The sequence below is a fragment of the Lepidochelys kempii genome, chromosome 16, assembly GCF_965140285.1.
Source record: "Lepidochelys kempii isolate rLepKem1 chromosome 16, rLepKem1.hap1, whole genome shotgun sequence".
Lineage (NCBI taxonomy): Eukaryota > Metazoa > Chordata > Testudines > Cheloniidae > Lepidochelys > Lepidochelys kempii.
In genome coordinates, this window is record NC_136395.1 from 8,575,347 (window position 1) to 8,788,676 (window position 213,330).

General features: G+C 54.3%; 2 protein-coding genes across 5 annotated transcripts; one reads left to right on the forward strand and one right to left on the reverse strand.

Annotated features, from left to right (window-relative positions):
- Nucleotides 1-18,340: 18,340 nt before the first annotated feature.
- FUT7 (fucosyltransferase 7) lies at nucleotides 18,341-29,464 on the reverse strand. Of its 2 annotated transcripts, XM_073314146.2 has the most exons (3): nucleotides 29,219-29,464; nucleotides 21,449-21,520; nucleotides 18,341-19,923 (listed from the first exon to the last, which is right to left on the reverse strand). In XM_073314146.2, exon 3 carries the CDS (start codon nucleotides 19,900-19,902, stop codon nucleotides 18,802-18,804), a length of 1,101 nt encoding a protein of 366 aa, XP_073170247.1. In that variant the 5' UTR covers nucleotides 19,903-19,923; nucleotides 21,449-21,520; nucleotides 29,219-29,464; the 3' UTR covers nucleotides 18,341-18,801. The 2 variants fall into 2 exon arrangements, with proteins under 2 accessions (XP_073170247.1, XP_073170246.1); XM_073314145.2 differs by lacking the exon at nucleotides 21,449-21,520.
- A 40,297-nt stretch (nucleotides 29,465-69,761) lies between these two features.
- On the forward strand, nucleotides 69,762-209,723 carry ABCA2 (ATP binding cassette subfamily A member 2). Of its 3 annotated transcripts, none has more exons than XM_073313792.2 (49): nucleotides 69,762-70,093; nucleotides 127,660-127,753; nucleotides 133,542-133,653; nucleotides 135,033-135,199; nucleotides 136,939-137,066; nucleotides 138,231-138,335; nucleotides 140,388-140,573; nucleotides 140,959-141,177; nucleotides 143,682-144,004; nucleotides 145,878-146,037; nucleotides 147,443-147,571; nucleotides 148,231-148,398; nucleotides 149,047-149,143; nucleotides 150,254-150,427; nucleotides 150,543-150,645; nucleotides 151,047-151,161; nucleotides 157,680-157,870; nucleotides 159,542-159,692; nucleotides 160,627-160,831; nucleotides 161,167-161,331; nucleotides 162,637-162,817; nucleotides 163,484-163,696; nucleotides 164,270-164,466; nucleotides 166,303-166,485; nucleotides 168,891-169,075; nucleotides 170,161-170,281; nucleotides 171,450-171,740; nucleotides 175,726-175,944; nucleotides 176,334-176,436; nucleotides 177,153-177,481; nucleotides 178,868-179,081; nucleotides 180,442-180,547; nucleotides 181,148-181,259; nucleotides 181,877-181,937; nucleotides 182,479-182,653; nucleotides 185,135-185,250; nucleotides 186,488-186,635; nucleotides 186,985-187,108; nucleotides 190,171-190,303; nucleotides 191,044-191,161; nucleotides 191,711-191,889; nucleotides 192,377-192,518; nucleotides 193,739-193,873; nucleotides 197,377-197,480; nucleotides 197,951-198,043; nucleotides 199,067-199,169; nucleotides 200,183-200,320; nucleotides 200,799-201,005; nucleotides 201,735-209,723. In XM_073313792.2, exons 1-49 carry the CDS (start codon nucleotides 70,028-70,030, stop codon nucleotides 201,768-201,770), a joined length of 7,524 nt encoding a protein of 2,507 aa, XP_073169893.1. In that variant the 5' UTR covers nucleotides 69,762-70,027; the 3' UTR covers nucleotides 201,771-209,723. The 3 variants fall into 3 exon arrangements, with proteins under 3 accessions (XP_073169893.1, XP_073169894.1, XP_073169895.1); XM_073313793.2 differs by having other exon boundaries at nucleotides 171,450-171,659; XM_073313794.2 differs by lacking the exon at nucleotides 140,388-140,573.
- The last annotated feature ends 3,607 nt before the right edge of the window (nucleotides 209,724-213,330 follow it).

Consider the following 213,330-nt stretch of genomic DNA (forward strand, 5'->3'; position numbering starts at 1 on the left):
TTTTGAACTCCATGATAGTTTTGGCCTTCACAACATCCCCTGGCACTGAGTTCCGCAGGTTGACTGGGCGTTATGTGAAGAAATACTTCCTTTTGTTTGTTTTAAACATGGAGACCCCTGGTACTTGTGTTATGTGACTTCCTTATTCACTTTTTCCACATCATGATTTTAGTGGCCTCTATCCTATCCCCCTTTAGTCATCTCTTTTCCAAGCTGAATAGTCCCAGTCTTATTAATCTCTTTTCATGTGGAAGCTGCTCCATACGGTGCATAATCATTTTTGTTGCCCTTCTCTGTACCTTTTCCATTTCTAATATATCTTTTTTGAGATGGGGCAACCAGAACGCTACACAGTATTCAAGGTGTGGACGTACCAAGGATTTATATAGAGGCGATATGACATTTGCGGTCTTATTATCTAGCCCTTTCCTAATAATTCCCAACATTCTGTTAGCTTTTTGCCTGCCGCTGTATATTCAGTGGATGTTTTCAGAGAACTATCCACAATGACTCCGAGATCTTTCTTGAGTTGTAACTGGTAATTTAGACCCCATCATTTTGTATGTACAGGTGGGATTATGTTTTCTAATGTGCATTACTTTGCATATATTAACAGTGAATTTCATCTGCCATTTTGTTGCCTAGTCACCCAGTTTTATGAGATCCTTTTGTAATTCTTTGCAGTCTGTTTGGACTTAACTATCCTGAGTAATTTTGTATCATCTGCAAACTATGACACCTCACTGTTTACTCCTTTTTCCAGACCATTTATGAATATGTTGAACAGCACTGGTACCATGCAGATCCTTGGGGGACCCCACTCTTTGCTTATTTCCACTGTGAAAACTGAGGATTTATTCCTACTCTTTGTTTCCTGTCTTTTAACCAGTTACTGACCCATGGAAGGCCCTGTAATTGCCGGGATCACCTCTGGAACCTTTTTTAAAAATTGGCATCATATTAGGTCGCCTCCAGCCATCTGGTGTACTGATTTGAGTGATAGGTTACATACCACAGTTAGTAGTTCTGCGATTTCATATTTTAGGTCCTTAGCTATCCTCCAGCCATCTGGTGTAGAGGCTGATTTGAGTGATAGGTTACATACCACAGTTAGCAGTTCTGCAATTTCATATTTGAGTTCCTTCAGAACTCTTGGATGACTCTCACTTGGTCCGCGTGAGTGGTGACTTATTACTGTTTTATTTATCAACTTGTGTTCCAAAACCACCTCTATGGAGACCTCAATGTGGGACTTACCCACCCCATGCTTGTCAGCTGAGGGTGCAGCAGGACTCAGATCTCAACAGTCTCAACATTTCAAAGTAGCGTCCATCTCCCCATCCCCTCACCGGGCTGCTCTGTAGCGTGTCGCCTCTGGAAAGAGGGGAGGGATCCTGCCGCTCACCCCCAGGAAGAACATTGGGGACGGTGCCTGTTTGATCCCCTCACTCACTTTAACCTCTCCCTCTTCTCACCTTGTATTAAAATGCTGGATAGGTATGTCCCTGGGAGACCTGGGTTCTGTTCCCATCCCTGCTCCCTGTAGCATGAGATTATTTCAAGCCACTCTGTAGGACCTACACAAAATCACTGTTGTCCTTGTGCAGCCCCTGCAGCAAACTCGCGTGATTTTATTTGGGGCAGACACTGTCTCTAACTCTGTCTGTACCGCACCTAGCACAATGAGGCTGTGGACTGGCTGAGACCTCTAGGCACTACTGCCATAGGTATGTGAAATATGCATTCCTTCCTGTAGAAGGAAGCCAGAGAGTCATAAAACTCCCTGCTCTGTGAGGAAGGCAGAGGGGGCTGGTAGGGAAGGGGGTTAGAGGAGGGGGGTTGCACCCATGCTGGTGTGAATGACAGTTGCTCCCCCATGATGGAAGTGAATGATGTCTCAGTCCCTTGGGTCAGGGGGATGATCCTCTCAGCCCTTAGTGGGCATGATGAGTCACATGGACAGACCAGTCGCTTGCCCCTCACTGCCTGGCCTTGCTTGGGGGATACCAGAAGATTTCAGTCTCCAGGGCTGTCAGCCAGTAGCAAGCAACATGGGCCTTCAGTGCAGCACAGGACCATGCAATGAGCAAATGTCCTCTTGGCTTTAGCTTGGGGGATAAGTGGGCTGGAAACACTCCTGTTTCTCCAAGGCAAACTCCTGTGTGAAGCAGGAGAGTCTCCTGCCAGACGAGAGTAACCCACTCATGAAATGTTCTGTTAATGCATGTGCACTGTGGTAGCACTCAGCAGCCCTAGTCCTGGACGCAGACCCCACTGTGCTGGGACATGTACAGACACAGAACCCAAAAGTCCGTGCCCCAAAGAGCAATGATCAGCAAACATCAAGTTGCTATCCCAGCAATTGAACGATGCAAAGCTAGGTTTCAAAGCAGTTTTCCCCTAGAAAATCAGCGGTGACATTTGTGCAGGACACGGTGTATTCAAGGATCTCTATTTCTAAATGACTATCATGTTTAACAACAAAGTTAGCCCCAAAAAAATGGATGTGAGAAAACTTCTAATAAAAACTGGAGGAGCCAGTTCGATGCACAATCAGGATGTGTTATGGAAACGTGGTCTGGTTTGTAGAAGACGGGTGGTGGGTGGGTGTAAACCCCACACTGGTAGACCGGTTAATTGGAGGCACCATTAGCGTATCTTGTTGCACTTAGAGGGCTATCAGCCTCAATTGCTGAGCAGACCCAGCTGGCGTGGAGGGGACTGGAGGCCCTGCAGAGGAGATTCAGGAGGCAGAGGGCTTAGAGAAAAGGGGTCTGGACGTTGTCAGGGCTGAGCCCTGACATGGGCAAGGCTCCAGGGAGGTAGCCCTGTGGGGTGGGGCTCCGGAAGCGGGTCAGGGAGCTGGGGAGAACCTGGGATGGGCAGAAGCAGCTGAAGTTCTGTTTGGTTTTGGTTGGGGTCTTTTTGGGTCCTGCCAGGAGGAAGCCTGGGACTGCAAGGGAAGAGTGCAGCAGAGTCCAGGAGGTGGAGGATGTGGTGTTGATGCCCAGCATTGTGTTGGTCATTGTTTCTCTGCAACGCTGATCCCCAGAAGGGGTGAGGCTGCATGTGAGCTGGCCACAGGGCCAAGTCAGCAGCAGAACCGGACCCTGTAGTAGAGGCTGAGTGGCTGTCGGAAGGAGGTGGCTGAGGGGGACAGTGCGGCATGTGAACTGGTGAGTCACAGCAAGAACACCATGTTTTGGGAAAAACAGAATGTCTGTGTTGTAAGGCAGCCCTAGAGCATTTTAAAAGGCATTCGTCTGTCTGAGCGTTTTATCTTGCCACCCATCGTGGGAGTATCTGGGCCCTTTCTGCATGAAGATTCGTCTCACACAAGGAATCCCCTTCTTTAAAGACTGATTGATGGGTTAAGCGCATCTTAAAGGGCACAGAACCAGCTGAAATGCCTTGAAATTGGGTGTCTCTACTGCTTCCGCTATGACAGCCTGGCACGGCATCGCAGCCCCAGACTTGCTGGTTCTGTGGCATGGTGAGCTCTGTTCACCGAGGTTCGGCTGAGCGCTCCAAAGAGCCACGAGAATGATTGATTGGAAAGCATACCTTGCAGTGAAACGCGCACGGAGCTCAATCTCTTGATCTTAACAAAGAGAAGGTCAAGGGGTGACTTGGTCTGTCTCAAGTAGCTATGCAGGGAACAGAGATTTGTTAATAGAGGCCTCTTAAACCTAGCAGACAAAGGTCCAACAAGATTCAATGGCTGGAAATTGAAGCCAGACAAACTCAGCCTAGAAATGAGGTGCGTATTTTTAACAGCAAGGGTAATGAACTATTGAAACAACCTACAAGGGCTGTGGTGGATTCCCCATCATGGGACACTTTAAAATCAAGATTGGATGCCTTTCGAAACGCTAGCCTCTAGCTCAAGCAGCAACTTCTGGGACGTCCCGTGGCCTGTATCTTCCAGGATGCCAGATTAGACGATCACAGTGCTCCCTTCTGGCCTCATACTTTATATATATAGTAATAATGGCAATGGAGTCCCTGGCACGTCTCCCTTTTGGGGGGTTAAAAATCTGAGCAAGGTGGGGGGGGGATTAGTTTTAGATTTTCTTGTTTTCCTGGTGTTGGGTGTGTCATTCTCGCAATGGAAAGGCTTTTGACCACATTTAAACTAGATGTCATTTTGTTCTTTGTCAGACTTGCACTTTGGACACTCCCTGATTTCCTTTCAGCCCTACTTGTCATCAGCAAACCGGGCTCCTGCTGAGAGTTGTCCGTGAACTGTGCAACACAACAGCCCGTTCCCTGGAGGCTAAATTGTGAACCCCGACTCATGAGCAGAGCCATGGAAATCAGCCGAGTGCAGTGCTCTTAGGCTGGAGATAGGGTACGAGGATCCGGCCCTGAATGGAGTTTGGGAAATCACGGCAGCTTTTTCTGAAATGGGCTTTGAAAACTCCTTTTGAACTAGACTCACTAGTAAATGTTTGTTTCGCTTTGCGGGGGCTGGACTTTGGCAGCACTATTCCTGTTGAGGAGTCCTGCAACTAGACCCCTGCAAACCAACGGGGCGGGGAGCGTGGTGTTTAATAGCAGGAGTAAGCACTGCTCTGCATGTGACTGAGTGTTGCAGAAGTAGCACCTAAAGTATCGTAACACCTTGTTGCAGTTTCCTTTGTCTGTAATGGCTCCTTAAGAGAAGGAGCCCACAAGTGCCTGTGGTTGGTGGCTTCCTCTCCACTTTCCAGAGTAGCCCCATTGTGTCATTGGGGTTTCCAGACATCAGGGAAGTTACTTCTGAAACAGTTTATGTTCCGATCATTGATGCTTTGGCATCTTGAAGTGCTCAGGCTCCCAACCTCCTGTCTTCTGGGTCATGATCGCATCATTGTGAACAAGTTACATCCAATGAAGTGAGCTGTAGCTCACGAAAGCTTATGCTCAAATAAATTGGTTAGTCTCTAAGGTGCCACAAGTCCTCCTTTTCTTTTTGCGAATACAGACTAACACGGCTGCTACTCTGAAACCTGTTCTTGTGGCTTGTTTCAGAGTAGCAGGCGTGTTAGTCTGTATTCACAAAAAGAAAAGGAGTACTTGTGGCACCTTAGAGACTAACCAATTTATTTGAGCATAAGCTTTCATGAGCTACAGCTCATGAGCTATAGCTCACGAAAGCTTAAGCCACAAGAAATAATTCTTCTGTTCTATTCATCACTGATCAGGCATCAACTAGAGTACTGTGTCCAGTTCTGGACCCCATGCTTTGGGAGAGGCGGGAACAAACTGGAGAAAGTCCAGAGGAGCGCAACAAAAATGATTAAAGGTTTAGAAAACATGACCTACAAGGAAAGATTTTTAAAAACTGTGTTTGTTTCTTCTGGAGAAGAGAAGACTGAAGGGGACATAACAGTCTTCAAGTACAGAAAAGGTTGTTTTGAAGGGGAGAGTGATAAATTGTTCTTATCCTCTGAGGACAGGACAAGGAGTAATGGGATTAAAGTGCAGTATGGGAGATTTAGGTTAGACATTAGGAAAAATTTCCTAACTATAAAAGCAGTTAACCTGGAAGAAATCACCGAGGGAGCTTGTGGAATCTCCGTCCTTGGAGGTGTCTAAGAAGAGGTTAGACAAACACTTGTCAGGGATGGTTTAGATAATCCTTAGTCCTGCCTCAGCGCAGGGGACTGGACTAGGTGACCGCTTGAGGTCCCTTCCAGTCCTACATTTCTGTGGTTCAATGAGACTTCATGGCACTTAGTATTATATAATTGTATCCAGAGCGTAGCTGGGGGGGGGAGCGGGGCAACGGCTGCTCCCCCACCGAGCAGACGTGGCGCCTTTTAAATTCTTTGGCGCCTTTTACATTTTTACTCACCCGGCGGCGCTCCAGGTCTTGGGCAGCAGGTCAGGCGGCGCTCCAGGTCTTCAGCATCAGGTCCTTCACTCGCTCTGGCTTTTGGCGGCATTGCGGTCGGGGCGGGTCCTTCAATGCCGCCTGACCTGCCGCCGAAGACCCGGCGCGCCGCCGGGTGAGTACTCGCAGGTGGCGCCGGTTTTTATCTCCGCTCCCCCTGTTTTCTCCACCTGGCTACGCCACTGATTGTGTCATGGTAGAACCGAGAGGCCCCAACTGAGATTAGGGCGCCATTGTGTCAGGCACTGCACAGACACAGCCCTAAAGAGCTATTGCCAAAATAGCCACAGCAGATAAAGGGTGAGAGGTGGCACAGGGGTATGAAGCAACTTGCCCAAGGTCCCCCAGAAGGTCAGTGGCAGAAGAAAGATTAAAACCCAGATTGGCAGTGCTCTACCCACTAGACGGCTCTGCCTCCCCCACACTTGGGTGGAGTTCTTCCTCCTTCCGAATCCCTGAGAGGAGCAGCTCAGCTAGCATGGGCTCAGGACCGGTGCACAGCCCACAGCGTGCCAGCAGCCACATTCACATAGAGTGACACTCAGGGATGAACTGCCAAAATCTTAATGGGTTCCCTCCTCACCCCACGAGGGGATCGTTGCCCACCCCCGTCCCCCGGGACTCCTGCCCCATCCAAACGCCCCACGTTCCTTGATGCCCCCCCAGGACCCCTGCCCCATCCACCGCCCTCTCCTGTCCCCTGACTGCCCCCAGAACCGGGCAGGAGGGTCTCGTGGGCCACCACAGTGGGTGCCCACCCCACCGCTAAGAGTCAGAGGCACCTGCCGGGGGGCGAGGTGGGGAGTCCCGGCGGTGCTTACCTGGGGCAGCTCCCAGGAAGCATCCGGCAGGTCCCTCTGGCTCCTAGGGGCAGGGGAGCATAGCTAGGGGGGAGCAGGGGGAGCGGCCACCCCCCCACCGATCACATCAAAAGTGGCGCCTTAGGCGCCGACTCCCTGGGTGCTCCGGGGCTGGAGCTCCTACAGGGAAAAACTGGTGGGTGCAGAGCACCCACCGGCAGCTCCCCACCCTGCACCCGGCCCCAGCTCACCTCCACTCCGCCTCCTCCCCTGAACCCACCACCCCGCTCTGCTTCTTCGTGCCCCCCCGCCCTTGCCGGCTTCCTGCAAATCAGCTGTTCGGCGGGAAGCCGGGGAGGGCTGAGAAGCAGGCCGCGGCTTCCCGCTTAGGCCGAGGGTGGCGGAGGTGAGCTGGGGCGGGGAGCGGTTCCCCTGCGGCCGCCCCCAGGGTTACCTGCTGCGGCGTGGGCGGCCCTCCTCGTGCCCCCCTGGCCCGAGCTCACCTCCGCTCTGCCTCCCTGGGCCTGAGCGGGGAAGCCACCGCCTGCTTCTCAGCCTGCCCCGGCTTCCCGTGCCAACAGCTGATTCGCGGGAAGCCGAGGGGGGGGGGGGCGGAGGCAGAGTGGAGGTGAGCTTGGGGCGGGGAGCTGCCAGTGGGTGCTCTGCACCCACCAAATTTTCCCCTTGGGTGCTCCAGGGCTGGAGCACCCATGGAGTCGGCACCTAAGGCGCCACTTTTGGCTGGTTAAATTTAGAAGCCCTTTTAGAACCGGTTCTCCCTCGCGGAACAACTGCTTCTAAAAGGGCTTCTAAATTTAACAACCGGTTCAAGCGAACCGGCTCCAGCTCACCAGTGGTGACACTCATCTCCATGGGCTTTACAGCAGCGTGTAACATTTACATGTAGGCTTCATCTCTGGGGTGCAGCCCGGCAGGTGTTTCAACAGCACACAGCAACACTGCCCAATTGCCTAGGAGAAAAGGAAAAGAAAAAAAATCCATGTCCAAGTGGAATTGGACAGAGGTCTTAGCATAGCGGAATGTAGGCCTGAAATGCCTCCTGGACACTGGCTTTTGATACAGTGCAGCCCCCCAGTCCTACTGCTTGGTGTAATTAATCTTTGCCCCACCGCCTAGCTACATGTTGTGTGTTTGGGATGATGTGTGCCGGGCGTGGGGGCAGCGACTATTTGTTTTGTTGCTGATATTCAGCTAATTATTTTTGACTGTCTGAAAATGGCTTTTCTATGAAGCCAGTGTGTAAGGATGCTAATTCCATGGGCTTTGCCTCTCTCTGGGCTAGTCTACACTGGTGCAGCTGTGCCGCTGTAGTGGGTCCAGTGAAGATGGTCGGTGCCGATGGGAGCGAGCTCTCCCGTTGGCATAACAAATTCGCCTCCACGAGCAGGGGTAGCTGTGTCGGCGAGAGACACTCCCCCCATGACAGCGCTGTCCGCACCGACGCTTGGGTTGGTGTAACGTACGTTGCTCAGGGGGGTGTCTTATTCACACCCTTGAGCAATGTAAGTTGTATCGAAGTAAGTGGTCGTGCAGACCTGGCTTCTGTCTTTCAGCTGTACTTTGATTTTTTGTTCAACTGGGACAGCTGAGCTGCTAAGGAGCAACCTGTCTTCTTTACGCAAACATGCCATTGGGTGTCACTGTTCTGTACTAAAGCACCTGAGAGTGATCTGGGTTGCAGGGCACTGGGGTCTGGCTATTTTAGCTTCCCTGCTTGATAATGGGAAGGGAGCACAGACCCCTTTTGATCACAGGATTTTTCACATACTCTAGACTGGTGCAGACTATTTACAAGCAACTGACTCATTCCTGCTGGTCCATTTGTCCTGGAGGCTGGGATGCACAGGGAGTGTAATCCTGGACACGGCACCCCCGGCATTGCTGAGTGGGAACAAGCCTGGTGTATGCTAATAATAATAATTCGTAGATGCAAAGGCCGGAAGGGACCATTGTGTTCATCTAGTCCGCCCCCCTGTGTAGCAGGCCAGAGACCTTTCCTGAATTCATTCCTAGAGCAGAGCTTTTTGAAGACCATCCAGTCTACATCTAAAAATTGCCTGTGATGGAGAACCCACCACGCCCCTTGGTGAGTTGGTCCAGTGGTTAATTACCCTTATTAATAACAATAATAAGGGGGATGGTTGGAATGTTTTTTATCTGTAGGCATTTCTAAAGGGCTTATGACCTTAATGCAAGTGCCTCACAGTCAGTCTCTTGACCCACTCCCCCTTGGGGGAATATTCTCCCCACTTCAGAGATGGGGAAACTGAGGCACAGAGAAGGGACATGATTAGTCTAAGCCAGGGTGGGCAAACTATGGCCTGCAGCCTGCTTCCAGCCCGTCAGGCATTTTTATCCAGCCCTCGAGCTCCCACCGGGGAGCGGGGTTGGGGGTTTGCCCCAGTCTGCCTGGTGCTCCCCAGCCCCCAATTCCCTTGATGAGCATCTTCTGGCACGCAAAGCCACCCTGCACAGGTGCGACTTCACTGCACTGTTTCCGGGATTGGAACCCCGCCCCTAAGCAGCAGCACCCCTGCCATGCGGCAGCATGTCCAATCCCCTCCCAGTCTCCTATGGCCCCACCCTCGAGAGCCTCGAAACCGCCCAGGGGCCGCACCTGACCCGGCTAGGTACCTCTGTCCGTGGTGGTGCCTGGTACGGCCGCCTTGGTGTGACTGCCGACAGGGCCCCTAGGAGTCCCTGGTACCGGCTACTCTGGTGCAGTCTCCCAGCCCCGCCTGGCGTGGCTCCCCAGGGGCTAGCGATAGCCTGGGATCACCTGACCCTGGTGCTCAGTGCAGACCTAGGCACAAGGGCAGCCCCGCCAGCCGTGACAATGCCGGCGCAGTGACGGGCTTGGCCAGGGCAAACCCCCTCTGGCTGGCTGCCGATCCCCTTACCCAGCTACTGCGACAGGAGGGTTTCTCTCTCCCTCCCCAGTCTCGCAGGACGGGAGAGGGGGACAAAGGAGCAGAGAGCCCAGCAGCCCCCTAGCCAATCCAGCTGGGAGTGCTGGTGACAGGGAGTGTGAATTGGGGCTTGTCTACACTACAAATGCTCCTCTGGTATCACTGTGCTGGCAGAGCCCCCTAGTGGGGAGGCCCCTTACTCCTGTAAGGAGACTGTTGCCCCCTTACTAACATTCAGTGGGGGTGTTTTGGTTGGCTAGCTCCCAGTACTAAAAGGGGGGAAGGGTCGATGGGGAATCAGGACCCTGAGACTGACAGTCCCCAGGAACAATGAGGAGAGGTCAATGTTCCAGGTCAGCCTGAATGACAGGGCAGGCTAATCAGGGAGTCAGGAGGCCAGGGAGGTCCCGTCCCCGTGTGAGCTGGATTTGCCTGGGTCAGACAGAGTGGGGCTGAGCTAAGGAGAAAGCAGGGGCCTGAGCTGAGCTGGGGAGCAGAGCTGGGCCAGATCCCGAGAGAGCGGACCCTGTCCTGGGAGCAGAGCTGCAGCCCCAAAGCCAGAGGCACAGCCCAGAGAGAGCAGACCTGCCCTGGGAGCAGAGCTGCAGCAACCAGAGCCAGAGGGGCCAGAAAAGCAGCCCAGGAAGCAGGTCAGTGCTGGGAGGAGAGTCACAGAAGCAGCCTGCAGAGCAGACCTGTCCTGGGAGCAGAGCTGCAGCGACCAGAGCCAGAGGGGCCAGAAAAGCAGCCCAGGAAGCAGGTCAGTGCTGGGAGCAGAGTCACAGAAGCAGCCTGCAGAGCAGACCTGCCCTGGGAGCAGAGCTGCAGCGACCAGAGCCAGGGGGCCAGAGAAGCGGCCCAGGGAGCTGGAGGCAGAGCAGCAGAGACAGAGCGGTGGAGCTGGGGCTGGAGCAGTCCGGAGCTGGGTGCGGTGAGCAGCTGGGGAGAGCGAGGGGGACCCTGGGCAGCGGGCCCAGCACAGGGAGACGCCTCAGCCAAGAGGCTCTGCAGGCCAGGCTTGGATCGTAACCCCGACAGGGCGGGGGCGACACTGGGCAGAAGGGTCCTACCACTTAGCGCCTGAGAGCGTGTAGCCACCACCAGAGCAAGCGTCCAACGCCCAGCATCCCTGCAGCACGGCCAGGGCCGGAGACAGGGCCTGGGACTTACAAGGAACAGACTGTGAACTGCCCTGACGTTCCAGAGACACTGTTTGTGATGTTCCCTGCCACAGAGCGGGGTGTTGTGTTTCCTTTAACCTTTCCCATGTTTCCTTTAACCTTTCCCATTTTTCCTTATTCTTTTTAAAATTAATTGTTGATTAAATAACTTGCATTTGCTTTAACTTGTGTGTAATGGTCAGTGGGTCAGAGAAGTGCCCAGGGCAGAGAGAGTACCCTGGAGTGGGGACACCCTAGCCCCTGTCCTAGGTGACCACAGCAGGGTTGGGGGTCGAGCCCCTCAGCAATCCTGGGCCCAGCCTTGTTGGGGTTACGAGGACTCTGCCAGAGAGGAGAGTGGAAGGGGAGTCCTCAAGGGCAGGGAGGCCACTGGGTAAAGGAAGTGGGAGGAAGGACTCAGATCCTTTCGCTAGCCCACTTCACCGGGGTAGTGCAGAAGCCAGGAAAGTTCCCCACAATAGCGGGACTATTCCCCCGCTTACACACCAACAAACGGAGTTATGCCCAAATAGCTACACCCTTTTCCTGGACGGCATAAAGTAAAACAGCAAAAGGCCCCTTGTTGATGTAACTGCAGCCCCACAAGGGCTTTTACTGGCATAGCTCTGATGGCTGGGAGGAGGGGGATTTTGTAGGCTAAGCCCCCTCATACACACACGCGCTGGGGATGAGTGGGGAAGTTCAGAACTCAAAAGACCGCCCCCCAAAAGGCAATGTAACCCTTTTTAGAAACCCTCATGGCGATTGCAGGACGGAGTCATGGTTTCTGATCGCCTGGGGTTGGCAATAGGGTGCCAAGGTGGCTTAGACCCCTGCTCCCCATCGGCTGTACTTGTGTGTGAATCCCACCCGGTGCCTGGAGCCCCCAGGGTCTTGCAGCCTGTAGGTGTTTGCAGCTGGCAGGGGCAGTGAGGGCAGCCTTGCCTTCTGAACCACGTGTACACATTTGGGGTGGGAGTCAGCCCCCTTAGCCAGCACGCAGCAGCATCACCCCAGCCCGACCCCGTCTCCGGGGAGAAGAAGAGGCTGTAGGTGCTGATGGCCTTGCCTGTGGAAGGCTGCTGTGGCCGGGCGGCTGGCATCTCCCAGGAGCTGGCAGCCCCAACAGAGAGGCACTTAGCAGGACCTGGCTGGCAGAGGCTGCTTTGTGCCAGCTCACATTGCACAAACAGGAAGGACAAAGCTGGGCCGCTCTGAGGTTAGTAGAGGAAGGCTGATTCGTCCCCACTGCAGTCTGGCAGCAGCTCAGATTGGGAGGGGGAAAGCTGCCCCGCCCTGAGGTGAAGAAGAGACGCTGGTGTTGCTAGGGAAAAGCCACTGTGAGCTGGTAAAATACAGGGGGGCCTGATTCTGCCACACAAGGGCTGGGCTTGCCGTGCACTGACCATCATCCAATGTCCCTTAGGGCACCAGATCTCGCCTTAAGTTTGATCCTGGCTTTGCGTGCCAGAAGCTGCAGGTTCTGTGCCTGCCAAGGCATTGCATAGCCCATGCCTTGGATGTGACGTCCAATTCCCTTTCAGAGGCCCTGAGCCCTGGCGGCTGATGGGAACGCTCAGCGTCCTTTGAACTTGTTTAAAAATCGACCCCTTCGTGCCTCATTGACAAAGTCCTTTCCAGAGAAGACTGATTGTGAAGGGCACGTTGGCTTGCTGGCGCGTGCATAGCTCACTGGGGAGCGTGACAGCTCTCCGGTGCTTCGTGCACCGAGGACCGAGGCTGGCCCAGCTCTACCTAGGGAGCATTTGCTCAAGCTGTAGTAGCGTGTACTTTTAGCTCTGGAGGGCCCCAGACTGGTTCAATCCCTGATGTATCAGCCCACTGGGGGTATGGTTCTGTTCCTGGCTTGGGTTCCCTTCCTAGCAAGCGCTTGTATGGACTGTTACTGATGGTAGCATGGATGCTCTGAGATAAAGCCGGGTGGTGCGATGTCTGAATACCTTTCAGATTCCCCGTCCCCCTGTATGCCATGGTTGGGCTAGGTCTACCTGGTTTGGGTGTGAGTGGTGTTGGTTTCAGTTCCTGATGAGTGTTGGGGTTGATTGTGAATGCAGCAGTGGCTTACACGCCCCGAGAATGCCTTCTGTGTGAGTCACTATTTCCTTTCAAGGCAAAAACAGCCTGCCTGCTGACCCAAAGGTCTGATTCTGACTGGGTGTGAGAGACAACCCCAGTAGCGGTGGTGACAACGGCAGCCCAAAGGCCACTGGATGGGGCCACGAGGGGAGCGCTCAGGCTAACGGTACTAACCTTCCGTGGGGTGGAGGGTGTGATTCCTGTCCCAGACTGGGTGTGTATCGGTTGTGATAAGAAAGGCGGCTGATTTAGTCTCACCTGACGCCTTGTGTGTGACCTGAAAGTGGAGAAGCCCGGCAGACGATGATAAAGAATAAAACTCCTCTCCTGTGATAAGCACAGCAGCCTCCCTCGAGACATATGTCACCTCCCGGAGCACTGAGAGTATATTTACCTGTGATGTTACGTGTCCCCTCAGGCTCACGGGCTCATAGGCTGTTATAGCCCCCACACTGCAACTGGGCGTGGTGATTCCCAGCACGAGTGGCCAGACACGCGCTAGCTTGAGCTAGTGAGCAGTGTGGCTGCACCGGCAGCTACTCAAGCCAGCTGCCCAGATCCAAGTCCCCCAGGGTCCGTACTTAGGGAGCTAGCCCAAGCTGCCAGCCACCCTGCTATCTTGAGCCCGCCAGCTGGAGCTCCAGCACCAGTCTGCCCACCCGGGCTGGGAATCGCGCCTCCCAGCTGCAGTGTAGATGGACTCGAAGGGGCTAGAGCAGCCCACGAGCTGGTCAGAGTGAGGGGACATGGAACATCGCAGTGAAATATGCTTCTTGCTGGTCTATGGGGAAGCTTCAGACAATACCTAAAACCCCGCCCCCTGCCGCATTTTCTTAGGTATAATTTAGAAGGGCAAACTGCTGTGGTCTACACCTAAAAATTAGCTCGATCTCACTCCATTGCGTGGAGCGGTGAAAAACGTCACGCCCTGTGCGACAGTGTTAGGGTGACCTACCCTCCACTCTAGCCCCAGTTACCAATTCTTCCACTGACCCAGCTATGGCTGGATTAACTCCATTGACAGAACAAACCCTGACAATGTAGGAAGCATCCACCCTACAGCATCACTGTCACAGTAATATAGGCCTAGCCAGTTTATATAACTTTCATCTGAGCATTTTGGAGCATTTACAAGCATTAATGAGTCCAGCCTCCCAGCACTTGGGGATATAGGGCTGGTGCTGTCACTGTTTTACACAAAGGGAAATTGAGGCACAGAGCCCATAAGTGGATCACATTTCCTGCCTGTGCCAGAAGTCAAGCGAACATTTTTTGATGCCAAGCCTCTTGCTGTAACACTAGATCCCACTCCCTCCCAGACAACAGTAAATCCAAGGAGTGTGTCTCCATGTTTGATCATAGTGTCCCTGTACTGAACTGTATTTGTTTGAGGGATCCCACACAATTTTGCAATATTATAAGAGGAGCTAGTAGCACTGCCTATTGTCTCTGGGGTGCCTAACACTTTCCATTCTAAGGCCCTGTTTTCGTTGCTTATAACTATGCCCAGCGCTAACCATTTGAGCTGATATTTACCAGGTGTCTGTTTCAGCATGAATATTTTTGGAAACTGTCAGCTTAAAAAGGGTTTCAGCCCTGTCTGAGAATGAGATTAGGGACAAAAATACATGGCTTTGCCTATATTCAAAAAATAAATAAATCAGGCACTCAAAAGTTAGAAAATGCCGGAGTGAAGATTACTTGTGCAACCTTCCTTCGTTTCCCTTGTACACAGGCATTCTGAGACCGTCCTGAATGACTTCCTCACACATTATTTTTCCACAGGACCTCTGCCTCATTCAGTGCACAAGATGGGTGCTCCTCTGCGGATGAAGGAGACTGTTGGACCTAGGAGCCCTTTCTCATTTGTTGCAGAAATTGGACAGCATGTAGAGAATCAGACAGGGCATTGCAGGGAGAGAAAGGACGGTCTCATGCATAAGGCAGCTGATCGCCGGCCTGGAACACTGGATTCCATCCCTTTCTCTGCCACAAAGGCTCTGTGTGACGTTGAGCAAGTCAGTGCCACAAAACTTTTCACAGGTGGTGACTAATTGTTTGTTGCTCATTTTCCGGATGCCTGCCTCGAGACCCTGGGGTGCGACTGCAGAAGTGCTGACCCCGCTCAGTGGCAGCTGAAGTCACCAGGAGCTGTGCTTTGCCCATCTGAAGTGCTATAGAAGTGCTAAATATGCCGAAAAGCCAGGCCCCAGGTGTCTCAGCTTGGGCACCCAAATTAGTAGAAACTTCTGACCATCACCTCTCATTGTGCCTCAGTTCAGGCAACAGCTCCCTCCCCTAACAGGAGCCTTGGGAAGGGAAATGCACTAATGTCTGTGAAGCACTGTGCTTTTGCCATGGGAGCCTTAGAAAAGCCCCTAAGGAAATGTAATAATTCTGTCTTCAGAGCAGGGTTTGAAGAGTGTGCAGGAAATAAGGCCTGTGGCCTGTTGCGAAGCCCTCCATCCTGCTCTAAGCCGCCCAAGCCAGCAAAAGTCCAACTCAGCCTGTTACACAAAATTGCATATAAAAGGCAGCAGAAGATAAGACAAAAAGTGGTTTAGTCCAAATGAAAGCTCCCCTGATCCCACTTGCGGACTGTGTTAAAGCCATGCCTGGAATGGAACCAGAAATTAATGGGCAAAAGCTGGAGCTTAATTGGTGGACAAAATAATGAGGGAAAGGGCCATGCTGCCCATCACCCCCTTTTGGGGTGCTTTAAAAAAACAAACAACTCTGGGGAAAGGATCAAATGGCTGAGAGATGGGTGGACTGAAAGGAGCAAGCTTCACCATCATAGCTGCTACCTGCATGGTCTCCTGGAACCCCAGGATCCACCGTGACACCACTGGGCCTTTGCTAGCCTGACCAGACCCGGCCAGAGAGAAGGACCTGATGACATCACCACCTCCTCTGGCTCTGGCTAAATCCTGGACACTGTGATGAGTCATTCCTGAGCCAGAGCTGGTGAATCATCTGTTACCTGCAAGTCCTATGATAGACCCATGCCAGTCAACCAGGTCCCAGCCAATCCACAAGCGAGGGCCTAACCAGGTGATCAAGAGGCAGGTATATAGGCTCCTAATCCGTATTGCTACCTTCCTAGCTGCCAGCCAGTTCTGCCAGCCTGCCCCGGCCTGTGTCCGCCTCAGCCAGCCCCAAGGCTGTCCTGACAAATGCCACCTGAAAGTTAAGACTTGGGTTCCCATTAGCAGCCCCTCCCTTGTGTCCCTTTCCTTCCTCACCTTATTACCTCTCTGTCCTAGCACTCTCCTTGTTGCCTGCTGTTTAATAAGTCCAACTTGGTGGGGCTGAGGCTGTCTCTTTTGCAAACTGCTGTGAGCCCGTGACCTGAGAGGCAGCTGAAAGCAATGCCCTAACCAGCCTGCCGCTGGTACCAGCGTGCTGGGGCTTGGAGTGGCAGAAAGATAGTACTGGGCCTGTGTTTCTCCAGCCATGAGTTTGCAAGTGAGAGTTGGCACCGGAGAAGCTGCGTTTTCTGTCTTTGCTGTTCTTTTCTGCCCTGTCCCTTTGCTGTGTGTGTTTGTTTTGTTTTTCCTTAAAGGAGGCGGAATCAAACTTCACCACCAGCAGCGCCTGCCTATCTCCACTAACTTCTTTTTTCCCCCCAAAGAGGAGCGTAAATTACCATCTTAAATCCCGTCTCCAAAACTGTCAGCCCGGGGGAGGAGGGAGTTGCCTGGTGAAAATGCTCCACAAACAGAGTTTCTCAAAGTGGGGGTCCTGACCCAACAGGGGGTTGCAAGACTGTTGTTGCGGGGTTGTGAGAGTGGCTGCGGCTGGCCGCACGCCCAGCTCTGACCGCAGCTTTGCTGTCACAGCAGTGCAGAAATAAGGGCGGCATGGGATGGTGGAGGGCTCATCACTTTTTGGGGTGGAGGGTTGTCACAGCCTGAAATATTTTCAAAGGGGGTCACAGCACGAAAAGTTTGAGAACCTTCTGGCTAGTCCTGCAATGAAAGCCTTACTGAGTACTTCACATTTCCAAGGCTTTAACTGGTTTTCCTTTTGCTCTATCTTAACTAGAAGGTGCTTTTAGTGGTGTCTGTTGCCATGCATCTGTGTACTCAAACCCAAACTGTGTTTACCGGTCTAGTGTTGTGCAGGGACAGAGTCTGGTTGACACCTTTGCCTCTCTGGGCCCTTTTATTCCATTGAAAGTATCACACCAGACCTCATGCTGAATGAGGGTAAAATGCAACGCTGAGTAGCTGCTCGTTTGCTGAGCGCCATCTGTCCTGTGTGCCGACTGAGGCAGGGGCGTGTGGAAACATAATGGGAACGGAGTATTCAAATCAGGCGGCTTTGAAAATCTCAGCCATATTTTTCCTGTTGTCTAGGGTGACCATCTGTCCCGTTATTAAAGGGGCAGTCCCATTTTTTGGGACTTTTTCTTATATGGGCGCCTATTACCCCTACCCCGTCCTGTTTTTTCACAGTTGCTATCTGGTAACCCTACTATTGTACTAAACTAACCAAAGCTGACCCCTGGGCGGGAGATTGGGGCGAGTAGGGGCTATATTCGTTGCCTGGGGGCATCTGCTGCTTGCGGCTCCTTTGCATGACACCTCCCATAAAGTGACTCCTTCCCTGGGTGCATACAGGGCTTGGGCAGGCAGTACCTGCTGCAGGGAGCCTCACATCAGAGCGAAACCAGACTCAACGGCTTCCTGCCAGAGATACGAAGAATACGAGAAAGGAGTGAGAAACCACAGCCATCCCCCTATGACTCGTCCCCAGCACTGAACGGGCTGTGATTGCTCTTGAGAAAGCATTGTGCCTTGTCAGCACCCACCACCCCAGCTCAGTGGGTGCCCCCCAAGCAGTGCACCGGGGACTGACTAAGCAGAAGCAAGACAGGAAACCTCTTTCGGACTGGCGCCTTTGCTCTTGCCACTGCCTGAATGGCAGGGGCTCCAGCACGGGGAGGAAATGGACCACACAGCAGGGACAGACAAATTGGAGCCCCTTCCTCTTCTATCGATCCAGTTTCTTACATGGGTGCCTGTTACTTGGGGGGGGGGCATCTGAGCACCTCCCAGAGAGGAGAGTGCAAGGAAGAGACTGGGGGGAGGGATAGCTCAGTGGTTTGAGCATTGGCCTGCTAAACCCAAGCTTGTGAGTTCAATCCTTGAGGGGGCCATTTAGGGATCTGGGGCAAAAATTGGGGATTGGTCCTGTTTTGAGCAGAGGGTTGGACTAGATGATCTCCTGAGGTCCCTTCCCAACCCTGATATTCTATGAGACTGGCCTTCCTTCTGCCGCTCAAGGTCTGGCTGGCATCTGAAGGGTATTTGAACCCCATAGAGAGTTCATTGATCTTGCTGGTGCCCCTCCCCATCTGCCCCACCCTAGCACTGCAATACAGTAATGCAGAGCAGGGGGTCACATTTACCCCTCCCCCCCGACCTCGCTCCTCTGCCCCATTTATTCCTGAGAGGGCAAAGGGGAGCAACTAGCCATTTCTTTGGCATTCCCTAAACAAGGGCTGGCAAATCCTAATTTCCCAGCCCAGCAACGCTCACTGGCCTGCCCTTGCCAGTGCAGAACCCGCCCACCTGCTGAACTGCAGGCTCAACGATCCTCACTTAGCACCGTCTATTTCCAAGGCACCGGTTAGTCCTCACAACACCCCTGTGAGGTAGATAAGTGTACGAGCCTTTATAGATGGGGAAGCTGAGTACCAGCGACATGCACCAGGTCTCGCCACGTCTGTGTCAGAGCTGGGACTGGTACTCAGAGCTCCTGGCTCCCAGACCCAGGTCCTGCTCAGTGCCCTCAGTCACCCCACCAGCCACTTGACTCAAAACGAGCCAGCCCTCACGGACATCCTTTTCCGCTGACGCAGATGGCCTGGCTTCTCTGTACAAGTCACACATCTCTGAAAAGCCTCAGCTTGGTCCAGCCCCATCTTCTCAAGCACTGAACCAGCTCACCAGGTCAGGGTAGATTTGCCCCTGGGCCAGGTGGGGGTACCTGGTGCAGATGGTGCAGAACCGTTCTTGCCAGTCTGTGTAGAGCTTCACCCTATACCTCTTCCTCCACTCGAAGAATGCCCTGTAACGGCTGGAATTCATGGTCTTCAAGAAGCTGGCCAGCTCCTTCATGGAGCTGAAGTCCTCGGTGTGGATGAATGAGTCTGCGGGGATGAACTTCTCGTAGTTGGCTCGGGGGGGCCCCAGCACCACCGGCACTGTGCTGGCCAGCAGCGCATTCCTCCACAGCTTCTCAGTGATGTAGTCCTTGTGGATGGAGTTCTCAAAGGCCAGGTAGAACTTGTACCTGGAGGTGGTCGGCAAGAGGCAGTCTGGGCACAGTAGCTTCTTGTTTGCTTTCCCATATACATTCACTTGGAGATGTCTGGACAGCTCTCTGTAGACCTGCACTCTCTTCTGAGTCCGGTGGTAGTTACTAATGACCCAGGACACCAAGCCAGTTTTGGTTGGAATGTCCACACTGGCTGATGGATGGTGCACAAGCTCCCCATATGGCATGAAGATGTCCGAGTCTTGTCTGTATGTCATGACCCAGTTGAAGGTTTGGTTCCAGCCAGTCAGTGCCTTAGTGTTGGTGGGGGACTCCAGGGTAACCCACACCCAGTTTTGTCCAGGAGGCCTCCTTTCTGTTGGGAGTCTTACCTTGCCCTGTTGCAGCTCCCGATGATGGAACACCACAACATCTGCCTGGTTAAAGAATCTGTGGTCCCCCGTCAGCTGGCAGCCCTTGATCTTGTAGTGGTCTGCGCAAACGTCAGTGCTGAGGTTCAGTGTGTGGTGGAAGGGCCAGTGCCAGATCAGGACTGTCAGGGGTTCGCTGTGCCCCAGGGTTGGGCCAGGAACCTCAGATTGGTAGCCAAGGAAATTCAGGTTCCAGAGAATGACTGCAAATATTATTGCACTAGCCAAGGCCTTCAACATAGGTAAGGAGCAAGTTCGCATCTTCAGCAGCAGCTTACATTGCACCTGCACTGCTGAGCCGCTGGGTGGGTTGGGTTCTTGGCAGAATTCCTGCTTCATGAACAATGTTGAGTCCAGCCCCTGGAATGGAGAAGAGGGACAGTAAAAATCAGCCTGCTCCAGCATATAACAATGCACCTTCTGCAGCCTCCTCTTTTCAGGGGGCATGTGTCTGAGCATCTTGGTAGGTTGGGAGGAAATTCAAGGGGACGCAGGGAACTAGCAGATGGAAGGAAAGGAGAAGAGCTGATATCACTAGCATGGCTAAGGTCCATGATCTTTACAGAACGTGGTCACTGATCTGTGTGACGGGGTTTACAGGACTCTTGCTGCCCCTTGGATTCAACCCTCCTGCCATAAGCTGTCCCACCCCAGTGCTGCCCAGAGGGAATACCTTGTATTAGGTTTTGGGGATTAAATTTCAGCAGAGGGCTGCAGAGTTGGATGAGGGACGCACTTCCTAGCTGGAGCGGAATCTGGTGCAACTGAGACTAGCCAGTCTCGGACCCTTAGGAAGAAACTGGTCAATGCCTGGGTGAGGGGTTGCTATTTAGCAGCCGGGACAAGAAGCTTGAGCCCTAGGAGAGCTGCAGTGTGTATATAGATGGCTCTATTTTCATTCTGCTAAAGGGTTTAAACAGCATGAAGGGGATGTGGTCACATGCTGGAAGGTTTGTACTTATTTATGGTGGTTATAACCGTGATACCCCTGAGAGGTGTGTTTTTGCAGAAGCGGGGCCTCTGCAGTTTATTTCCAGCTGCAAAGCTCAGAGCCCTGCCTCAACAGCCCTGGCTTGAGAGCCCCTAGCAGCTGGATGCTCACAAACACACCAGCTGGTCCGATTCCATAGGTCTCCAGAGATCGACCTGCCTAGGGTGACCATGTTTCCCTATGCTGAATACAGGACACCTGGTAAAATTACTCTTATTCAGGCGAGTTCGATAGCAATCAATCAGAGCTATGCAGCACCATCGTTCAAATTAACATTAAGTTGACTGAGCCCCTGTTAAAAAGAAACCCTGCGTAGCTGGATTCTTTTTATTTATCTTCTTATCTTTAAGGCTGCCAGGGCTCCTTCCCCACTCTGAACTCTAGGGTACAGATGTGGCATGCAAGACCCCTGAAGCTTACTTTCCCAAGGCACAAATTCCACCTTGTCCTTGAACAGTACGCTGCCACCACCAAGTGATTTAGACAAAGAATCAAGGAAAGGACCAGTTGGAGTTCCTGTTCCCCCAAAATATCCCCCCAAGCCCTTCCACTCCCTTTCCTGGGGAGGCTTGAGAATAATCTCCGAACCAATTGGTTACAAAGTGATCACAGACCCAAACCCCTGGGTCTTTGGACACTGAAAAAAAAAATCAATCAGTTCTTAAAAGAAGAATTTTATTTAAAAAAAAAGAAAAGGTAAAAATCCCCTCTGTAAAATCAGGTTGGAAGATAACTGTACATGGTAACAAAAGATGAACAAAACACAGGGGAACCCCCTCTAGTCTTAGTTTCAAAGTTACAACAAAACAGGGATAAACCTCCCTCCATCAAACGGAAAAGTCACAAGTTGAGAAAACAAAGATAAACTAATACACCTTGCCTGGCTGTACTTACAATTTGTGTAATATGAGAGACTGGCTTAGAAGGGTTTGGAGGACCTGGATTGATGTCCGGTCCCTCTTAGTCCTAAGAGAGAATGAACACAGAAACAAAAAACCCAATATAAAGCCTCTCCCCCCACCAGATTTGAAAGTATCTTTTGTCCCCATTGGTTCCTTTGGTCAGGTGCCAACCAGGCTATTTGAGCTTCTTAACCCCTGACAGGTAAGGAGGAATTTTAGGCTACCCTTATGGTTATGACAAAGGCTTTAGGGTTCACAGGGAGAAGTGACACACATACACTCCGGTATACCTCTCTCACATGGGGGGCAGGGGGAGGGGTGACTGACCGACCCAACCCTCTCGTCCATGCCTGGTGCTCTCCACCGTCCATGCCTGGCTGGGCCCCCGGGATGGACCCGCCTCTCCTGGTACCTGGCGCCACATCTTCCCAAGGCAACATGCATGTGTGCGGGTTGGGGATGGAGATGCAGGGTCACATGCGCTCCCCCACCCCCGATTTCTGCCAGGGTTCACACCAGAATGTGGCCAGCAGCAGCCTCTAGGCACTGTGCGGGAGGGAAGGGACGGGAGCTGCTTCCAGCTGTGGGGGAGGAATGCCCTGGCCTGTGTCTTTGCTCCCCCCACTTTCCCTCCCCCACAGCTGGAAGTGGAAGCAGCTTGTCCCTTCCTGCCCCCACAGTGTTGAAAGGCAGCTAATACCTGCAGGCCGCTGCAAGCCACGGACAACCCAGCCGCCTACAGTGCAGACAGGAAGGGGTTAAGCCCTAAGGATGCATCAGGGCCCAGGGAACCTGACTGCAGGGGCTTCAGCGAACCGGGCCAGAAAGGTGGCTCAGCAGAGGAGGGTGCTTAGGGGATGGAGAAGCCCTGTGCTCCTTGGGGCCAGGACCGGCGGGGGAGGGGGGGGGCTGGAAGGCGGGGGTGAGGGACAGGTAAAGAGGATGCTAAGCCCCTGCCTGGCGGGTGGGGAAGGCTACTGTGGAGCCTTCAGGTTCGGGGTATGAATGGGTTGGAAATCGCTGCCCCCCGCCACTCAAGAGCTTAGCTGAGGGGCGGAGAGGCTTAGAATCATAGAATATCAGGGTTGGAAGGGACCCCAGAAGGTCATCTAGTCCAACCCCCTGCTCAAAGCAGGACCAATTCCCAGTTAAATCATCCCAGCCAGGGCTTTGTCAAGCCTGACCTTAAAAACCTCTAAGGAAGGAGATTCTACCACCTCCCTAGGTAACGCATTCCAGTGTTTCACCACCCTCTTAGTGAAAAAGTTTTTCCTAATATCCAATCTAACCTCCCCCACTGCAACTTGAGACCATTACTCCTCGTTCTGTCATCTGCTACCATTGAGAACAGTCTAGAGCCACCCTCTTTGGAACCCCCTTTCAGGTAGTTGAAAGCAGCTATCAAATCCCCTGTCATTCTTCTCTTCTGCAGGCTAAACAATCCCAGCTCCCTCAGCCTCTCCTCATAAGTCACGTGTTCCAGACCCCTAATCATTTTTGTTGCCCTTCGCTGGACTCTCTCCAATTTATTCACATCCTTCTTGTAGTGTGGGGCCCAAAACTGGACACAGTACTCCAGATGAGGCCTCACCAATGTCGAATAGAGGGGAACAATCACGTCCCTCGATCTGCTCGCTATGCCCCTACTTATACATCCCAAAATGCCATTGGCCTTCTTGGCAACAAGGGCACACTGCTGACTCATATCCAGCTTCTCGTCCACTGTCACCCCTAGGTCCTTTTCCGCAGAACTGCTGCCTAGCCATTCGGCCCCTAGTCTGTAGCTGTGCATTGGATTCTTCCGTCCTAAGTGCAGGACCCTGCACTTATCCCTATTGAACCTCATCAGCTTCCCCCTGCCAGTGCTGTGCGGGGCTTTGGCACATGCCTGGCTCTGCTCCTCATGGCCAGTGCCCAAGGCTGGAGGGTCTTGGGCTCTCCCAGGGGGCCGGCCCAGCCACAGGCAGCAGGGAAAGGAAGGAGCCGCCGGTCAGGCTGCTGGTGAGCTGAGTACTCCGACCAGGGGCTGGTTCTCCGCACAGCACTGGGAGCAGGACGCGCCCTGCCAGGGGGGCTTTGGAGGAGCAGCTGGGGATGGGGAGGAGCAGCTGGTGAAGGGGCAAAACAGGGAGAGGACGGCGAGAGGGGGAGCACGTAAAGCACTGATGGGTGGGCAGCAGAGGTGACACGTAACCGGCCTCTGCCTGGCACTTGCCTGCGCACACCAGCCACCGCCGTCCGGACGGGGGTTGGGGCCCTGGTGGCCGACAGCCGGCACGCAGCGGGGACTGTGCTGATGGACCAACAGGGGGAGTGGCCGCCCCACGCGCTGCATCTTTATCCCACCTCCAGCCTTGCACACCCACCCCCATCATCAGCCACTGAACCCCCCAACTCACTGCTGATGGGCAGGCAGCTGGCGAGCAGGGATCCAGCCAGCAGCAGGCCCCGCCAGACAGAAAATACGGGGCAATTTGCCTGTTTTTAAGAAAAAGTCAGGACACTTGCAGGAGGGCTTAGATATGGGACTGTCCCTTTAAAAACGGGACGTCTGGTCACCCAGCTGCCAGAAAGCACAATGGCCAAGTCTAGGCACAGTCAGATGGGAAATAAGGTGTACATTTTTAACAGTGAGGGTAATTAACCATTGGAACAATTTATTCAGTGTTGTGGGGGATTCTCCATCTCTAGTCATTTGTTTTTTAAGGATCTATGTTAGCTCCAAAGGAGTTGTGCTGGGGGCGATCTCTGGCCTGTGTTGGACAGAAGGTCAGTCTGGATGATCATAGTCAACCCTTCTGCCGGTTGAATCTATGAACCTAACACAAGTGGCCACTGATCTTGGGAGTCCATCTTGAGCTCAGGCTCACCCAGGCTGAGCTCGAGTGCTGCTTTCCAGGGGGGGCTGAGGGCACGCTGCGCCTCTAAATATCAGGCCCTGGTGTGTCAAGATGAGCATCCAAAATCAGAGAGCACTTGTGAAAATGTGAGGGGGGCTCTGAGAGGTCTCTAAAGTCATGGCTGATGTGGGAAAAGGGGCTAGATAAATGTTATTTACGCCTCCACATAATACAGGAGCCAGGGTCACTCAATTAAATGAGCAGGCAGCAGGTTTAAAACCAACAAAAGGAAGTATTTGCACAACAAATAGTCACCCTGTTGCCAGGGGATGTTGTGAAGACCAAAAATATAACAGGTTTTAAAAAAAAAGAACTAGGTAAGTTCATGGAGGATAGGTCCATCAATAGCTATTTGCATCCCTGACCATCTTTGGCTACCTAGAGCTCTGGGTGTCCCTACCCTGACTGCCAGAAGCTGGGAATGGGCGACGGGATGGATCACTCGATAATTGTCCTGTTCTGTTCATTCCCTCTGAAGCATCTGGCACCAGCGACTGTCAGACGACAGGACACTGGGCTAGATGGACCATTGGTCTGACCCAGTATGTCTGTTCTTTATGCGTTTGGAGCTGTGGTTCAGGTTATTTAATGTCATCTCTGGTTCATTCTGCACACACCAGCCCCAGCACTGCCCAGGCTGCACTGGATAGTAATACTGTCTACCCCATTCACATACAGTCCCACAGGAGCATGCAGATCCCACTGTCTATCTCTAAACACTTTACAGATGGTGGAGGGGGGAAGTGTTGTTATCCCAGTATTATAGAGGGGGAAACTGAGGCAGAGGAAGCAACTTGTCCATAGTCATGCAGAGAATCATTAGAAGAGCTGGAAACAGAACCTGCGTCTCCTGCTGCCTTTTAAGGCCATTACCAGAGAATACTCATTCCTGTACTACTTTAAATACAAATAAATACGTTTCAGGCAGCAAGATCAATTAACTTTGAGCAGGGGATTGGACTAGATGACCTCCTGAGGTCCCTTCCAACCCTGATATTCTATGATTCTATGAACTGAGGGCTTGTCTATATGGAGGCTTAATCTGTGACAAGCGTGGGTGTACATCTACCGGGCACCAGCTTGCCACGCATTGTCCGTGTGGACCCTGCTACAGTGCACTAAAAGTTCCATAGTGCGCTTTGACCTATTGTTGAGTGAAACTGCCTGTTCAGCCTTAATTCATCCCCCTTGTGTGTGTGCATTATGAGACAGTCTTTAATTACATACTGTTTCTTCCACAAGGCCCCAGCCTCCTTCAGTGCGCAGGATGAACCTGCGCTGGGGATGAATCTGCATTGTGTCCTAGAGAACATTGTCTGTAGGATCCCTATGCGTCGCTAGTTGCAGAAGTTGGAAGGTGTGTAGTGGATAAGGCAAGGGATTGCAGGCAAAGAAAGGACAGTCTGATGACTAAGGCAGTTTAACGCTGCACTGGAGAGCTGGATTCTATCCAACCGTGTGCCACAGAGCTCCTGTGTGAGGATGGGCAAATCACTTACATGAAACTCTTCACAGGTGGTCACTAACTATGTGTTTGCTCATTTGCTGACTGCCCAATGTGAGACCCTCAGGGCTGATTTGCAGAAGTGCTGAGCACTGATAGTTGCAACTCCAGTCACTGGGAGCTGCACTTTGGACATATAAAATGCTATAGAGCGCTAAGTACTCTGAAGAATAAGGAGCAAGGCATCTCAAATTGGGCACCCAAAATTAGTGAATACTTTTAACCTTTAATCTCTCTGTGTCTTAGCTCCCCATCTATCAAATGGGGCAAATACTGCCCCTCCTCTCACAGTGGTGAAAATAAATTGATTAACGTTTGTAAAGTAGCCAGGTTCTCCAGTGAGGAGAGCCACAGGAAAGCCCAGGAGGAAATTAATAATTGTGTCTTCAGAGCAAGGTTTGAATAGTGTGTAATAACTAAGCTCTGGGGCCACACGTTGAACAACGAGGAGCAAAGAAAATACAGACTAGGTGCTCGTTTATTGAGTGCCATCCATCTTGTGCACTGAAAGAGGCCAGGGGCTTGTGGAAAAAATAGCATTTGATCATATAATTAAAGACTGTATCATAATACATATGCACAAGAGGACAGGGCAAATGAAGGTTGAGCAAGCAACTTAATCTTGGCATTTACTAACTTGAGAGGACTTGACTTTGCAACCTTAGTAACATGCTTTTACTGTAGATTTTGTATGTGTGTATATAGACGAGGGGTAAAACACAGACATGTAGGGCCCAATTGTGTTGCTTCCACACCTTGTGTGGTCGCTTACATCAATACAAAGTGGGTGCCAAATACTGCCAGATCAGAATGGGAGCACTTTGCACGGGTGTAGCTGACAACACAAGCAGCGTTGCAAAGGAGGAGTGACCAAGGCCTGATCTACGCTGAGTTTGTGTCCAGGTATAACTGTCAGTAAGAGCTGTCCCTACTCTGGAGGTACTATACTGGTATAAAGGTGCCTTTATACAATCTGGCATGTTCTCCTTCCTGTAGAGCATTTTCCTGCACGGGTGTAGCTAAAGGGATACAATTTTTGTGTGTAGACAAGCCCTTAGAATTCAGAATCTTTGAAAATTAAGCACAGCTTTGATTTACTGAGCTTTACAGAGCCCCCTCTGGGCTCCCATCCTGCGCTCCAGGGTCCATTCCATAACAAACACATGCTCCAAGTCTCCTGGGATAACAGCAATAAAACAACAAAAGCTGGACTGGAACTAAAGGCCGCAGCCGTAAGTACCTGTGCTGTGATTCCCCGCAGGTTGGCGGTGCCCGAGTGGGTTTCCGTGTTTGTGCCAACATTTAGTTTAACAAAGCCTGGGAGACAGTTCAGTCTCCCCCCAACCCCCCAGCTGGAGCCGCCAGCCTGTTCAATCGTTTGACAGATCGAGTTTTTCCAAAGAGCTCAGAGCTGGATTTCCAAATGCTCAGCACTCAAACTATGGGCCCAATTTTTAAAAAATAGCTCAGCCCCCAGTGTGCACCCAACGTGCAGAGTGTCTTGGAGAATCGGGCTTCGGTGGGTAAAATTTTCAAAAGTCCCTTGGTGACTTAGAAGCCTAATTTCACTGTCAATGAAACTTAGGCTCCTAAACCACTTAGGGGCTTATGACTGTTTTACCTTTGTTGCCTAGCTGATCTGCTTAAATGCTGATTTACAAAATAATCCTTTAGTCAGTTTCATGTTCTTCCCCAGACCTCCGGAGAAAGGCTACTTCTGAGTCACTTTTCATTGACAGGTCCCTCCTTTTCTTCCTCTCCAGTCTCTAGACAATACAGCAGCTGGGATTTAGTTACAGAAAAACTCACATACCCGAAGAGATGGGAAATCTCTGCTTCCTTGAATCCTCTTTGTGGAATATACAGAGAGCTAATGTTAGGTGACAACTAATCCACGCCCCACTCCCTATAGTCCGGTCTCCAGAGCTATATTAAGTTAAATCTTCAATAAAAAGCACCAGCATTCCCTTTGGGAGACCATTCCACGTGGATTGCCCTGCTAGGCTATTTTCACCCCCCTCTTAGCGGACCAATCCCTTACCCAGCATGCTACTTACACAGGTAGAGAGGAATTGCAAGCTGGCCTGAGGTTCCCATTTTGGCACACCGAGATTGGAATTGGAGAGGAAGGAAGGTTAACCCCTGGGTCTGGAGCCGTCTGCTGGGAATGGGGCCGAGATGTCTAGTGCAAACTAACCTCACTAACTCGTCACTGTGGTGGTGTATTTGGTTGTTGTGGTAATAGTGCCTTGTTATTGCTATGGCAACTGAGTTAGATTATTAGGGGATAGCCCAGCCAGTTTTGGCTGGTTTGGTTAGTTCAGTGGTGAAAATAAATGGCTGCTTTCATGGCTCACAGCTCTCTGTGTCCCAAGTGATTTCTTCCTAAAATTGCTGCCCCCAAGGATACAACAACTATGGTTAGAACAGGTTTCAGAGTAGCAGGCGTGTCAGTCTGTATTCGCAAAAAGAACAGGAGGACTTGTGGCACCTTAGAGACTAACCCATTTATTTGAGCATGAGCTTTCGTGAGCTACAGCATCCGATGAATGCATCCGATGAAGTGAGCTGTAGCTCACGAAAGCTCATGCTCAAATAAATGGGTTAGTCTCTAAGGTGCCACAAGTCCTCCTGTTCTTTTTATGGTTAGAACAATTACTTTTCGCAGTACGTCTCTCAAAAGCCGGGTGAATTTCTCCCATTCCTACGTGCCATCCGTCCTCTTATTGCTTTTACAGGATGCACACCGAACTTCAGAACACTCTTGGTTTTAAGTGCAATGAAATCATTTCACCCCCTGTTAAACGGCGAGGTTTGGTTTTCTCTGTTAACATTGCATTTTCAGTGGATCTTGTTTAATGGAGCAGTGGACAGCATTTCCCTGACCCTTTCTAGAGGAGCTGCTGTAGGAGAGCTCTCTAGTCACTGACCTTGCTGTAGGGTGACCTGACAGCAAGTGCGAAAAATCGGAACAGAGGGTGGGGGGTAATAGGAGCCTATATAAGAAAAAGACCCTAAAATCGGGACTGTCCCTATAAAATCGGGACATCTGGTCACCCTGCCTTGCTGCCTATTTTTTAAAAGGCACTCACTCCTCAAGATTGTCTAGTCCTGGTCCAAAATGCACCAGCTTCTACCCATCTGCCAGCCACGTTCCTGGTTAATCATAGACTATCAGGGTTGGAAGGGACCTCAGGAAGTCATCCAGTCCAACCCCCTGCTCAAAGCAGGACCAGTCCCCAGTTTTTGCCCCAGATCCCTAAATGGCCCCCTCAAGGATTGAACTCACAACCCTGGGTTTAGCAGGCCAATGCTCAAACCACTGATTTCAGGCAGTGTGCTGAGTGCAGAGACTTACCGTCCGGTAGCATCAGAAGCACTGTAGTGTGTCCTGGATGGTTTTTCCTTCTCCCCCATGTCTGCTGGTAATGCTGAAGGAATCCATCCAGCTGAGGGCTGCTCACAGGCTGTGGTCACTCTTAACTTCTGCTTTTCTGTGGTTTCACCATCTCCTCTTCCTCCACAACCTTTCCTGTTGCTTGTTCAGCTGTTTCTAGAGAAGGCTGTCTCACTGTACCCAGCCACCCAGCTCTGCTTCCACTCCTAGATGCCACCCCGAGAAGCAGGGCTGGGTGTTCAAGTGAGGCAGAAGAGGACAGCAGATGTCCCTCCATCTCGAGCCCTCCATGGGGTAGCCTGTGAAGGGAAACCCTTGCTTGCTTTCGTTACATGATGACCTGAGCTTGCTTGTGCTCGCTCTCTCTTCCCCCACCCTCCGGCCCCACCCCCGCTCAATAAAAAAAGTTGTGGTTAGTTTTTTTTCTGGGTTTTCCCCATTTATTTTCTCCAGCCTGTCACCTCCTGCCTTCCCTGGCTGGGGGGGCTGGGGGGGATATATGGTAGCGAAGCAGCCTGGCCACTTTCCCAGCCCTTAATCAAGGCAGTCGGGATTCATGTTGCCAAGAAAGAAGTTTTTCTCCCCAGCATTTGAGTTAAATGAAAGTTCGCAAACCCCCCCCCCCCCCAATCCCTTCCTCTCTCCGCTAACCGTGTCCCTCTTCCTTGATCTCAGGATCCTGCTAGTTTTCCAGTCAGCTGGAGTCTGCCAGGCTGGATTGCTCATTAAAATACAAGTGGCGGGCGGGGGTGGTGGTGGGGAAACAGGACAACACTTTGGGGCCCTTTCGTTCTCCTTCATAAAGAAGCAGAAAATGACACACCCCTCCTTTTTTTTTTATTCTTTGGCACGTCCTTGTTCAGAGATTTATTTCTTCCTCTTTCACCTAGTCCATAAACGGGTGAGTGTGTGATGGGTGGGGAGGGGACGTACTAGCGACAAAACGGGCTGCAAAAGAGCCAAGCTTTGGAGGGTTGTGATCTCCGCCAGGTTCATGGAAGCTCTGCACAGTGTGTTACTTTATGCCGCAGTGACAGAGGTAACTGCACCCCCCGTAGGTGGGTTAGCCTGTGAAGGGGAATCCTGTGTGGGGGATCCCCTGGGAATCCTGTGTAGGGAAACCAATGAGAGATGGTGGGGAACAAGCTCTTCCCTTTCAGCTCTGATCCTCCCACCCAACTCCCCCATGCTGTCTGAGCACCTGGGAGATTCATTGCATAGTTTAGCCTGCCCCACCATTAATGCTAGATTAATAGAATGCACACTGCAGACCACTGAGCTCCCAGGGCCTGTCTTTATCTGCAGGGTGCACATATCAGAGAAAGCCCTTTAGCAGGGAGGTGCACATCCCCCAGGGCTGTGTGCTCTGTGGGTTGGGTCGGGTTTCCCCAGGGTATGTGCACCAGGGCTGCATTGTGCCCTTCATGTAATGTCTGTAATGTTGCCCCCTTTCAGCCTTGATCCTGTTAGGTGGGGGTCACTGCATCAGGAGGGTGTGACATTTGTGTCTCCGCCTTGGCCGGCAGTGCCAGGCAGCCGGGTTGTTCCCAGAGATATTTGGGTCTGATCTCCGCTCGCCTGTGCTCTGAGTAGTGGAGGCTCTGTGGTGGGGATAAATACTAAATGCTAGTACATAGAACTTATATAGTACTCTTCATCTGTAGGTCTCCGAGCACTTTACGAATGTGGGTGATCTCTTTACCTCCATTTCACAGAAGGGGAAACTGAGACCCAGAAAAGGGAAGTGACCTGCCAAAGGTCACCCAGCAGAGCTGACAATTGACTCCAGAACTCCTGATTCCCAGTCCAGTGCTCTGTCCTCTAGGCCACAATGCCTCTAAAGCTGATCCATGATCCCTCCCTGCCCTCTTCATGGTCATGGGGATTGCTTAGGCATGGATTCATCAAGTCCAAGGCCAAAAAGGCCCACTGGGAACATCTAGTCTGACCCCCCTGTACAACACAGGCCAGAGACCTGACCCACAATCATCCCTAGAGCAGGGCTTTTAGAAGAACGATCTGATCTTCATTTAGAAATAGTCAGGGATGGAGAAGCCACCACGACCCTCAGTAAATTGTCCCAGTGGTTATGGAGCACAGTGTAACTGCTGGACTCAGCAGGGTTTACCCTTGCTTTGGAGTTCCAGCCTATTTGCCAGCCAGCCCTCCGCTGGGGTAGGTAGTAAGCGGCACCCCAGATACTGGCAGTGGCAGATACTGGTTGCAGCGGCAGAAGGATTTCCCACCTGAATGTACAATTCCATTAAAACCAACGTTTTTTCCCCCATGGAACTGTCAACCCTGATCTCAAGTTTCAAATATGCTGGAGGAGATTTCAAAATGCCGTTTAGAAATGACACCAACAAATTTTGTTTCAACTTTCAACAGCTGTTCGTTTTAAAACAAACTACAACAAAAAAACAAACCCCAGGGCGAAGGAGGTTGTGAATGAACCAGGAAGGGTGGTTTTGTGTAGAAGCGTCGGGTTTAAATATTAGCGGTGGGATACGATAGCTGTGAAGCTTCCCACAGGGCAGCAGGTGTTTTTCATCTGGAGTGAAGATTTTGGGGGGATGAAAATCTTGTGAGCAATGAATCATAAAACATCAGGGTTGGGAGGGACCTCAAGAGGTCATCTAGTCTAACCCCCTGCTCAAAGCAGGACCAATCCCCAATTTTTGCCCCATATCCCTAAATGGCCCCCTCAAGGATTGAACTCACAACTTTGGGTTTAGCAGGCCAAAGCTCAAACCACTGAGCTATCCCTCCCTCTGCAATGCTGCTTTTCTGCTTGATTCATGTGGCTCCTGCAGTGCCTAAGGGGTGAGGGTCACAAGGGTTCACAAACCAAGCCAAAGAAATGTCAAAGCTGAGCTGGGGAGCTCAGGGCCACACTTTAAGTGCTGTCTTATTACCGTGGCTACACCCAGGGCATGGTAGATCCTTCCGCCACTTTAAGCAGCGGTTCCCTGTTAGGGGATTCATAAGAAATCTGGGTCCACCCCTGCATGGCCTTGCCCCAGGGCACCTGCCCAGCCACAGAAATTCTGTGTGGGCGCAGGCCGGTGGGCTCCAGCCAGCTTCCTATGTCCTTGCCCAAAGTCCCCACCCCAGACCCAACAGGCCTGTGCGGGTGCAGGCTGGCGGGCTCCTGACTCAATGTGGTGCTTGGTGCCACCGTCTGTGTCTTGTCACAATCTGACTGCAAACAGGATGCCAGGCTCATTCGAGACCCCAGTGACTCATCCTGAAACTGCCACCCACTCACTGGTACTGGCAGCCTTTTCGCCCTCCCCGAACTCTGCCCCTGCTGCCCTCACTGACATGCCACTGCCACAGAAAAGGAAAGGAGAGCAGGTGTGTGCCACATATAGGGGCTGGTTCTCTGTTGCCCTCCAGAGCAGCCCCCAGCAGACCCCTGACGGGGCTCCATGTCATTATCTGTGTGACAATAGCAGCCGGAGATCAGGGCCCCATTGTGCTAGGTGCTATGCAAACACATAGTAAGAGACAGCCCCTGCCCAGAAGAGTGCACAGTCTCCACAGACAAAGGGTGGAAGGGGAAACTGAGGCACAGAGCAGGGCTGTGACTTCCCCAAGGTCACACAGCAGAGGCAAAAATAGAACCCAAGTCTCCTGCTTCCTGGTTCATTGCTCTGGCCCCTGAACTGGCGGATGCTGGCGGCCACATGGGCACAGACTGCTGGGAATTGCAAGGCCCTGGTCGTCATGGGACCGTGGCATGGGTGGGCTAATCTGAACATTGGACTCCCTCCCCCCAAACCAGTCACCCTCCCTCCCCCCTTGGGGTTGCTTGGGGCAACCGAGGCATGACCTGGACCTGCTGTTTAGGTTGAAATCTCTTCAACAGAGGAAACACTAGAATTCCCCAGGCCCTGCTGGCCTGATTCATCTGCTCCTGTGTGGCACGAGAGGACAGTGCCCTCAATGCCTTTCTCTTCCTCTAGACCCTCGACTCCTTGAGGAGACAAAATGCCAGTCTACCCTGTCGCCGCTATAGGGTGCTCTGCCAGGTCAGGGCAGCACTGCAGCCGCAAATTAGCAACCCTGGGCCCCTTCCCCAGTGCTAAATCCAACACAAGAGGGTTTTCCTCAAGGCTGCAGGCTAATCCCCCCTTGTGCAGGAGATCAGACTAGATGATCATAATGGTCCCTTCTGACCTTAGTGTCTATGAATCTATGATCCCCTCCCCCAGCCCTCTGGGGAGTGGGGTCCCTAAGCAAACCAGCAGGAAGAGCCCTGAGGAGCTCCCCAGGGCTCCAGCAGCTACTTGCCCTCAGCTCGCTGTTTCAGTGTCTCACTGGTACCAGGAGTAGGAAGTGCCATGTGGTTCAGGCAACGCCCCCGGCACCCTCTGAGGCCAGCTACAGCTCTGGGTTGGGTGTTTTTTTCCTAACCAAATGTGTGTCCTATTTCCTGTTATCTGCACACAGCTCCCTCTTCACTGATGTGTAAGCTAGATACCAGGTGGCTTGCAGCCCAAATTCCGCCTCGCTGCGGTTTAATCATCCTACGCCGATCTCCTGAGAACAAACGCTGTAACTCACACCCAAGAGAAAAGGGAGGAGGCCACAGAACTGCCCAAGGGCATGGGCACATCCCTGCTGTGCCTGTCCACATCCACAATAGCCTGCAGCTGCCTTGGGCCCTGTGTCACTGGGCTACATGCAGCGGGCACGCTAAGCTTCAACGCCGCTCCTGCTCCAAACATGCCCCTTGAGCTACAGAAGAATCTCCATTGGCCCATGGTGGCACAGGGTCTATGACACACAGCTGAGGTTTTTTTGATTACACCCGGTAGAGAGCAGTGGAATCTGGGAGGCCAGTTCACCCCAACAGAAAACTTCACCAGGGGCAAAGCCACCTACTTTCCATGGCACTGTTAGGAAGTAAGGACAGATATCCAGCTCCCACTGTGCCATGTCCTCCTGGAGGGGAGTTCCCCCTGAAAGTGGGGGCTGGGATCAGTGCAAACAGCTTCATGGAGCCTGCTGGCCATTGTGCAGCAGGAGCCTGCCTCGGCAGGTCTCCCAGTCTCCCACCCTTGCTCTGTGGGAGCTCATGCTGCGATCAGAGAGTTGGGCTAAGCTCTTTACAACTCAGCCTTCAGCGAGCAAGATCTTGCTGGCCAAGTCAGCCCCGCAGCTAGTCCTATGTGATTTTCATAGCCCTCAGGGGGCTCTGTGAGGATTCATGGGACTGGGACCCAGGTCTGTAGAGTGCCAGGTAAGCAGTACTTCCAGGCAGCCTTGGCAAAGCCATGGTCAATGCACCAAACATCCTGGGAGACCAGTCACTGCAGGATGTGCCATCCACAGCAGAAGTGACTGGTAGCTCCTCCCCTGACCACCGATTGGACCAGACCAACTATTTAAGCATGAAGGGAGGCCCAGGAAGTTGTCTGTGTAACAAGTCAGGACTTTGACTTGCTGCTGAGGCAGACCCTCACCCTGTCTTGCTCCTCATTCCTGGCCTTGCCCTGGGTTCCTGGTTATTGACTCTGGCTTAAGCCTTGTCTCTGGTTCCTGGCTGTTGATTGCAGCTTATCTTCCCCCAGCCTGACTGCCTATGGCTGTAACGTCTGGACATGACTGCCCAGCCCCAGTCCCTGACAGGCTTGCACAGGAGCAACTAATTGGAATTTAGGGCAGTGCTCCAGTTATGGGAAAAAAGCACCAGCTCCTCTCCAGCACCAAATCCACTCAGCTGGGCTGGAAAGGCAGGGGAACAGGGTGGCTGAAACCAGGAGCTGCAGCCCTGCGGAGTCCCTAGAACCCAGGCCTGGCATTGTGCTGCTGCCAACTTCAACCACGGCTCCCCCCTCCTGCTGGCAGAGGGCGCTGCCCACAGCTCCTGGGTGAGACTGATTTAGGAGCCGAAGACCCATTGACATGATCACTTCTGAAAATGGGATGTAAGTTCCTAAGCCACCTGGGTGCTTTTGAAAATGTTACTCTACATCATCTTAGGGTCTGTCCTCCACAACTCAACACAAAGGATGCTGGGCAAAGCCTGCTCTCTTGTTCCTCCTTCCTTGGTGTCCCTTAATGTTCATTCCCATTCTCTCATAGTCCACTGGGTGGACCCAATGGCAATCCTGTTTTACTGGACCTCTTACAATTACAGTTGGACAAAGTGGGGACTGGATAATTAAGGTGATTAGCAACGGGATACAGAGCCTCTGCCTTCTAGCGACTAGGCAGGTCAGTAGTGACCAGATGTCATTATCATCTAAAGTATGCAGTGTTGTTATAGCACTGTTGATCCCAAGATATGAGAGACAAGGTGGGTGAGGTCATATATTTTATTGATCAACTTCTGTTGGTGAGGGAGACAAGCTTTTGCGCTTACGCAGAGCTCTTCCTCAGGTCTGGGAAACGTACTGTGGCTATGTCTGCAACAGACACGTCAAATCAAGTCACGTTGGCTGGCAGCTGCCGCAGTTAGTACATCGCTTGTGCACACGCATGCTTGGCTCCTTGCGTCGGCAGCGCACGTACCCACTAGGACAGCTCATGTCAATGTGCAGTGGAGTGTACCATGGGTAGGCCCCCACCGTGCAACTTGCCACCATCCAACACACTGTCTTTTGAGAAGGTTTGGCAATGCACGATGGGACAAGAACGAGTCATGCAGGGGTGACTGGGAGCATGGGGGTCAACTTCTCAGTTTGCAACTGTCTCCGTCTCATAATGTTATTTGTATCCCATAATGTTTATGCCTTTTTTTTTTCAGAGTCCCACAAACCCATGCCGCCCTCTCACTGTTTGCCATCTCGGTCAGAAGAACGGAAACTGCACTGCTCTGCGCTACTGTCATGAGCGTTGCAAGCACAGGGCATAGTATTTGCAGAGCCACAAGAAGAGACGAAGGAGTGGAGAACATGACGAGTCCAGGGAGGACGGATTGCTGTGGGACATAGCGAGAACCAATTCAAGACAGTTCACCGAGCAGCCGCAGCTGGCAGAGCGCTGCTCCTGGGCAAGAGAAACAAGCTCTGAGTGGTGGGTTCGTATCGTCGCGCAGGTTTGGGGTGACGAGCAGGAGCTGCAGAACTTTTGGCCGTGCGAGGCCACGGTCCTGGATTTGTGTGCTGAGTATGCCGCAGCCGTCCAGGGCAGGGCAACCAGAAAGAGAGCTGCACCGACAGTGGAGAAGCGAGTGGCATTCGCACTGTGGACACTTGCAAGGCCAGATTGCTATCAGTCAGTCAGGATCAGTTTGGAGTTGGGAAATACACCTGGGAGCCTGTTGTCATGAAAGTGTGCACAGCCATTAATCATCTTCTGCAATGCGGGTCTATAACTGGGTTAAAAAAGAACTAGATAAGTTCATGGAGGAGAGGTCCGTCAATGGCTATTAGCCAAGATGGTCAGGGATGCAACCCTGGAGCTGGGAGTGGACGATAGGGGATAGATCACCCAATGATTGCCTGGCCTGTTGATTCCCTCTGAAACACCTGGCATTGGCCACTATCAGAAGACAGGATACTGGGCTAGATGGACCATTGGTCTGATCCAATACACTGTTCTTATGACTCTGGTCAATGTGCAGGACACAGTGGATGGATTTTCAGCAAGGGGGTCCCTGAACTATAGGGGGTGGGAGTGAGAGATGTCACACATATTCCTGTTTTGGCACCAGCCCACCTTGCCACTGAGGACATCAACAGAAAGGGTACTTTTATAGGTTTATGCAGGCGCAGGTGGGTCACTGGGGGCACTTCACTGACATCAGTTTGGGCTGGTCAGGGAAGGTGCATGACAAGCGCATCTTTAAGAACCCAGGTCTGTTCAGAAAGCTACAAACCGGGACTTTCTATCCCAGCTAGCAGATCACCATTGGCAATGTTGAAATGCCAATAGAGATCTTGGGGATGCAGTGTACTGCTTGCTCTCCTGGCGCATGGAGCCAGACACCAGACACCTTGACAGCACCAAGGAACGATTCAGCTACCAGCTGAGCAGGTGCAGAATGAGAGTTGAGTGGGCTTTTGGTTGTTCAAGGGAATGCTGGTGTTGTTTAATCACAAGATTGGACCTCAATGAGAAAAATATCCCAATGGTTATAGCTGCCTATTGTGACCTGCATAATATCTGTGAAGCAAAGGGGGCAAAGTTTCCACCGGGGTGAAGGTGGAGCAGCTGAGTTTGAACAGCCAGATACCAGGGCTATTAAAAGAGCTCAACGTGGAACTATATGGCTCAGGGAGGCTTTGAAAGACCATATCAACAGTGAGCCAGAGTAGTGTGTTGTTGTTGTGTGCTGTGCCTGGCCCTGCTCTTTTGTGGCCTGGTAGGAATCATGTGGGACTATAGCGCTGTCAATGCACGGAGTCATTTTGTTTGTGACCGATCCTATGAGTTGGATGAAACTGTGCAGTAATTGGTTGCTTTCAGAACTGCTAAGCCCTCGACAACATAAGTTGTGAACTAATATAGATTAATTATGTTCTGAATAATAGCATTTTATTCTGTAACAAAATCAGTGCAAAAAAACCCATGCAATTTTAAAACAAATACATTAAAAACTTAATAAATCAATCAAACAGAATTTATGGAGGGGAAAGAATGTTCATGTCCATTTCAGCTACACATCCACAACCCTACAGGTCAGTGTAGGTGAAGCTGTGATTCATAGAATCATAGAATATCAGGGTTGGAAGGGACCTCAGGAGGTCATCTAGTCCAAACCCCTGCTCAAAGCAGGACCAATCCCCAACTTTTGCCCCAGATCCCACATGGCCCCCTCAAGGATTGAACTCACAACCCTGGGTTTAGCAGGCCAATGCGCAAACCACTGAGCTATCCCTCCCCCCCCCCACATTAAAGACATTGTCTTTAATGTCCCCGGAGTGGAGTGGTCGGGGTACTACAGTGACCCCTGATGACATGTACAATGTTGCGGGGGTCGGGGGGCAGCATAGGGAGGTCCCAATACTGTGCTCTCAATGAGCGACAGAGGACTGTGAGTCCAGGATTGTTGAACCTGCAGGTCTACTAGAGTCTGCAGCATTTCTGTTTGCTGCCTGAGAAGCTCCATTATGTCCTGGTGCATCTCCCTCTCCTTTTCCTGCTGAGATCTTGGCCCTTTCTCCTCTCCACTCTTTCCTTCTCCAGGCTAGCTGCAACGTTCATCCTCCAGGCCCTGTGCTCACGGTCTGAAGCAGCGCTGGCTTGCAGGATCTCATTGAATGTGTCATCCCAAATCTTCTTCTTGCTCCTCCTCATCTGGCTCAGGCGTTCCACGGATATGGAGAGAGGGAGACACTGAAGGCCACAATGGCAGCAGCTGCAGATAAAATACACAGAGCTTTGTCATGTATTCATTCGGAAAGTAAAACTTAAGATGCAGAACTCATTCCCCTTGCTTCCCTAAAGTTTTAGGCACTACATTCTCACTTCTGCTTGGGATTGCTTGTACATGGTGTAACCCCAGGGCCGTCCCTAGACATTTTGGTGCCATACACAGCCCTCCTCCGGGGCTCGGGGGCGTCCCCAGGCCTCCGGCTGGGAGCCGGCAGAGCGGTTCGGACTGGGGCCGGGTTGTTCCACTTCCCGATGCCTGGTGAGTGCAGGGCGTGCCCAACCCCTGCTGCAGTCCTCTGGGATGTAGCTCAGGGGAAGGGGTGGAGTGGGGGTGGGGCTGGGGTGGGTCAGGAGTGAGAAGGGGTGGGGCAGGGGCAGGGGCTTTGGGGAAGAGGCGAAGCATGGGTGGGGGCAGCTTTCCTGGCCGGCTCAGCAGGCTGGAGGATTGGGCTGGCCACTGGAGCAGCATGCAGCTACGTAGGTGTCCCAAATTTCCTGGTGCCCTACACAGCTGCGTAGTTTGCATACGGGTAAGGACTGCCCTGTATAACCCAGACACTTTCTGGGTGTGGTGTTCTGTCCCTTCTAGTGGCACCGAGATCACTTAGAGAGAGAGTTCAATGAGTCTGCTCTACAGTCTTAGCTAACAGCCAGTTGGCTTTTAGCTCATGCAGTAGAGGCTCATGCACTAAGCTCCAGAGGTCCCAGGTTTGATCCCACCGCCGTCAAGTGGGGTTTGTCAGTGTTACAATGGCATCAGTGGCAGCACCAGCCATGGTGAGCATGGCCTGCTGAGGGATGGGGAAATGAGGAAGGAATTGTTCTGTTGCATGATTCTAGTTGTAGAGGGCAATGGAACTGAATATTGTCACCATTTCCCACCGGCGGTGGTAATTTTAGCTGATCTCTAACTCCTGCGGGTAACAAAGGCAGAGAGAACACAGCTGCAGCTGGAGTCCAGAAGCTCCCCAGGCCCGGATTCTGCTAGTCTGTGTATTGCGATGTTGTCTGCTGAAGTTATCACTGCGTGGCATGGGAAAGTGTCCTACCACAGAGGAAGAAATAAAGCAGCCTTCCCTAGAAACCTTCAGCAGGGAGTGCAGAATATCTCCGGGAAAGTTTCCGAGATCTCCCTGAAGGATTCAAGGGACACCCGTGTGGACATAAACAAACTCCCCCACAACTCTCCTGGGGAATGGAAAGCAGATAGCAACATTACCTCTTTTGGTTGTGTGTGCCATCCCTGTAATTGAAAATGTATCTGCACACTTACTCAAGGTTCCTTCTTCTGCAATTGTCTCACCCGTGCCTGACTGGCAAGACTGGCTGGACTGTGGTGGAATCAAAAACAGGTCCAGTCTCGCTGTGCAGCTGGATCCCCCTTTCGCCTGTCCCCCATATTCCTCTTCCTCCTCCTCCTCCTCTCTGTTCACAGCAGAGGACTGTGACTGGTGCTCCTTGGCGCTATCCACGGTGATGTGGGTACTGGGGTCTTGGCTGAGTATGGCATGCAGATCTTTGTAAATGCGGCCGGTGGGTTGCTCAGCACCGGATCGATTGTTGGCCTCCCTGGCCTTCTGGTCTGCCTGCCGCAGCTCCTTGGCTTTCACGTGGCCCTGCTGCAGGTCCCTGCCATAGCCCTTCTGCATTCCCTGAGCAGTCCGCTCGCTGACGTCCGTGTTTCTACAGCTTGTTTGGAGCTGCACCTGCACAGACTCTTCTCCCCAAAGGCCCAGGAGATCTGTGATCTCCTGGATACTCCAGGCAGGAGCACGTCTGGAGTGTGTAGCCGGCATGGTCAGCTGGGCAGTTACATTCAACCACCGAGAGTTGCTAGGGGAGCTCGCCAAGCCGGGCAACCAGGAAAATGAATTTCAAAAATTCACGGGGCTTTAAAGGGGAGGGGGAGCTTCCAGTCTACATGACCCTTGAGCAGTGAAAAAAGGAGTACTTGTGGCACCTTAGAGACTAACCAATTTATTTGAGCATGATCTTTCGTGAGCTACAGCTCACTTCATCGGATGCATACTGTGGAAAATACAGAAGATGTTTTTATACACACAAACCATGAAAAAATGGGTGTTTATCACTACAAAAGGTTTTCTCTCCCCCCACCCCACTCTCCTGCTGGTAATAGCTTATGTAAAGTGATCACTCTCCTTACAATGTGTATGATAATCAAGGTGGGCCATTTCCAGCACAAATCCAGGGTTTAACAAGAACGTCTGAGGAAGGAGGGGAGGTAGGAAAAAACAAGGGGAAATAGGTTACCTTGCATAATGACTTATCCACTCCCAGTCTCTATTCAAGCCTAAGTTAATTGTATCCAATTTGCAAATGAATTCCAATTCAGCAATCATGGGTGGAATTCCTCAAGGGCTTCTTTTCCATGGGTCCAGATGATGAAGATGTCATCAATATAGCGCAAGTAGAGTAGGGGCATTAGGGGACGAGAGCTGAGGAAGCATTGTTCTAAGTCAGCCATAAAAATGTTGGTTATGCTTATGCTCAAATAGATTGGTTAGTTTCTAAGGTGCCACAAGTACTCCTTTTCTTTTTGCGAATGCAGACTAACACGACTGTTACTCTGAAACCTTGAGCAGTGGAGATTACAATTGTGACCAGAGCGATCAGCGTAGGGCATTGTGCGATAGTGGCTGGAGGACAGTTACGGTCAACATAAGAAGCACAGTGTCTACACTCGCACTATGTCGATCTATGTACATGGACCCTGCCTCCACACTGCTCAGGGAGGTGGTGTTACTAAGTTGGCGTAACAGGGCACTTACATCGGTGGGAGATGAATTTAAGTGTAGACAAATGCACAACTAGGTCAACATAAGCTGCCTTGTGTTGACCTAACTTTGTAGTGTAGACCAGGCCTCAGGGTGTCACAGCTAAATACAGGGTGGAACAGATTGTTTAGCATAAGTTAACATGTATTTCAAGGGACCATTCAAGGTGAACACCCACCAGTCATAGAGGGGGAAAGGACAGGAGCAGAAAAGAAGGGTAGCTTATGTGGGGAGTGTTAGTGGGTTATAGATTGTTTTAATAAGCCATAAATCCAGTGTCTCTGTTCAATCTGTGAGTTTCCGTGTCTAGCAAAGTTAAGAATTTAAGCTCCTCTATTGAAGGTACTGCACAGATTGCGTTTGAGCATGAGGACTGAGAAGTCAGCTATCGAGTGATCGCTTTGTGGAAAGGGTTCACTCACAGGAGATACGGTGTTTTTGTCTCATCAGTTTCCTGTGTGAGTTCGCTGGAGAATCTAGTGATTGTCTGGCCTCACCCACTAACTGTTACTGAGGAATTTAGTGCACTGGATGAGGTACAACACGTGTTGTGATAGGCATGTGTAGGGCCCAGGGAACTTGTGGGGGGTGTTGGTCATCATAGCAGTGGATATATGTTTACAGGTTTTGCATCTGTTGTTCTGGCAGCGTCTGATGCTGCTTTAAGATGGTGTGTCCTGGTCTGTGAGGAGCTTGCTTCTGATGAACTTGGAGAGGCTGAGGGGTTATAGGCGCCGACTTCCCCTCTTTACCATGGGTGCTCGAGTCCCCCCTGCCCCAGGCCCCACCCCCACTCCACCCCTTCCATGAGGCCCCGCCCCGCCTCTTCCCACCCCTGCCCTGCCCCCATTCCAACCCCTTCCCCAAATCCCTGCCCCAGCCCCACCTCTTCCCTGCCTCCTCCCCTGAGTGCTACATGTTCCTGCTCCTCCCCCTCCCTCTTGGAGTGTGCTAACACTGCCAAACAGCTGTTTGGAGGCAGCTGGGCGGGAAGCGCTGGGAGGTGGGTGGAGAAGCTGGGACATTGCATGCTCGGGGGGGGAGGAGGAGGTGGGGCCGGGGTGAGGGGAGCTTGGCTGCCAGTGGGTGTGGAGCACCCACTAATTTTTCTCTGTGGGTGCTCCAGCCCCGAGCGCCCATGGAGTCGGTGCCTATGTGAGGGGCTGTCTGAAGGCCAGAAGAGGGGGTTCAGGAAAGATTTCTTCAGGATGTGAGCTGCATCAAGTGTGGGTTGTAGTTGTTTGATACCCCGTATGGGTTCCAGTGTGAGCTGAGAGGTGACAACTAGGGGGTGTGCAGTCAGAGGGGGTTTTATTTAAGCAGGCAATTGGTGGTCTGTTGCATAATGCAATCTACGTCTCTTGTAGAGTGTCCATGTTCAGTGAAGGTTAAGTGTGTTAAGGTGTATAACCTCAACTTCCTGCTCGGAGCATATTCTATGGTACCTGAGTGCCTGTCTGTAGATAACAGATTTCTTGGTGTGTTTGGGGTGATTACTGTATCTATGAAAGTAGGTGTTGTGATCCGTGGGTTTCCTGTGTTTAATTATCTGTAGATTCCATTGTTGAAGTTGATCATGATATCCAGGAAATGAAATGAAATGAAAGTGTGGGAGTGATCTAGAGAGAGTTTGAAGGATGGGTGGTGGTTGTTGAAGTTGTGGTGGAAATCTGAGGGAGTTTAGGTCGTCTGTCCAGAGGATGAAAATATCATTGATGCAGGTACATCATTGGTTTCATGATGCATTGTCGAGAAATTCTTCCTCAAGGTGGCCCATGAAGAGGTTGGCATATTGAGGAGCCATCCTAGTACCTCTGGGAGTTCCCACAGTTTGGACAAAGTACTTGTTGCTTGAGCAACTTCAGTGGAGCCGCACAGAGGAAGGTTGCACTGCGGCTGCTCAGGCGATACCCATCTTGTTACGCAACTAAGGGCTCCTCTTCCTGGGACCACCATTCAGGCGACCATTTAACACCCTCGTCACTCTTATTCACAGCCTCATTTCTTTTTTAAAAATAAGAGACGCTCCCATTGAAAATGAAACCAGAATCAAATCAACTCACTCTTTACCAGCTTTGAAATGAGCCCACTTCCCCACCTGACTTTGGTCGCCGTTTATTTTCGCTGCAGTTGGGGTTTCCTACCTTCCCCACTGTGGAGCAATGAACAGGTGCACAGCAGCATCTGCACTGTGCCACACCCTCCCTCCTCACCCTGCCTGTTCCTCTGTGGGCGAGATCATTCCAGCCACCCTAAGAAACTTTAATGAGCTGGCCAGACCCAGTTATCCTGGCAGGTTGGTAATAAGTGGAATGGCAGAGCAGGGCTGCACCTTTGATGGGAACAGAATCCTCTCTGAAGGGTCACAATCAGAAATTCCCACAAGAGCCCTTTAATGCCATGGGGCAAGGGGGTTACAGGAGTGTCTTAATTTTTGGTCTGTACATTCTGGTCTTGTGAGGCCTTAAAAGAAAGCTGGGGTAGTGCTAACCATTGATAGCATTGTGAAATGTATGTACAGATGCTATATACGGAGTTAGGTATATATGCCAAAAATACGGTTTTAGATTCTATATCACAGCAGAGGCGGAGAAACCGTTTTTTTGTCAGACACGAGATGGTTATTGAGCTGTCTCTCTGTCAGGCTGTTAACTAAGCATTGTAAGCTAGCACAGTGGATGCCCATTTACATATGAAGTCATCAACGAGACGTGAAGTCAACATGGCAGCGGCCCACAGGAAAACCATCCAAGGGGAGGGGTTATATTGCCTCTGGATACAGCCAATGAACTTTAGGGATATAAGCAGGAGGCAAAGAAAATACCCCCTTAGTCTAAATAAATGGGCAGTGTATTTACATTCATGAAGACAGGATCTCAGCCAACCTTGGCTGAAGACACTGCTGAAGTGGCTCTGGGTAAGATTAGAGTCTTTAGACAAGAGACTAACTTGCTAAATTCTGTCTCTAGAAAGTATGTGGTGATTTTGTTTTATATGTAACCAATTGTTTCCAATTTCCTTACTCACGATCACTTATCCTTGCATTCACTATCAATATATCTCAGTGCTGTGATATTAAGGCAGGTGCTGATCCTAGGTTGAATCACACAAGCTGATGTGTACTCTGTTGCTTTGGGGACAGCAGAGCTGGTATTTCGATGACTGTTCAATGGAGGAGGGGCTGGATATCACAGGGCAATGCTTCAAAAGAACTCGGGGATGGCGGTGCACCCATTGTTAACCTGCCAGGCAAAGTTAGGGCTGGCAGCGCCCAGAGGAGTGTGCTTTCGTGGCTGATAGGCTGGTGGGTCAGTGCAGAAGAACAAGAACATTTTGAATTGTATGCTTCTATCTCAGCTGACTTCCTGGTTCTGGGAGGGAAAGGAGGGTTTTTTTTCAAAGTTTCATCTACATATTTTTTAAAAATCACTAAGTAAATTCATTTCCTACCAGGTAGTTTCCCTTTTCCTCTCTGCTCCACTCTTCCCTTTGGGAAGCCAGGGATCCAGACTCACAAATCCAGACTAGTGAGCCCCAGATTAGGGGAAACACACTAATCAAGGTGGTGTGACTGGTGCTGGGTTCTGCCCTATGGTAAACCCAGCATCCAATATGGAAACACAAGAATAACTAATACAGTTTGTGGAGGTGAGATACCCATTGGGCAGACAGTTAGCAATTCCAAAGGTATTAATATTTCACGCATGCTTGAAAAGAACAAAAATAACCTGTGATTGTGTGTGTGTGTGTGTACACACACACTCATACACAAGGTTAAACTGTAGCACCTTTATTCATGCTGAATTGTCCATTAGTCCAGCAATAGACTGACATTGTGAATAAGGGTTTCCAAATCTAGCCCCGGATGACTAGCTCTACACGGGAGAGAGAGCCTTTGTGCCAGACCCTCATCTAAATGCTCCCCAGCTAGTGTTTCTGGGTGGTCTGGAAAACCTTGAGTTGCTCTTAATCCAGCTCCAGCTCAGAGTCCGGCAGCTCAGGCCCGTCTGGAATGTGCCGTGTCCTTTACTGATGCTCCAAACTGTCAGGCATGTGTCTTTGCAGTTAGTGTTGAAGGGTGGCAGCAGAATTAACATCCCTGGCCAGCTATTAAAATAAAAATCTTTGAAGGGAAGGGAAGGAAAAAATCTTTCAACACCCCGATGGGTTGGGGTCCCCTAAAAGCAGCCTGTCTTAATGCTTCTCCTCCTGCTGCTTTTGCTGCCCGTCCTACCCTTAGCAATAAGACTTTGAATCCCAGAAGAAGGTAAAGGCACAATACAGACTTGGTCTAGTCCAAGCTGCTGCTCCTCATTGCACTCCAAAAAGCGTTTCTAGTGTAGACGTGACCTCAGCTACTGAGATTGTGAGGCAGGTCAATAGCCTGCTTGTAAATCAGCAAATGTCACTGACCAAGCAGCTATTTTGGACAGAACTATTATCAGTGCTATTAACCTCAGCCAATAAAGCTGTGGTCCTGAAACTTTTTATGTCGTGCACTCCCTTACCCGTAATGTGATCTGTCTGTGCCGCCTTGGGAGGCAGGGGCCGGGACCGGAGCTGCGTCTGGGGCTGTGGCCGGGCATGGGGTGCAGTTGGGGGCCAAGGCTGGAGCTGTGGCTGGGGCTGTAGCCGGGCCACGAACCAGGAGCCAGGGATGGGGTTGTAGCTGGAAGCGGGGCTGGAACAGAGTCAGGGCTGGGAGCTGAAGCTGGGACCAAGGCTAGAGCCATGGCAGAAGCAAAGTCACAGCCAAGCCAGGAGCCAGGGGCCAGGCACGGAGCTGGGGGCATAACAGGGCTGGGTGGTGCTCCCTCCCCCTCCCCCATGGGGGCTGGCCTGGACACTTCTGCATCCCTATGTGCTCCCCCCAAATGTTCCTCTGCACCCCCTACAGGGTACTGCAATACAGTCTTCTACACTAGCATGCAACATAACTTACAACAGGCTGGCATTGTTTGCTTGAACCCCTCCCCCTTGTTAGCAGGTGATAATCCTGCTGAAAAAGGGTTAATTGGATTCTTCCAACTTTCATTACCCCACCTGGAGAAAAGGGAGGTGGGTGTCAGTCTTTAGACAGAGGATCTAGGATCTAGGGTGGGGGCTGAGCAGTTCTGAGGGAGGAACTGTAGGAGTAGCCCAGGCTGGGTGCAAGGTCTTAGCTGGTCTTTGTTCTGCTATTGTTAATTTCTGTGTTAACAGAGGCCACGCTTAGGAAAGGGGTGAGCTGGGATTCAGTTTGTGGATTGTGTCTAGAGCAGGCTGGGCATAACCCCTGCTTATAGCATTGTCATATTCTAGATCCTCATTCTTATTGTCCTTATTCAATAAGGACAAATGCAAAGGACTCCACTTAGGAAGGAACAATCAGTTGAACACGTACAAAATGGGAAATGACTGCCTAGGAAGGAATACTGTGGAAAGGGATCTGGGGATCATAGTGGATCACAAGCTAAATATGAGTCAAGAATGTAACACTGTTGCAAAAAAAGCAAACAGCATTCTGGGATGTATTCGCAGGAGTGTTGTAAATTGAGCCCTGCGAATATGCAGATATCCGCGAACCATGTTTGCAGATCAGATAAGTATACAAATTTTGTATCCACGCAGGACTCTGGTTGTAAGCAAGACACAAGAAGTAATTCTTCCGCTCAGGCCACAACTGGAGTATTGTGTCCTGTTCTGGGTGCCACATTTCAGGAAAGATTTGGACAAATTGGAGATAGTCCAGAGAAAAGCAACAAAAATGATTAACAGTCTAGAAAACATGACCTATGAGGGAAGTTTGAAAAAATTGGGCTTGTTTAATCTGGAGAAGGGAAGACATAACAGTTTTCAAGTATATAAAAGGTTGTTACAAGGAGGAGGGAGGTAAATTGTTCTCCTTAACCTCTGAGGCAAGGACAAGAAGCAATGAGCTTAAATTGCAGCAAGGGTTTAGGTTGGACTTTAGGAAAAATTTCCTGTCAGGGTGGTTAAGCACTGGAATACATTGCCCAGGGCGGTTGTGGACTCTCCATCATTGGATATTTATAAGAGCAAGTTAGACACATACCTGTCAGGGATGGTCCAGAATCAATACTTAGTCCTCCCATGAGTGCAGGAGACTGGATTACATGACCTCTCAAGGTCCCTTCCAGTCCTACCATTCTCTGAGTCCATGGCGTTGAGTCTATCTTCATGATCTGTCAGTGAGAGGGATCCTGCTGTCAGGCCTGTCCCTCTGGAATCTTCTGGCCCAGCATCTCATTCTCCTGTGTTTACTCCTTCGAACAGAGCTCAGCTGCTTTGTCTTTTGCTCCATTGGGATATTGCGGGTTAGGGGCTGACTCCTGCTCTCGCTCACGGCAGAGGAAATCCAGACTCTGGCCCTGGGGCTGAAACCCGTCACTCAGCCATGTGCCGTGGTAGCTGTTGTAGGGTGTCGTTAGGTTTGTCTCTGGCATATCTGCCATTGTAACATCGTGATTTCCTGTGACCAGAAACAGGGTAAACAGTGCAGAGAAGCCAGTCTGATCTGGGAGGGCTCCTGTGTGCACACACTGAGAGACTGGGGCGCAGTACAGGTGCTCGTCAAGAGAGGAATCAAATCTATGCTGGCAGCTGCTGCCCTCTTCCGGTGGATTGTAGAACTTTGCTCAGTTTTTTTTGTTAGCAGGTGGTCGCTTTGCAGTTCTGTTGTCTCCTGCCACTTTGTAGTTGTTGAAATGTTTTGGATACAGGTTTGGTTGACTTGCTCAGTATTTAGTAGTGTCCACTTCTCTTGGACTTGAAGCATCAGGAACCTTGAGAGAGGTGGTGTGGTCCCATGGGTGGGGCAGCGGCATGGGTGTCAGGATGCCTGGGTTCTATTCTTGGCACTTACTCACTGCCTAACTTTGGGGAAATTGGCTTCAGTGCTCTGTGATTCAGTTTCCCCCTCTCTAATCTGTGGATGGTGAAATGCTGAAGTGCATCTGAAGACCTCTGGATGAAACATGCTGCCTCGTTGTTGGTCTATTATTACTGCGATGGAGATTGACCATCTGGTGTCACTGGAGCTTTGAACTTTGCCATTCTCTGCATCTCCACAGAAATCCCACAGAGTTTCAGGATTCTTCCTCATTGTCTAAGTTGGCCACTTGCTTGTGTTGTTAGACACACTGTGAGACACCAGAAGGGAGACGTGTTTATTGTCCTCACTGTGGGGTGATGAGTGGGAAATGCACCCCGCGAGGTTGCTACACTGCTCCTTTTTACTCCTCTTCTCCCTGCAGAGCCAACACAGCTACAGGACAGGGAGCTGGAGTCTATTTCCGCTTGTGCAGCAGCAACAGATGGGTTTGCCAAGGCCCATTCAGCTGCACTTGTGAAAATGCACTGACACCTCGGTGTCACGTGTCACAAAGGGACTAACCTAATGTGTAGATCCTCTGTTACGGAGTTGCTGCATGAGATGACAAGACTCCAGCTTGGCTCTTAGATGCCAGGCTGAGTTTACAGGACCAGGAAAAATACCTTTTTACCTGCAAAGTGAGCCCAGGGTTTATCTGATTGACAGACCTAAGGTTAGCCTCATGACAGGTGTGGAAACTGAGGCACAGAGCAGTCAGAGGGACACCACGAGCCGGAAAAATAACACTGCTATCAAAAATGTTGTGTCCATTTTGTGACAAGTAATCCCTGTGATCACTGCAACTGACAGATGTTGGGGAATATTAGTCTTTTTCTCTAGTTCTTTCCCTGTATTTACTGGGCACATTTAACAGCACTTACCGTAGGTCACTTGCAGTCCCTGTTTTATGCACTAGGGGGAGCTCACAGGCCGGCTCTGACCCAGCCCAACAAGAGTGGGTTCATCATTAGGGGGCGCCTTTACGTTGGCACTGGAGGTGTGATCCGAGCTTGGGTAGCTACACCCAGGCTAGCCTTGATTAAGCTTGTGCACTAAAAATAGCAGTGTAACCATGGCGATATGGGCGGTGGGATGGGGTAACTGCCCAAGCAAGCCTCTAGGGTCCCAGATGGGAGCGCACTCGGGGTGACTAGCCCTTCCTAAAGCCATGCTGTGTTTAGCATGTGTAAAGCCGACAGACCCCAGTCGTCGGCAAGTGGGATCGAACCTGGGACCTCTGGAGCTTAGTGCATGAGCCCAGTGTTTTCCCCAGAAATTAAAATGGGGGGGGGGGGTGAGGGCCGATGAGGCTTGAGACCATGAGGGCAAAGGTGGGCTGTATGGCACCATAGTAAAAACTGAAAAATGTTTCACAACCATTTTATTAGATTTAACTCATGTTTTAAAATCATCACAAAAATTAAAGTTGGCTACTCAAACCTTCTACGAAGCATGACATCTACATCCGTCTTGGTTTCTTGTTGTAATTTTGCACTCTTTGGTGTCTTCTTGCGTGTTTATTACTTCCAGTCCTTCATGATATGCTCATGATCAGGCAGAAAGCGACTTCTTTCAGAACACAAAATTCTATTCAATCGAGACAAAAGAACGCTCAGCTGTAGCTGTTGTGACTGGGAGTAGCAAGAGATGAATTCCTACTTCTTTCATCCCAGGAAACATAGCACAAAGATTGGGTCGAACCACTAGTGATGATAAAGAAGTTGAAGTTAAATCTTCATTTGTTTGTCGTATGATATTCCACTCTGTTCAAAATTCTCTATTCTGTCCTGATCACATGGCAGCCCCACTGCTGGTAGTGTCTCACTCCACTTAACTGTAGGTGTTTTATAGGACAGGGATCTGTAAAAGCTATGTGGAGGTTGAGTAGAATCCAGAAATCGCTGTTGTAGATTTGTAAGAATCAAGTCCGTGTACTTTTTCAGCTGGCTTAACAAGCACTTCTTATCCTCTTCACTTAAGGAGTCAATATAAGGACCTTCATTAGTCAACTTCTGGACTAAAGTCTGCTTCTTCCAGTACATTTTCAATGGATATCTCTGATTGATCCACGGGTAGCTTCTATTGCTGAACAAAGATCTACTACTGTTATAGCAGATGCCCAGATGACATTGTTTAATGACCCAAGTGGTTTCAACAGTAGATTTACAAGAGAGAGAATGGGGATAGTCTTCTGTGAACTTAGTAACAAAAGTAATCCACCAGCCTCAATGCTTAGATCTGCCCTATCTTGGTGGATACTTTCCAAAGCCAGTAATAACGGTTGCAGTAATTTTAAGTCAACAGCCAAGAATCGCTCATGAGAAAGCCAGCAGGTTTTCCCAGGTTGGACTAATTTGAACTTCAATCCCAGTGTATCTTCTATTTGTTTCCAAGACGTTCAGTCCTTTTGGACTCTTGCTGAAAAAAAAAGCGTATAAAAAAGCCATTACATTTATGGCTTTTTAATGTCTTTTGAAGATTCTGCAGCTTGTACTGGTGCTAGTTGGAGTAGATGGCCTCTGCAGTGTGTATAAGAGAGATTAGGGTTACACTTTTCTCTGAGCAAAGCTTGTGCTCCACCATGTCTTCCAGAGAAGTTTGCAGCTCCATCAAATGCACAAGCAGCCATCTCTTTGGGGTTCAATTTACAATCATTTAATTCTTCTAAGATGTCACAGCCGATGTGACATCTTAGACGCAGCCGATGTGTTTTCTATAACCTGAACAATTAGAATGCATCTACTGGCCTACCGTGAACACTGAGATAGCATACGCAATGACTTAATACTTGATGCCTATTTGCACTGGAGCTTCATCAGCCATGTATGCACATATTTTGATTATGGTGAGAGAGTTCTTCACTTTTTCAGCTGCTGAGTCTTTCACTGTTGCACCACATGGTTCTAGCGAGTCAGCTGAATTTTTTCAGAAAGATAGGGAGCATTTGCCAGTCTTGTTTGAAACCAGTGTCCAACTTCAGGATTAACTAGTGACAATGTACTTCACACTGGCCTCCAGTTTGTAGTATGTGGTATCTCTTGCTTAAATAGAAAGTATGGTAGTTCACATAAACTGAGTTGTGTCTCCAGCATTCTTAACAGCCTCATTAAGTTCTAAAATTGGCTTTGACAGTGACTGGCTTATAAGGCTTTCTGCATGTTGATGCAGTCCAGACGCATGGTGTTTTGCAGCCTTTTCACATAGGTTGTCAATATTGGCTTAGCTGATCAGTCTGGCAAATCCAGCTCCTCCACTTTTGCTATATAAATCCATGATATGCCCACATCTTGAATACTGCATGCAGTTCTGGTCACCCCATCTCAAAAAAGATATACTGGAATTGGAAAAGGTTCAGAGAAGAGCAACAAACATGATTAGGGGTACGGAACAGATTCCGTAGGAGGAAAGATTAAAAAGACTGGGACTTTTTGGCTTGGAAAAGAGACGACTAAGGGGGGATATGATAGAGGCTTATAAAATCTTGACTGGTGTGGAGAAAACGAATAAGGAAGTGTCCTTTACCCCATTACTTAACACAAGAACAGGGGTCACCCAATGAAATTAATAAGCAGTAAGTTTAAAACAAACAAAAGGAAGTATTTCTTCACACAACGCACAGTCACCGGTGGAACTTTTTGCCAGGGATGTTGTGAGGGCCAAAATTTTAACAGGGTTCAAAAAAGAACTAGATAAATTCATGGAGGTTAGGGATGCAATACCCTGCTCTGAGTGTCCCTAGCCTCTGTTCACCAGAAGCTGGGAGTGGACGACAGGATGGATCCCTCGATGATTCCCTGTTCTGTTCATTCCGTCTGAAGCACCTGGAATAGTCAGTGTTGGAAGACAGGATACTGGGGTAGCTGGACCATTGGTCTGACCCAATATGGCCGTTCTTACATTAAAATAATTATAATACTAAAAAAGTTTAGTACAGAAACTCCCCAAGATAATGACCTCCTGAGATAGCGATGATGTGAGATAATGACCTTGGCAAATAATGCATTTAAAAAATCTCGGCCTACTAGGAAAGGTATTATATAAGTTTCCCAGTCACAAATCTAGCATTCTGTCGTGAACTCACTAGAACATAGTCCAGTGCTCTGTCCGCTGTTGTCGTGCCACCGTTCACGCTACCCCTTTGTCCCCAGTGGCCCTGCACTGTCACCTTCTGCTGCCTCCTGCCACTGTGACCTCTGCGAGTCGGTCTCTTGAGGCTCCACCGGCTCTCAGTGATTTCAGCTCTCGGGGGGGAACCGCGCTGCTATTGCAGGCTGGGCCGTCGCTTCCACAGAAACACTGTCCCACAGCAGGTCTAAGCACTTACACCTGATGATCGGTGATTTCAGCTCTAGTGGTCACTTATGAAGCCTAATCAACTCTCTCTAAACAGGGGAGGGGGGCAGATCAAATAGTGCCTGTGACTCATAGGCAGAGCCCCCACCACCAAGCAAAACACCTGGGTCCCGCCCTCTCTCCCGCCACTGGGATCTGGCCTCCAAACCGCCTGCTTGGGGAGCGCCATTCAGCTGCGGGTGACCAGCGCTTAATCTGTAACGAGAGAGGTGCCGGGGCTCAAGCAAGTTTGTTATTTTCATAACTGATGTGACAAGCCCAGAGGTCCCAGGGCTCCGCACTGCCGAGCCTGGAGGTGCTGGGGTCAGCCCTGGCAAGCCCGAGCACAAATTAAGCCCGGAGGGAGACCCCCTCATTCAGGCAGGCTAGGTACAGTTCTGCTGCCCTTTACTCCTACAATAAGGATAACAAGGATTTCATAACCCCCACATTTAATACTTAATGTAACCCAACACCAGCCAAAATCGATCTCTTGGGCAGCACAGCTGTGTCTGCTGGATACCTAGGCAGAGTAGGTGAGTTCATGTAAATACAGTCTGGTCCTGAAGCGTTTCCACCCACCCCGGCTCATCACTAGCTGTCAGGGGAGAGCTCAGTCAGACCTTGCTTATAAATAATAATTTGAAATTGTCATAAATAACAGCTGTATGAGGAAGCTAGTCTTTGTTCAGACTTTTCAAACCCATTCTGCTTTCTCAGGTACAAGTCTTTTCTCATATACTGTAGATGCTTTTAAAGTGTGTGTTCATGTTTCAGTTTTAATTCAAATTTCCAACCAAGGACTAAATTGCAGCTCTGCGTGTAACTGGGGTGGGGGGGGGGCGCTGGGGAAATTCGGGGGGGGGGGTACACACCCCCTGGGAGGGTCTAGAGAAATCCCTGCATGAGCCTCTACCACATGAGCTAAAAGCCGACTGGCTTTTTAGCCAAGGCTGTAGAGCAGACTCATTGACTCATACGTCACCCCCAGGCGGTGTATGGGTTACACTAGTACGGGGATGTCCTCCCACGCGAGTTGGGAGTGACACCCGGCTCCAGGGTACTCATCCCCCACAAGCTGCAGAGACGATGGTGGAGCTGATGTTGCAGAGGCAATGGACTGTGCCCAGAGGTGGGCCTGAGCACACTGGGGGTGTTCTTGGGCCTCTCTGAAGGCAGGGGCGCAGCCTGGCCCTTTCTCCCACTGATCCAGGGAACAGATTTCAGAGTAACAGCCGTGTTAGTCCGTATTCGCAAAAAGAAAAGGAGGACTTGTGGCACCTTAGAGACTAACCCATTTATTTGAGCATAAGCTTTCAAAGCGTCTGTAATGGCATGTCAAGGTTCCTTCCCCACTCTGAACTCTAGGGTACAGATGTGGGGACCCGCATGAAAGACCCCCTAAGCTTATTCTTACCAGCTTAGGTAAAACTTTCCCAAGGTACAAACTTTGCCTTGTCCTTGAACCGTATGCTGCCACCACCAAGCGTTTAAACAAAGAACAGGGAAAGAGCCCACTTGGAGACATCTTCCCCCAAAATATCCCCCCAAGCCCTACACCCCCTTTCCTGGGGACGGCTTGATAAGAATCCTCACCAATTAGTACAGGTGAACACAGACCCAAACCCTTGGATCTTAAGAACAATAAAAAATCAATCAGGTTCTTAAAAGAAGAATTTTAATTAAAGAAAAGGTAAAAGAATCCCCTCTGTAAAATCAGGATGGTAAATACCTTACAGGATAATCAGATTCAAAACATAGAGAATCCCTCTAGGCAAAACCTTAAGTTACAAAAAGACACAAAAATAGGAATCTACTTTCCATCCAGCACAGCTTACCAGCCATTAAACAAAAGGAAATCTAATGCATTTCTAGCTAGATTACTTACTAACTTAACAGAAGTTCTGAGGCTGCCTTCCTGATCTGTTCCTGGCAAAAGCATCACAGAGACAGAAAGACCCTTTGTTCCCCTCATCCAGATTTGAAAGTATCTTGTCTCCTCATTAGTCATTTTGGTCAGGTGCCAGTGAGGTTGTCTTAGCTTCTTAACCCTTTACAGGTGAAAGGGTTTTGCCTCTGGCCAGGCGGGATTTTATAGCACTTTATACAGACAGGTGGTTACTCTTCCCTTTATATTTATGACATGGCAGAACAAACTCCAGGGGCGGGAAATGATGCTAGACAAATTCTGAGTAGAAATTCAGGGCCCAGCAATGGCAATGAACCGTGGGCACAGCCTAGCGAGGGGCGTGAGGGGTTCTCCCTCCTGACATCAGAGAGATCTGAGCTAGCTCTACCGGCAGCTCTGGGCAGGATGCGGGGATTATTGGGGGAGGTTCTCTGGGCCCGTGTTACACAGGAGCTCAGACTAGGTGACCACAATGGCCCCTTTTGGCCTTAACATCTATAAAGGGGGCCCTGTCTGCAGAGAGGCTGACTGGAAAAGCAAAGCCTGTCTCAAGCAACAGGTATCGAGGTAAGTGATTTGCCCAAGGGCTCATAGCAAGTCAGTGGAAGAGTCACGATTCGAACCCAGGTCTCCTGAGTCCCAATCTGTTGTCCGACCCACGAGATGGCACCATCTTGTCAGCATCGGGGGTGTGTGTGTGTGCATCCAGTGACAGGTATTGAGGGTCCTAGCTTTCAATGTTGCTATACCAAAGCAGCTCTTGGGGGGTGGGGGGAGGGGGATGACTGTCTGCTGCTGCACTCTCTCTCTCTCTCTCTCTCTCACATACTCCCCAGTCCATGCTCAATGGTGCTGCTCTCTGGGGTGGAACCACTTGGCTGCTCCAGCTCACAGCTTTGGGGTGGGGGGGACCTGCAATGACCTATAACTCTCTGTGGCTGGATCCAACACCCATCCGAGGCTCCAGGGGAGTTTTCCCATTGCTCAGGACCTGTTCTTTGGTTTGATTGCCACATTTGGGCAGGGCTCCTGGTGCCCCTCTGGCTCAGATCCCACAACCTGTTCTGCAGGCCCCTGCACACCGCTCCCGGAGGGACAGAGGGCAAGGCTTTGGGGAAGAGCAGAAGCTGCCGTGAGAGACAGGGAGACTCCTGGCTGGAGGCCCAGAGCCTGGAGTGGAGGAGAGCATTGACAGGAATGAGGGTCCTGTGGAGAAGGCAGAGCTGGGGCCAGCCAGTGCGCTGCTGGAACACAGAGCCTGCTGAAAGCCCGGAGAACCGGTTTGTGCGTTCCTGGGGAGGGAGGTGACCAAATGCCGATGGGGCAGAGGAGACCTGCTGCAAGGCTGGGGGGAACGGCTGCCAAGATCAGGCACAAGGCTTTCTCTCAGCTCAGCCCCCCACTATCTCCAGCTCTGAAGCCCTCTGGGACCGCCCAGTGAGCCTCTCTGGCCCAGATCCCAGCGTTCCAAACCCAGGAGCCCAGGAGCAGCGGCTGAGCTGTATGAGTGGGGAGAGAGCCAGGCCCCAAGGGAGAGCCAGCTCTGTAGAAACACTGCACCCTGCCCAGGGAGCTGGGGAGCGCTGCTCACGTTCTGCACCAGCTAGATCCGCTCCAATCCAGACTGCTGGGGACCGTGCATTGGCCAGCAGGAATGGCAACAAGCGTCATGCCAAACACGGCTGGGCAAAGGCATTTCTAGCCCCCTTGGCCCAGCTGAGGGAGCAATCAAGAGACTCAGGTGTCCCCGCAAAGCCCCCGCCTCCTGGGGCAGGCTCCACCTACCACAATCTCTGCATACTTTCCCAAACATCACCATTGCTTCTGCCTTGTGTGCACTGAACCTCAGCCAGTTCACTCCCCTCCCAATCCCTGTCTGAGCCAGGCCTAGGGAGAGCCCAAGTGCTGAGCCGTCCAGGTCCTGAGAGACAGCTGTGTGGTATCTTCCCCAAACGACCTCCCTGCTCCTCACACTGGCCTTATGGTGAGGAGCAGAGCTGGACTGGGTTCCCCAGCAGCAGCACATCTGCAAACTCATCCCAAAGAGACAGCCCCAGGACAGGTCCCTTCACTCCTCACAGGCCCTAGGATTTCTTGGTTTGCTTTGGAGGCCATCACACTTAAAGCCCTCCCACAATCCTTTCTCTCAAAGGCCTGTCTCCATCACTCTGGTTTTTAAATGGCTTTTGTGTCTGTAACCACATACCTTTCTTTTCTTTCCCTCCCATGCACTCGGAGGTTAAATCAGCATGGCTGATGGGCCGTACAATGTTTCCGCCAGAAGTTTTTGAATAATGGAACTTTGTTCCAAGACAACAGGCAGCTTTGTCGAGTGACAGGGCAGCTGTTCCAGAGCAGCTATTGAAATTCGGTTGCCCTTAGCAACAAAGCTCATATCTTCTGCAGCCAAATAGTTCCTCATGTCTTGCTTCTGTAGAAACAGGGGAGAGGGAGAGATGGGTCAAGGCAGATGGAGACAGAGTGAGAGAGACAGAAGGATGGACTGAAACAGATGGACAGAAATAGTAATTAGACAGCAGTGGATAAATAACTATATGCCTGATCCAAACATATATAAGTTCACAGCATGCACACAGAGAAGTTAGATAAAAACATTTAATGCTCTTGCTGGAAGGTTGCCATGTAGCACAGCTCTATTTCTTAGAATTCAGACTGAAAACACCCAAGAGCCCCAAACCAGAGTGAGACAAAGCAGGCTGCTCCCTAAAACAGAGGCACAATTCACCCCACTTTACTCAAGACAGGCTTTCTGCAGATCTGACTATGCTATGCCCAGGTCACACGCTTGCCTACAGAGCCTCCTGCCTGCAAAACCCCCTGGAAATTTAAAGTGACAGCTTACAAGTTTAACACAGTTTTCAATAAACCACAGTACTGGAGTCAAAGAGAATCTTTCCATTGACTTCAGTGGGCTTTGGGTCAGGTCCAGAGTTAGCAAGAGTCAGATAGGAGTTGGAGACAGAAGGAGAGATGTGGATGACTATGGCCATGTGTCCAGCTGTCTGTTTGGGTCAGGGAAGTGGACACATCTGTTCTGACCCAGCCCAGTTGGATTCAGAGGCACAATGTGATACTCGGCAGTGGGAACAGATATCGTGAACTTGGGCTCTGGTATAGCTGGCCCTGAATAGAACCAGGATCCCGGGGCATGAGGCGCTGTGGAGGGATGACTGTGAACGGGGAGAGAGGGTATATGAGACACTGATGGATAAACAGAGTTTGGGCAAGTGAGAGAGAGAGTGGCAGCAGAAGGTGCTGGACAAATTTAAAATACCCTGGGCTGACTCTTGCCCCTCTGCCGTGTGTTAGCAGCTGTCAGGGCCTCGCAGGTGGGTTTGCCATTGGAGGAGAGATCAGTGATGTGGAATCTGGGTATTTTCTTCATGGAGCTGGTTGACTGATTCTCTGTTCTCCTGTCCCGGAACAGAGGTGGGCACATAGACAACCCGCTTTCTGAGCTCTCATCCACACGCCTGTGCCCGGTTCCCAGGAGGTTCAGAGCATCTTTCCCTCCCTCTCTCCTTTCACAGTCAGAGAGCAGGCACTGCTAGCCCAATCCCTCATGTGTCTAAGGCACTGTGACCATCACAGCTAATGAGCTCTGGTCTCACGCGGCCCTAGGTCCCAGCCATGATACTAAGCACCTTTTGGCCTTGTCTGAAGTGGGAACGAGCCATTAATGTAGCTGGACTGGTGCAAGCCCCTGGCATAGGCAAGAAAAGCCACACGGCTCTTTCCAGTGGCACCTCTATGGACGGTGGTTCAAAGTGTGTCGCTGCCCAGACTTTATCCTTTAGCTCAGTCAATAGAGTCCACGCGGCTACATCCTGGGCTCAGACGACCCCGCCAGGAGTGTTAGTGGTCCACCTAATTTCAGGCAGAGGATCAACTCTGCCAATACAAATGGTGTTTTAGCTGGTCTTGGGCACTGGTTGCTAGTCCTTGATTGCTGGCTCAGGGCAGATTCCCAGTATGTTCTTGTGCTTTGGTTTCATTTACCAGCATCCTGGCTGCTCCTTTGCACTGGGAGTGGTGTTTGGCAAAGGAGTTCCATGATGGAGGGTTTCTGTTTATCGACTAAAGCCCATAAATGTCTCTGAACTCAGGACAGGCAACTGCAAGGGGGGGGGGGGGGTAGAAAACAGTCCCAGAAGGGTCAAAGGCCCTCCTCCCTATCAACTGAGGAGGGATAACTACAGATCAATCAGGTTCAGCTGAGAAGGGGTTACCAGCGAATCAGTTAGGATCAGCTGAGAGGGAGTTCCCTGAGGTCAATTAGGATCAGCTGATTCCAACTAGGGGCTGCCTGAGACCTTTTTAAACCCTCCCGGGGGGAGGGAGAAGAGAAGAGGAGAGGAGAGGGTGAGAGTGAGAGTAGCAAGCAAGCAAGCAAGCAAGCAAGCAAGCAGGTGAGAAGCCACAAGATAGCAAGCCTCACCTCACCGGGGGGAGGTATTCCCTCCCCTAAGGGAAGAAAAACAAGTCCAAAAGCCTGGCTGGGAGAAGGCGCGGCCTGCCCCTGTGCATCTTAGATGGGCTGTTTTACCCCAGCCCATCTCATCAAGGCTAAAAACAGCTGAGGCTGGTGAAACTGAGAAGGTGCCTTGCCATACTACCCATGAATTTAATGCCATGTAGCAATACGAACCCCGAAGCACCCCACACCAGCATCTGCCTTGTGCTGTCCCCCGGCTGTGATGGGGCCTTGCCTGGGCAGGGCAGAGCACCTCCTGAGGACAGGATGGAAATTGACCCTTCGTGCCACCACGTGTTTCTGGCCACGTTCAAGTCAGTGTGCAGAGCAGACTCCCCCCACGCCTGGTCCTGAGTGCAAGGAGGATTTTGATAAAATTAGGTAACAGCAGCTACTGAAATTGCGTAAATCAGAAAAAGGGAGGGGGGTTGCAAACCCAGCACGGTCAGGTTGGAGGGAGCCGAGTGAAGGAATCGGAGCCGTTATGCACCCAGCACTCTCATCACATGCTGCTGGAGCAGCCTGGAGGCAAAGCCCATGGAGGCAAGTGGCACCGGGCGAGCCCTGGGGGCAGTGCCGGCAGATACCCACTGGCAGGGGGCAATTGCTCCTTGGATGCAGTTTCGTGCCAGCTGGGGCTAGGCCAGGCCCGTGTGGTGAGGCAAGACGCCATTGCACTGGTGCACAGAGCACATGGCTCTGATGTGGCAAGATGCCTGCCTGGGAGAACGTATCCAACGCTGCTGCTTGCGTGCTTCAGTTCTTCGCCGTGTGGGGAGCTCCAGCAAGCTCAGCTGGAGGGGACAGGGAGGGAGGCGGGTGGCTGGAGCTTTCTTGCATGCCCGGAAACCTACACCCTGTGGGGCCCTCGAGGGGCCTTTGAGGCACAGGCACACAGTAGGGTGATGCACCAAGGGCTGTGCTGACCCCTCTAATAGAGGAGGTGGACGTGGCATCCTCAGTGCCGTGGTGGGGAAGCAGTGACTAGCGTTCCTTGAGTTCACGCTGGATACGCTCAGTGTCTTAATATCGGCATTAGCATGGAGCGCCTCCATACCAACTTCATCCTTGTTGCTGGTATTTAGTGTTTATATCTAGGACGTGCGGAGGGGCCCTCATCTGGATTGACGCCCCATTGTGCCAGGTGCTGTACACACAGACTAGAACGGTGGCGCTCAATCATTTTTGGACCAGGATCCATTTATAAACCTTGGTGGCCAGGCCCGACCCAGGAAATAGCTTAAGTAGAAAACAGGAGTATTTTGGTCCCAAAATACTTATTACCCAGTACATGTACTAATCATAGGAATAGTAACTAATAACAAGTTAAAGCCGCAGCCAGCAGCAGCGCAGAATTAAGGGTGGCAATACCACACCATGGCATTGCCTTCACAGCTGGGCACCCCGTCAGCAGCTGCTGGTCTCTGGCCACCCTGCTCTGAAGGCAGCCCTGTCGCCAGCAGCAGCGCGGAAATAAGGTGGCAAAACCCTGGGTATGCACAGTGTTAACATGCAGTGAAACATATGCAAACTATGATCTATTTTTAAAGTTTGTTTGTGACCCTTTCATACATTCCTGCAACCCACTTTTGGGTCACTACTCACGGGTTAAGAAACACTGGACTAGAAGATCCTGCAATGTAAAGACCTTTGGGGTGCGAGGTGGTGCAGAATGTAAACTAATGTCACCCCTTCGCTGAGTGACAGCAGGTTGCAGGGCCATGCAGGTCACTTTCCTATTGAAGGGGAGATCAGTGGGGCAGAGTCGGGGGATACTCTTAGTGTAACTGGTGTACACTAGACACAGCTGTCCTGGAACAGAGGTGATCACAAATGGCAGGCAGGCCAACCCCATCTTTCAGAGATCTCAGCCAAAATACCGATACCTGTTCCCTAGGGAGCAAGTCTGCTCTCTGCATTCATCTCTGTAACTAGAGGCAATTCTTGGGGCCAACTCCCCTGCTGCTTGCAAGAGCACCTCCCAAAAGTGACTGTCTCCCAAAACTAACCACAAGCAGTAATGCTTCACAGATGGAACAGAGCTCCCACGCTATGGGGATACCTATGCTTCGAGCTGGAGGTGTAATTCCCAGCTCAGGTAGACATACTCGTGCTAGCTCCGATTGTGATTGTTCCTGTGGAACAAGGAAGCGGTACTGAAATGTTTTAGTGGTAACCCTTCGGCGCTGGCTTTCAAGATCCCCATGCAAATTAGAAGCATGGGAACCAGCCAAACGGTGCCCTAGATGGAAAACTCTGCTGCTGTAAATACAGGTAATTTAAATTTTAGACCATCATCCAAAGAGGCACTCATACATAGCGAGGAGCTGATGTTGTAGCCAACGGGTGAGAGTATCACCAGTGCCCAAGCCACAGAGGGTAGGAGTCTGTTGCTGTGCCAGCTAGGGAAATTGGCTCTTTAATTCAAGATGTGGCTTGTGGGAAATTCAGTGGAAGTTGGGCTCCTGCCTTAGCCTCTTTGAAAATCCAGCCTTATGTACCAATTAGCCTTCTAGAAATGTTTCCCAATAGCTCCTTTGTATCTTTCTTTTCCTTTGTTTACACCGACCAAAGGACAGATACAATCTGTTCGCGAGCATAAAATTCTGTGCTCGGAAAATGGTAGGGCTGGAAAATCAACAAAGGGAAAGTATCTTCCTCCCTCTTGACAAGACTAGCTTAAAACCAGATAAAACTTTGTGGTTTTGGCACACTGTGAACCGCTGAAATAAACAGTGGCTCCTGGACTGGATGCTTGCCAGATTTCAGTCTCAGATGGCTTTTATAATCTAAAAATAGAGAGTTTTAATGGAAATACCAACAAGATATTTAAAGGGTTCTGGCAAGATATTAGCATTAATTATCTGCATTCCAGTAACCCCTAGAAGCAGCACCTGAGATCTAGTACATGGCAAGACAGTCCCTGCCCCAAAGTGCTGAAATAGACAAAATGTGGAAGGACAGACAATGGGAAGTGACTTGGCCAAAACAACACAACAGCTCTGTGGGACTAGAACACAGGTCTCTTGACGCCCAGCCCAGGGCGCTATCCACTAGACTGTACTGCCTCCCTAAGCAATGGTCCATAAATCTAACCATGTTTTTTCACTCTGTTCACCCCTTGGAAGTCTGGAATTAAAATCTGTTCCCCCCTGGAAACTGTCTTTCTCCACTATGCCCATAATATTGCTTTATTATTGTAGGGCTGCTCATGAAGCCTGGCTGCTCCGTGGTGTTTTTACTGGAGGGGTGCCTGTGAGAGGTGAGCTTGGTGCACTGGGGGGAGCAAACTCCTCATAGATTATTTTTGTTGGCTTCTTTCCTCCTCCTGCTCTCTGCCCTATGCCGCACTCTCCTTGACTCTGACATGGCAGGGATGTTGTCTGCGGCGTACAACTGTGTTGGAATTGCAAGCTATCATTTTAAGGGGAGAGGGGTCTTGCAGACTAGTGGGTTCTGTAGCAAAGCTTGAATCTAGGAGCAGTCAGTCTGGAAAGAATTGCCTAGCATAAGGTGGGATGAGTTGTGCCTCTCTGCCATACAAGCAGTCTGCTTTGTCTCTCTCTGTTTTGGGGTTATTGTTCTGAATTCTAAGCCCTAATGTAGTGTAACATTGCAACTGCCAGCAAGAGTTTCTATGTTTTTATCTGACGTGTATGTGTGTGTGTGATGTGAAACACAACGCTGTCGAGTGCTTAGTGCAAGGGACAAGGCACCAGGGCTCACAGGTTTCAGTCCCAGCTCTGCAACTGATTCCCCGGGTGACCTTGGTCAAGTCAATTAACCTCTCTGTTCCTCAGTTTCCCCAGGTGTGACATGGGGATAAAAACAGGCAATTCACAGAGGCTCAATCCTGATGGCAAAGCCCTTTGAGATCCTGGCCGGAAGGGCGCTAACCATGCGCAAAGCAATGCTGTCTCATTCAGCACTCCAGGCACGCTTGTGGGGAAGGAGGGAGACCTGCATTTTCAGTGCTGTCTGCCTGGGCTTTTGAATTCTTCCAGGTGTCACCTTCCCCTAATGAGGCAGGCCTGGCCCATTATTGCAGGGGATGAGTAAAGTTATTTATCCCAGCGAGGTGAAGCCTGCCAGGCCTCCAGTGAAATATCTTTCAGATAATCTGGAGAAGGTCGTTTGTCACCCTCTCACCACACAAATTAGTCAGAGATGGATGGAAGTCCCCAATCCAGGTGGCAGCTGCTGCTGCTGGGAAAGCCACACAGGTAAAGAGCACCAAGAGGCTGGGGTGTGATGCTGGAGGGGTCTCTCTATCCGTGGATGGATGAGTACTAGTGGGGTCCGTCTCACACAGACATGGAAGTGCCCTGTTGGGGCATGTGGCCTATTCCCAGGCCAGTGCGGGGCTATCCCTAATGCCCCGTGATCTGGTCTCAGCTGAGCTGGAGGGGAGTGAATTCATGCCTGGAGGAGAGCAGTGACAGGAGCCTGGGTGCTAATAGCTGTCAAGAGCTACACGCTGGGGAGGAAATAAAACTCCCAGGTAGCAAATGGGGAGTCAGTTCACTGTTAATAATCATACCAAGCTCCTATCAGCAGTAGAGCTCAAAGTTCCTTTACACAGGAGGTCAGGATCATTATCCCCATTTTACATTAGGGGAAACTGTGTAGAACTGATAAATGAAATTGTTCATAAGTACAGTTTTTTATGAATGAAACCACATTCATTCATAATACGGTCACCCCAATAATTAGCTAATTGACCATTAAGATGCTTGTTAAGAGCCATAGCTGTTCGGCCAGCTGCCCTTGTAAGTTTCACTTTCACTCCAGTTGCTGTCTTAAAGCTCTGAAACCTGCACTATTTCAACACTGGTTTCAGAGTAGCGGCCGTGTTAGTCTGTATTCGCAAAAAGAAAAGGAGGACTTGTGGCACCTTAGAGACTAACCAATTTCTGCTCACTGTGTGCCATTCATTACACTTGTCCATAGTGTAACTCAAACTCCATTTTAAAGTGCTCACTCCATTTTGTAAAAGCCTGCTGCAACCTTCGTTTTGCAAACCCCTGCTGTAATCTTATTAGTGTAGTTTAGATGTGTGACTGAGGTATGTATGGACGATGGAATCAACCTCCAGCCCGTCCTGATGAAATAAAGTGTAAACACCAACGGCTGAAGATGCAGACAACAGCCCTGACAAAGCAAGAAGAGTCCACCCTGAAAAGAAAAGAACAAAGGTACAGTTGAAGGAATATCAAAGCCAGGTCCCAGGCTGAAAGTCATGTCTGCAATTGACGGGTGATCAATACACCAGACCCAGAGGCAGCGTGACACAGCAAGTTCTGTAGACTCTGGATTCAAACTAAAGCCTAGAAAAGGATGGGGGAGATGGAAGGCTTTGGAGGGTAACATTCTGCTGCTAGCATGGAAGGGCATCTGTGCGCGCCCAACAGAGACCCAGCCCTCCCTTGTGCCCGGCTTTCCTGGCCAGTTAGCCGCCACAAGCTACAAACCCAAACCACTAACTCAAGCTACATTTGGGACTGGTAACTATCTAGGAGCTGCAGAACATTTGTGTGTGTATATAAGTATTAGGTATTAGCTAGTGGTTATAGATCAAATTGTTATCATAATAACCATGGCATCTTTGCCTTGTCATGCAGACAAAACTACACAGGATCATTTTAGGGGACAAGTGAGGCCCAGGGAGGGGCTGTGACTTGCCCAAAGTCACCCAGAAGACCAGTGGAAGAGCTGGGAATAGAAGCCAGGTCTCCTGAGTACCAATCCAGTGCTCTGTCCACTAGCCCACACTGCCTTCCATCTTGGCTCCTTAACACAATTCTGCTATTAGAAACCCCCTTTACTCTGACCTCTCCCTGCCATCAGTCACCTTCAACAACATGCCATGTGGGTGCTCTGGTTCCACAACCAGACCAAACTACACCTGGGAATACCTCATTGCTGAGCAAGGCACTGTTCCACCAAGCAACCGGGCCACCAAACCAACAGCCCTCCGCCACGCTTCCAATAGGGGCCACAAACCCAGAGCTGTAACACCCTGCAAACCCAGAGCTGTAACGCACCGTGTGGCCATTGCTTATGGCTCTCGGCCTGGAAACCACCACCTCCTCCACTTAGTTGCCAATGGTCCTGAGAAACTCCATTGCTCCCCCTGCCTTCCACATACAGCCCTGCAGCAACCCTCTTGTGCCCCCACCCAGAGGGCCCAGTCTTCCTCCTGCACCCTGTACTGTGGCTGCTGACTGAGTCTAACATCCCACTCGAGCAGCCCACTCTACTCCCCCGTGGGCTCTCATACATCAGATGTGTAGCAGGGACGGGGGAGGCAGGGGCAGAGTTAAGGTTGTTTGTGTAAACTTCACACACACATTGACATGGCCAAGGTTTTCCTCTGGCGTTAATGATCATTTCCACCCCTTGTGCAGAAATGCAGCCTTTTGCGACGCACGCACATCTGTCTAAATGGGAGGCATGTGTGTGTGTGCTGCGCTGAGTGGAGCGTGCGGGGGAGTGTGTTTTGACATGCCCACACGGGCTGCTCTCTCCGGTTGATGATAGCGTTGTGGCATGGATTTCCCAGGCAGCATTACAGCCCTAGAGGGTGTAGGACAGCGTATCCAGCTCTGGAGAGGCAAAATACCGTAGCAATGAATAAATCACCAACAGTCTTTGCCCTTAGTTAGCTAGCTCTGGGCCTGTCTGTTCCCTGGGGCATCGGCTGCTGCTTCTGATAGAGGAGAATGATACTCTCGGCATGAACGGGGGTTCCCATCACCTCATCAGTATCATGTCTGCCCAGTACGGCTTGTCCACAGCTCAGCCTGTACAGTTTGCCCCATTCCGAGCGGTCTTCATTATGTCTCTAGCACCCCAAAGCGTACCAGGCTCCTGGCTGCAGCAGGCTTTGGTGGCTTAATTCCCTTCAGCGGCTTTGGAAATCCCAGTCTCCTCAAGCTGAAAGCGCTGGCGAATACATTGCTCCGGTGAGTTGCCCCACTGAGCAGTGGGGCTACTTGGTGAGTACATGTACTCACGGGCCTGTCTGCAGAATCGGGGCCTCAGTAGAGAAATTTGATAGAAGGACTTGCTCCTTCATGCTCACCTTTGGGCCGAGCACTTACTGCAGGGGCGGCCCACGTGGGGCTGTTTGAGTAGAAAGCACGGGGCATAGGAGGGTTTACAGGATAGGAGCTACTGAGGGGAAAGTGGGGTGGCCCAAAGGCAGATTCTGCTCTCACTTGTGTTGATGCCGCCTGGTTCACAAGCAGCGAATCTACCTCTCCCACAGGATTGCAGCTCTGCCCCCTGCCCCTCAGGGACCTGCCCAGGATAGGACAGCAGTGACTGCCAGGGGCAGACCAGGCCGAGATGAGAAGCAGCTCTCTGCACTCGCCCTCACGAGCCTCTGGGGCTTGAATATTTTCATACTGCAGTTAAAGATCTAGGGGCTGAACTGTTTTGATACTTGGACACCAACACCCACACATGTAACGGGTCTCCTGTACTCCGTGGGTCAACCTTGCCTGGCCTGCCGCATTACCAGGGCTCCCATGCTCTGCAGACGTCAAGGAGCCTTCTTGCCATCCTGCTCTTCCCTGTGCCCCATCTCAGCCCTGTCCTGGAGCTTGACTGGCGCTCCCAGCTCTGCTCCTTGGCTCACCTGCCCTGACACAACTAGTACTGGTCTCTGCTTCCTCCCACCCTGCTCTGTTACTTTTGGAAACATGAGGAAAGGTAAGACCCCTGCATAATAAAGCTTGCCACATTCGATGGACGTGAATGCAAACGGCGGAGACATTAAAGCACAAAAGCCAGGCATCAAAACTCCACATCTTGGGGCTTATTCTGCCGCAAGCGGGTTTCAGAAAATGTGGCAGGCAAATTAGCTCTTGTCCGTGATTGGTGGCTGTTTCCCCTCCGCTTAAATATCTCAGCTGCTTTACAGGAGAGTTTGTTTTCGGCTATCTCTCTGGGTGTGCCTGGCAGAAGACAGTGTGATTATTTTCTCCTGCGCTAACTGAAGATCAACAGATCAGATTGCAATGATATTTTTATACTAAAACAAAACTCTTTGGGGCTGACATGGTGCGATGAGACAGCTCAGATTATCAACGCTTAATTTCTTCCAGAATGCACATTTTCTATTCAGTGCCCATTTGCTTGTTATACTACATCCAGGATTGTTCCAAAAGCCTGTACACCTTTGATACAGCTGGACTGACTTTCTTCATGGAAGAGGTCAGCCCTTCCCCTGTGAATGGGCTTTCAGAGCAGAACCTTAATTCTCCCTAGTATTAACTGTTTGTGGTATGACAGCAGCTCGAGGCCCCAGCCATGATCAGGGCCCCCATGCTAGAGTGGTCACCAACAGGTACTGTGAGTGATCAGAAGCTAAAGGAGAAGCTTGAACAACCTTTGGTGAGCCAGCAGTTTATTTGTGAAGGTCTGAGCCACAGAGAGTCCAAGGAGAGGGAAAGAGGAGGAGGTTTGAACAAAGAACTCCAATTTGAGAAGCAGGATTTTCTGTGTTCTAGTCCTGGGTCTGACAATGACTCCCTCTATGTCTCTTGGTAAGGTAAGACTTTTCCGTGCCTCAGTTTTCCCAGCTGCAAAAGGGGTGCAGAGTGGAAGGCTGGTCTACCGGTAAGGACACTAGCTGAGGAGTTGGAGGCCCCGGTCCCTGCTCTATCACAAATTTCCTGTTGGATCTGGGCAAGCCACTTAGCCTCTCTCTGCCAGTTCCCAGCCCTGCCCCACTCAGACACAGGGTGGCGGAGACACCCGGGCCCAGAGGGGGGAAGGGACAGGCCAGGCTGTGGGTCCTGTACCGAGGGATAATAGCACTTCCCTGCCTCACGGTGGTGCTGGGAGGTTAACACCAAAAAGCATTGGGGAATGCTTTGAGATCTACCAAGGGAAGGCTATATAAGAGCTAGCTAGGGTGGTGCATTGTATACACCTGCTAGAGGGAATAGTGACCTAGAAGTGTACTGCGAGTGCTAATAACGTAACCTGCTTTATTTCTGAATTCTCCAAACACAGGGCAGCCGGTCCCCCAAAAGGGTTCTGGGCAGGAGAGTGTGTCAGGGGGCAACAATAAAGATTCAGAATTGCTTTTTCTGATGCTGAACAAGGAACTTGATTACAGTAAGGAACCCAGCATCACCCCAAAAGCTTTTCCTGCCTAGACGCTGCCCCAGGGCCCCGCTTCCTGCCACAAATGTAAAGAAACAGTGCCCACGTGCTCACCAAGTCCAACGGGGACTGTAGGGCCAGGCTTTCAGGTACTCAATCTAAAACACCATGGGCACACACTGTTGCCTGAGATGATAATGCTATTTGCTTACCCACCTCAGAGGGCTGTGCTGAGAACTGATTAGTTAATTAGCCAGTGCTTTGAAACATACAAACTATGTGTCCTGGCTGAAGGCTCTGAAGGCTACCTGTGATGTAAACTAGCAAAAGGTTAATACAAAGCGGAGAAAAATACATAGCAGAGGGGCAACTCTGGGACAGCGAAATGACTGAAGGTTCAAAGTAGGGAGGGAAATATTCCCCAGTGTTCAGGCGACAGAGGGAGAGGCACAGGTAAGGAAGCATGAAGGAGATGGAGCAAAAATCTGAGAGAAAATGGGGATGAGTTTGCAAGATGGGGAAAAATCTCAGGGCGCAGGAAGAGGCCATGAGCTTTAATTCCCCGCTCAGTTCCTGAGGGCAGTGTGATCAGTGCCTAATTTGAAGTGAAAGAGGGACCAGGGCTTAAGCAATTTTTTTACATTCATAACTGATGCAGCAAGTCCAGAGGTGCTGGGGCTCTGAACTGCCCGGCAGTGTGTGTGAGGGTGGGCCCAGGGCTGTGACCAGGGTGGGGTGAAGGGGAAAAGACGCCGGGGTGGAAAAATGGTGCCGCAGGTGATGTGTGTGGGGCATGTGCCCCCCCCCATGTATTGGTTGCACCCATCCCCCAACCCTGAGTGACTGGGTGGCCCGCTGAGGTGAGTCAGGGGGTGAAGGGGGCGCTCCCATGTTGGGCCCCACCGTGCGGGGCTGGCGCCATCGCTCGACCCCCCCGCCCCGCCAACATTCCTCTGCACCCTTCTATGGGGTGGTCACCCCCCTCATATTGTGTTCCCCACTATCAACAATTACGGATCACCTCTGACTATGGGGCGGAAAAATGACAAAAACCAGCAGGGGGCGCAAACACGCCGGCTCTTCCCAGGCGCTAAAACGCCTACTTCTGGCTCTGCCCGCAGAGACCGGGGGGCTGCACTGGGGGGTGCCCGGCCCCAGAGCGAGTCCCAGCCCTGCCCCACTCAGACACAGGGTGGCGGAGACACCCGGGCCCAGAGGGGGGGGGAAGGGACAGGCCGGGCTGTGGGTCCTGTTCCGATTACTGACCACTCTCTAGCTCGGGGGGCTGCAGCGGCCATCCCCGTGCCATCCGGCCTGCTCCGGCCGTTGCTCCCGCAGCGGGCTCTGGGGCGCGCTCACCCGGCGGCGCAGGGCGCCGCTTGCCGCGCGGTCCTAGCGCAGCGCTGTGGGGGTTGCGGGATCGAGCCCTGCTCCCGCCGAGGTCCCCGTCCCGGGGAGGGGGCCGCACGGACCCCCCCCCCGGGCGGCAGCAGCAGCAGCAGCAGCCGCCGCAGGCTCGGTGCCGGCACTGCCCGGGGCAGAGGGGCTCACACGGGGAGGGCCGGGCAGGAGGGCCGGGGCTCTGCGGCTTTAAGAGGCAGGGCCCCGGCGCCGGCAGGGGGTGGGGCTCCCTGCGACGGAACCGAAGTCGCCGCAGACCCAGGGCTGGCCCCCGCCAGCGCACCTCCACCTGCGGGGCTGCCGAGCGCCACCCTCTGCGGGGCGAGCAACCTGCCCCCTCGCGGCGCGGCGCCCCCTCGCCCGCCCCCTCGCCCCGCCGCCCGCGGGCTCCAGCGCCTGCCCGCGGCCGGCCCCGGGAAAGCCCCGATCGCCGCCGCCAGCGCGCCAAGCCCCGGGGCGCGGGGCCAGGGCGTTGCTCCCGTTCCCGCAGGGCGCCGGAGCCCCGGGGCGAGCCAGCATGGGGGTCCTGCACCAGCTGCACCTCCTGCTCTGGAAGAACGCGACTCTCAAGCGCAGGAGCCCGGTGAGGCTGCGCGCCGATTCCGTTGCGCTGGGGCGGAGGGTGACCCCTGGGCTGGGCGGCCTGCCGGGGCCCCGGGCTTGCGAGAGGAATGAGCCGAGCCGCTCGTCGGGGGAGGGAGGTGAAAGGGCAGATCCGCAGAAATCTGCCGCTGGGATGGGGGTGGAAAGCGCTGGCTGGCCTGCGAAGGGAGAGACCGGGGGGGGGGGGCGGTCTGGTGCCTGCGAGACCCCCACTCCTCGCCGGTGGAAGCTGCAGCTTGCTTGTCCCTGGCTAGCAGCAGCGGTGCAACGGGACTCAGGCCTCTGAATGCCTTCCCTGCCGGGCCTGGAGATCCTGGGCTGGAAAATCTGCCCCCTTCCCCCAATCAGCCTCCCAGCCCAGAGGCCGGGAGACCTCGCTCCCTGCATGCAGTGAGGTGGCAGCTGAGGATCTGCACTTGCTTTGGTGAACACCCATGTCTATTTAATGAGCTGCAGGAGGGTGAGGGGTCACTTCAGAGCCCCCCTTCCCTGGGTCTGCAGGCGGCTGGTGTTTTTATTTCTCTTTTGCCTTTGAGCATGAGGCTGCCCCCTCCCCCTCCCAGGTGTGGGTCTGGCTATGTGAGGTGAATAATGGATGGGCTCTGGATGCAGAAATCGGGGGCTGTCTCGGTGCCGGGTGCATGCAGAGATAGCTAGACGATATAAACCCAAGGAGTAACCAAGAGAGGCCGCTCCGAGTCTGGGGTGTGTGTGTGCGTGTGTGTGTTACTGTGTGCTGTGTCCTCCACGCCTGTGTGCAGCAGCAACAATTGGGCCCCGTACCTGTGCAGCCTCGCTGTGGGCTAGGGTCACCTGGGTTACCCAGGGGCCTTCTCCGGAAGGGGCACCGTATGCTGGTGCCGGTTCAGAACATCTGGGATGGTTTCATGTTGGTTTCATGTTGTCGCCAAGATCTACAGCTTTGTCATCCTCTCCCCCGTCCCCGCTCCCCGAAAGCGACTAAAATCCCAGGTTTGCCGTGCTTCTGTCAAGCTCCATTTTATTATCCCCCTGGATGTGGCTGTTACGGGAACACTATCACAAGCCATTTGTGTCCATGTGCTATAAATAGGTTTCCAAATCATATGTGGGTCAGCTGCATCTTTCCCCATTTGTTAATCTGGAGAGAGCTTTCCTGCTTTTGGGTGCTCAGGAGGCAACGCTGCAGGCTGAGAGAGGTTTAAGGTGTATAGAGGCTATGCCCCTCCACCAGCCTGTCCCCTCTCTGATCCCAAGGACTGTATCCGATCTCTAAAAGGAGAATCAATTTGGTATCTAAGTATGAGGGGTCAGAGAAGAAGCACAAGAACGAGTAGAGGGTTAAGAAACCTGCCCTTATAGTGACAGACTCCAGGAACTCCATCTATTTAGCTTAACAAAGCAAAGGTTAAGGGGTGACTTGATTACAGTCTGTACGGACTTACATGGGGAACAGACATTTAATACTGAGTTCTGCAGCCTACCAGAGAAAGGTGGAATACATTCTGGTGTCTGCAAGTTGAAGCTAGACAAATTCAGACTGGAAATGAGATGTAAATTTTTAATGGTGAGAGTAATTACCCACTGGAACACTTTACCCAGGGTCCTGTTGGATTCTCCATCACTGACAAGACTGGTTAGAAAAACATCCCATCTGCTCTAGGGATTATTTTGGGGCAGGTCTCTGGCCTGTGTTGTACAGGAGATCAGGCTAGATGATTGCAATGGTCCCTTCTGGCCTTGGAATCGGTGAGGCTATAATGATTCTTACTTACATTTAACTCATTCCCTTCCCCCACCCCCTTTGGTCTGATTCATTGTTAAGAAATCCCTAGGCTGGCGAGTGCGGTTCGTAGGCTGCGCAGAGCTCTGTCTGCCGAGCGAGCTGCAAGGGCCACTGATTTAAAGAAGAATTAGGCGCAGGGTAATTAATGCAGAATGCGCTTGCGGGTTCCTGAGCAGAGGAAGTTTCTTCCTTGGTTATTTGGCTACAATCCTGGGGCTTCGCTGGGTGACCGGGCGAGTGAAGCCGGGTTGGGGGAAATAGCCCTTCCCAGGCCAGCGGCGGAAGCCCTCTCCTTGGACGCATTTGAAAGCACAGTGGACAAAGCATTGGGAACAGGCAATGCGGCGCTGGTGGGATTGGGAGGGGGGCAGGTGACATGGTCTAATTAGCCTCTGATTTGAGGGTTAGCAAGCAACTGCTTCAGAAATGTTGGGCTAATATGTTTTCCCCCCTCAAGTAAATACAGATCTTGCAACCGTTGCTCACATCAGCAGCCCTCCGTTCCATTGAAGTAATGGGGGAACTTGCATGAGTGAGCGCTTGCAGCACTGGGCCTTATGTCATCCTGGTATCTGGAGCATCTATGTCTCTGATTGTCCAGCTGGGACCTGCTTGTGGAGGGAAAGATCAGGCAAGGCTGGGCAGAATTCTCTTTTTATGCTCAAAGCTCTGCTCTCTCCAGGCCCACTAGTTTTATTCGGAGGTACCAGCGCTGAGTCATCCTGTTGCATTACTAAGCAGTGCTGGCCAGTCATGCTAAGGAGCCAAGCCTTGTGCTGTGAATTCCTGCCCCTAAGGAAAGGTGCATAGGAACCTCACGCTGAGGGGTTTGGAGGGTGAAGTCCGGAGCTGGTAAATGCTCAGGGCAGGTTGGCTTTATCAGGTCTGACACGTGCCCTGGGCGTTCTCCTCCCCAAGAGTGACACGTGGCAAACCCAAATGGCTCCCGAACCACACTGGCCACAAAAGCTCTCTGATTAGTTCCTCAACAGCTGGGCAGTCACCAGGCTGAGTGGGCTGCATGCTCTGTGCACTAGAAAGGAGGCTTTTTGCTTTCTCAACCCTCTTCCCACCTGGCTCAGCTTCTCTGAAGAAGGGGCAGACGGACAGCAGGGGGTGTCTTCACAAAGCTGCTGCAGAAGCTGCCATTCTCCTGGCACTGGGGCTGCCCTGCTCTCTGGAGCAGGGAATGTGGTGGATCCAACTGCTATGAGAACGCAGAGCCCCCCCAGTTCAGGAGTGTGGCAGCACCCCCTGGCTCAAAGTGGTTTCCATCATATACAGGGTTTGCAGTTTTAATGGCTCCCAGCACCCCCACTATGCAAATTGTTCCAAGCCACTGCCCCCCATAGCAGTGTGTGTGGGCTACATACCTAGCTAGATGTGCCTCGGGGGCAGTGTGGAGGGAGGGGAAGCGGGGGGGGAATGCGCAAGGCGTGCATCTCAGTTGCTAAAGGAGGGTCAATAAGCTGCCCAGGTGGGCTGTGCTGGCATGATGCACCTCGGAGCAGTGAAGTGCTGCCGGGGGGATGCGTGCCGAGCTAGAGTCTGCCCCCCTCCTGCTGGACAGCGCCCTACTCCTCTGATACTGGTGAGGGTCCTGAGGAGCAGGGTGTTCAGCGCAAGGCTGGCAGGGTCTGACCGAGAAGTGGCACCTCCCCGCCCACCCAAAGAACGTGTGTGTGAACCTGGCAAGCCGTGGCCCAGACGGGGGCATGGCACACGCCACCTAGGAGCGCATGCGCTGCGTGGGGACTTGCAAAGCATGCATCAGAGCAGCCACCCAAGCAGGTGCTGTGGGAGCCAGGGATCTACTTTGCAGCAGCATCAGTGTGTGGGGGCGCCCCCTAGGCTCTGTCTCTGTGCAGCCTGTTTGGTTGGTGCCTGGCACCTCGTGAGCACCTCTCCTGCCACCTCTCACTCCTGCTGTGGGCTGGGCACTGCTTTCCCCTAGCGTGCACCTGGTTGTGACCTGTGTGCTCCCTGCCCGAGGCATCACGGCTCAGTGTGGCCCAGGCTCCTTGCCTTGCGTAACTGGACACGCTTCCCCTCTGCACCAGTGTAATCTCTGTTTTAGCTGGTACCTCACCCTAGGGCTGGGCTGAGTGGGTGGGTCAGGTGCCAAGGTACATGGACCAGGCTGGTCACAGCAGCCCTTCCCTGCTCCTCCTGTTTGCTAAATAGCTAGCAAGTCTGCCTGACCAGGCAAAAACGGAAACTGTGCCCTGCCAGGCAAAAATACCCGTCTGAGTTGGGTTCCAGTCTCCCAGCTGCGCCCCAGATGTGGGCCAGGGGGCAGCTGAATAAGTGTAACTTCCCTCCTCTCCGCAGTAGGGCCATCTCTCCTGTTTCCAGCTGGGATAACCGATTAGCGCTGCATGCACCTGTCCCGTGCTGTGTGGGACTGGGTACAAGGCGACATCTCTGCCTTCTCCCAACCTTCCCAGAATCATGGATAGGATGGTCTTTCACGCAGCGGATAAAATATTGGCCTGGGAGTCAGAAGAGCTGGGTTGTATTCTGGTCTCTACCATTGACTTTCTCCGTGACCTTGGGCAAGTCACTTCCCTGCTCGGTGCCTCAGTTTCCCCTCCCCCTCTGTCTTGTGTATCTAGATTGTAAGCTTCTCTGGCAGGGACTGCCTCTTGTGTGTCGGTACATCACCTGGTGCAATGGAGCCCTGAGCTCAGCTGGGGACTAAACATTGCTGTAATACAAATTATCAGCTGTGAACAACGTCTTGTGTTGAAGTCTAAGGCTGTTTTTCTGAAGATGCGGAACGTCTGCATTCCCCAGCCACTTTGAGGGCATTGGCGGGTGCTCAGCACTTCTGAAAATCAAGCTGCTTGTCATTTGGTTCCCCCGGAGAGGTCGGCTGGGGCAGGTGGCCCTGGGTTACTGCGGTGATGCAGCAAGGAAGGGCAGGGTGACATCTCTGCTGTCACTGAGCAAACGTTAGATGGGCGCTATGGGATGTCACTAACGCTTCACTAGTCACTTTCTGCATCCCTCTTCCCTTCCTTCCTCTCTATTACCAAGATGTTTGTGACCTTGCTCCTCCTTCGCCAGCCCCATCCTCCTGCCCGATTCCCTCGGCAAAAGCCTAAGCCGGCGTCGCTGCTGTCCGCTGCGGCATTGGGATGTGGCGCTGCCCGCATTAGGATCAGGCAGCAGGAGAAAGGGGGCTGCCTGGGAAAAGAAGAGGTGGGAGGCAGCAGTGACTTGGCAGGGAAAGCGTGAGAGTCTTGTGGCATTTCATTAAAGGTTCCCTTGCAAAGGGCAATTGTGGGACTTCCACTTTTGCGCCTTTTAGGGTGCGTGTCGAAGGGGTGGGGGCTGGCTGTATTTTTGACATTAGAAATTCAGGTCTTGTCTACCCTGGAAGAGTCTGTAGCTGACTGGAGATCCAGCCGAAGCATTCCCCATCAACAGAACTACGCTGAGGTGCAGTTAAGATGGAGGGAATGTCTCGGGAAGTTCAAGGTCTATGATTACAACATCCCAGTAATGTTCTCTTCAAAACCAAGCATTTAAACCAGGGTATTCAGAGTTAAGGTTTCACTTCGTTCCAGATGGGTGAAGGTAAGAAATGCACAGTGAAGGCACCCAAACAATCTTCACTCTACCCCGTTGTGGTGCCATGCCAGTATGGCTAAGGGATTCAAGTATTTGGAGTCCCAGATCATCATAGAATATCAGGGTTGGAAGGGACCTCAGGACATCTAGTCCAACCCCCTGCTCAAAGCAGGACCAATCCCCAACTAAATCATCCCAGCCAGGGCTTTCTCAAGCCTGACCTTAAAAATATCTAAGGAAGGAGATTCCACCACCTCCCTAGGTAACGCATTCCAGTGCTTCACCACCCTCCTAGTGAAAAAGTTTTTCCTAATATCCAACCTCAACCTCCCTCACTGCAACTTGAGACCACTAGATCGCATTTACTTTAAACAAACATTTGTGTCCTATTTTCTTCCTCCTCATTGCATCACTGCAGGGCAAAGTTAAGGTTATTTGCATGCCTTTGCTGTGCATTTCTTACCTTTAACATGTTTGGATTTACGTGTAATCTGAACCCTGAATTTCCTGGGTTTTTGTAATGCCTGGTTTGGGGAGAATTACAAGCTTGCCGGAGTTCCTTATAAAGCCCCAGGCAAGCCATTCTGGCCTTGAAAGTAAATGCTGTATGTTTGGGGAAGAGGTGCTGGGTTTTTCATACAGAATAGAGAGATTGAATCATGGCATTAAGGGCACAGCAGAACTCAAGCTGAACTCCAGGGTAATGCCATGAGAGCTGCCAAGGAAGTGCAACCCGAGTGGGGAGATGATTTTTGTTCAGACTACTTGAAATTCTTTAACTCAACCCTTGTGTATATGTGTATGGGGTGGCGGGGAGGACGACACTTGTTCTGTGAAGGATTATTCCCTCCTGCTGCTTGGCACAGGACGGAGCCCCCACGCGACATCCAGAGTCCCGTTTCTCTTGACCCTCCGACTGGGAAGGCCAAACTGTATGTGCAGCATGTTTCTAAAGCTTAAAGAAAAGAGGGAAAAGCTGGGGAAGGGGAGGCAGGAGAGGGCTTCGTTTGTTAAAACCACCCCCAACAGGTTGTCCACACCTGCTCTCTCTACCGTCAGGGTGCAGAAATGGTCCCAAGTCCTTTCCAGATCCTCTCTCTGAGCTCTGTGCAGGATCGGGGCCCCAGTTGGGAGCCTCCAGTGAGAGACAGCCCTTGCTGCTGAATGGAGGTGCTGGAGCTGTGACCCATGCTCCTAAGGGGGGGTTCTGAAAGATCAGGTTTAACTCTTTGGACGCTAGCTCTGGGCTTTAAGAGTCCCTGGTGTTCTTTGACCCTGTGCAGTACAATGTACTTATCCTTCGGGGGGGGGGGGGGGTGAGATTCAAATAGGGTGTCACCTAACACACAGACTCCTGGGCTGCTCTCTACATACTGTACAGAGCAGGGGTCAGCAACCTATGGCACGCGTGCCAAAGACAGCAGGCGAGCCAATTTTTAATGGCACGCTGCTGTCTGCCGGGGACAGCAGCGTGCCATTAAAAATCCTGCCCTGCCCTGCCCTGCCCGCTCTTCTCCGCCCACCGCTCTCTCCTTGCAGGGCAGGCAAGCTTCCCCCTCCCCGAGTGTGCAGGGTTCCTGCCCCTCCTCTGCTCCCTCCCTGCGGCAGATCAGCTGACGGCCCTTGCTAGGGATGGGGAGAGGGAAAAGCAGAGCCCCAGTGGGCTCTCGACACTGGGGAAGGGGGTGGAATCGGCATATCCCCTCCAGCCCCCTGCCATGAGCCGCTCAGGGCAGGGGGCTGGGAGCACCCCCACGACCACAGCCCACACCCCCAGCCCTCTGCCCTGACCCATGAACCCTCCTCACACACACCTAGCCCTCTGCCCTCACCCCTGCACCCCCCCACAACCCCAGCCCTGACTCCTGCACCCCCCACACATACCCAGCCCCCCATGCCATGACTCTTGCACCCCCACATCTGTACCCCACTCTGAGCACCAAACGGGAGCTCCTGCGCACACACCCCCCCCCCCACGTTCCCACCTGAACCCCTTGCACCAAATGGGAGCTGCCCAGGTAAGCACTCCACACCCAAACCTCCTGCCCCAACCCTGAGCCCCCTCCCTCATTCTAGCTCCTGGCCAGACCCTGCACCCCAACCCCCAGCCCTGTTCTCAGTGCACTCCCACCCTCATCTCAGTGCAGAGAGACGAAGAGAATGGCTAGAATCAGGGAGAAAGTAGGTACCTACCCTATGTGGATAGGGCCGGGACCCCGACCGGCAGCGGGCTGAGCGGGGCTGGCAGCCGGGACCCTGGCTGGCAGGAGCTGGCGGACGGAAGCCGCTCAGCCCACTGCTGGTCTGGGGTCCCGGCCGCCAGCCCCGCTCAGCCTGCTGCCGGTCTGGGGTTCTGGCTGCCGGCCCCATGCCAGCTGGGGTCCCGGTTGCAGGCCCCGCTCAGCCCCCTGCCAGCCTAGGTGAACGGAACCCCAGGCCAGCCGCGGGCTGAGCGGGCCGGCGGCGTAAGATCAGCATTTTAATTTCATTTTAAATGAAGCTTCTTAAACATTTTGAAAACCTGGTTTACATACGACAATAGTTTAGTTATATAGACTTGGAGAGAGACCTTCTAAAAAACGTCAAAATGTATCACCGGCATGCGAACCCTTCAATTAGAGTGAATGAATGAAGACTCGGCCCACCGCTGCTGAAAGGTTGCCGACCCCGGTATAGAGTCTGGGAGCAAGGCAGCCCACACCTGTTGCAGATTAACACCACAATGCCCGTTAGGTAATGCAGAGCTAAATGTCTTCATTTGGTGACGGTGATGCCACTCCCCTGGAGCGAGGCTTCTGGGGGCGGCTGGTTTTATTCCCCGTCTCTGTTCCCTCTCCCTGTTCAGCCAGCAGCAGCCTCGCCTGTGTGTCTCTGGCTGCAGAGCAGTGGGCAGGGTGGGGAGACAGACCTGGGCTGGCCGCGCTGTAGCTAGCAGGCTAAACACAGCAGCGTGGCTGTTGCTGCAGGGGTGGTGGCTTGGGTTAGCTACCCAAGAGCGCGCCCGGGGGTTGGGCGGGTTTGAGCTCAGGTGGCTAGCCCGAGCGCCTGCCGCTGTGGCCTTGCTGGTATTTGGAGTGCACCAGCTCAAACGGCTAACGCTGAGAAGCAGCCTCCCACCTACCATGTAGTTCTCATCTTAATGTCACCGTCGATGGCACGAAACGCTGCTTCTCTGCAGTGCCGGCCGTCTGGAGTGGCCTTCCTGGCTGTGTCAGGTGGGACTCCGGGCAAAGACGCTCAAACCTGGGTGCCTAAAGTGAAGCATATTTAGGTGCCTGTGATGCTGAGCTTCCTTGGAGACATGGATGGTTGGCATCCTTGCAAATCAGGCCATTTCTCTGGGTGCCTAGATACAGGTGCCCAGGTGTGATTATCGTGATCTGTAACTCTGTGCCTCTGGTTCCCCATCTGTAACATGGGGCTGAAGACTGTGACCTGCTTCCCAGGGAGCTTGGCTTTCCTTCACTGGCGAGTCTTTGGTTTTTCCGTGGAAGGCCCCCAAATACTTCACTGAAGGGCGTCATATTAAACCTCAAGATCGATAGGTAGAGGGGCAGTGTGTTGCTGTCAGTTACCCAGGGAAGCCCGGGCTTTTTTCAGTTTGTGGGGTGGGTTGGGATAACCTGCGGCCAACATCCACAGATCTGCAAGGTTGTCTCTGGCCACCTCTGACTCATCCCCTCTCTCGCTTGCTGCGTTATCTGCCCTCTTTGGCTTAATCGCCCACTTCATGACTGCAGGGCAGACCAAGCCATGACTGGTGGACGCCCTCACAGCAGCCCGATGTACTTGGTATTTCCTGGTGCTCTATAGACTGCCTGGGAGCTGAGAATGCGGGGCAAGGGGAGGGCAAAGCAGGCTGGAGCAGCAACGAAAGGGTTAAGAAAAACTTGGCTCCCTTTGGCACATACATTTTTGTGGCATTGACTTTGCAATCTAAACCAAACGGGGAGGTGGGGGAATTGCAGGGGGGCAATTGCTGGCATGCAAGACTCTCAAACACACTCTTCCTGGTGGCAAATGTATCCTGTTAAGAGGACATCTTGGAAATTGTATTTCCATTTTGTGCCTGCTATAGTTACAAGTAGCTTCTGAGATCGTGTCCCTGAAAGCAGCATGCAAACATTGACCTTTATTTCCCGCCCCCCCGTGCTCTGGCCAGCATTTTCCAAAGGGCTCAGTGCACAGAATCAGGTTTCCTGAAGAACTGCGGGCATTGGGCACCAAAAGAAGGGGCTATGTTCCCCAATCTGGCTCTGAGTGTGCACTGAGCACCTATAAATCTGGCCCTGAGCAATCCTGAAAATGCTTGTGGCCTGAGGCATGTCGATTTGTCACTGTTTCTGTGGAGTGGTTGGTCTCTGAAAAGTCCCTTCTGAACAGAAAGGGGAGCAGAAACCCTTTATCTGGATAGTTTTTGCAACGAACGCAAGAGTGAAAGAATCGGGAGGAAACAGTTTGAAGGCAGCTCTGCTGGCAACGGCAACTTCACAGAATGAATCAAGTTAAACAAGCCTTTTAAATGCTGAATCGTGTTGCAAGATTGAAATACTTTGCAGCCGCTATGACGAAGTGGAAATTAATTCTGAAATATGTTGAAGTCCTGTTTTGGGCCTCGGTTTCCCCAATGTACTGCCTTGTTACCCAGTGAGTGGAAAGGGACTGTTTGCTCTCCGGGCAGGCTTACCCACGTAGGTGTGGGTGCGCCTAGCAGTCTGGGCCTTAGTCTCCATGTCCAGGGAGCAGCTGAGAAGACAACCGCAAATCCAGTTGCCAGGACATGGGCACCTAGCACCCAATGGCCGAGAGGGATGTGGACTTCCCTGCCTCTGCCTAGGAAAGCTGAACAACAATCCCCCAGCCTGAGATCAAAGCACTGGAGGGTTATGAGGAGGGGGATGGAAGAAGCCGGACTCTCGCATGGAGTCTGACCAAGGCGGTCAGATGGAGAGAGAGACAGAGCTTGAACCAAGGGGTTTGCGACAGCTTGGCTGTGCTCTGGACTGACCAGCATGGACAATGCTTTAACCTTCATTTCTCTAGACTCCCCTAAAACTTCCCACGCTGCTTTCCAGTTAACGAATAAACCCGGCTGTTCGGACAACGCTGTGTGAGGGTCCCTGCAAATGCTGGGTGAGGTGCAGCAATCCCCAAAGAGTGGACAAGTCTCCATCGGGGCCAGTCTCAGTTGGACTCGCTGAACTGGGCTCACGGTGGGAAGCAGGGGTGCCGCAGGCCCAGAGGTCCGGTCTAAGATGGCGGTGAAGCTGCGTGTCACCACCTGAGGCACGTTGTGCCTCCGCTAAGAAGACCCTTGAAGAGCGAGGGCCCTAGGGGATCTGGCACACTGAGGGGGTTCCTCCTGGAGACCCTTCCAAAGCTGCGGCCATTGCACTAATTCTGGGGATCAGTGACAGCCTCCAACCAGTTCAAGTCAGAAAACTTATACCTGAAGGTAGCTGGAAGTGGGACTCCTTCACTTTGCAAGGCCCCTTCCCATCTGCAATAAGTCCCTTACTGAGCAGTGCACAGGGTGTTCAGTATCTCGTCTCAGACGGTGGGGGTAGTAGAGTTGACGTGCTTCAAGTTGGGTCAAACTAATCAACTTTGTGTGAGCCCTGCCTCCTGGCTGACAGGCCCACATGCAGGTTTAGGGGAAACCTCAGCCTCGCATTGCTGGGTTACTCAGAAAATGCTTCCGGTAACGGAGCATCCTTCCTGGATGGGCTCAGTCGGTGAATTCCTGACCCAACGTACCAGGACTGGTCCCCAGAAAGCTCCTTTGGATAGCAGGGTAAGTGGCCGTGTCGTTTGGAGATGGTCAAAATGTTTTCTATAGAACAGTTTTCTGTCCTAAATTGCAGTTTTCAAAACCTAAAGATTTTGTGGGACTACATCAGTTTCTGTCAAAACTTGCATCAGAAAAATGTCTCCACTGGGTAAAAATGTATGTCCTAAATATAAAGAGAAGGGTAAACACCTTTAAAATCCCTCCTGGTCAGAGGAAAAACCCTTTCACCTGTAAAGGGTTAAGAAGCTAGGATAACCTCACTGGCACCTGACCAATGAGGAGACAAGATACTTTAAAAGCTGGACGGGGGAGAACCAAAGGTTCTCTCTGTCTGTGTGAGGCTTTTGCCAGGAACAGAAAAGGAATGGAGTCTTAGAATTTAGTAAGTAATCTAGCTAGATATGTTTTAGATTCTGTTTTGTTTAAATGGCTGATGAAATAAGCTGTGCTGAATGGAATGTAGATTCCTGTTTTTGTGTCTTTTTGTAACGCAAGGTTTTGCCTAGAGGGATTCTCTGTGTTTTGAATCTGATTACCCTATAAGGTATTTACCATCCTGATTTTACAGAGGTGATTCTTTTACTTTTTTCTTCAATTAAAATTCTTCTTTTAAGAACCTGATTGCTTTTTCATCCATCTTAAGATCCAAGGGTTTGGGTCTGCCTACAGCCAAGTTGCCTGTCCAGTACAAGTGCTGGTCAGGAACGTGGACTTTTGCAGTCTATGATGATTATTCCATCCCCATGCTGTTGGGGGAAGACTTGGCCAATCATGTGAAGTGAGCCAAGAGGGTGGGAATGGTCACCTGCAGGCAGGCTAAACAAGCGGTTACACCTAGCTCTGTTCTGGAAACTTCTACCAGGACCCGGTCAGAGGTGATGGCCTGGGGTCCGGGTCCAACGTCTGCAACAGCAGTAGTGGATCCAGTCCCAGAGACCCAGACAGAGCCAGTCCCAGAACTGGAACCGGAGGAACAACCAGCATCAGACCCATTGCCAGCACTGAATCCAGTACTTGCAACCCCAATGCCAGTGGGCCCCACCAAACCTGAACCGGCAGCAGCTGATAACCCTACACCAGAGGCTCAGACGGAGCCTGAACCCCAAAATAGTGCACCAGCGGAGAGCGGTTCACAGTCAACGGAAACAGCCCCATCCCCTACATCGCTTCCAGAGGGACCAAACCTAGGTTCACAATTCAATCAGGAACTGATGTCTCCAGCATCAAGGGAACAGTTCCAGACCGAACAGGAAGCAGATGAAAGCCTCCAGAGAGCTTGTCAGAGGCGGAGCAACCCACCGCCTCTCAGCTCTTCTAATTGATCCAGGTTTGTTGTAGAAAGAGGACTTTTATACAAGGAAACTCTTTCTGGTGGACACCAGGAAGACTGGCATCCTCGGAGACAGTTGGTAGTTCCAACTAAGTACCGGGTAAAGCTCTTGAGCTTGGCCCACGATCATCCTAGTGGCCGTGCTGGGGTGAACAGGACCAAAGACCGTTTGGGGAGATCATTCCACTGGGAGGGAATGGGCAAGGATGTTTCTACCTATGTCCGGTCTTGTGAGGTATGCCAAAGAGTGGGAAAACCCCAAGACCAGGTCAAAGCCCCTCTCCAGCCACTCCCCATCATTGAAGTTCCATTTCAGCTAGCAGTTGTGGATATTCTGGGTCTTTTTCTGAAAAAGACACCCAAAGGAAAGCAGTACATACTGACTGTCATGGATTTTGCCACCCGATGGCCGGAAGCAGTAGCTCTAAGCAACACCATGGCTAAAAGTGTGTGCCAGGCACTAGCAGCCATTTTTGCCAGGGTAGGTTGGCCCTCCGACATCCTCACAGATGCAGGAACTAATTTCCTGGCAGGAACTATGGAAAGTCTTTGGGAAGCTCATGGGGTGAATCACTTGGTTGCCACCCCTTACCATCATCAAACAAATGGCCTGGTGGAGAAATTTAATGGGACTTTGGGGGCCATGATAAGTAAATTCGTAAATGAGCACTCCAATGATTGGGACCTAGAGTTGCAGCAGTTGCTCTTTGCCTACAGAGCTGTACCACATCCCAGTTTAGGGTTTTCACCATTTGAACTTGTACGTGGCCGTGAGGTTAAGAGGCCATTACAGTTGGTGAAGTAGCAATGGGAGGGATTTACACCTTTTCCAGGAACTAACATTCTGGACTTTGTAACCAACCTACAAAACACCCTCCGAACCTCTTTAGCCCTTGCTAAAGAAAACCTAAAAGATGTTCAAAAAGAGCAAAAAGTCTAGTATGATAAACATGCCAGAGAGCGTCCTTTCAAAGTAGGAGACCAGGTCATGGTCTTAAAGGCGCTCCAGGCCCATAAAATGGAAGCATCGTGGGAAGGGCCATTCCCGGTCCAGGAGCACCTGGGAGCTGTTAATTATTCATAGCATTCCCCACCTCCAACCGAAAGCCTAAGGTGTACCATATTAATTCTCTAAAGCCCATTTATTCCAGAGAATTAAAGGTTTGTCAGTTTACAGCCCAGGGAGGAGATAACAGTGAGTGGCCTGAAAGTGTCTACTACGAAGGGGAAAGTGATAGTGGCGTGGAAGAGGTGAACCTCTCCATGACCTTTGGGCGTATGCAGCGACAGCAGATCAAGGAGCTGTGCACTAGCTACGCGCCGACATTCTCAGCCACCCCAGGACTGACTGAATGGGCGTACCACGCCACTGACATAGGTAATGCTCACCAAATTAAAGTCCAACCTTACCGGGTGTCTCCTCAGGCTAAAACTGCTATAGACTGAGAGATCCAGGACATGCTACAGATGGGTGTAATCCGCCCCTCTGGCAGTGCATGGGCATCTCCAGTGGTTCTAGTTCCCAAACCAGATGGGGAGATACGTTTTTGCGTGGACTACCATAAGCTAAATGCTGTAACTCGCCCAGACAACTATCCAATGCCACGCACAGATGAACTATTGGAGAAACTGGGATGGGCCCAGTTCATCTCTACCTTGGACTTAACCAAGGGGTACTGGCAGGTACTGCTAGATGAATCCGCCAAGGAAAGGTCAGCCTTCACCACACATGTCGGGCTGTATGAATTTAATGTACTCCCTTTCGGGCTGCGGAATGCACCCGCCACCTTCCAAAAAAGTGTAGATGGTCTCCTAGCAGGATTAGGAGAATATGCAGTCGCCTACCTTGACGATGTGGCCATATTTTCAGATTCCTGGGCAGAACATGTGGAACATCTACAAAAAGTCTTCGAGCACATAAGGGAGGCAGGACTAACTGTTAAGGCTAAGAAGTGTCAAAAGGCCTAAACAGAGTGACTTACCTTTGACACCAGATTGGTCAATGAACTAGTGGACGCTATCCAAAAGTGGCCTGTCCCAAAGTCAAAGAAACAGGTCCAATCCTTCTTAGGCTTGGCTGGTTATTACAGGCGATTTGTACCACAATACAGCCAAATCGCCGTCCCGCTGACAGACCTAACCAAAAAGAAACAGCCAAATGCCGTTCAGTGGACCGAAGAGCGTCGGAAGGCCTTTAACCAGCTTAAAGCGACACTTTTATGTCTGACGCTGTGCTAAGGGCCCCAGACTTTGACAAACCGTTCCTAGTAACCACAGATGCATCCGAGCGTGGTGTGGGAGCAGTTTTAATGCAGGAAGGACTGGATCAAGAATTCCACCCTGTAGTGTTTCTCAGCAAGAAACTGTCTGAGAGGGAAAGCAACTGGTCAGTCAGTGAAAAAGAATGTTACTCCATTGTCTACACTCTGGAAAAGCTACACACGTATGTTTGGGGACGGCGTTTCCACCTGCAAACCAACCATGCTGTGCTACAGTGACTTCATGCTGCCACGGGAAATAACAAAAAACTTATTCGGTGGAGCTTAGCTCTCCAAGATTTTGATTTCGACATCCAACACATCTCAGGAGCTTCTAACAAAGTGGCTGATGCACTCTCCCGTGAAAGTTTCCCAGAATCAACTGGTTAAAATTGTCCTTGAGATGTGGAAAATATTGTTAGTCTTTATATACTTGGTAGTATATTTAGAGGTGCATGTGTCTTATTAACTCTGTTTTCTCCTAGAGCTCCAGGAAGAAATCACAGCCAGCGTTTCACCCTATCTGTGATTTGGAGGGCATGTCATAAATATAAAGGGAAGGGTAAACACCTTTAAAATCCCTCCTGGCCAGAGGAAAAACCCTTTCACCTGTAAAGGGTTAAGTAGCTAGGATAACCTCGCTGGCACCTGACCAATGAGGAGACAAGATACTTTAAAAGCTGGAGGGGGGGAGAAACAAAGGTTTGCTCAGTACCTGGAAAAATCATGGAGCAGGTACTCAAGGAATCAATTCTGAAGCACTTAGAGGAGAGGAAAGTGATCAGGAACAGTCAGCATGGATTCACCAAGGGCAAGTCATGCCTGACTAATCTAATTGCCTTCTATGACGAGATTTCATAGATTTCATAGATATTAAGGTCAGAAGGGACCATTATGATCATCTAGTCTGACCTCCTGCACAAGCAGGCCACCGAATCTCACCCACCCACTCCTGCAATAAACCTCTCACCTATGTCTGAGCTATTGAAGTCCTCAAATCATGGTTTAAAGACTTCAAGGTGCAGAGAATCCTCCAGCAAGTGAGATAACTGGCTCTGTGGATGAAGGGAAAGCAGTGGACGTGTTGTTCCTTGACTTTAGCAAAGCTTTTGACATGGTCTCCCACAGTATTCTTGCCAGCAAGTTAAAGAAGTCTGGGCTGGATGAATGCACTATAAGGTGGGTAGAAAGCTGGCTAGATTGTCGGGCTCAACGGGTAGTGATCAATGGCTCCGTGTCTAGTTGGCAGCCGGTATCAAGTGGAGTGCCCCAGGGGTTGGTCCTGGGGCCAGTTTTGTTCAATATCTTCATAAATGATCTGGAGGATGGTGTGGATTGCACCCTCGGCAAGTTTGCAGATGACACTAAACAGGAAGGAGTGGTAGATACACTGGAGGGTAGGGATAGGATACAGAGGGACCTAGACAAATTGGAGGATTGGGCTAAAAGAAATCTGATGAGGCTCAACAAGGACAAGTGCAGAGTCCTGCACTTAGGACGGAAGAATCCCATGCACCACTACAGAATAGAGAGTGAATGGCTCGGCAGCAGTTCTGCAGAAAAGGACCTAGGGGTTACAGAGGATGGATATGAGTCAACAGTGTGCCCTTGTTGCCAAGAAGGCCAAAGGCATTTTGGGATGTATAAGTAGGGGCATTGCCAGCAGATCGAGGGATGTGATCGTTCCCCTCTATTCGACATTGGTGAGGCCTCATCTGGAGTACTGTGTCCAGTTTTGGGGCCCACACTACGAGAAGGATGTGGAAAAATTTGGAAAGAGTCCAGCAGAGGGCAACAAAAATGATTAGGAGACTGGAACACATGAGTTATGAGGAGAGGCTGAGGGAACTGGGGATGTTTAGTCTTCAGAAGAGAAGAATGAGGGGGGATTTGATAGCTGCTTTCAACTACCTGAAAGGGGGTTCCAAAGAGGATGGCTCTAGACTGTTCTCAGTGGTAGCAGATGACAGAAGGAGGAGTAATGGTCTCAAGTTGCAGTGGGGGAGATTTAGGTTGGATCTTAGGAGAAACTTTTTCACTATGAGGGTGGTGAAACACTTGAATGCGTTACCTAGGGAGGTGGTGGAATCTCCTTCCTTAGAAGTTTTTAAGGTCAGGCTTGACAAAGCCCTGGCTGGGATGATTTAGTCGGGGATTGGTCCTGCTTTGAGCAGGGGGTTGGACTAGATGACCTCCTGAGGTCCCTTCCAACCCTGATATTCTATGATTCTCTGTCTGTGTGTGGTTTTTGCCAGGAACAGAAAAGGAATGGAGTCTTAGAATTTAGTAAGTAATCTAGCTAGATATGTTTTAGATTCTGTTTTGTTTAAATGGCTGATAAAATAAGCTGTGCTGAATGGAATGTAGATTCCTGTTTTTGTGTCTTTTTGTAACGCAAGGTTTTGCCTAGAGGGATTCTCTGTGTTTTGAATCTGATTACCCTGTAAGGTATTTACCATCCTGATTTTACAGAGGTGATTCTTTTACTTTTTTCTTCAATTAAAATTCTTCTTTTAAGAACCTGATTGCTTTTTCATCCTCCTTAAGATCCAAGGGTTTGGGTCTGTGTTCACCTATGCAAATTGGTGAGGATTTTTATCAAGCCTACCCCAGGAAAGGGTGTGTAGGGTTTGGGGAGGATTTTGGGGGGAAAGACGTTTCCAAGCGGGCTCTTTCCCTGTTATATATTTGTTAGACGCTTGGTGGTGGCAGCAATAAAGTCCAAGGGCAAAAGGTAAAATAGTTTGTACCTAGGGCAAGTTTTAACCTAAGCTGGTAAAAATAAGCTTAGGGGGTTTTCATGCAGGTCCCCACATCTGTACCCTAGAGTTCAGAGAGGGGAAGGAACCTTGACAATGTATCACTTTGATAAATTCAGCTTGATTGCTTGGATTCTTAAAATAGATTAAGCTATTTTCATATTGTGTATATAAAATGTGGACTTAGTAAGATTCATTTTGATAACGTCCGAACAGAATACAAAATCTGAGTCAAAATGGTTTGGAATTCTTGAGCTGCAGAAAATGTGACAATCTTGGTTCCATATTGGAACGAAAACAAATTTCGAGATGTCCGAATTTTCCAGGGAATGAAACTCCGTTTCCCAACTGCTCTGTCCCCTGGCCAAAGTGGGGGAGAGCTCCTATGTGGTCACTTAAAGGCTAGCAACAGCAGTAGGCAATGAAGATGGCGCGGGGGGGGGGGGGGGGAGCCACCTGTGCGTGTCACTGGACTTTCTGGTCTGCTCTGTGCAGCAAGTCGGGTCTTTCATTCTGCTCCTCTACAGCCAGGCTTGGCTTCTGCTGCCGGGGACTCAGGACACCTGGGTTCTATTTCCGGCTCTGCCACTGACCTCCTGTGGGACCTTGGAAAAAATCATGCCCCCTCTCTGTGCCTTGGTGTCCCCTCCCAAGGGGACAGGGGCAGAGACCTTGTCTAGGGGCAGAGACCCCCCTCGCTGTCTGTACAGCACCTGAAGAGCCTCTGTTGCTCTCCTTGGGGGTGGGGGAGGTGCAACTCCTCCTCCTCCCTAAGACGTGCTCGCTCTTGCCGTTGGCCACCTGGGTGGGCGGTGGTGTCGCTCTATTGTTTGCCCCCACCCCAGCAGTTGGGGAAATGGACTAGAGGTGCTGGAACGAGGGGTGCTGAGGAGATGCCGCACCCCCTGGCTTGATGTGGTTTCCATCAATACAGGGTTTCCAGTTTGGTTCAATGGCTCTCAGCACCCCCACGGTACAAATTGTTCCAGCACCCCTGGAATGGCCCTAGGATTGCTGCGGGCAGCAGTTCAGGTGCCTGTCAGTCTGGAATCTCCAAGCCTGCTTTGGTGCAGGACTGCTCCTGGGCTGCCCTGAAGTGCCAGCACGTTTAGATTTCAGGGGAAATGCTCCTTTCGAGATGGAGCAGGGGGGCACTGGGGCCTCCCGACCCTTAGCAGGGGCCTGCTTCCCTTCGATCCAAGCCCTGCGTCAGCCTCCCAGCAAAGACAGACGAGGTGGGACTTCTCCTGGTGCTGTCCCCTTCCTGCCCAGAGGGGTGGGGAGCTGCACACTGGCTCCTGATTGAGTGCTGGAGCTGGGCCTGGCCATGCTGGCTGGGCCCACAGAGCAGTTCTATGCCCCATCCTTAGAGCACTGCTGGGCTAGAGAAGGGAGTTGTGGGGTAGGGGATTATTAATACATTGCATTACAGTAGCACCGAGGCGTCGTGGCCTAGGCCCGCACAGTGCTAGGCGCTGCATCAACATGGACCAGTCAGACGGTCCCTGCCCCGCGGAGCAGGGATCATTGATCTTGGTCAGTAAATATTGATACTCACTCAGTTGAAATCCTTAAGTCCTGAGATGGAAACCGAGGCACAGAGGGGGCAGGTGACTTGCTCAAGGCCACCCAGCAAGTCAGTGGCAGAGGCTGGGGACGGAACCCAGGAGTTCTGCTCTAAGCACAAGGCCTCTGGTCTGTAAGGGAATGAGTCCCACTCCCACCACAGCTTCACGGAACTGGAAGGCCACTGCCTCCCCTCCACCCCCCTCTCCCCTTCTTCCAGTGTTTCTCTTCTCCCCTGCCCTCGTCAGGGAGCATATGTTTTTCCCATTCCCCTGGCTTCTGGGATTGACACTTGCTGTCTCAAACTGCCCATGGCCTGCATCCCTTTGCTCTGCACACCCCTGTCTTGCCAGGGGCAGCACTTCCATTTTAGCGGGTGTGGTGGCCTGGCTGGAGCTGGGGGGAGGCAGCAGGGACTGGGCACCCATGCAGCATATGCTGGAACAAGTTGGGCAGGAGCAGCTGGGTGGGAGAGGAGCAGGCTAATTTCACGCTAACCCCCGGGGCAGTCGGACAGTTCAAGGGGGTGTAGGGACAGGCTGCGCTGGGGCTGTGAGCATGCGTTAAAGCTGCCGTGGGATTTGGATAATGGGATGTACCAGAGTCGGCTCTCCCCAGTCCGTGCTGGTGGCATGAACCTAGGGCTTTATTTCAGCAGGCCACAGCAAAGAGTACTTAATGCGGCATCCCTTTCCAGGCTGCCATCCCCGGACATCTCCCCTGTGGGTTGCAGCTGCTTTGGCCCAGTGGGTGATTAAAAGTCCTACACAAAGCCGCTAAGCTGGCCGAGGGCTCGGGGTTTAAAGGAGGAGCTGCTGAGCTCCCGAGCCTTGCCTTCTGGGGGCATCAGAACTGAGCACTGTCTCTCTCACCTGCTCCCCCTTCCAGCCTGCAGCAAATCAGTCGTGGCCATGCTGCTGGGTGATGGGAGTGATGGATGCAAATGGCTGCACGTGGGCAAGGCTGTGGCATTTGCTAGGATGTATGTGGCAAGGTTCGTGCGGTGCATTTCTTTTAAGTGCATGGTAAGCCAGAAGAGTCCAAGAGGCGCAGTGGTCACGCGTGGCGCCCAGCCTGCAGGCACCTGCCTGTCGGTGCAGTCCTGCGTGTGCGTGCAGCTGTGCGTCAGTGGTTTTCAGAACGTGACCCTTTCAGATCACCAGCGTGGGGAGGAGGGTGCTGTATAGTCTGGACAATGGGTCCCCCTTCCTCTTGCTGTCTGCTGTGGGGATGAGTCTTCCTGGGCAGCCCACAGAACACGTTAACAGGTCAGTGGGGTGCGAAGACCGCTGCCCTTTGTGCCTGCAAGCTTTGCCTCCTTGTTTCCGTGTGCTGCCCCATCCGCCCGTGTCCGACTGTCTCTTGGCTTACTAGATTGTCGGCGCGTTGGGGGAAGGGATTGTCTCTGCTCTGGCTGTACAGTGCTTAGCATAATGGGGTCCTGGTCTAGGACAGAGGCTGCCAGGCTACAATACAAATGATGGAGAATGGGGGCTGGGGGACAGATTCACAATCTCTGGAAGATGGTGGGTGTCTGGCAGAGTGGGAAGAGAAGAGGGCTGGGGGGAGAGATGGGTTGATCTTTGTGCTGTTCAGCGTCTAAGTAACCTCCCCTTAAAAAATTGTAAGGACCCTCTCCATCTTCCCCCCAACTGTATCATCATGTATTGAGGTAAGGCCCAGTTGTGCTAGGCGCTGCACACGCCTAGCAGAGACACAGTCCCCACCCCAGAGAGCTGGCGATCTCAGTAGGGTGACAGTCAGCGGGTGGATTGGGAGCACACGGGACCATTGAGGGCTGGCTGGAGTGTAAGGAGCAGTGATCACAAACTTTCCCACCAGGTCCCAGCTCCTCCCCTCTGTGCAGCAAGTACCGCAGCTCACCCCCCAGGCCGATGTGTGCTGCGAGCAACAGCGATGGGCAGCGGGAAGTGGACGCTGCCAGCCCTTTCCCAAATGTGTAAGCCACGGTGAGTGCCCAGCGGTGCCGACCCCTGCGATGTTATGGCAAATCTCCAGCTATTTGGTGGGGTTTTTTGCCTTAAAACCCCAGCTGCTGGAGTCATATGAATACAGACAAAAATTTTAAATTGATTTCTAGCCCTTGTGGTTGTGAAGAAAAACTGGAAAACCAGGCCCCTAAAGGCTCAAAATCCAGAAGGTGAAGAAGTAGAAGTGTCATTTTGTGCCCATCACTGCCCCAGGACTGGTGTGGGTATAATGGAAATTAACCAGTTGCATGAACAAAATACACAGACTCCATGTCGCGGGTGTCTTCTCCAATAGGAAACTGACCTGCAAGGCCCTGAAACCTACCACCGTGCAGCAGAGGGGTGCCCGTGTTTGTGACCGAGTCCTTTTATCTGCCGTCTGTTCTCCCTGAGGGCGGGTCTGTATCCTTCTCATTCAACATGTTTATTTAGCCTCTGCTTGGGGCCCCTACTGCTGAGTGTGGAGCTGATGGGGAATCAGAGACAGCCCCTGCCCCAAACAGCTCGCGCATGCAGGAAAGCCCAGCCCAGCTCTTGCAGAGCCTGCTGCCTTCGGCTGTATTCTCGCCTGTGTTGCTAAGCGGGTTTGTTGCTTGGAAACCATTGTGAAAGAGTAAGGCCAAGGCTGCTGCCTCAAGGGCAGGGCCCCCCGCCTGGTGACAGGTGCCCCTGCCCCTCCTAGCAGGCTGGCAGCTCCCGCATCACAGCCTGGCACCTGACTCCCAGTCGCCGCTTGCCTTGGCAACGGCGGTGCGGTTACCATGGCAACGCAGCAAGGTGAGGACTCGCCTGGTTTTTGTGCAGTAGGAAAGCGAAGGACGGGCTGAGTGAGGGGGAAGCATCCGGCTTGGATCACTGCTCCCGGCACAGGGTTTCAGGGCGCCACCGGGCCAGTGACGCTGCTGGCTCCAGGGGGGATCCCAGGGGAGGAGGCGGGAGGCCTGGACTCTGTTCTGAGCAGGGATTGTTCTGAGCGCCCAGCCCTGGCCCAGGGGTCCCCAGACTCTGATGGAGGGAAGTGGCTGGTCAGGGGAGCTATGGGCTGCCGTGCTCCCTGCTTGGGGTGGCTCCGCCTGTCCCACAGCGCTCGCTGAGTGACCAGAGAAGCAGCCTTCTGCTGCCAACCCCGTGAGGGCATTGGGCTGGAACTGTGGTGACTTTCCGTAGCGGCTCCTTCCCTAGGACAACAGAAGGAAAAACCCCAGGAGAGCATCTGGGCCACCTCCCTGGGGCCAATGCCGGGGCGAGCCTGGCTCCAGCTCTTACTGGGGCTCTGACCGGCCCGGCTTTCGAAGTCAGCATCTCCCCGATTTGTCACGCCCTCGGGTGCCTGGCTCAGTTTGGGTTGTTCTTTCAGAACTCCTGACGTGTGTCTGTGGCCCCATTGCAGTGCTGGGCTTGCCAACAGCCATCACTGCTGCAGGTTTGTGAGCAGGGTGGAGGTCGCACCCCTCCCCACTGTCACAGAGTCCCTGGGCGATGCTCTGGAACTGCTCCCCATGAAGCCAGTCAGGACTCTGGGGAAGTCTCCTCCTTTCTGAGAGCAGCCTGTCTGCAGGACACACAGCTCACACAGCTTCCACCTTCCTGGGTCTGACCTCGGAGCATTCAGCATCCTCTGCCCCTCCGTGCACTTCCCACAGTGAGTCCGCCCAGGCAGGGCTCCTGGGGAAGCCAGAGGGTCCTGCTCCCCAACTCTGCAGTCAGACGTGACTCTCAGCCAGTAAAACAGAGGTTTATTAGATGACAGGAACATGGTCTAAAACAGAGCTTGTAGGTGCAGAGAACAGGACCCCTCAGCTGGGTCCATTTTGGGGGGCAGTGAGCCAGACAACCACATCTGCACTTCACTCCTTGTCACCAGCCAGCCCCAAACTGAAACTCTCTCCAGCCCCTCCTCCTCTGGGCTTTGTCCCTTTCCCGCACTCCCTGGCAGGGGCTAGATAAGCCAGAGGGCTGCAGCAGCTCTCTAGGGCTGTTCCTGCTGCTGAGTCTCGCCAGAGAGCAGATGCGCTCCTGCTATGACAGGCCCTGCATGGAGGGGAGCAGCGTAAAGCTGGTCTGGCAGCCGTGTGCAGCCTGAGCAAGTCCCCCCGCACAAAGGTTGATTCCCCAGGAGGCTGGATCAGCTGGGTTGTGGCCCCTTTACACCACGGGAGGCCAGAAACGGCGGTTGGGCAGAAGGTTAAAACAATCCTGAGGCAGATCCCACAATTCATGAGCGTTTTAAAATTCATTGGGGTTGTTTTTTTTTTTGCTGGTGGATGCCTCCTGCCCAATCCTGTGCGTGGGTGACAATCAATGTTGCCAGGGGTCTCTTGGCTAGTGAATAAGGGGATTTTTGGTTCTTGCTATAGGGGATCTCACCCCACAGCTGTCCATCCCCTGCCCAGCAATTAATCCTGCCCCCACCCCTAAATCAGTCCTGTCCCTGCAACAATTCTGACCCGCCCCCGCCTCACCACTGCTCCCCCTGCAGCTCCCGGGGCTCTTCCCCCAGGGCCGGATGGTGCAAGGAGGATGGAGGAAGGGACAGAGGAGTCGTCTGGCTGCTCACAGTGATTAGGAGGGGTCTCTTTAATTGTGACAGTAGGGGGTTGGGGGGTCAGGAATGAGGGGCACTGGCAGGGCTGTGTGGGAAGCCCAGGGCAGGGCTAGCAGGGGCTGGGGGGTCAGGATTGAGGGGCACTGGCAGGGCTGTGTGGGGAAGCTTGCACAGCTCCTGCAAACACTATACCTGGATCTAACCACCCCTCAGAGAGATTTGTGCTTCTGTCACCCCACACCTTCCCTGAAAACAGCAGTGTTTGGTGCCCTGTCTCCTGTGTATGTTCCTTGGAAGGCCTCCCCTACCTGTGATCCATCAGTCAAGACCTCTGGGGAGGCTGTGGGCTCTGCACCGTGGGCCCTTGTTTCACCCCCATTCTGCACTAGTGTTAAACACAGCCAGCCCGCTTCAAAAGCGTTCCACTCACCCTGAAGTGCCAGGCGACTGAGAATTGGGGCCCCCATCAGCTGACTGGGGATGGGAGCGGGGCGAGTGCTTTGGGGGTGTTGCTCTAATGCAGGTGCCAGAGCCTGAGCCCCGGGTTGCGTCTTTGTTTGGCTCTTTAGAGAACAACTGATCAGCATGTAAAGGACACGTTCTAAAACTCCCACAACAACACCCCCAGCCCTCCTGGCCCGGCCCAGCCAGCACACTGGCCCCACTGTGCGCCAGGCAGGGCTGGCAAAGGGGACAGACCCTGAATGTTGTGTAGCAACAAAGGGGCGATTATGAGAGCAAGTAAACAAGGGAGGGGGGGAACAAAGGCATTGGCCATCCACAGGGAAACAATTGTGAGTTGGAGCGACCAGAGGGGAGGATTGGGGCAGAGAGCAGCACCAGCCACGCAGGCCCCAGAGAGAGCAACCAGGGAGCTGGAGGAATCCTCTGGCTGGGGTTGCTGCAGACACCTTGCCCTAGAGGTGCAGGTTTCCACTGGCTTCTCGCGTAGCTGGTGTCACCTGGGTTCTCGGCACGGTGATCCCTCGCTTGGGGCCTATGACCTGCACCCTTGTTGCTGTTCGTTCATTCTTTGGCCCCTGTATTTAGTTCATCCCCATGTTTCTTTTGGCCCCTCTCTGTTGAGTTGGAGGGCTCTGTTCTAGAGGCGCTCTGCCCAGGGCGTTGGGACCAGCTGGACACAAGGCGCTGGGTCTGACTTGGACCCGGCCGCAGCTATGAACTGCTCTGAGTGGAGCTCCAACCATGGGTTGGATGGCCCAGCCCGGTACTTCCCTCCTCCCTGCCTGGGCTGAAAGCTCAGGGAAGGGTTAAGAGGGAGGAGTGGTTGTAAAAGACGCATTTGAGGAGCATCATCTGGGCTTTCACAGCATTTGACTGTGGTCCTGCACTTGGGGCATGAACCGGGTGGGGAGGGTGTGCTCCCAGTGTCCTGGAACAGTGCAGGATCTGCCTGGACCCTGCTGTAAGGTAGAGCAGCCCTGATGCTGCTGTAACTCATGCTTTGCTTCCCATGGAGCCTGGGAAGCAGAGAACAGTTGTGGAGCACTGCATGCTGGCCATGCCCCACATCTGCCCCCTATGCAGGGGGCAGGGTCTGTGTAATCCTTCTGCCAGTTCTCCAGCAGCTGGGAAGGGCCTTTGCATAGGGGACGCTCTGGGGGGACCAGAGCGGTGTAAAAAGGCCTTCGCATAACTGAGAATCGGGTCCATTTTCTACCCAAACCCGTGAGCTTTGGCGTGTGGGTATTGAAGTCTATTTGCACAGTAACCCTAACCCTGCCTGGGTTGCGCAACACCGTTTCTCCTGACACGGGAGCAGAGCAGGTGACTAAATCGCTGTGCCGGCTGGATGAAGTCAGTGTTTTGTGTGGGCTCCGCGGTAGGCGTATAGGAAGAAATGTAATGTCTGCAATAGAAAGTGATTTCTGAAGTTAATCACCCCATGTGTCAGACGCGCTGGATGGTATCTGGAAGGTGCTGCGATTTGTCTTGCAGTTCCAGTCAGTATTTTGTGGGGTGAAATCCATATGTTGTGACAGTGTTTTCTGTCCTATCCATTACAGTGGGCGTGCCGGGATGTTAGGGAAGGTGTGTGTATCGAAGTGGAGGGCGTGTCTGTTGGAACACTTAGTTTGCAGCAAGCTAGGGTGTAAATCTACCCTGCGCGAGCCTGTCGCACGCTACCCGCCCCTGTGGCTGGGCACTGAGTTCCCACGTGCGCTTTGATCTGCTCCCATTTCAAAGTGGGGCAGATCAAAGCGCACTCAGGAAGGTTTAATGCGCAGCAGCAGGGTCCACCGAGACACTTGGTGTGTGGCCGGCTAGAACGAGGTAGATTTACAAACCAGCTTCCGTGAGCCAAATGTCTGCATAGACCTGCCTGGAGATGTTCCAGGGAAACAACAGCTGGGGATGGAGAAATGGGTGAAGCCTGCTGGGAAGCCTAGAGCTAGATCTGATTACGGGGCCTGGAAAGCGAACTTCATACGTGCTGGGGTCAGAGTTAAGGGGGCTCCGAGTTCTTAGCGCAGGGTTCTGAAGGGAGGGGGAAGGGGTTTCTGGATCATGTGGAGGAATCCCAGCTCAGCGGTAGCACAGGTGGGGTTTCCACCTAGGGTGCCCAAAGCTGGGGCTCTACTCAGCTGTGGTAGAGGGGAGGAGCAGCAGCAGAGATCCTGGCTCATCCTGCCCAGCACTGAGCCCCTGAGCTCTCACTGACTTTAAAGGGAGTTGGAGGGGCTGAGAGAGGACGAGAATAGGCCAGGTTGCCCAGGGAGATGAGAGGTGTGATGGCTTCAGTCCCTGGGTGGGAGAGGAGAGTGAATTTCAAATGTCCCTAATAAGAGCTGGGTCTGAGCCAGAACCTGGGATCCAATGCCCCAAGCTCTGGGGAAGTTTGGGTCTAGCTCTCTGCACGTTGCGGCCCATGCTCTGCTCCTTGGCCAAGGCCTGGTTTCCTTCCTTCTGAGCCATGCATGTCTTGTGGCTCCACCTTGCACGTACCCCCCTCTGTCCCGCTGTGCGATGGTCCTCATGGCACCCCAGGGCTCAGTGTCTCTCAAGGGCTCCACAGCACACCTGTTGCCTTTATAGACCCTCACAGACTGCGTGCCCCCCTGAGCCCAGCCTGGTGCGATCCAGTGAAGCAGGGGCGTCTCTTCCTCCTGCTTAGTCACCAGGAATAATGGCTCTGCAGGGCAACTTGGCCCCACAGTGACACCTGCCTGGCCCCCAGTGTCTGCACAGCTGCTGCTGCTGCACAAATGGGCACGGGACTGCATTCCCACCTGGGTATCTTTGTCCCTCCAGCCAGTGAGTGCCCACGCAGGGAGCGACCTACTGAGTCGGGAGGTGCCACTTCCCCCACGGAGCAGCACTTCGAGCATTTCCTCAAGTTGAGCAGATGGCTGGCCCTGACCTTTCTCTCCCTCTTCTTGTGTAAATTGGGGGTGATTCCGCTGGCGTCAGTGCAAGGAGAATCAGGCCTGTCCACTGCTGGGAAATTGGCTGGTTCAGGGCATTGATAATGGGAGGGAGAGCTGTCTGCCCTGGGTCCCCATCTCTAATGCAGGCTGCGTGGCTGCCCCTATCCTAGCTAGGGGTCATGCAGGCTGGAGCAGCAGTGGGAGGGCCGGACCCAAAAGGAAAAGCAACCGAGGGTTAGATGGTGGGGTGGGAGAGCGGGGCAGATTTTGATCTGGCCCACCAGCGTAAATCGGGAGCAGCTCCCCTTGTGACATCAGAGCAGCCAGACCCTGGATCGCTGATTGCTTTTCATTCTGTTCTGGCCTTGCTCCCTTTGCGGGAAACGTCCCGGAGTGACCAACCCCACTGCAGAGTGGGATTGCTATTTAACATGCCCTGGCTGTCCCTGGCCTGGGACCATTAGAGGCCACAGGTTAATTACACACAATCAGTTGCATCGAAGAGCGGTTCATTGCTGACTGATCCCTGTGTGTGGAGTGGCTGCTGTCTAGGGAAGCCAGGAGCCCAAAGCAGGTGTCTTCGACCAATCACCGCTCTCAGCATAGAGAGGGGAAAAAGCTAGTGGTAGTAATGGCATCTGCAATGCTTAAACAAATCCCTATGGTCTGGTCTATTGAAACACATGGGGAAAGTGTACCTGGAATGTAAACACAGAGGGGACGGGTGAGTTGGGCCAGTTTAGATCTGATGTAACCAATCTTCACCTGAGAGCTGAGCATCATGTCAGACTTTGCATCTTAAAGGACAGGAACTGCACAAAGCCACCCCAGGGATAGGTAGAGGCCCGTGGCCTGACACCTGCGGGAGTGCACTCTGGGAGGGGACAGAGATACAGCTCGTCCCGAACTGTGACAGGTGGCTACCGATCTGTCAAGGAAATGAAGGGAAATCACGTAAGCAATCCTGGATCAATGACATCTGGTGCCCATTCCCATCTGTGTGTCACAGGGTGTGCTCCTCTGCGGTGTTGTTGCTGAAATATAGAACAAAGTGCATCGTGTGTTTGTGTGATACAGGTCTTAGGACATCAGGTAGCAAATAAGCATTTCCTGAAGGTGAAATGCAAAGAAAAATAACAGACCTGTGCCTTATATTTTTGTAACTTCTTTATGGTGCATGACGGAGATTGGAAAAGGGATTTTCATCTGAGTTTCATTCATGATATTTCTATGAAATAGAAGATTCTTGTCCTCCTTGGAACACCAGAGAGCTGGACGTTTGAGCCTTGTAGAATCTTTGGCAAAGCAATCTTTTTTTTCAACTATTTTTCAGACATTAGAGTTCAATGGGTGTGCGGGGAGGGATAGCTCAGTGGTTTGAACTTTGGCCTGCTAAACCCAGGATTGTGAGTTCAATCCTTTGAGGGGGCCATTTAGGGATCTGCGGCAAAAATTGGGGATTGGTCCTGCTTTGAGCAGGGGGTTGGACTAGATGACCTCCTGAGGTCCCTTCCAACCCTGATGTTCTATGATAAACAACAACCCCAGAGCTGTTAAACACTGTGACTTAAACACTTCCAGTCTCAATCAACCATGTTTCACTTTCATGGTATGTGAGGTCTGAAACCTACTAGCTCTCCAGTTGTCCGTAGAGTTTTCCAGGGAAAACAGGGTAGAAAAAAAACGGAATATTCCATATTAAAAAGAAAAGGTGCACTTTTTGTGGGGGAAGGAGAGCAGGGAGGAAAATCTTTCCTGCTGCCTCCTTGCACCATAAAGAAGAAGAATGTGGGGCAGGGGAAGTAGATGCTAAAAAACTTTTCCCCTTTGGCTGATCACCATTAAAATAAGAGCTGGGTGCTCAGTCTCGCTGTTCCCCACCTGGGTACTGTTAACTGCTGTGCTGGTTAATACAATACACTTGTTGGCACCAGGAGGCTACCCCTGAATGGATCTTTAATGGCTCCCAGAAGAGCAAATGACTGTCATACCAGTGGAAAAAAAGTCCACAGTAATTAACTTGCATACATTGTAGTTTATTATGATGATTTAATTGGGGATTGGTCCTGCTTTGAGCAGGGGGTTGGACTAGATGACCTCCTGAGGTCCCTTCCAACCCTGATATTCTATGATTAGAGAAGGAATTACACACAGGCCCTCTGAGATCCAGAGAGGCCTGGGCCACTTCCAGTTTTTGAGGCCCCAGCCATAATAAAAATGAAGAATGACGACACCTGAAAACAAAATAAGGCACCAAAAAAAGAGTGAGACGTAATTTGAATATATATATATTTTTTTATTTAACAAATGCCTTTCTAGCCTTTTTCCTCTCCAAATGCACTAATTATTGAGGAAAAATCTAGCTTTCGTGCAATGTCACAGTTGATCTTAAGCCTGGGGAGCCCATTCAAATGCTCTTGTCCCACAGTTGAACGGTGATAGTTCTTTACATGCTTCAACAGGTTGAAGGTTCGTTCAACTGAAGCCACTGATGCAGGCAAACTGACAAAAATATGCAATGCAATTGTGATATTAGGAAACATCCCAGAGAGTCCAAGTTCGAGTATTTCTTGAAGCAATTCCTTTGGCTTGCAATCCAATTTAAAGTTCGTGGAATAGATTTGTTTGAGGAAGATGACCTCATCACTGAGATCTTTTGAGATTTCTTTGTTGTACTGTTGCTGAAATTGTTCAGCTGCAGAAAGTAGATCTTCCCTACTCAGTCTGTTGAACTGCCAAAGAATCCCCAAAAGGTACAAATTAGACGCAGTGACTCCAATCGACGTGTAAGACCTGATTGAATAGAGTCAATGATGACAAGGAAGACATTGACCCTAAATGCTGCTCGGCATCCGATTCAGTAGGTAAGCTGCGAGTGGTGGCATATCATCTGAGTCCTCCAATATTCTGTGCTACTAATTTGGACTCAATCAGGATCACATCCAGTTGTTAAGACTTTCTGTGTTATCCCCCTCAACATCAAGTGAAGCATGCAATGCTTCAATTCCCAGATTAGTTTGGTAGATCATTGTAAGTAGCTTCATCCACACAGATGACATCAGAACGCATTCAAATTTGGACGTGCTTCTGAATAGACTGAAGTTCAGTTTGAGACTGTGCAGTGAGATTGAGAGATTCAAGCTCATTTAAAGCCTTTCTCACTGAATTCAAATGCTGCACAGCTGGTTGAACACCATCAATCCATGCAGACCATCTCGTCTGGGGCATCTCATGCAGTGAAACGGGAAGATATTGCTTCAGAATTTCCCACTTTGTGGCCTGCTACTGAAGAGATTGTACATTTGCTAAACAGTTCCAAAGTAAGTGATTGATTGCCTCCTTGCATGATTCAGCACCGTCAACACCTACAAGGTTTAGTGTGTGGTTTCCACAGCTGGAGAAAATACAGTTTGAATTATGCTCAAGCAGAACTGCTTGTCGACCTTCGTACTTCCCAGCCATATTAGATCCATTGTCATAGGCTTGACCAATGCAGACTTGAAAATCTAACTTAAAACCTTCTAGAGTTGCTAGTACTCAAGCAGCAATTTCTTTTCCAGTTTTTCTCGTGAAATTATCAAACAAAATAAACTTTTCTTCAATTGAAAATTTTGAGTTGTCTGCAATCTTAACATATCGAATAACCGTAGTAGTCTCTTCCTTGTAAGAACAATCTGGAGTGGCTTCAACAATGATTGAAAAATACTTGGCATTTCAAATGCCATCAAGAATGGTTGTTTGTACAATGACTCACGTAGCTCAATAAACTTGTTTTGTATGCGTGTGGAAAGATAACGTACTTGCATGCACTTTGGACTCTCTTGTGATTTCTCAAACACGTTTAACATGCTCTCATAAAAGTGGGTCATATTTGCTGAGGAGCTCAACTATGCCTAGAAAGTTTCCATTTGCACGATCACCAATATGTTGAATGGAACCAAAGAAAGCCAGTCCCCGCTCAGAAGAAAAAGGATGACATCCAGGATGCTCTCAAGAAGTTTTTTCCAGTTATTAGTTTCTGTAGAGAGTTCAGTCAAGAGTAAATTCTCAACTGAACTTTCAGCTGATGCTGCCTTACTGGCTGATTTCCGTGCAACATAGTTTTCTTTGTGTGACGTTGAACTCTCATGTGGTGGTATTCGGTCTTTCAACTTCCTCCAAGCTCTGTTGATGCTCCGTCCTATCCACAATTGAAATATTCTACAGTAAATAAGTAGCTTATCTACATTTGAAATCTTCTACTATAAACATGTATACAAATGCTGAATGGTACACAAATGCTGAAAAGACTTAAAACTAAGGAATGCTAATTAAGAACACAATGAAACAGTCAGACAGGTTCTTATCGTTATCACTGAAGCAAAACTCAAGCACGTAAGCTATAACAGGCTGAGCTGAAGACAAAGGGATGACATATATAGTAAACACAGACACAGACAAAGGGATAATGTCCAAAAATTTCAAACATGTGTCCTCATGAAACTCACTGTACAAGATTGTCCTCACAAATTTTCACCTTGAATCTGGGCCTATAGACTACGAAAGCCTACGATGATGGCCAAGCTAGGGCTCAACCAACCATCCAGTCACCTCTTTTAGCTACCCTATGACAATAATAATACGGAATTCTCACACCTAGACGTAAAACTATAAAGACACTAAACTGTAACAATTCTCTACCTTTCAACATGCACTTGATCTAGCACCAGCCACTAGTAGTGGTTTGTTTATATAATCAGCTGATCTGAGTTCATCCCGGTCTACTCTTGTGCCATCAGAACTGATATATTTTTATTAATATTTATGAACATTTTAAACTCTTTAATATGACAATATCAGTTAACTAAAAAATTATGTCTTTTACCAAATCACATCTCTTATTTGCTTAAACTTACAGCTCTAAGCCGAGAGTGTGTGTCACGTTTTGGTCCGATAGGGATGCGCATAAAAACAAGTTGCAAAACTTATCAAATGCCAAAATATTAACAAGGGTCTAAATTTGAGGCCCCCTTTGAGCTTGAGGCCCAAGCCAAATGGCCCTCCTGGCCCCCGTCTCTGATTACTGCTTGTGTAATCAGGGCCAAAGGGTTTCATTAAGCGCATAACTCTTATGTTAAACATTAAAGAACTATACAGTAAGAGCGATACATTCCTCTTAGTGAGCCTCTTTCGCAACCATACACAAACAGGCTTTTGCTAGCCTCACACAATTCCTGCTTGGCAAATAGAGAAGGTGGTTACCCATTCTATGGACGACTTCTTCTCTTCGAGTCTGGTCTACTTAGCCCTCTGATCTGTCTTGGATTCCCTGGAGGCAAGTTCTTGGCTGCCTGGAAACCCCTCCGGCCACAGCCCAACTCAAGCCCACGGAGCAGAGTTTTGGTTACACTCTTTAGCAGCGTTGCTTCTTTAAGCGTTGTTTAAGCAATTCCCCCAGCAGTAGTTTAATTTGCTTGATTTTTATACTCTTTAAGTCACATGTCTTAAAAGCGCGCCCAGTGGGCGAGTGGCTACTAATTTTTACCTAATTAATACTTTAGGAGGAGACTGCAGGGTGGTGCCAACTGAACATTATCCCTCGTTCACTCCCGTATCAATCGTTCACTTCAGCCCCCTGCGTGGGTCCTTCAACAGGGTCCAGATGCCCTGGTCAGCCCATGCTCCACTCAGGAGGTTCTGCACATGTTGTTTGCTTTCAAGTGGGCCTATTTGCTGACTCAAAGATCAGTATTGATCATACACACAGCATGGAGCCAGTCAGTTTCACCTCTGCCATCTGCCTGATACTGAGAGAAGGATTTTGCTCCCAGAATCCTCTTTTGCAGTTCAGTCATATCAAGCCATGTTCTCACCATTCATTCAGTATGGCCATACCAATTCGGCACTATCCCAACTCTGAGGAAGCCAATCACGAGCTCAGGATCTCTTTTCTGCATGGAACAATTCTCAACTCACTGGGATGTTGTGACGTTTAATTAATATCTGCCAGGTAGGTTAAGACCCTTGGATAAAAGTCTCAAGAGGCGTCACCAATAAAGCTAATTGCTTCCCATCCCCCCACAATGTCTCTCTGATTAGGAGAGGAATAAACCACCCTCACTGTTTTAAAATATTATCTTCATTTCACAGTCTGTACTTGTACTCTGTTACTGCTTTGGGACTTGCTGTGTTCATGGGTCTTTAGCCTGGAAAGCTGATCAGAACCCAGTGAAGAATAGCTGTTGCCGAGTGAGTTAGGCCCAGGAAGGGACTTTAAAAAATAACTATCACTCAAAAATGGCCAAAGAGAAGTAGATGAAAGTTTCCAGACCCGTTCCCTGCTGGGCTGAGAGGGGCAGGCTGGAAAGGGAATGTCCCAGGCACTTGGAATTTGCTCAGAAGTACACCGGGGACAGGAGGGACCCCTTTCTCGGCCTTGCCTCCAGCAGTACAGGCAGAGGGGTGCCCACCTATTGCGCGGTCTGGCCTACGCCCCAAAGGCTATGCTGGCATAGCTGTACTAGCAAATACCTTCCCCCGCAAAGGAGGATTCCTTGCACAAAACAAGCAATTCCAGCAAATACAGGACCATTTTTTGCCAGGGTAACTGTATGTCAGCACTGGGGCTTTTGTTAGCCCAGCTGTCAGTCGGGTGGGCAGGAGTGTTTTGTTCAGTTTTTGTTTTCTCTATGTGCCTAACCAACATAACTCTTCCAGCAAAACTGTTTAAAGTGCAGGCTAGGCCAACGTGCAACTCATATCTTGCATAAACAAACCTCAAGAACCTGCATCAGCTATATTGGTATAAGGTACAGTTAAGCCATGTCTACGCTATGAAATTAAGTCAACCTAACTTATGTCAGCATCCAGCCCCCGCAGTAATGACATCACTTGTGCGTGTCTACACTTTGCTCCTCATGTCGGCGGTGTGTTCCCTCCCCGAGAGCGCTTGTATCGATTGGACTGTCAGCGTGGGGCATTGTGGGACGGCTCCTGGAGGCCAGTCACAGTCGACATAAGCCACGCGGTGTCCACACTGACGCTGCGTCGACCAAATTACATTGACCTTGATGCCGCGCTGCTCGTGGAGGTGGAGTAATTAAGTCAGTGTAGCAGGGCAGTTACGTCAGCGGGAGCGAAATGAAGTGTAGAAGGGCGACATAAGCTGCCTTGTGCTGACTCTGTAGAGTAAACCAGGCCTTACATCAGTATAACTGTGTCCACACATGGCTTATACCAGTGTAACTGTACTGGCAAAAAATCCCATCCCTAACCACCACTGCTGTTCCTTTCTAGTGCAGACCAGGCCTAATTCTTCACCCATCCCTGGGCTGCAGGCGCCTCTGTGAGCTGGAAGGGAAGCTGTGCATTCAGCAATGCAGGCAGCAAGGCAAGCTGAACCCCAGGAGAGGAGTGGGGGTGGGCTTGCATTCATAAAACGAGCTGGGGGACTCCGGAGAGCTGGATTCTGTGCCTGGCTCTGCCATGGATTCATTGAGCGACCATGGCAGAGTCCCTTTGCCTGTGTGTGCCTCAGGTTTCCCATCTGTAAGATGCAGATGAGACTTACTTCTGGGGTCGGGGTGCGGGAGAGGAAGGGGAGGTGCTGAACTCACGGAAGCTTGTAAAATACTGGGAGAGCCCCGTGGAGAGAATCAGGGTGGATAAAAATCAATGCTTTGTTTTAAAAAATAAAAAAAATTGGATTCTTTTAATTTAAATCAGATTTTTGAGGAAAAAACCTATCTAAAGATAGATACATTATGCCTCAAAGATATCTCAGCATGGAATAGGGATTATAAATTCTAATTCTATAGTATGAGACAATATATTCATGTGATGTTTTAAGAAACGTTTTGTAAATGTGTTCCAATAGTTCATGGATTAGGGACCCAATTTTATGGGGTTCCAGGGGCTTCTGTATAAATTATTGAGGTTAATCTTTCTATCTACCTATTGGGACTCAGTGCTCAGTCTAGAAGATACCATCAGAGATGCTTAGTTTTGCAGTTCTCAAACTGTGGATTTGTGTCTCCAGAGATAATATGCTTAACAGCAAAAATGGTTTTAAATAAAGAAATAAAAGATAAATAATATATAGAGGTGAGAAATAATAGACCTCAACCCTATTGTCCCTCTGCAAATTTGTGTACACAGAGTCCATCCCTTACCTCTCTCTAAAAGTGCAAAGTTTCAAGAAGTTCAATGAATAGAAGATTGTTGGGGGCAGAATAGAGCTGGACAAGGAGAAGAAGTCTGGAGATAAACGTGAGAAAGGAGGGACAGCCAGTAGAAACAAAAGTGAAACTGTTTGAGCAGCATATTCCAGAAGTCTTGAGGTCTTTCAGAGTGTAGCCTTCACTGATTTGAGATCTACCATACCATTCTTTCACTAGAAGGGAAAACCTACAATGGCAGCAGGCCGTAAAAGAGACCCAGTTTGGGAATATTTTAATGAAGTTCCTCTACCTGTGGGTAAGACAGGTATGCGTGCAAAATGCAAACAGTGCAACAAAGAAATGCAAGGTCTGATTGCCCGAATGAAACAACATCATGAGAAGTGTTCCTTCTCAGGAGGAAGCGGCGTTGAAAATGATGAAGGGAACATGGATGAACATGCAGGATCTTCAGGTTGGTAAACTTTTTTATTTCATATTTCTTAAGGACTGCCTGTCTTCCTTCTGGACTATTCTTGAATTCTCATGTTTGAGCAAAAAATACAGTTGTTACTCTATGGTACTATCACTTTAGATGCAGTTGTGATAAAGAATAAACAGCTGAAATAGGCAGATCTTCCTGTTACAATTTCACCTTTAAAGTAGTACCGAGTGTCAGTGAATGCAATGAGTAATACTAAATGAGCAGTATGGTAATAATAATTAAATAACTGCATTGACTTATTTTGTTTTAGGGGAATCCATCCTCAACATATAGGATTCTGAAGGCTATCCACCTTCAAGATCACCATCATTTTCTATAGTTTCAGAGTTATCTGCCAATGATAGTGTTTCAGTCACATCATGTATGTCACATAGCCACAGTATACCACTTGTAGCAAAAAGAGAACTCCATCATCCAGAAACAACCATAGATAAGTTTGTGATAAGAACCAGCAGATTACAAAAAGAGGTAATTTGTGAAAAAATTGCCTGGTTTGTTTATGCAACTAACTCTCCTTTCCATATTTTTGTTCAATATCTTCATAAATGATCTGGAGGATGGTGTGGATTGCACCCTCAGCAAGTTTGCAGATGACACTAAACTGGGAGGAGAGGTAGATACACTGGAGGGTAGGGATAGGATACAGAGGGACCTAGACAAATTGGAGGATTGGGCCAAAAGAAATCTGATGAGGCTCAACAAGGACAAGTGCAGAGTCCTGCACTTAGGACGGAAGAATCCAATGCACCGCTACAGACTAGGGACCGAATGGCTCGGCAGCAGTTCTGCAGAAAAGGACCTAGGGGTGACAGTGGACAAGAAGCTGGATATGAGTCAGCAGTGTGCCCTTGTTGCCAAGAAGGTCAAAGGCATTTTGGGATGTATAAGTAGGGGCATTGCCAGCAGATTGAGGGACGTGATCGTTCCCCTCTATTCGACATTGGTGAGGCCTCATCTGGAGTACTGTGTCCAGTTTTGGGGCCCACACTACGAGAAGGATGTGGAAAAATTTGGAAAGAGTCCAGCGGAGGGCAACAAAAATGATTAAGGGACTGGAACACATGACTTATGAGGAGAGGCTGAGAGAACTGGGGATGTTTAGTCTACGGAAGAGAAGAATGAGGGGGGATTTGATAGCTGCTTTCAACTACCTGAAAGGGGGTTCCAAAGAGGATGGCTCTAGATTGTTCTCAGTGGTAGCAGATGACAGAACAAGGAGTAATGGTCTCAAGTTGCAGTGGGGGAGATTTAGGTTGGATCTTGGGGAAAAACTTTTTCACTATGAGGGTGGTGAAACACTGGAATGCGTTACCTAGGGAGGTGGTAGAATCTCCTTCCTTAGAAGTTTTTAAGGTCAGGCTTGACAAAGCCCTGGCTGGGATGATTTAGTCGGGGATTGGTCCTGCTTTGAGCAGCGTTTTGGACTAGATGACCTTCTGGGGTCCCTTCCAACCCTGATATTCTATGATTGAGAACCCACACTTCATTAACATGGTTCAGTCATTAAGACCAGGATACAGTCCACCCAACAGAGCAGATGTCGCAGGCAAATTGCAGGATAAAGTTTGAGAGAGAAATTGAGCAGTGTGCAAAATGTCTACAGGGTAAAATTGTTAACCTGAGTCTTGATGGGTGGAGCAATGTCCACAATGATCCTGTTGTATGTGCTTGTGTGACAACAGAAGAAGGGAATGTCTTCCTCACAGAAACAATTGATACACCAGGAAATGCTCACACAGCAGAATACTTACAGAAGTAGCAGTAAAAACTATAACAAACTGAAAAAAAATTGAAATGTCTAGTACGCAGCTTGGTCACAGACAATGCTGAAATTGTATCCAAGATGAGAAGAAACTTAGAAGAGTGAAGAGTGTCCCAAGCTAACAACATGCGGTTGCAGTGCTCATTTGATGCACCTCCTAGCCAAAGACTTCAGTGTTCCAGAAATAAAGGCTGATGTTGAAATTGCAAAATACTTCCCATAACAACCACTTTGCAGCAGCTGCTCTGAAAAAAGTGGGAGGAACCAAGCTAACTCTCGCACAAGAGGTGTGCTGGAACTCCGTAGTGGACTGTTTTGAGCACTAGATCAAGAGCTGGCCTAATCTGATGACAGTTTGTGAACAAAATCGTGAAAAAAATAGATGGCACCGTCACAGCCAAAGTGCTCACCATTGGGCTGAAGAGACACGCTGAACCCAGGCTGAGGACCCTGAAGCCTGTTTCTGTCGCCTTGCACAAACCGCAAAGAAACCACTGTTTTATGGCTGACGCTGTTGAAATTTGGAAGGAACTGAGTGAGATCTTCAAAAGAGTTAATGACCAAGTTAAATTGCAAGCATTAAAAAAACGAATGGCACAAGCACTATCTCCAGCTCATTTTCTTGCAGATATTCTCAATACTTGGTACCAGGGTTGAACCTTAACTGCTGAAGAAGAGGAGTTGGCTGTGACATGGACATCCAGCAATCAGCCCTCCATAATGCCAACTGTAATAAACTTCAGAGCTCAAGGTGAACCATTCAAGAAATACATGTTTACTGATGATGTCTTAAAGTCACACCAGTGAACTGGTGGACGTCACTTCAGCACTTGGATTCAGAGACTGTTGAAGTTATCATCTCACTTTTAACAGCAGTAGCTTCTTCTGCCTGTGTAGAAAGAATATTTTCTTCTTTTGGACTAATTTCATTCTGAATTGAGAAATCGTTTGGGTCCTGACAAAGCAGGAAAGCTGTTTTTTCTTTTCCAGATTATGAACAAACAGGAAAATGAAGGTGAAGACAACTGAGTTAGCTGCAGAAGCCAATATTTTAAGTTTCTCGTGTTGACCTGGCTGACATCGTCGATTTTAATTTTGTCTTTTTTAAAAAAATATTTCATTTAGCTATTTTAGTTAAAAACAATTTTAACAAAAACAAACCTGATTTTAAAAACCGTGAATGTTTAACTAAATTCAAAAATTTATATGCTTGTTTTGTTAAAATATTTTATGTTTGCTGTTGAAGAAAAAAATCCAGAATACATAATGTTGTTGTTTTAGTTAAATAAAACAGTTGAAATGTCTGTCTGGTGATGTTCTCCTCCTAATACAGCATGGCAAGAAAATCCTCCAAATATTAATGATTAACCTGTTGAATTGGAGATAGTTCACCTCCCAGTGACTTCATAAGTATCTGCTTCAATTACCTTTGGTAAATGAAATAACCAAGCAATCATTTGTTTTCTGATATAGCTGTAAAACTAACCTGAAAAGTTTTCAAAATAAATCACTTTAAAAATGTATAGTGTGAACCTTATAAAAATGAAACCTACATCTGTCTCGGAGTTGTGAACAATATGTATTAAGGTTATAGCAACCAACAAGAATGCACTTTTATGTAGCAATCCATGATTAAACTGAGTCTTCCTGACTGGTGGTTTAAATCCTGATCAATGTGATTTAAATCCAATCCACCCTGAAGAGAATGGAAAAGCAGCATTATTTTCTTAGGACATGGCTACACTGGAAACGTCAAAGCGCTGCGGTGGGAGTGCTCCTGCCGCAGCGTTCGCAGTGCGAGGGGATTAGCTCAGAGTGCTGGGAGCATGGCTCAGAGCCTCTCTACGCGAGCGCTTTAAAGTGCTCAGATTTGCTGTGCTCAGGGGGTGATTTTTCACACCCCTGAGCCAGCAAGGTAGAGCGCTATAAAATGTAAGTGTAGACAAGCCCTGAGTTGCCCAAGATGGAGCTTGACCAGGATGCCGCCACCCTGACCTTTAATCGGAGACCCAAGAAGAGGCTGTGGGTGATTGTGCCGTCATTTGTGGAGCCTCCAGCCCTCTCCTGTGCTCTTTAGAACACGCTGGTTCAAAGTTCTCTCAGCCTGAGCGCATTAGGCGTTCGACGGTGATTTATTTGTTTGGCTATTGATTACCGTGGTGGTTTGCGGTTTCCCCATTGCTTGGGGGAGGGGAGCATTGCTAGCCTCATTCCACATGGTGCCAGGTGTTCCGGGCCAGCTGTTGTGTCTGTTTGGACTTTGTACTGAGAGACCCAGAGCCAGGGGTAGGTGAGATTCTGTTTCGGTTTTGAACCCAGGTGTCAGGGACCTTGCAGCATGATGATCCTGCTCTGCTCTCTGAAGTGAGGGTGGGGCTGAACTAACCTGTGTAGGCCCCTGAGATCTGATAGTTCTGTGGCTGATTGTCCCATCCAAATGTCCACATGCTGTGACATGTGTGCGCAATGTTGCCCTCTAGCGAGTGGCCTGCAGAGAGGATAAGGGTCTGTTACCACGTGCACCTAAAGGAGCTAGCTCTCCCTTAGCTCAAGTAGCAGAGGCCCATGTGGTAGGAGCTAGAGGTCCCAGTCCTGGGTTCCATCCATGGTGCCTCATGCGATCAGTGCATCTGACAACCAGTGTGTCTGCCTGTGTGAGCCCTCTGCACGGGGGACAGTAATGAGCTGTTCCCTGCAAGGCATAGTCGGTCACTCGATGCCCCTGCGTGCTGTGTGGCATTCCAAACAGGGTGTCGTCTCTGGTCAACAACACGGTTAAAGCTGGGACTTGAGCTGTGTGGCCGCCGGTTTGTTTGCGTGTATAGTCATAGCTGTTTTCATGAATAAACCTTGTCTGCTTTAACTGGCCTGGGATTCCATCTCCTGGGCAGCTCCCGCTGCAGAGAGGACTGTAGGCAGCAGCAAGCAGCGCCCTAGGCGGGGCATGGGGACGGACGCTGCGCAGGGGGTGTCAGATGCTCCAGTACTAGTGTGCTGCTGAAAATGGGGGGGCGGCTGTTTAAAGCAGAGAGGCAGTCAGAGCTGCGTGGCTGCTTCCCTCCCCTAGGTGAGTCTCAGCCCCACAGTGAGTCATGGCCAGACACATACACGTGAACCCAGGGCCCCTCAGCTCCGCAGAGACGGGCCGCTTCCGTCGGAGTGCAAGGGGAGCTCGGGTCGGGGTCCGTCAGGAGTGGGCTGGTGCAGATGCTGTGGGTCCGTCTAGAGTGAGACCAGCTCCTGGGTGCCCATGCAGCGCAGAGCATGCCAGCCGCCGCAGGGCGTGGCAGCAGCCAAGGCATGGTGTACTGGGTTAAGGCTGCTCAGACAATGCCTTCTGCACTCCCCTCTTGGGGCAGCAGGGAAACGTGGCGTGTGGGATTGCCGCCTTGAGACCCTGGTTCCAGTCAGGGAGCACTCCAGGGTGCCTTAGGGTCCCAGCCGTGGTGCTTGCAGACTCCGTAGGTCCCAAGCAGGTGGTCAGCAGTGAATGGGTCCGTGCCCCACTCTGGGCTAGCCTGGTGGATAGCGCCACTGTCTGGGGCGTTACTGGCTCCTGCCTCAGCACGCGCACTTGTCTCGGGGAGGGACTGCTTTAGGGTGGCTCCTATGCCCTCTTCCCTCGCTCTTCGGGCCCTGAGCACCGCTAGACTCGCCTGGGGCCCTGAGCAGCACGGCTCGGAAGGACCAGTAGCTCCGTGCTCTGGCTTTGGCAGAAGGCGGCTTTACGCAGCTCACTCTGCATGTGGGAACTAGTGGGGCTGCCGTGCGTGCATCTCTCTGCCTGCAGGTGCCTCCAGGGCAGCACCGCCCTGGGCCTCGTTAATCCCGGGCTTGGTGGATCTTGGCCGAGTCAGCAATGCGGTCCCGGAGGGGTTGGATACTTCACTCCTCTGGCTACGTGCAGTGGTGCCTCGGCAAAAGCCGAGCGAGTGGGTCTCTGCTGCATTCCTAGCACACAGGCACTTGCCTCCCCTAACGCTGGCTTTCAGCGACATGCCAAGGGTTGAATGGGCCGCAGAGAGTGAGGCTCTGATTCTGTGCTGTGTCCCCAGGAGGATCAGACTAGGGGAGGGGGCACCTCTAAGCCATCTTTGTGCCCTCTCCGGATTCTGGGCTGCTCCAGGAGCTGATGTGGCCCTGGGCTAAATCTAACGCGGCCCATCACAGGCTGCAGTGCAGCTCACCATCCCCAAGCACCAAGGGCTCACCCCTGACCCTGGCACCTGGGAGGGAGCAGCATAGGGCTGTTGGTGGCTGCCCTGGAGGGATTAAGGCTGCTCCACGTGCAGCCCAGAGCAATCTGTCCCCAAACTCCTCCCTCATCCCTAAGGGCCCTTTCCAGGCTGGGCAGCAGAGGCAGGAGGACACTTGTCCTGCTGCCATCTGCTGCGCCTCTCTGAGGCGTCCGTCTCCAGGGCTGCCAGGCTCCACCAGCCGTGTGCACCCCTGCTGCGGGCAGAGGACCTGCCTGCGGGGGTTTGTGCTGGCAGAAGGGGGGTGGTGCCAGGCGTCAGCAAGGCCAGGTGCCCACTAGGGAGACCGTAGGGCAGCAATAAAGCTGAAACGGGAAAGAATTCTGCAGCCTGGGCCCCAGAGCAGAGCTCATGCCTTGTGGGGAGCTGTCTGGCGCCCCTCACCCTGCGTTTCTCCTCCCTCTTCCACCCTTCATGGGGCGTTCTCCCACAACGGGGGTGTCTTGGCTTCATCTGTGCTGCTGCCCCATGGCAGCCTGCTGCCCCTTCTGTCCCAAAGCACTCTGCAGCCACGACTGAAACCACCCTGATCCCCACCCCCTGCCAGGAGCGAGGGCAGCATCACTTTCTGAGAGGAAGTGCAGTTCAGGATGGCTGGATGCCAGGACTCCTGGGTTCTATTAAGGGCTCTGCCACTGTTGTGCTTGGTGACCGTGGCCAAGTACCTCCCCTGCTTTGTGCCTCAGTTTCCCCATCTGGAAAACCGGGGTGATCCCCCCCTCTTCAGGGGCTGAGGATTATTTCATTCACAAGGTATTAGATGGGCAAAGTATTTATAAAATTACCCTCCTTTTCACAAATGGGGACACCAAGGCCCACGGAGAGGTGAGGAGCAGTGGCAGCGGATGCCCTCATGGTCCATATTTGAGAAGGGACCCCGGGGAAGGGCTTGGTGCGTAAAGCTAATTAAATATCTGCAGAGACAGTGGAGGGGAGCCCCCCCTGCCCGGCCCGCCGCCTGTCACAGCGGCTGTCTCCCACGCTCCTCTCCAGCAGGGTAGCACCATGGGGACGCTGCGAACAGGAACAGCGTGGAAAGCAGCTGATGTGACAGCCCGAGTGCAGAGCTCGGAGCCTTGCCAGAAGTCCACCAGCATGTGAGCTGCCTGCTCCGATCTACTTCTTGCCGCAGGGGGTCCTCTGCCAGGACCCCCCGGGGGCAGAGATGTACCAGGCACAGTTGCTGGAGAGGCCGTCCTGCTTTGCTCCCTCCATGGCTTGGGGCTGGAGTCTCTGCAGTGAGAATGGCTGGGGAGCGGTCGGCTCTTGGCAGGACTTGGGACCCCATCAGGTGGCTTGGGCTGCCCTGTGATCAGAGGCAGAGTGCACCTCTGCACCTCTGCTGCAGGTGGCTCTCGGGCCATGGCCCTGAGGGGTCCCCACCTGGCTGGGATCTTCCCGGTGCAGATGATCTGGAGGGGAAAGGCTGCCAGGCGTGAAGAGGGGTGGGCAATGCGCTATGATCCCTGGAGCCGGGAAGTCTTCCTAAAGCCCCGTCCCAGCCGGGGCAGTGTTGTCCCTGGCTCCTGGGAGAGAGATTGGCCCTGGTTTGGCTTTCTGGGCTAGCAGGGAACTAGGGAGAAGGCGGGCTGGCTGGCTAGCTGCAGTGTGTGTGAGAGAGCGGTAAGGGAGAGGGGGTGGTGGGGGTAGCCCAGGGACCTGCTTTTTCAGGTGGGCATCAGTATCTGGGCTTTCTGCCCTCACCCCCCCCCCCTCCAAGTTTTCTCCCCTGTGGGTGGCTGGCTTGGGACTGTGTTCTCCCGCAAGGGGGCGGGGAGAGCCTCTCTGAAAATCTAAATCCAGCCCCTGGGATAGCTTGCTGCGCGTCTGGGCCCTTTGCACCTTCCCAGTGCTCCCATTGAGAAGGAGGGAGGTGCAGCCTCCAGCCTGTGGATCGGGGCTTTGGGGAAGCAAGACCCCCGCAGGAGCCAGCTCTGGCGAGGTGTCACGCTCCTGCTGTCACCTCCCAGTGGGGGGGTGTGGCCCAGGGACTCTCCCCTGCATGGTGAGTGGGTGCTGATGGGGTTGGTATTAATCAGGTTGCTGCAGTGAACAACCAGACCAGTGTCTCTGCATTGCTCTCCTCTGCCCCACCCCCTTCGCCCCCATCTGTGTCCTCGCTCCCCCCGTGGAGTCACCAGGGGCGTGAGGCCCTGGGCAGGGTAGCTGTGCCCATGGAGCCGCCTGGGCCTGGAGCGCTGGCGACTGAGCGGAAAATCTCAAGGGCAAAATCAAAATTCAAAACACCATCCCCTGCTCTGCTTGAATCCCTCCTTATGCCTCCCACCTGCCATGCTGCCTGCTGGGGCCTCTGCTTTATTCCACCCAACCCTGTCCTGCCATGCTCCTGGTTAGCCGTCTGGGTGGCCCATGGCACAATGGGGCCCTGATCTAGACTAGAGCGTGGCTCAGGCCTAACCCAACTAGATCACAGCCAAGCCGAAGCCGACCTGAGCCCCTCGGGTTGTTTTCATGCCTGACGCCTGGAGTCCGATCCCATTGGGTCCAGGTTGGGCTGCCAGGCTCTAGCTACTGCCCGGACTCCATTTTCTTTTTATTTTGTTTCCTCCAGGGAGCCTCTGAGCTAACTGTCCCCTGGGCCCTCTCCTGTGGCCCAATCCCTCGGTCGCTTCCCATCCCAGCGCACCCGAAGGGCAGCTGGTTCTCCCCTCCCCCTGACCCCATGTCAGCACTGCTGCCTTGTCCTTAGGGCTTGGCCTGGTGGCGGTTTCCTGCTCCCCATGCCCTGTGCCCGCAATCCCTCTCCAGCCGCCTCCTGCCTGTGGGGTCGGGGCGATGGCTGCTGCATGCTCCGCTCCAGCCAGTGCCGCCATCTGGTACTGTGTGTGGGGCACGGTGTGCCAATGAGCCGCAGCACGCTCCCTCTAGGGCACGCGCAGCGAGGCGGCGATGGCTGGCAGGAGTGGGTCACGCAGCCTCCCTGACACACACCCCCACCCCCCCCCCCGGGCCAGAGGAGGTGACCAGAGACCACTGAGCCTGAGAGAGTCGGGGTGTTTTTATACCCGGCACTGCTAGTGGGGGCCTGTCTGGTTCAAGGCCCACCCGGGTCCGTGACTGGGCTCCTGGGCCCTGCTTAGCAGCAGTAACTCTTTCTAGGCGGAGGGCCGGCCCTGTGGGCTCTGGCTGGCTGGGTGGTTGAAGGTCCCAGGAAGCAGTGGGTGGGTTTGGGAGGGGGCTGGGTGGGCGTTCACACTCAACTCCAGCCCTCTCTGCAGCGTCTGCCCTCCATATGCTATTGGGGTCAGTGGCTCCTGGGGATTAGTGCGATTTCCCACGCTGCTGGGAATTCCCTGGGCAGGGGCAGAGCCTGGTGATATTCTTGGCCTCTGCAGCACTTCTGGTTATTAGCTGCAGCACCAAACAGCTGGGGAATTACTGGCTTCGAAACCGTTCCGCACCCCCACCCAACCCTTTTCTTTGCACTGTCAGTCGCTTCAGTGAGTCACTTCTCTGCTGGGAACAGGTCCAGGCTCCTCCCCACCAAGGAGCTCAGCCTGCGGGGGCCTGGGCCTGGTGTCCTCTGGTGCTGGATTCCCTTAGCCCCCTGTCCTCATCCCTGGGATTGCAGTAGCTTCAGGAGACGCCAGCCGAGATCAGGGCCCCCTCATGGTGGGCACTGCGCAGGTGCAGTCCCTGTCTCCAGGAGTTTACAATCTAACGGGGCTAGACAAAGGCAGGATGGTCACAGAGGTGCAGAGAGGGGAAGAGATCCTGGGCAGAGCTGGGACTCTTAACCCAGGTCTCCTGAGTCCTAGTCTAGTGCTTACCCACTGGGCAGCTTCTCTGGTCCTTGTGCTTTCCTTGCTCTTTGCCTGTCTGTCCCATGCCCCAGGAGGTGCCCATCATCCTCATTATCAGTCACCCCCTGCTGGATGGCTGCCCGTTGGTTTAATTTTGCATGCCTCCTTTTCCTGTGAGCAGGTGGTTCCCAAAGCCTGGTGTGCGGAGAGCTGGCCGGCTTCACGGTGCAGGCTCCTCCACGCTGCCAGCCATCAGCATCTTCACCGCAAAGGTCCCCAGGTGCCCCGTGAGAGCAGCTGGAAACGTGGAGCCAGCGCAGCTGCTGCTGCAGAGAGGAAGGGGGACCCACCCAGGGGGGTCAGAGCCACTAGTGGGAGTGAAGCTGCCCCGGGAGAGGGAGAGCCCAGGGGGATGGGGGCAGTAAGGAACAGAACCCATGGGTGGGGGAGATGAAATGAGGGGCGAAGCAGAAGGTGCGAGTCATTCCTTTCCAAAAGCGCAAAGCCCGTGGGGCTAGAGTCAGCTGAGAAGGCACCAACCCAGCGCCGGCATGCATCTGCCATGGGACCGTCTCCTGTGCTGGCCCTTGGGATGGCTGGGGAGCGGAGAGTCTGTAGGTCACTGGAGGGCACAGATATGCAGGCACTGAGCAAGAGATGGCAAGGGGCCAGGGTGACTCTTACTCAGACTTTTAAAAGCTCTTCATTCCTCGATAAGCACCTATTGAGTGAGACGTTCTGGAGCAAAGCTCTGCTGGATAAAGACTCAGACCCTGCCCCCTGCCCCCCTTCAATTCTGAGCTGAGAGTCAGTCTCCAAACAGTGCTCCAGCAGAAAGGGGGTGACAGGTCCTTTAGTGACAGGCAGCCGGGGCAGACCAACACCATCGCTCTTAGTGTGTCAGAGAAGCAGAGAAGGGCAGGCTCCCCTGGTTTCCCCTTTTCAGGTCATCTTGAAAAAGATGGGGACAGCCCTTGGGCTCTGGATAAATAGCTGATGCTGCCCTTGTGGTGGAGAGTTTGGGAGCAGCTGGTTTGGAGGGGGACGGTTTCAGTCACTCTTGTTTAACAAAATGTCCCATCCCCTTCCCAGCCCCTCTGTGCTAATCTGTCCTTGGCCTCCTGGCCTGCCCGGGTGTAGTTAATACCAGTGACCCCTGCACGGTTCCTCCTTTTCGAGGGTCTCTGGGGGAATGCCAGAAATCAGACCGATCTGAACGGACAGGGAGGGAAGCTGTGGGTGTGTTTGTATCTTAGGCCTGGTCTACACCCAAGGTTCCGCTGGTTTGCCGGAGATCAAACCTGCTTCGCTGAGCTGGTGCAATCGATCCCCTGGGTGGCTGCCCTGGCGTTTTAGTGGCACAGCAGCACTGCTGCGGCTTGGTTGAGAGCCACTTGCCGTTTAAACGGCTGCGTTGGGGGGGTGGCGTATGTGACGCTGGCAGGCCAGGTGCCAACTCAGGCCAACGTCCGAGGCCTCCACTGAACACTGACAAACACCTAGCTGGAGTCAGTCTGGCTCACCTGGGCGGTAGGATTGTTAAACCAGGTGTTAGAATGGGACAAACATGTTTAGACTTTATGGAGTTCTGCCGCATTCATCCAACATCTGTGTCCCGTTGCTCCGTCCTGCAAGGTAATATGTGAGCAGGTGTATTGTGAGCCTCTGTGACTCTGTAAATCGCAGGACAGGAGAGGGTGAAGTGCTGATCTCCAACCCATGGTGTTCTGTCCTGCCTGACCAGGAAGACCCGTCCACACCAGATGGAGTAGAATGGAACAGCAAAGAGGACAAAAGACTCTGTTGGCCGCTCACTGCAAGATGAGTCTTGCAAGTGAATTCCTCCATCAGCTGAGTTTACAGCTCAAAGAGGGGGAGGGGGGCATAAAATCCCCTAACAAGGAGAAACAGTACCTTTGTGCTACTTGGATTCTGGGAGGCCAGGATTACTAGGCACAGGTGTGACGATGTTGCCCTGGGAGCCAGCTGAGGTCACTCAATTAGGGTGAACTGCAAACAGAATGGGGCAAACAAACCCCAAGGGCTGGTGAATATTCTAGTACTTAAATTTACCCAGCCAGCCCAAAACAGCTTCTATAGTACCCAGCCTCAGGCCTCCATCCAGACACATATGTCAAACACATGATGATAAATTCTGAAAATCTTATTTCATCATATAAAAGAAAAGGTTCTCCTGACCCCAAAGGACCAAGCTCCAGACCCAGGTCAAATAATAATTTAGATCTTACCCCAAATACATGCTTACAGTCAATTCTTATTAACTAAACTAAAATTTATTAAAAAAGAAAAGCAAGCGTGTTGGTTAAAAGATCAATATACATAGACTTGAGTTCAATTCTTGAGGTTCAGCTACATAGCAGAGATGAGTTTGTAGTGGCCAAAAGTCCTTTTAGAAATAGTCCAGAGGTTATAGTCCAATGTCCATGTTCAGGGTGACTCAGTCAGTGACCGGGGATCTCAATCCTTATGGCTTAAGGTTTCCCCCTCTTGAAACCCAAAGCAGATCTGAGATGAAGAAGGATCGTGTCCCAAGGTTTTTATACATTTCCTGCAGCCTTTTGGCCTGAGAAAACAATAGGCTTAACTTTCCTTCTTCCAAACATCCTGGCAATTAGCACAGGGGATAATTTTTCCATTAAACAGTTCAGATACAGGTTATCACAGCCTTCAAAGAGACATAGACAATAATACGATTTCACTCAAGTTTCTTCCTAAATGTTTTTTGATCTTTGTATCAAAGCTATAGCAATAGACAAGACTTGTTTGCTGACATCACAAGACCTGAGCAAACATCTACTTGCATCCAGTGACTTTGTGAGCTGTAGCTCACAAAAGCTTATGCTCAAATAAATTTGTTAGTCTCTAAGATGCCACAAGTCCTCCTTTTCTTTCTTTTATCTCTAACAAAGGAGGCTTGCATTTCAAAGCTCTATTCATTTACATCTCTTCCTAAACAGTCTGTAAAGTTCCACCAAGGGTCAGGCCAGTCTGTGAGTTAATTAACTCTTTCTGGCCCTGTCACCTTTCAATGAGATATTCTATTACACTCATAATGTCACAACAGGGAAAAGATCCCCAATGCTTAGCCTGGGGTAGCCCTAAAGGACATGTAGAGCTTGCTGATTAGAGAAGCTTCTGTTACCTTTTGAAACTTAAGTTTGGAACTCACTTGTGTGTTTCTGTTTACCAGCTTTGACCTTGTAAATAACTCTCGTTTCCTTTTCCTAGTTAATAAATCTTTAGATATTTTATTATAGGTTTGACTGCAAGTGTTTTCTTTGGTGTAAGATCTAAGGTGCAGTTGCCCTGAGGTAAGTGACTGGTCCTTGGGACTGGGAGCTATCTGAATATTGCTGTGATCTCTGGTGTAAGGGACCACCTATCACAAAGGCAGGCTTACCTGGGTGGCAAGACAGAGTGCCCAACGGGACTGTCTGTGACTCCCTGTTATGGCTGTTGTTATCCTGAGGAGTTCACACTTGATACTTGGTTGGTGAAACTCAGGCAGTTTGGGGTTTGTGCCCTGCTTCTTCGCTGACTGCCCTGAGGTTGGTACTCACAGGCTGGCTTGACAGTGCGTGGGAACTCAGAAGTGCCTGGTTTTCTGGTGTGTGAGTGTAGCTGAACGTGACCTTTTGGAAAGGCGCCAGGCAACCTGAACTCCTTGTTACTAAGTCCTGGGGCAGTTAATGGGTTTAATCCTGGCTCTTGTGGTTTTAGCTTGCACCTGCAAATCACTGTGACCAGTTAAAAACTGATATAAGGATGTCCTCACGAGGCTTTGTACTGGTTTATCTGCATTGGGTTTTAAACTGCTTTAAACAAAGGCAGCTTTTGTGTGTAGATAAGAGCCAGGAGAGGGAAGAATCAGTAGGAAACTAGAAGAGGAAACAAAGAATGTGGTGAAACCTGCAAGGTGGTAGTAGGTGTGAATGGGGGAGGCTGTGAGGGGGCTGGGCAGAGCCGGGATGAATCCCACTGGGAAGAACAGCAGAGTTAGAAGGCATGAGAAGGCTTTGGGCTGGCACCAAGGGGTTGAATAAAGGGTTCCAGGGCAGCCTGGCATTGCCATGCCTCCTACAGGAATGCTCGTGGGAAGCTCCTTGCTGTGGTATGACAGCTCCAGGAGGCCCCCATGAGGCTGAGTTAATGTGACCAGGGCATGGGAGCGGAACTTGTTTCAAGGGAGGATCTGAATTGCAAATTTGGACCAAAAATAATCTGGGGCATCAGGGCGGAGAGATAGCTCGGCCCCTCGCGTGCAGCAGGCTGGAAGGAGCAGGCAGGATTAGCTCCCAGTTGGCACGCTGGGTTGGGGAGGGCTTATTGTGTGACACAAATCCGCAGAGGCCGGGACAGGCCCATGTGCAGGGGAGCTATGCCCCTGCCAGGATGAGGGAGCCTGGCTGGCAGAAACCCTTGAGGATTTGGGGTTTCCGGACAGCTGCCTGGGAGGATGCAGCGCTGCCGAGAGGAGCACTGAGGAGTGGCGAGGAAAGCATGCGCTGTTGAGGGGGGGTGTGTGTGTGTGAAGGGGGATGTCCCTTCACTCTGAGCAAGGAGCAGCAAAATCCCCATCCTCGTGTCACTTTCCCAGGCTGGTGGGGGGCAATGCCCACTCTGTAATAGTACCAGGCTGAGCGCTCGGGGGACCCTGTTAGTGCTGCTCTGTGCTCCTGGGGACCCCGGCCCAGGCCTGGGGAGCACGGGGAGCAGGTAAAGCTGAGCTGCAATTGCTGCATCCCTGTGTATGAACTCTCAGAGCTCCAGCTGGTCACACGTGCTCTCCCTGCCTCTCCCTGTCCCCTGCAGTGCATGGCCTCTAGCGGGGCCTGTGGGTGTGGCACCCCGTCCCTGCTGTAACTGACCCGATCGCTAACCCCCACTTCTTAAAGGCAAGACAAATTCCCTTGTTGCTTATAAAAGTGGGGCTCAGTGAGAATCCTGCAGGAAGGGGCTGCTTCCACCATGCATGCCCCGCTCTGCCTGTTCTGGATCCCCCGCAACGCAGCTCTGCTGCTGCCCTTAAATCCAAACCTGCAGCCCCCCGCTCGTCCTGCCTGGGGCTCTGTCACAGGTCTGGTGAGCTCCCCCATTGGCCACGTGCCAGGCAGGTGTGAGAGGAGCTAAATGCTGACTCCTCGTGTGCTTTAAGCTTAGGAGTGTGAACCGAGTCCAGGCATTGTCCTGGCTTGGGGTTCATGTGCACGAACGCTGGGAGCCGACCCTCTGTCCAGCAGCCCCTCCTGACAGCTGAGACTTCATGGCCCAACTGCCCAGCCCCTGGGACCAGGGCTGCCCCCCACCCGCCTCCAACTCTCCTGTAGCTTAAACACACCTCTCCCTGCACCCCAGCAGGTGCCTGCTCTGGGCCCCCAGGGGAGCTCCTCAAGAGATAACACGCAGGCAGATGTTGCCCAGGAGTCTAACACCACTCCTCTGTGTGGCACAAGAAACGCACAGATCAGTACAATGGGAAAGAACCCTGCCTCAGTTTCCTCACCACTCTGAAGCATTCTGGGCTGGAGTCCGAGACCTGAGAGATTGTCCTGCTGCAGCTCGTGGCCTGACTCTTGAACTGTAAGATGCTCTCTCTCTCGATCTGCTTGCTTTCTCTGACTTTCCAGCACCTAAACTGACCCATCCATTCTGCTATGAAAGCTAGCCCACCTCTTCCCCTCTGCTGCCCTGTCTCTCTGCAAAGCCTTCCTCAGGGAGTCCTGTCTAAACCCAGCTTAGCCACCTCTGGTCTTGCCTTCGTTTAACATGTAGGTCACCATAGCTAAGGAAAATCCACACCCCTGAGTGCCAGAGCTATACGAACCTCACCCCTGGTGCACACGCAGCTAGGTTGATGGAAGCACTCTTCCATCGCTCTGGCCACTGCTGCTCAGGGAGTTGGGGTTCCTAAATCAACAGAAAACCCCTTCTGTTGCCGTAGGCCGTGTCTACAGGGCTATGTTGGCATAGCTAAGCGCTGTAGCTAGAATCCCTATAGTGTAGACATAGTCTTTGCCTCTTTGGCCTGCTTTGAGAATTGTCCTTTGTCCAAACACCAGCCCCCTGTGGAGAGCTGGAGAAAACTGGTTCTCCTGCCTTCATCCCACCCCCTTAACTTCCCCCTGCTGTGGCTGTAAGGTCATTCAGGTTAACTGCTCTCCATTGTCCCTGCCAGTCTCTGCTGGATTCCACACTTACAAGAAGGCATTCGATGAGACTGCAGTTTTCCTAGTCACAAATTCATAGGATCAACCCAGATCCATAAGTGCAGTCAGATTCCCCCAAATGGTCACAGTCTCTGGGGCTGGATTTGCTGTGAATGTTACCAGATTGCAATCCACTGGTGTAAATGGGGGCAGGGCTATGGCTAATCAACCCCCCACCCCAGGATGGCCAGTCAAGGCTTGTCTGAGGTGGGAAACCCTGGGGACCTGAGCACGGCTGGTGCTGACCTCTGCCCCGGGCGGTGGAAAAGCAGGGCAAAGCTCTTTGCTGTCATCTTTACAACCACGTCCTGCCAGGCAGCTGCGAAGGGTGTGAATGCAGCTTTAACACAGCCTGAGAATGGGAATGAGCCAGTTGCTGTGTGCGATTTTCTGTTATGGGAGAAAACAGGCTGAAGGGAGAAAGGCACGTACTCAGGTGTGCCTTAGCTCCCAGTATTGGGACTAATAGAAATGTTTCCCTCTAGCCCAAGAGGTGGTTAAATCTCAATCCAATAACCCAATCTCACCTTCAATTGGACTGAGGTTGTCAGCTCTTTGGTCTGTGTCTGTACAGTGCCTAGCACGGTGGGGGCCCTGCTCCATGGTTAGGGCTCCTCGGTTCTACCATGATACAGATAATAGGTGAGTAAAGTGACTTTCATGGGAGTAAGAAACAGGAAGGAACATAAGTGATTGTGTGGACACTTTAACCTGGTGCCGGCATCTCCCAGCTTCACCCCACCTGAGGAGTGTCTCCCTCTGCTGCCAGGTAGAGTCACCCTAGTTCTTAAAGCTGTGCGCCTGTGGCCTGTGTTTTGGAGTAGGGGTGCCAGTTCCATCCCTGCCGCCTCTGGGACGGCCCATGCCTGCCGGGGAGCAGGGTGGTGACAGCGGGGAGCTTGCTGGGGTCTGTGGATTCCTTATGGTGCCTGTGATTGTTTGAGCACCAGGATTCATATATTCAAGGGCCAGAAGGGACCACTGTGATCAAGTCTGACCTGCGTAATGCAGGCCAGAGAACGGCCGCCAGATAATTTCTGGAGCGGATCCTTTAGAACAGTGGTTCTCAATCAGGGGTCTGGGGCACCCTAGGGGGCCACGAGCAGGTTTCAGGGGTCCGCCACGTAGGGCCAGTGTTAGACTCACTGGGGCCCAGGGCAGAGACCTGAAGTCTGAGCAACATAGCTTCGTGGGGGCCCCTGTGACATGGGGCCCTAGGCAATTGCTCTGGCTTTTATATGCAGAAAACCAGTTGTGGCACAGCTGGGTTGTGGGGTTTTTTTATAGCGTGTTGGGGTCGGCCTCAGAAAGGGAGAGGCTGAGAATCCGTGTGTTAGAAAAACATCTAGTCTTTGATTTAAAAGGGAAGGCTGGGTACTTTGATGCAAAGTCACGTGGTCTCATAATAGTCCCTGTCGACCCCTCCATACCCTCTGTGGGAGGCCCCCCTAGGTGTACCCTACCTGCGCTCCCTATGGCAACGGGACACTGGGCCTGGGGAGGGGCTATATGTCCTCAGTGCCAGGCGGTGGAAGCAGATGAATGTCCTATGAGAGCACGCCAGCTCTGGGCATCACATGCAGCCTTCACCCACCCTGATCTCCAAGTCCAGATGCTGTGTGGGCCTTTCCGCTGGGTTTCTGGGCCGTGCCTCGAGGGAGAGCTGCTGGGAGGGGGGGGCTCGGTTTCTCAGCCTGCAGCATGGGACCTGTCAGAACATCTCCAGTGCTTATCAGCACACGAAACGAAAGGGCCGAGAGGGCCTGGATTACGTAACTGCAGCCACCCTTTGCAGCGAGCACACCCGGCGTATTTAACCCAATTAGCGGCCACGCGGCTCGGGTCTGGCCCCAGGGGCGGCAGCTGCCTGCTGCCGATTGGGCTCGCTGTGATGCTGGCTCGTCTTGCACACTGGGCCGGGCCAGGCTGGGCAGTGCTATGATGGGAGACTTCCCTGGAAAAGCTGGGGTGCTGGTGTCCCAGTAGGGGGCGCAGCTGGGGGTGAGTTGAGGTGGAGGGTGCCAGGTGGCATGCTGGAGCCGCTGGAGTTTCCAAGGCTGGAGGATGGAAAGTGGCTTGTGCTAGACACCCAGCCGGGGAGGGGGGCGATACCAGCCATTCAGGTCTGACCCTTCTCTGTGTTTCACAGCCAGCGGGCCCCAGCGGGCATGGGGGCTGGTCCCCCTTTTCCACCACGGCAAGCTCACTCGTCTAGTTCTCTGTTTTCCCCCTCTGCTCTCCCTGCTTCTCTGCTCTTTTCTCCTCGTGCCAGCCTCATCCTCCCCATGGTCGGCTCCCCCCACAGCCACCTTTGTGGCCACCCCTCATGCCTGAACCTCCCCAAATGGCTCTGTAAGGCCTGGCCCCTGTGAGCCTTCAGACCCCCTTCCCAGGGCTCCCTTGTACCATAATGCTGGTCAGAAATTCGCCATTGCCTAGCGAGGCGGTTGAGGGGCAGATGGGGAGAGCAGATACTGGTTTATAGAGCTCATTTGCCCACCCTGAGAGAACCCCAGGAAATGCCCCCCCGCCACCACTAACCTGAGCTTCTCTGTGCCCCTGAGAGCTGGCCGTGTCTCAGTCCCTTTGGTCAGTGCTGGCCTGGCGCAGCAGAATGCTGCCGTGATACCCGTGCTGACAGCCAAGATCACAGTGCAGCCGGGGTGGGCATGGAGACGTGGCTGGATGGTCTGTGGGAAGAGGCTGAGACCCACCAGTTCAGGTCACAAGTGATGAGAACAAGTTGAGTTTGAAGAGCCAGCTGAGATTTTGCCAGCTGTCTATCGGGTTCGGACACCCCGGTCTGAGCCTCCAGCCATGGGAAATCTTAGCCATTCGTTATTATGGGAACGCACCGTACCGGGGAACCTGTGTATTTGAAATGATTCTCTTGCCATTCTCTGATTCCAGCCTAGTGGTGAGACCAGGAAACTTGGGGTCAGGGCTCCCGCGTTTCATGCCCAGCTCGGACATTGGGTGTGTCTCTGCTGCAGGTGGGAAGGTGCTCCCTAGCACAGGAAGATGGCCGTGTTCGAGCGAGTGTGCTGAGGATCGCATTTTGGCTCAGGCTAGCTACCCGCGTGCTTAGCCGGCTGGCCTGAGCCACCGTGGCCACGGTGCTGCTTTTAGTGCACTTGCTCGAGCAGAGCTAGCATGTCTGGCTACCCGCCCTAGGAAGCACACTCCTAGCCACGCCCCCTCGCTCACCACGTGATCTGCAGCCCCTCGCTCTGCCTTTCTGTGCCTCGGTTCCCTCTCTGGACGAGGCTCCTTTGCTTTTCTGTGCCACCTCCCATCCATGGACTCCATAGCCCTCTGCCTTCCCTACCTGATCGGTAACATCCTTCTCCCCATTGCAGAGGGGGAAACTGAGGCACGGAGCTGAGAAGGCCAGGCTTTGTGTGAGCACCACAGATGGAACCAGGGCTCCAGCCAGCCGGGTCTGGGTGCTAACTACTTAGCCCATGGTTCACACTGCATGCACGTGGGCACGAAGCATTTGTGGGAAGGGGAGGAAGGAAATGAGAGCTTCTGACTGGCTGGATCCCATGTCAGTGCTGTGAATGCTGCATCCATCCAGCACTGCCTGGCAAAGCTTCTGGCAGAATCGGCTCCAAAGCTTGCCGGGGTGGGGGGAGTGGAGAGAAACGCTGTGTCCCCAGAAGCCTGCTGGGGGATGGACAGAGCTGGCTCACCTCCGTGCAGCCCACGTGCATGCAGGGAGCTGATGGAAACGCTCCCCAAGCTGCAGGTGCTGTTCTGTCTCCCCCAGCAGTTCCTGTCTGAGGCTGACTCATCTGCAGGAAGCCGGTCACGAGCTGGCCAATCAGCGAAAGCCGGGCCCCGGCTGGCTGGCATGGCTTTTCATTGTCCCCCGTGGAGCCGTGCCTATGCATGCAGATCCCGCTTTGTTTCCACGTGGAGGTGCACGCACACTTGGACCTGTGGTGAATCAGACACCAAGGGTGCTTGCCTGAAACACCCCCCCACACACACACACGTGTGCATCATTGCTTGGATTCAGGTGCACCTATGTTTTCACACATGTTCCCATGCACGCACCTGACCGCCAGGATCTGCCCTCAGTTCCTTCCATACAGGCCACCGGTAACATGGGCCCAACAAGGCTGCCCTGGGCTGGGGCTCCCTTCCCCATGCCCAGCCCAGTGCCTCTGGATTTGTCGCCGCGTTGGATCTGGCGGACGGGTTCTGAGGTGCTGCCCAGTCTCTGTTGCTGTTTAACTTCCACGCCTGTGCGCTGATGAGATTAGCGCCTGCCACATGGCGTTGATTGCTCCACCGGGTAGGCACCGGGGCGCGGTTGCCAGGAGAAATGCTGACACGCTGCTGTCTGACTCCCTGCGTCAGCCCTCCTTGCTGAGCCACGGCTGGCAGGGCCACGGCTCCTCCAGCCACAGTACCCTGTGGGGGGCTGCTCCTTCCATCCCCTCTGGGGGAAGCCCCGTGCCAGGGCAGGCCTCTGGTCTCTCGGGCCCTGAGATCAATAGCCCCAGCATTTGACACTTGAGCCTTTGCGTGGAGCTGATAGCACTAGGCTTTCAAGAGAGACTCTTGTCAGCAGCAGACACCCCAGATTCACCCACTTCTCAGCTTTGTCTGTGCTACTGGACTCTGCTGGCCCCCAGTCTCACCCTCCTACAGCCCCCCTCCCCTGCGCTTCATCCCATGCACCAAACTCTCCGGCAGCCTCCCCCATCATCTCCCTGCAGTCACTCCACTGTGACCCAGCAGCCAGATTCTCCCTCAGTTTTATTCTCCCCCTCCCACTGCTCTTCCCATACATAGCTCTGCCCCTCAATTCTCACTTGCAGCCCCCCTGCTATCCCAGCCCTGTCCCCCACCATCTCTGCTGGTGTCCCTCAATCCTGGCCCACAGCCTCTCTGCTACTCCAGTTCTCGCGGTGGGTGGTGGCAGGTGTTAGGATGCTGATGAATATCCACAGGCACTAGGCTGAGATCCCCCAAATTCATGTCACTTGTGATCCAAGATGGATTTGATGTCTGGTGTCCATCCAGCAGGTGAAAGGCACCTAGGTCCAGATCCTCAAAAGTATTTAGGTACCTAACTCCCATTAGATTCATTATCCTAAATCAGGGCTGGGACCGAGGGGTTCGGAGGGCAAGAGGGGGATCAGGGCTGGGGCAGGGGGTTGGGGTGTGGAGGGGTGGTTCAGGGGTACAGGCTCTGGGTGGCGCTTACCTCAAGCAGCTCCCAGAAGCAGCGGCATGCCCTCTTCCAACTCCTATGTGGAGGCGTGGCCAGGCGGCTCTGCTGCGCACTGCCCCGTCCACAGGCACTACCCTTATTTCTCCCATTGGCCGCAGTTCCCAGCAAATGGGAGCTGCAGGGGCAGCGGCAGCATGCGGAGCGGAGCCCCCTGGCTGCCCCTATGCATAGAAGCCAGAGGTAGGACATGCTGCTGCTTTTGGGAGCCGCTAGGAGCAGCCCCTGACCCTGCTCCCCGGCTGCAGCGCCGGAGCAGGGTGAGCGCCAGACCCCACTCCCAAGCTGGAGCTGGAGGGACGGATTCAAAAGGCTGGTGGGCCCGATGCGGCCCACAGGCCGTAGTTTGCCCACCCCCATCCTAAATACTTCTGAGCCGTGCTGAGCTGCTTGCCTGCATGTGGGTACGCCAGGATGCCCTGGCGTTGAGACGCTTGGCTTGTGTCTCGTCTCCTGCTCCCCAGCTGCTGTTGGTCCAGGGAAGTCAGTGGGTCCCACTGGGAGTGTGCGCACTGGGGAGCGATCTCAGTAAATGGGGGTAACGGAGCAGAGTTGGCTCCCAAGAAACTGAGCAAAAACTGTGCTGATTGGATGGATCCTACAGAAAGTGGGGGGCAGAAAACCTGCCTTGTAGCCCCACCCTGAACCTCATGGTCTCCTGTGCTTTGTGTTTTGTCCTCAGTGGGTGCTGGCCTTTGAGATCTTCATCCCCTTGGTCCTCTTCTTCATCCTCCTGGGGCTGCGACAGAAGAAGCCCACCATCCCCGTGAAGGAAGGTGAGTGTGGGCCGTGGTGATGATGCCAGGATGCTCTGGAGGGCAATGCCCTGCCTTCTAGGGGAGGCGTGTGGGAGAGAAGTGGGGGGGCTGGGAGTGAGACCGGGAAATACCCCCCAGTGACAGCACAGACCCCCCAGCCATCGTCTCCCTCTCAGCCAAGCAGATCCTTCCTTTGGAGAGCCCTCCTGGGGAGGGCTTGGGCACTGGGCAGGGAGGGGGCTCATTGGGAGACCCGGGTGGGGATGAGCCGGGGGTCAGCGTGTGCCGGCCCAGTGGAAGGGTCTGGTGGTCGAGGTGGGCAGTGGCTCCGGGGCCAGAGGCTGCAGGGATCCGGAAGGCGGGATGTTCCTCCTGGAAACCTGTGGTCACCCTGTCAGTGCAGCTGCAGCAGGGGGTGGGGGTGCAGCGCAGAGACAATGGAGCAGAGCAGGGGCATGGGAAAGCGGGTCCCCACTGCTCCTTGGGGCAGCTCACAGCCCCACCCTTCTGGTAACCCACTTCCTTGCAGCCCCCGGCCAATTGGCTATATCCCAGCCCCCTCCCTGCACTGACCTCCTCCGGGGGCACTGAGAGTGTGCCCCACAGGGGCTAGCAAGCTGGAGGGGCCTCTGCCAGCCCATCCCAGCTGCTCCTTGGGCAGACAACCTTGGGCTGAGCGGCATCGTTGTACACTTGGGAAAGCAAGGCAGAGAGCCTGGCATGGGGAGGGTAGCTCCTGGGGGTGAGCCCCTTTCCCCCAGGGCTGCTGGCTGGCTCCCCTCGATCAGGGTGGGTGTCGGATCCCCCCTCCAGCACCACCCGTGCTGCTCGTGGGCTGAGCCTTACTACAAAAAGTAAGCGAACAAAAAGTTCGCTCAGGGGGTGCCAGAGGGACCATGGGGGACCTCATCAGAGTGGGAGGCCCAGAGGCTCTGCTTGCCCTTGGCCACAGCAGGGGCTCGTGGAGGGGCAGAGATACGGGTGCTGGGAGGGGGCCAGCCCCCTCGCTGACTGAGGGTGACTGAATTCCCAGCTGGCCTGCCGGCAGGATCCCCACTCGCCGTCACCCGTCTCCAGCAGTTGGGCATGTGCTAGCTCCTAACTGAATCTGGGGGTGGGGCTGGAAATGAGCAGCCTGGCTGGCTGTGCCTGGAGCTCCCCCCTGCTGCCAGTTCCTGGGCAGCCGGGGCAGCAGCTGAGTGGGGGCGGGGGCATAACGGACAGCCCCCCTCCATAGTAAACTCGAGCGCTGAGACCTCCTGTGGGCCTCCCCCACCCCTCGCCCAGAAGGACAGTCAGAGACCGGCTCAGCTGCATGCAGCACAAGGGGGCCTGGATCCCCCAGATGTCCAAACCACGCACAGGGGAGTGCAGCCTTGGAGAGGAGCCAATAACTCGGGCAGGCCAGGGCAGTGTGGCTGCTCGCACCCTGCCTAGGCTAAGCCAGCTGCTCACTCAGACCATGCAATTCCGGCTAGCTCTTCCCAGGGGCCGAGCTGTTGCCTGGGGCTTCCCTGCCCCCACCTGACTCCAGAGAGCTTTGTAAAGTGGCTGCATTGTCCACTGCTCCAGTTCCCCAGGGCTGGTGCGGCCCCTATGGATAAGAGCTTCCGGGACCCCCTATGGAAAAACAGAGCTCCAGCAGATTCCTCCTTCCCGTGAGAATCCAGGGCTCTCCCCGGGGCTGGCAGGGGATGCCGCGCTGCAAGGCACCAGGGCAGCTCCCCACAGGCTGGGCCACCCCAGCATGACGAGGGTGGAGACTGGCATGCAGGGGCAGGAATTGCCAGCCCAGGTTTTATCATTGTGTTACGGTAGTGTCTAGACTCCCCGAATGCCATTGGGACCCCATTGTGCCAGGCGCTGCACAGACCGAGCGCCCCGTCTGAATAGACAAAGGGGAAACTGAGGTGAAAGTGTCAGACAGCAAGTCAGTGGCAAAACCAAGAACTGAACCTGGGTCCCGATTCCTAGTCTGGTGCCCTATCCACTAGGCTGTGCTGCCTGCCTGGCTCACAGCAGGGCTCCCGCTGGGCCAGCATCTGTTGGCGTGAGCGGCCAGCTCCAGTGGCTTCAGTGGAAGGGGCAGGAGACCCCGCAGGGGGCGGCGATGGAATAACCAGCCCCCCAGGGGAAGTCCTTCCTTGCCCCATTGTCAGGCTGGCAGGTGCCTTGATGCAGGGGTTGGCATCCCTGCCAGGGGAGGAAGCTGGGGGAGAGGGATGGAAGCTGGCAGAAACAGTGGCTGCAGAATGAGGGGCCAGCCAAGAACCCCAGGATGGAAGGTGTGTTCCAGCAGGCTCTGCTCCTCACTATTCCAGAACCCCACCCCATCCAGACCCCCCACCCCACATCCCCAGCAGAGAGCTCAGCCCCGGCTGCTGCCTGGGGAAATGAAGCAGGCTTCGCTAGGGCTTGATGGGGGTTGGGCGGACATGGGAGGAAGAGAGGGATGGGGCAGAGTGGAAGGGGCCCTGGGACACAGCAAAGTGATGCCCTGGCTCCCTGGGAGTGGGGCAGGCCGTGCTGTAGGGTAATGGTGTCTTGAGCCTGTGTTGGCGCTGGCGAGGAGGAGCACCCAGCCAGGCTGTGACTGCCCGTGAGCCGGGGCCCCCATCTTTGACTTGTGCTCTTTGTTTTGTTTTTCTCTCACACACGTTCTCTTTTTCTTTTCCCATCGTCACTCCCCTGTCTGCCTCTCCTCCACTGCCACTGCATGCTCCAGTCTGTAAGTTGTGGGTTGGGGTGGCGCTCCCACTCTCCCCTTTGGCAAAGCATTCTGGGAAATGGCAGCCATGGTGGCCCAGCTTTCTCGGCTGCTTTGACTAACACACATTTACTTAACCTGAGCCTTCACCCCTCCTCCTCCTCCTCCTCCTCCCACCCCCGCGGGGACTGGTGAAGAGGAATCTGCCCAGTGTACCAGAGCCAAAGGCTCTGTTCTGGGTTGTGCCATAGACCCACCATCTTTCCTGGAGTCCCCCAGTGCCATGGTCAGCCCAAGCTTCTGATTCGGCCACAATTCTCATTCCCTGGCTCCACACGTTCCTCTCTGTCGGACCCCATTACATGGCCAGCCCCCTTCCTGAGTTTAACAGCTGCGGAGCTTGGCTGGGTCGAACAGGTTCTGCCCATTGGATCATGGGCTCTGCAGGGGTTAAAGCAGGGACCCAGCTGTGGAGGAGGGGGAGGGTGGGGGAGACTGGTTTCCTCTCCCCCTCCCCTCCATCCCCATTGCATTCCCCCTTGGGGCAAACTGTGCTCTAACCCGGGTAAGAAGCAGCGCACTATCCCTGTCTCTCGCATTTCCTTGTGTGTCTGGGGTGGGGAACTGGAGACCCCTCGCTGGGTTCATCTGCACCGTGACAGTGACTGCCATGGGGGACCTGGTAACCGCATGCTTGTTCCCGAAGTGCAGATAGCCTGGCTCCTACTTGTAGCCTCGGCAGAGCTGACCTGTGCGAGACAGCGTCCTGGGGCTGTGTGCCAGCCTGCTCTGTGCAAGGCTCTGGGACACGGGGAGATGCCACCAACACTGGAAGACTGAACCCCAGCGGAATCAAGCCTGGGGACAATTGTGTTGTAACTGGGACCTCGATAGCATTGCTTTTACAGGGTGGCTGGGCCCTGTGTGCGTGCGGGTGTGTACGTACATGGATAGGTGGGTGGGTGTCTCTCTCTTTCTCTCTCCAAGAGGTAAAATACTTTGATTTTTTTTTTAAACATGTTCCAATGCACTTTGGGCCTGGCCCAGGCTGTTCTGACCCAGTGCAGGCTCATGTGGGTTTAACCCCCAGGGTTGAGTTGGGTTGTTTCAGGTGGGCAGCCAGGGCCCGCTCCCACACAGTGTGCCCATTATTTCCTCTGCAGTGCAAAGCCCCTTTCTGATTCTCCCCTCGGGCTCTCCTGAGCTGCTGTCCGTGGTAGATGACTCTGTCCCTGATCCCCATCACCCCAGCCTGCTGCGGGCTGGTATCCCACCTGCTCCGCTGCTTGGCACCACAGCCTTTCTGCATCCCAGTCTGTCCCGAGGCTCCCGGATCTGTATCCGTGTGTGTCTCTTCACCAGTCCCTGCCTCTCTGCAGTGCCTTCATGAACACAGCCCTTTGTTCAGCCCTAGCTCCACTGTGGAGGTGGGACGAGAGGGGGTGTTTAGAGCCACTCTTGGCTCTAACCACATTAGTGAACAGAAGCCAGGAGTTAAGGTTTCTTATTTAAGCTGAGTGAACCGGTTGCGACGGAGCCCTGTCTCTGCTGATCCAGGCCTGGGTTGGGGACTGGAATAGTTGTGCCAGCCCCACTTCCCACAGCCCCTCCAGTGAGAGTTCGCTGCTGAGTAACTGAGCAGTAGGACAATGTGACGGTCCTGATGAGTGACTGGAGATGGAGGGGACTGGAGGGGATGCTGTCCGACCCCGTCTCCCCACCCCGCCCACCACACAGGGTGACTGCAGCTGGGAGGGGGCTCTCCACCAGACCCCATCTCCCCCCACCACACACCTCAGCTCAGATGGGAGAGGGCTCTCCAGCAAACACTGTCTTCCCCCACCCCAAACCTTGGCACAGAGGGGAGGGGGCTCACTGCCAGGGCCCACCCTGCTCCTTGTGAGCAGAGAGTTGGGATTATTAGCAGCTCTTGGTCGCTAGTCCAGTCCCCTCTGGATCCCTGCCTGATGTCCTCGCCCCTCCGGTGACTCTGCTCCTGCATGCCACTTGCCCCAGCATCCTTGGATGTGGGTGCTTCCATTCCACCTGTGGTCCTGCCCCAGCAGCAGTGGGGTCATGCCGTGGGCATAAGAGCCAAGCCCAGCTGTGTCCCTGGAGGGCTTCCATTGGCTCACCGCCCTCCCCTACCTGGGACACATCAGCTGACACCCAACCGCACTCTGGTTCTGCTATTTTAATTTGGAATATTTGGCTCGTTCTGGGAACAGCGATCGCATGAGACAGGAACCTGGGGAGATGCACTGTCGGGGCTGGGGGATGGCCCAAAGTGGGGAAGGGCTGTGTCTTTGCTAGCCAGGGCTGATGGTGGAGCAAGGTCGCTTGTTAACATCCTCACTCCCCTTCACACGCTCTCATCCCAGGTGTCTCCTCCTCCCTGCCTCGCCATTTCTGCTTCCTAATAAAACGCCCGTGCTTCGCCTCGGCCAGCTGCAGCTTGAGGGAGCCAGGCAGGGGTGCCCCAGGGGCTTGTAGCACCGGCTGCTCTCACCTCTGCCCCATTCACCCTCCACCTTTCTGAAAATCAACCCTACAGCTGAGATTCGCTACTGGGCCAATCAGAGCAGCCGCTGGGTTCTCAGCTTCCCCGGGGGCAAAGGTCAGACATCACCCCCCTGCTTCTTGGGAGCTGGGGGCCTGGGGAGCGCTCAGGGCATCGAGGGGTGGCAGGCCCCTGCAGCTGGGACCCAGGGGGCTTTAAAACTGCTCCGGGGAACTGGAGATGAGCCTAGCGCCCCACGTAGCTGTGGGGCCTGGCCCCGCATGAGAAGGGCCCTGTGGTGGGACCAGCTGCCCCGTGCAGGGGCCTGGTGAGAAAGCAGGACTGGCTCCTGGATGCCGAGGCCGGGGAGACCCACTGGACACCTCACAGAGGCTAGCATGACAGAGTGGGGCTCCATAACCTCTGATCTTTACCCTCTGACCTTCCACTTGGAGATAACATACTAGCCAATAATCGTACTGATCCAACACTCATGCTTCTTTTTGAACTGGGTGTCTGTCTCCCCTGCACCTGTCCCCCACTTCCCTGTCCCCCTGTATCTTTCCTCTCTCTCTTGTACTGTCTCTCTCCCTCTCCAGCTTTCTACACAGCAGCCCCTCTCACCTCGGCTGGGATCCTGCCGGTGATGCAGTCCTTATGCCCCGATGGCCAGAGAGATGAGTTTGGATTCCTGCAGTATTCCAATTCCACGTGAGTCTGTCCCTTGCCTTGATGGCTTGTCTGTTTGCCTTAGGTCCGTTTTGTGAGGAGCGCGTGTGCAAACACACGCACTCTCTCTCGCTCGTGCTGGCTGCTTACTGATTTAAAAGGACGCTGTTTGAAATGGCTGAAGGTGGGTTTCTGTCTAGCTGGGAGAGGAAAGGGTTAAATCACAGGACTGCAACATGGCCTGGGCGAGTCACTTCCCCTCATGTGCCTGTTTCCCCATTTGTAAAGCAAGGCTGATACCCGCTGGCAGGATTATTGAGGTCCTCTTTCTAAGTGACTAGATTCCTAGGCTGACAGCCCTGCAGAAAGGCAGAGTTGTTCATTGGGACTGAAGCACTGATAAAGTTCCATTTATTTTTTACCCTCTGCTGCTCTTTGTTCCCTGGGTGCCCACCTCTCCTCGGAGAAGATGAAAATAGACCCACCGCTTTCAGTTTTTGGCCTGCATACGCCAGCACAGCACTGGGGTTAGTGCTTGAATCCAGGCGCGTTCCTGGCCCATGAGAGCCTTCGCTTTTGGGTTGGATCAGTTTTGAGTTGTGAACTGCCCTCCGTTCACCATCCTCCGGTTTTCGTTTGTCCAGGAGCCTGGGAATACAGTGGGGAGGGGACCCTCTCGCCATGTGCCCGATTCGTGCTGGGCGATTGACAAGGGGAAGAGCCAGTTCTGGGTAGACGTGTCCTTTCTGAGCTGCTCCCAGCAGGATGAAATCGCTCCCTCCCTTTGGGATCTGCTGCAGCTGAGCGATAGCTCCCTGGACGCTGCTATGGCTCTTGCCTGCCTCCATTCATTTCCTTGGCCAGAATTCCCCAGTGCCCACCTTCCCCAAATCAGACAGGACCATGCCCCCTGCTTGAACCTCTCATCAGTGCTGCTTGGCTGGCTTGGCCTTCCGCTGGGAGCAAGAAGGAGTGTTGTTGCTCTGGGAGGGCTGGCGGGTGGTCTGGGGGAGCAGGCGGGCCTCCAGCGAGTAGTGCTGGAGTGCTGAGTGTTGCTCGCAGGCCCACGTGGGCCCGTGGCAGCTGGCTGGCTTCCCTTGCTGACTCAGGGGCTTGGCTGAATTCGAGATGAGCTCTGCTGCCCAGCAAGTCTCAGCCCCACAGTGTCCGGCAGGGACAGGGTGGAGGGGGTAGCTGTGTGCCTGGGGGTGTGCAGGGAGGCTGGCCCCTTGCGGGGAGGAGGGATCTCCCCTGAGGACACACATGCTCCACCAGTGACCCTCACCCTGGCAGCCCATTTGCATTCCTCCCCACTAGTCGTCAGCCTGGCCAGTGCCTGGCAGAGGCCCTGCCCCCCACGTACCCCCTCTCACAGCCCATCCTTGGTCGTGCTAAGGCCCCTCCTCTCCGCTCTCCCCCAGCGTGACCCAGCTCCTGGAGCGGCTCAATGAGGTGGTGGAAGAGAGCAACCTGTTTGATCCGCAGCACCCTGGGCTGGAGGAGGAACTGGAGTCCCTGCGGCGGCAGCTGGAGTCCCTCAGCAAGAGCGAGCCCAGCTCCATGGAGACCCACTTCGACAGCCGGGCAGGTAGGGCCAAGGCTGTGGGCCGAACCCATGCCCACGGCCCCGTGGGAGCTGGCTGGGGTGTGGCAGGGCCGGGGGTCAGGCCCAGGCAGGGATCTGGCAGCGGGAGCTGGGTGAACCCGGGAAAGAGCAGCATTGCCATTTGCAGAGCCGTCACGCGGGTGGCCCCGCAGCACGGGGTCCAGGCCCCTGTGCGGGTGGCTCGGAGCCTCCCCGCAGCTCAGGGTGTCGGAGCCAGGGCCCATTTCTGCAGCGCTGTCATTGCATCCTGGTGTGGGGAGCTGCCTACAGTTTTGGGGCGGGACAGGGATGCAGCCATCTCTGGATCGTTTTGTGTCTCCTGGTCTTGGGTGTGAGCAGGGAGGGCTGGGTGTGTGTGTGTGTGGGGGGGAGCCCCATTCTGTCAGCCGCACTGCCAGGGTCCCTTGGCCGCTGCCGACCTGAGAGGTGGCTCCAACACTTGGGCTTCTCCCATTGTGCTCCCTGGGGCCTGGTTGTGGATCCTGGAGCCTGAGCGAGAGCTTGAGGGGCTGTAGTGGTGGCAGCAAAGCCCTGGGACAGGGTCCGCCTAGCTGATTGTCACGTGCCCCCAGCGGGTCTGGAAGGGTGACCTTTAAAACTATGGGGCAAATTGGGGCCTGGCTGGTGTTTCGCCAGGCCTTGAACACTGGCAGTTAACGTGCTGGCATCCACTCCTTCCCGCCCCACATCCGGACCAGGGGCACTTCTCCCTGAGACCTGTTTGACTGACCCAGTGCCACTCCCCTCAGGAGCCTTCCCCAGGACAGTCTGGCCCCTTGGGCTGGGCAAACCACGGGCAGCTAAACATCCTCTCGCAGATCAGCCTCTGTCCCAACAGTGGCGTCCCGGCTGCTGGCTTCTCATGCGGGGCTGTCACAGCTGCTGTCGAGGAGACACGACTCGTTCTTCGTGCCCGGGGGCTGGTCACATAAGCCACATGGAGTTGTGTCTGTGTCCCTCGCTCATGCAGAGTTAGACGGGCCAAGGGTTCACTGCAGTGCCCGTGGCTCTTACCCTCCTTGCGGCCGTTCCAGGGAATGTTTCACTTGCACAGAGCAAAGGAAAGGGGAACTGAGGATCCTTGTCTGAACAAAGCATCTTGGAGGCACTTCCCTGTGTGAGAGCCTCCCTGTGGGAGTGACTAGCACTGCTGCGCTGTACCCAGCTCTGGCCCTGGTTCCCAGGTCCCTGAGGCTTTGCTGCCTGCTCTGGGCCTGCCCAGGCCAGGAGAACAAGGTGAGCTTAGCCCATGCATTGGCTAACAAGATGTAAAACAGCACCAACTGCAGGCAAAGATGACGGCGTTTACATTGGGATTGTTATTTATTAGGTGTATTACGGTAGAGCCGAGGAGTCCCAGCCATGGACCAGGACCCCATTGTGCTGGGCGCTGTGCGGACACAGAGCAGAGAGACCGGCCATGCCCTGTCAGCTGGCATGGTCAATCCTAAAGGGACACCTAGGACTGGCCATGATCAGTGATTACCTTTTGAAAGGGGTAAAGACTAGGTGGGGGTTCAAAACCTGCTAGCAAGCACATCTTAGAGCCCTACCAGCTCTCTTGGCGTGCCCAGTGCGACCGGCTCTCAGGATTCAGCTCGGATGGGCCCAAGCATGAAATCTCCCCCGCACATCTGAGCAGTGCCCAGCCCCGGCCCACATGTTCGGTGGAGGGCAGCACAAGCCTCTAACGTCACGGTGTTTCTCTTGCTTCCCACCAGCGTCTCGCTTCACACTGGGCTCCGCAGTGAAGGACCAGAGGGAACTTCATCGCTTCCTCACTCGGAACCTCTCCCTGCCCAACGAGACGGCCCAGCTGCTGCTCAGCTCCAACATCAACCTCAAAGAGGTAAGTGCCTGCCCGGGGAACCCCTCTCTGAGAAGCACAGCCACACGGTCATGGGGCTGGAGGGCATGAAAGGCCGGAAGGCTTGATCCTGCCAGGTGCTGAGTACCCACACCTGCCTGCCGACGGGAGTTGCACTGGATCAGTCAGGCTCAGGCCTCCTCTCTGTCAGATGCTATACAATATCTGTGGTGGGCACACAGCACCCATCTAGCCAATCGATGGGCTTGGGCACCAGGGACGGGCAGGGGTTACGCAGTGTGATCCCTGGGCTAGGACAGTGATACATCGTGCTTTCCCTTGCTTTCGGACCCCAGGCAAGGGTGAGGGAGCATAGCGAAGGCTAAGATCTTGTGGCAGATCATGGTGGTCACGTAATTTGTGAATTTGAATCAAGTCCATGAGAGCTTGGAAGTGGCTGGAAAGCCACATTTGAGTAGCTCCCAAACCGGGTGGCACTGCGAGCTGGCGCACAGGGTCCCAACGCCACTCCGGTTTGGGAGCTGAATTGGTCTCGCTGTGGTGCAGTGGCTTGTTCTCAGGCAGTCGGAGTCACAGAAACTCCTTGGCTTCTTCCTGAGCCTTGCTCCCTGGCTTCCCCCTCTGCTGCCTTGTGACTCACCTCTCCTTCATAGCCACAGGCTGAGACCTCCTGCCTTGGGGGCACTGGGGCAGCGGAGCTCTGTCCGTGCCAACCAGATTAGCCAGACAGGGGAAGGGCATGCCCCAGGAATGAGCCCAGGGCTGGGAATCCAAGAGGTGTAGGCGAAGGGCTGGTTCTGCAGCAGCAGTGGAGAGGGCTCCCAGTAGCCAGCCCCCCTGCCCAGTACCGGCCAGAGCTTCACTCAGCGATTCCTGCATCCAGCCCAGCAATGTCAGGCTGAGCTAGGCCAGGAGACACCTCGGCTTGGTTTACAGATGTCCGACAACAGGCTCCTCCTCATGCTCAGGCCAGTCGTTCTGATGGTTACCTACCCTCCCTGTTACAGACGCCCTTCTAATTTCTAGTCTGAGTTTGCATCGCTTCAGCTTCCAGCCACTGGCTCTCGTTCTACCTTGGCCTGGTGGGTTAGACCCCCTCCTCCCCCCCCCCCGGGTCTCAGTAATCTCCTCCCGCGGCCGTCCCTGCAGACGGTGATGGTCTCTCTGCACGCTCTCCCCTTGCAGGTATATCGCCTGTTTTTCGGCTCCGCGCCCGCCTCGGTGGACAATGCCCACGAGAGAGAGCCCTGGGACCGGTTCAGTGCTGGGGAAAAGATTCTCCAGCTGGAGGTGAGGAGAGAGGTGGGGGGGGGGGTGGGGGGAATGCATGAGAGGGCTTGAGCTGGGGCACGCTGTCTGAGGAGATCCTGACACTGGAGTCGGGGGGATGGCCGGAGCAGAGGAAGGTTAATGGGGGCAGCAGAACATCTGGGACCTCGCGGGCCCAGGAGTGCTGGATCGGCCATTTATCGCCCCGTGCTCACCAAATGGGCAGCTCTCCAGCCCAAGACACCTCTTGCTGCGTGGCTCTGCTGCCTGCCTGGGTCTCCTGCCAGTCCCCTGCTTCTGTCCCTACGCTGGGAGCCAGGACACTGCAGGGAGGCTGGGCCAGCCCTTATTTCAGCTCTGGAAGGGACTCCCAGAGGCACTAAAACCTGGGGAAAACAAAATCCACCAAAACAAATGCTAGCCCCCCGCATGCCCTGCTTGGCTGTGGGTCTCGGAAAGGAAACAGGTGAGACTGTCTGACTCGTGTCACTCATGAGCGCGGAGAGTCCCCTGCCCTGCTCTTGTCTGAGGGGCCAGGGAGAAGGCTGCGTGATGGCAGGGGAAGCAGGAAGAGGGCTGGACGCATGGTGGGGCTGGAGAGGGACAGGAAGTGGCCTGGCTGCGTGACAGTGTGGCTGGGTGTGGGGGAAGGCTGTGTGGTGGTGTGACGGGGGGGACGGGCTGCCTTGCGGTTGGGAGGGAAGAGGGCAGGCTGCGTGGTGCTGGAGCTCGGGGGAGAAGAGGGCTGACTTGGTGGGGCGGGAAGAGGGTTGGCTGTGTGGCGGTGTGGCAGCTGGGGGTGAGGAGAGGGCTGGCTGTGGTGGCGGGAGGATGAGGGCTGGCTGCCAGGGGTGGGAAGAGGGCTGGCTGTGGGGGGGAGGGGGGAGAAGGGGGAAGAGGGCTGGCTGCGGGGGGGTGCAGCGGCTGGGGGTAAGGCTACGTGGTGGCTAGGGCTTGCTTGGCAGTACTGTCTCCCTACCCGCCCCACACCAGCACTGTTCCTTTCCTGATTATCACAGTCCCCAGGTAGCTGCAGCCCAGAGCAGGTCCCTGCAGCACCCACCCCTCTGCTTTGCAAAGGGCACTGGGCATCCTTCAGTACAGGGGCCGGGATTGGGGTACCCCATTGCCCTGCCCTCAGTGCAGTTGTGTGCAGCAGGGCAGTGGGATGGGGGATGGCTACGGAGCCTTTCCCACTGGCCCCATTCCAGTCCGGTCCAGGCTCTCTTTCAGTCACTGCTACCCCCAGGCAGCCTGTGTTGGAGGGCTCGCTCGTCCCAATTAGGCCCGAGCCCACGCTGCTGGGACCAGGACTCTTCTCCTTCCCCTCCCCCCCAAGAGAATGGCTGCCCCAGAGGCTCTCACAGGCAGGGGCTCTTACCTGGATACAGTTGGGGAAGACGGAGGTGCCTGGGCCCATTGGACAGATCCCCCCACCCCCCCCGCCAGGCACTCCTGACTGTTCCCTCCCCGCCTTCAGCCGATGCTCCCAGTCCACGAGGATGTCTCCTTCCCCATCAGCCCCTGCGGACTTATCCATGCCACCACGTCACATCACCCTCTCCCTAAATCCCCATCCCGTCTCCCCTCCGTTAGCCCCTAGCTCTCCCTGCACCCCATCGCTCTTTTACATCTTTCCCCTCGGACCCAGGCCCTCTCCTTCCATCGAATGATGCCATATGCCCCACCCTATCCCTGTCCCCAGACTCCTCTGGCATCCCCTACCCCTGAAGGTCTCCAGGGCCCGTTCCCTGCAATCTCCCCTTCTCTGTGCCCCCAAGGCCCCCTGGGTCATGTCCCCCTTTCCATCCTTCTCCAAGCTCTCGTTTTACCTGCCCCAGTGGTCCCCCTTCCCCTGTCTCTCCTGAGGTCCCTTTGTCCCACACCTGCTGCTGGCCAGGCCTCGAGGCTGAGGGAGCGAAGATGCTGCTGTTCTTCTCTGGCCAGCTAGAAGTTTGGGGAACATGTGGGCCTCTTGTTAGTGCCCCACGGGGCCTTCTTCATTCCACACCCTGCCAGGGATCTCACCTCCTGCCCCAGTCCCCTCACCTCCTCTCCCCCTGTCGGTTCCAGGAGAGCCTCCTGGGCGGGTGGAGAAACTTGGAAGACGGGCTGATCCACAGGGCCCTGCGCGACCCCAAGAGATCCACCCACAGGCAGGCCCTGCTGCACCTCCTGTCCCAGGCCCTGGGTCTGGCCGGTGCCCCCTCCGAGGCCTCTGCTTCCTACAGCCCCCAGGCCTTTGTGAAGGAGATGGAGGTGAGGGGCTGCGAGCGGTTTTTGGGGGCAGACTCTGGTGTGATGGCTGTGTGTATTCCCTAGACCCCACGCTGGAGGGGACTCACCCCCTCCGGCTGGGACTCCTGCCCCCAGAGTGTCTCTGGCTGGGATTCCCCACTGCTCCCTGCTGGCCTATGGGGCTCTCTGGCTGGAGTCTCCATCCTTCCCATGTGAAGGACATGCCCAGAGTCCGAGCAGAGCTGGGAACAGATCCCTGCCTGGCACTGTGCCCTGCTGCCTGGGCAGGAGGGGAAAGCGAGGGGCTGCTCAGAATACAAGGATCCCCCTGCTTTTTGGAAGAGTCTGGCTGTCCCAGCCCAAGCCATCCCAGGCAGCGAGTGACAGCATGTCCTCTCTCCCACAGAGCATCCTCTTCACGCCATCGGTGCTGGAGCACCTGACCTGTGACCAGGATCAGGAGGAACTGAAGCAGATCCTGACTGTCCCTGAGAGCCGGCAGACCTGGCTGCAGGCCTACCGGGCCACCGTCTGCAACGGGAGCACCAGCATCCGCCGGGAGCACTTCACACAGCTGGGCATGGAGCTCAAGGAGCAGCTGGACGTGCACGAAGTCGTCAGCAGGGTAAGTGGCACCTCTGCCTGGTGGAGGGGGGAGAGTGTCTGCGGCTGCCCTGCTCTGACACCTGGGCCTGCCCTGCTGGCGGGGGAAGCTGGGTACGTGCCTTGCCCTCTGCCAATCTGCTCCCACCTTGCCAGAAGATGGCATAAGGATTCAGAGCCCTCCATCCAGGGACGTGATCTACTGGGCTCAAGTCATCAGCTCCATGAACTTGCAGCCCCCAGGCATCAGCTGTCCTGGCCAGGTCACAGGTAGTGCTTGTTCCAGCTGATCTCCCTCTTGCCAGCTGGCACTCAGTCACCAGTTCCTGGATCCACCCTCCGCCCGCGCCCGCTCAGCCGGGTGGGCTTTGAGTGTGCCTGCTAAGCCAGCATATATGGGTGGGTTCAGACCTCGGGGGCAGAGCATTCTGCAGGCCAGGGTCCCCTGTGGATGGCACTCCACCACCAGCCCCAGCCCCCTGGATAAGGAGGGATCATTGAGCTGTCGGCAAACACTGCTGAGACTCCTATTGCAAAGTCAGAGGCTTAGGGGCCCTGTGCTCTACACCCCAGACCTCCCTCCCCCCAGCTCCCCTCCTCTGCCCCCCCAAGCCAAGGTAGCTCTTGCTGTTCCTGGCCCACCTCCCTCCTGCCTGGCTTTGCCCTCCCCAGTCTGATATTTCATAGATTCATAGATATTAAGGTCAGAAGGGACCATTATGATCATCTAGTCTGACCTCCCGCACAATGCAGGCCACAGAATCTCACCCACCCATTCCTGTGATCAATAGCTCAGACATAGGTGAGTGGTTTAAGTCCTCAAATCATGGTTTACCGCTTCACTTGTACCATGGTTTACCGCTTCACTTGTACCTCCTGCCTCTAGGGCGGAGTTTGCAAAGGGCCCATTCATCCTTTGCCCCAGCTGCTTGGCCTCTGCCTGCCCCAGTGCTCACCATGTGCAGACGCAGAGCTGTTCTGTTGGTCGGGGTTGGTTTGCTGGGGTGTCTCGGATCTCTCCTGAACGTAGTGCAGCCACTGCCCTCCTGGCTCCCGGATCTTAGCCAGTTCAGGGAATGGGGCCATGCCTAGGGGATGTTGTCCCTGTCCCATAGACCAGCCCCCTTTATTTGCAAGGGAATCCACTCTCCTTCTCTTTCAGCTGTCCCAGAGCCCTGGTCCATCTCTCCAAGCCATTCCCTCGCTCCCGGGGGGCTTCAGGGTCCTGGGAGGAGATAGTGACTGGAGAGCATTGTCACTTCCACTCTTGGGCATGGCGAGGACTTAGCAGAGCTCCGTCCCACAAGCACCATCACTCGATATCCCTGGGAACAGCCCCACTTGTGGGCATGCGCTCCATGAGTATTCCAGGCACCTGTCCCAGGCCCTGGCCACCAGTGCAGCTGAGGGGTGCAGCTCTCCCCATGTGGCGTGCTCAGTGCTGACTTGCTTTCTGGCATCAGTGAGGGCAGGAATTGCACCCAGGAGTCTCCAGTCCCAGGTGCCATGGGGTCCCTAGGGAGGGGATGGCTGGGGCACTTAACATTATTCAGTTTATTCACCTCTGTTATGTGTGGCTTCTTCCAATTCCGGCTCACTTGGGAGAGCTGCTGGAGCAAGGGAACCAGTGCTGACATGCCCTTGCAGCAGGGCCTGGGCACAGTGAATGTGCCAGAGAGGCGAATAGAATCCCACCGGGTGCTTACCGAGCCTTTCCTAGAAAAACGGCAGAGCCCTACTCAGGGTGCCTGGGTGCAGGGAGCCCAGCTGCTCCACAGACCCACATCCTCTTGCTGAACAGGGTCATTGCACAGTGCCTGCTGTGTTAATTACACTGGCTACTGTCTCTGCCTGTCAGCAGCGGGCCCCCGTTGGCTTTAGGGGATGCAGCAAATGGCCTGGCCCGTACAGTGAGCCTGCCACCTGGAGTGAGGCACCTTGCCATGTGAAGTCGGGCCATGGAGGCTTGGCAGGTGTCGGTCACCTTGGGCATGAGCCTGAGGCTTCCTGGTGTTTTCCTACAGCTGCTTATGCCCGTTGCGAATGCACAAGGCCACTGTGATGTGTTTCCATAGAGCTCCCCTGACGCACAGCGCAAGGGGAATGGGGCGTCTCAGGGCAAAGGGAATGGGCCACTGGCTTGCAGATGGTTGCAGATAAATGGGACCCTTCCGTGTGACAAGTAGCCCACTCTGGGGGGTGCTGGAGGGAGCAGATGAGGGGCAGTAGGTGGAGGCTGTGGGAGGAGGAGGTGTGAGGCCAGGCAGAGTGCTGACGGAGTTGAATGTAGGAAGCCAGTGACAGCGTGGGAGGCTGGATGGATGGGGGTCCAGGGCTGTGGGGACAGCAGCCCAGGCTCTGGGAAGCACAGCCTGTATCTGTGATGGACCACGTGTATTTCAAGCCAGGAGGGCATTTCCTTGGCTCTCTCCTGACTGGACTCCTTGGCCCTGGTAACTGCTGGGAGAGCAGGACCCATGGGCACCCAGCGCTGCTGCTGAACCTCTCCCGCCCTTGGCTTTGCAGCTCAAGCTGGATGAGGTGAACAGCACAGCGGCCCAGCACCGGCTTCACGCCCTCCTGGAGGACCTGGTGGAGATGGAGAAGGTTCTGAAGGACGTGGACATCCTCTCGGCTCTGGCCAAGCTGCTGCCCCAGGGCGCCTGTACCAGCAAAGCACCCCCACCCGCCACCAACAGCACCAGCTGGGGTGGCAACTTCACCGCCGGCGCCAACTCCACCACGGAGGAGGGCGACAGGGAGCCCGTGGGAGAGAACCCCCAGGGCCAGTGCTCAGCCTTCGTGCAGCTCTGGGCAGGACTGCAGCCCATCCTGTGCGGGAACAACCGGTAGGAGCTGCCAGGCGGGTGCCCCTGTCCCTGGGATGAGGGGAGCAAGGGAGCCCGGGGCTGCAGTAACTGAGGACACAGGGTAGGAGCAAGGTCCCTTGGCAGAGACGGCCCAGGGGTGGGGGTGGCATGAGTGGGATCACGGGGAAGCTGCAGGTTAAGACCAAGCTCCGTTATCAGGGCAGGGAGGGGTGGGAAACTCCTCCTTTGGGAAGAGAGAGCAGGGGTCAGTGCACTAGGCCCAGATGGTCCATTTCCACCCCCCTGTGCCTGCAGCTGGCTTGGGCCCAGACACAGGGAGGTAGCCTAGGCCATGGTAGCAGGGCTGCTTTGGGAGCTGGCCAGCCGGAGAGGCCAGGTCAGCCCGGGCCTCAGAGCTGGCACCCCCTCTCCCTGGCAGGGCGCCCTCCCACCACGGAGCGCAGTTGGTGAGCAAGGCCGCGTGGGGAAAGCCAGGCCGGCTGCTGCCCATGCCAGGGGTAGAGAAAGGGCATCCATCCCCAGAGCTCTCCATCCAGCCCTTCCCTGCAGCACTCCCATCCCCCACACGAGTCCGTGTGCGTGATGCCGGCTGTTGCCCGAGTGGGTCTGCACATCCTGCCCACGTGTCCTTGGCTGTGGGAGGGTTTCCAGGCTGCCACGGCACAGCTCGCACTGCACCAATCCCATGGCGTCTCCCTGACTCACCAGCGTATGAGTCGGTGTGAAACCGTGCTTGGGCCCCTCGTGCACTGGCCCCTGCACAGCATGGAACGTGCAGGGGTCAGCAAAGGGAGTGCCCCCGAGAGCGGGGCGGGGCGGGGCAGGACCAGTTTGCCCAGGGGCGGAGCAGGTTGGTGTAGCTGCCCTGAGGGGCGCAGGAGATGACCGTGGAGTATCACTGGTCGGGTAGGGGAGCGGTCCAGACAGGGCTCGGTACCAGGCCTCGCCTTGTGCTGCTGTGGGACCCAGCAGCGGATTAATGATTTTGCCGCCCCAGGCCCTGAAATAATTGCCGCCCCCCCCGCCGGCGGCAGCCCCCTGCCCCAGCTCACCTCCGCTCCGCCTCCGCCTCCTCCCCTCTCCCCGCTCCCTGCCAGGGCTTGTGCGCGAAACAGCTTCTCGCGGCTTGGGGGGGAAGGGGGGAACGCGGCACGCTCAGGGAGGAGGCAGGGCCGGGGCGGGGATTTGGGGAAGGGGACCAATAGAGGCAGGGAGGGGGTGGAGTTGGGGCGGGGACTTTGGGGAAGGGGTTGGCATGGGGGCGGGGAAGGGGTGGAGCTGGGGCGGCGCCAGGGGCGGGGAGGCATGAGCACCCGCCGGTGCCGGGGGAAGTTGGTGCCTCTGGCTGCTCTTACAGATTTGCCACCCCTGCAAATTTGCTGCCCTAGGCCTAAGCCTTGTTGGCCTAGGCCTGAATACGCCGCGGGTGGGACCCCCAGGCATGTGCCAGGACTGGAATGCTTGGCAGGGTCCTTGCCAGGTCCCCCCACGATGTACACATGGGGCAGTGGGTTTCGTGAGCGCCCTGTACGCAACGGCACCTACTCTCCAGAGGGACCTCGAGCTGCAGATCCAGTTGCCCCACAGAGCGGGGGCCTCTGCCTTGGCGGGTGGGGGCGCTGGGGTGACTGAAACGCCGCCTCCTTCTGCAGCCTGGCTGGCTGTCAGAGCCCTCCATGACACGGAGGGTGGAGGAAGGCTCCTCATGCCAGGTATTCGCTGAGGGTGCGGGCTCCCTGCCATGACCCTGCTGCTGGCACGTTCCCCTTTGCTGCGGGGTTGAAGTTCTGGTCCCCAAGGTGCATTGGCAGCGCCTTGCGCGGCTCCCCCGTTGGGCCTCAGGGACGGCCCCTCTGGCCCCAGGACTGACCCGGCGTGGTTCCCTTTCCAGCACCATCGAGCCTGAGGCCCTGAAGCAGGGCAACATGAGCTCCTTGGGCTTCACCAGCAAGGAGCAGCGTAACCTGGGGCTGCTGGTGCACCTCATGACCAGCAATCCCAAGATCCTTTACTCGCCCGTCGGGACGGAAGTGGACAAGGTCATCCTGAAGGTGAGGGTGCTGGCCGGCCCAGATGGGCCTGCACAGGGCGGCCTGGCCTGCTGGCCATCAGACTCTAAGCCCTGCTTCTATTGAGGGGTCCCCTGGAAGCCCCTAAGGTCTCAAAGTCCATGGCTAGCCGGGGTGGCTCTGAGCAGCTCTCTGGAGAGCAGCTTGTGGCAGGCAGCAGCGCTTAAGGAGCCGGGTTTAATGGATTGCTCCAGCCCTTGAGCTGTGCCATGGAGCCCTGGGGGCCCATTGAGCTCTGCCTTGGAATCGGTAATTAAGGCTCAGTGACTGAAGGCAGCATGCAGAAGGGGAGAGGGAAGGTATTTTCCCTTCCTCCAGCTGAGTTGCTGCTGGAGGCTGAGCAAAGTGTGACTGTGGGCTCGTTGTAACATCCGCAGCTGTTCTGGGCTGCGTGGCAGCCAGCCAGGGTGGTTTCCAGCCCAGTGCCGCAGGCTGCTGGCCCTCTTTGGCCTGTAGGTGACACCTCGGAAGCCGGGTGTTCATTTCCTTTGTGGTTTCCTCTGACATCACCGGTCCCAGCGCCAGGCACACGACAGGAAAGTGCATGATGCCAGCCCAGGGCCAGTTCCCTGCATGAGGCTTGTTACACCCAGGCAGTGAATGGCAGAGGCCAGCGAGAAGAATGCTGGTTTAGCAGCATTGCGTACCTGCTTTGCACACAGGTAAATGCCCAGGCAGAGAGGAATTAGGTCCCAGGGTCCCATCTGGAGGCCAGCTGCATCAGTGCCATTCACTATCGGCGACCGGGCAGGCCTTGTCTGGGTTACAAGAGTTGTGCTGATTTAATTACATTGGTTTTAAAGTGACCTAGTTAAACTGGTGAGGGCCCCTACCATAGATGCATTGAAGTGGGTTTAACCCTTGCTTAGACTGGCTTAGTATTGTCTGTGTTCTGACAATGCCTACAGGCCAGGACCACATGCTCCAGTCCCCGCCCCCAGGAGCTGGCAGCGTAAGAACAGACTAGACAACTTACTGACGGCAAAGCCGGGGAGCACAAGGGAAAGGGGATATGCTGCCCAGCGGGACAAGCCGGGAGCACAGCCAACTGGCTGCCTCCCATTGTCCACAAATGAGTGAATGATGCTAAACCGATCCGGCTGAGGGTCAGGCCAATTTAAAGGCGTGTCTCCACTTGAAAGTGAATTTGGATTAAGAGTGGGGGTGAATTTCAAGTGCAGTAGCTACTCTGGAGTAATGCCGTGTGTGTCTGCACTGGTTTGACTTGTCCAGCTCTCCCTGCTGCGTATGGGTCCTTAACCCTGCTCTTGTGGGAGCCTTAATGACCTGGGCACCATACTGGTCCCAGTCCCAGGCATGCAGTGGGCCAATCGTCTCCCATTGCCTCCATGTCCCCTGCCATCTCCACTCCCCTCTCTCCCCACAGGCCAATGAGACCTTTGCCTTTGTCGGGAACGTGACTCGCTACGCCCAGGTCTGGCTGAACATCTCCTCCGAGATACGGGGCTTCCTGGAGGAGGGCAAACTGCAGCGACGGATCCGCTGGCTTCAGGAGGTGCTTGCGGGCCGGGAAAGGGGAGGAATGGGTTTGGAGCGAAGCCAATAGACGGCTCTCATCTGGGTGCGGGACTGTTGGGGAGGGCTGTCTCCCCTCAGCCTGTCAGCTCCCAGACTTTGTATCCAGTCTCGGGGGCGGGAGCCAAGATTCTCAGACCGGGGTGTCAGTGCTGAGTGACGCAGTTTGACCATTCAGATGCCTAGTTATAGTAACATTACAGAACAGGGAAGGGAGAGATGTCTTCTGGGCCCCTTCCCTGCTCCTGGCTTACTGAGGCTGGCTGGCTGCCTCCAGCTGCCCCGTGACCAGTGCACCAGATGCCAGGGCACATGCCCTATGCTGGGCACTTCTCTCTGTATTGCATCGGCATAGCAATTCAGGGCCCGATTGCCCACAGCCCTGCTTTGTTCCTGATGGCCGTGCAGGGCTGTGTAAAGCGCCCCTGCTGATGAGAGCAAGGGGGGCGGATAGGAAGGTGTTTGCACGGTTGCAAATGATGGTGCACGGCAGGGGGAGTGGGCCCCACCCCATGTGAGTTGTGCAAGTAGCACCAAGAGGAGATGGGGTGAGGTATGGAAGCCCCTCAGCTCCTCTGCACCATTTCATCCTTTCTTTCCTCGGTCTGTCTCTCTCCCTGGGCCTATCCTTCTCCCCAGTTCACCAATGACCTCCACAAGCACCCCGAGATCCTGAACGCCTCGGACAACAACCTCCTCCGCAGCTTCATCGACAGCAACTTCTCGCTGCCCAATGCCAGCGCTCTGCTGCAGCAGCTGGACACCATCGACAATGCCGCCTGTGGCTGGATCCAGTTCATGGCCAAGGTGCGGGCCACGCAGCCTCTTGGCGCCAAGCCTGGGTCCTGCCAGGCTGCCCAGGAATGCTGGGAGGCCCTGCTGCCTCTGTACCGGGGCTCGTCTAGGGGGCCTTGTAGTAGCTGGGTGGTCTGTACCCCCCTAGGATCCCCTGGAACCACAAGTTCAAATCCTAGCAGGTCTGACTCAGCCCTTCCTTGCTCTAGTTTGCTGTGCCAGGACCTTTACCTGAGGCCGCTGTGTGTGGGCCTCCCAGAGCACTCTGCCGAAGAGTTAGGGCGTAGCTGGTAATGGAGGTGAATGCGGGGTAGATCCAAGTGCCTTTGGCAGGGCTGCTTGCAGGACTCCCCTTGGTGGCCAGCCGCAGCTACGGGGAGCCCCGTCCTGATGGAGTAGGACCTGGGTGCGCAGAGAGGTGGCTATGGCTGTGCACTGGCCCCAGGGCTGGCAATGCACTCTGCTCGGGCTCAGGCTGTCTCATCAGTGCTCCCTGTTTACACCCCATCCCGGGGCAGTGTTTGGATGCAGCTGACTGAGAGGGAGTTTGGGACAGCGGCCACGGGAGTGTGCCCAGGAACGCCCCCCGCAGGGCAGCAGGAGCACGGGGAGCTGTTCCTGGGCAGTGGGGGGTCTCACGGGGCCTTTCCCTCCCGCCAGGTCAGCGTGGACATCTTCAAGGGCTTCCCTGACGAGGAGCGCATTGTGAACTACACGCTGAACCAGGCGTACCAGGACAACGTCACGGTGTTTGCAAGTACGTCCCAGCCCCGGCCTTGTGCTTTCCTTCCCTCTCCTCTCTCCGGTCACTGGGCCACACTTGGTTCCTCTCCCTTGTCATCTCAGGGCATGTCCATTCACCATCCTGCTGACTTGTAAGCTTGGAAACCAACCCCCCGGCTTTGTCTGTCTGCTCTGGGCCCAGCCAGCTGCCGTGGGCTTTGAGCCCAGCACTTCCAGATCCGTGGGTTTGGATTTTGGGGCTTACTGGGGCGCCTGAGTGCAGCAAGGCCCATTTGCTCAGCCACCCCATGGCCTCAGCTAATACTAGGCCCTGGTTTCTGGGAACCAGCTTCACTGCAGCTCCCCCTTTTGTTAGAGCCCCTCATGGGAGTGGGGTTTGGGGCTCATGTTGCTCCGTGTCTCAGCCAGACCCAGCACTGCTGGGAGCACCCATCCCCCATGGGGCTCAGGCAGCAATTGTAGCAGTCCCTAGGGAGGCTGGCAGGATCAGCCGATCCCTCCCCTAGGTCTGTCTGTCGATCCCTGCTGTGTTTGCGCTTGCAGCATGTGCAGGAGGCTGGCAACCTAAGGGGATCATGTGTGTGCCATGAGCAGGGAGTGCACGCTGGCCGGTGGCCTGTACAAATGCTAGCCGGCGGGCTGCCCTTTGGGCAGGTCACTCATTTCAGATACAAGGAATCCCCCCCAATAATCCCCATGTGTATTGTCCATAGCAGGAACAGAAGGCACTATGGGAGAGAGCAGGAGACTGGTCTTGGCCCTACCACTAACTTGCTGGGTGACTTTGGGCTAGTCACTGAACTGCTCCGTGCCTCAGTTTCCTCAACTATAAAATGAAGGAAGCTCTCTTAAGGTGGCTCCGGGTCTTAATGCAAAGGCCTGTGAGATGCTCCTCTTCTCCTGTTCTGGATTCTCGCTGCCCCCTCGCGTGGGGTCTGATCTGAAGCTCACTGAGGTCAATAGGACCCCATTGATTCTTTGGGTAATGCCCTCGGTGCGTGGGCTGCCCGCTTGGGTCCCAGAGGAGTGAGTGTGCCCTCCCTGCCCCGGAGTACGCTAGCCCCAGAGCTGGCAGGGAGAGGAAGGCCCCAACTTCAGCGCTCTGAGCATGCTCTTCCCTCAGGTGTGATCTTCCAGACCAACAAGGATGGCTCCCTGCCCCCCCACGTGATGTACAAGATCCGGCAGAATTCCAGTTTCACCGAGAAGACCAACGAGATCAGGCGGGCATACTGGCGCCCGGGCCCCAACACGGGCGGGCGCTTCTACTTCCTTTACGGGTTCGTGTGGATCCAGGGTGAGTGGCCTGGGTTCCTCCTGCCAGCAGCCTCATAGCAGCACCCATGGCACCCTCTTGATGAGTGGCACCGTCCCTGCCCCTCGCTGACCTGGGCTCTTCTGTCTCCCCTCAGACATGATGGAGCGAGCCATAATCAACACCTTCGTGGGCCACGATGTGGTGGAGCCCGGCAACTATGTGCAGATGTTCCCGTACCCGTGTTACACCAGGGACGAGTGAGTTACGCCAGGAGTGGGTGAGGGGGGAGAACGACAGCGGGAGTGTCGTGCCATGTCACGGGGGCGCTGCAGGGACCTGACACACCAATCCCAGTCCCTGCCTCTCCCCTGGGCAAATACCTTACTAGGCCCAAGTGGCCTCCAGCAGGAATTGCCTGGGCGCCAAACTGAAATGGAGACAAGGCCCCAGCCCAGGCAGTGTGGCGAGAACTTGGCCGTGACGTTTCGGCACGGTGCTTGGGGCTGAGGGAGACTGGAGCAGAATTGGTGGGCCCCTATTCCACTTCCTTCCCCTCCCACCAGCGAGGGTTGGTGCAGGGCTCCCTGTCGCCCCAGACCCACATGGGGAGGCTGGCCAGCAGGGCGCTCTCATGGTGCTTTGCTGCTCTCTTTCCCAGTTTCCTGTTCGTCATCGAGCATATGATGCCCTTGTGCATGGTGATCTCCTGGGTCTATTCGGTGGCGATGATGATCCAACACATTGTGGCGGAGAAGGAGCATCGGCTGAAAGAGGTGGAGACCCCCAAGCACCTGCAGGCAGAGCAATGGGGTGCTGGGATTTAGTGTCCCTCTTGGGACCTGCTGGGATGGCAGGAAGCGGCGGGGAGGAAGGGAGATGGTTGACCGCGCAATCCAGTTGCGTGGAGGAAAGCAGGAGAGGAGCACTGCCCATGCCCGTCGTGGCATAGGTGGGACCACCCGCTGGGCCCTGGTTGTCTAGCTGTGCTCTGTGGAGGAGTGAGGCTGGCTCCACCTCTTTGCTTCCAGCGGCTGTGTTGCAATTGCAATGCAAGACGCTAAGGGACCAGGAAGTGCCTTTGTGATGTAACCTTTCCCACGTCAGCAAGTGCTGGCCCGGCACAGAGATGTTACGGGACCCTGATGGGGTGATGTCTGTGCCATTGTGAGCAATGGGTAGGTGCCTGGTAGGACATTTTCCACCCATGGGGACGTTTGTGGACCCCTGAGTGAAACGTTACAGGGAAAGCCCTGGGGCCTGATTCTCTCCCCGGTGTAAATTGGGGTAACTCCATTGAAATTGGTGTAAAATGAGAGCAAGCGAGAGGAAAGACAGACCCATGGTTGCTTCCGTTCTCCAAACCAGAGCACAAGAGGCACGGTTCCACGGGTGAGACTCCCAGGGATGGGTTTGTCCCCTACTAATCACTCTGAGGCCGAGGCGTGCTCTGTAGTTCCCCGGCTCACTGCAGGCCCTTGTCATTAACTGCCAAGGACCCTCTGCAGCAGTAACACAGCATGGGCCTTAGGACCAAGGTGTCGTTCTCCGGGTCTCCAGAGCTGGATGGTACCACAGGGATATTTCCAGCTCTAGGTGCCCGCGCAAACATCCTAAAGCAGCAACGTTCCAGCGTGACCCCTGCACTCGGAGCCAGCCTGGCTCTCAGGGAGCAGTGGGATCGCACTGCTGGCTTGTGGGGGGACAGCCCTGCTTGGTGACAGGAACAGAGGAGCCGACGGGGTCTCTTCTACCTCAGACACTGAGGATCCTGTTTCCATGCCCCCTCCCTGTTCTCCCCATCGCCTGGTTTCTGCTCCAGGCGAACAGCAGCGCTTTGTTCCTTGGCTGGCACTGGGTCCCCGCAGAGCAGAGCCTGGCTGCAGGAGCAGAGAGGGTTCCGGTGGCAAACGAGAGCAGGCTGAAGGCGCTAGGGCGCAGTGCCAGGCACAGCAGGCTATCAATCCTGGGCAATGTGAGACCAGCCTGCCTTTGCCAAGTTCAGGAGTAGCAGGCTTCTGTAGAGGGCTTTTCCCGTCCCTGTTGGATGCTCTAGTGAGCAATGCAGATGCAGCAGAACGGACCATAAAGGCTCCCAGCCCGAGCCTCTTGCAGCCCTGCTCACTGATCTGCTTGTGCATGTTCCCAAGGTCTCCTGATTGGGATTCCCACAAGGAAATCAGCGGTGCCCTTGCTAGCCAGACACACTGCTTCCCTGGCATTGAGATTTTTGGCATCCCACAGGGCTCTGCCGGGGCTGTGAATTGTCCTTCCCTGAGCACCCCATCAGCTACCCATCCCATCCCTTCAGTTTGGTTTAGCCTGCTTTTACCTACAGTGCCAGCACCCGGCTCATGGACCCATGCAGATGGGCCACTTCAGAGCTGCCTGACGGGAATGGACCCCAGAGCCTCTCCCCACATCACTTTGGGGGAGTGCCGCTCAGGCCTGCACTCTGCACTCGGGGCCATCACTGGGCCAGACCAGTCTTTCTGAGTGCATGGGCTCTCTCATCCAGCATGAAGCCTGCCCCTCTGCCTGCCAGGCTGGCCTGCTGCCAGGGCCCAGGCTGAGGGAATCTGTGCCCGCCCACCTTGGCAGGAAGCTGGGAGACCCTGCACAGAGGCAGCACAGGCTGGGTAGTTTGGGAGCCAGAGAGAACCACAGGGTCTGTCGGTGTCCTGCAACCCCAGCCCTTTTGAGCCATTACCCACAAGCCCTGTCTTGTCTGGGCCCCAAGGGACAGTGCTGTCTCTCTTACAGGGACAGCTGGGCTTAGGCAGGCTGAGCAAGGAGAGTGGGTGGCTTTTCTCTCCCATAAAAGCTGTGGCCTTCTCTGCCCTACTGCAGGATCTGAGTTAACACGGGACAGGACCCAACTCCCTCCAGTTCCTTGGCTGCTGAAGGAGCAGAGAGTTCTACGCATTCTCTGAGCCATCAGTGCTTCCCTTGCCCTGGCGTCATCCTTTGTTCCCCTTTGGGGGTGTCCCTGATCCACAGGATCAGTGCAGTGGCCCCAGCTTTAGAAGGGTCTCTAGGAGGAACCCCCTCAGTGTGCCAGTCCCCCTAGGGGGTCTCGCTTTTCCTACAGGGTAAGCCACGTGACTTCACCGCCTCCTTAGACTGGACCTCTGGGCCTGCAGCACCCCTGCTTCCCACCATGAGCCCCGTTCAGGGAGTCCAACTGAGACAGGCCCCAATGGAGACTTATCCACTCTTTGAGGATTGATGCACCTTGCCCAGCATTTGCAGTGACCCTCACACAGCGTTGTCAGAACAGTCGGGTTATTCGTTAACTGGAACGCAGCGTGGGGCGTCCTGAAGGTAGCACAGAGATGAAGGTTAAGAATAGTCCATTCTGGTCAGCCCAAAGCCCAGCCAAGCTGTAGTGAGCTCCATTGCTCAAGCTCTGTCTCTCCATCTGATTTCCTTTGTCAAACTTCAGGTGAGAGCCCCGACTGCCTCTAGCAGCCAACACTTATCCCCTCCCACCTACCCAGTCCCTTGTTCCTGAGCTGGGGAGATGCTGCTCAGCCCCTGCTGAGAGGCGGGGAAGTCTATATCTCTCTGGGGCCTTGGTTGCTAGGTATCAATGTCCAGGCAATTAAATTTGCCATTGTCTTGTCAGAGGCTCCATTGATAAGGGAACCCAGATCCAGACAGCCAGGTGACACCCATATCTATGTCTCTTTCCCCGCTATGAGAGCAAACAGCCCTTTCTCACCCCTTAGGTAACAATGCAGCACATGGGGAAACTGAGGCACACACAAGCTTCATACAACATACTACAAACAATTCCCACTTCATCACAGGGGCCATAGCATCAAAGAATCGTAGGACTGGAAGGGACCTCGAGAGGTCATCTAGTCCAGTCCCCTGCACTCATGGCAGGACTAAGTATTATCTAGACCATCCCTGACAGGTGTTTGTCCAACTTGCTCTTAAAAATCTCCACATCCTCTCTCGGCAATTTATTTCAGTGCTTAACCACCCTGGCAGTTAGGAAGTTTTTCCTAATGTCCAATCTAAACTGCCCTTGCTGCAATTTAAGCCCATTGCTTCTTGTCCTGTCCTCAGAGGTTAAGAAGAACAATTTTTCTCCCTCCTCCTTGTAACAACCTTTTATGTACTTGAAAACTGTTATCATGTCCACTCTCAGTCTTCTCTTCTCCAGACTAGACAGACCCATTTTTTTCAGTCTTCCCGTATAGGTCATGTTTTCTAGACCTTTAATCGTTTTTGTTGCCCTTCCCTGGACTTTTTCCAATTTGTTCACATCTTTTCTGAAATGCGGCGCCCAGAACTGGACACAAGACTCCAGTTGAGGCCTAATGAGAGCAGAGTAGAGCAGAAGAATTACTTCTTGTGTTTTGCTTACAACACTCCTGCTAATACATCCCAGAATTATGTTTGCTTTTTTGCAACAGCGTTACATTGTTGACTCATATTTAGCTTGTGGTCACTATGAACCCAAGATCCCTTTCCGCAGTACTCCTTCCTAGGCAGTCATTTCTCATTTTGTATGTGTGCAACTGATTATTCCTTCCGAAGTAAAGTATTTTGCACTTGTCCTTATGAAATTTCATCCTATTGACTTCAGACCATTTCTCCAGTTTGTCCACATCATTTTGAATTTTAGTCCTATCCTCCAAAGCACTTGCAACCCCTCCCAGCTTGGTATCGTTCACAGACTTTTTAAATGTACTCTTTATGCCATTATCTAAATCATTGATGAAGACATTGAACAGAACTGGACCCAGAACTGATCACTGCAGGACCCCACTCGATATGCCCTTCCAGCTTGACTGTGAACCACTGATAACTACTCTCTGGGAACAATTTTCCAACCAGTTATGCACCCACTTTATAGTAGCTCCATCTAGGCTATGTTTCCCTAGTTTGTTTATGAGAAGGTATCAAAAAGCTAACGTCAAGATATACCACATCTACCACTTTCCCCATATCCACGAGGCTTGTTACCCTGAAAGCCATCAGGTTGGTTTCACATGATTTGTTCTTGACAAATCCATGCTGACTGTTACTTATCAAAATTATTATCTTCCAGGTGTTTGCTTGCTTAATTATTTGCTCCATTATCTTTCCGGGTACAGAAGTTAAGCTGACTGGTCTGTAATTCCCCGGGTTGTCCTTATTTCCCTTTTTATAGATGGGCACTATATTTGTCCTTTCCCAGTCCTCTGGAATCTCTCCCATCTTCCATGACTTTTTGAAGATAATCACTAATGGCTCAGATATCTCCTCATTCAGCTCCTTGAGTATTCTAATCTAGGATGGATTTCATCAGGCCCTGGTGACTTGAAGACATCTAACTTGTCCTAGTGATTTTTAATCTTTCCCTATTTTAGCCTCTGATCCTACCTCATTTTCACTGGCATTCAGTATGTTAGATGTCCAATTGCTATTAACCTTTTTGGTGAAAACTGAAACAAAAACGTCATTTAATGCTTCTGTTATTGTTTTTCCTCCCTTGTTTAGTAACAGGCCTACCCTGTCCTTGGTCTTCCTCTTGTTTCTAATGTTCTTGTAGAATGTTTTCTTGCTAAACTAGCTAGAGACATAAAGGGATAATCTCTCTTTGTGCCTTGGCCTTTCTAATTTTGTCCCTACATACCTGTGTTATTTGTTTATATCCATCCTTTGCAATTTGACCTACTTTCCACTTTTTGTAAGACTCTTTTTTGAGTTTCAGATCATTGAAGATATCCTGGTTAAGCCAGGGCTGTCTCTTGCCATACTGTCCATCTTTCCTACGCATGTTTCGGACAGTGAGAACAAACCGAACTGGGGAATGCTCCAGCTGTGCCCTCTGTCTGAGGGGCCTGCTTTGTTCCTCTAGCATTTTCCCATGAGCTGTGTCTCACATCGCCAGGAGGGCCTGGGTGGAAGCGTTGGGCTTCCCCCACACGGTGTCTGGGCCTTGTCTAGCACAGCCAAGCCTCATCTCAATTTCACGAGAAGCAGCGTGGTGATCAGCAGGGTTGCCGAGTGCTGGAGGGTGGGATCAGAGGGAACCTGTGTCGGAGAAACCAACAAGCCGGCAAAGCGTGAGCCGTACGGATCCTGCTCCATCCCCGCCAGAAACGGATGCCTGGATTGCAGTTCCTGAAGGGCTGCTGCCTACCCTGGAGAATCCACCTTTCAGTCACCTCATTGTCTCCATGACTGCCGTCTGCCCTCTCCCTGCTAGCTGTGGCGTTCCCCCCCCTCCGCCCCACACTCGTGTTCCCCGCGGGGGCTCGAGGCAGTTAGCTCACCCTCCCCAGGGGAGGTCGGTTTGAGTTCAGGCCATCAAACAAGCATTGCGCGGCTCAGTCTGCTTCCCCGGGCCCTGTGCTCTGCCTCGCTCACTCTCTCCAGCCAGGAGACTTTTACCGCCACTCCTGCTCTCTTGGCACCTCCCAGCTCCGCTTCGGGAGGCCCTGCTACAGCCGAGGGCTGAGCAGCCCCAGTGATGGGGACCGAAGAGTCCCGCTGCCTCCCAGCCCCCGCCGTGGATCAGTTCCTCCCCCACTCACCTTATCGTGGGGCCAAGAGCTAGGCAAGTCCAGAAAAGGTCTGGACCCTTATATGGAGCGGGAGAGAGCTCCGGCTGCAAGCCGTGGGGCTGCAGAGCAGTGGGTCTCATCACTGCCCCCTGCAGGGTCTCTTGCACCTCCCTCTGAAGCAGATGGCCAGAATTGGAGATGGACCCTGGGCTAGTGGACCTCTCGGTTTCCTGTTTCTTCTCCTGCTTCCCTACTGCTCCATTTGCCTGCCCTCGCTCAGAAGAATCCGGCTTCGCCAGCCAGGCCAGATCCAACCTGGCAATACTTTGGCAGCTAAAAGTCCAACCACAGTAATAAACCAGCAATCCCTTTGACCTCCAGAGACCGGCCAGTGGAAAATAAGAGCCACCCCAACCAAATCTCTAGTGCCACAGTCCCAGAATGACCCACTGGGCCCCTTGCTGTGCCCAGGGCCTGCCAGCCTCTGAGTGTTGGGGTCACAGATGGGAGCTGCGTGTTTCTCTCTCCTGCGCTACTGCTTTCCCCTTCTACCTGCCTGTGTTTTAAGAAGAAGCAGGATCAGACTCTAGTGCTTGAAGCTGAGAGTGACCAGCTGCACAGACCAGCCAGGGCCGCGGGACGTACTCTCGAGCTAGGCGCTTTCCCCTTAAGGATTCCTGGGTGCATAGGGAGAGGGAGGAATAAGCTGGCAAGGTGGGGACTTTTCCCATGGAACCAGCCCCAGTGCGGCCATGGGCTCTGATGGCGCATGGCACCATCTCTTGCAGGTGATGAAGATGATGGGCCTGAATAACGCAGTCCACTGGGTGGCCTGGTTCATCACCGGCTTTGTCCAGCTCTCCATCTCCGTCACCGCACTCACTGCCATCCTGAAGTATGGCAAGGTCCTGATGCACAGTGACGTCTTCATCATCTGGCTCTTCCTCGCCATCTACGCCGTGGCCACCATCATGTTCTGGTGAGCGCTGGCGGCTGGGGCGGGGCAGAGGATGTAACACAGCAGTGATGGCAGGGGGCCCAGAAGCTGGGACGAGTCAAGCAGCCAGAGGGGCAAGGGACCAGAGCAACGAGGCCTCTAGGCATGTGCTACCTGGGGCATGGCTGCTGTCTCTGAGCCTGGGGAGACTCCGGGTGGGCTGGGGTAGTGTGGTTAATTTGTTACTCTGGGGTTTGGATTCCATTTTGATCCAATGTGTGATTTCACAGTTTATAGCAAAGCCATAATGCTGGGGCCACTAGCGAGGGACCATGATCCAGAGAACTCCCAGAGAAGGGGAGCCATGGATGTAACCAGGGTCACCCCCGTGCTGCTCGCGCTGGGCCCCTCATTCCAGGAAGGCAACAATGGGTCATTGGGCTACAGCCCCAGCCTGAGCCCTGGGCACTGCCTGTTTCTGCGCCACCAACAGCAGGATTAACGGTGGTTCTGAGCAATGGGTAGCAGATGGGATCCCGGTACGGTCTGGGATCGTTTCGCAGCTAAAGGCCAGATAGTCCTCTAATGCTGGTGTAACTCCCAGGGCTTCCATGGAGCTCCTCCTGATTTACAGCAGTGTAATTAGAGGAGAATCGAGCTTGTGGACAATGCCACAAGCTCAAACCTCTGAGTCGCCGACTGATTTCTAGCATTGCCCAGTGGTTGGTGTAAAGGGGGCGGCAGGCTGACTGGCGGTGAGGAGCCTGCACCGTTGGGCTGTCGCAGGATGCAGGGATCGGCTGGCTTGTGGGCCGGTGGGAGTTATTTACGGTGCTGAGGATCGCAGGGAAGAAGATTCTCCCGTCAGTTGGCAGCAGGTGTCGTCCTCTTCCACGTTCAGTTAGGAGGAACCACAAAGTCGTTGTGGTGCAGCCGCTGTGGCTTTAAAGGGCAGTGGGGAATCTCTGCACCCATGTGGTGGTCACAGTGACACACCCCTGCCATGGCTCTCCTTGCCGGGGGGCGCGTGGTCTGGTCAGAGCTGGTTCTGCCGTACTCTCTCTGCTCTGTTCTGAGGGGTGTTTGCCTCCCGGAGGTTTCAGGAAGGGAGCCGGCCATGGGGCCCGAGGAAGCAGGGTTGGTACTGAGTTCTCAGCACCGAGCCACCGGCCCAGTCCTGCTGTCCGACAGCTGGTGGGCCAGTCCCACCCCTCCTCGGAGCCCCTGCTCCTGCTGACAGCGGGGTGGCTCACTGGCAGGCTCAGCAGAGGGGCCAAGGACTGAAAGGTGGGTGGCTACCGAATTCCCTGGGTGCCCCCCCCAGTGGGGTAAGGCCCACCAGCAGGGCAGGCTGAAGGAAACCTGCTGGGCCACTCCATGCTGGGCCTCTTGGGTAGCAAACAGAGGGTTTCTGTCCCCAGGCTGCCAAGGAAATAGCCAGGTCTGCCCCCCGGAACTCCAGCGGCGGGGGTCCCATCCTCTGATGGAGTTTGACAGGATGTGGGAGGTGGTCATGCCTCTTTTTCTCGGAGGTGGGTGATGAAGTGTGGGGGGGCATCTGAGCCTTTTTCTCTGGGGGGAGAGGTGGGGCTGGGGGAGGCCTAACACCCTCTCTCTCTGGGGCTGGTGGTCTGCCCCCCCACTCGCTGGGGCTGGGGCTGGCATGACCCCTTTCCCTTTGCGGCAGAGGATGTCACACTGTCTGCCCTACAGTTTCCTGGTGTCCGTGCTCTATTCCAAGGCCAAGCTGGCCTCAGCCTGCGGGGGCATCATCTACTTCCTGAGCTACGTCCCCTACATGTACGTCGCCATCCGGGAGGAAGTGGCCCACGACAAGATCACGGCCTTCGAGAAGTGCATTGCTGTGAGTACAGGGCATGGCCCGGTGTGGCTCCCTGCAGGCCCTGAGCCTGGCCTCCCTAGGAACGGGGTTCCCCAGCTCTGCTCCCTCCATCACCAGTTGGCTCCCCATGTCCCATCGCCCTACCTGCTGCCAGGATGGGCGGGGCATGCTCCCTGCTTCTTGCCCAGCATGCGGACAGGAGGGAGACACCACACCCCCGGCCATGCCTCCAGCCCCAGTCACTGGAGGAGTCAGGCCGCCTCTGGCAAGAGAACTGCCTGCTGCAGCCCTAGGGACCAAGTGGCCTTCAGCAGGGCAGAGCTGGAGAAACCGACATGCTCGTGGCGGCACATTTCCAGCCTAACACCCTTCTGCTTAGCCAGAGGAGCTAGCTAAGCAGAGGGCTGGAAGGGCAGGGGTCTTGAGGACTCCCAAAGCTTGGGCTGGGGGCTCCGCTGCCCTGCAGGGTGGGGATAGGGAGCCTCGTCCCCTCCAGGAGAGTGGGATCCCTGCAGAGGAGTGTGCCAACTAACACATGCTGCACACTGTGTCCTCTCCAGCACTTCGCAGGGTGGGGGAGCCTGGCACTGCCCAGCTGCACCCTGTGATGGAGCTGGGCTGCATGTCTGCTCCCTGCCACTGTGCTGGGCAGGGCAGGAGCTGGCCCCTTGTGAGGAGCTCATGCCCCAGTGTGAATCCTGATTTTAGAGCCACTGGATCAGGGCGCCTGCAGGAGGCAGCGGTGCTCCCTTACCCCACCAGCCACACCCCCAATGGCCTTTCTCCCTTTGCTGCAACCAGACCCTCCGTGGATTCCCACCCTCACCTCCAATGACTTTCGTCCCCCCATAGCCCTGATGGCCCCCTTGTCCCCCCCTCAGCACCTGGCTAGGGGATTGCTGCCCAGAACTTTAGGGGAGCAGCTCTCACACTAACCTCCCTCTCCCCCGCTCAGTCTCTCATGTCGACCACGGCCTTCGGGCTGGGCTCCAAATACTTTGCGCTGTACGAGGTGGCCGGCGTGGGCATCCAGTGGCACACCTTCAGCCAGTCACCCGTGGAAGGCGACGACTTCAACCTGCTGCTCTCCATGATGATGCTGATCGTGGATGCCGTGGTCTACGGTGTGCTGACGTGGTACATTGAGGCCGTGCACCCAGGTACGGGCCAGGGGCTCCTCCTGTAGCCCAAGGGGGGCAGGTGCAGAGTGGCACCAACCTGAGTGGGATGGAAGGAGGGCCTGTCAACAGCCTCTCCGTGCATGGCTGTGAATGCAGGGGTTGGGGGCAGGTCAGCATCTGGCCATGTTCATGAACCCTCCTGGGAGTTGGGGGGGTGTACCCAGCCACCCAGTGATCTTCCCTGGGGCTCTGTGTGTTGTCCCCGCTGGCCCCCACTTTCTGCGGGGAGGCCCACACCTTTCGGCCACACCAGTGCATGCTGTGGGCCTCCTGCATGAACCCCAGCACCACGGCTGATCTCCTTTCCTTCGCAGGCATGTATGGGCTCCCCCGGCCCTGGTACTTCCCCTTCCAGAAGTCCTATTGGCTCGGGAACGGGCGGGTCGAAACCTGGGAGTGGACCTGGCCCTGGTCTAGAACCACCCGCCTCAGCATCATGGAGGAGGATCAGGCCTGCGCCATGGAGAACAGGCGGCTGGGTAAGCATGCCCGCAGGCTGGGCAGTGCAGAGGCGGGCGAGAGGGGCCAGTGGGGAAAGGGCTGGGATCCAGGGGGCCTGGCCTCTGTTCCTGGCTCCGTCACTGTGGCACCGGGCCAGTCGCGCCACCTCTCTTGGGCGGGGGTGGGGGTCGGGCCTGCCCAAACCGGTGTGTTTTGAACTCGGGTTAGCCCAGCAGTGACTCCCCAGCCCCCGGCCTTTCCGCTCGGCTGAGCCGTGAGTTACAGCCTGGCGCTGAGCTCATGCTGCTAACCCGCTTAGAAAAGCCCCCGATTCACAGAGGAGATGGACCCTGTGCTGTCGTTTCCCCCAAGCGAAGGTCATAATACGGGCTGGCCTCGCGGGTGTGGTATGGGGCCAAATTCATCCCTGTCCCCAGCTCTTTGAGAGACTCTGGTAGAAAGTGCCAGAGGAGGAAGTGGAATTATGGCAGAGCGAGTGTGGAAGTGGGAGAGAGGGGGAAGGGCAGATTTTTGGCAAGACACAAAGCGAGGGCCAGATCCTCCGCTGGTGGCAATCAGCATGGTGCAGTGGGTTCACCCGAGCAACGCTGATGTGTGTCAGCTGGGGCTTATTCTATTAGGGCAGGGCCTAGGGGGCCCCATCGTGCTGGGCGCTGCACAAACCCAGAACAGGGGGCAGCCCCTGCCCTGAAGAGCTCCCAGGCTAGCTAGGCAAGGGCTGGGGCAGGGCAGGGCTAGCTAGGCAAGGGCTGGGGCAAGGCTGGCCCACGGCGGGACCCTGCCCCCAGGGCTCTCTTTGCCCATTTGTTTGTTATCGTTTTGGGAGGGGATTCGCGAGTGGGGGAGAGAGGGGGTGGGATAAAGGAGAAGAGGCAGGGACAAGCGGGAGGAGGAGGCTGGAGCCCACAGCCAGTCAGGCTTAGGGGTGTAGAGCGCTGTTGGTCCCTGATCGCACTGGTTCTGGCTGGAGCCTGCAGGTCCCTGCTGCGGCTGCTCGGTCCAGCTGAAGCCTCCAGCCCCTTTTGTCCCTGAGCTGACTGACGTGACTGGGAGCCGGGTGGGGCAGCATGGGCCCTGGTGTATGGCTTGGCTTTAGCAACGCTGTCCCATGTAATTAAAGCATCACAGCATATCCCATGTGGCAGCAGCTCTGCAGCTTAGTGGCACTTTGCCCCGCTGCCCGTCTCCCTAGGGTGCGCTCCCCGGGTCAGTGCTGGGTGGCATATGATCCCCTGGCTCCCCGCACATGCTGATGGAGCCTGCCCTGCGGGGCTGGGAGACACCCCAGGCCCCTGCCCACCACCTCCCTGCTCTCATCGCAGAGGAGACACGTGGCATAGAGGAGGAGCCGAACCACCTGCCGCTCGTCGTGTGCGTGGACAAGCTCACCAAGGTCTACAAGACTGACAAGAAGCTGGCACTGAACAAGCTGAGCCTGAACCTCTATGAGAACCAAGTGGTGTCCTTCCTGGGGCACAACGGGGCGGGCAAGACCACCACCATGTGAGTGATGGGCTGGGGAGCCCTGCTGCGAGCGGTGACATGGAGAAATTGGTGCAGGGGCAGCCATGGGATGAGGGTGGGCAGCTCTCACACGCCTGGGCAGCTTCTCACCACCTCGGACACAGAAAGGGCTGCATGATCGCTGTCACCGCAGGGTTAGCCTGGGCTCCCAGGCTCTGTCCTCACCCATATCTTTGTGCCACACACTGCCCACCAGTTCTGTAATGCTGCCAGTTGTCAGCGATGTTGGGGTTCGTTCAGCAGGCACTCAGCACTTGGCAGTGCCCAGGGTCCATGGCCTGATCCGGGTGGGAGGAGGTGCCGAGGCCTTACCGGGGCGGGTTTGAAGGAGGAGGGCATGGGCTTAGTGCAGGGTGGGAGGCTCACGTGGGAAGGGAGTGTGGGGAGGGGTGCCAATCTGGGGGGCGGGGAGGGGTGGGGTTGTGAAGGCCCCTCAAGGTGGAGCTATAACAAGCTGGTGCACACACTGGGTGGGCTGGGCCCTCCTCTGGCATCCGTTGGCCTCAGGCAGCTTGGGCAGTGCTGTTCCGCAGGGCAGAGCTGCCCAAGGGACCTTCCGGGAGCAGCACGCCGTGAAGCTGTGCTAGGCAATCACCGCATTTCCAGGCAGGGGGAAGAGCTGACGCTACCCTGTTTCTTTCCCAGGTCTATCCTGACTGGCCTCTTCCCCCCAACCTCGGGCTCTGCTACCATCTATGGCCATGACATCCGTACAGAGATGGACGAGATCCGGAAGAACCTGGGCATGTGTCCCCAACATAACGTGCTCTTTGATAAACTGACGGTGGAGGAGCACCTCTGGTTCTACTCGCAGCTTAAGAGCATGGCGGAGGAGGAGATCCGCAAGGAGATGGACAAGTAGGGACCAGCCTTGGCCAGTGACTCCTCCCTAGGCAATAAACAGCCATCACTGTCTTGATGTGAACCATTTTGCCCGAGCAGATCTAGTGGACTTTGACCAGAGCCCCAGAGTGCACCTCTTAGTGCAGAATTGGGCAAAGATTTTCAGAAGTAGCTAGTGATTGTGGGGGCCCCACTTGAGACACCTTAAAGGGCTTGATTTTTCAGATGGCGGGTGCTTAGCACTTTCTGAAAGCCAGGCCCCTTTAAGGAGTCTCAGGTTGGGCACCCAAAATCCCCAGCCACTGTTGAAACTCTTGGCCTTGGGTGATGAAAGCTAAGTTTTGTTTTAAAAGCTTGTATTTTTTAACCCTTGTGGTTGCAGAGAAAACCTTCCAGCTGAGCGTACCCAGTGTATCTGAGTCTGCAAAGAGCCTGAAACAGTATCTCTGGGAGGTGTGAACTGCCCCATTCATCTCTGTGGGCTGTTAACTCTGAGATCTCCTTCAGCAGTGCTCATGCATCTCCCCAGCCCTGCTCACAAGCCTATGTGTGACTGGGCTGTAACATCTGTGTCCGATCTGTCCCCAGGATGATCGAAGACCTGGAACTGTCCAACAAGCGGCACTCCCTGGTGCAGACTCTGTCAGGAGGGATGAAGAGGAAGCTGTCGGTGGCCATCGCCTTTGTGGGTGGATCGCGGGCTGTTATCTTGGATGAGCCCACTGCTGGTGTTGACCCATACGCACGTAGGGCTATTTGGGATCTGATCCTCAAATACAAACCCGGTGAGCAACCCAAAGCATGGCGGTGGCTCTGATCCCTGTCAGAGTCCATTCGATGCAGCGTGAGACTCCACACCACGATTCCCCTGCCACTGCCCTGGGTGATGAATCTTGGTTAACAAAGGCTGCAGTATAAGAGTTACTCCTGGGGGAATTCTGCGCTAAAAAATAAAAAATTCTGCAACAAAAAATTCTGCAAAATTCTGCATATTTTATTTGTCAAAATAACACAATATAATTACACAAGTTTCAATTATTTTTGGTCATTTATTTCAAAATACTTGTCAGCAAGTATGTCTGTAACAACACAGACAACAAAAAAGATTCAGGAAATGTTTTTTGACAAATAAATTCCTTACTAGGCATATTTATACAGAACTGTGAGTAATAATTTATTTAAACTACAACACAGGACCGTATTTCCTGCACCACTTAGAAGCAGTGCAAAGGCTGGGGGGGGAGTCAGGGGTAATGGAGGAGCTGAGGGAGAGGGAAGTAAATTGCTGGAAAGGAGCCTGGGTGTGAACTTGGAGGGTTGTTGGGTGTGGGTGGGGAAAGGTATGGAACGGTTTTGGGGGGGGGCAGGGAGGGATTGTTAGGAAGCTTCCCCCATGCAGACCCTGGCTGACCCCACATCTGCCCCCCGTCCCCATATGTTCCTGCACCCCCTGTCCACATGTCCCTCCATCCCCACTCAGACACCCACTCCCCGTGTCCCTGCATCCCCTCCCCCGGTCCCCAAGTGTCTCTGTGCCCCCACCCAGCCACGCCCCTGTCCCTATGTAGCTCTGCACCCCCTCCCCCATCATCATGTGGCCCTGTGCCTCCACTCCCATTCACCCCTGTCCCAGTCTGTCCTCACCCACTGGCCCTTATGAGCCCCTGTCTGACCCTCCCAGCACCCCATGCTGTCTGTCTCCACATAGCCCCTCTCTCCTGACCTGGCCTGCTGCAAAGAAGGCAGGCTCTTGGGTGTCCCTGGGGGCTGACCTGCAGTGCATTCCCCACTCACCCCTCTCTTCCCTCGCTGGCAGGGAGCTGCTGCTTTGTTCTATCACCACAGTGCCCTCTGGTGAGAAAAAGGCAGAACTGCAGCAACGTTGAAACAGAAGCTTTCTTTCTGTGCAAAAAATTAAAAGTATGCAGTGCTCATTAATTATGCTTGCACATAGTAGTGCAGAATTCCCCCAGGAGTAACTCTAGTGAGTAACAGGAGCATTGCCTCAACCTGACCATGTGCCGGGAGGGAGAAGGAAAGCCGGGGCTGGATTTTAGGGAATGGACTCTGGCTTTGACTGACCACCAAATAAAAGAAAAGGAGTACTTGTGGCACCTTAGAGACTAACCACAAGTCCTCCTTTTCTTTTTGCGAATACAGACTAACGTGGCTGTTACTCTGAAACCCACCAAATAAAAATCCTTGTTTGTACCAGCTGAGATAGGCCTAACAATGAGTGCTTATAGAACAGGACTTGGAGTCAGGACTCCTGGGTTCTATTCCTGCCTCTGCATGCTCTCCCAGGGAGACATGAGGCAAATCCCTTTCTTCTCGCTCCGTGCCTCAGTTTCCCCAGCTGTACAACAGGGATAGTAAGACTGCCCCACCCCCCTTCGCAAAGCACTCTGAGTCCCGTGGATCCAATGGCTCCGTGAGGCAGATTATGCTATGGTCTGTGTGGCAGGTTCCTTAAAGTCACGACTGCTTGGTAGGGGGTACATTGTCGCCTGGCAGCAGGTGCTGCGTGTGCTCGTTGGGTGTCCCTGGGGGCTGACCTGCAGTGCATTCCCCACTCACCCCTCTCTGATGCTCTTCCCCTGCGCTTGTCCCTGGCCTGGCAGGAAGGACCATCCTGCTCTCCACACATCACATGGATGAGGCCGACCTGCTCGGGGACCGCATCGCCATCATCTCCCATGGCAAGCTCAAGTGCTGCGGCTCCCCGCTCTTCCTCAAGAGCACCTATGGGGATGGCTACAAGCTGACGGTGGTGAAGAAGCAGTCAGACTCCAGGAATGGCACAGGTCAGCCAGCAAGCACGCGGCACCCGCGCTAGGGAGTCTGCTCCCCCAGTCCAAGTTGGGAAACAGCTTAGCTGCTAATGCAGACAGGATCCAACCCGTTACAGCAAGCAGGGTTGAGCTGCTTTTGTCCCAGCTGCGCTAGTCGCTCTCAGGAGGGCTGGCCAGAAAACCACATTCCTGTTTTGTGAAAAATGGCGAGGCTTTGCAATTTGTGTTTGCTCCGGGTTGGAATGAAGTCAAGAACTTTCAACTTCTTTTTGAAAACACCTAGGAGGGAGACACTCCAGTACAGCCAGTAGCCCTGTGCCTAGAAAACTTGCCTGGGATGTGCCTGATTCAGAGCAAGCACTGGGACTTGGGGCTCCCACGTCCCATGGGAGTGCCCAGAACATAAGAATGGCCATGCTGGGTCAGACCAAAGGTCCATATGCCCCAGGATCCAGTCTTCCGACAGTGCCCAGTGCCAGGTGCTTGAGGGAGAATGAACAGAACAGGGAATCATCTAGTGATTGATCCCCTGTCACCCATCCAGCTATAGAATTAGTCACTTGCACTCGCTCTCATGCCCTTGCCGATTGGAGCTGTTCTGCTTTGTATAATTAATTCAATATTTGTTGGCCTAGGGAATTAGCGTGTGAGTGGTTCTGTAGCCCAGTGGTTAGGGTGCTCACCTGGCGGGTCAGAGACTTAGGTTCAAGTCTGCTTTGGGCCATAAATTCCAGCCTGCACCTGACAAAAGGTCCTTGAAAAGTTTCGGTTTTGATGAATCAGCATTTTCAAATGAAAAACCGTTTTGCTGAAGAATTCCTGACGAGCTGTGATTTTTTCAGCACTGGTTCCGGGAGGCCCATTGCTGGTGGATCTGTTTTCCAGTGTAGGCTTTAGGGATTTTCCCTTTGTTCTCTGTGTAAGCAGAGGGCTCTTACCCCCAGTGTCCCATAATCTTCTGCTTCCACTGCTGGGGAAAGGAAAAGTAGTCCCCCTCATTCCCATGCACAGGAAGCATGGGGCCCTGTGAGGCGAATCTCTGAGGGCTATTGCTTTTCTGATGCTATTACAATCCCATTGGAGTGGGAGTTTGCGAGGTGCTTAGAGATGCTACAATGACACTGATTGATGGTCCTAGGCCATTTCTCGAAGCAGCCAGGGTTTCCATCTCAGGACAGGAGAAACTGACAACTACTGAGCAAAGCAATTTAATGTGTGCATGGTGCGTTGAGATCAGTAGAAGTGCTCCTGCCTTCTCTGCTCCCAGAATGCCTCCCGACCTGGCCTGTCTTTGCTTTGCAGCCAGGAGGAGGAAGGTCCTAGTTCTTCCTGCCTGTCAGCATCCAGTCTGTGGCTCTTACTGAATATTTGCAGAAAGGCTCTCTTGCAGGAAAAGACCTTTGAGAGCGTGCAAAGTACCCTAGACTGGCCAGGCGCAGTGAGCGATGGAAATCCCTTCAGATTAGGGCTGGTCAGAACTGGGTTTTTTTTCCTGCAGAAAAGTCTGACTTCCGGTCAGAAAATCCCAAATTGCCAAAGCCTGAAACTGTTATTCCAAAAACTGTCAGAACTCCCCCACTCCCCCCCACCCCCTGCCAGTGTCTTGGGCTTTCCATTTTCCTGTGATAATGGAGGGGGCTGCTTCTCCTGGGTGGCTTTGATTTTCAGCTGCAAACCTAATTTTCCATGCGGGAGGAGAAAAAAGTTTCAGTGGTGAATTTCCCCCCAGACCTGCACAAAACGAAAAGCCCATGAAATGACCAACCAACCCAAAGAGGAAGATCAGACGCTGCCGAACTCGGGCACCTGTAGTTCCCATGAGAGCCAGTGTGACTTGGGGCTCATCCACCCCCCTCTTCAGGCCCTTATACTCCCATGCCAAACTGCAGATTGAGGAGCCCTTGTTCAGCACAGTTTGCACCTGCTCCCTGGGCGCAAGGGCTCAGGGTAACATGTTGCATGGAGCCCTTCACCTCCAGGGGGTGGTTTCAATCCAGCCCAGGCTGTTAGCAATGGCAGGTTGTTACTGCTGGGTATCCTGTGAGAAATACGTTCTGTGATCTCACTTCTCCCTCAGTGGCTGGGGGTCTATGTACAACTGCACCCATAGGAACTGGCCCCATTGTTGGGAGTGTCGGCAGAGAGGCCAATGGGCCGTGGAGGCTAAATTCCCTTCTCAGGCCAGGGGCTGTTCCTCCAGGGCTGGGCAGTGTGGGCGCAGTTTTCTCAGTGCATGCACGGCTGGGCTCCCAGCTGTGAATCCAGCGGGAGAGTCGCTGAAAAAAGCAGAGTTTAAAATAAAACAAAAGAGCAGCATCAGCTTTTGGGTCCTGGAAAGAAAAATCCAAGGACTCTGGGCCCAGGCCGAGCTGGGTGTGTGAAGTGACCCGACCTTCTCTGCTTCCTCCCTGTGCTAGATTCAGGGCAGACACACAGCCCTCTCTCCCACTCCTCCGCCAGCCCCTGCTCTGAGCCCCGTGTCACCCAGTTCATTAAGAAGTACGTGGCCTCCTGCCTGCTGATCTCCAACACCAACACGGAGCTCTCCTACATCCTGCCCAGCGAGGCTGTCAAGAAGGGCTGCTTCGAGAGGCTCTTCCAGGTACCGGCCCTTCAAGACGCCAGTTACTGAGTGGGGAGGGGAAGCTGCTCGCAGAGCAGGGGAGCGCCGCGGGGTCAGAGACATGGGACTATGAGGCTTGGGCTATAGTTTTACAAGAACAGTGTAGTGGTGTTTGCTGACTGCAGTTGTAGGGGTGCCCGTGGGAGCTGGGCTGGGTGCTCGCTGGTTGATGGGTGGAGGGGCGCCCATGGGGGTAGCACTGAATTATTTGTTATGCTGGGATTTGCCAAGGAGTCCAAGGGATTTGGGTGTCTCATTCCCTTAGGCTCATTTGCAGATCCAGCCCAGAGCATGTCCCTCGCCCTTGCACAGGGGCATTGCCCTGGGTGTGAGTCGCCCTGCCCAGCGTCGTTTTCTCCTGGGATAGTCTGTCCTGCATGCTGTAATTCTCCTAGCTCCCCGGTGTCTGTGCTTACTGCGGGGCTCCCTAACTTGCCCTGAGCCTGCACTGCTGCTCCAGGCGTCCCCCAGCACAGCAGCACGGAGGGGCCTGGGTCGCTGGGACAAGCACGCCCCTCTCCTTTTCCCACCAGAAGGGAGTGCTGCTCTGTTCAGACTCCGGTTGCTCAGGATGGGGCTATGGGCTCTCTGCTTTCACAACGCTAGCCACCCCGCAGGCTCTGCATTAGCTCCAGCGCTGCGTTCCGGCGGAGGTGGGTGGTGAGAGGGAGGACGCGGGGGATGCTCGTGATGGGTCTGCAGATCAACCCAGGAGTCTGGTTTCCGGCGGAATATGTTACCAGTGCCTGTCTGTGCCTGATCCACAGAGGCCAGGAGTCTGGGACAGCTGAGGCTCAAACTGTAGCAGCTCATGGTTTTCACTCTGGAGGTCCCTGGTTCAATCGCCATGTCTCAGCGCTCACACAGGCAGCCATCAGACCTCTTGCCCTTTGACTTTCGCCCTGGCTGGCCGTTGTGGGACGGGGGGAATTCTGAAGGTCCCTGTGCTGCAGGGAGTGCTGGGCTGGCAGGCACGTGGGCTGATTACTGCTTAGCTGGGAGCTTCTGGGATGGCTCTTTGCTGTGGTCTCCCTCCGCTCCTCACCTTTGTTCCTTGTTCACAGCACCTGGAGCAGAGCCTGGGGGAGCTGGAGCTGACCAGCTTTGGGCTGATGGACACTACCCTGGAGGAGGTCTTCCTCAAGGTGTCGGAGGAGGACCTGTCCCTGGAGAACAGCGACGTTGGTAAGGGGGGTGTGTGTGTGTACACACGCGCGTGTAAGTGCCTCAGTATGCTGGCTCGTGGAGAGTTGGAGGTGCCCTGGGTTAGCGGCCTTACATTAACAAACTGAGTTTGCTGTGTTGCCCCATTGAGCATTGATCCATTGCTGGCAGTCTCTGCTCAGGGGAAGCCTACAGTGGTGAATCCATAGAGCTGGGCAGGGAAGGGCTGGACTAAGGAGTGGATGAATCATAGAATCATAGAATATCAGGGTTGGAAGGGACCTCAGGAGGTCATCTAGTCCAACCCCCTGCTCAAAGCAGGACCAATCCCCAATTTTTGCCCCAGATCCCAAATGGCCCCCTCAAGGATTGAACTCACAACCCTGGGTTTAGCAGGCCAATGTTCAAACCACTGAGCTGTCCCTCTGTTTTAGGGCAGAACAGAGGTGTGATGGCAGAGCTGGGGGGTGGGGGTGGGGTAGAGGAGGTGCATTTGTTACACTGTGCTACCACCAAGCCAGCCGTAGCGCGAGACCCCAGCGTCACGTTAATGCAGCTGCGACAGCTGCTTTGATTGTTGCTTTTTAATAGCTGTATCTTGGCTGCAACCCTTGCTCCTGTCTGCTGCACTTGGGCCTTAGGGACCCATTCTGTTTGCCTTAGAGCAGGGGAGTGCCCTTGGCCTGAAGGCAGGGGCACCCTCTCCAAAGGTAGCATGGAATGATGCATGCTAAATGCTTGCCACACTCCACCCCAGCAGTGGCCGCATTTTGTCCTGTGGTTTGTAGTTCAGCATAAGGTTTGTAAAGCACTTTGGGATCCTGGGGGATGAAAGGCCCTATGTCAGTGTGAAGTATCATTGGGGTGTATTCCTATTAGACAAGGCCAGTACCTGCCTTGGCCAGCACTGAGAGGAGAGCTGGGGTACTCACTGTACCAGGGCACACCCTGAAGTGCTAAGGTGGCTCCAGCTATCCTGGGGTTGCAGGGTATTAAGGAAGAGCCGTGTTCACCACCCGGGCATGCCCAGGTCCTTGGTATCTGGGTGCCTAGCTAAGGTGTTACAGCCAGTCCCAGACGGTGGTTTCTTGCTGGAGAGTGAGTGGGATGCCCTAGGAGGGCTGCTCCCCTGCGACGTTCCCCTTGTACCTGTGCAGCACAAACCCCACCGGCTCCCTTCTCCTTCCAGACATGAAGGAGTCCAAGAAAGATGCCCTGCAGCACCCGGCTCCCCACATGGACCTGAAGCCCGAGGCCAACGGGGAGCCCCTTCCTGACGTGGAGGCACCCGAGAAGCCAGAGGTGGAGCTCAGCAACCTGGTGGTCTGCTCCAACCTGACCCAGTCGCAGGGGTCCCTGCTCTCGGCTTCCTCGGTGGGCTCCGTGCGGGGCGATGAAGGTGGGGCTTATTCGGAGTTCTATGGGGATTACTCTCCGTTGTTTGATAATCTGCAGGACCCTGATAACGTCAGTCTGCAAGGTTTGTAAGGTGCCGCACGGCTGGCCTTGACTTTGGTAGCGGGGGTGGGGGGCCGCTGTGTCCCGGTTCCGCTCTCAGCAATCCCAGGGGCGGGGGATGTGTGGGGCCTGCTACCGGCTCTGAACAGACCTTTCCGTCCTGTCGGGGCTGGGGCTGAGCACCTTTCTCTTCCCCCAAGAGGGATGGCTGGCAGGGACCTGTTTGAATGCTCACGCCCCATGCTCTGTGGGGTCTGGTCAGACGAGCTCCTGCCTCGAGCCTGTCCATCCTGGGACCCCCGTTACAATGGAAAAATAGGCCTAAAGACAGGGAGGGGATGAGGGCAGCCCCCTGAAACTTGGTTGGGAGCCCCTGGGTGAGGAAGCCATGAATTCAGGGAGTTCTGGCAGCGTTTCAGCTGAGAGCTCCTGGGGTTCTTTTGCGTGGGGAGTGGGTACTGCGAGGAGGGCTGTTTGATTGCGTATACAGACTATGGCTCTAGAATCCAGCAGTGTCATTTGCTGCATGTGGACGCATTCCTTTGACTAAGCACCTTTGGATCAGTGGGTAGCACTGGCCAATTATTCATTGCAAACTCGGCCCCTTTTCATTCACAAAGCAACCGAGCCCCCCAAACGCATTCGCTCTTCGAGACCAGCCACCATATACCCCGTGCAAATGCTTCTAGTCTCCCTTCTTCCTGTTGGCTATTGGTGGCATGGGGTTGGTCACCTGATCTCATGCTAGTTTGCTCCGCTCCCTGACTGGATGCCTGAGACTTTAACTAGGAGAATGGCAAATCTGAAATAGCAAGCGATGCACTTCCCAGCACAAAAGTTTGTGTTAAAATGAGTGACATATTCCCAGGAACCCCCAGGAGTCCTCCCACGGTATTTGAATAATAAAACATACAATCCACAAACAACAGTGACCCAGCGGCCACCTTTTTATTCACAGATCGTTTTTGGGGTTATTCCACTGCTCTTATCGTGGAGCATTTGGGGACATCGTGTTTTTTCTCTCCTCTCCGGATATCCCAAGGATCCCGTTATTGAACTCCAGGGCTGCATAATGCCCTGGGGAGCATTGGCACGTGGGTCAAGTATGAAGGCCGAGCAGGGAGCGTAGTACAGAATCTCCTCTGATATCCCAGACTCCCGACACCAAGACCCCAGTGGAATTGCAAACCCCATTCAAAATTTCAGACGCAGCCAATTCCTCACTTTGGTCGATATCCCAGCAATCAAACTCCTGGCAAGAGCTAATGAGGAAAGGGGGAGGAAGGGGGGGCTATGCAAATTTCAATAAAAGTGAGGGGGAAATTGCTCTGGTCAAAATTTTTCACATAAAAATTTTGAATTTTCAGCACCAAATCAAGAACCAAAATATTTTGATTCTCGACTGGTGCTGTGGTGCCTCCTAGGAGTTGTAGTTCAAGTTCCTCATGGTCCCATAAGCCAGACTCCCTGTCTGGACTATATCTCCCATGATGCACCATGGTCTCCCTGCACGGCAGTGCATCATGGGAGATTAGGTTTGGCTGAGGAGCCTGGCCTGTAAAAAAAGAACTGGAGCATGAGGCGTAAGAACATAAGAGCTGCCGCACGGGGTCAGACCATGGGCCAGCTTGCCCAGTATCCTGTCTCCAACATACCAGAGCTTCAGGGGGAGGGTAGAGAACATGGCAACTTTGGAGGACTCCACCTGTCTTCCCTTCCTGGCTTCTGGCAGTCAGAGGTTCAGGGTTGCCCTGAGTCTATTCGACATTGGTGAGGCCTCATCTGGAGTACTGTGTCCAGTTTTGGGCCCCACACTTCAAGAAGGATGTGGATAAATTGGAGAGAGTCCAGCAAAGGGCAACAAAAATGATTAGGGGTCTAGAACACATGACTTATGAGGAGAGGCTGAGGGAGCTGGGATTGTTTAGCCTGCAGAAGAGAAGAATGAGGGGGGATTTGATAGCTGCTTTCAACTACCTGAAAGGGGGTTCCAAAGAGGATGGCTCTAGACTGTTCTCAATGGTAGCAGACGACAGAACGAGGAGTAATGGTCTCAAGTTGCAGTGGGGAAGGTTTAGATTGGATATTAGGAAAAACTTTTTCACTAGGAGGGTGGTGAAACACTGGAATGCGTTACCTAGGGAGGTGGTAGAATCTCCTTCCTTAGAGGTTTTTAAGGTCAGGCTTGACAAAGCCCTGGCTGGGATGATTTAACTGGGAATTGGTCCTGCTTTGAGCAGGGGGTTGGACTAGATGACCTTCTGGGGTCCCTTCCAACCCTGATATTCTATGATTCTATGATATGATTCTATGAAGGTGCATCCCGACCATCTTGGCTAATACCTGTTGATGGACCTATCATAGAATCATAGAATATCAGGGTTGGAAGGGACCCCAGAAGGTCATCTAGTCCAACCCCCTGCTCGAAGTATCCTCCAGGAACTTACCCAGTTGTTTTGTGAACCCACTTATATTTTTGGCCTTCACAATATCCCATGCCAATGAGTTCCACAGGTTAATTGTGCATTGTGGGATAAAGCACTTCCTCTTGTTTGTATTAAACCTGCTGCCTGTTAATTTCATCTGGTGACCCCCACTTTTTGTGTTGTGGCACCTGAACTGCCCCTGAGGCACCATAGTGGCATTTCACAATCAACACATTTCAGGAAAGCAGACGCTTTTCACCCCCAAAAATTGTTCCATCAAAAAACAGTTGTGGCCCTACCGCTTCCCCAGTCCCTCTTGCTTCCCCTGCTGGCATCTGTCAGGCGTGTCTCCCTGAGGGAGGCCTTCATGGGAGGAGCCTGACTTCTCCTCACCTCCGAAATGGAGCAGGAGACTGGGGGCTCCCATGGCCTGCTGGGGGAAGCACTGAGGCAGGTGGGCACAGACGTGTGGCACGGGAGCTGTGACATGGAGTTGGCAGGATTTTGACCCTGATGGGTCAGGACTCCCTTCGAAGCATCTGTCTCAGGTTGCTCGGTCTCGGTATAGCCAGTAAAATGAACCTTCCTTGGTTACAAAAACAATGCGATTAAACCAAGAGAAAAGAATCTCCGTTGCGTTACCCCTTCGCCCCTAACAAAAACAGAGCAGCCAACGTGGCTTAAAACCAAAGTTTCTTTCCCCTGGCCTGAGCCCTCCTACCTCTGGATTCAGAGGTGAGCTTGTGAGGGGTCTCGGAGCTGACGTCCCCAGGGCTGCAGTGCTGGAACAAAGGTGCCACTTCCCCCTGCTCTACGGCTTTGTTGTGGGGGAACCTCGTGAGAGTTGGTTGTTTAATGGTTTGAGCAGGTGACCTGGGGGTTGTGGCCCTGAGCTCTGTCCCTGGCTCCCTCGCTGCCGGCCTGTGCCACCTGGGGCTGGCGCTATGTAGCTTGGGTGCTGCACAGGAAGGTGCGATTGTGTGTCAGCGGGGTTGTGAAATACCCTCTCCTGTCTCCCGCGCATATAAGAAATAACCTGCCTACCTGGGCTCCTCTCTGTTTACGGGGGTGCTGCTTTCCCCCCTACCCTGCGTGTCCCTTTTGGGTTGGGGGATATGGTCAGCTACGTACAAGGGTCAGTTGTATTAACCCGCTGAAACTGCCATGGCAGCAGCTGGCATAAGGGTTACGTGAGTTTAGAAAACAGTGTCTGACACCAGCTCCCCATCACCGACCTGCCAAGACCTGCATCTAGGATTCTGCATTTCCGCGTGCACCCGACGTTAACTATGTAGCTGCAGCTCTTCAGAGCTCGGCCCAGCCCTGGGGAGGGGAGCCTGGCAGGTATTGGGGCTGGCATCCCACCTCCTCTCCCTGGGCACAGTCCCCCGGGGGGAGCCCCATGCTGCGTGACGGGGTTGTGCGGAGAACCATGTCTTGCGTCACTGACTGCACAAGCTGATTCCTGGCTGAGTCCTGAGGAGGAGGTGGTGGGGGCTGGGGAAGGAGCTTGATGGCCTCTGAGAGAGCCTGACCCCCTCTGCGTGTCTCTTCCCACTCCCCGTCACTCCCTTGCTCCAGACCAAGAGGCTGACGCTGAGGCTGCGGACCCGCCCCTGGTGGGACAGGGGAGCTTTAAGCTGGAGGGCTCCTGGCTCAAGCTGCGCCAGTTCCACGGGCTGATCGTCAAACGCTTCCACTGCGCCAAGCGCAACACCAAGGCCCTCTTCTCGCAGATCCTGCTGCCCGCCTTCTTCGTCTGCGTGGCCATGACGGTGGCGCTCTCTGTGCCCGAAATCGGTGAGTGCAGGCACTGGCCCCAGCTGGGGGAGGGGCGGTAGCTCCTTTCCCCACCCCCCATGCCAGGCTGCTGTGTCACCTCTTGCTCCCCTTGGGACGCTGGCCTCCCTGCCTGCCTCCTGGCAGAGCTGCATGCGCACTGCATGTGTGCCGCATCTCTGGCTCCCGGCTGCCCGACAGCTGCCTGGGTGTGGATGGGGAATGGGATGAGGGACTGACCAGCTAGAAGTCACCCGGCAAATCTGGAACGTGGGGAGTGTCGCTGGGCCTGCCCTGTGCCCGGGGCCTTTCACTGGGGTCCTGGGCTGGCCTTCCAGCCCAGAGTAGGGAGGGGATGGGGGACCCACCACCCCTAGGGAGGTTGCTCAGGGTGCCCCTTTTCTCCCCAGGTGACCTGCCTCCTCTGATCCTCTCGCCGTCCCAGTATCACAACTACACCCAGCCCAAGGGCAACTTCATCCCCTATGCCAACGAGGAGCGGCGCGAATACCAGTGAGAGGCCTGGCGCTGCCTGGGGAGCAGCATCCTACGCCCCCGTCCTGTTCCCCAGGCCCTCAGGAAGGAGGGGCAGGGGGGTTCAACCACGCTGCCGCACGGTGCCCCGCAGTGACTGCTGCTGCCGCACGGGATCTGTCAGGGGAGGCCGGGTGCTTCTTGCCGTGCAGGGTCATTGCTCTGAATCTGGCAGCGATCCCCCCTCCATCTCTTTACCCACCGCACAGTGCCTGCCCGGGAGGGTGCCCCCCTAGCAGGGAGGGCACTGTCCTCCACAGGGCCCTCGTACAGACTGCCGGCCGTGTGGCAGCTAGAGAGAGCAGTTCTGTGATGTGCCGAGCTGTGGGCCGTTGAGGCCTGTCCGTGGCTACCGGCCTGGGCTGGATTTGAGTCAGTGACCTGCCAGTGAAAGGCCCTCTAGTCCCTCCCCTGTGCCATCCAGTCCCCTTCAGCCCCCAAGCCAGAATGCAGGCTCCACGGCCCCTGCTCGGCAGGCCCTGCAGTGGTAGGACTTGGCACCGGCCAAGCCCTGTGAGGAGCAGGGCCCCTGAAGCCAGTGGGGGCCCGGCCCCTCCAGGAATATCACTTTAGGAGACTGGCCTGCAAGCAAGAGGGTTTCTCAGGCCCGTCCTAGGGAGCATGACTGACCCAGAGGAGCCACAGAAGCGTCCCCTGCTCACTAAGCCCTTCTTACCCGCGGTCCCTCTCCACAGCATGAAGCTGTCGCCCGATGCCAGCCCGCAGCAGCTTGTCAACACCTTCCACCTGCCCTCCGGGGTGGGGGCCACGTGTGTGCTGAAGACGGCCTTCAATAGCACCCTGGACCAGCTGGTGCAGACCCTGAACCTCAACAGCAACGAGTCCAAGATGCTGGCGGCCAAGTACTTCGACGCCATGTGCGTCGATTCCTTCACCCAGGGTCTGCCGCTCTCCAATTTCGTGCCACCGCCCCCATCCCCTGCCCCTTCTGACTATCCCGTCTCCATGGATGACGACATGGTGCATGCCTGGAACTCCACCATGTACCCCTCCACCGTCAAAGGTAATGTCTGGCCTAGCAGGAGTCCGGGGGAAACGGGACCTCCGGCAAAGCAACACATACTCTGCCCAGCCAAGGCAGCGGAGGAGGATTAGAATGTGGGTCTCTGGCATTGCTGAGGGGCTCACAGAGCAGCACATTTTGCTCAAGCCACTGGCAGGCTTGTCTGAGACTTTCCCATAATGCCTTCAGGGAGGGGCAGAGCTTTACTGGGCACAGGGTTTAGGAACATGGGAATTGCCAGACTGGGTCAGACCCAAAGTCTGTCTAGTCCAGCATCCTGGCTCTGAAGGTGGCTGGAACCAGCTGTTCAGAGTGTAAGAACCCCGCTATAGCAGATGTGGGATAGTTTGTGTCCCATGTAGGTCTCCTCATTTCTAATAGAGATCAGCTCAAACCCTGAAGCATGAAGTTCAATACCCCAGCTGAAGTATTTGTTAGCATAACTAAGAGCTCTAGATGTTCTTGCTGTCCGTATAAGTGCCTGATTCCTTTTTGAATCTTGTTACGTTCTTGGCCTTGGTGACTTCCTGTGGCAGTGAGTTCCACAGGCTACATGTGTATTGTGTGAAAAAGCATTTCCTTGTATTGGTTTTGAATTTGTGACCTTTCAGTTCTATTGAACGTCCCCTTGTCCTTATGTTGTGAGGCAGAGATAACAGAAGCTCCAGATTTCCCTTCTCTAGACCATTCATTATTTGATCTGCTTGTATCATGTCTCCTCTTGTTCATCTCCTTTCTAAGGTAACAGTCCCAGTTGTTTCAGTCTCTCATATGCTCCTATTCATTCTCCTCACCCGCTCTAAACACTCCTTTGGTTCATTTGCAACCAGAAGTCATTTTAAGAGGATGAACGATAGGGGCATCTTAAAGGACAGAGATTCAGCCCCAGTGAGCACTTGGGAGTTCATCTCTGTCTGAATTCCGATGCTGGGGGGCTGCAGGAACACGTCTGCTTTCCCCCTACGTGTCTGTGTGTCAGGGTACGGATTGCCACTCCGGTAGTCATACCTGAGCTAGCTTTAATCTGGCCAGCTCGGTCCTGGAGCAGTGAAGTTCTCAGCACAGGCCGGACAAGCACGCCCAGATCCCTGGTTGATTCCTCAGGCCTCTGCCACGCCTTCGCTGCTCTGATGCCTGACCTAGCCAGACTAAAGCAAACTCCAGTGTGTCTACTTGAGCTGTAGTCACATCCTATGATTGCCATACAGCCAAAACCCTTATTCGCTCCTGCCCCAGGTGCTTTCCCCTCTCCCCCTAAAGCAGTCACAGCCACGGCTGTCACAGCAGGGCAGTGCTGCAGGGTTCCCTGCCCTCACCTGGACACAGAGTGGGTGCTCTGCAGAACGAGCGCTCCTGAGGGTCACCTGTCTCCTCTTGTCTCCTCAGAGACCATCACTTTGGCCCCGTCCCTGCCCCGCCTCATCCATGAGCCCATCAAATGCACCTGCTCCATGCAGGGGACGGGCTTCTCCTGCCCCAGCGGCGTGGGAGGCCACCCGCCCCAGATGAAGGTGGTGACAGGGGACATCCTGGTGGACATCACAGGGCGCAACATCTCTGAGTACATGCTGTACACGTCGGACCGCTTCCGGCTGCACAGGTGAGGGGCATTTCTGCTCCTCCACATCGGGGGGAGTGTCCCAGCCGGGGTCCGAGGGAGGCAGGGCTAAGACTGGAACAGGACCGGTGGCACCAAGGCGAGGCAGGTTCCCAGCAGCAGGCCGGAGGGGAAGCTGAGATCACCACTTCAGTAGCCATACCTGAGCTAGCTTTAATCTAGTCAGCTCGGGTCCTAGAACAGGGAAGACGCAGCACTGAGGGGAGAGCTAGACCGTACACGTAGAGTTGTCAGTTCTCCAGGATTGTCCTGGACTCTCCAGGAATTAAAGGTGAATCTTTAATTAAAGTTTGTCATATGATGAAACCTCTGGGGTATTCCAGCCAAAAGTGGCAACCCTACAGACAGGGCAGAGATGGTGGAGGAGAGGGGGCGGGTCAGGGGCTGAGCTGACCCCACCCCATTGGGGTCCAATCAGATGATCACTGGTTGATTTTTTTTTTTTCCTGCATCACAGCCAGGATTTTCAAAGCTGGCTGGTGACTCTGGGCGCTTCCCTTTGTGGGGCCCAGCTTGGGACATGTGATAGGGACCTGATCTTCGGAGGGGGGTGCCCAGCACTCTCTGAAAGTCCCTCTCCAGAGGCTCTGCCTTTCCTGTTTGGTAGGGTTGTCCCTGGGATGTGCTGCAGCTGAGCCTGTCTCAAGGCTAGCCAACTAGGGGCACAGAGATAGCCCCCGGCTGGGAAAGCGCTGGCCCGCAGGGGGCCAGGGCAGTAGGATGTGACCATTCCCCCCCTCCCAGGCTGTCCGAGTCCTCTGAGATTTCCCTCGGGGAGCTGCAGAAAGGAGGAGCCCTGCAGTGGCCACAGCTGTGCTGTGCAGGGACCTACTGAGGGGAAACTTTTGGCTGGAGTTGGCTCCTGCTCCAAAGGCTGGGCAGACCCGCTCGGTAACGCTGGTCCCACTGCCCTGCCGCTGACAGTGCAGGCCTCGGTTTCCAGCCCCAGTCGCCCCCTGCCTAGTCTGCATTTTGCTCTCGGCTCGTCCCTGGAATGGAGGACGGAGAAGGGCCCCTGGGCGCTCAGTGGCAACCTCTGGCCAAGCAAGGAGCAGCTTGGCCTGGCTCTGCAGTGGCCGTGACGCCGGGCCTCGTGGATGAAGCAGCCAGCTCTCAGGGGTTGGGTCACAGCGGGTGGTGGGAGCAGCTCGCAGGTCGGAAGTGGTGTCTGGGGGCTCCGGCCAGGGTTCACTGTCCTGCCCTCGCTCAGGTTCCCCCCATGGAGCCCAGCATTTCAGGGGAGGCTCAGGTCCCATTCTTCCAATGGCTCGTCTTTCCTCTGTGTCGTCTGGGCTGAAAGAAGGTGGCCCCAGCCTTTTGTTTGCTTCCCCTTCTACCCTAGGTATGGAGCGATCACGGTTGGCAATGTCCAGAAATCCATCCCAGCGTCCTTTGGTGCCCAGGCCCCTCCTATGGTGCGGAAGATCGCGGTCAGGAGAACAGCCCAGGTGGGGGACCCTCTGAGAGCTGGGGAAGGTTCTGTCCCTGTGTCAGCCCCATCCCGCTGCGTCCCCCCCAAAGACCCGCCCTCCTTCCAGAGTCCCACCGAAGGGGTCCCAGAGCAAGAGGGAGGTACAGGCTTCCCTGCATGCTCTTGGGAAGGGGAAAAAGGTCAGATCTTGTTCCAGGGCCCCTCACAAGTGAGCTTGTTTGCTGGAGGACAGGTGTACCCCCCAGCGATCACCCTACGGAAGCTTGTCATGCTGCAACCCCTGCTATGGGGTGAGCAGAGATCAGAGCTCTCTCTGGTGCCCCTCAGCAGCACTCGCTAGCTTGATGTTATTTGGAGGTGGGCTCCATTGCCAGCCACGTGGGCCATGGACTAGAGAGAGCAGCTTTTGGGAGGAAGGCGGGTGACCCCAGAGGGCCCACAAAGGGACTCTGTGTCCCTATGCCAGGCCTTGCAGGATGGACCTGGTGCCAGCTTTCACATGCTGGCAACCACCCCAGCCCCTCCGCTTCCCCCGGCCTCCCTCAGCCCCTCCTGGAGCAGGGCACCCTGCTGGAGCTCCCAGAGCTGACTGTGCATCTCTGCTCTGCCCTTCCAGGTCTTCTACAACAACAAGGGTTACCACAGTATGCCCACCTATCTGAACGCGCTGAACAACGCCATCCTGCGTGCCAACCTGCCCAAGAGCAGAGGGAACCCCGCCGCCTACGGTGAGCTGGCCTAGCCAGGTTGGGGACTTCGACCTGACGAGCGATAATGAGAATAGATGAGCTAAAAACCCCCCTGAGACAGACCCCTCCGGCTCTGGTGTAGAATCGACCCAAGGGCTAACAGAGAGAGAGGAGGAAATGTCCTAGTGGGCAGGCTAGTGACTAGACAGACTCTGGTCTCGCTGCTCTTGCGACACTGGGAGTTGGGTTTGAAAACCCATGTCTATCTTGAGAGGCTTTGTGGTCTAGTGGTTAGAGCAGGGGATTGGAGTCAGGTCTCTCTGTCGTGATTAGACCCTAAATGACCTTAGGCATGTCCCTTAAGCTCTCCATGCTGCAGCGTGTGCACCTGTGACATGGGGATGGCGCTGGCCTTGCCGGCTGACATGAGACCTGTCAGTTAACGTTTGCAAAGTGCTCTGAGATCCTTGGATAATTCCCTTCTGTCCCCCAGCAGGGAGCTGTGGCTAGAGCTCGGCCTATGTCAGGGCTGAGCCGAGGGGCAGGGTGCTGAGAGAGCGAGGGGTTGTTCCAGGGCTGATCCACGGGGGTGGGGGCGCAAGGGGCTGTTGTTACACACCAGCTCTCACTATGTTTCCTGTCACGTTTTGCTGCAGGCATCACAGTGACCAACCATCCGATGAACAAGACGAGTGCCAGCCTCTCCCTGGATTACCTGTGTGTACCCAGTGGGCTCACGGGTGGTGTGCACCTGCCTGGCTGGGTGGGGGAGAGTGTGTTGGATGAAAACGGAGGGAGCCCCCACTAGGTTTTCTATGGCAAAGGTTGCCGGGCCCAGGAGGAGAGGAGCTGTGCCAGCCCATTGCCACCCCTTGCAAGAGGCTGAGAGGAGAGAGATCCTGGCCAGCCTGAAAAACAAAGTCACACAGGCCCCCACTCCATGAAGGGATGTAGGCTCCTAATCCCCAATGAAATCCATGGAAGTTTGGAGTCTAAATACTTCTGAGGATCTGGGCCAAAATCTGTGTTTCCATGACTAACAACTAGCCTTATTCATGCCCCACGAAACACACGGTCCCCCGCATGTGCACACACGGAGCAGCCTTTGGGCTGGTTTCCTTGCAGGGATACCCAGCTGTGAGGTGAGCAGTGGTATGTGGAGTAACCTGGGGAACAGTTCTCCCACCAGGGCTAACCCCCGTCCCCCTCTGCTTCCCTCCTTCTCACTCCCGTTTCTGCCGCTCTTCCTCTGCCGCAGCCTGCAAGGCACGGATGTGGTCATCGCCATCTTCATCATCGTGGCCATGTCCTTCGTGCCGGCCAGCTTCGTGGTGTTCCTGGTGGCTGAGAAGGCCACCAAAGCCAAGCACCTGCAGTTTGTCAGCGGCTGCGACCCGGTGATCTACTGGTTGGCCAACTACGTGTGGGACATGGTAAGAGCCGAGAAGGGCCACTGGGCTGCCTCACTCAGACCTGGATGGCAAAGGAGCCTGGGGGCAGGGCGGCTGCCTGGGGGCTGTCTGAGCAGAGGCTGATTATACACAGGATGTCCACGAGGGAGACCTCTGTCCAGCCCTGCGTGTGTGGTCCCTGGAGGGGTGATCCATCCACAGGAAGGTCCTTATCATGCAAGCTCTCCCAGTGCCGGAGCTTCTCCTTCCTTCCCTCAGTTAGCAGACGGCCCAGGAGAAGGGTCTGCAGAGCATTTCCCACCCATCAGCTGAGGGTCGCTGCCTCATTTACGCCTGGGGCACTGGCCAGGACCTTGTTCTATCCATGGGGATTGCTTGTCAAGTGGCACCTTGCTTCCCTCGCCTCTGCTGTGGGCCCCTTGCTCCATCTAGGGCATCGGCCCTGGGGAGTGCACAACCAGGCCGCCTATAGTGAGGGGGCTGGGGGTGGGGAAGGGATTCGGCTGTGGGCCTGTGGGGCGCACTGGGAGCACAGGCGGGGCAATGGGCACCGTCCGTGAGGCATTTGTGTCTTCTCACATCCTGTGGGCAGGATGATCCATTCCGAGCCATGTCCTTTAACATAGCGAGTTCCTCCTTCGGCCTTTCCACCCAGGCCTGGAGTTAGGGGTGGGGGCAGCTTGGCAAGGCTGTGGGGGAGTGCTCTGGGTGTGCTCCGTGCTTGCTTTGGCCCCTTTTCACGACTCTGAAGGGGAGTTTTGAGACGTGTGATGGAAGTGGAGATCGGCTGGAACAAGCCGTGAAACGCGCCGTGAAAACGTCACCGGGAAATAGGCCCATTTTGGCCCCTTAAGAAGAACAGGACCATTGGGCATCTTCAATTAAACGTGCTATGGGACAAGTTCCATTGCAGCCCTTTCCCACGGTGCCCTGAGGGTGCGACGGGGCAGTCTGCACGTGATCTCGGTGCGAGCTGATCTGGCCCCGGTTCTGCAGCGTCTAGCACCTCCAGGCCTTTGGGAAAGAAGTCACCGTAACAATCTCTTCGTCGCTCTCTTTCAGCCTGCCCAACCTGCAGGAGAAATAGCTTCCTTGGCGGGTAGGTTATTGGGGTGGGGGTGGGGTGACTTGCCGAGAGCCTGAGAGGTTGGTTTTGTGTTTGGCTCTGAGCACGGTGAGACCAGTTTGGGAGCAAAGCCCATCGGCTGGGGCTTTGTCTGCACTACAGATGCTTTGCCAATATGGCTGAACCAGCAGAGCCCCGTAGTGTGGACGCAGGGTATGCTGAGAGAAGATGTTTCTATCACCACCACCTCCCCCAGCACTAAGCAGCCATAAGCCCTGTCTATCAGCATTGCTGCGTGCACACTGGGGGTTTAGCCAGCGTCGCTATCTCCGTTTGGGGGGTTGTGTTTTTTGACCCCCTGACCAAAATAGCTATGCCGTCAAAACTTTGTAGTGGGGGTCTCCTACCCCAGACCTGCTTCCCTGGGCTCTGAAGTCACTGCCTCCTGAAAGAAGGATGGGGGGTCTCCTCTTAGCTCCACCCCAGCACAGTTCACTCTCCTCTCTGGTGTGTCTGGTTTCAGAGTAGCAGCCGTGTTAGTCTGTATCTGCAAAAAGAGCAGGAGGACTCGTGGCACCTTAGGAGGACTTGTGGCACCCGATGAAGTGAGCTGTAGCTCACGAAAGCTTATGCTCAAATAAATTTGTTAGTCTCTGTGACAAAGTGGGACTGTTCTTAATGTTTCCTCTGAATACTGTAGGGGTGCCTCAGTTTCCCCTATGCAGTTCTTAAGTATCTAGGTGGTGGGATAAGGGTGTATGATCGTTGCAGAGCCCTAGAGGGCAGGTGTGTGCAGGGGTCTGGACACAGGGAATGGCCAACACCCTGTTTCCTGGCAACTGATGGCCTGGGCCCTTCCCCCCTGCAAGGTGAGAGCTAAAGGGTTGGAGAACAAAGGAATCAGGTGCCCTCCTGGCCCGGGAAAGGGACAAAGCCCAGAGGAGGAGGGGCTGGAGAGAGTCAGTTTGGGGCTGGCTGGGGACATGGAGTGAAGTGCAGACGTGGTTGTCTGACTCACTGCCCCCCAAAATGGACCCAGCTGAGGGGTCCTGTTCTCTGCACCTACAAGCTCTGTTTTAGACCATGTTCCTGTCATCTAATAAACCTCGGTTTTACTGGCTGGCCGAGAGTCACGTCTGACTGCGGAGTTGGGGTGCTGGATCCTCTGGCTTCCACAGGACCCCACCTGGGCAGACTCGCTGGGGGAAGTGCACGGAGGGGCAGAGGATGCTGAATGCTCCGAGGTCAGACCCAGGAAGGTGGAAGCTGTGTGAGCTGTGTGTCCTGAAGACAGGCTGCTCACAGAAAGGAGACTTCCCCAGAGTCCTGCCTGGCTTCGTAGGGAGCAGTTCCAGAGCATTGCCCGGGAACTCCGTGACAGTCTCTAAGGTACCACAAGTCCTCCTTTTCTTTTTTCTGGTGTGTCTGTTTTCCAGCTGAATTACCTGGTGCCGGCCACATGCTGCATCATCATCCTCTTTGTGTTCGACCTCCCGGCGTATACGTCCCCCACCAACTTCCCAGCCGTCCTCTCACTCTTCCTGCTCTATGGGTACGTCCGCCTGGCTGGCCATTGCTCGGGGGACACACGTGCCCTGGGAGGGGAAGGAAAGGAGAGCAGTGATGAGGGGGGTCAGCAGGGCCCAACAAGGGAAGGTTGGACTGCTGCTGCCCATGCTGTCCCTGTGCTGTGGATAAATGGACAGCCTCTGGCTCAGGGGCTGCCAGCCCAGCACTAGCTTCACACACACGGCTAGATGGGGAGTTTCTGATAGCCAGCAACGGAGCTGGGAGCACTGTGTCAGGGCAGCCTTCTAGCAAAATGCCTAATGATGCAGAAGCTGTATGGTCCTGCCTTTTGGGCTTCTGTTTTGACAGATGTTTTCGTCACTGTAGAATTATAAATTCTGAAGCCAGACCCATCTGTCAGCCTCTGGGCTGCTCTGTGCTGCCACCCCATGAGGCCACTCCCTGACCCATCCTACCACAGACTGGACCTTCTCCTGTTCCCCATCGACTCGAACTCGAGAACCCCCTGGTTTCGTGAGGGGATGAAGGATGGTTGTGTGGTTAGAGCATGGGGCTGGGTGTCAGGAGAACTGGCTGTGCCAAGAACTTTGTGTGGGATCCTGAGCGAATTGCTTGGGTCAAAATGTTCAGGGTGCCCAGCCGGAGGTGCTGAGGCCTTGTGTACACTGGAGGTTCAGCCACTGGTGCAAGGTGTAGGCATGCTGCACTGGTGTAGATTGGGGCTTGCCCTGGTGCAGCTCACCCCAGAATCCATCTGCCCCAGTGGCAGGGATCCCAGTGCAGACTAGGCCTCAGGACGTGAGCACCTGCAGCTCTGAGTTCTGAGTGCTCAGCCCCAGCCCAAACCCCTCAAGCTGGAAGCCCACACATGGAAGCTACTTCTGAAAATGTGGGCCATGATTTGGGTAAGGGTGCCCCTTGTCTGCGACCCATCATGCAAGGCAGGCTCCGTTGGTGTCTGAAGTGCTTCGAGATCCGTGGTGGAAGTCACTAGAGCAAGGCGGAGAGATTGCTTACGTGTTTTATTTGGAGACTGTCTCGGGCAGCCTTCACTGGCTCAGGATTTGCTCTGGAAGGAGCTGGCTGAGGATTGGCTAAAGCTCCTCTGTGTTTCTAGCCAATGAACCAAGGATCCCAGAGTTAGGGGCTGTGGCTCACTAGGCCTAGTATGAATGGGGTGGGCAGGCCAGGCGGTACGGGCAGGGCCAGGGCTCGGTCCTCTGTATGATGCACTCACCTTGGCGTTCTGTTGACACCAGCTGGTCCATCACCCCCATCATGTACCCAGCCTCCTTCTGGTTTGAGGTTCCCAGTTCAGCATACGTCTTCCTGATCGTTATCAACCTCTTCATTGGCATCACGGCCACTGTCGCTACCTTTCTGCTGCAGCTCTTCGAGCACGACAAGGTACGTGCTCCTAGGGGCCCCCAAAAAGGGGTGGGGCCAGCCTTCCCTGTCCTGCCTAGATCAGCCATCCTCAGCCCTGCTAGAACTGCTGTGGGCCTGCCCCTGTGATTTTCCAGGCCAGCGTGGCCGCCAAACCAACAGCCAGGATTGCAGGGAGCCTGTGACAGGTGGGGGAGGAAGGGGACCATAGTGCAGACTGCGTGCCAGCGGTGAGACCCCGCGCCAGAGAGGCCATGCAGGAGATCCTCACGCCACATGCTGCAGCCTTTGGTCTCTGGGGCACTTCTATCAGGGTGGGCACAAGGCAGTTTTGGGGGGGTGTCATCTCCCCCTCCTCCCATCTCGGCAGGACCTGAAGGTCGTTAACAGCTACCTGAAGAGCTGCTTCCTCATCTTCCCCAACTACAACCTGGGCCACGGGCTGATGGAAATGGCCTACAATGAATACATCAACGAATACTACGCCAAGATCGGTAAGGCCCTTGCTCAGACACTGGAAGGGGCAGCAAGTCACTGACCTTACCCACTGGCTGTCCTTGGGACCCAGCGTGGCTGCCGGGCAGGTTTGCATGGTAGAGATAGGAAGTGAGAGCTGATGCAGTCTATGGGGTGGGGTGGGGGGGAACAGGCAGGTACCATCTGTGACAACATCAGGCCGGACGGCTGCAAGAGGGCAGTGGAAGGCAGATATGTTAGCCCTAGACTGTTAAAGGCCCTTTTCCTTACAAACTGAGAAAGGGTTACCTCAGGTTAATTAGAGACACCTGAATCCAATTAAGGGCTGCCTGAGATCTTTTAATACCTCTTCTCCAGTGAGAGAAAGGGAGGAGAGAGAGGGAGACACCAGCTGTTACCAGGCTAGTTGCAGCAGGGAAGGAGCTTGTCCAGGAGGAGAGGCGGTGTTCCTTCCCACAGGGGAAGCAGACAAGCCTGAGTGCCAGGTAGGGGAAGGACTGACACCCCAGGACAAACAAGAGGATGACATCCTGTCCCAGCAAGGAGGCAGGGAAAGGTATCACCCATTTGTTTGGGTCTGTGGGACTGTTTCCCTTTTTTGAGTGGGGGAAGGAGCATCCCTTAGGCTTACCCTTAGGCCTATCATGAAGACCCAACCAAGGGAGCACCAAAGGGGAAGGCGAACCCTGCCTGAGTGGGACTGATTACCCCAGGCCACCATCACCAGAGGGGAGAAATGCTAAGGCTGGTGAGAGAAAAGAGGTACCTTGCCACACATCTTATTGTTCTGTATTTGTGCAGCACCTAGCACAATCCTGGTGCGTGGCTAGGGCTGCTAGCCACGACCACAGTGTAATCGCAAGGGCTGCATCGGTTCCGACCATCTCGCTCACTGTTAGCATCGTGTAGCCCAGAATAAACTAGCCTAAATTTCCCAACTTAAGCTTCGTCCAGGTTCCACTGAGTGCATCAGAGACGCGGTTTCTATTATTAGTGATCACTGGACTTTTTGCAATTCACTCTGGGGGAAGCTCTAGCCATTTGTACAGACTTTTTTCCTCCTGTCATTTATTATTTGTATTATTGTGGTACCTAGGAGCCATGTGCAAGGACCAGGACCACGTTGTGCAAGGCGCTGTACAGACATAGAACTAAAATCAGTCCCTGCCCCAAGGAGCTCACTATCTGACTGGGGTCCCTTTAACTTGGCCCTGGAAACCTCTTTCCACTTTCCAAACTGCTTTCATATTTAATTCCAGAGCTGCTGGCATCTTAGAATCTGCTCCAGAAAGTACCGAGAAATCCTTTAAAAAACCAAGGACTTATAATTCGCATTTTCCATGTAGTTGATATTGTAAAGTTGCAAGACGACTTTACTGGTGAAGGATGTCTGGATGGAAAGGCATTGTTCTGTCTAGATCTAGCGCTGGTGACCACAAATCACCCAAAACGCTGTGTGCCATCCATCCCAGAAGTGAAGCAAAATTGAAAGCGAAACCACTGTCACCTTCATTAGAAAGAAAATATGTTTCCATTTCAGAGTTCACTCCAGTAATGTAATGTGTTTAATTAAAACCTCCTTCTCCCTTTGGTTATCTTCCACCTAGTGGACAAATGTCTGTTCCTAACAGAGAGTCTGCAGCCCTGCATTTGTATCAGGCAGCATTATGAAAATGTTGGCTTTCATTGCTCCTTGGTTTTCCTTGAACTTAGTTGTGGACAGTCTACTAAGATCTGGGCTTCTCACTGTAGCATTTAGTTATAATGTATCAGGGGCCGGTTTTGCTCAGCATCCTTCATACACAGACCAAGAACTTAAGATCTAAAGCCCCGACCCTACAAGTACAGTAACTCCTCACTTAACATTGGAGTTACGTTCCTGAAAAATACAACCTTAAGTGAAACTATGTTAAACGAATCCAATTTTCCCATAAGATTTAATGTAACTGCGGGGGGTTAGGTTCCAAGGAAATTTTTGGGGGGCAGACAAAAGGCATTATGTACTGTACTGTACTGTACTGTGGGTGGGAGGTGCCCCTGGCTTACCCCACACAGGCACAGCCCGCAGCAGGCAAGGACGCTAGGAAGCACCTGGCGCAGGCTTCCCCCCGGAAGAACAGGCGCCGACTTTGCTCCAGGCCTGCCTCTTCCTATCCCCACTCCACTCCAGGCCCACCTCTTCCCACCCCCACTCCACCACTTCTCTGGAGCACAGCGCATCCCCGCTCCTCCCCCTCCTCAGAAAGTCCTAAGTGCCACCAAGCAGCTGTTTGGCAGCGGGGGAAGCACTGGGAGGGAGGGGGAGAAGGCAGAAAAGAGGAACTTGTGCAATGTTCCCTTGTAAAGTCGCTGCTCTTCCACAGAATCTTACAAGCAGTGGACAGAGCAGGCAGCCAAACGATGTTATAAGGGAGCATTGTACAACTTTAAACGAGCATGTTCCCTAATGGAGCAGCGACGTATCTTCGAAACAATGTTAAGCGGGAGGACGTTAAGTGAGGAGTTACTGTATTTACCCATATGTGTAACTTTACTCCCTGCGAGTGGGTCCATTGACATCACGGGCGCCACTCGGTGTGCACAGGTAAGCGTGTGTATGCTTCTTCGCAGGATTGGGCCCTCAGAGCTGACAAGCTAGGTGTTGTTTGAGATCATTTACAGGGCATTTGTAATGGCCTTCTACCAGGAAATTTCAGCAGTGTAGTCACTGGTGATTTTGTCTGTGAATATTTCCTTCCTTATGCATTATTAGGAGGGCTCCTCTGTTTGCCGGGGCTACTTTGTTTAAGAAGACTTGTCTCTCTGTTAATCTCCTGTATTGGTATCTTGGGAAAAAAATACTGGTGCTCTCAATCCTCATGCTTCAGGGCACATGTTGATCAGGAAGGAATCCCCATCCCTCCAGTACAGTGCATTTGCTGGGGGTTCGTGCCTTCCTCTGAAGCACTAGAACTGGTCACTGTCAGGGACAGGATGCCATACCAGATGGGTGCTTGACCCGGGCGCAGTGTGGTAAGTCCTATGCTCTTATCTTGGTCTGATCTTATCCCTTGTTAATTCTTCGTTTGCCCCCCCCCAGGGCAGTTTGATAAAATGAAATCGCCCTTTGAGTGGGACATTGTGACCCGGGGCCTGGTCGCCATGACGATTGAAGGATTCGTAGGTTTCTTCATCACCATCATGTGCCAATATAACTTCCTCCGGAAGCCACAGTGAGTGGTGGGGTCAGGGGGGCAATGGGAGGCTCTGCGCAGTGTTCTTCGCGTTCTCCCTGAGTGTCAGACATGGCGGCCATGATGCCAGGCTGGATCAGGGGACGTAGTCACAGAACAAGATGGCGCCCCCCCGGAGAGCCGGGGCTACGAATTCATCCCAGTCGGTGGCAGGGGACAGGTTCTGGGACCTGCCTGGGGTTCAGATAAGCACCCCCAGTTCAGAAGCAGAACATATTACCCCAGTTGCTGGGTCTACAAAGCAGGGCTGAGAGGAGCCTGTCATGTGGCCTCTCTGCCCCTAGAGAGCACATATTCCACCATTGCTTAGTAACCCCCTGCCTATCCAGGAAGAGGCTAGGAGCAGTTTATGGCTCAGCCTGGGTCCAGAGGGACAGATTTGTTCCCAGGTCACTCCTCTGCAGATCAAACTGCCAGCGGGGCCATTAATCCCCAGTCCTCTGAATCCAGACAGCCCCTTGTGAGGTGGGGGGTACCAACCCCATTTTACAGTGGGGAAACCGAGGCACGGTGGAGGGCAGTGACCATATACAGTCATCTAGCAAGCTGGAACAGAGACTGGGTTAGAAATCAGGGGTTCCTGGGCCCTGGCCTTGTGCTCCATTCACTGGACCACGCTGCCTTGTGGAGGCCCCAAGTCCCCTCTGCTGGGAGGACAGACCTTGTGGCCTATCTGGCCACGCAGCGCAGCTCCCCTGACCCATCTCCTGCTCCTGCAGGCGGCTGACTGTCTCCAACAAGCCCATCGAGGATGACATCGACGTGGCCAACGAACGGCACCGGGTCCTGCGCGGCGATGCCGACAACGACATGCTCAAGATTGAGAATCTCACCAAGGTAGGGGCAACTCCGTCCTTGCTGATGGCCCCCTTTAGCCCGGGACAGGACAAGGCCTCTCCACCCTCTCCCTGGGAATAGACCTGGCACCACCCCCCTTTGTGGGTCACTGACCCCAGGCCCTCTCGGGCTGAAGCCAGGAGCCTTTGCCACTTGAGCTAAGAGGTTTGGCTGTGTTAGCTCAGAGACATCAACCTCTGTGTGTGATCCTACCCTGTGAGCATGGGGCAGGCAGGCGGGAGATCCCCCAGCCAGCACAGGTGGGAGAGGGGCGCTACATCCCAGAACCAGAGGAGAATGGTGCCCGCATGCATGTGACCATTGTGGGGGTCGGGTTTGGAGCCTGGGGCAGGTCTCCAGCTCGTCCAGAGTACAGCTGTTGGCTGGGGGGACCGGTGCATTTGTCCTGTGCCTGCCTTTGGCCTGGGCAGCGCCAGTGTGTCGCGAGCCCAGCGCCTTGCCTTGCAGGGTTCAGATCCCTCCACGGCCAGAGATCCTAGCCCGCCACAGGCACGGCAGTGAGCTGCCCCTTTGTTCCTGTTGGGTCAGGTGTACAAATCCCGCAAGATTGGGCGCATCCTGGCCGTGGACCGTCTGTGCGTGGGCGTGCGGCCCGGGGAGTGCTTTGGGCTGCTGGGCGTCAATGGGGCAGGGAAGACCACCACCTTCAAGATGCTGACTGGGGATGAGAGCACCACCGGAGGGGAAGCCTTCATCAACGGGCACAGGTAGCCGCAGATGGGGCGCGGTCAGGTGAGGTTTACGCTGGGTGATGGGCGGTGCACCCATTCCTGGGAGGGACTGGAGCTCAGCCTGTGGGTGGGCCTCAAGGGGGAGTGTCCAGCCAGCCCTGGGAGGGGCCCTTGGAGCCACTCACACTGGAGCAAATCCATCCCCCCTGGAACTTTCAGTGACCTTGGCCCGTGGTGTAGCTGTGGGGGAATGCAAGCTGCCCATGGATTTGGTTTTTCCAAAGCAGGAGGCAGTCCAGTAGCAAAGCTCTAGAAAGTGATCACAGATGTAGCCTGCTCTGCTCACATGTCAACCACCCTAGCCAGCCGTGTTTTACTGATGGGGAAACTGAGGCACAGAGCCAGGAAGGAACTTGCCCAAAGTCACACAGGAAGCCTGTGGTGGGAGCAGGGACTTGAACCCAGATCTCCCAAACGCTGGGCTAGTGCCCTAACCATTGTGCCATCCTCCCTCTCCCCGTAGCATCCTGAAGGAGCTCCTCCAGGTGCAGCAGAGCTTGGGCTACTGTCCGCAGTTTGATGCGCTGTTCGACGAGCTCACGGCACAGGAGCACCTGGAGCTCTACACCCGGCTACGTGGCATCCCCTGGAAGGACGAGGAGAGGGTAAGGCCTTGGGGAGCTCCTGGGGCTTTGCAGAATGAAACCATTCGGGCCGGGCTTCTGCCCTCAGGAAGGGGAGTCAGAGATCATCACACAGGGCCAGCTTCTCAGTCCTGGGCACGAGCAGGTCAGAGATTTCCTTGTCCCCTCGTTCTGTGATCATGCCCTGGGCTGGAGTGACACCCCTATGCTTAGCCAGGGCTGCCACTCAACCAGCAGGAGCTCTCCCTGCCATGGGCCAGGTCCTGTTGCCCACCCCCCCACCCAGCCCAAGAAGGGCGATGCTGGGCTGGGTACAGAGGGCCCAGCTGCCACAGCCCCTAGACACAGGTCTGAGAGGCTCTGTCTTGATGTTGCTGGGGGTTCTGGTGCCACTGGCTCTGGAAATGCCATTTCATGTCACACCGGGGGAGTCACAGCCCCTGGCACTGCACTGCTGGTACTTCCGAAGGGCTCTCAATGCCAGCACTGGCTGTCTGCCAGTGGCATGGGTCATGGCTACCAAGTACCAGGACTTAATTCAACAGGAGTGTTTGACAGGCCAGAGGCCAATTTATCCCCCTCTTGCCACCGAGCTGCTGTGGGCAGACCAAAGCCTCCATCAGCTCCTGCCCACCGTCCTGGGATAAAAACCTCTCCGGAGGCTTCCTGCATCCTTCCTGGCAACGCGCCCACCCCCCTACGGGCAGACGCGCACAGACCCATGTGCACACAGACTCCTGTGCGCACCCCAGATGTATGGTTCTATGGGAGTCCAGCCTGGGCAATGCCCACTCGGCTGGTCTCTGCTGCAGGGCCAGCCCGGAGAGCACCAGCCCCTGCTCCTTGTGCGAGGGGCTGGGGACTCCCTGGACTGATGGCTCTGACTTTCTCTGCAGGGTGGCTTTTGGGCTTGGAAGGAGGGGCCAGTGGGAATGCGGAGGATGGTCCACATCAGCTGATTCTAACACTGTTGAGATTTGGGGCATAGTGTATCCAGCATGTCCCTTTGAACTCCCCAAACCCCCGTGGGCAGCTGTTCCATCTCCCCGCAATAGGCCTGGGCTGCACAAGACAGGGAGCTCTGTGCCTGCGCATCTCCTTGCCCTGTAGCCCAGAGCACCTTGGTCCCCGTTTACACTATGGCCAGGGCCCACTGCAGTGGTAGCTGGGCCCTTGCAGGAGGCAGGCTGTCACCAGCAGGGCCCGTCACCACAGCCTCCTCACGCTGTGCCCCCCTCCAGGTGGTGAAGTGGGCGATGAAGAAGCTGGAGCTCACCAAATACGCCGACAAGCCGGCCAGCACCTACAGCGGGGGCAACAAGAGGAAGCTGTCCACGGCCATCGCCCTGATTGGCTTCCCTGCCTTCATCTTCCTGGTGAGCAGCGTGGCGCCAGGCCAGGGCCGGGGGAAGAGATGCGGCTCAGCTCTGTGCCCGGGGGGTCTGGGTGAGCCCAGGAGTGGGCTCTGCTCTTCCATTCGTGTCATAGAATCATAGAATATCAGGGTTGGAAGGGACCTCAGGAGGTCATCTAGTCCAACCCCCTGCTCAAAGCAGGACCAATCCCCAATTAAATCATCCCAGCCAGGGCTTTGTCAAGCCTGACCTTAAAAACTTCTAAGGAAGGAGATTCTACCACCTCCCTAGGTAACGCATTCCAGTGTTTCACCACCCTCCTAGTGAAAAAGTTTTTCCTAATATCCAACCTAAACCTCCCCCACTGCAACTTGAGACCATTACTCCTTGTCCTGTCATCTTCTACCACTGAGAATAGTCTAGAACCATCCTCTTTGGAACCATCTCTCAGGTAGTTGAAAGCAGCTATCAAATCCCCCCTCATTCTTCTCTTCCACAGACTAAACAATCCCAGTTCCCTCAGCCTCTCCTCATAAGTCATGTGTTCCAGATCCCTAATCATTTTTGTTGCCCTTCGCTGGACTCTCTCCAATTTTTCCACATCCTTCTTGTAGTGTGGGGCCCAAAACTGGACACAGTACTCCAGATGAGGCCTCACCAATGTCGAATAGAGGGGAACGATCACGTCCCTTGATCTGCTGGCTATGCCCCTACTTATACACCCCAAAATGCCATTGGCCTTCTTGGCAACAAGGGCACACTGCTGACTCATATCCAGCTTCTCGTCCACTGTCACCCCTAGGTCCTTTTCCGCAGAACTGCTGCCTAGCCATTCGGTCCCTAGTCTGTAGCGGTGCATGGGATTCTTCCGTCCTAAGTGCAGGACCCTGCACTTATCCTTGTTGAACCTCATCAGATTCCTTTTGGCCCAATCCTCCAATTTGTCTAGGTCCCTCTGTATCCTATCCCTACCTGCCACCGTATCTACCACTCCTCCTAGTTTAGTATCATCCGCAAATTTGCTGAGAGTGCAATCCACACCATCCTCCAGATCATTTATGAAGATATTGAACAAAACCGGCCCCAGGACCGACCCTTGGGGCACTCCACTTGATACCGGCTGCCAACTAGACATGGAGCCATTGATCACTACCCGTTGAGCCCGACAATCTAGCCAACTTTCTACCCACCTTATAGTGCATTCATCCAGCCCATACTTCTTTAACTTGCTGAGAAGAATACTGTGGGAGACCATGTCAAAAGCTTTGCTAAAGTCAAGAAACAATACATCCACTGCTTTCCCTTCATCCACAGAACCAGTAATCTCATCATAGAAGGTGATTAGATTAGTCAGGCATGACCTTCCCTTGGTGAATCCATGCTGACTGTTCCTGATCACTTTCTTCTCGTGTAAGTGCTTCAGAATTGATTCCTTGAGGACCTTCTCCATGATTTTTCCAGGGACTGAGGTGAGGCTGACTGGCCTGTAGTTCCCAGGATCCTCCTTCTTCCCCTTTTTAAAGATGGGCACTACATTAGCCTTTTTCCAGTCGTCCGGGACTTCCCCCGATCGCCATGAGTTTTCAAAGATAATGGCCAATGGCTCTGCAATCACAGCCGCCAACTCCTTTAGCACTCTCGGATGCAACGCATCCAGCCCCATGAACTTGTGCACGTCCAGCTTTTCTAAATAGTCCCTAACCACTTCTTTCTCCACAGAGGGCTGGCCACCTACTCCCCATGCTGTGTTGCCCAGCGCAGCAGTCTGGGAGCTGACCTTGTTCGTGAAGACAGAGGCAAAAAAAGCATTGAGTTTACCTTTTTCCACATCCTCTGTCACTAGGTTGCCTCCCTCATTCAGTAAGGGGCCCACACTTTCCTTGACTTTCTTCTTGTTGCCAACATACCTGAAGAAACCCTTCTTGTTACTCTTAACATCTCTTGCTAGCTGCAGCTCCAGGTGCGATTTGGCCCTCCTGATTTCATTCCTACATGCCCGAGCAATATTTTTATACTCTTCCCTGGTCATTTGTCCAACCTTCCACTTCTTGTAAGCTTCTTTTTTATGTTTAAGATCAGCAAGGATTTCACTGTTAAGCCAAGCTGGTCGCCTACCATATTTACTATTCTTTCGACACATCGGGATGGTTTGTCCCTGTAACCTCAATAGGGATTCTTTGAAATACAGCCAGCTCTCCTGGACTCCTTTCCCCCTCATGTTATTCCCCCAGGGGATCCTACCCATCAGTTCCCTGAGGGAGTCGAAGTCTGCTTTCCTGAAGTCCAGGGTCCGTATTCTGCTGCTTACCTTTCTTCCCTGTGTCAGGATCCTGAACTCAACCAACTCATGGTCACTGCCTCCCAGGTTCCCATCCACTTTTGCTTCCCCTACTAATTCTACCCGGTTTGTGAGCAGCAGGTCAAGAAGAGCTCCGCCCCAGCTGGTTCCTCCAGTAGTTGCACCAGGAAATTGTCCCCTTCACTTTCCAAAAACTTCCTGGATTGTCTGTGCACGGCTGTAGTGCTCTCCCAGCAGATATCAGGATGATTGAAGTCTCCCATGAGAACCAGGGCATGCGATCTAGTGGCTTCTGCAAGTTGCTGGAAGAAAGCCTCATCCGCCTAGTCCGATGGGCTATAGCAGACTCCCACCACTACATCACTCTTGTTGCTCACACTTCTAAACTTAATCCAGAGACACTCAGGTTTTTCTGCAGTTTCACAGCAGAACTCTGAGCTCTCCTGTACCCTTGCTCCCCCTGGGGCTAGGCCAGTGCTGGGGTGTGAGCTGGGACGGGGGTGCCCTGACTGCAGGGTGGGTCTGCACTACACACCCTAACCCATCATGAGGCCAGAATGGGGAGCAGACAGAAGCCGTGTGCAGCAGGGCTGAGGGGCAGCCATTGAGATGGAAGCAGGAGAAGGAGACAGTGGCTGGGACAGCGTGATCCTGCTCCAGGACTGGGGCTCCTGGGTGCTACCGTAATACACCTGATGCATCAGTGGTTCTCAACCAGGGGACCGAGCTCCCTAGGGGGCCACGAGCAGGTTTCGGGGGGGTCACCAAGCAGGGCCAGCTGGGGCCCAAGGAGAAAGCCGAAGCCCTGCCACATGGGGTTGAAGCCCCGGCACCGAGGGCTGAAGCCAAAGCCTGAGCAATGTCACTTGGTGGGGAGCCCTGGGGCCCCAGGCAATTGCCCTGCTGGCTACCCCCTAACGCCGGCCTTGGCTTTTATATGGAGAACACCAGCGATGGTGGCACAGGGGGGCCGTGGAGTTTTTATAGCATGTGGGGGCTCAGAAAGAAAAAGGTTGAGGACCCCTGTGACCATCGAATCCTAGACTCTCAGGGTTGGAAGGGGCCTCAGGAGGTATCTAGTCCAACCCCTGCTCAAAGCAGGACCAACAGGATAATGCATAAAGGGCGAGGGGAGGTGGCAGTGCGAGGGGGGAGGGAGGAGGAAAGGTTGCACTCAGGGCAGGAGGCCAGGGCGGGTGACCTCAGCCTCTCTTCCCCCTGGAAGGACGAGCCCACGACGGGCATGGACCCCAAGGCCCGGCGCTTCCTGTGGAACCTCATCCTGGACATCATCAAAACGGGCCGCTCCGTGGTGCTGACGTCCCACAGGTCAGTGAGGCCTCGGGCAGCCGGCCTGAGATGTGACAGCTCCCTCCTGTCTACCCACCCCACCCTGGCACGTGGGAACCAGCACGGGAGAGCTCTCCATGGAGCAGGGCAGCCCGGCCTAGCTGGATGCATGCAGTAGGGGAAGAGAAGGGGCAACAGTGCCCAAGAAGAAGACACTGTTCCCTACACCCACAGCCCTGCAGCACAGCTACCATGGCAGGGAAGCCATCAGGGCCCCAAAAGAGCCCAGGTCCCATTCACATCTGAGGTGTCCCCTTCTGGACCGATAGCACCCCAGGGCCCTGCCACGCAGCACCCCATGGGCACCCTCTGGCTAGCACAGCCTGACTCTTGTGCAGGCCATACAAGTGGCTCAGCCCCTGGGACACGTGAACCCAAAAAGCAGGAACCTGCGCCCTGCACAACCAGGCCGGGCTGCCCCTGCTCATCTCCAGCCTCATCTCCCACAGCATGGAGGAGTGCGAGGCGCTCTGCACCCGGCTGGCCATCATGGTGAACGGGCGGCTCAAGTGTCTCGGCAGCATCCAGCACCTGAAAAACAGGTAAGAGATTCCTGCCCCGGCGAGAGAGGGGCCTGTGAGGAGAGCACCCGAACGGCACCCAGGCCCCTGGGGACAGCCCCATCCATCTGCAGAGAGGCCTGCGAGGAGAGTACCTGCCTGGCCCCCATGCCCTGGGCAGAGCCCCTTCCCCCCCACCCCGGAGAGGAGGCTGGGAAATGCTGCCATGGTATCAGGGTGGGGTAGTCATGACACAGCGTCCATCGTCAGTGTCACTGTAAATTATAAATCATAGAATCGTAGGACTGGAAGGGACCTCGAGAGGTCATCTAGTCCGGTCCCCTGCACTCATGGCAGGACTATGCAATAACTAGTCCATCCCTGACAGGTATTTGTCTAACCTGCTCTTAAACACCTCCAATGACAGAGATTTTACAACCTCCCTTGACAATTTATTCCAGTGCTTAACCACCCTGACTGTTAGGAAGTTTTTCCTAATGTCCAACCTAAACCGCCCTTGCTGCAATTTAAGCCCCTTGCTTCTTGTCCTGTCCTCAGAGGTTACGGAGAACATTTCTGTAGCCTCAGGATTTCTGGCCTCATCCATACCAGCAGCTCCCTGGCTGGCACGCTCTGTGCCTGTCCCCGGGGTGAGGAAGGCTCCCCCTCTCCTTATGGGTGACAGGCACGTGAGTGCAGCTGCGGGGAGCAAAGACATGGGGATGTGGGCTGAGCAGCGCAGCCAGAGGCTGGAATTCTGCCCTGTTGGTCCCACACGGCCCAGGGGTGACAATCTGCCAACTTGCTGCCACACACAGCTCCCTGGTCCTTGCTCCCAAGCCTGCATTGACGTAGGGACAGCATGGTTGGCTCCCAGAGAGGAAGGCCAGGCTGGTTGACATACTGGCTAGAGCTTGCCAGTCAAGGAGTTGCAGGGATAACTTCCTCGGGGCAAATGCTCCTCCCTGGCACTGATTTGTGCCCTGTTGTGTGGGGCGGGGGTTTGGGCTGCAGCTGGGCCTCTCGGGGGATGTGGATTCACATGGCGTCTTCGGCCCTGCCCAGGTTTGGAGATGGCTACATGATCACAGTGCGGACCAAGTCCAGCCTCAGCGTCAAGGAGGTGGTGCGGTTCTTCAACAGGAACTTCCCCGAGGCCATCCTCAAGGTAAGGCCGCCCCCGCAGTGCTCCCTCCCCGGATCAGGGCCCAGGAGACAGCCTGCCTGGAGCCCCAGCAGTCCTCTGGCTTCCTGTACGGATTCCCCTCTCCCTCCCTCTGCAGGCGTGAAGGGTGGGGGCTGGGTGTTACCTACCAGGGTCATCTCTGGCCTCGCAGCGTGTGCAATGAAGCCAGCCGGGAGCCTCGGTGCTCAGCAGTAGGGGCAGCATTAGGGCCAGGGTATCACCATAATGACCCTTCCCCTCCCTCCATGGCTGGATCCCACAGCACTTCAATGAATTCAGCCCCCAGGGGGTCATCTGGCAGCATTATCCTCATTGTCCGGGTGGAAAGCTGAGGCCTGGCATGGCGGAAGTGGTCACACAGTATGCCTGGTGGCAGACAAGACTAGCCAGGGGTCTCGTGCTTTCACCACAAGTGTTGCACCTTTATGGAGGGGTCAGAGATGGGATGCAGCAGACCGCCCCCCACCCCCACTGTCCCTGAGCCCAAACTGTCCCAGCGCAAAGGGGGGCAGGGTAGAGTTACTCCTTTACACCACCCTGGGCTGACAACAAACATCCCCAGCTGCTCCCCCAGTGAGCAGGCAGTCACACCTTTACCCTCCCCAAGGACTCCTGCCCCGCAATCAGACCCACGGCCAGTGGGTCACCACGAAACGCGTGGCCGAGTCCAAGAGGAAGAGATGGACTGGCCAGGGAGGCCCAGGAGCTGCCCCTTGGTGCCTGCCTGCCAAGTCCTGGGGTAAATACAGCAGGATGGGGTCATTGGGGCTTCCAAGCATTTGACTGGGTTCCCCCCTCAGCCCTCTAAACACTGGGAGTGTCTCTTGCCACTGGCAGGAGCCGTGGGGCAGTGCTGGGCCTCACATGGGGGACCCCGGCTCTCGCTTCACAGTGGGACTGGAGCGGGGGCAGGGACAAGGGGCAGGCGGAGAAGCTGGCCAGAGCCTCGTCCTGCCCCCTTGGGGGCGAGCCTGACGCCTGTCCCACTCCCACAGGAGCGACACCACACCAAGGTGCAGTACCAGCTCAAGTCTGAGCAGATCTCGCTGGCCCAGGTCTTCGGCAAGATGGAGCAGGTGGTGGACGTGCTGGGCATCGAGGATTACTCCGTCAGCCAGACCACACTTGATAATGTTAGTCCCGGGGGCAAGGGGCAGCCCGGGCGGGGCCGGCACATGCCCCGCCTGGACAGGGGTTCTTGGGAAGGGCTGTTACTGCAGCACAGTTGCAGCCTGCTCTGGGGCCACCCATTGTAAGTGCGGGAATGCGCTAGCTACAGCCAGTTCATTGTCCAGCACCAGCCTCCATTGGGCCTTTCACCCTGGTGGGCCCTTCCGTGGCCCCAGACCACAGCTGCACTGCTGTCTGCGAGCATGTCGGGTGCATGTGGCCGCACCCATGTGTGGAAGCCTCCCAAGGTCCCGGTGCTGGGGCTGATCTCCGCTGGAGCTGGGGGTCGCAGTGCAGAGCCCCCAGGTGATTGACTCCATTCCCACAGGGTGTGCACACAGGCTGGAGGGTGGGACCGAAAACCACCCCCCTTTGGTGGGTGGGGCGTGGGATCTCCTGAGCCCCATCTAGAGACCGGCGCTTTCACCTTTGCTCTCCCAGGTGTTTGTGAATTTTGCCAAGAAACAAAGTGACAACCTGGAGCAGCAGGAGACCAGCCCCAACTGCTCGATCCAGTCACCGCTGGAGCACATCCTGAGCCTGCTGCGGCCCCGCGCCGCCCCCACCGAGCTGCGGGCCCTGGTGGTGGAGGAGCCCGAGGACCTGGAGACAGATGACGAGGGCTTGATCAGCTTTGAGGAGGAGAGGGTGAGCGGGACCCTGGAACATCTGCAGCTTCCGTCCCCAGACATCCCGCGGAGCTTTTTCAGGGCAGAGCACTGCCCTCTCCTACATGTGCCGGTGCCGGGCAGGGTGAACGCTGAGCTCTCGGGCATGACGGGGAGTCCCTGGCCATTGCCCTGCTCTGGGGAATAGGGAAGAAGAAAAGACCCCAAAGTGGATTTTGCCGGCCAATCCCAGAACAAAGTTTGGCCCAGACTCTGCTGCCCGTTGCACCACACAGAACCTGCCGAGACTCCACTGCAGCCGAGGGGCTGCCCTGGCAGGATCGGGGTCAGAACCCAGCCCTCGGGCTGCAGGAATCTGCTCAGGCTGCCTCTGCTGTCTAAGTCCCACTCCCCGACAAGGGGTGATGCCCCTTGTGCCCTGCTTGCGGCTCCCAGGGAGACGCCCGTTCCCCAGCCCCTGAGCTCTCCTGTCTGGCTTCTCCTCTGGGCCTGCAGGGGGGATGGTCCCAGAAGCTCTCCAGGAGAGGAGCTGGGTCTCAGTGCCTGGGGCTGGCCCGGCTGAGGGATGCTGGGCTTGGTGGAACCAGAGCAGTACTCCCAGAGCCTAATTCCCTGCTGGCTGGGTGGGGATGTCTCGCTTTCACCAGCAGGGCCTGGGGGGGTTGCAGACCCTGTACAGATCAGAACCACTGAAGCCCCCTGAGGACGGCTGCTCTCATGTGACCCCCTGCCGCTCTTCTCTCTGCAGGCTCAGCTCTCCTTCAACACGGACACTCTCTGCTGAGGAGCCGGGGGGAGCGAACTCCCCAGCCTAGGAGCCGGTGACTCCCCTTTGCCCCAGTGCCCTGCCCCTCCCCGCCCTCCATTGAGTGGCAGTCATCCAGCATTAGTGAGACGGGTGGCCATCTCCACCCTCTGTCGGCAAGGCTGTTAGACGCCTGGATCCTCCAGCCCGAACCAGAGGCTGTCATGGGGCTGCCGCGGCAAGGCCCAGAGAGACTTGAGGGCAGAGCACTGGCCTGAATGGACACAGGAGGCTTCTCTCCACTGGCCAGGCCCACAGCTAGGGGACCCTCGCCTTGCCTGGAGCAGCTGTTTTCCCTGCGGCAGCTGTGGGGCTGCTTGCAGTGACAGAGGGGAGAAGGGCGGGTTGCCTGGGGGTTGCAGGAAGGTGGCAAAGAAGGAAGGAGTAAATGTACAGAGCAGACTGCGTGCGGCCACCGCTTCCTTTGATCCTTTCCGGAGGGACGTGAGAGGAGCCGCACCCTGCGGAGCGCGGCCAGGGCTGGCAGTTTGCTTCCCCTGGCCCGCAAAGGGCTCACCGTCCAGCTGCGCCTCCGGGGCGGATTCCATGCGGTTACCTGGTGCTGCCCCCAGAGGCAGGAGTGGGTGGCTCAGCCGCAGAGATGGAAGATTTATTTTTTTAATGATGTGACAGATGGCTTGGCGCAGCGACGCCGGGAGCTGGGCTTTGCTTCCCTTGCGTGTCTGGCTCATGTGGGTTTTTAAAACATGGGGCAGCCGCCGTGAAATGCGGGCTTGGAGGAGGGCCGAGGGGGAGGGCTTTCCCTGCTGCCCAAAGCACTGCTGTCAGAAACAGGCTGTCTCCCGCCAGGCTGCCGGGGTGCCGAGGGACACCGCAAGTGACTCCCAGCCACGGCTGAGCAATTCCAGGGCTTTGAAGGCTGCTCACACTTGGCAATGCGTCTGTGTACGAGCCCGCACTCGGCTCCCAGGCCCTGGCTGCCTGAGGGTGAGACTGCGTTCTGGCGGCAGGGCCGGGGCTGCGGGGGCCGGCAGGAGCCACTCATCAAGCTGCTTTCACCACCAGCCCATCCTCAAGAGCTCCGGCCTGCGGAGATCCACGCTTTGAGGTTCAGGCCTGTCTCTAAAGCAAACTGTGCAGAGGCTGCAGCCCCCCTTTCATTGGCCCCCCACCCACCACCTGGTCAATCTGCTACCCCTTCCCCGTCCAGGGGGCGGCAGGACCCCAGACCTGCTTTCTTCATCAGCAGGGAGCCATTCTGCGACAAGGCCAGCTTGAGTTTTTCTCCAGCCGCCCCTTTGCTATAGAAGGCAACCACCATGCCAGCCGACTCTCAGATGAACGGCCAGCCCCTGCGCACCCTCCCCCAGGCTAATCCCACCCCGTTCTGGCTTGGGTGGGTACTCACATGAGTTTTAATCAGACCTGTCCCCAGAACAGGGGTACAGAGAGCCCCTGCGGGGGCAGCCAGGGCAGAGTAGACTCACAGGGCACTGCATACTCTGGCCTGATCTCTGACACACACACCCCTTTATTTTAAACTAGGGAGAAAAAAATCCTGGAATAATTTGTAGTTAAGGAGATGGAGGCTGGGGGCTGCCGGAGCAGGATGGGACCTGTCACCTCTAGGGAGCCAGTTCAGGTTGAAGGGGTAACCCTGGGAACACCTTCATGCAGCAGCATTAGGGTTTCTATTCCAGTGGGTGTGGCCATTGTGGGGAGTGGAGGGTGATATTACTTGTCCAGCATCCCGCGCCCACTGGAGCAGGCCAGCCCTCCCATGCACAGGGTCCAGTGGAGTGCATGGAGGCGGCTGACCTGCCTTCCTGGTCAACTGGGGCATCCCAGTGCCAGCCTGATGCGGCCTTGAGTTCCCAGCCAGAACACTCGGCTGCCCCCAGCTGCATGGGGGCGTGGAGGGGAGCCTGGGACAGGAGACTGGGCAGCCCCCAGGCGTCTTGCCACGAGAGGCACCAGGGCAGCATGGTCAGGCCCCGGGGGTGTATCTGGGCCTGGAGTGGCTAGAGGCCTCCTGAATCCCTGGGCCAAAGGTCCATCTTCTCCACGGAGCTGTGGCCCTGTCTGGCAGCATAGGAGGGAGCGGAGGCTGAAGGGAGACTGGATGTGATCTCGCCAAGGGGAGATGGCCCCTGAGGGATGCCAGGGATCCAGGTGAGCCAAGGGCTGTGGAGGACCCCCTCGAACATTGGAGCACAAGCAAAGCCCCCCCTCCATCCTGGTGTGATTCTGTTTGAGGCCAGGTACGTGCTGCTTGGTTTCCTGGCCATGGAGTGGCCCGTGCCCCACCTGGGCTCTGGATCCCTGCAGCCTTCACTCTGCCACCATTAACCCCGTACCCCTGCTGGGCCTGCCTGCGGTTTGTCCTTGCTTGAGCTGCCGTGGCCAGCTGGCCTCGCCCTGGGAGCCCACACAGCAGCTAGTTCCTGCGCAGAAGTGTCTGGTGTCAGAGACATCTCATGCCCCAAGGTTCTGCTGACAGAACGGGGTCACTGGGCACTGGCTGCGTGGCATCCTGGCATTGCATTAACAGGGTCGCCGTCAGGATGCACCTTTCCTTTTATTTCCTGACCTGGTGGTGTTTATAATAATTTATAAAACCCATGTCCTGAGCTGCCCCAGCAGACACACCGGTATGTTTTTGGAGGGTTGCTCAGGAGGGCTGCACTCAGGTCTTTGGGTTTGAAGCTGTGAATCATATTGGTTTTCCTTTAGCGGCAAGGCATCAGGAAGGTTGTGGGTGTGAGGCAGCCAAGGCCCCTTCCCGCGGGCAATGGACCGTTATTTTAACTTTAACATCTGCAATAAAATCCAGGGTCACTCACTTGGGCTGGCAGCCTGGCCTGAGACTGGGTAGGCAGGGGAGCAATGTATGTAACATGTTGCCGGGGGCGGCGGGGGAGTTGAGGCGAGGGCATGGCTGGGAGAATGGAAGTCACACCTGTTTTCCCAGCCCCTAGAGCTTCCCTTGCGAAATACCTTCCATGGAGGAAGCCGAGGTCTCCATGCTGGGAGCATCCTTGAGCCAGTCTGCTCTCTTAATACTGGCTTCTCCCCTTCAGCGGCGGGTAGAGGGCTTGCCTGACGTTGCAGGAGTGTCAACGCTGCCCAGCACCTTGTAACAGACTCAGCCGATGTCCCTCCTTTCTGCGGAGGAGCCCGTGGACTGGTTTGGCTTGAACTGACTCCCCGGAGCCAGGGCTGATCTCGGCATGGCTCGGCCCTGGCATCACTGCCCGGGGGATTTCCTTTGCTCCTCTCCAAACTCTGGGGCTCAGCCAATTTGTTCCAATCCTGCCTGGCTGGTGGAGGACTGGATATGCAGCAGCTGGTACTGTATGGACCACTTGGCTATTCTGGACCCACCAATCTACACCAGCTACTGAGTGCCCATTGCCAAGGGGACCTATGGGGTGTCTCTTCCCACTTCATGGCCTTTGCTCATCTTGTAGCTCTTTGTGTCTTTGCAGCTGTTTGCTGGCCCCCGTGGGCTCTGTTCTCCTAGGGCCTTGGAGGACAGTGCTCCAGGAGGGCGGAGGCTCCATCAGGTGTGGAAGCCAGGTGTGGGCCAGGGGTGCTTTTGCTCAGGGTCCGCGTTGGTTCTCAGACTCAGCATCGCCCCACCCTTGTAATGGTTTGTCTTTTCCACGGAGGGTGGCTGCTGTTTGCGAAGCCCCTTCAGTGTGGTGACATCGTCCCAGCGCGTGGGTCCCGCCAGGGCTGCCTGCAAAGTCAAGAGGGAGCCCAGCGGCAAGGGTCAGCCCTGGGCTCAGCGTCCCACCTCCGTCCCCAGCCCCAAAGACCCGTTTGTATTCAGGGGCTCTAGCCTCCCTACACAGGGGAGGTAGCCATTTGTCAGCCAGGTGTGTGCCTGTGGGAGCTCTGCAAAGCTTTGGGGGGGGGGGAGCCAGCAGGGGCTCCCCAGGCAGCTGGTGGGGCTGCTGGGTTAAAGCCCTGTATGAATGCACAGGTACGTGCCCACCCCCTTCAGGCCTATGAGCTAGTGGCTCAGGGCTGGGCCTGCAGCAGCGTTCTGCTCCTGGCACCCCCGCCCAGTCCCGTATCCCAAGTCAGTCCTACCCTGCCATCTCCTTAGGAAAGGGGCTGCCCCCTGCCCTACTGTTCAGCCTACCCCCCCGTTCCTTCAGGGCTGGGCCGCCAAAACGATGGCTCCGGATCGTCCCGCCGCACTGCAGGGGTGTTAGAAACCCAGGCCCAGAAGCTCATTTAGCAAATGGCCCCAGGTTTTATTCATGGTCCTGGCCTGCTTCTCCCTGGGCTTTGGGAATGCTGCCAGTGCCTCATGCAGGGGGCTGTTCGGCTGCCTTGGCCCCATGGTGACCCGGCTGCACGTTCCCCGCCGGCTTCATTGGGAAGGCCAAGCTGCTGTGCCTGAGCGAGACCCCCCCTGTGCTTTGCTTTCAGTGCCCACCCACACAACTCTGGGCTGTAAGGGCTGCAGGTACTGCCCACCCCCCGACCCACTTGCTATAGTCCAGCCACCTCCCCACCAGCCATCTGCTACCCAGGGGGCTGAGTGGGGAGAGCAGCGTTAGGGGTCGGTGGGGGAACGGGCAGCAGAGCTCACTCTCCAAGGCTGGGGCTTGCCGTGTGTGCCCTGAGACAGACCATGCCTGCATCTATGGTAGCACCAAGCTGGCCAGGCTTCAGGTCCTGCAGGTTCTAGATTGTGATACGATAGACGTGTATTTTTCCCCTATTGAAAGTACCATTGTCAGACCATGTATTTTTAAAGCATTTTGAAAATTGGTCAGTTTGTGTCCGGGGGCGATGTGTTTGATGGGGCAGCCTGCAGGCTCATGGGACTACCCCCAGCAAAGCCCTGCTTGGCTCCGGCTCCAGCCCCAGCCAAAAGACATACAGGCCGCAGGAGAGGATGAGTGATGTCATCCCCAAAGCCCTGCCCCCGGAAGTGACATCACAACATTAGTCATTCATCAAAGCCATGATGTCATTCCCCCCGCCCTACCTCTTGAGGAGAGGACTTGCCCGTATAACTAGGACCACCCCACGGTCGGCAGTGCCGTACCTCCAGCTTCACCCCAGTGCAGCAAAGACCAGAATTCTGCCTGTGCTTCTTGCAGGGCTGGGCACTTCGGGCTGCGTGACGGCTCACACCATAGACACTTCCTCCCCCTCCACTCTTCTCACCACTCCCTTCACTTCCAGTCCCCCTTCTCTGCTTCCTGCCTGCAAACAGCAGCACGCCCTGCCTGGCCTCCTTCAGCTTCCTCCTTAAAAGCCACTGCAGGAAATCCCTCCTCGTTCCCAATCCCCTGCTCCCTCTCTCAGCCAGTATCTTGTCTTTGCTTTCCCCAGTTCTGGACCTGATCCTGCTCTCACTCCATTGACATTTACACCAGTGGGAGCAGGAACAGGCCCATAACTCTTCATTGGGGGTGCTTTTTAAATCATCGTAATACCACATGCCACCTGTAGGCAGTGCTACCGCTTCCTGGGGCACCAGCCCTGAGGGGAGTCCAACTTTCAGCTTGCTCGTTAGCACTTGGTTTAATTGGAGTTTCTGCTGTGTTAAAAAGGAACATGGAAATTGAGACTAAATCCAGGCTACGTGGCAGGAAATCTGCTTCTGTCCCAGAGACTCTCTAGATTTCTTTCCCTCTTTTAATAATCTGCTGTGAGAGCCCAAGGCAGGTGAGTTACATGATCAGTTCAGGGCGAAGGGACGGGTACTCTGTCCTGGTTCAGAAGCTTTGGGCCGGTCCGGACAGAAGTAACACCCACTGAGCTAAAACAGTCTAGTTAGACCAGAGCAGCCTCCCTGTGCAGACCCTCTCGAATGGGTGTGGGGGTAGCTCCTGGTTTAGTTGGGTTGGTCTGTCATTGCTGTGAGTGTCCACACAAGGAGGTTGTGCCAATTTAGAAACTGAGTGGGTTAGACAGGTGCAATTAACTGGCCCTCAGCCAGGGAGTTCAGGCCTCAGAGCCACCGGGTCTCCCTCACCAGGCTGAGGCCCAGTTAATTCCACCCAATTTCTTATTGGGATCAGCCTGACCACCAGTTTCCCCCCTAGCTGCCCAGTTGGATTGGGTGGAGCACCCGTGTGCAGAGCCTCTGTGCAAGGCCAGGTGCTGCATAACCCTTCAGGCCAGAGCTTCATCAGGGCCTGTGTAACCCACACACCTCCTGGGTGTGCTGCTCTAGCCCATCTAGGGCACCAAGACCATTTTGAGAGGGAGAAGTTAATGAGTCTGCTTTACAGCCTTAGCTAACCGCCAGTTGGCTTTTAGCTCATGCACTAAGCTCCCGGTTCAATCCCGCCTGCCGATGACCGGGGTCTGTCAGCGTTACACCTGGGCTTCATGCTGCCCCATAGCCTGGGGCGAATGGCACCCACAGAAACAGGGCCCCTTTTTCTGAGTGCACCTCGCTCTTGCTGCCACCTTCTGACTCAAGCTCCTCTTCTCCTGGCATTCCCTCAGCAGCCAGAGGCCTTGACCTTCTGGAGGAACAAAGCATCTGGTGCTGAGCCTCACTGATCCGAAGGGGGGGTGAGTGATAGAAGCAGAGCTGTCTGTGATGGAGCAATTCGCGTGGCCCTTCCCCTCAGCTAGGGGTTCATCTCAAAGGGCAGCACTCCGGGCAGGGCTGCCGTAGCTTACACACACGCTGGTGGTGGCATTAGAGGCACGGAAGGAGAGGTGGAAATCCATTTTAAGCCCTGCTAGCCCAATCTGGCTCTTTGGCCCCCTCTCGAGGCTAGGTCATGTATTGCGGGGTATGCAGTTGCTGGCTGCGACCTACGAGGTCTGGCCTGTTCACTCAAGCAGAAGAGGCCTCTGGTTTTTAGCTCCGGAGGTCCCAGGTTCTGATGGCCCCAACCACAGTTCCAAGGGGCCGTGCGTAACCACTGCTGTCCCTTGTAACTGTGCGCTGAAGCCGCGGTTCTCAAACTGGGGGGCAGGCCTCCCACGGGAGGCTCAGGCATGTGTCAAGGGAGGCGAGAGCTTTGTGCCTTTTCTCAAAGAGCACTGCCTGTCAGCCCGAGTGGCTGGGGCTCACGCAGAAGGGCCGTGCACACCTGGGAGGTGGGGATAAAGGGACAGTCGGAACCCCACCGCCCTGGGGCTGAAAGCCGGAGTCCCGCTGCTTGGGCTCTCCTTCCTCCCCATCCCCGTCCCTCACTTGGAGGCAGCAGAGCTCCAGCTGTCAGCCCCGGGGGGGCAGCAGCAGCGCAGAAGTAAGGGTGGCAATGGGGCGTGGTCTGCTGTGAAAAGTGAGATTGACGAATATCACTTGTCACGTTGTCTCCCTTGCTGCCTTTGGTGCTGCTGCTGGCATGGCGCAGCCTTCAGAGCCGGGCGCCCGGCCGGCAGCCGCCGCTCTCGGCTCCGCCCTCGGGGCCGGGCGCCCGGCCGGCAGCCGCCGCTCTCGGCTCCGCCCTCGGGGCCGGGCGCCCGGCCGGCAGCCGCCGCTCTCCGCTCCGCCCTCGGGGCCGGGCGCCCAGCCCGCAGCCGCCGCTCTCCTGGGTGGAGGTAAAAGTACTCGGGGGGATGGGTTTAAACAACTACAGACACAAAGGGGGGTAATGAAATAAGCTTGAGAACCACTGCCCTCAAGCTTCCAAGGGGATGGGTCCCTCGGAGGCTCAGTGGTGCTGCTCCCACAAAGGCCTGGCCCATGCAGGGCTTTCTGAGCTGTTGCCTTCCCTTTGATTATTTGAGCCCCGCTGTCTGGCGTGCTGCCTTAACTCCATTTTCTTGTATGGTTTGGGTCCCCCACCTCTCTCCTCAGCTGCCAGCTTTCTCTGTTATGGCCGGGGGCAGGAGGGTGCTGTTTGATTGCACCGCATGGATGGCGTGGGAGGCGCAGACGAGTGGGGACGGCCTGGAAGAGCCTGTATATTGCTAGCAAAAAATCCAACAAGATGTGAAAATGATTGTTTTAAATAAAAAAACTATATAACCATCCCAGCTTGGGCCTCGAGTTAATGACCAGTGGGGTTGCTCTTCATACGGCATCGCTTTGCCTGCATCCCTCCAGAAGGGCAGAACAAGGACTTTCAAACCAGCTCTGGGACTAGCATCACTTCAGAAGGTGGGTGGAGAAAGAGCCTTTGGTCGCTGGGTTGTTGGTTCCACTCTAGCTCAGGGTGCGGAGACAGAGCTGTAGCCACCTACCGGCCCTCTGGGGACTGTGGTGCAATGGCTATTATAGGTATTATGGTAGTGCCTAGGAGACCCCAGTCATGTCCCAGGGCACTGCTGTACCAGGCACTGGATGTTGTCAGGTGTATGATGGTAGCATCCAGAAGCCCCGGTTATGATCAATGCGCACAGCCCCATTGTGCTAGGTGCTGCACGCAGAGCCTCACCCAAGGGCGTAGGTGCCAGTATCACAAATGCACCTGTCTTTTGTGTCCATTAAGAGACTCGTTTACATTGTCCAGAGATGCAAGATGCTCTCGTTCAGGTCAAGGGGACATGCACCTAGGTGACATTAGCATGTGCTTAAACCCCTGGCTTAAATGACACCCATCCAGTAGCCTCCCAGCGAAAAAGCAGTAGATTGTGGATTTGAATGACACTCTACATACATTTACATAACAATGTGCATTTACACAGAGAGAGTGTGGGGGGGAAGGGGGCAGGGAGCCCCCAGCATTTCATGGCTCCTCCCCTCACCTTTCAGCAGGGGCAGGATCTTCACCCCTCCCAGGCCTGGGGAAGGGGCAGAAGGAATCATAGAATATCAGGGTTGGAAGGGACCTCAGGAGGTCCTCGAGTCCAACCCCCTGCTCAAAGCAGGACCAACACCAACTAAATCATCCCAGCCAGAGCTCTGTCAAGCCTGACCTTAAAAACTTATAAGGAAGGAGATTCCACCATGGGCTGGGGGACCGGGCTGTCCACCAGCTCTGGCGGGCTGCCCTGAGCCCGGGGGATCTCAAATGCAAAGTGGCTGGGGAATAAACAGGCAGAGCTGGGAATTTTACTACATGAGCTAAGTTATCAGTTAACTGGCATCCCCAAGAGTTGGGATAAAGCTCATGCCTGCATCGGTGCCGACTTTTGCTGGCTTCGGTGGGTGCTCGACCCCCCTCTGCCCCCGGCCCCGTCCTGACTCCACCCGTGCCCTGCCCCCATTCCAACCCCTTCCCCCAAAGTCCCCACCCCAACTCTGCCCCCTCCCTGCCCCTATTCCAACCCCTTCCCCAAATCCCCGACCCCGCCTCTTCCCTGCCTCCTCCCCTGAGTGTGCCACGTTCCCACTCCTCCCGCCTCCCTCCCAGAGCTTGTTATACTGCGAAACAGCTGTTTTGCGGCGGCAAGCACTGGGAAGAGATGCGGGGATGTTCTCAGGGGAGGGGGAGGAGGTGGAGGCAAGGGGGGGGTGGGGCAGGGTGTGGGGGGAGGGGAGCTTGGCTGCTGGTGGGTGCAGAGTCAGCACCTATGAGTATTGGTATAGAGGGGCATAGCTCAGTAGGGAAGGACAGGCAGAGGGGGAAATGGGAGGAGGCATTGCATGGTACACCCAGAAGGTAGGTTTGTTCTGAGAGAGGTGAGCCGCAGATCAGCTGAAAGTCTCTGGGGGGGAAACTAGGGGTGATGTCATGCTGGGGGCCTAGTACAGTCCGCCGGATCAGGAAGAGGTGGTGGCTGGGGCATTTCTAGAGCAAATAACAGAAATAGCCAAAAGACAAGCCCTGGTAGTCATGGGGGCCTGTGTGACGGAGTGGGGGAGGGCCCAATTCGAGTGAGTGGCATTGCTATGTGGTGCAACACCCAGAGCAGGGCGCCTGGCCCAGCCCCACAGTGTGACCTATGGGGCGCTGCAGGGTGTTATATTTATCCATCAGGGCACTCTTCTTGATAGCTGAGTTCCCCTCTCTGCCCCAACAGAGGGGTGGTTAGACCCCCGAGAGCAAAGGGGCCTGAATCCCAAGAGACAGCTGGCCCTCCTCTAGGGTTACCAGCCTCCTGACTTGGTAGACTCTTCACTGCCCTGAGAAGGGAAAGACTGTTATTTTGGCTGGAATCACAGCAAGGAGCCAGCAGATCTGGGACCAAATGGTGATTGTCTGAGCAAGGGGAAACTGAGACAGGCTCGCCATCGCACCTGTTCAATCATGGGGGGGCTGAGAATCTGCAAGCAGCTCCAGGCAAGTCCCCTGTGGGATTGGTCACTGGGAGTTACGATCCGGCGTGAGGAAAAGCAGTGGCTGGAAGGGCAGTGCAGCAGAACTGCCCCAATCTGTCAGTGAGCCCCAGGCTGGGCACCCTGAGGTCATGTCCAGCTTCTTCTCCCCTTTCTGTGGGGTGCTTCCTGGTGTCACGGATCCACAGGATCAGTTCTCCCATGCCAGCTTTGGAACAGGCTCTAGGAGGCGTGCCAGACCCCGCACAGAATGACTGTGCCAGACCCCCCACAGGATCTCACTCGCCCTCCAACGTAGCCCACATGGCCTCACCCCATCCTTAAGCCAAACCTCTGGGGCTCCAGCAGCTCTGCTTCACAGCGGGGGCTCTGTTCAGTGAATCCAGCCAAGACAGACCCTGGGCAGAGCCTTGAATGCCCGCCGGAATCAGCACACCTCCCCAGGCGTTTGCAGTGATTAACCAAACAGTGTTATCAAAACAGGCGGGTTTATAGTTAAGTGAAACACAGCAGAGGAAGTCCTCAGGTGAGCATAGAGAGAGGAAGGTCAAAGCATCGTCCATCCTGGTGAGACCAGAGAGGCTGGAGTGAACCCAGTGTTCAAGCTCTGTCTGTGTCTGTCTGAGTTCCAGCTCTTATCCCACACCTCAAACCTCCCAGGCCTTGGTTCTCGAGCTGGGGGATTGTGCTCAACTTCCCTGCTGAGAGGTGGGGAAATCTGTCTCCCTCTGGGGCCTTAGTTGCTGGCGGGCAGTGTCCTGATGATTGGGTTTTCCAGTGTTGTGTCAGAGTCAGCCTCTGCCAGGCCTTTTCAGTGACCCATCCCGGCTCACACAGCTGGGCGCCATTAACACCTGTGCCTCAGCCTGCCCTGAGAGCAAACAGTCCTTATCCACCCACTGGGGAACAATGTAGCATACAGGGGAAACTGAGGCACACATAGGCATCATAAAAATATTACAAATAGGTCCCACTTTGTCACATGTTGGTTGTGATAACACAGGTGGTGTGTCTCCCAATGGAAGGAAGAGCGAGGGCAGAGTTTCAGTGGTTGCACAAGACCTTTATGTAATGAGCTGCTCGGGACAAAGGGCTGGGAGCTCTGTTGTCAATCAGAGAGCTGCACAGAAGCTTAGTTTACACCAACTAAGGATCTGTCCCTAGGTGTATAGCCGGGGCTTCAGAAACATGTAGCAAAGGGCTAGACTGCACACCAGCCCTGTTCCATTGGGCCTTGACGTTGGAAAATGCTCAAAGATGAGTTCATAAATTATCTGTCCCAAAGGATTGACAAGTTAATCATGCAATGGGAGGGGCCCCGGCCAGCATTCCCCAGTCTTGACCTGCAGCCGCCTCTATCCCAGGCCTGGGCTCCCTTCCTGCCCTGCCCATGACCTTCAGCCCTGATCCACAATCCTC

Excerpts from the sequence above, each read along its gene's own strand:
- FUT7 (XM_073314145.2), bottom strand. The coding sequence starts at position 19,902 with ATGAAGCAGGAATTCTGCCAAGAACCCAACCCACCCAGCGGCTCAGCA.
- ABCA2 (XM_073313792.2), top strand. The coding sequence starts at position 70,028 with ATGGGGGTCCTGCACCAGCTGCACCTCCTGCTCTGGAAGAACGCGACT. Across the intron at positions 150,646-151,046 it reads CCGTGTTACACCAGGGACGA|TTTCCTGTTCGTCATCGAGC; the intron begins GTGAGTTACGCC and ends TCTCTTTCCCAG. Across the intron at positions 179,082-180,441 it reads GACCGCTTCCGGCTGCACAG|GTATGGAGCGATCACGGTTG; the intron begins GTGAGGGGCATT and ends CTTCTACCCTAG.